At 38.7% G+C, this 212,987-nt stretch overlaps 2 protein-coding genes and 1 long non-coding RNA gene across 5 annotated transcripts; 2 read left to right on the top strand and 1 right to left on the bottom strand.

Annotated features, from left to right (window-relative positions):
• Positions 1–40,097: 40,097 nt before the first annotated feature.
• On the top strand, positions 40,098–48,927 carry C1QL3 (complement C1q like 3). Its single transcript, XM_014057131.2, has 2 exons — positions 40,098–40,997; positions 47,909–48,927. The coding sequence occupies exons 1-2, from the start codon at positions 40,410–40,412 to the stop codon at positions 48,086–48,088; spliced, it is 768 nt and encodes a 255-aa protein (XP_013912606.2). The 5' UTR covers positions 40,098–40,409; the 3' UTR covers positions 48,089–48,927.
• Positions 48,928–51,949: 3,022 nt separating this feature from the next.
• Positions 51,950–93,277, bottom strand: PTER (phosphotriesterase related). Of its 2 annotated transcripts, none has more exons than XM_014057129.2 (5): positions 93,127–93,277; positions 69,393–69,854; positions 62,975–63,240; positions 57,431–57,571; positions 51,950–52,639 (listed from the first exon to the last, which is right to left on the bottom strand). In XM_014057129.2, the coding sequence occupies exons 2-5, from the start codon at positions 69,822–69,824 to the stop codon at positions 52,429–52,431; spliced, it is 1,050 nt and encodes a 349-aa protein (XP_013912604.2). In that variant the 5' UTR covers positions 69,825–69,854; positions 93,127–93,277; the 3' UTR covers positions 51,950–52,428. The 2 variants fall into 2 exon arrangements, with proteins under 2 accessions (XP_013912604.2, XP_087568776.1); XM_087712650.1 differs by lacking the exon at positions 93,127–93,277 and adding an exon at positions 75,759–75,849.
• A 136-nt stretch (positions 93,278–93,413) lies between these two features.
• On the top strand, positions 93,414–211,654 carry LOC106541628 (uncharacterized). Of its 2 annotated transcripts, XR_001312985.2 has the most exons (8): positions 93,414–93,518; positions 95,915–96,008; positions 155,040–155,283; positions 187,897–188,088; positions 188,575–190,249; positions 191,449–191,601; positions 208,020–208,102; positions 211,439–211,654. It is a non-coding gene; the product is annotated as an uncharacterized LOC106541628 (long non-coding RNA). The 2 variants fall into 2 exon arrangements; XR_015696327.1 differs by lacking the exon at positions 95,915–96,008.
• Positions 211,655–212,987: the final 1,333 nt, after the last annotated feature.

Genomic DNA, 212,987 nt, shown 5'->3' with positions numbered 1-212,987 from the left:
GTATTTATGCCTTTGATTGTATTTCCACCATTCAATTTAGATTTCAAAATTTTCCTAACTCTATTGGTGTACTCTCGCCTGACAATAGTTTTTACTTCTCCATGCTTGATGTTATCCAACTGCAGAATGCCTAAGTATTTGTAGGCTTCATTTTCTTTGCATTTAATTAATTGGCCATTGGGCATTTCAATTCCCTCACATGCAGTGATTTTGCCCCTTTTTATGGATACAGTGGCGTATTTTTCCATACCAAACTGCATTGAAATATCAGTGCTGAATACTCGGACTGTGTTTGTCAATGATTGGATTTCTATTTCTGACTTTCCAAAGAGTTTCAAATCATCCATATATAGTAAATGCGAAATTTTTTCAGCTTCTTTGGCTGTTTGGTAGCCAAATTTCATTTTTTTTTTAAGATTATTGATAGTGGGATCATTGCGATGATGAAGAGAAGAGGTGAAAGTGAATCACCCTGGAAAATTCCTCGCTTGATATTAACCATTCCGTAGATCTCATTCCCTACTGCTAACTCAGTTCTCCATTGTTTCATCGCCTTTTCAGTAAAGGATGTAATATTTTTGCTGCCAGTTGTTTCTAAGCATTTTATGATCCAACTATGTGGCAGTGAGTCAAATGCCTTTTTGTAATCAATCCAGACCATATTCAAGTTATTATGATTATGATCATGATTATGATTATGATTATGATTATTATGATGATGATGATGATGATGATTATTATTATTATACAATTGTATCACAGCGGCCAGTTGTTTCGCCGGATTTGGCATTGGTTACTAGTCGGGCCCCACCCAGGGGCCTAGGACGTCGTAACGTATTTTCTTAATATGCGTGCAGATCCAAGCAGTGCGGCTTTTTGCATTTGACTGATGGTGATTTTGTCAATTTTTAACTGTTTTAAATGTAATTCCAGTGCTTTTGGAATAGCACCCAGTGTGCCAATTACCACTGGAATTACCACTGCTGGTTTGTGCCATAGTCGTTGAATTTCGATTTTTAAGTCCTGGTATCTTGCGATTTTTTCATGTTCCTTCTCGGCGACCCTGCTATCACCTGGTATTGCAATGTCTATGATTGTGACCTTATTTTTCTCAACCAGTGTGATGTCTGGTGTATTATGCGCCGGTTGAGAAAAATTATTATTATTATTATTATTATTATTATTATTATTATTATTATTATTATTATTATTGATTTGGTCTTCATTATTACTTACAGTCTGGGCCTGGTAAAAACTTAACAGTTCAAGTTCTAACCAAAGACCTAAGAGCTGTTAAGGTAGCATCTGAGTACGTAAGCAGTTCCAAGTAGGGTGGGTTTTTTGCAAAGTCAGAATATTCAAGTCTGATTTCAACCTTTCTATGTATCTAGGAAACCTTTTGAGTATTGCTCCAAGGGCTCCTATTACCATTGGTACAACCATTGATTTTTTCCTTCACAATTGCTCAACCTTAATTTGCAGATTGCAATATTTCATTATTTTTTCTAGTTGTTTCTCTTCAATTTGTGCATCACCTGGTATTGCAATATCAATGAACCAGACTTTTTTCTTTTTCACAATAGTGATTTCAGGCATGTTGAGTATGGTGCATTGTCATTAGTTTTCTTGTCCTTCGATCCAAGTTATCAAGTTCTAGCTGAGTCCAATCAATTATTCCAGCTGAGTATTGTATTGCAGGCACTGCTCAGGTGTTAATTGCTTTTATGATATTTCCTCCACTCAGCTTTGAAGTCAAAATTTTCCAGACTTGTTTTATATACTTTGTTGAAGTAGTTTCCTTGAGTTGGTTGTGCAACAGTCAGAAGTTTCCAAAACTCCTAAGTACTTGTACCCTTCGTCTGGTGTTACTACTTTTATCAGCTCTTCATTATTAAGTTTGAATCCATCATCTTCAACCATTTTTTCTGCCTTAACAGCAATTGTTGCACATTTGTCAATGCCAAATTGCATTTAATGTCTCTGCTAAACTCCTCTGTGGTTTCACCACTGAGCAATTCAGCTTTTCTTTTTCCAAACAGTTTTAAATCATCCATGTAGAGCAAATGGGAAATTTTCAACCAATTTTTAACCAATTCATAGCCACAGTTTATTTTCTTCAAAATGCTTGTTGGTGATACCACCGAAAGTACAGATTGCCTTAGAAGATTCCTCATTTTATTTCAACTTCACCAAGTTATTTTCCACAGGTCATCAATTTAGCTTGCCATAGCTTCATTTAAGCCTTCAGAAAATTATGAATGTTGCTGTCAATTCCAAAAATGTCTAAGAATTTCTCAATCCAGTTGTGTGTGGCAGAATCAAATGCTTTCTTATAATTAATCCAGATCATGAACAAATTCGTTCATCTTTTATTTGCATTTTTGAAAACCAGTTTATCAATCATGTTGTTATTGTTGTTGATACTATTGTTATTACTATTATTGATTTAATCTTCAATTTGACTCACTATGTATCTGATAAAAACTTAGCAGTTCAAGTCCTAACGAAGAATCTAAAAGCTGTTAAGTCTGAGTATGTAGGCAGTTCCAGGTAAGGTGGTTTCAGAAATAGTCAGAGCTGAATATTTTCAGAATATTCAGGGCTTATAAGTTCAACATTTCCATGTATCTAGGTAACCCTTTGAATATTGCTCCAAGAGCTCCTGTTACTATTGATACAACTACTGGTTTCTTTCTCCATAGTCGCTCAACTTCAATTTGCAAATCACAATATTTTATTATTTTTTTCTAGCTTTTTGTCTTCAATTTGTGCATTACCTGGTATTGTAATATTATTTTTTTTCTTTTCTACAATAGAGATGTCGTGTATGTTGTGCTGTTTGATTTCAAAAGTCACACAAGATCTTGACTTGTTCATCATCATCTTTAGCATCATGTTATTGTTGTTGTTGTTATTGTTGTTTTTATTTTATTTATTTATTAATAAAATTTATAGGCCACCCAATCCCAAAGGACTCCAGGCGGCTTACAAAAAGAAGAGGAAAAAGCAATAATAAAAAATAAAAAAGACAGATTTAAAAAACAACACATGCACTTGTTCTGATCGGGGCTGGACCTCAACAGTGAGGTCAACAGCCCCAGGCCTGCCGGAATAGCCAGGTTTTAACAGCTTTTCTGAAGGCCATGAGAGTGGGTAAGGTCCGGATCTCTGGGGGTAGCTTGTTCCAAAGGGTTGGAGCAGCAAAGAGAAGGCTATCCTCTGGGGAGCCGCCAGCCAACATTGTCTGGCTGATGGCATCTAAAGGAGGCCCACCCTGTGGGATCTCACCAGCAGCTGGGAGGTATGTGGCAGTAGGCGATCACGCAGGTACGCTGGCCCTAAGCCATGTAGGGCTTTAAAGGTAATAACCAACACCTTGAATTGCGCCCTGAGACCAATTGCAGCTCGCGGAAGATAGGTGTAATGTGGGTGTACCTTGGTACACCCAATATCGCTTGCACAGCTGCATTCTGGACTTGTTGCAGTCTCCGAACACTTTTCAAGGGTAGCCCCACGTAGAGCGCGTTGCAGTAATCCAGCCTTGAGGTGGCAAGGGCATGAGTAACCGTTTGAAGTGCCTCCCAATCCAAATAGGGCCGCAATTGATGCACCAGGCAAACCTGGGCAAAGGCCCCCCTGGTCACAGCCGACAGATGGTGTTTCAGTGTCAGCTGTGGATCCAGGAGGACCCCCAAATTGCGGGCCCTCTCTGAGGGGTGGAAGTTTTCACCCCCCAGGGTTAAGGATGGGCTGTGCTTTGGGGCCAGCATCCACAGCCACTCAGTCTTGTTGGGATTTAGTACAAGTTTGTTCATTCCCATCCAGATCCTGACAGCTTCCAGGCATCGGCACATCATGTCTGCCGCTACACTGAGCTGGCATGGGGCAGAGAGATACAATTGCATATCATCTGCATATTGATGGTACTTAACCCCGTGTTGTTGAATGATCTCGCCCAGCAGCTTCATGTAGATGTTAAATAGGAGGGGGGGCAAGATCGAACCCTGTGGCATACCACATTTAAGGGGCCTAGGGGTCAACCTTTGCCTCCCGACCAACACTGACTGTGACCTGTCAGAGAGGTAAGAGGAGAACCACCATAAAACAGTGCCTCTCATTCCCACCTCTTCCAGTCGTCGCAGAAGGATTCGATGGTCGATGGTATCGAAGGCCGCTGAGAGGTCAAGAAGCACCAGGATAGAGGAATGTCCTCTATCCCTAACCCGCCAGAGATCATCGGTCAGTGCGACCAAAGCGGTTTCTGTGCTGTACCCAGGCCTGAAACCAGACTGAAAGGAGTCTAGATAATCCGCTTCATTCAAGGTCCGTCGGAGTTGAAGCGCCACCACCTTCTCAACAACCTTCCCCAGAAAAGGAAGGTTGGAGACAGAATGATAGTTCTTAAGAATAGCTGGGTCCAGAGAAGGCTTCTTGAGGAGGGGTCTCACCACTGCTTCCTTTAATGGATGCGGGAAAGACCCTTCCTGCAAAGATGCATTCGTAATCATCTGGAGCCAGCCTCGTGTTACCTCTCTGCTGGTCGAGACCAGCCAGGAGGGCACGGGTCCAGTAAACACGTGGAGGCACTCATCGCTCCCATGGCTTTGTCCACTTCCTCAGGGGTGACAAACTCGAGCTCATCCCAGAAAATCTGACCAAGACTCTCCCTCAGCATCTCCGCTGGTACTGCCCAAGTGGAGTCCAGGTCTGCCTGAATCTGAGTGATTTTATCCGACAGAAACTGAACAAACTCCTCAGCTCTTCCCTGCAGGGGTTCCCCCGCCTCCTCACCTTTCAGGAGGGAGCAGGTCACCCTAAACAGAGCGGCTGGGTGAGATTCCGCGGATGCAATAAGAGCGGAAAAATGTATACATTTTGCCACCCGTATTGCCACTAAATAAGTCCTGATAAAGGCTCTTAATAGTGCTCGGTCAGATTCGGAGTTACTAGCCCTCCAACGTCGCTCTAGGCATCTCTTTTGGTGCTTCATCTCCTGGAGCTCCTCAGTAAACCAAGGTGTCCTTCTGGATCCACTGCCGCGGAGAGGCCTCAAAGGCGCAATCCGATCCAGTGCCTCAGCCGCCGCAACATTCCAGGCAGCGACCAAGGACTCTGTCAGATTGTGGACAAGGGAGTCAGGTATCTCTCCAAGCTCCTTGTGAAATCCCTCCGGGTCCATCAGGCGCCTGGGGCGGAACCACTTAATCATCTCCACCTCCCTGCGATGGGGGAGTGGCATCCTAAAGTCAAGCCTCAGCAAGGAGTGATCTGACCATGACAAGGGCGAGGTCTCCATTTCCTTAATTCAAGATCACATCTCCACTGCCCCGAGAGAAATACAAGGTCAAGTGTGTGTCCCGCTCTATGAGTTGGACCCTGAACTATTTGGGTCAAGTCCATGGTTGTCATGGAAGCCATGAACTCCTGTGCCCCATCAGAGTGTTCACCCAGAGATGGCAGATTAAAGTCCCCCAGTACCATTAGTCTGGGGAACTCCACCGCCAACCCGGCTACTATCTCTAGGAGCGCAGGAAGGGCTGTTGTGACGCATCTGGGAGGTAGGTACATCAAGAACAAGCCAAATTGAACCCCTAGGTCCAACTTCAAGAGGAGAGACTCACATCCCACAATCTCTGGGGCAGGGATCCTCCGAGGAACTAACAACCTTCGGATAATAACTGCCACTCCCCCACCCCTTCCTGGTGTCGTGGTTGGTGGAGCACCTGGAACCCATCTGGGCACATTTCTGAGAGGGGGATTCCTCCCTCGTGGCCCAGCCAGGTTTCAGTTATACATGCCAGGTCTGCCTCCTCGTCTAATATTAAGTCCCAGATGAGGGGAGCTTTATTTACCACAGACCTGGCATTTAGCAACAGCAACTTGAGACCACGGCCCTGATCTCCTCTGCCACCAGGTCCTTGAGTTGATCCTGAGGGGCCGGAACAAGGAATCACTGTGATGTAGCGAGTCCTTCTTCCCCGGTAATGGCTAGCCCTAAAGCTCCCATCATATCTGCCCCTCCCGGTCGTAACCGAAATGCTCCGACCCTCCCCCATCCCCGTAGACCCTCCCCCTCTCCCATGGCCACCATTCTTCCCGGCAGGCCGCGCGCACCATTCATTCCAGGATTTCTTGAACTTGAATTTCCTCAAGTTCAACTTCACTAAACACTTTATACTGTATAATAAATCGCCTTTGATCTGCTAGTCACTGTTCACTAACATTTGAATCTGGATATTGTTGTTTCCATAATTCATACATTCGCTTTAAATACCTCTTTTTTCTGGCGCTGAGTTGTAGTAACAGGCCATTATGGCATGGTTTTCATCTGCACTATATTTTTGTCGTTTTGTTGGCTGGTCCACTTGTAGCCCACTTGTCGACGGATGTCCAGGGACCCCAACATCCGCTGCGGCCCTTGTTAACCCGCGCGACGACCAATGCGGTATAAAATTTTTATTCGTTTCTTTCACCATATTGTATGGGTTGGCGGGGTTTTTTTATGGGGCCAGGTTGCCAACCTGACCCTAACCCTCCTCCTTTCTCATCTGGGCTTGGGACCAGCAACGGCAGAGTTGTTGTTGTTGTTGTTGTTGTTGTTGTTGTTATTATTATTATTATTATACAATTATATCACAGCAGCCAGTTGTTTCGCCGGATTTGGCATTGGTTACTATTCGGGTCCCACCCAGGGGCCTAGGATGTCGTAATGTATTTTCGTAATATGCATGCAGATCCAAGCAATGTGGCTTTTTGCAATAGCAATAGCAATAGCAGTAGACTTATATACCGCTTCATAGGCCTTTCAGGCCTCTCTAAGCGGTTTACAGAGAGTCAGCATATTGCCCCCAACAATCTGGGTCCTCATTTTACCCACCTCGGAAGGATGGAAGGCTGAGTCAACCCTGAGCCGGTGAGATTTGAACCGCTGACCTGCTGATCTAGCAGTAGCCTGCAGTGCTGCATTTAACCACTGCGCCACCTTGGCTTTTGCATTTGACTGATGGTGATTTTGTCAATTTTTAACTGTTTTACATGTAATTCCAGTGCTTTTGGAATAGCACCCAGTGTGCCAATTACCCAGGGAATTACCACTGCTGGTTTGTGCCATAGTCGTTGAATTTCAATTTTTAAGTCCTGGTATTTTGCGATTTTTTCATGTTCCTTCTTGGCGACCCTGCTATCACATGGTATTGCGATGTCTATGATTGTAACCCTGTTTTTCTCAACCAGTGTGATGTCTGGTGTATTATGTGCCAGTATTTTGTCTGTTTGTATACGGAAATCCCACAATCCATCTGATTTTCGGTGACTTTTTCAGGCTGATGTTCCCACCAGTTTGTTGCTGTTTTAATATTATAATTTTTGCACAAATTCCAGTGGATCATTTGTGCTACTGATTTGTGCCGCAATTTATAATCAGTCTGCGCGATTTTTTTACAGCAGCTGAGTATGTGATCAACAGTTTCATCAGCTTCTTTGCAAAGTCTGCATTTGGCATCATCAGAGGATTTTTCGATTTTGGCCTTGATGGCATTTGTGCGGATAGCCTGTTCTTGTGCAGCCAGGATTAATGACTCTGTTTCTTTCTTTAATGTACCTGTTGTCAACCATAACCAAGTTTGTTCACTGTCCACTTTATCTTTTATTTTTTCCAGAAATTGGCCATGCAGTGCTTTGTTCTGCCAACTCTCCATTCTTGATTTTATCACATCTTTTCTGTATTCTTGTTTTGTCTGTTGGGCCTTCAGTAGATTTTTTTTCTTTACTTCGATTAATAGATATTCTTGACTTTCTTTTAAATAATCAGCCAGTGCATGTTTTTCTTCTTCAACTGTTTGCTTCACTTGTAATAATCCTCTGCCACCTGATTTTCGGGGCAGGTACAGTCTATCAGTATCACCACGTGGATGTAAACTGTAGTGCATTGTCATTAGTTTCCTGGTTTTTCTGTCCAAAATGTCCAAATCAGCTTGTGTCCAGTTAACTATACCAGCTGTGCATCTTATAACTGGTATTGCCCAGGTATTTATGGCCTTGATTGTATTTCCACCATTCAATTTAGATTTTAAAATTTTCCTAACTCTGTTGGTGTACTCTCGCCTGACAATAGTTTTTACTTCTCCATACTTGATGTTATCCAACTTCAGAATGCCTAAGTAGTTGTAGGCTTCATTTTCTTTGCATTTAATTAATTGGCCATTGGGCATTTCAATTCCCTCACATGCAGTGATTTTGCCCCTTTTTATGGATACAGTGGCGTATTTTTCCATGCCAAACTGCATTGAAATATCGGTGCTGAATACTCGGACTGTGTTTGTCAATGATTGGATTTCTATTTCTGACTTTCCATAGAGTTTCAAATCATCCATATATAGTAAATACAAAATTTTTTCAGCTTCTTTCGCTGTTTGGTAGCCAAATTTCATTTTTTTTTTTAAGATTATTGATAGTGGGATCATTGCGATGATGAAGAGAAGAGGTGAAAGTGAATCACCCTGGAAAATTCCTCGCTTGATATTAACCATTCCGTAGATCTCATTCCCTACTGCCAACTCAGTTCTCCATTGTTTCATCGCCTTTTCAGTAAAGGATGTAATATTTTTGCTAATGCCAGTTGTTTCTAAGCATTTTATGATCCAACTATGTGGCAGTGAGTCAAATGCCTTTTTGTAATCAATCCAGACCATATTCAAGTTCGTTTTTCTGTTCTTACAATTTTCTAATATCGTTTTATCAATTAGGAGCTGATCTTTTGTGCCCCTGCTCCTTCTTTTGTTGCCTTTTTGCTCTACTGGCAAGATGTTGTTTGTTTCCAAATAATCCATCATGTTATCTGCAATAATGCCTGTAAGTAATTTGAAGGTTGTTGGCAAGCATGTTATTGGTCTGTAGTTTTCAGGTGTTGTTCCTTTAGTTGCATCTTTCTGAATCAAGTATGTTTTTCCAGTTGTCAACCATTCATCAATTTTGCCCTTTTGTAAAATTTCATTCAGTTGCCTGGCCAATATTGCATGTAAACTGGTCAGATATTTGAGCCAGAAACCATGTAATTGGTCCTTTCCAGGTGATGTCCAATTCTTTACCTTTTTTACTCGATTTTTGACCATCTCGGTTGTTATTTCTAATACTTGCATTTGTTTGTTGCCAATGCTTTTCTCAAAGTCATGTATCCACTTTGCTTCCTTATTGTAGTCCTTTGCATTTTCCCACAATTCTTTCCAGAATTCAACTGTGGCCTGCTTTTCTGGTTTTTCACTTTTGGTGTCACCATTCACATTAAGACTTTGTTAAAAATGCCATTGGTCTGATCGAAATTGCTGATTTTATTTATATTGGATGATTCGTGCCTCATATCTTTCAATTTTTCTAGCTGTTGCTGTTATCTGCTGTTTTACAATCTCTACAGCTTCATTGATGTTTTTTGTATCCAATCTATATCTTCTGATTAGCCGATCTATGGATTTGTTGTTTTTAAGCTGTTGCTCATACATGTTCTTTAAGTTACTAGCATCTGCCCTTAATTTTTTGACTTTTTGTTCTAATCGGATTTTCCACTTTGGCTTTGATGCTTTTTCTGTTGTGTGACTAGGTACTTTAATTTTAATGCCTAGTTCATTAGTGACTATTACAGCTGCGCTGTACATTAACTAGTTCGTTTCCAAGATGGATCCCGATTCAATTGTTGAAAACACTGCATTAACCATTTTCATGATAGGCGCCAAAATTTTCTTAGGCACCAAATTGGTTTTGCAATTTGCCTGAATTTCCTCAAGTTCAACTTCACTAAACACTTTATTCCGTATAATAAATCGCCTTTGATCTTCTAGTCGTTGTTCACTAACATTTGAATCTGGATAATGTTCTTTCCATAATTCATACATTCACTTTAAATAACCTTTTTTTTCTGGCTCTGAGTTGTAGTAACAGGCCATTATGGCACGGTTTTCATCTGCACTATATTTTTGTCATTTTGTTGGCTGGTCCACTTGTAGCCCACTTGTTGACAGATGTCCAGGGACCCCAACATCCGCTGTGGCCCTTGTTAACCCATGCGGCGACCGATGCGGTATAAAAATTTTATTCGTTTCTTTCACCATATTGTATGGGTTGGCGGGGGTTTTTTGTGGGCCAGTTGCCAACCTGACCCCAACCCTCCTCCTTTCTCATCCGGGCTTGGGACTGGCAACGGCAGAGTTGTTGTTGTTGTTATTATTATTATTATACAATTGTATCACAGCGGCCAGTTGTTTCGCCGGATTTGGCATTGGTTACTAGTCGGGCCCCACCCAGGGGCCTAGGACGTCGTAACGTATTTTCTTAATATGCGTGCAGATCCAAGCAGTGCGGCTTTTTGCATTTGACTGATGGTGATTTTGTCAATTTTTAACTGTTTTAAATGTAATTCCAGTGCTTTTGGAATAGCACCCAGTGTGCCAATTACCACTGGAATTACCACTGCTGGTTTGTGCCATAGTCATTGAATTTCGATTTTTAAGTCCTGGTATCTTGCGATTTTTTCATGTTCCTTCTCGGCGACCCTGCTATCACCTGGTATTGCGATGTCTATGATTGTGACCTTATTTTTCTCAACCAGTGTGATGTCTGGTGTATTATGCGCCAGTAATAATAATAATTATTATTATTATTATACAATTGTATCACAGCGGCCAGTTGTTTCGCCGGATTATTATTATTATTATTATTATTATTATTATTATTATTATTATTATCATTATCATTATTCCTAAATAGCGTTCCTTCAGAGAGGGAATCTAAAAGCACTTGCTTTATGCCTATTATTAGAGATTTAGATAATATACAATAGCAGTGACGTGTGGTGAGGTTGATACCTGGTGAGGCTCAGCAGGGCAGCGGTCGGCCTTGGCGGGGAGGGGGAATTTGCATCGCAGGAGCAACCAAGCGCCCGGGTCTGCAGCAAAGGCGCTTGGTGGCTCCCGCGATGCAAAGTGCCTCTCGCAATGCAAACTGCAGCAAAGAGGCAGCCTCCTCCTTCTCGCCCACTCCTCTCTCCTCTGAAGCACGCCCCACCCAATGTAAGCGTGCTCAAGAAGACACAATTGGCTGCTTCCAAATCAGGAGGCGCCAGAATTAGTGCCTCTTTTCCATCTGAACTTCTTTGCCTTTTAACTCTTTATTAACTTTTAGAAGGCGAAAAATTCCTTATGGAAAAGAGGCCCCGAGTTCTCTCGCCTCCTGCTTTGGTTAACACTAAGCAGACACCAAGCCGCTGTGAGCTGGAATCTGGTAGCAACTATCTTGGCTTTAATTATTTAAAAAAATATATTTAAATTTCTTTCTTTTTCCTGAGGAGACTGGTGAGGCTCCGCCTCCCTTGCCTCTAGTGACTGTACGTCCCTATACAATAGATATAATAACATACATACTGTGTTTACCTGAAAATAAGATCCAGTCTTATTTGGGGGGGGCTAATGCAAAATAAGCATTAAGACTTAATTTTGGGGAATTACGGTTTCAGGGTGATCAGCCGAACTCTCCGGCGCACACCCAAGAGCCAACAAGTGTGCAGGGACCAATGGTATCCAGTAGCAGTTGCAGCCCATCGATTCCTTGATTGGTACACTCCATGGCTGCACAGAGCGGATGGCATGAAGCAGAAGTCAGGTAATCCTGATGTGCGGAGCAGAAGGCAGGTGATCCAAATGCACCACATGGGCTGCAGGCAACCAGAGAGATGTGAAGATGAGCCTCCTGTAGCCTCCCACCATTCTGGTTCACCTCTGATCAGCTTTCCTGTGGCCCACGCGGCATGTCCGTATCTTCCCCCCGTACTTTTGCCCTGTCTGCTGCCAGTGTCATCACATGAAGACAATCCCCCATGGCTTTCTGTCGAACAGCCCATTGCTATTCAACTTTTCTATGCCCATGTGGCATGCCTGGATCGCCTGCCTCCCCCTCTCCCTGGTACCTTTGCCTCTGCTGCTGGTGTACTGGGTAAAGATGAGACTCCCACAACTGTCTGCTGCTCCAGCCCATCATCCCTGACCTTTTCCGTGGTCCACATGGCATGTGATGCTCTGTTTCTGCTTGCACACGTACTTAACTTACCTGTGCTGTGCGGACTACGGTTGCTACCAAACACCGTCAACCTGTGCATGTTTGTCACCTCCTATGTTGGCCATGCCCATCCCCTTCACTAAGGCTTACTTTTGGGGCAGAGCTTATATTAGGCACACACATAAAAAACAGGGGCTTATTTTGGGATAGGTCTATTTTGGGGGGAAATTGTAAGGAATGTAAATAATGAACACAGGTAAAACAGCATTTGTTCAGGGAAAATCAGGGACTTTTATATGACTGATGAAGGTGGGAGAGGGGTTTTAAACTCAGCAAAAAAAACAACACCTTTGAATCCCAGAATGTTAGCTGTGCATTTTTGGCTGGTGCTCATTCTTATCCTAATCGGTGTCTCTCCCTTCCATTAACACTAATAGGATAATAGCCTTCATATATCTTCATTAAGACTTGTCCTCTTGCAGCTGAAGCATTCTCAGGGTGAGACCATCACCTCAGCAATTTTGAAGCCAAACCTACTTACTGGTCAGTGGACTATATGGAAACTTTGACTTTAAAAATGTAGAAGTTTGGGAGTTCACACATGTGGGCATAGTTCTAATATCAAAGAGCCACTGCATACTCAATGCTGGAATGTTAAACCTTCTTAGGCTGCCCCATGGAAGGAAGAAACTACATTTATGGCTTTTTCTACACTCCCCCTTCCCTTTTTCTGAAAAAATTAGGTGCCTTCTTATTATGACCAATGTGGGATTAGCCACTTACTGAATATCTGTATTAATGCTAGAACATCTTATGTGTGGATGTTCAAACCTGATTCCAAGTGATTCCAAGATCATATTCTCACCCTGCAAATGCACATGTGCACGTGTGTGCGTGCACACACACACACCACCTTTCATTCACAGAGCAGTATTCTCAACTTTGACAACTTTAGACATCAACTCCCAGAATTTCCCAGTCAGCATAGGGAAAGTCACACATGTTAAAGTTGCCAACACTACCCCAGAGACTTTTTCCTTTCTCCAGAAAAAGAGAAAGTTTGAATGAGACTTCTTACATGACAATGATATTGTTTGTTCTCACAATGCATAAGAGCTGTTCTATGTTTCCAATGCAAGACAGGGCCAGATTTAAAAGGTTTTAGATCAGTCTTTATAATGGCAAGTGGATGCCAGGAAGAAGAGCCACAGATTAGGCAGTTGCCTGGTAAGAGGCACATGAACTGGCAGAAGTAACAGGGCATAATAAACATCTCAGAAGAGATCTTCCTTTACAGTTTTTTGACCTGTAAAGATGAGGGGAGAGAAATGTACTTTCAGACTTAAAGGATTCTGTTAATGTAACCTTACAGTAGAGTTAGTGTAAATATTATTAGTTTTAAGAATTGCCTCTAATCCCCAAGGGATCTATCAAACACCTAGTGGCACCATTATTGCAACAACAGTAGCAGGAAAAAGTAAAGGTAAAGGCAAAGGTTCCCCTCATACATATGTGCTAGTCGTTCCTGACTCTAGAGGGTGGTGCTCATCTCCATTACAAATCCCAAGGTCATGGGCCATGTCTCCGTGGTCATGTGACCGGAATGACTAAATGCCGAAGGCGCACGGAACACTGTTACCTTTCCACCAAAGGTGGGTCCTATTTTTCTACTTGCATTTTTACATGCTTTCGAACTGCTAGGTTGGCAGAAGCTGGGACTAGTAACAGGAGCTCACCCCGTTACATTGTGCTAGGGATTTGAACCGCTGAACTGTGGACCTTTCTGATCGAAAAGCTCAGTGTCTTAGCCACTGAGTCACCACTTCCCAGGAAAAAGTACAAGTTGCAGAATGCCATGATTCAATTAACACTACAACTGGAATAGAATTTACCAGGCCCCCATTCCTTGTACAGACTCATCTACCATTTGTCTGATGAAAAAGTCTAGTGCCATGTAAAATATTCAATCCAAATAAACGTTGAAAATTATATATCAATTATTTTAAAATAATATTCAAATCATGAAACAGCTTTTTCCCAAAGTGAGTTTGAGCGCAGATTATCACTCCCAGTTAGACAGAATGAGGAATGTTGGGTTTTTTTTTTGTTTATATAAAGTTTTTTATCATTTCATTTTCATAACATATAGCAACATGTATACTATTACATAACTAACATTATATTTAATTATTAAATGTTTACATCAATTCATCTTACCATCAACTCCCAAAAACAATTATTGGCTCTTCTGCTCTCCATACACCATATTTGTACCTTATCCATCACTTTTTTGTCCTTCTCTCTTCCTCCTCCCTAACTCCTTTTTTCTCTCTGTCATGCTTCTCTTCTCTGCATCCCCTTCCTCTCTCCTTCTCCTCTCTCCCCTTTCCACTCCTTCTTTCTCTCCTCCTCTTCCCCCCACCTACTCTCCTATCCCTCTCTTCTTCCCTTACTTCTCTCCTCTACTTCACACTCTTCATCTCATTTGCTTGGTGTATTTCAGCCTCTGAGCGAACTCCATTTTATGTTGATAGTATTTATAATTCCTTAGGAATGTTGGTTTTTACGGGCTGAAAGAACAACTTTTAAAAAACTCTACAGTAGAAATTATCTCTAATATAATTTTCAATTTTAATCAATTATATGTCACACTGAGAATCACTGCTCTGTTTTCATCTCAATTAAATAAATTGATCCAATCCCATCTCTTTCCAGGATCCAACATCAATCTTTGAGTCAAACTTATGTAGAAACTCATTTAAAGGTTTGATGCACATTGGAAGGGGTGGGGTTTAGGCGTTAGGCAGCTAAAGCAAAAAAAAAAGGAGTATAATTTATATTTTAATGCATAAAATTTTGAAAATGGAGATAAAGAAACATTGGCTTCCAACTCTCTCTGTTGCAGTAAAATAAGGAAACCAGAATGTTTCCTTTTGGGCCTAATGGAAAAATTTGGAACTTTGTTACTACATATTTTGACAGCAGCAAGTTTATTGTATGCACAGAAATGGAAGGACACTTCAATCCCTACCAGGGACGAATGGCTGAAGAAGTTCATGGAGTTGGCTGAAATAGAAAATAGAAAAATAGATTATTTTGATTGAAGAAAAGAATATAAGTACTTTTATTTCCACATGGAGACCACTTCTGAACTTTGTGCTTAAAGTGGAAAAGAATGAAACTTTAATTGGGGGTTTTACCGATTAGATTGATAGATTTCCATAGAAATGGCTTGCTCATATTATTATGAAAAGACAAAAAGTTGTGATTTGATGTTAATGCCTTATTTTACTGCAAAAGAGAGAGTTGGAAGTCAATGTTTCTTTTTCTTTTCTTTTTCTTATTCTTCCACACTTCTCTTCCCCCTCTTCCTCCCCACCGTTTTTCTATTTACTATTGTATTTTGTATCTTATTTTATAACTCAATTAAAAATGTTAAAGATAAAAAAAGAACTATCCCAGAAGACATTCTAATTAGATTGGACCAACTTTGATTTATATTTTGAGTTTATTTTTGAACTATTTCATGTTTATCTTGTTTTAATTTTATGTTGACTTTAGTATTACCAGAGATATTTTAATTTTTTTTCATTAACTCTCAACACTGTGATGGGATGTCCCTTTAGTAAATAAATAAGCAAATCAATCAATTTTCTTGTATCCCAAATCTTTCTGGTTAAGATTATGTATGAGTGTATGTGAGTCTGTGCTTTTTCTTCTGAGACTTCCTATCTCATTGAATACCCATCTCAGGATGAATGCAATGCACACAATAAACCTAATGTTTCAGTATAAATGCTATTAAATGTCATAATTTATGATTTCCTGGCTCTCTTGACAAATGCGGCATCAAGGGCTAAAAGCAACAGTCCATTTCGTTTCCCAATTCCCATTCAGCTATTTTTATATTCAAGTCTTAACCTGAAGAAGCATCCATCTCCGGTGAAAATCAAAACCATAGATTTCTACAAGAGGCACATATTCATCCCCAATTGCTATTGGGTATTTCAATCGAGACACCCAAATAAATACTGCACTCCTCTTCCGGATTTAATTAAAAGTATCCACTTGACTGTGTTTCCTCTCGCTTCCTTCTTCAAGAAGACTAAAAATGACTGTCTCAAGAGGATTTTATGACGTATTTGCCAATATACAATAATATGTGTTTATTGCACATAACAACGAGAGCCTGTGAAAGAATCTAGTGGGTAGAAGAAAAATAGACAAGTACAGACAGTTTGGCAAAATCTATAGAGGTTGACATTCCAAATGAAGTACTGGAAGGTCAAGCTGAACTAGCACCAAGAAACAAAGACTTTTCATCAGCTTAATCAAAGAAGTATGTTGACCAGGATCCGAATTTTTCTTCAACTGATGGGCCGTATTTGGTCTTTGAAAAGTTGACAGACTTAAACTCATCTTTTCATACAGGAACTCAAGCTGAAATTGTGTCCTTTCTCTCATTTTTCCTCATAATTATCACCCTGTGAGATAAACTAAGATAAGGCAAGGCAATTTCCTTACACCATGTTGGTTTTCTATAGCACAGACTTGGTGGAGAAAAAAAAACCCAGGCAGGTTGATTTAAATTAGATTAATGTATTCAATATGGTTATTAACCAGTGGTGAAATCTAAATTTTATTCTACCGGTTCTGTAGGCATGGCTTGATGGGGGTGTCATGTGACTGGGTGGGCATGGCTATGTCGTCATGTGACTATGGGGGTCAAAAGTCAGAAACTCACTTTAACAATGTCATGCTACAGCAGGGGGTTGGACTAGATGACCTCCAGGTCCCTTCCAGCCCTGGATTGCTGTACTCTTCAAGGTATTCTCTGAAGCTGTCTCTAGTGCCAGGTTTGTGGTCCTTCCTACCTCTCCTTTTTCCCTCTCTCCCTCTTTCCCTCCCGTGCTTTCTTTACTTTTCTTTCTTTTTTCTTTCTTTCCCCTTCCTTCCCTTTTTTCTCCCACCCCTTCCTTTTCTTCTTTCTTTCTTTCTTTCTTTCTTTCTTTCCTTCCTTCCTTCCTTCCTTCCTTCCTTCCTTCCTTCCTTCCTTCCTTCTTTCTTTCTTTCTTTCTTCAGCAGGAAATCCTCCCCCCATTTTTGGCCTATAAGGCTTTAGGGAAGCCTCCTGGGAGAAAAATGGAAACCAAATGCTAAAAAAAAAAGTTTTTAAAAAAGTTCCTACTATTGCACAGCATAGCTGATCATCGGAACTTTTTTTTACTTTATTAAGCATTTTTTTTACTATCCTATTTTTGGGAGTATAAAATGCACTATTTTCCCTCAAAAAAAGAGGCTGAAAATCTTGGTGTGTCTTATACACTAAATACAGCATTTTTTGCCTCCCAAAACTCCACCCCCTTCACCAAAATGGCTGTGCATAGCTTTTAGAAGGCTTTCAGAGAGCTCCTGGGGGCCAGGAAGGGCAAAAATGAGCAAAAAACAGCCCGCTTTTGCCCCCCAACCCCCAGCAGTACTCTTTAAGCTTCCAAAAGGCTATACATCCCCTTTTTTGACAAAAAAAATGGGCCCATTTTTGCGAAAAACAGGGCATTTTTGGGAGGTTTTTCAGAGTACAAAAACTTTTTAAAAAAATCCTCTTCAAAATCTTGCTGCGTCTTATAATCTGGTGCGTCTTATATTCCAAAAATATGGTACTGGTTCGGGCGAACCAGCCTGAACTGGTAGCATTTCACCTCTGTTGTTACCCCTGCACCTAATAATTTGTCTCTTCCAACCTATCGAGAATTATGATTTGGCAGGCATTTTTTTGAGGGATTTCAGAAACCACAAGATTTCAAGGCTACAATTGTACATTTGGGTGTGAAAGAAGATAATTTATTAGCAATGGCTACATTAGAAATTTCCAAGATCAATAATATTCATGGAATTAATGTTGCTGCAATGCATCCATAGAGAAGATTGGTCTCTTTACACAACATCCAATACAAATCTATTAATATAAATTTAGATTGATATTATTATCATTATTTCAAAGGGGAAATAGTGTTAATACACTTTGCAATGTACTGTTTTATTTTTTAAATATTAGATTCACACTTCACTGTAAATCAGTGCAATTTGCTTAATCAGTTTGCTTCAGTGAACTTCACACAGCACACAAAGTAAATTTTGGTTTGGGCTTAGTATGAACACACCCATTTATTAATGTATTGGAATCCATATAGGAACACAGGGACAAAGTTAATATTAAAATGATGCTATTATAGCAATAGCAATAGCAGTAGACTTATATACCGCTTCATAGGGCTTTCAGCCCTCTCTAAGCGGTTTACAGAGAGTCAGCATATTGCCCCCAACAATCTGGGTCCTCATTTTACCCACCTCGGAAGGATGGAAGGCTGAGTCAACCCTGAGCCGGTGAGATTTGAACCACTGAACTGCTGATCTAGCAGTAGCCTGCAGTGCTGCATTTAACCACTGCACCACCTTGGCTCCAATTATAGGGGTCAGTGTGTCAGTGAGACAAATTGGCTCTAAAACTACTTCCCCCGCTTTGTATACAGAACATAACTGGACTATTCGTTAAATCAGCTCTGCTATCTGATTTGAAATGATAGGAAATCAGCCAATTTAGGAAACAAAAATTGAAGATAGGCACACCACCCAGCATGGCCAATCCCTCAATTTTTTTTCAAAAGAAGGGCCAACTCTGAAAGAAAGCAATTCTGATTTATGAAAGAGACATTTGAATTGAAAATTTGGAATTCAGTCACAGGATTCAGAAGAAAAAGCAAGTTAATTTATCTTATATCCTACAAAAGGTAGACCAAGATTTGCAATTTCAGTAGAATATATATTTACGAATGCATGTATTTTATAGTGTTTTTATCACTTCAATTCTAAATAGCTCAGAAGCAGCAACATACAAATTGTAAGGAAGATTACCCTGAGATACATGCAGGCAGTTTTGTACAGGCCAGGAGTATCAAACTCGATTTCATTGAGGGCTGTATCAGGGTTGTGTTTGACCTTGGGGGAGAGGGGTGGGTATGGCTGGGGTAAGTATGGCCAGGGTAGGTATGGCCAGCTTGACGTCACTTGTGTCAGGAGCACATGTGATAATCAAGTACTAAGGCAGGACTTTCCTCAGATCCTCCCTCACTTTCATTACAATATCCTTCCTTCCTTCCTTTTCTTTTTTCCTTCCCTCTTCATTCTCTTTTTTTCTTCCTTCCCCTCTTTCCTTATTTTTCTTTCCTTGTTCTCTTCCCATCTTCCCATCTTTTTCTTTCTTCTTTCCATTTCTCTTTTCAAAATCCCTTCTTGCATGCTCAAATGCAAAAGGGGAAACATTTCCCCTTTTATTTTGTTTTTAGTTTGTTTTGCTAGCCCTCTGCCAGTGGAAACAGAGCCCACGGGGGCCGTAACGGCCTGTTGCAGCCCTCAGCCAGTGAAAATGCAGCGCAGGACGCTATCATGGCTGAAAATGCAGCCCAGGAAAGCTGCACACAGCCATTCCGGGCACCATTTTCACTGACAGAGGCACCACAGGCCAGTCATATGTTACTTTCAGGCTGGCCTTATGGCTTAATTTAAACACACCATGGGCTGGACCTGGCCTGACACCGCTGCTTTGCGTTATACCACACATTAAAAACAGGCGGAATTTTGATCACATAATGCATTTTTTTACCCACTCACTGCAGAAACTCTGAAACTTTCATAAAAAGTTATTAAAAATAGAATCCTTGGGCCTTTCTGTCACTTGCAATTCTGTAACTCTCCTCATGTTAGGACTGGAACATCCATTGAATCACATCCAATTTTATGATCTTTTTGTAATGTTCCTTAAGCAAATCATACAGTTGTTAAGCAAATCCAGCTTCCCCATATGCGTTGCTTGCCAGGAGCCCCCTGGGAATGTTGTAAATGACAATCACATGACTTCCAGGATGCGGCAACCATCATAAATATATGCCAGTTGCCGACCACGGAGACACTGTAATACTTTTTTTAAAATTTAATTTATTTTTATTTATCAAATTTATTGGTTTCCCATATTATCACAGATTAACTCTTAGTTGCAAGTACAAGGATCTTTTAAGGGCCAAATTCATAAGTCACTGTTCAGCATCATTACATTGAACAGTAGTTAAACTCTTGGTCACAAATGTCAGTGATCCAACTAGTCAACCCCAAATAAAGAAACACTCTCTGGGAACTTTATTCCCAAAACTTAAACTTTATTGGATACACCATACTGATACTGTAGAAACAAAACCAGCTCTGGTTTTCCTGCACAAATGCTTGCCTAGTTAAAAAATGATTACCCATTTTCCTTTGGGTAATCACATTGTCCAATTATGAGACTTGTTATGGGAACAGTCCATCTCTTTCCTTAATAGTTTCCATATTCTCACGATCTCTGCATACATACCTGGCATTCCATTTCTCCTTCATTCCTCCCAATTCTTTGGCAAGTTGAAAAGCATTAGGGTTTGAAACCTGCAAAGCCATTCAATCTTGACAACGTCAAGAACTACCTGTACTGGAAGGACTTTAAAGATTTATTCTTTTCTTGGTAATTGTATCAATATGTTTAGATGGCTAGCCTTCTATCAAGGTGTCCTTAGCCAAGCTGTCTGCAAGGAATAGTGACAAAAGAGAAAATGGCAGGCAGAATAATGTGTGAACTAAAACACTGAAAGTTAGATGAGACAGAATCCTCGTCTACTATATAGCTATAGTGTATATGTATATAACATAGAAATAGATATAGATTTAAGTATATGAAGAAAGTCAAGAGTTATTTCATGAAGTCACACATAAGCATCATCTACATAACATGTGGGCAACATTCAGTAACTGAAATGTTGCAATAATAATACATTTAAAAAAGCAACATCCAAAGCTCCAACAAGGAGGTATGTAAATTATCTTGTATAGAGGTCCTTGCCAGTTTTTAATCAAAGCATACAAAAGCAATTATTAAAATTAATGCAATTAACCATGTGCTTTACTTCTTAAAAATCTATTTTTGGATAAAATCACCATCTGTCCCATTCAGAACGATCGGCTTTGGAATTTTTACTCTCCATTCTGCCTCCTACGAGTCCCACGTATAAGTCTGCAAACATATCCATTTAAAAGAAAACTCCAGAATATTGGCACAGGAACAAATCTGACTTTACTGCAATTGGCATAGATGGAAGACAATTGCCTTCTCCTATATCTATACCTGTATAATAAGTTAAATTGATTGTTACCTTACCTCTGTGTGTTTACATATTTTAGAGGATATTTACTGGAATTTTTAAGAGCACATCTAACACAAATAGTAACAACGTGCAATTTGATAATGCTTGATTTATATTGCCACATTTGTAAGAATAAAGTGAATGAAGTTACCGATAGGGCATACCTTCTATAGCAAGTTCAGCAATACTATTCTGGCTGGTATTAGTTTTGGTACTATTCTGCAACTACAATGGATCACACTACTCTTTATCAATTATACACTCTTTATGGCTTAAGAAGATAAACTCAATTCCAAGGGTCTGGATTGAAAGAGGATTATTTATGTATTTATTAATTTATAAAATTTACCATAGGATAACTCTGTAATATTTACAGGTACATAAAATCTAAACCAAAAAAAGTTAAAAACAAACATTAAAACCAAAAACATATGAGGAAGGGTGGGAGTGGGGTGGGGAGGGGAGGGGAAGGTGGGATCTGTTATTACTCAATTGATCACCTCCACTGCGCTGATCCCCCACTGGAGTCCCAAGCCACATTGTCACATGGGGGGGGGGGGGGCAAAATGTTCCAGAGGGCAGGAGAAACAGCAGGGAAGGTCCTCTTCCAAGACCTCCCCAGCCAGAATACCTGGGCTGATGGGACCCACAGCATGCTTCCTCTGCCAGCATGACTGGTAAGGGTCAATCCCAGTGAGATGAGATGGTTCCTCAAGTAACTTATAGCATGAAGGGCTTTAAAGGTGATCAGCAACATCTTGAATTGAACCCAGAAGCAAATTGATAACCATTGCAGCTTGAAAACCAGTGCTGTCACAGGGGTTATTCTTGAGGTCCGGAGAACTACCCACAACACTGCACTCTGCACCAGCTGTAGGAAAGATTATGTAAAGCCCATTCTATTATTCCTAGTAATATAAATTACTAATATACTAATTATTAATAGAAAGTAGGTCTTGTCAAAGAAATCTGAAAGGCAAAAAGGACAAGTATAAAAAGTGGAAAGAGGGGCACATAACTAAGGGAGAATATAAGCAAATAGCAAACCACCCAAGAGTGCAATGATGAAGTGAGGAAAGCTAAGGCTCACAATGAACAAAGGCTTGCGACAAAAGTAAAAAATAACAAACAAACAAAAGTATCTTCCAATATGTTAAAACCAAGAAAAAAGCCAAGGAAACAATTGGTCAATTGCTGGGAGAAGTGGCAAGAAGGTGACAAGCAAAAGGGAGAAAGCAGAACCACAACTCATTTTTTACATCTGTCTTTACACAAAGGGAAAAACAGCACCACAAAAAAACAGATTAGGAACACAAGTTAAAATAGGGAAGAAAATGATACGTGAGCACCTGTCTATCCTAGACGAGTTCAAATCACCAGGACCGGATGGATTGCACCCCAGGGTTCTGAAGGAACTGACAGATGAGATATCAGAACTACTGAACTATATCTTTCAGAGATCCAGGAGCACCGGGGAACTACCAGAGGACTGGAAAAGAGCTGATGTGGTTCCCATCTTCAAAAAAAGGGGGGGAATTAGACCCAGGAAACTATAGACCTATCAGCCTGACCTCAATACCAGGGAAGATTCTGGAAAAGATAATCAAGCAACAAATCAGTGAACACCTAGAAGTAAATAAAGTAATAATCAAAAGCCAACATGGGTTTTTCAAAAACAGATCATTTCAGACTAATCTTAGTGCATTCTTTGATAAAGTGACAAAATTAGTGGACCAGAGGAATGCTGTTAATATACTATAATTTATTTGGACTTCAGTAAAGCATTCTATAAAGTAGACCAAAACCTACTACTAGATAAAATAGAAAAATGTGGGTCAGACAGCATCACTACCAGATGGATTCATAACTGGCTAACCAATCGCACTCAACGTGTAGTCCTCAATGGAACTGCATCTACATGGAGGGAAATATGCAGCGGAGTATCCCAAGGCTCTGTTTTAGGCCCAGTACTCTTCAACATCTTCATCAATGATTTGGACGAGGGGATAGATGGGGAACTCATCAAATTTGCAGGTGACACCAAGTTAGCAGGGGTATCCAGAAGGTATGCTTAAGATACAGAAGGATCTTCACAGACTTGAATATTGGGTGCTATCTAACAAAATGAAATTCAATAGTGAAAAAAGTAAGGTTCTATATTTAAGCAAGAAAACCAAAATGCACAGGTACAGTATATGTACCTTGCTCAATAGTAGTAACTGTGAGAGGGATCTTGGAGTCCTAATGGACAATCATTTAAATATGAGCCAGCTGTGTGCTGCAGCTACCAAAAAAGCCAACACAGTTCTAGGCTGCATAAACAGAAGGATAGAATCAAGATCAGGTGAATTGTTAATACCACTTTATAAAGTCTTGGCAAGGCCACACTTGGAATACAGCATCCAGTTTTGGTTGCCACAAGGTAAAAAAAGATGTCAAGACTCTAGAAAGAGTGCAGAGAAAAGCAACAAAGATGATTAGGGAACTGGAGGCTAAAACATATAAAGAACAGTTGCTGGAAATGGAAATGTCTAGTCTGATGAAAAGAAGGACTAGGGGTGACATGATAGCAGTGTTCCATTATCTCAGGGGCTGCCACAAATAAGAGGGAGTCAAGCTATTATCCAAAGTATGAAGGCAGGAAAAGAAGCAATGGGCGGAAACTAATTAAGGATAGAAGCAACTTAGAACTAAGAAGAAATTTCAGTTAGAACAATTAATCAATGGAACAACTTGCCTCTAGAAGTTATAAATGCTCTAACATTGTAAGTTTTAAAGAAGAAATTGGATAACTATTTGTCTGAAGTAGTGTAGGGTTTCCTGCCTAAGCAGCTGGTTGGACTAGAAGACCTCCAAGGTCCCTTCCAACTCTGTTATTCTATTCTATTCTAATCTGAATATGCAACATAGACTTGCAGTGACTATGATGCTCATGTGCTTTCAAGGATCTACACAACTAATTCTTTCTAAAATCTGAAGATGTTACCACCATGACTGAAATTAGTAGGAAGTAAAAGAATGACCAGTGGAAGTTTCCATTACATGAATAAGAAAGCTTTATTGGCAATCTTCAAGTAAAGTGGTGCAGACCAATGCTAATTAAACCTATTGGAATCTGAGGGTCAAAATAAATATGATACAGGAATGTATCACTAATATCAAACATTGGCAGATGATATGTGCCAATGTTTGCTAATTTCTTTAAAAATCTTAATACCATAGTCTATGATCTTCTAAACAACAAACAGACAGTTTTGATCTCTAACGATGAAGTTCTAATTTAAGATACCCAATTCCATCTTCTGTAGAAATTTAATAGACCTGAAAAAAGGCGGAAAAGAGGGTAGATTAGTGCGCTTACTCAGAACAATACAGGGATTTTTCTGACCTAGTAACACTTTCCCAAGGGGCCTCCTGTCTAAGCGAGGTCAATATCTGCATTGAAAAATGTGTTCCATTTATTTCAATGGAAGAGATTGTGTTAGTCTTTTTTTTTTTAAAGAACTCTGGGGGAGGTGTAGAAATGTTGTTCCAATCTTTCTCTCCTAATGGCATGGGCCAAGCAAGACTTTATATTTCTTGGGGTCACTATAATTACAACTTCTCACTAATCCAGATGACTAGATAGGACTGAATGCATTAACCATAGATGAATCACTTAATGGAGTATTCTGGCAAGTCACACAAAAGTCACACAGTAAATAATAATACTTTACTTGACCTTGCATTTCCTTTTAGAACTTGTTAATTATCACCTTCTCAGGTTAGATATATCTGTACTCATCTATTGAAACGACGTGTTACAATTAACACTGCTTTTTTTTTTCCTTTTTAGAAAAATTGAAATGGATGAAGTGGCTACTTTGCAATTTAAAGACCATAGCTGCCCTTCAAAATCTTGTGTACAGGTGTTAGAATTCCTCCAAAGAATCTGTAATCTTTCATATGACATAATAGCATCATTATTACATACATACAGAATAAATTGGTGGAATATATTTACAATAAGTAAGTAAATAAATGAATACAATTGTTTTTACACAAAAAATGGTTTCATCCTGATCCCATCTATTGTTGGAAATGCAGCCTTGAATTTGCCCCTGAAAAGCCTGTGGCTGTTCTGCTGAAAATAGTTGAATTCCTTTTTCAGCCTCAAATTCCTCTTTTATAACATTATTTTAGTCTTTTAAATGAAGCATTAATGTCCTAGTGTTTTTTTTAACTGTTTCTAAATATTACAATTGTATTTGTTAGTTTGCTTGCTTAGTTGATTATATAAAACTAGATAACACCAAAAAATCATCCTTATTTCAAGTCAATCCTATACATATATCAAATATGGATGCTCTCTGATCTTGTTTGTTTGCTTACCGACATTTCATGACTGAGTAGGTAGGATTATCAATGCTCCGATGATGCTACCTTATCATGAAATGTGTACAGGCCCATGATGGCCAACCTACGGCATGTGCCATATGTGGCATGCAGAGACATATCTGTCGGCACATAAGCTGTCAGCTCCAGCATGTATGTGTGCACTGGCCAGCTGATTTCCAGCTCTCCAGAGGGCCAGGGTAGGCCACCTTCACCCTCCCTAGGCTTCAGGAAAGCTTCCAGATCCTGGGGAGGGTGAAAAATGGGCCCAACTGAAAATGTGGAAATCATCAATTTCTGGCTTCTGGAGGGCCTCCAGGGAGCTGGGGAGGCCATTTTCACCCTCCTCAGGCTCCAGGACGCTTGCACAGTCTAGGGAGGGCAAAAAAACAGGCCCAATGGCCTGTTCCAAACTTCCAGTAGGCCTATTGGGCCTGTTTTTCGGGGGGCCCTCCCTGGGGGAGGGGCCCCCGAAGCTCCAGAGGCTTTCCTGGAGACTGGGGAGTGTGGAAACGGACTCCTCCATCCCTCAGAGGAAATACCAAGCTCATCTTGAAAGCGAGCAGTGCAGCGCACATGGGGGAAGTGTGTGGGGGGTTGTGCGCACGTGCACATGTGGGGGTGTGCTTTGCATTATGGGTGCCAGCACACACACACGATATCGCACACACATGCTCGCATATTTGGCACCCAACAACAAAAAGGTTAGCCACCACTGTTATAGGCAAACCACACTAGAGAGCATTTCACAGTTCAGCCCTGAGCTTACATGTATTCTTGTCTGCACTCTAACCACTGCACCACCTTGGCTCTTACACCTCGGTGTAACAAATAAACAGGGTACACAAGGACATATTTAACAAAGGTTTCTACTAATTGTGCAGGATGCTTTGGGAACACAGGATTTGTTCTGTGAAGTAGTTCTCAATAAGGCTTTGCAAAACTTCAAAATATTCTGGACACGTATTAAAATCACTCAACATCTTCCAGATGCTGACTGCATGGCCATTGGCTGTTCTTTATCTGGAAAGAGGATTCCCTGGTTTGAAATACTCTCTCTGCTTTATTATCACTTTAAGTTTTACAAATGAATAATTAAAATGATTGCAATTTGCAAAGTAAATTATGCCATTAACGACTCAAGAATTAATAAGCAGAGAACAAAGAGAATAATATATTGCAAGGATGACAAGGGAAAAAAATAAATCTCCTGGCAATTCACCACTCTTAGGATTTTAATTTTGAGTTCTCCACTCCCAGCTATCCATTCTTATTGCACATCCATCAAACTCCTGATGAATATAAAGGACCACGGTATATCATGCCATAACATTGCAAGTTTAGAGAAATGAGAATCTAGCAGGTTTTAAGGAGACAGAAGAGAAATGTAGAAGATACTGGAGATGTGTTTGTTTCTCCAGTTTTCTATCATCTCTGGCATTCAGATCTCAATTTCAAAGTTTCTCAAAATCCTTTTTCATGACCAACAGCTCCTTATGACTGACTTTAACAACTGACAAAGCTTTTAATAAAATTTCTACATGATTTATACCACATCTTATTCATACATTTCAGGATGCCTGTTTAATTTCAGCTCTTCATAAAAAGCATTTGTCTCCAGCCAAAGTTGCCCCCACCCTTCCACACACACTTCATGTTTATTATTTGCTTCTTAGTTTAAATAAGAAGTGGAAAGAAGAATAGGCCTTTTCACCATGATCAAGCAGTTTATGCCATTTGAATAAATATTCCTAGGCTAACATCTTCAGACACTGCATAATGACTGGAGTCTCTATTTTGTGTTCTTTCCAGCAGCAAGGTATAGAATCTGAGATTTAGCCTAGCAAGGGTGAAGTATGATTGCGTATGTTTAAAATGTGTGATATTTTTAAGAACTACTGGCCAACATTATAGGTTGGGTGACAGAAATTATTATGAATTTTTGCTTAGAAAAAAATAGATGATGTTCTACTTTATTAGCCTTTCTTCTTTTGCTTTATTGACTCTTTATGATGTGTTATGGATGCACTTCTGATGTAAAATGCTTAATAAATAGATATGGGCATGGAAAAGTTCATTTCCACGATCCAATGTAAAATCACTCCACTGGGAACACAATTATTTTTTTACTAGTACAGGAAAGTATCTTCCATGGCAGCATCATCATTGTAGCATGAATTAGGAAAATGCTAGATGTTATGTCTTCTGAAAGCATCCAGAACAGAAACAGTGGTTGCTATTTTCATTCCAGAATTCCTTAGAACAATACCATGTTCCTAGACAAAGATGGGAAAACAAAATGGCAACTGCCAACAGATAATTACTCAGTTGCCATGGCTGCATAAATGAAAAGAATGGGAAGTCAAGAGAAGGGGGGGGGAGGGAAGGAGGGAGGGGCAAGAGAGAGCGTGCAAAACAAACAATAAAGATAAACAGAAGAATAAGAGAACAATGTTCTGAACAACTTTTAATAAGAAAATTATGAGAAAATAACACACACATACACTCCAATTATTCGTGTTGCCAAATAGTAATCTTTTACAGGTGGTCCTCAGCTTATGTCCATAAGTAATCTCAAAATTTCTGTTGCTCAGTGAAACATTTGATAAATGATCCAAAGATGCTTTTTCAAGAGGCAACTGGACTTTCTGTTTTTTCTTTGAAGATGTTTCACTTTTATAATACAATACAATAGCAGAGTTGGAAGGGACCTTGGAGGTCTTCTAGTCCAACTCCCTGCCTAGGCAGGAAACCCTATACCGTTTCAGACAAATGGCTATCCAACATACTTTCATCCAAGAAGCTTCTTCACCTCCAACAGGATGGTGAGGAAGGATGGAAGAATGGAAAGATTTATATTTCTTGCAGACAGCTGGTCATTTGCAATCTTTTAGAGAATCAATGAAGCCACTTGGAGGTTTGCCTGTATCCTCAGGATCACCTGCATAGTTCAAATGGGTGTGAAGCCTTCTTGGAACTGCTGAAAGGACTGGGTTGTAGACTGCAATATATACATACATACATACATACATACATACATACATACATACATACACACACACACACACACACACACACACACACACACACACACACACACACACACACACACATTATAGCAGTTAGACTTATATACCGCTTCATAGGGCTTTCAGCCCTCTCTAAGTGGTTTATAGAGTCAGCATATCGCCCCCACAGTCTGGGTCCTCATTTTACCCACCTCGGAAGGATGGAAGGCTGAGTCAACCTTGAGCCGGTGAGATTTGAACCGCCGAACTGCAGATAACAGTCAGCTGAAGTGGCCTGCAGTACTGCACTCTAACCACTACGCCACCTCGGCTCGCCTCCCCTCCCTTTCAATGGCACTATAACTCGGAATGGTCACTAAATGAATTGTTGTAAGTGGAGGACTACCTGTACTTTTCTGTATTTTATTTTAATATAATGTATTACTGTAGTTGTATTCTGTAAACAGTGCTGGCTATTATATGTTGATAGTATAATCTTATATTATTAAACCTGATATATTAAATATCTACTCTTTAACTGCTTAATTGCATAAGCCTGATCTAATATGTGTGGCTATCTTATCTAGATGGCAATTCAACCATCAAAACCGTCTATTATCAAAGATTTAGATAATAAGATGGTTTAACTTTTTGAAAACCTTATTCTACAACTGACTAGAATTCAGATTTGAAGCTGAACAGAAGTGGGGGGTGATGAATTTGTCTAAAAAAATAAATCCTGGCCATCTTGTTAATCATTAAAGAGCATGCCTATGATGATTTTTAATCATCCAAGTCATGGTTGTCTCAAAAGTGCTTTTTCCAAAATGTTTCATTTTTCATCTAAGAAGCTTCTCCAGTTCTGAAGAAGCTTCTTGGAAGAGAAATGAAACATTTTCAAAAGAAAAAAACAAGGAAGTCCAGCTGCCTTTTAGAAAAGCATCTTTGACACATTAAATGGCATATAGCACACTTAAAATTATTTTCTTTAATTATGTAATGACTTATCCCTAAAACCTATTTATTACATTATTGTGGCAAATATAAATGCATCTGAAAAATCAGTTAAATTGCCAAAATGTCATATAAAAGTTTGCTCTATTTGGTCAGTATTGAGTGTGGGCCTAGAAAAATTTGGAAGTTATTGCCCAAACATAATTTTCAAGATGATAATGCATAAAAATTAATAAATACATAACTGGAAATTAATCTTATTAACTATGCAGCATTTTATTGAATTTCAATGAAGGTTAAATCATTTCCCTCCCTGATCCTTCCCATTAGTTTTGGAGCATAACCCCCAGTAGTCAAAGGATCAATCTAGCTTTTGGTCTGGAAAATTGCGCATAGCTTATTTAATCAGATGTGGAAAGCATCATTTGCAGAACAAAGAAGAAAAAGGCAAGGAAGCAGAAGAACAACCCCACTAAAAACAGTAAAACTTTGTGAAATGTTTGCATTTCAATTTTTATATGGAGAAAGGAAACATGAAATATATATGATGCTGGATCAATTGCGTAATTGACTACCAGCATATACGGTCTAGTTACAGTATTTCTCCCCTAACAAGGATCAACACTAACAAAAACCATGACAGAAAAAATATAAACCCCACCTCACCCTTTCTCTAAGCTCAAAATACCACTTCTCTGGCAGCAAGAACCAATAAAGGTCAAATACGGTGGTGATGCACTGAAACAAGTCTTCCTATTTTCACCTCTTTTATTCTATGGCTGTGCAGCTTAATGAAGCAATCCACCTACAGATCCTTTCACATTTATTTGCTACTTTGAAATGAGCATGTGAAGCCACAACAGCTTCCCCTACTTTTTGTCAAAGCAAACTGGCCAAAAACAGCAAAGTTTCATATTATTAATAAAAACTGTATTCGTGGAGTGACTTCAATAAAGCATTTTCAAGTTTACCTATTCATTGAGTCTGGTTGACATGTTTGCATGAAGACCATTAAAAAGGAACAACTCGTTTTTAGGAAATGCAGCACTTTGTCAAAGTGTACCACAGACAATCTACTACAGCTTTAGAGAGTAAATAAGCCTGGGAATGAATATCACCATGCAAAATTAGAGGGGTGTTTTCTGCACTTTCAGGAAGTTCCATTGGAATGCCAAAGCATCTAGTTTTCAACACTAGGATATTTTCACAAGAAAATACATATTCTTTAATCCTCAAAAAAACAGAAATCTAGGATCCTTAGGCACTGAGTAGTGGGCACAATGATGACAATTGACCGACACCTTTTTGGTTAAAAAAAGGTATGTAATAATGTGGATATGAAAGTTAAATAATGTGGATATAAAAGTTAAAGAAATAATTGCAATGCAATAATGTAGGAAATTCAATAAAATTCATCCATATTATAACTTCAGTAAAAACGATATAATTTTTTTACAGACAGTCCCATCAATGCGAAAATAGGTAAATCATATAATATATAATGCTTGGAAAGATTGTGATACAGAAGGAATATTTTGTCATATAAGGTGTCAAGTAAAAAAGCCCTCAAAAGTACTGGGAAAAATACAAAGCATTATTTTAAAAAAAAATTAAAAATTTAATTAAATCTTCACTTTTTGCTATTAGTATTTGCTCCAGAACAATAAATAAATAAACATCACAATTTATTAAGACATATGGCCACGAGGACAAGTTTAACTCAACATTGGAAAAGAGATCTTTACTGAGATTATGAGACTTTAAAATCAAACAGGACAACAAAACTAACAGTGCAGATATTTGACGACATTTAGGTAGGAATATCTCCCTTATATATCTGAACTCACAATACAAGGCAAACTCAGACACACTGAGCCATCATCAGTTGGTTATAACAGGACGGAATTTATGTAGTTTCCCAATGTTACTTTTACTGATTTTGCTTTCTTTTTAGATTTTGCTCTGTTTTGTTCTCTCCTGCAAATCTTCTTCCCTTTTTTCCCTTTACATGATTACATGCATTCACCCTTGGGATAATGACAAACAGTGAGATACCCATATTACTATTTTGTTCAGAGTTTTTAATAGAGATTTATACTTATTTCTTGAGAGGAAATAATAAACCTAGTTTTTGAAACGATGAATTTTAGATTTTATTATAATTGTAAGGTCTTCATTTATTGATTTATATTTTATTCTTTATCCCTTTGGCTCATTTCTATCTTCTTTTTATTTTAGGTAGCTATTTATTCTGTTCCTCTTAATAATTATTAATTATAATTTTTGTTGTAATAAATATAAAATATAACAACAAGTCATACTTCATTGCAAGGCATGCAAGGTATTATATTTGAAAGAATCTGATTTTTTTAAATGGAACAATTAAAAAAAGGATGATGAGCAACTTTTATTCTAGTCTGGGATCTTATTTCTTCTTTCTAACTTCCTGTAGATGAGAAAATGTTCACATTTAAAATCTGTTTGTGGTAATAGATCTTCCCTATTTAGGAAGAGTGGTTTGGATCAAGATTCTCCAGAACCACCAGAAATGATTAAATGACCAGCATGGGCTTTAAAAGCTCCTTTCGATTTCCTTCTATCTGTTTGGCTAGGACACTTTTTTTTAAATGACTCCCCCCCCATCCCAATGAATGGCATTCATATATGGATACTGATGATACAAAGATCCTAAAAGCTCTTTACTGCTATTATGTGAAAAGGTCTTCCTGCTGAATAAATGGAAAGCTTTTTTGATAAAGAAGAGGAAGAAATAAAGCTGATAGATTCATAAGCTTAGATGAGATGAGAGAGTTATATAACAACAAAAAAGTAAACTTTAATAGAATGAAGACACTAGGTGACCTTGATTCTAAATTGATCTAAGAAGGTTAAGAAAGTCTGGCCAGTTACTTTTTGAATTGGGGATTTACCAGGAGATTTCTGGGTTGCAAATTAAAGTTCAAAATAATCCGGAAAGAAATAATGGCCAATCATTTCCAGTCAACAATTCCAGAATCTTTGATACTTGAGTCGGATCTGTTGTAGACCCAAAAGAAGAGCCAGGTAAAAAGTCGGGAAAGGACTAGAATATTATTGTAAATATGCCAGAAAGTATCAGCATGTGGTGACATTTTTTAAAAAGAGGAAAGCCTTTAAAATTAAGGATTTTAAAAGAGAAAACTGGATTAGGACAATAATAGTGCCAATTTACAAAATACAAAGGTGAAAAATGAGGAATTTTGTATCACACTACCATGATTTAATTGGATCAATATGTAAATCATGTTGTTTACATTTTTATATATAATTTTATTAAGGATTATAATTACAATAGTAAAATCTAATGCAAACAAAGAATACAAAGAGTGAAAAAGAAAAAGAAAAACATAGAAATAGAAAGAAAAAGAAAGAAAAGATAAAGAACATATAAGGATATGATAAGAACATAAGGATAGTGTAGAGAGCAAAAGAATTATATAAATAATTCTATTGAACTTCATTCCAAATACAAACAATTTTTGTAACCATTTACTTTCTCTTAGTTTACAACCAATGATATCTTCATCCTATACCCCATCCATTATCTATAAACACATCTATAATTATCTTCTTTTGAGTCTCAGTTATAGAAAAAAGTCATTACAAAAGAAAATTTGAAAAACTTAAGTGTCCGTTAAAAGATGCTGACCATCTTTTGAACAAAATGACTATTATGATTATCTCTCAGTACTCAAGGGATTATTGTCTTCTGGCCTGCTCACTAGGAACAACTGTTCAGAAGGCAAATGGGCAATTTCCTGTCCCCTCCTTGTCCATAAAGGTTCCAAGACTAGGTCTACTCACCAGCTCTTTGTTCCTTACCGTAGTCCTTGGCTCACTTTTAACAGAGCTGTCTTCAATTCACCATTTTTTTCCCATAAATCATATGATTTGCAATGTAAGGTCATGATACACATTTATTCATTTGCTCGTCTTGCTCCCACATGTACAAAAATTATTGCAGTAGAAATATTAGGGGAAGATTCTGAAGAGAAAGCAGAAGAGGAGGAAAGGGTGGGGAATAACACTATTTAGCATTTAAAATATAAAATATTCCATAAAACATAAATGGAGATTTTGTACTGCTCCTGATGTTTTTGAAATGCCTAGCATCCTTTGGAAGCAAGATCAGAGAAGACGGATTCTGAAAATAAGAGCATAGGAATATATGTAGAATCATAGATTTAACACCAGCTCCAAAGTTCATTTGCCTTGGTCCTTGACAGCATGTTAAACCAATAAATTATCATAAGATTTGACTGATTTCTTTGAACACTGATAATTAGCATGTTCAAATTTGAAAGACAAAAGGCTTTTAAAAGGGAAATCGCCCATAGATATCCAGAACTGATGTGCAAGTTGAAACATTTCCTAATAAATGAAGTATTTTATCAAAAGCTAAAAAAAAGATTATGGATATCAAAGAAGGTAAAAGGATTTGTAGACATAAGATCAGAAGATAATTACAAAAGAGCTGCAAAATGTCTAATATGTGTGAGAGCATCAAAATTAGATCTGAAGTACTTCTCCCATACATTGGAGAATAAATTTATGGATTCCTGTGTTATCACAAAAACTACAGTTACTTTCTATGTATCAGAAAAACCTACCTCACAGGATTGTTGTAAAGATTAAATAAGAAGAATGAAAACAGCATGCACTAATTCGGGGTCCACTTAGAAAAGTATTTAAAAATGTGCATCTCCTTTCCTTATACCAAGTTGTCAAAGTAGAAAAAACAGCTCTAACTGTGGGTTAGGATTAGGGTGGGAGAAATAGCTATTTTGTTGTTTTAACGACATTTAAAATCAAGATTATTACATTAACAGTAGACTACAATCCACTATTCAGATGTCGCAAGAGTTGTCCTAAATTGCATACTCATAGAAAGATATAGATGTATATATACATTATTAGAGACTGAGGAATGAATTGACTGGATAAAGTGAAATGAAATACAGAAACTTCAGAGACAAAATTGAACAAAGCTTGACAAAATCAATTGTTTAGGTTTTATTTAATCATGTTATATATGCAAATCAGTTAATCAGTGCAAGTACAGTATATTTGCCTTTATCATCCAATCCTCATTTTGTGAATAGTTGTCAATTTGTTCCCAATTATCAGCATTTCAATCATTTTGTGCATTACATTTTATTATCATGTATTGTTTACAATCTTCCTTACAGATTGTTAAAAGGCATTTAAATTTTTTTATAATATGGTCCCTATGATACAAATCTATTAACACTATTTTTTTACTATACAGTATAATTAAATTTAAAATTGCTACTTTTTATTTAAATTTCACCAAAGGCAAACAAAGCTCTACATCTTGTACCAGAATCGCTGCAAATAATTGTTTAATTAATTGGCATACCTTATTTTCAAAATCTAGTCACTGAATGTTTCCAACTCTGAGCAAATTGCAGGTAGAAAATGAACAAAATATATTAGTTAATAGTATAATCTTCCATGAACTTAGAGAAGCTTTTGTGTAGAAATACTTGTTGCAAAGATTAGTAGGCTATTTACCAAAAATTAAGCCAAAAGCTAATCAGAGATCTAATTACCCAATTTCCTTTTCCTTATTTATTTCCTTATCTTACTTTCAAGAATGCAAAATGAAACAGAAGCTGTGCACAATTCATTTGTGGAGGAAAGAAATGAACACTCACTAAAGAGTTAAATGGAAGAAAAAGGGCCCCTTCCAGATCATGGCAAAAAGAAAACAAGAGTCCAGATACACACAAAACAGACACAAAATGGCCTCATCAACATGGGCACCATCTTGACTTTTCTTAGATTCCCATGGCCAAAGGCAAGAAGGAAGCAGGAAATTAGGACCAGAGGGTGGAGCAAACAAGGGGACAAAGCAAATAATCTGAAAAGAAGGAAAGTGAAGCAAGAAAACAGAAGATCTGTCTGTCTGTCTGTCTGTCTGTCTGTCTGTCTGTCTCTCGCGCGCTCTCTCTCTGTTTCTGATTCTTTCTCTTGTTTGCTCTACCAGGTAAACCAGAAAAGAAAAGCATGACAAGATGATCTTATTCTACTTTACTGTAAGATTACATTAAGATAATCTTGTAATTCTGAAAGTACAAATCCTCTGCTGTCTTTCTAAGTCTCAGAAGTTTAGGGCGCAACTTTTTTGGGTCTTTTTATGCCTATTATGCAGCTGCATGTTCCCACCCATTTTATCTGATCATTCCCTAGGCTGCATCTCTTTCTACTGGCTCTCAAATCAATACCAAACACCATTACAAATTGTCTGTGCACAGTGTGGACTTGAGATTCTCTCTGGTGTGTGTATGTGTACACCTCTCCTCCGTGTGTGTGTGTGTGTGTGTTTGTGTGTGTGTGTGTATGTATGTATGTATGTATGTATGTAGTGTTTGTGTTTGTGTGTGTGTGTGTGTGTGTATGTATGCATGTATGTATATGTATGTATGTATGTATGTATGTATGTATGTAGTGGATGTCTGGACAGTTGCAGCCAAACATTAGTAGTTCTACTGAATAGGAAAACAAGATCCTCACTATGGACCTTGTTTGTTTGTTAATTAAATTTGTATGGCCATCCAACTCATATATAGATGACTTGGGGCAGCTTACAACAATAAAATAAGAACCATAATACTCCACCCCTTTCCATTGTTGGAAAACATCAGCTACATGGAACAAGATATATGACATCACATCCCTGATTAGGATATAATACATTCTATATTTTAAGATGTATAGATTTCAAGTCACAGAATTGTCCTTCTGGCATGGTGGCTGGGGAATTCAGGAGCTTAAATTTCACACATTTGGCAAAGTTGCCAAGTTTGAGAAAAGGGATCTAATACATATACCTGACCTATAGTCAGGCTTTCTAACCTTTCAGGGTAGTATATTAGTCCCACTTAAGAGATTGTGATTTGTATTCCTTCTCAACCAACAGAATGTTAAAAAGAAATTATATAATGAGGTCAGATTTTCATATCTTTGTCCATCCATAAATTAATTCACAAAAAACTGAGGAGAATGAGATAAATTTGGTCTGCAATGCCTGGGGAAACTCAGAAAAGAAAGATCAGTGGTCTTATCTGGTCTGGATAGCAAAATATTTCCCCAAAATGTTCCTTGAAGCATCTGTGGGTGAGAGCAATGGAGCTGTTGCACGGAAGGATATCACTTGCCAGGGCATACAAGTGCAAAGCCAAAGCACCGCAACTTGCAGGATGTGCACGAATAAATCCACACTTTTCTTCATTATACAGAAAGAAATACAAACAACTTCTACAGCAACTGCTGATAAACAGATTGAAAGGCTTCAAAATATCACACGCTGCATGCATTTCCTACCTTGGTAATAATGGAATTTGAAAAACTTGGGGCATCTGTCTCAAACCTGCAGGTGTAGCTTGACTGAGAGCTGAATTGCTAATGGAACTGCTGGAAATGTGTTGTATGACCTTAAAGAGAGAAAATTTATTGACAGGAGGAAAATCTGTTGTCTGATATTTTCACCTATTTTATCATCATCATTATCATCATCAACCAGATCATCACTATTTTTAAAGAATTAGCTGTATTCACACAGCTAAACAATCATAATGAATTAAAGCTTAGTACAAATCACTGATATTTCGCTTCTCATGTCTACAGCAGAGATTCTTCTACAGCAGAGGTTCATTATAATGAACTTCTGTAGTTCATTGTGGCTCCCTAATTAAAGATGGACTTGGAAATTATTGTTCTAGCAAAGAAGTGAACAAATCTTGAATTTTGCACTTCGCTTTATGTATATCTTCTCACTGGCAGGTGAAGCAAAGAAGAGACCAGAATTTGCAACAGCCCAAGCACTTAAGGCAGGAGTAATAGGGGATAATATTGGCAGAGTTTCTCTATGTTTAACCTGAACAAGTAGGTTATAAACCAGTGTACAGGCACAGACATCTATCAAACTGTCTGAGCCTCATTAAAGTTTCCTAAGGCAACATGGGCATGATGTATATAGGGCCATTCCAACTTTTACAGATTGGTATTACTGTAAAGAAGACAAATAAGAGCTGCAGCAAAATGTGGCAGCACAGTATAACCAGGGTTAGTCAGCCAGTCGTCCTGTTTTCCTATGTGTTCCATTCTTTTCATCCCACATCCAATCACATATTGTACCTGTCCTTATTAATATCGCTTCTTTCTGGGAAGCATATCCTATTAAGCTTTCCTTTTTCTATCACTATTTCTTTGCATTTGGGAAACCTTCCCCCACTTCCACCACCTATTAGAAAGTGCAGCTTTTTAGCTAAACAGAAATCCACACATTCATTTTAGCACACAGAAGGTAAGGGGCTTATAACCAACTTTGTTATGAAAACACCATGTTGATGTGAAGACTATGGAAAACTGAATAAATGTTTGATTTTTAGAGACGTATTATGTTATTTCTTTCTTTACAAAGATGAAATTTTCAAAATGTTTTCCTCTTGGGAGAAACTGATATTGCATAAATAACATCTCTCTCCCCTCTCCAATTCTTTCAAAATGTGCCAGTGTGTGTATGTGTGGGAGGGGGGAATGGTGGTGTTGAAGGTATTGAAGGCCAAGGGATCTGTCAACTGGGTTGTGTGTTTGTGAGATACGGACATTATAAAAGGTTGAACTCTGACAAAAATCAGGAAAAGAGAATGGTAAGAATATTTACAAGTGAAAAAAACCCTTTTCCTTTTTTTGTTATCAGCATGCTGTTGAGGAGATAAGGAGTTGGGTCAACCCATCTCTATAACCTACAATGGTCACTCACTTCTTCGCCTTTTGATTCTCTTAAGGAAAAATGCAAGAAGCTGCTGACATTTCTGCGTAAAAGAAAGGATCAATAGATATTTCCTGCTGTCTGCCTCTTTGACCTTATTGTTTTCTGGAACAGAAAGGGAAAACGGGGAGTTGAAGTGTAAGGAGGTGTGTAAAAAAGAGATTTGTTCAAGGCAACAACTTGGACAAGATCACAGCTTCTTGGTCATCATGCATCAGTTGTTTCCCCACTCTCAGACCACTTTTGCTTATTACAGATGCTTACCCTGCTTCTAATATCTCACACTCTTTCAAACCATCATCTCCATATTGACAAGCAAATGTCATCCCTCATTGAAATGACATCCAATTGAGCCCTACTGTAGAAATATAATTTAGAATCAATGGTTTGTGGGGTTTAAGGTGGTGGCCTCCTTCTGCTTTGCATCTGGAAGAAGGTCAATTTGCTGCTGCTATCTGCTCCAGAGATGGGCAGAAGTGATATGATACATGTTGACCATGCCAGGAAAGCACATTCAACTCTGCCACCAAATGTACAGGAAGGTCTACAAAGATGTTTAAATAAAGAGAAATCCAGGAAGCAACATGTATCACAGCTTCAAAATTTTATTGAATATGGGGAGGGGGTGAGCCTCCCTTCTCTGGCTGTGAATTCCAGAAAAAGAGCAAGAAAGCAAGAAATGAGATTTTTTTGTGTGTGTGCTTTAAATCATGGGTTACTCCAAGAAGCAGCAGCAGCAATGTATGTGTTTGTGAGTGTGTGTGTGTGCATGCATGTGCGCACTGGGTTGTCAGGTGAATTGTAATACACTACCCTTGTATTCAAAGTGATATTTCACATGACAGACAGAGGCCACTGGGGGAACCATTAAATAAGGAGCAGCATTGACCTTTATATTCAGGATCAAAGACTGAAAGAAGGTCCTAAGTAGATCTCTCTACCTTCCATGAGCTACTCCAGCAAGAAAACGGCCACAACATTTAAGAATGGGCAAGAAGAGAGCTCCCAATTTCATTGCTCAGTGAGAAGGGATAAAAAGGGAGGGGGAAGCAGGGAAAGAGGAGAGGGGAGGAAAACATTTCCCCACACTTGTCAGAGAGATGCCAAACTCTCTGTGAGTGGGCTGAGTGCAGCAGATGCTGGGATGAGATGCCAAAGCAGCTCCTCTTTCCCTTGCGCCTTTGGGTGCTTATAAATTACCCCGCGCCTTCAGCAGCCTCCTCTTGTCGCGATAGCCGGCTTCCTGCGCTCATCGCTCTGCTCCGTTCCAGCGCAGACTGGGGCTTCGCGACTGGGGACCCTCCAGCGGCATCGGTGAGGGAGTGAGCCAGAGCTGAAGAGGCACCTCCGTCTCCTTCCTTCTTCCCAGCGCAAGTGGCGAGCAGGAATATCCCAGGCTCCCACGCGCTCTCCCCCGCTGCCCTCGGAGATTTGGCGTCGCTGCAGAAGAGTAAGAATGAATGAATGAAAGAAGGAAAGAAAAAAAAAGAAAAAAAGAAGGGAGGGAAGAAAAAAGGGGGAGGGGGAGCGACCCGCGAGAAGACCGCAAAAGAGGCGACCGGGAGGAGCAGAAGGGAAGTTGATTCGAGCTGGCATAGACGGGAAAAAAAAAAGTCGATCGCCAGCCGCAGCATAAAAGTGTGAGCGACTCCACTCAGCCTAACAGCGGCGGCAGCCACAGGTGCCCCAGACGGGAAGCCAAGCCGTCCACGACAGCGGCGCGGAGCAAGGCTCCCGGAGCTTCGGGATCTGGCGAAGGATATCTGCCCGCGTGACCCTCCCGGTCAACGGGAGGAAGAGGGCGACAAGGCCCCACGGACGCGGGGAGGCTACCCCGCGGTGATTTCGGTTGGAAGAGGTTCCCGACCCACCATCAAGATTTTGTCCAAAAGCAGGCAAGAGGATCGCCCTGCGCTGAGCCGCCTGGTGGGCAGCAGGCGCCGGCTCATCGCGGCCGGTGCACTAGGGGTGGTCATGGTGCTGCTGCTGGTCATCCTCATCCCGGTGTTGGTGAGTTCGGCGGGAACATCGGCGCACTACGAAATGCTGGGCACCTGCCGCATGGTCTGCGACCCCTACGGCGGAACCAAGGCGCCCAGCACGGCGGCCACACCCGACCGCGGCCTCATGCAGTCGCTACCCACCTTCATCCAAGGCCCCAAGGGTGAGGCCGGCCGGCCGGGTAAAGCCGGGCCTCGGGGGCCCCCGGGGGAACCAGGTCCGCCGGGGCCGGTGGGTCCGCCGGGAGAGAAAGGCGAACCCGGGCGCCAGGGTCTACCTGGCCCGCCGGGAGCTCCGGGCTTGAACGCGGCCGGGGCGATCAGTGCCGCCACTTACAGCACTGTGCCCAAGATCGCCTTCTACGCGGGCCTGAAGCGCCAGCACGAGGGTTACGAGGTCCTGAAGTTCGACGACGTCGTCACTAACCTGGGGAACCATTACGATCCGACGACCGGCAAGTTCACCTGCTCCATCCCGGGCATCTATTTCTTCACCTACCACGTGCTCATGCGGGGCGGCGATGGCACCAGCATGTGGGCTGACCTCTGCAAGAATAACCAGGTGGGACCGGGGAGAGCTCCAGGGCGCAGGAATGAGCCCCGGCGGAGCGGGGAGGGGGCGATTCTAAATTTTCTCGGCCAAAGCTCATCCTGGAGAGGCAAAAATTCAACTATCAGCGCGGGGTAGATAGCTGCGTTAGTTGGACTTCTGCATGTTGCATTTCCGCCTCGCCAGCAGCCGCCTCTGGCAGAGTTTGGTTAGAGAAAGCGGACAAAAAAAATTAAGGGGGAAAAAAAAACCTCTCTCATTGGACACAGAGTTCGACCGGAAAGTGTTAGGAGAGCCTCCAGGAAAATAAAAGTAGCTTAGGAAGTTGAAGATCCAGTGGGAGTAAAAATAGGTTCGTCTCTGCAGGCGTAGGAAGGCTACAAGCCTTTGGGGATTTAAGGTCACTAGAAGAGGTGAGTCTGCACCCTTAAAGAGAAAACCCATGGGGAGGTGGTCGCATGGCTAACAGAGCTCGGGGACCCGAGGAAGATGAAGGTAATCCGGGAGAGGAGCGCCACCCAGGCTCTGTCTGTGGGCACCCCAAAGGGCAATATCTTGGTAGGAATTTAGGCTGGCAAGGAGAGATTGGGAAGATAGTGAGCTAGACCCAAACCGAGTTTACTTCCCGAGTAAGACTATGAGGCCAGGTCTAGGCAGAAACTTAGTGCTTCGGTGAAAATGTTAATAAATATGAATTCGGTTGTGGCCCCAGGACGGGGGGGGGGGGGAGAAACACCCTCTCCTACCTCGATTGTAATCTGCTGCTGCTTTTGATATCTGGGTTCAGAACAGCAGCATCTTGTCAACAAGGCAGCGAATGTTTGAGGTTTCTTGTTTTTGACTCCTTGGAGGCAGATATATATTCTTTCTTTTGGGAAATTACAAACAAATAAAACGCGCGCGCGCGCGCGCACACACACACACACGTTTTTAACATGAGAAACGATTAGTTTGACAAATCCTTATTTGGATAGCCGTCTGTCAACGATTTGTGAGAACACTGCACAGCTATCGGTAATGGTCGTGTACAAGGGAATAGGTATACATGGGAATAGGTGTACACGGGAATAGATCTGGTACTTTAATCGGGGGTAACTGCATATGTGTGAATAGCGAAGTAAAGTTTGCTGTCTACTTGCGACGTCTTGAGCTTTCCCCAATCTAATACCTTCCGGCTGTCTTCGAGATCTCCAAGAGCGAAAGTGGAAGGCAACTGTGCCACACAGCACGCCCCATTCCCAAAACAGTGTGCCCGTTGCTTATGCCAGGCAATACGGAGGAGTAGCCGGAGGGCATCGATTGAAGGGCTCCGCCTTGTTCTTTCGTGAATCGCCTGGCATTATGTCCACAGCAAGTGGGCCAAGAAATGGTTCTTCACGCTTTCAGTACCTGCCTTTTTCTGATGGAAGACGCTCTTGGATATCTGGAGTGGAGTGGGGAAATGTACTAACAGTCTTGACTCAATGACGTAAACTGGGCGCATTTTTTTTCCAAGACGAGAAGGCATGAAGGGAGAAACTCAGGAGACTTATTGCGGGGTGGAGGGCATAGGAAATATAGTCTAACAAGAGTTTAAGTAGATGGGGATAAGGCGTACGTGGGGTTGGGCCCTGCTGGGAAGCATTTGCTGTCGTTTGAGAAAAAGGAGCAATCTGCATTGCCCTTATGGACGCGGGAAGGAGTGAGCCAGTGGAGCGGGAATCGTATTTCCAATACCCCCAGGCATGTGGCTGAGCGGCCCAGTGGGCAATCCTCATAGAAAGCAGACGAGGGAAAACCTTAATGGTCTAGGTGCGGGGCTGTAACTTCAGAAGCGTCTCCACATCCAGGAAAAAGCAGCTTATAGGAATCCTGCACGACAACGGAGAAATTGTTACAGTACTAAAGACGGTTGTGGAGGTAGAAGGAAACCAGGAGCGCCTGTTTCAACTGGGCCAGTTAGGAAGCGCCCTCTTCTTCTTCCTTAAGAGGTTTGCATCCGAAATAAAAGCCGGTTTCGCTATCCGAGAAGCTTCCCCAAGTCTGCACGAGGCGCGGGCGAAGCTTGGATAGAAGCCCCGGCTCGTTAGGGGAGGCTTAAGAGGAGGAAAGAGAAGGCCGGGCCGCGCTTGGCGGGTTGAGCGGCTTCTTTCAACCGCGCCTTTCAACCTGAGAGAGGTTTTCCCCGAGGGCCTCCTGGTACGGCGGCCCAGACTGGAAACAAAGAGCCCTCTATTAATTCCAAATACTCCCGGGGGCTTTTATCTTGGGGTGGTGGTGGTAGTTTTTGAGATAAATGACGAACCGGGCAGCAGCCCTGAAAATCTCTCTCCTTCAAAGTCCAGTTTATCCATCTTCCGTGCGCCCAGGATCTACTTCACTCACACCTGGGCGTTTTCGAAGGGATCTCCGGAACCTTCGGGCGCTTTCTTAGGATACCAGCCACCAAGAAAATGGGTGAAGAAGGGAAGCGGCCAGTGTGTATGGAGAGAATTTTCTGCCGGCGTTACAGCTTCAGCGCACTTTTGGCAGAGTTTTAGGCAAAAGGAGAGTAAGCCCGAAAGAAATGGAAAAGATAAAAATAAAATATAAAATTCTGGAGAAACTTGGGAAGGTGGGAGAATTATTCCCAGTTTTATAAGCACAAAATTAAGCCAACACTTTAGCATCTCATAATGCAACATCTATACATACTTATTGAGCCATAGCTCCCTTTGGAATTGCAAATAAGTCCATTGAAAATGGGTGTCTGTGAGTTCATTTCTAGCTTACCAACAGTACAAGACTTGGAATAGACAAAGTGAAATCAATGCTAAAATATAATTAAACTAAGGCCCAATTATTTTAAATGGATAATCTCCACTTGATTTATTGAATCTTTTGGTCTTAGAATAAAGTTTTGTCAGAAATCAGGTTTTGTTACCATGTTCTTGAGACTTTCTAGAGAAGGTAGAATTGTTCTGCTTTCCCCAAGTTTTTGGCAAAAAGTCAAAGCAGAACTCTTCTCCTGATACTAAAGATCATGAAAGTGTATAAAATGGTTTATAAATTTTAATAATTTTGCAGTAGTGTTACCTATATCTTACTTACATGGACAATAATGAATGCATATAACTTTATAGATGTGATCTATATGCTAATTGTTTGTATTCATTAATGTCTTTGTAAGCGTGATGATAATTGTATGACTAAGAAATAAATAGTAACGACTAGATGGATTTGTTCCCACAAAAATTCAGTGGTTTCTGGATAAAAATGAATTGCAAAATGAATGTCCAAATAATTTTGTGAAAATCAAAGTAAAATTATAATTTGATGACATAATGCCAATTTGTAAGACTTATCTTAATTGATTGATTGTTGATTTCACAATCCTTATCAGGAAATACTAAAGAGTTTTTACACTTAGAGTACAGGTAAGCATTGTGTGTGCAAACTATGTGTGATCTGTTGTACTGAAAACATAAATGGCTGTTTTCTCTTTTATTGCCACTTCTAGATTAAGAGATACCAGAAATAATTCATATTTGCTTTTTGTTTATGCATTTGTGTTAAAATTATAGCTAAAACTGAGCATGGTTTCCCTGCATTTAACCAATATCTTGCAAAAACTCAAATATGGACATTGGAAGGTATCCTGTTCCTGAAAAGAAGAAGAATGAAATTGGAAATTCCTGGAGGCTTTTTGTTTTGTTTTGTTTTTTGTTTTGCAGAATACCAATGTGCTGTACCCAGAGGAGCACTTTTTAATCACCTCAATTTTGGATTGACTGAATATTACAGATGGGGTCATCAGAGGATGATAAATTAATCATGCATGGCTTTTAACCTTGTGTTTATATCTTCTGACTAGTAGATGAAAAATAAAACTAAGGAAGCATATACTATAATCAAATAAACAAAAGTCTCACTCGTAAATACTATATATTGGTTTACATTAATTAAAACAGTTAATGTACAATTCTCACATTTACATCAGATTACAAGGAAAAAGTTATTTCTATTTAAAATCTGACTGAAATAAAAAGAGAACAAAATCTAGTGTATGGCATGTTGTATGAAAACAAATGTTCATATTAGCTTGAAGATAGACTAAGTCTATAGCTCCAGACATTTATAAATTAATTCAGTCACCAAACAAACAGGCAAATATTGATCTTGCTAGTACTGAATTCAGTTCATATTTATGCAGGCATAAGCAATCCTTAAGCCATTTTTTAATATTGATGACTAGCTGTAATCCATTGATATTCTATGGGCAATGATTTGATCTTATAGCATTGATAGCTAATGAACTGTGAGAATTGAATTTTCTATGCAAATTATTGGTAGAGTGGACAAATTATCTTTTAAAAAGAGGGCAACGTGTTATAGATTGCATAGCAATGAGAAAAAATATCAGTCCTGAAATACATGCGACTTGTAAGGGAGAAAATATTTAAGAGAAACATATTGAATATTTGAAGGATTCCCACATAGCTTATTGCTTTTCTTAATAGTTAGCATAAATATAGAACTGCTGAGACTACAACATAATTAGTTTGTTTGCAGTTTGACTGTCCCTGTATACCTTTATAGCCCAATGAGGTGAGCAGTCATGAAACTTATGTAATGTACACCACGTTGTTTTAATTTGGAGATGCCTTTAAGGTGTACAGTAATACTGTTTGGAATATTCCACTGAGGCTGTCCTTATAGAGATTATCCTATCTACCCACAACAACAAAACAAAAGAGAAAAAGCTATAAAGGTAGTACAATGAGTATGGGATTCAAGTTAATGCAGATGCAAGGCCCAGTAGCTAAAAAGAAAGCTATTGCATTGTTCAGTTTTTTCACTTCCCTTACTATGGTTTCTATTCTATGATAGTGCACAGTAAGCAATACTATGCATTTATGTGACATCTGTCCATTGCCTCAAAATGTATAAAGCTAAAGCATTTAATGCCAAAGGTAGGGTTTATGTCATATGATAAAAGCACCAATATTATCAGCTGTAATATCAAGCATCATGTAATTCCAACAAATATTTAGATAAAGCATCAGGAATTTGAATATATAAATACTTAAACCTAGTGAAATGCAGGAAATAACTATTTCACCTCATGTTGCAATAATCATTCACATACACCAAAAGGTATAACTCTCCTCTTTGTTATTTAGAATTATTGCCTCAGATAGAGCATAGATCCAAAGAATGTGCATTTCAGACCTCCGAATTCTAAGGTCCTCACCCATTCACAGTTTCTTCATTTTTAGGAAATATCCCTTGTGATATTTATTGATTAAAGCATGGTCAAGACAGATCACCTCAATAAATAGTAAATTATTTCTGAAGTAATGAATCAAAAATTGAACTGTGGGATATTATTCTATATCATGCCATCTTAAATTGGAACATGTTCAAGGTAATTGCAAATCCTATAAGCCTTCTTGAAGCTTGGTATACAATGCAGGAGAAGAGGTTTTTTCCTGCTTCTGTTTTCTAAGCTTTCTAATCCGCTGTGTGATCTTGCATGGTAGGAAGTTTTTTATTGTTAACATTTCTGTACTAACATGGGGCTACATATAAATATTTAATATCATCATATCAAAAGTATATCATTTATACTTTTGAAAGACATGTATAGGCATTTTTTTACATATTGTACTTCTTCCAATTTCAAAAATATCCAGAAGATATCAAGTCCTCAACTATTTTTTTAGTTCAGACATCCAAAACCATTAAATCATAGATCTATTAAAGACTAGGATAAAACTATAAATATATTGCAAAAAATGGTCATCAAAGGTTATATTTATGCATCTATATATAAATGATCTGATACAATTCTTGTTTAGTTATATGCTGAACTGATATCAAATGTGCTAGCAGCTTCAAGTAGCCTATTTGTTAAATATAGTTATCTAACATGACATATTTTAAAACAAATATTGAGTTTGAAGGCTTAAATAATTGTATATGACTAGAATCTCAAGACTATGCAATATTTATTTCAATATTGATTTTATGAAAATCTTTTAATACTAATATTAAAAAGAATAATGATAGTTACCTGGTGATTTCACACTCACATTGCTTTTTCAGATGATCCATATTTCAATTTGATCTTTTTTATTGAAGAGCATTAAATTTTTTTGACTCAGATCTAAGAGCATCAATGGATTACATACTGACTGCCTTTACACTTCCAAAATCTTGCATTCTTTGTTTTATTCACAAGTCCTGATTTGGATATAGAACTGATAGGAATCATACACTATCATATTGATACACATTTAGCTTCACCTGGTGAAAAAATCAGTGGGATTATATTACTGTAATCTAGTGAAATAATGTAATGATGACAACAGCTTTTGCATTATAATTTTCCATATTATTATTTCAAAAGCCATATATTACATATTATTTTGAACTTCCATGAAAAATCCAATGAAACTTGTAAAAATGTTGAATTTGCAAACCCAAATATATTTAAAGAATGTCAGATTGGGAAAGGAGTTGGCAGATCACAAAAAATCTCAAAATGGTTAGAGATTTGGAGTAATTATTTTGAATTCAGCTCATTATTACAGCTCATCTTTCTCAGCAGATCATATGAAACTAAATGGAGTAACGTCCGTGCAGGCTAGCACAAACTTTGAAGATAGTGTATGAATCTGAAACAAAAACAAGTGACATGCTAAATTAGTTTAAAAGGATTTCAGATGTGTTATTTTTGCTTAGGGATGTCAGTGATAGTCAGGCAACAGAATATTTGTTCCTAGTTGTACTAGGCTTTACTACAGCTATAACTGGCTTTTTTGTGAAATGTTGATTGCAGTGGTAAAGGGAAAAAATACCAAAAATATAAGTTGGAACTTGCAAGTGAACATGCAGTTTCATTCCTGAGTGTTGACAAGTACTAAAATTATGAACAGTCTTTTTTTCTGTATTTTATTTAGGTGCGAGCTAGTGCCATCGCACAAGATGCAGATCAAAACTATGATTATGCCAGCAACAGCGTGGTCCTACATTTGGAACCAGGAGATGAAGTCTATATAAAATTAGATGGTGGAAAAGCACATGGAGGAAACAACAACAAATACAGCACATTTTCTGGATTTATAATTTATGCTGACTGATATTAAACACAAACTAAATGACCTTCTAATGATCAATTCTCTTGGCAAAAATAAAAGGATGAAAAAAGCCCAAGGGATATTGGTCATAGACTCTTCAGGAGTGAAGCCAAATGCTACCTAACCCATATCTGTACAACCCAGAGAAAGATGTTTAAAAAATTAGAACCAGTGTAAGAGGTGTGTGATCTACTATCACCAAAGCAAAATAGTCCTTGTTGTTAATGTTCATGTGAATGAATTCTATATAAATCACAATTTTTTATAGAGAGAAAGAAAAAAGAGCACCAAATTACTTCTTCAGCATATGTAGTATCCTTGGTGTGCTATGATTTCATGCTGCTTTTCTTCATCCATCAGCTTTGGTGCTTATGACTTGTCTGCTAACTATGAGCCAATTCTGAGTATATAGTGAAGAATGTTTTTCAATAAAAGGGAGATGTAAGAGAAATTCTACTGTTCCTGCCAAGGGATATATTTGCCTAATATTTCTATTCCTTGGCTATTTAGAAATAGGAAACAGGGCTCCTTCAAAGCTTAGCTCTAATGTTGTTGTACTTAGATGAAAATACAACTACAGCACAATTGTCTCATTTTCTGTTATTGCTTCAATATTATGCAATTGTTAATATTATGTAATTCCTTACAGGCATACTCCCCTCTAGAACCAGGAGGATTGTCCCATTTAGTTTGATAGAGTAAGAACATATTCAAGAATATGAATATGAAGTAAATGGCCAGATTTCTGTATGCAAAGCAAGAGTCAGAAACAATAATAAAACAATTGCATTCCATGAAAACAAAATATGAAATTAAAAAAACAGCAACCCTATATTCTGGGACTAGGAGTGTTGGCGGTATTATTTCTAATATTTATTAAGAATATAATTTTATTACTGTTTAAGAAATTAAAAGGGATAGAATTCATGATGTAGATACTCAGGAGCAGCAGTTTGCTACAAGTTAAATGTTGAATGTTGGGCATCATAAGTTACAACAGAGTAGAAAAATATTTCAGTTTTCTTGCTGCATACTAAAAGAATTTAGTAGCTTTTTTTCAACACCTTTCAAATCTCATACTACGTGCCATTTACAATTACAGTCCTATGCAAACTTCACCCCAGTGGTGGAGCAGTGATATAATATAGGTAGTTATGGATATAACTGAATAGACAGGCTTTTTAAATCTAATTTGCACCTGCTAATTTTGCCCATCTTAGCACTTCAGGAAGCATCCCACATAGAGTTAGCTGTATAAGCTGATGGTGGGGTGGGGTACAGCTTGCAGCACAATCCTATGCAGATCTGCTCAGAAGTAAACTGCTTTAATGGTAGTATATATGTGGTGTTTTGTTCTATTGTATCAAAAGAAATGCCACATAAACTCCATGATGCTATCAAGTATCTTTGGGGCTTTGATCTGAAGATTTGTCAAAAATTATAATAGTTTATAATATAATAATCTTGCTCACAATCTGTTAATACTATATAATAGTTACACACTACATTTCATAAAGAAAGGTTATCTAAAAATGAATAATCTCCAGCAAATAATACAATAGGTTTTTAATTATTCTTTTAACTTAAATATCAAGTTTTTATATATTAAAAACTTATTGTCTATAATTAGGCTCTGAACTCAGTAATGACACATCTAGACTTAATTTGTTTACCAACTTAACACAAATTAACCTGTGATTCAAATAGGACTTACTTCTGAGTATTTATGTAGAGGAGTGCATATTTTAAGATGCCAAACTTGTAAATGTGATCTTTCATTATCAGTCCAATGCAAAGAGGTCTTAGGAGAATATGAAATAGGATTGTATATGTGTATGTATAAGGAGGTTTTCAAATATGGTTCATTTAAGCCTATTTTTGTGGAATGAAGAGACTCAATGAACTATTTCAGTTATATTCCATAAACAATTTCCATATACTTATTTATGTATAATATTCTTTAAAATAACTGAAAAAGTTAAACTATACTCTGAAATTGAGTCCTCCATCCATGCAATTTTCTTAAGCAAGAACATGGCAGTCATGCCTTCTCAGATACCTGAAAAGAAATGACAAGACGAACTAGGAATGACAAAATAGCAGTGTTTCAATATTTGAGGGGCTGCCACAAGGATGAGAGGGTCAATTTAGTCTCCAAATCACCTGATGGTAGGACAAAAAGTAATGGATAGAAACTAATCAAGCAGAAAAGCAACCTAAATCTAAGGAGAAATTTCCTGACAATTAGAACAATCACTGGAATGAGTTGCCTCCAGAAATCATGGCTGCTCTAACACTGAAGATTTTTAAGAAGAGATTGGACAAACATTTATCTCAAATGGTGTAGGGGTTCCTGCCCGAGAAGGTTGTTAGACTAGAAGACCTCAAAGGTCCCTTCCAGCCCTGGAATTCCTCAGTAATCTCCCATTGAAATGCTAAATAATTCTTCTTAGTTTTAAAACCCAGACAAACACCTGCTCAGGTGCTACTGTGACTAAATAAATAGGCACTATAAATCTACTTATGAAGATACTTTAAATCAATCTTGATTCCTGGTAACTACACAGACAAGTCATTGTTTTTTTCTTGGCAGCATGTTTTAGAAGTAGCTTTTCCTTCTCACTAGTTCAGAGGGCCTGACCCAAGGTCACCCAATTGGCTCTGTATCTTAAAACAAGACAAGAATTCATGGTCTCCTGGTTTCTAGTCTGGCACCTTTATTTGCTATACCAAGCACCTTGGTTCTCAAGCACCTTAAAAGTAGATTCCTGATGTGTTTGTTATATCTATTCTTCAATGCACTTTCAAAAAAGTAATTTTTGCCAAAATAAATTAAAAATCTGTCCTATTAATATATTTAAGATCACCATATCGAGAACATCTCCAGTGAAATGGAATTTATTTATGTACAATCCAATATATTCCATATATTTTCAGAAGTTAGATTGAATTGACTCTTTTCTTTCATAACCATATATTTAAACTGCAATCATATTTGTTGGTACAACCCTAACGTCTCTTATATATTAGCTTTAATATTAGATTTTAATTCTCAAAACAATCTCCATTCCTTTCTCTCCTTCTCTCCCTGATCTCTGGTGATTATCTGGCAAATTCCTGCATACTTGGCAAAAATCACCTTAAAAGGGCCAAATGAATTCTATCATCATCCACTCTGGATTGCATTAAAAGAATTTCATTAAATATCAATATATATTTTCTTGATAATGCCAGTTTGTAAATTGATCGAGACATTTACTTTTCAGTTTGCCAAAGCATACCTAGAACTGTTTTTTTTTTTAAAAAACATGCAACAAATTCTGATATTCAGCTCTGAATCTTATAACTCATAATTCCACTTGTTGGACAAGATATGCAATTTAGACTTACAGCAAAACAGATTGATTTTTTCCCCAAATTGTTAAAATGCATATTTCAAGAAACAGAAGAGTCATGTTTCAGAGAAGTAGGTGGATCTATGCAAAGGGGCTGCTTTTCAGGAAAGCAATAGTTTCAACTATACCAGAAGTGGGTTCCTACCAGTTCGGCCGAGTAGGTAGTAACTTGACCTGCCACGCCCCCAAACCGATTCTATTGGCGGCGCTATAGGTGCCGCCATCTTGTTTCGGCTTCTATACATGTGCAGAAGCAGTTTTTTACTACTGTGCATGCGTACGTAGCATGCATAAAGTCCGGGCGCAAAGCGCATCCCTGAGCAAACCAGCAGTAGAAAAGCCGGAACCCACCCCGAACTGCACCTTGAAATGCAATGCTGTGTGTTGCATTTTGGAAATGAAAAGGCCCAATTCACATGTGAAGTTTTTTGCTCAAATGAACCTATAAGTAGACATGTATAGCACGAGGTGAGGCAAGGATGGATTTATTGCTGGATATACTTAAAGCACAATGCATTTCATGTTAGGATGTCCATTTTTAAAAAACAAAACTTTGTAATAATTCTATCAAGGACTTACACACAAAACAATGGCATCTGCATTCAGATATGACCCACATCATGATTGAGGTTTCTCATTCTGATTAATTCAAATGGATGTTTTCCATCCAATTAATTCCATACAAGCCATTTAAAAATAATTTTGATTCATTCACATGATATGCTCTATCTTCGTATTATGGATGTTTCATTATACATAATTTTTTTTCCAGAAATACATCTATTTTGCAGTTGTTTTAAGTTGCATACAATCAAAAAGTTGGGGTTAAGGCATTACAAATCTTATTTTCTTATTTTGTATTCTAAAGGTACAATTCTATTTTCCTCAATTGAAGAAGAATTCTATTTTTTTTTTACTTTCCCTGAAATAAACAGGACCACAGGTTTCTTATTTAAACGTCAGCCATTGTTTGGGATTTTCTCGCAATAACTTATCAACTTTATTTTGAGATATTCCTCTCATGAGCATTTTTGGGACAATATTTTCAAGAATATGAGAATATCCATGGCCACCATATTTCTTTAGTCTATGTTTTGTGTGAATATCATGAGCAATCACAATTTTGTCATCATAACCTTCTTCAATCAACGTTCGAACTCTGCAAAAAAAAAAAAGGAAATATTTCTGAATAAATGCTTCAAATTAATTTATGATATTAAAGAAACAATTTCTGGAAATAGATTTTAAAAGTATTTTTTTTACTGAAATCACCTATTCTCCTATGCTGAAAAGCAATTAGACCAGCTTTACAGAAATAGAAAATTTGTGAATTCTGGGACAGTCATGAATTACTATTGTTCTTATAATAAACACTATAACCCTTTTCACTTCAGTGATACCATAGGAAAAAAAATTGGATAACTCTGTGGTTCAATGAATGCTATACATGAGTTGAGTTGAGAATGTTGAGTTATTTCTCTACTATTAAGCTGAAATAAATACATTCTTGGCTTATGAGTCTTCCATCTTAGAGAAGTAAGCAGATTTACCGCTTCAGGCAGAAAGGTAAGCAAATCATGCATTCCTGGTAGCAAGGTAAACTGAATAAAACACCAGCATCTGTTTATTTATGGTTAAGTCTGATTTCCAAGAATTCTGGGTTGTCATGTGCAAATGGCTATATAGTGGAAAAATCTCCAAAGCTTTCATTTTCTAAATATTAAGTTGGTGAATGGATATTTATAAGTATTCTACTTGCACAAGAATTTACAAAGTACAGGTAGTCCTTGACTTACAACTATTCATTTAGTGATCGTTTCAAGTTATGGCACTAAAAAAAATGACTTATGATGACTTTTCACATGATATTGCAGCATCCCCATGGACACATGATCAAAATTTGCATGTATTTATGATGGTTTCAGCATCTTAGGGTTATGTAATTCATCGTTTGCGACTTTCTGACAAGCAAAATGAATGGAAAAGCCAGATATCGTTCACAACTGTGTTACTAACTGAACAGCTGCAGTGATTCACTTAACACCTATAGCAAAAAAGTAGAAAAATTGACAAAAGTTTAATTAACAACGTCTCATTTAGAAACCAATATTTGGGGCTGAATTGTGATTGTAAGTTGAAGACTACCTGTATTTTTTCAAATGAGACCACTTCTTTGAAGAAAATTAAATTTATTTGGACTGAATAGCTAGACTAAAGTAAGTGGCATACTAATGAAGCCCAACAGTTGAATGGGAAGAGATATTTGGCCTAATGGGTTAGACAAATCATAAAATAAATTTAACAAAACAATCAAATCTACCACACATAAATCTACTATTTCAATTCAGTAATATTAAGAGCTTGGCCTTCAGACATATAACTTTTATTATACATTAACATACCTTTTTGAACTTTCTGGTGCATGAGGATGGTAGATGACCAATTTATCTAAAAGAAGTCTATCTCAGATATACCACATAGCCATACAACAATGAACACCACAGATTCATGAACAGCCATTATAAGAAATATTGTTTCCTACACTTCTGAATAAGAGGTCAAGGTCAGTTGAGGAGTCTGATTAACAAAAAAGTTCAATAATGATTTGTGTTTTTCTTTTTTAAACCACTACACTTGGGAATATTTTTCCCCTACAAACACAATATGAAAGTAATTTAAACAAATACATACTGGAATGTTTACATGGTTCAGTAATTGGAACATGACCAATTTTCTGCACTGAAATCATTGAACTTCAGATAATTGGATGGATTTGTAATAGCCAGTTCTAGCTCATTAGAAGAAACCTCATGATCACAGTGAGATAAATGAAGTCAGACTATTTGACTTCAAGCAATAGGAGTTGTCCATCTTGCTTACTGATGGATATAACTGAACTCCATGCAATCATTAAAACCAGAAGTGAGCTATGAAACATTACAAATACTAATATAGCATTACAGAAGGTAATAGTTTAACCTATGTCAAACTTCCTTGGATAACTCGAGTAAAAGCAATCTGGTTATAATGACTATGATGAATGAGAAATACATTTCTCTCTATATAAATTTCTCACCATAGCAGAATTATTATTTCACTCCTCAATAACTTTTGTAAAACTACAGAGGAACAAATCTATACTATGTCAAGACACATCTTGAAATGATTTCCATGCAAATTAAATGACCATTCCCCACCTTTATTCTCAAATTAGCAAAGCTGATTGCAAATTGCATGAAAAAAGTCATCCTCCAATTTTATAGACACATAGGTCAATTTATACGACTATGAGAAAGCCAACTGAAACAATATTTGTTGCAGTATCTGCTTCAACAAGTAACTGAAGTCCCAGAAAGCCATCAAAAATAGTTGTAGCATAAATAAGTGAATAAAAGCCATTTCATCTCTTTATATTGCCTTTTGTCACCTTCAGTGAAGACCATTCTAAAGACTATCTGGGAATGAAGTAACTATAGGAGAATGAGCCATATTAGAATGGCATCATACATTTATTCAGGTTTTTTTTTGGTTAGTTTTACATCCCACTTTCTTTCAGGAGCATAAAATATAGTGTTCCTGCCTCCAGGATTCTGTATGTTTGTTTTGTTTTTTGGTTGAACACCAAAACAGCTAGGCTGTTAATCATTGGCTCAAAAGTAATTTTGAACCTTGGCTGCTCAAGGTGAAATTGCAACATTGACTCTCATGACTTTTCTATCAACTAAACTGAAAGTAAGTAAGCAGATGATGTAAGAATGATTTCATGTTCATCAATCATAGGGTAGGTTGACAAGAAACAAACAGAGACTATGCTCTCTGTATCTATTTTAATCCCCTTTAAAAATAAAAATATTATTAACCTGATATAGATTTTATGTGACTCAGCTACCTGGTTAAAAAATTGTCCAGAACTAAGAAATCAACTTGTTCAACAACTTACATTTTGGCATTTGTTAAAGTACATAAACATATGGTATATACTACACATCCCTGTTAAAAGTTGAGTTTTTTGAAATGTAAAAAAAAAATCATATTAAAATAAATTACTTCAGAATTTTTCATCTTTAATATAACATGTGAGTTATACAATTCAATTGAAAAACAAATTGAAATATTTTTTTTGGGGGGGGGGATATAACAATAAAAACATACAATAACAATTGCATAAGTGTGCATATCCTTAAACTAATATTTTGGCAAAGTACCTTTTGATTTTAAACCAGCATTCAGTCTTTTAGAGTAGGAGCCTATCAGCATAGCACATCTTCCCTTGGGAATCTTTGCCCATACTTCCTTGCAAAAAGAAGCCCAAATCTGTTGTGAGGGCATCTCCTGTGCATAGTTTTCTTTAGGCTACCCCACAGATTTTCAATTAGATTCAGGTCTGGGCTCCGGTTGGACAATTCCAAAACTTACATCTTCTTCTGATGAATCCATTATTTTGTTGATTTGGAATTATGCTTTGAGTCACTGTCATGTTGAAAGATGAAATTCCTGTCTCCGGTATTATAGCAGAGACCTGAAGTTTTTGTGCCAAAGTTGACTGATATTTAGAATTGTTCATAATTTCCTCTAAGTTCTTACGAGATGATGGGCACACTTATTCAACCATGTTCCTGTATGTTTTCATTATTATTCCATCCCCCCACCCTTAAAAGATTTCAGTTTGTTTCAACTGAATTATATAGCTTATGTGTTATATTAAAGATGAAAACAATTCTGAAGTGTTTTATCTTGGTCTGGTTTTTTACAACTCAAAAACCTGGCATTTTAACAGAAATTGTAGACTTTTTATGTACACTGTAAATTTACTAAGACTTTCTTCTCTTTTATACCCTGTGTTTTCTTTCTTTTTTATGATTATTTACCTTTATTTTTTGCACATTGTAAAACATGGACTATTTTACCTGAACAGAACAGTGCATAAAATTGTTCTCCATATTTTGGGTAGGGAGATGCAGTTTCCTACTATAGCATCTAATGAAAATATAAAACTCTTGTACAATCTGCACTCTTTTGAGTACAACACTACATATTCCATTTATTTAAGTACTCGCCATGATTTATGACTTAACTATAATATTAACTAAAGTTCCTATTATGAGTAGATGATGAGGATGGTTTATGAATTATAGCTAAGCAGGAAACTGCCTAGTATTTCTAAAAGCAAGAAGTAGAATTAGATGTTTTAATGTGATTGATGCCAATTTTCTAAACAAATGATATAAAGGACAGCATGTGTGAGAAGGAAGAACTTATGCTATATTTCCTATAATGTCTGTTTTCCTTCCAGATTGCGAGAAGATGATCTTCTACCTTTAGAAAGAATAATGTCTTTCTGTCCCTTTATTAACAATGTCTACCAAAGGAGAAAAGAAACTTCATATGGAGAAAGCTATTTAACTTCTCTCTGAACCATGACTAGAAAAAAACTGGTCTGATGAGATTACTTTTTATTTAAATCAGTTTTGCATGTGGTCATTCATAAGTCTGTCCTGTGTTTACATTAATTTTCAATAGGTTGTGCATATATGTGATCTTAAAATCTTAAGAGTAATGCATGTCTTCTACTGAAAACATATTTATAACAAACTACACATTTTATATGTTTTAAAGTGGACAACTGTATCACAAATTTAGTAAAATATGAAATGGCAAAGGTATGTAATGTTCCCAAGATATATGCTTGTTTAGGAGTCCCATTAGGCTCCAAAGAATTTCCTTGGATATCCTAGTTGAGAAAGAGATAATGAACCATGGCCTTCGGGAACTAACTATAAAGGATATGTCAAGTAACTATGATACAATTTATGAACAGACAGCACACATGTCATGATGATGTAAATGACAGGTGGGCTAATCTTATGGCCTTTTAAACCTGGATACCAATGACATTTCTATCATCAACAAATGTTTCAGTCTAAATGTGTTATGACATTGGAATACCTACCGTAAAATTCTTTCGTTGTCACTTGGCATGTCAATATCAGGATTCATATGATAGGAAATAAATTCGGTTCCAAAAAGGTCATATTCTAAGTAGCATCCAAGTTTGGCAAACTCTAATAGTTTCTTCTCATCAAATATAGTCCTGCACAAAAACCAATGTACACCATAAATTTGTTTCACAATCAACTGAAATGTTTTATGTCATTTAATAAGTTCACAAATATAGCACATATTGCTTTATAATTAACAAGTCCCTCTCAAATAAATCCAAAATAAATTAAAAGACCTGTAGAGATTCTGACCTAGTCGCATTTATAAATATTGCTATTTTATACACATCCTGTTTATCAGACGAGTAACGTGTATTTATCTTTTCAATTCTTTGGTAATATATGCCGTAAAGAAAAAACTAAGTATTCCAAACAATAAATATGTCTTCAAATACTGCTGTCTTATATCATTACTTTATATTTATTCAGAATATTTTTACTTTTGCCATCATTAGGACTTGAAATTTCTGAATCAAAACAAGTTGCCTTGGGTGGAATGGTTTGAGGTATATATTTTAAATAAAACTAAAACCATCAGGTCATTTTTAACACTAATCAATTCATAAACATCTGGAATATTTAAAAATCTGGTTATATTCAATGCCCCCCCAAACCTACAACATTGTATTGTTTTATATTATAAAAGAGAGCAGGCAAACGTAATAATAAAGATGTACAATAACAATTACAGGTAGTCCTCGAATTTTGACCCCAAAATTTCTGTTGATAAGTAAGATAGTTGTCAAGTGAGTTTCCCCCCATTTTGTGACTATTCTTGTCACAGTTGTTAAGTGAATCACTGCAGTTGTTAATAATATATTTGATAATTGAATCTGGCTTCCACATTGACTTTGCCAGTCTGAAGATTTAAAAAGGTGATCACATGACCATGGGACACTGCAATTGTTATAAATATGAACCAGTTTACAAGCACTGAGCTGCTTACAAATAGTTTATTTACTAATAGCTCCTCTAGGCCAGAGTGTCAAACTTGCGTTGTCACGACATCATCATGTTATCATGTGATGTATTGTAAACGCCCCCCCCCTTCACTTCCCCTTCTGGCATGGCCATGGCCAGAGCGTGATGCATCCAGCCTATAGGCTGCAAGTTTGACAGCCCTGCTCTAGGCTAATATTTCTTAAAGTTCTTTCCTCCCAGCACTTATTCCCAGTTTCAAAAATTACAGAGGTCCCAAAAAAGAGCTTGTTTTTATGGGTTATATTTATTTACTGTATTTTTAAAAAAACCACATTCACTGCTACTACCACTTTTCACAATTGTCTGATGAGATTTTAATATTCTATTATTTTTCAGTGACTGGCAAATAAATTTGATTTCACAGATTCTTGAGAGGGTCTTGGTGGATCCCCAGGGATCCTTGAACCATATTTTGAGAAACACTTGTCTGGGCTTTAATATGTACTTTCGGTTTGAAATAGGACTAACCTAGAGCAATGAAAGGGCAACACTCCATATTTTTATCACTGATTTGATTAATTTTCTAAATTCAGCCAAAGGCAAGGAGAGAAAGTATTCCATAGATCAAACATGACATGTGATCAAGCATTTCTTGCTGCATGATAATATGGAGACAATCAACTAATATGAGAAAGTTCCTGTGTCTATGATTTGTGTTAGAATGGTAATAAATTATAGATTCAGGAAAGAATCATATCGAACAAAATGAAAAGCATACACAAATATGTGCAACTTCAAATACTGGTGCTTAATGTCTTACAAGTTACTAGTGATCCTTCAATCACATCACAATGTGTTATTCTAAAAATAACTGTTTACAAAAATGCAATGTTTTGACTGAACAAGAATATCAAGGAAGAGGAACAGGTAGGATGAAAGAAACCCTTGTTAAAAAAATAACTGCCACCAGCAGGAATCACACTTCTTTTTTCTTTCTTTCTTTCGGCGATCCCTTGATTCAGGGTACAGTTGGGATTGAATGGAGTTGAGGATTTACTGGCCGGATGCTCTTCTTGATGCTATATGGTATTTGCAGCAGGCTTTTATCTTTGCACCCTGAGAGAAACATCTGCCGCTGTCTAGGATTGAACTTTTAATCTTCCCAGTGGGAAGTGAGCGTCTTCACCACCAGGCCACCATGCTCTCCTCACTCCTGCCAACACTAACTAATACATTTTTTTTCAGTAATTTTCAGAGTTTACATAAATCGGAAATGGTAACTAACAAGTTTTTCAAATTGCCATGCTTTTTTGGGTTTTCATAAAGACACCTCTAGATACTGAAGTGGGGAAAATTTTATAAAGATAAATGTCTATTTTGAAGAACCACAGTGTACTCTATTTTGTCTTTATTTGATATCACAAATCAAAGAATGATGCCAGCAATCTTTTAGTTAACATATAAAAGAAAAGGGAATTCATTTAAATGAGGCCTGTTAATAACCACCAGCCTGATTACCTGAGGCAATCAAGGTTCACCTCTAGGCAATCAGACAGAGAAGTATTTGCAATCTGGAAAAAGTCTATTTTTCTTCTAATGCCTCACAGATGAGCAGAATGGAAAAATAGGTTGGTAGCATATTTACTTTCCTTCAAGGATCTATAATAAAAAGTTTCAGCATTGTGACCTCTACTTATGCTTATTTTCCAATCAGCAATGCCTCTAGAAGAGTATTTATTTTTAACAGTGTGATCTAAGGATTCCTGGGGATGCATCAAGACACTCTCAGAGATCCACAAAATCTACAAATTAAAAATCTTTTGGGGTCCTCCATAATTTTTAAAAGTGGGTCCTGAAATCACAAAGTTTAAGAAACACTACTCCAGAACATGCCATTCTGTTCCCCTTTCCAGCCATGGCTTCATTTCTCTTGAAATTCATGGGACTCTTCTAACTGGGCTGCTTTAGACTCTTTTCTCCAGAATGTTCATCAAATCTGAAAAACTTACCAAGTTTGCCAATCCTTCATTTTTATTTGAAGGGAAGTGCTATTATGGAAGTGCTACAGAAAGAATAGTGCATCCCATATTTTCATGATAGTTATATGTTCAAAATAGCTTCAATCTGTTGGTAATGCTAATCAATAATTGTCAAGTTGCCAACATCCGGCCACACAAGGTCACAGAGACTCGGATATATAGATCATTTTTCTCAGTTGAAGAAAGGGAACATTCATTGCTATACTCTTGATTAAGTGCAATATTGTTTTTGTTTTCAGAAGCCATACCTTGCTGTTCTAATACAAAATGAGTCATCTAGTAAAGCCCACTGTCTTTTCCAACATTACATTTATTTGCCTGGTATTATTGTTACAAACGTTAAAAACTCTGGAAAATGATAAAGATTCATCATTGTCCTCAAACAGCTAGCTCTTGAGCTATTGAAGGTTACTTATTCTACAGATATATTTCTAATATCAGTTTACATATTATAAAAAAGCTCAAAACTTTGACAATTGATTCAGGGAAGGCCAACAGGAAGACTGGTCAACACACAAACAGAGGGACTTGTGAACACTGGTGACAATTAACCAAATTAACGTGGCATTTTTTTCTAAATATTACTCAGAGATATCGTGGATACAATTTAGAACTTTTCTCCTTGCAAAATGTACACTCTATGACAGTGTTGGCGAACCTTTTCAGCACTGACTGCTGAAATGGGAGTATGTGTGTGGGGAGTAACATTAAAAACTGGAAGAGCAACTTCCTGATGCACACACGTGGGAGCACTAGAAACTAGAAGCTCAGTTTCCCGCCATACACGTGTGCACCAGGGAGCTGTTCTTCCGGTTTCCAGCACTCCCACATGCACAAAGACGAGCTGGATGACACACATATGCACGCCAGAACCTGGAAGAACAACAGGTGATGGCTGGTGTGCCTGGAGAGATGGCTCTGCATGCCACTTCTGGCCATAGGTGCCATAGGTTCACCATCACTGCTCTATAACTTCACTGTTCTATCTTAACTATTTTCATATTCTGAGAAGGGCCATATACTGCAATACATGGTCCTTCTCAGTCCATCAGTCCTACAGCAAGTCAGGAACATCAACATCAATTGACTTATCCAGGGCCAAGTCTACTTGAGGTACGTCAACCTAACTTGCCTTGTTGTTTGTCTTGACTGGCGACCACAAAACTGTATTTCTTTATCCCGGTGGAAACATTAATAGGGCATCCAGCTTCATATCCAATTTACTGTAACCTTGCTACAAAATTCCATGTTAATTTAAAACATCTAGATAGATTAATACTTAGACAGCAATAAGGAGGCAATGATAAGCAGTTTTATGTGAAAACTATTGTATACCACAAACCAGGACAGCAGTCCCCAACCTTTGCGGCTTGGCAGCCTGGCTGAGGGTGAGAAGGGAACCAGGCCATGTGAGTGATGTGTGGGAGCACACATTCAGCTCAATTGACGTAAGCAATGGGCCAAGACACACACACATGCACAAGTAGTTTGACTGCAAGTTACATGTACATGCTTCTCAGCTGGCCGCTTGCATCAAACTATGCTGGCCTGCTGCTCACATTAATCAAGCTGCATCATGCTTGTTTACACCAGCCCGTGGCCCAGTTGCAAATAGGACAAAGCCCGGTAGTGAGCTACAGCCCTGGGGTTGGGGACTTCTGAACTAAGAGACACTGGAAGGTTGTTATGCATAGGAACTATTTCTTTTCCAAAATATAAATATATCATGTCATAGCTAATTTCGTTGTATTTAAGTACAATGACAATGAAGATTATACTTATACTTTATTCAAGACATCAATGGACCTAGTGTGAAATATTTCATTTTTTAAAAATGGAATCATAAATAGTAAACAAGAGACAAAAGTATCTGTGAAATATGGGAATTAGAATTACAGTTTCTTGGGCATACTATGTAGATATCCAGATGAAGGAAGGAGATGTACATAAGCTGGAAAGGTTTAACAAAAAGGATAGAAAAAGCTGGCAATTTTTCCTGTGAAATATTGGAAGAATAGCACAGGTACCCAGAAGAGGTATGTATGGCTTCATAAAATATAAACAATGCTGTAAGAGCTATACATCAATAAAATATTTTGAATTATGAATCAGAACAGTTCTCTGACATAAATAGAACTGGATAATATTAAGTAGATTTTGAGTCTATTTCATTTGAAAAATACAATCTATTTAAGGTAACCAACCAGGGACTAAGAAGACACTTACATATAAATGAATGTTATAATCTACAAAGCAGCTAGGCTTTAAAAAAACAACTAGATTTTAGCAGAACTGAGTGCTCCTTTAAACTATTTAGTTTTGAGTATTTTTAAAGAATTTGTCACTAACTTTTTGATAATTCATCTAAGCATTATAACTACAACTGCCAGTAAGTAAAAATTAAGCTATTCTGTCTAATGATATATCAAAACATGGTATATAGATTTAATTAATTCCTTAAAATTCCACTCTTCAGATGCAAAAATAAATATACAACACGTAAATAAGAGTTCAGTTGCCTGAAAGCCAATTTACCTGTCCAAATGAGACATCACAGTTTTTGAGATGTCAGCCCCAGCTTCCTGCAAAATTCTAATGATCTGGAAAGGTGAATCCTCATTTCGACCTGGATGGATGATGACTGGACAGCCAAGTTGGGCCTGGGCATGTGCTGTTGCTTTCAGAACTCTGTTTTCACTGTCTGTCAGAGGCCAAGAGCAGCCAATTTCTCCTATTACACCACACTTGATATTGCTTCCATCAGCTCCATTGAGAACTTCATTAACAATAACTTCTGTCAACTAAAGAAAACCAATGTTATTTTGGTAAGTGTTCTCTCTGGTGGGTATAATTTGTGGCAAGAAGAGACAAAAAAAGGACATTTCAACATTTTCCACCAGTCAAATAAATATTCTGTTTTCCAAGCAAAAAAGCTGCAGTACAGAACCCACTGCAATTCGAAATAAAGATGTCATTTCTGTTATATCATCAACGGAAGGGTGTCATAGCAATAGCAATAGCAGTAGACTTATATTCCACTTCATAGGGCTTTCAGCCCTCTCTAAGCGGTTTACAGAGAGTCAGCATATTGCCCCCAACAATCTGGGTCCTCATTTTACCCACCTCGGAAGGATGGAAGGCTGAGTCAACCCTGAGCCGGTGAGATTTGAACCGCTGAACTGCTGATCTAGCAGTAGCCTGCAGTGCTGCATTTAACCACTGCGCCACCTTGGCTCTATGAAAATTGCAAGAAACAATTTCTGTTATTTATTAAAATAGGATGAAGTATATAATTGTAAGTAATCCAAAAGCAAAAATGCATTGGGATCTAACCTTAAAACAAACATTACAAAGTTTCTTGTAATTGGCAGAATCACTTTTACATGAAGTCAGGTCCCAAAGATATTTGGTTATTGCCTACATCCAATCGATGCCACTAGAGGGGGCTGGGCAGAAATCCTGTGCTCTGTGGAATGGGGAGTTAATTTTTGGCAAAAAATCAGGATTCAAACGAAGAACGACTGATTGGGATGAAAGATGCCCTGGATAACAAGGCGTTTAATTTCAATATGCAACTGGTGGATGTGACCGGCACTAGGAAGACCACCTTGAGCATTAGATACTGCATGCTGACAGTTCTCAACGGCTCAAGAAGCTCTTCTGTGAGGACCTTAAGTACCTGAGGTAGATCCTGCGTGGGGAACCTGTGAACCACCTAAGATTAGCCGCCCCTCTCAGGAAGTGTTTGATGACCTGATGTTGAGTTAGGGAATGGTTCCCTTCATCCCCGAGCATGATGGAGAGGGCCACTATCTGCTTGCAGATGGTGTTGTGAGAAAGGCCTTTCTCAAACCCATCCTGCAGGAACTCTAGGATTTGTGGAATAGAGGCTAAAGCAGGAACCACTTTTGCTCCCCTAAACCATGTGGTATTATAGATTTGTGTGGTGGGCTGCCTACACAAAGCTTCAATAGTCCCGATTACTCTATCTAAAAAGTTGGCTGCTTTTAGATGTTCCCACTCAAGTGCCAGGTGGTCAACTGGAGCCACTGGGCTTCAGGTACAACAGGACTCCCTGGCATAGGGCAACCTTCTCAGGAATTCTCCAGTGAGCGGAGATCGAAAGGTCCATCAGATCTGCAAACCAAGGTCTGTGGGGCCAAAAGGGTGCCACTGTGATAATATCTGTCCTTTCCATGACCGCTTTCCTTAGGGCCCCGGGAATGAGGACAAAGAGGGGGGAAGCGTAAAGGAGACCTTCCAGCCATCAGCAGCATAATCCATCTACATCCTCTGCTCCTGGAGCTGGGAATAGGAAGATGAATCTGGGGAGCTGGGCATTCAATGGTGATGCAAAGAGATCCATAAGTGGCTATCCAAACCTCTGACAAATCAGGTGGAAGAGTTCGGGTTGGAATTGCCACTCGCCGTGGTCAATGGTGGCCCTGCTGAGCCAAACAACTTGCTCGTTGTCCAGTCCTGACTGGACTGGCTCTGCAGTCAGGGACAAGAGATGTTGTTCCTCCCAGGGTCCCAGTTTAAGTGTCTCGCGCCAGAGACCCACAGAGTGAGTTTCCCCGTTTGTTTATGTGGGATCTGATGGCCACATTGTCTGTCAATACTAGCAGGTGGCAGTTGGAGAATTGCTCCACAAAGTGTCAGAGGGCTAAGTGGACTGCTCTGAGTTCTAGCCAATTGATATTGTGTTTTAAGTCTGACGGAGCCCACTGACCTTGCTCTACTTGCAAATATAGCAGAGTCCTCCAGCCGAAGAGGCTCGCATCCATAGTCAAGTTGAGCCTCACCAGATCCTTCAAGACTGAGCCCTTCCATAGAGCCGGTGTCCAACCCAGAGCTAGGAGAACTGGGGTGGAACTTTGATCTTGAATGAAGCAAGATGCTGTGCTGTTCTATTGATGAGGAAGCAGCAGCCACTGTAGTGTCCTGGTGTGGAGGTGAGCCCATGGCACTATAGCAGTGCAGGAAATTATTTTCTCCAGCAGCTTGGACAGAAGCAGAACAGGAACAGACCGCTCCCCATGGACCTGCCTAAGCAACCCTACAATGCCTTCTCTATGCTCAGGGGACAGGTAAACTTTACCCTCCATTGCATTGATAATAGCTCTCAGGTGTTAAAGCCTATTTGAAGGAACTAAATGGCTTCTATCAAAATTCATGGCGAATCTGTGAGCCTGTAAGGTTCTAACTGTTAGGAACAGATGAGTCCTTCCTTGCTCGGATGAGGCTGCATGGACCAAAATATCATCCAGGTAACACTGTATCCTAATAGGGACGGACCTTAGGTATGCAGCCAGGGTGACTAGAATCTTGGTAAAGGTCTGAGGAGCTGAAGCGAGACCGAAGGGAAGAACCCTATACTGGTAGTGAGTATCCTATAAGAAAACCTCAGGAATTTTCTATGATCATGATAGATCATAATGTGGAGGTATGCTTCCGTGAGATCAACTGAAGCCATAAAGTCCCCTCGTCTAATTCCCTCAAGAATGGTTTTCAAGGAAACCATCTTGAATCTCCTATATACAATGTGGGAGTTCAAAGGTTTAAGGTTCAAAATTGCCCTCTACCCAAACTCTTAGAAACCACAAACAGGAGTAGAACCCCAATCCCTCCTGGTCCTTAGGGACCAGCTCAATAGCTGAATATCAAGAAGGTGTTGAATTGCCACCTTTATGAGATTCCGCTTGACCTGGTTCCTCAGGGAAGAGAAGACCCAGAACCTATTTTGGGGTGGGAGATAAATTCTGGATGAGGACTAAATCTAATCATGCTGATTGGTGGTAATGGGATCCCATACATCCGCAAAGAGAGGCGGCTGCCTATTGGAGGATTTGCTCACGAATCACTTGCCTCTGTAGAACGGGCAACTACCTCCCCTTTGAAAGGGCCTCTTAGTTTGGGGCTAGTATCTCGAGGATACACCCTGTCCATCTGTCTATCCTATTGTCTATCACTAGGGGGAGGAAAGTACCTGAATTGATGGAATTCCTGGTCCTGGGCCCAGAAAGAAGGCTTACGGTAATACGGAGCCAGATTCTGTTCCGAACACTTGGTCACCATGGGCAATACCTTCTTTTTATTCTTGTCTTCAACAAGACTAGGTCCAGGGGGTTCTCCAAACAACTGGCCCTCCCAAGAAGGGAGAAGCTGCCAGCCGCCACTTGGACTTGGCACCTGCCTGCCAGTTATGAAGCCATAGGAATCTTCTAGAGGTCACCGAAATTGCCAAGGCCCTGGACCCGTATTTCACCACGCTGAGTGTGGCATCAGCTTACTCAAGTTCTACTGCAATCTAAGGTCATGTGAGGGAATATGTTCCTGCATCTGACATAGCCACAGAAGAGTGATCTGGTTAAAGGATGAGGTTGAGGCAACCACCTGCATGGCACAGGATGCAGCTTCAATGTCTTACATAAGGTTAAGTTCAGCCTTTTTATCTTCAGCTTTGAAGATAAAGTTATCGGTTATGTCCCCTGATACCAGGGATGAGGACGAGCCCAGTGCTGCCACAGGGGAATCTATAGATGGCATTTGGAGCACATTAATCCAAATTAATGCCAACCTAGGTCATCCGCCAGTGCCTTTGGCTTCCCTCTTCTGATGGCGAAGATGAACTGCCACAGAGTGTTAGAGGAGAGGCAAAGGGGGGAGGCGTAGAAGAGGAATGGAGATTTTTTAAAAGGAACAACTCGCAGGAGACAAAAAAGGTGTCTCACTTGGCCAGACTGAGTTGAAAGTGGAGCCAGGCGCAGGAAGCAGAGAGGCGTGGCTTCAAATTTAACTTAATCTGTGGACAGATTGGATGTGAGAATAACTCATTCCATTCCTGGACCCTTCCACAAGTGACTAAGGAGACAGAATTTAATATAAATTATATGGCAGCAACCGCTGATATTCATGTCTCTCTCTCTGACCTATGTTCACTTAATAACCATTTCACTTAACAATAGCGCAACTCAGCTGCTAAATGAAGAATGGTTGCAATACTGTAAGTATTGACAGAATCAACATAATTATATGAGTAAAAAAAAAGCCTTTTCCTGTCATTGAACAACAAATAACTGTTACTCATATTAAACAGACACATAATAAATATTTCAGGAATGTACAGATTTAGTTTTGAATGAAGAGTCATTTGCAACATAAAATATGCTAATTTGAATAGCAATTCTATATATTAAAGGGCATGAAAGCTACATAAATTAAAAATTGTTAGTGTGTTACTGAGAGAAAAAAATCACAATTAAATCAGTTTATGCTTGACATTTAGTTTTTGCCTAAATTATTGGAAGGAACAACAGCTCAGCTCCTGAGATACATGTGAAAGAAAGGCTAGTTTTTGCACAAACAGAAATTAGTGCAAACAAGGGTCTTCTGTTACTTGTTAAAATGTGTTCAACCCGTTGTGCTTACAGATTTAAACAGAATTGTTTTGCATTCCTGCTCTCATGCAACCATCTAGAAATATTTATCTATTGATGGAGTAAATACTTCTTTGTATATGAGTGTACAGGGCGGGGCATAACCTTTTCCTAGGGGGTCACAGCAAGATCGACAGCAGTTTACAACTTCCGCGACACCTCATTTTAAAGCCCATAAAAAACTGAATTGAATGAGCTATTAAATGTTAAATTTGCTTTAAGAATGGCTGGAAAATTAGATTCGGAAGAACAAAGGATCATTGACAGAATAAAATGCATTGCCTTTCGAGAGGCTCGCGATGCTGGAGCGACGTTTATCAATCGAAAATGGATTGCAAACAAATTGAAACGTCATCCGGATTGGGTTACTGATAATTGGAACAAAACAGCCCAAGAATGTTTCACAAAATTTGGAGAAGGGCGTCCTCTGCAACTGTCCCAAGAAAGCAAAGCCATCATTGCAACTGGCAGTCGCAAACAACGAAAAGGAAACCGAAAAGTGGCCCAAGAAATCCTTCAAATTCGTGGAAAACGAGTTGATCAAAGGACAATCGGCCAATATCGAGAACGAGAAGGTTTGAAGCCATTCCACGTCATTTGCAAACCATTGAAAACTCAAACACACGTTCAAGATCGGCTTTGGTTGTGCAATTGGTTGTCTGAATGGACCGAGGAAGATTTTCTTCATTTGGCGCCATCTGACGAATTCTTCGTTTATGCCATTCGAAAACCAAATTTCCAGAACGATCGAATTTGGGCTAAAGACGTCGACGACATCGCCAAACATGAACGATATCGACAAATCGTTCGCAATCCGACTTGCATCGGGATTTTCGTCATTTTCACAGCCAAGAAACTGCATTGGGTTTTGAAGGATAAAGGGGAATCCTGGGATGGCAGTTATTTCCGTGAGAAAATTTTATTGGAGAATGTCATTCCATTTCTCAGTGATCCAGACAATGTCTTGGTGGTTGGTGAGGCTGTCTTTCTTCATGACAAAGCTCCTTGCATGCGTGCAAATGCGACTCAGCAATTGTTAAAGGAAAACAATGTCGAATTTTGGGGCAATGACGTCTGGCCGGGAAATTCGCTAGATCTCAATCCGGCAGAGAACATTGGGGCCATAATTAAGGATGAAGTGGAAGCTCTGATGATTCAGGAGCAAGGTCAAAATCGATATTCGGTTAAAACTTTGAGAATGAATTTGGAAACTGTGTTGAAAAATCTGGAAAATCGAATGGAACTGTTTGAAGATTTGTTGTGTTCTTATCCACCTTGTTTGAATGCTGTTCGAAGGGCTAATGGTGGTCATACTGACTATTAAATTGTGTCAATAAACTCAGTTTTTGATGGGCTTTCGAATGGTGTATGAATTATTTGTGTTGTTATTACAAGTGTTGCTGTGACCCCCTAGGAAAAGGTTATGCCCCGCCCTGTAGTATCTATAATCTATTAGGTTTATTCAGGAATGTTGAAAATGGTTCTTCAGTTTATGACATCATTTTGATACCTACCTGTTCCACAGACATAGCTTTAGTCTCAGAGGAATGAGTGTCATCTACGTAAAAACCTGCCCCAGCAATAACATGGACACCAGTTTCTTCTGAAAGCTGTTTTAGTATCTTCACATCTCGCATGATCCCACTGGTTGTATTTTCCACTATGCTTCCACCACCTGCAGCCTTGTAATGAAGGAGTTCTTCTCTCACAGCATCTGTCTCTTCGTACAGTAGAAGATTTTCTTTGTGGCTGTAAGGATTCTGTTTAAGCCAAAACAAATTCTTCATCTCAATGGGTTTTTCAGCAAGAGCTTCTTGAGCTGGAGGTGGTGGGTAGTAACAGCAGCTGAAGCCCATTGTCAAGTGTTCATGGGTCAATGTGTAGCCCAGTTGGCTAGGCTCTATCAGGCCCAATACAGTCTGAATTTTACCTTTCAGCAAAGACATTTCTTGCTTTATTGACTTAAAATATGTTTTCTAGGGGAAAAGAATAAAAAACAATTACATGCTATCTTTGTTATGCATATTAACAAAGACACTGTAGGCACATGCAAGAACTTATTTTAAATATTTTTCTTCTATTTTGCTATTAAGGGGAACCCCCCCCCCCCCGGACTTTTATGAAAGTAATGATGAATTTTATTTATTTCACTGTGGATTCTAGGGACTTTAAAACTATTTTGTCATATGCTGTTCCAAATATGGTTTTAAAATATTTGATAAGATTTCTGGAATCTTCTGAAGACTGAAAGATAAATTACAGTCAGGAAATATAGCTGCTGCTAATAAATAGATATATGTATGTTGAATTTTCCTTCATACATATTGCCTATACATTTTGAAATACTCACTGGTTGTTTCAAAAGCATCTCTGAAGCATAAAAACAGCAAAGCTTTACAGTTCATAAAAAGAAATAAATAGTGAAAGTGATTCTGGTTTTTCCCTAATCATAGAGTCTTGAACTCAAAATTCTCAGCTTATACTGATCAAGCACACCACAGATATTTAAAAGGCATCAGCAGTTAACTTATAGCTGCAATTGTACAATTGTCTACCTGGGAAAAGAATCACAACTGAGAGAGAGAAAGGAGTATAAACCATCAAAATAATGTATTGCTAAGGGAATAGAAGGAATATATAAACACAGATTAAATACTTTTTTTCTAACTAGAAGCAAAGTATGTCATATATTAAACTAACTGACCAACCATTTTTGTTGCAGCAAGTGAATGATGCAATAACAAAAAATAAAGGGACATAGGAGGATCTGCATAGTTCAGGAACACAAAATCCTGCAATAATCAAGGGGAACTGAACAGGCAGAGAAAATATTCAGCAAAAAAAACCCAAAATCTACACTTTTCTTCTATGCAGGAGATATTTTCAAAATGGATACAGCAATAACCCAGATGTGGATGAAGACTGAATCTTATAAACAACATAAATTATAGCAAAAAGTGGCTTCATTTCTGAAAAGTCTAGAACTTCTTTTATTTCATTTCATTTAGCAGTTAGACTTATATACCGCTTCATAGGGCTTTCAGCCCTCTCTAAGCGGTTTACAGATCAGCATATTGCCCCCAACAACAATCTGGGTCCTCATTTTACCCACCTCAGAAGGATGGAAGGCTGAGTCAACCCTGAGCCGGTGAGATTTGAACAGCCGAACTGCAGAACTGCAGTCAGCTGAAGTAGCCTGCAGTGCTGCATTTAACCACTGCGCCACCTCGGCTCTTTAGCAGAATTTCCATTCTGCTAAATGAAAAAGTCTCGAAGGGATCTTATAGTACTATTAAACAAATTTAATTTTAATTTTAAACAAATTAAATTTGTTTTATTAATACCAATTAAATATTGAACATTTACAGTAGAAATGCTATTAGTTAAGACATAACTGAAAACAATAACAATAAACCAGCACAAGGAATGAGGGAGTCATCTAAACCTTGACTGGCTATTCCCCAGGATTGGTGCAGCCACCGAAAAGACCTGCTTCCTCCCTTCTATCCCAAAATCATGGGTGAGGGGTGGGCAGGAGAGCAAGGATACAGTTCAGGCCATCCAGGTTTAAGTACGCTGATTGGGTAGAATCTTTGTAATTTTTACAAAGTTATGGAGATCTTTATAGGTAATTATCAACATATTAAATTGGAACCAAAACAAACAGGCAGCCAATATTATGCTCATAGCTCTGCAGCACTGGCAAATGGCTTCATTTATCAGCTTCTATACCTTCACATTCTGCTGAACATCCTCAAAAAATAGAGGTTGTTGTTGCATTCTAGAGCTAAGAAAAACATCAGTTGTTGTTGCCAGGGTCCGGTTATATATATACAGTACAAGCAGAAGCCATGAACCAAGAAACAGATTATGGGTCAGCATGACTCTGTTTAAAGCTATCTGGGATTCAGATCCAATAGTTTTTGGACAAAAAATAATTTGGTACAATCCATAATAGCCTGAAGTTACTGGATAAGGATGCTGAAAACATTAATTCCTCCCACCCTTTTGTTGTAAGCAATCCAGAAGGAAACCATAATTGATAGTATCAAAAGTTGCTGACATTTCCAACAAACTAGGACAGATCCTAACAAACGTTATGCATAAGGCTGAACAATTCACTTCAATACCATATATGACTCTGAAACCAGACGATAAACAGTAAAAAAAAAATCAGTTTTATCCAGTGTTCTCTATTATTTTCTAAAACCTTTCTTAAACATGGAAGTTTGGGCATATAGGCAGACTTACAACAGTTCATTTAGTGACTATTTGCAGTTACAATGGCATTGATAAAAGTGACTTATGACCATTTTTCACACTTACAACCTTTGCAGCATCCCCAGTGACTTGATCAAAATTTGGACGTTTGGTAATTAATTCATACTTATTATGGTTGCAGTGCCGCAGGGTCATGTGATCACCTTTTGCAACCTCCCTGCAAAGTTAATAGAGAAGCCAGATTCGCTTAACAACCTTGTTGCTAACTTACGAACTGCAGTAATTAACAATTGTGGCATGTAAGGCTGTAAAATGGGACAAAACTCATTTAACAAAGTCTCGCTTGAGGTCTATTATGGTCATAAATCGAGGACTACCTGTAATGCAATATGTCTAAATTTTTATTTTCTATTAGGCCAAATAAAGAGATACTAACCGCAGAGTACTGAGTCTGTGTTGCCAATTATAGCAATTTGTGTGCTTAGATTTGCCAGTTTATCCACTTAAGTACTGAGGAGTCTGGTGGCAGGAAGTTACTAAATTAAATATCATTGCTTAAAAATATTGAACATCCATCAGATTGCTTATTTCCCTGCATATTTTAGTCACTCATACATGGTGACTAAATTGTGTGTTTTTTTTAAATGGCTTTCCTTCTTTGGAATAGAATTAAGAGTGTCTGAGAGCAGACAATTTACACATTTGTAAAATGAATAACATTGAAGAACCAAACAATATTTAATAATATAGCAATTCAACAAGAACACTGAGAAAAACAATAGAAAATAACATTGATCAAAAGCACAAAATAGCTGAAGTAACTTTTATAGTGTACTTGAGAACTTAGTCTTACAGAGGAATTAAATCCAATAGGTCTTACTCATGACCATTTTTAAAGACATTTAAGACATTTTATTAAGATTTATAGGCCGCCCTTTTCCCTGAGGGGACTCAGGGCGGCTTACAATCACAGGGAAGGGGGTGCAATATCAGAAGACAAACAATGTGCGAACAAAAGAAAATAATAAAACACAACTTGCATTCAACAGTCAACACTCGGGCGGGTAAATTAAGAACCTATCCCCAGGCCTGCTGGGAGAGCCAGCTCTTAAGGGCCGTGCGGAAGGTCTGGATGGTGGTGAGGGTACGAATCTCGACGGGGAGATCGTTCCACAGGGTCGGAGCTGCAACAGAAAAGGCTCTCCTCCGTGTAGTCGCCAGTCGACATTGACTGGCAGATGGGATTCGGAGGAGGCCCTAGTCTGTGAGATCTAATCGGTCGGAGGGAGGTAATCGGCAGAAGGCGGTCTCTCAAGTACCCAGATCCACTACCATGGAGTGCTTTAAAGGTGGTCATCAGTACCCTGAAGCGCACCCGGAGATCGACAGGTAGCCAGTGCAGCTCGCGGAGGATGGGTGTAACGTGGGCGAACCGCGGTGCGCCCACTATCACTCGCGCGGCTGCATTCTGGACTAACTGCTGTCGCCGGATGCACTTCAAGGGCAACCCCATGTAGAGCCCATTGCAGTATTCCAGCCTAGAGATCACAAGGGCTCGAGTGACTGTTGCGAGAGCCTCCCGGTTTAGGTAGGGCCACAACTGACGGACCAGGCGAACCTGGGCAAATGCCCGCCTGGTCACAGCTGACAACTGGTGGTCAAAAGTCAGCTGTGGATCCAGGAGGACTCCTAGGTTGCGGACCCTATCTGAGGGGTATAAAATTTGACCCCCCAGCCTAAGTGTTGGAACATTGGCCAAATTGTTGGGAGGAAAACACAACAGCCACTCGGTCTTGTCCGGGTTGAGTACCAGTTTGTTAGCGCTCATCCAGTTCTTAACGGCCTCAAGACCCTGGTTCATCACGTCCACCGCTTCATTGAGTTGGCACGGGGCGGACAGATACAGTTGCGTATCGTCTGCATATTGGTGGTATTTTATCCCGTGCCTCCGAATGATCTCGCCCAGATAGCATAATCTTGTACTACTTATAAAAATGGGATAATCATATAAGAAAATATATCACATTGCCTAAGGGATTGAAAATCCGTTATTTCCAAAGATACCAATATAAAAGAAAAACATTTTGCTCATGATGAAAGTAACCAGATATAAATAGGTAAGCAAATTCTGAGTCTTTAAAAAAAGTTTTACCCTCCATTTTGCTGACTAGAACCTTGAAATAAACAAAAAACAAAATACAGATCTTTCAATGCCAATAATTTTTAATTATGTGAATCTTTGCATAGTTTGATGATTTCCTGTTTGTACATAAAATTAGTCTTGCTTAACTATTAAAATTATTAACTAAATCTAAAAGGCTTGTTATTTTTTAAAATGTACAATTTAATTTAATATGTCTTATACAAAAGTTTTAAGCTTGTTAGGAAAAGTTCAAAATATGTAAAAACAAAGGTTATCATTCCAGTACGAACAAGAGCAAGAAATCAGCTTTTGCAACCCCAGTCTTCCAACAGTTAATAACTAATTCAAACCTTTATTTATTTATATTCCATATTATCACTAAGCACAACTGATTATTTCGATTCACTCTTGCCTGCTGGACAATGAAAAAGCTTGAGGAGATAGTTATAAATTCTAGTCAGCCAAAATGATCAGTTATGAAACAAACTACTATTTAATGATGTCCAGAGGATAGGACTAACTGGAGCATACATTATTGATCAAACAGAAGCCCTTTCTGACTGCCTTTTAGTTCATAATAGCATAAACATTTCTTTGTTACTTGCAAAAAAATAATCTCAGAGCCGATTTTCAGCATTGTCCTTTTGTGTAAATGCAACAGATAAGAGAGTAGAATTTCCAAAAGTGCATTACTTCTACAGGAAATTAACAAATCATCTATTGTATGCAAAACATAATGTTACAAAGAGAAAATACACAACAAGGCATGTAGATCCATGTCACAAGGCAAATAGTTACTGACTGGACAGCTTTGCAAAAATATCATTATGCCATAGGGATATATTATTTTCAATTTGTAATGACTTACCTACTTTAACTACTACCCCTACTTTTTACAAAGTTAGAAAAAAACTTGATTTGGAAAAAAAATGAGTGTGATAAGTGCATCTATTCTAAAAACAAATATCAGTAAAGAATAGTACTAAAATAAGATTATAGAATATGGGCCAAAATGCTACCTTGCTGATTGAACATAAGAAGAAGAGAAGACCCTACTCTTTTCACTAGAACTATTTCTAGTTAACAAAATAATGCCTAACCTCTCCAAGGGGATTTTTAAAGTGTGAATCATTAAAAGCAAAATGCTTCTTTTGGGTAACCTCTGTTCATTTTGATTAAAGTCAAGTTGCCCAACTCAGACATTAATCAAGTACTTTTGGTAAGATCCAGACTCCAGCTGCCTAAAAGTCTGAGAAAGGTTCAGTGATTTGATGCATATTTATAATCAAGACAAAATGGGAGGCTAATAAGTCTTCCCTTAAAATATATTTTGCCAGTGTTCATTAAATGGCATTTTAACATCAATCTAAATTATATTTTAAATATCAATCTAAATTCTATATCAACACAAATCCGTCCATTGACACTTAATCTAATTCTAAATATAAAAACATCTTATGAATTTATACTGATGAAAAGTATCTCTTTTTATTCCTAAGTAAGCAGATATTAATACCTGATTGAGATTCAGTATCAGCAAGGAGGATGAGATGCTTTTAACCCTTTCACTTGCACTGCAGTTATACTCCAGAATCCCACGCAATTCACATCTACAATTTTTATTGACAAATAAAATATAAATTGGCATTCTAAAATCATTTGACATCAACATCTTAAAGACTGATTTGCCACACATTTATTAATTTTATTGCTTTCTTGTTCACTAAAGAGTTGTGCTTATGGAAGTTAAAGAGACACAGTGGCTCAGTGGCTAAGATACTGAGCTTGTTGAAAGGTCGGCAGTTCGAATCCCTAGCATCGCGTAATGGAGTGAGTTCCCATTACTTGTCCCAGTTTCTGTCAATCTAGCAGTTCGAAAGCACGTAAAAAATGAAAGTAAAAAAACAGGGATCACTTTGGTGGGAAGGTAACAATGTTCCAGGCGCCTTTGGCATTTGGTCATGCTGGTCACATGACCACAGAGACCTCTTTGGACAGTGCTGGCTCTTCAGCTTTGAAACGGAGATGAGCACCACCCTCTAGAGTCGGGAAAGACTAGCACATATAATACAATACAATATAATACAACTTCACATGTACTATCTGTGCTGAACCTTCTAGTCAATGCATTACAAATAAAACAAATTGAACAAACATAACTCTCTTGCTAATAGTGAACAATGTAAGACATAGCACAAAACAAAAGTAATTTAAAAAGCTAGAATTATCTAAAAATTATTTTAAATTTATAGATTATTATTTATCAGGCTGAAGTTTTCCTTAAAAACATGGAACTGCTGCACTGTAAATAAATCTCCTGTACATCTGTATAAATTTATTGTGAAAAACACTAGAGTAGATTCACATATTTGAACTATTTCTTTGCAATTACTAAATCAACATCTATCCCAGGTGATTTCAATCTGAAATGATGCATGCTATTTTAGTTGCAAATAGCAGGTCTTATTATATCAGAATAAATTCAATAAATCCAATTTCTTTATGGCTTCTATCAACTTCTCAAACTTTTGACACTTCTTTTAGTAGAAAAATCTTGACAGAATAAATCAGTTTCTCTTCCTGTTCTTGGTTATAGAGATTCATAGTGTAATATAATTTCAGAGGAATTACATAACCATACTTCTTTTCTTATCACACTACATATGTTAGCCAGCTAAGCAATGCAAGAATGTATATGCCATGTCCAAATATATTTTTAGGAACATCCATTTTCAACAGAGCTTGAATGCCACAAAACTTAAGCTAACAGTTTTATTTTAACACTAGACAACCCAGGATTCACTGTGACATCCTTTCAGAGTTATTTGCTTACCTAAACATAGAAAAAGAATGATCATAGATGGTAATGGAAGTGAGAGCAACTTCCAAGTTCCTGCATGGGGCATCAGAAATCATTTCTTTTCTTAGGCTGACCTGCAGAACTTCCTGCCATCTTGCTATGGGAAGGAGTAACAAAGGAGAACACAGACCACAAGGAAAACTGCACCTCATTCCAGTGTGCCAGTATCCTCCCTCCATGATTGGCGAGACCTCCTTCAATGACTGGCGGATGGTGCCCAGCCTGCCTTATCTTACTAGCAGGCATCCAAGCAGTGGTGGGTTCTGGATCCCGTTGCAACTGGTACGGGCATGCGTCCTTAACTCCTGTGAGGCTCCGCAATGCTCCAGCTGCTCGGGGGAGCATCGCGCAGGTGCCGTATACTCAGTGCGCGTGCGTGGAGCTCAAATATAGGTAAGGAGGGCGAACTGATTGCCATTCACAGATTTTACTATCAGTTAATTGAGCACAAGGTCAGAAGGAAGTGGAAAAGAGGATAAGGAAATGCTTTTTGCATTTTTTTCTGGTACCATGCAACCTGTAAGTTTCTGAGAAGTAAAGCTGGAAGGTGAAGCAGTATGGAAGTGGTTATAAATTTGCCAAATTTCATTTCTACAGAAGTCATGATTTCCAAATTTTGTACAATCTATACCAGTGATGGCTAACCTTTTTGTGGCTGAGTGCCGAAAGTGCGTGTACGTGCACACACAGCCATAATGCAATGCACGTATGGCTCCTGTGCCCCTGCAGGCATGCACAACACCCCCCACCACCCTCACCCCAGCACAAAGGCTACAAACAATCAGACACAAGACTTTTATATATAGATAAACTCTTGTATATTAGGCCTCACAATCGCTAGGTTTTTAAGTTATCATATATATTTTTGTTGCAGAGAACTTACAGTAACTACTTTACTGGAAAATATAAATATATGATAACCATTGTGTGCACCTCTTACATTTTATTTTCCACTGTTTAATATTACGTCTGATCCCAGCAAACAGATCTAAATATATATTACTCCTTTTCCAGAAACATACTCCATGCACTAATGAAGTAGACTGGTCCAAAAGTTATGCCACATTAATTTTGTACATCCTCAAGATGAGATAAAACTAAATTGCAGTATTTCAAAATACTTTTAGCAATCAGCACTAAATTGTCTTATGTTAATTTTATTTTTTATTTCTACATACCAATACAAAAGGAGTTGAGGGAAAGGCAAAGAAAGATCAAACTGCTACTGAATCAAACAATCATTTTAATTTAGAATTTATCACTTAAGCCAAATAACTCTGAATGTGACCTGTAGAAAGTCAATGGTGCATACAGTATAGTTTTCAGAATCACTAATTAATATAATCTCAATCTATAAAACATTAGAATAATAAAGTTTAAGTAATGTGATTTTTATTTTCAAACAGGCATCTTTATATCCATATACAGAATATTTCCATGAGAATTGTTTCTCAAGATACTATAACAATATATCTTTGTTCTGAATATGTATATATCATCAGAATAATTCACAGATTGGAGTAGCTAGAATTACCGATAGTTCTCAATATACGATTGGTCTCTTAAAAGACATTCAAACTTATAATAGAACCCCCTAAAACTATTTTATAATCCTGTTTTGAAGTTTCATCTACAGTACTCCTGATGGCCATTCACTCTTACAACTGACTGCAGGGATGTTGCAACACCCCTACCTCTCTCGCCTCATCCTGCCCTACTCCGACCCTTCTGGCCTTGGGCTTATTCCAGAGGTGGATTACTGCCAGTTTGGCCCGGTTCGGCTGAACCGGTACTGGAATTCAGGCCTGAGTCACAGAATCAGCAGCGACTCAGGCCTGACATGCTCTTGAACTAGTTCCCTCACTGCCACTAATGTCACCGCCATGTTGGATTTTAGTGACTGAGCATGTGCTGTACACTGTAAATTGTTTTGCACATGTGTGCAGAATAATTTCCACTTAACAGCGCACGCGCATTGCGCACAGGTTGAGAACCGGTAGTAAAACTGGTAGCAACCCACCCCTGGCTTATTCGGTATACACACTTCACACTTACATTTTTAAGACCTCCAGACTCAAAGTCAGACAACATATCCATGGTTTATATAGCTGCCTCCTGAAAGTTGCTGACAGTTTGGTTCACCCACATAATGGCTTCTGCAAGGCCACCATGCAGCCCACAGATGAAGTGTTCCATTTTGCTACCAGTTTGCAAAGTATTGTGCAGACCTTGTTAAGGCAGCAAAACAGTAGAGTTTATTCCTGGGCCATGCAGTGGACCACTTGCAAGCAGTTTCAGATGTGCTAACGATGATGGTCATTTCCAGAAGACAGTGATGCATTGTTGTTCTCTTTCCCCAGTATGAGATCTGGAGAACTTGAAAAGGTAAATGAGGAGAAAGATATGGGACCTGGTGGGGTGGAAAGGACTATGCTCTACAGGGACCTAGTGAAAGAGCAAAATGGCCTGGGAGGACCCAATAGAGAAGAAAAGGTTTTCAGGACCAATGTGGGAGGTGAAAGGCCTACAGGGAACCAATGGGGATGCAAAGCACGGTGAACCTCAGGGGGTTGTGGAGGTAGGCCAGGACAGTTAGACCTAGGCCTGCATCAGACCCGTAAAGGGCTTTTCCCATGCCTGAGGCACTCAATACTTAACAAATTGAGAGACCGCCTTCTGCCAATTACCTCCCTTCGACCGATTAGATCGCACAGACTGGGCCTCCTCCGGATCCCATCTGCCAGTCAATGTCGACTGGCGACTACACGGAGGAGAGCCTTTTCTGTTGCAGCTCCGACCCTGTGGAACGATCTCCCCGTCGAGATTCGTACCCTCACCACCATCCAGACCTTCCGCACGGCCCTTAAGAGCTGGCTCTCCCAGCAGGCCTGGGGATAGGTTCTTAATTTACCCGCCCGAGTGTTGACTGTTGAATGCAAGTTGTGTTTTATTATTTTATTTTGCTCACTCACTGTTTGTCTTTTGGTATTGCACCCCTTTCCCTGTGATTGTAAGCCGCCCTGAGTCCCCTCAGGGAGAAGGGCGGCCTATAAATCTTAATAAAATGTCCAAAAAAAAATATGTCCAAATTGCAAGTTTGTTTAATGCCACATCAGAGACAGCATAGAATAGGAGTTGTTAAGGAAGGCTATCTTATTTAATGGCAATCACCATTAGAAACTGTGATGGATGGAGTTTATTATAGGTGTATCTCAAGGACTACCGATACCCCTGATTGTGAATCTATGGCATGCATGCCACATGTGGCAGGCAGAGCCATTTGTCACGGCACGCGAGGTGTTGCCCTGCAAGCTGGCCAGTGCGCATGCGCAAGCTGGCCAGCTGATTTCAACCTTTTGAGGCCATTTTTTGCGAAAAGCCAGCCCTACGGCAAACAGGAACTTTACGAACGGACTTCTGGCGTAGGGCTGGTTTTAGCTCTCCGGAGCCTTCAGGAGACTTCCCTGAATGCTCCGGAGGGATAAAACCAGTCTTATGAGCAACACAGAAATGATTTCTGGTTTGCTCAAAGGGTCGTTTTTTGCCCTCCAGAGCCTTCAGGGAAGCCTCCTGAAGGCTCCAGAGAGCTAAAACCAGCCCTATGAGCAAACCGGAAGTCCGTTCCCGAACTTCCAGGTGGCCTATAGGGCCAGTTTTTCATGCTCCGGAGGCTTTAGGGAAGCTCCTGAAGCCTCTGGAGGGCATCCGGAGGGGCTGTTTTTGTCCTCCCCAGGTTCCTATAAAGTGTCTGGAGCCTGGGGAGGGCGAAAAAAGCATGCCAAAAATTGGGAGGGGGGAGCGCTGGTCGTGCATGCATGCTGGGGTCGTGCGCAAAGCATTATGGGTGTGGCACTCCTGCGCACAACCCCCCTGCGCTCCCCCTGCTTTTGGCATGCAAGCCAAAAAAGGTTCGCCATCAGTGACCTATACTATAATGCTGTTTGGAAGAAACTCTATTATTTATAAGATTGTAATACCAACTAGGTATCTGTTACATTATGATAAACAATGTACAATTTAGGTACTTGTTACATTATAAAAACTGCCTATATAATTTCTATTGCAATACTGATTTGGTAAATATTTCTTAATGCTATTAGCTTGTATATTAAAGTATATTAAAATATATTATATTATTAATAAAATACAAATAATAACAATTCTAAATCCCAATTACTTTGAGCCACTACATTAAGTTGCTGATATAAACTTTGTTTAATTCTTTGTATTTCAGGGAATAAAAAGACTGCACCCACTGATTCTTTAGAAAGATATTTTTGCCTTCAGTACCTCAATGAACTTTTCAGATAATTTATTCAACAAAATAATATAAAATATTAGTATATCTCTAGTATGTAGAACTTTTACACTTATGGGTCTGGTGATTTATTCCCTGAGCCTGCACAAACAAATGTTGCCTTTCAGGCCATTTTATTTTTATTTGGTTTGCAAGTCGGATGCAATAATGACCTCAAATGACAAGAGGAGCACAATGCAATATTTTGATGCAAATTTTACTGAGTCCAATGAAATGTACTAGAAGAGCCAAGGTGGCGCAGTGGTTAAATGCAGCACAATGCAGCACTGCAGGCTGACTGCTAGATCAGCAGTTCAGCGGTTCAAATCTCACCGGCTCAGGGTTGACTCAGCCTTCCATCCTTCCGAGGTGGGTAAAATGAGGACCCGGATTGTTGTTGGGGGCAATATGCTGACTCTGTAAACCGCTTAGAGAGGCCTGAAAGGCCTATGAAGCGGTATATAAGTCTACTGTTATTGCTATTGCTATTAAAAATTTATTCAAATATTTTTAGAATATTTGCAAATTGTTAAAAAGGTAATATTAGACTGCAACATTTGCGAGAATAATACTTCAACTCTCTTTTTTTAAAGGCAAAAAGAATCGGACCAGCTATAAAGCCAGGTAGAATATATTAAGTTATTGATTTGAAATTGATTGCATATATTCTGTTTGAACTCTATTACAATGTATAACCTTGGCCTTTTCAAAATTGCAAAGATAAAAAATAATCTTGGACTATTCCATTTTTTAAATGCAAAACCCAGTCCATATTAAAAAGTTGCTTTCTATCCCCAAAAAACATATAAAAGTGAATATGAAAATCTGACAGTATACCCACCAATTGTATTGATAATATCAAGATATTATTCTAATAAAGAATTTGATTTTTAAAATATATGGCCACTATATTGATTTTCTTTTTGGTGAAACATTAAACTCTTTTAAAAATATGCACATATTTTTTTAGACTAAATATTTACCACTTTAGAACTATTTATTTAAATTTCTCTTTAAATAATTAAAGTAGCATTAAAGCAATTTAGTTTGGAATAGTTTGGTCCAAACAGATTGTAGTTTTCCAGACGAAACAGCAATTAGAGAAGCAATAATGTATTCTTGGTCTAAGTTGATATTCAATATTTGGAATTTTTTACAACTATTCAGCATAGCTGAAAACAATGTGGCTTAAGTCATTTAACTTTCTTGAAGGAATGGACTGGTTTTACAGATGAAAACTCTTTCTGTGAAATTCTAATAGAAAATGGGTGTCCAATCATTTGCCTGGGCCAGCATTGAGCGAAGAGGAATTTTTTGAGCCCCATATACAGTTAATGTATATAAATAAACAACTTCCTTTATTTTTATTTATTTTTATTACAACATTGTGGGACAGTCCAGAGTCAAATGGATTGGACGTGCCTGATCTGAAGTTCCTGCAATGTCACATTATTTTCTTCTAGTTTGAAATTTAATTATAGCAAACCAGACTTTAATACAGAGTGTTTTTACAATACATTTACTATAGTTCTTAAAGTATAGTTTGCTACAATTAAATTTAATAGTTGCACATTATTTTACGCCATAAAATAATTAGGTGGTAACTGCTTATTTCAATTCCTTCAATCAGCGTCATCTTAGCCCTTCACTACCCATTGCAGGATGAAAGCCTTTTCTGAATGTTTCCAACAAATACAGCCCTGAGCTTTCTTTTGTCAATTAGGCCCACAGTACTTGCTAATGTTGTTGTTCTATCTTGTTTCAGGTCTCTTTCGTGGACACTTTTTATTAGTGGGATCTATTTTATGATTGCCTTAATTCACCTGTCCTCAGTTCTTTTTGCTATGTGACCAGCCCATTTCCATTTCCATTATTTTACTCTCTTGATGATATTGTATACTTTCGTTCATTCTCTAATCAATGTGCAGGTCTTTCTACCTTGTCTTGTAATACCGAGCACATATTTTTCCATGGCTCTTTGTGCCACTTGTAGCTCTTCTATCGATTGTAAGGTCAGTGTCCATGTTTCACTATTAGAGCAGGCAGCACCTACTGATCGAAAACTTTTCCCTTCAGGCATAGCAGGACGTTTTCTTGAAAATTTTGCTAAGCTTGCCAAATGCCTGTCAACCACATTTAACACATTGTTCAATTTCCTTTATTGGATCAACTTTCATTGATTTGTCCAACAGATTTGTCCAACATATATGTAGTAGTCTACTATGTCTAGTTATTCTCCTGATATTTAAAAAATATTTTTAAAATGAATTTATTAAACATAACTTGGCTATTTTTCAGTTTTATTATGAAGCCAATGGTTCTGCTGCTTTGTGCATTTGGTATTTGGCTTCATGCATATGATACTCTTATAAGCACCATAAGGGAAGTAAAGTCATACTGTGGCAACAATTAAAAGTGGAAGGAGGGTGGCATTAATTCCAATAGACTGCTATGGTTTATTTTACATTAACCTACTGAAAACCATATTGATACTTTGTCTGTGCCAGCCCAAAATCACATAAATCATTCTAGTCATGGCAAAAATCAGACAATCCTGGCTAAACAGTGTGTTAGTACAACACATTTACCATAGTCCTTTTACAGTTAAGAATGTATATAAAATCTTTTGACTGAATGATGCTAATTGATGATGCTGGCTGTCTTGGCTAGTAATTGTTTCCAAAGTGCCATAATCAAAAAATTAGATGCCTCTCCATTATGCAGTTATTTAATGACAAAACAACCTCAGTCATAATTTTCATTCTTTAATAAAATTTATTTCATTTTATTTTTATTAATTTTATTTCAAAAAGAGGGAACAGAGCATCTTTCAAAAGAACAAAATCAAACTCCACTGCAAAATTTTAGTTAAGTCTGTCATAAATTGCTTTACAAAAGTGCAGTAAGCCATCTATAATCTAAAGTTAGAGAATATTTTACCATTTAGCCAAAAATAATTTGTTGATGGACTATACTACTTAGCAATATAATTACAATATTGTCATCAACTCCAAGAAAGCAATCAGTACCTTTGAAAATTGCTTCAATTTGTTAATGGGCTGAATGAAACTGAAGTTAAATATGATGAAAGAAGCATGGTGCTGATAAACATAAAATTAAACTGACGAAATGAGTTGAATCTGCTTTTAACTTCTTGAAAGGACACATTTATATTTTTTGAAATTACAGTTGTCAGTGCATTTACAAATGGAGGCTATGTTCAGGAAAATCCTAGGAATAAATAACACAGGATTTAATTTACATGCAGGATTTTTTTGGGAAGGGGGGAAGATTCCTAGATGCATCATGCTTTACTGAATTGTAATATCATCTACAGCTTCAGCTGCAATTCTTCTGAGGTGGGTCAGATTGAGCAATTATCCATTTTTCAATTACATCCCATCCTGACTACTGAAATGCATTCTATGTGAGACTATTCAATGGTGGTCCAGAAGTTGCAATTAGTGCAAAATGTGTCAGGTTGCTAATTAGTTCAAGGCACAAGGATCATAATGTCTATATTGAACATTTTTTTACGAATTACAGTAGGACACAATGTAAGGTAATAGCATTAACATCAGTTCCTAGATAGTTTAAACTAAGAGATTATCTCTTTATAAATCTGTTCCTATACTAAGATTTGATGCAGAGGCTGTTTTGAAGGTTTCAATACTGTATGAGACCCACTTTCCTTGCATGTAGGACAAGTGCTATGTTGCTCTCAAATTATGTGCAACACTTCTTCAGTAGTGCGTTCAATCCCCTGCTCTCTGCTAGGTCAGAAAATATGGACAGATAAACCTCTTTTGCCATTTACATTTTAAATTATTTTACTAATTTCTTAATTTAACCTGATTTTTAAATGTTTATATTCCATTTTTATTTTTTGAATTTTAAACAATAACTGTGCAACAGCAAAAGGGAAGAGATAAAGAAATAAGTAATTAATTAAATAAGTAAACTACCCACATTTTAAGGCAAATGTATTTATATCTTCAAAAAGGAAAACAAATACTTCCTTTATTAAACTTTAAATTTAAAGAAGGAGCTACTCTTTTGTTTCTATTATTCAGTAAATCACGATGAATCCAGGAGTTTCCCCATCCTAAAAATCCTGCATGTAAATTAAATCCTGTGTTATTTATTCCTAGGATTTAAAAAATTTCCTGTTCACATTTTTATCCAAACAATTAACCTTCCTCTGTATTTCTAATACAGTTATACAAATCAATGGAAGGTGAAAACTATTTCATCTGCTACATTCAACAGTAATAATGTAAAATTGTTGATTCTTTTCAAGTATCATACTTTAATTACAAAATGTCAAAGCATTCAACATTTATTTATGAACATATTTTGGTCATTTCTAGAGTGCCTCACCAACATTAGAAGCTCTGGTATTCCTGCTTTTGTAAATGAATTTTTTTTGTCTGCCCTTATGCAAAATATGATATTATCATCAACTATTTCCAATTCTACAACATATTTTTCTATATTATTTTGCCAAGATAAAATATGGGGAATAAAGTTACATCAGAACAGTTCTTAATCTGATGTCATGGGTTTAAATGCCTGGTTCTCTATACACATTTAAATTAGAATGGTATATATCTAGTCTAGTCATGACACTTATTTTCCAATGTTATCCACAAGGACAGTGTTCAATCAAGAAGTCAGGGCTGTAACTTTTCAATTTATCTGCATCACCAACTCTCATCGTGCCTGAAACTGAATGCTGGCTAAAATAGATGCACTGATCTCAAAACATAACCTGCTTTTGACATATGGCTATATACTTACCAAATCATTAATAATGGTAAACAACTTTATTCATCATGCTACTATTCATCTTTCTGTGACTCAGAATTTGTTCATAATTCACCAAAAGACTTACATTCTACAACAAAGTTGTCAAACCCCCAAATGTCACTTTTTCTAGGACTGGGAGATAGTCATCTATTTTAAATCAATTAAGATGCTATGCTTGGCAGCTGTTGCTTTTTTAAGCCAATCCCAACTATTTTGTTAGGCTGTAAGACGTGAATCCAGACCATTGAGTACAGCCAATATTGTCCTGTTCCTCAAAAATGTATACTACTAATGCAATACCTTACAATGGTGTTAGCAGATGTGTCACATGCAGGTCATGCCCATCCCAGTTCTGCAAAGGGAAAAAAACATCATGATATGTCATGTGATGGCAACATGCCGCAGCAAGTTTGACACTGGTGACTTATAGTGATGATTGTCAATGGCTGTCCACAATCGACAAATTGATTCACACTGAGAATCACATGTTCTATTTTCTGGGGTTCCTCCCTTTTTTGAAAAAAATATATTTTTCCACTTTAGTAACAAAAGAAAAAAAATCAACATAGCATTGTGATGTTTAATCAATCCATCTCAAATTATTGTTTAAATCTACAACTAGAATGTCAGAGCTTAAAGTCCAAATTTCACTGCACGAATCTAAATGAAGCATCTCCAACCGATGGTGATCTAGTCTCTGCTTGAATATATCCTCTGAAGGGGAGAATATAGCCTCACTGGGAATCAGTTCCACTGTCAAATTACTTCTAGTGTTAACAAAAAATGTTTGTACATTTAATAAGAATCTGCCTTCCTATAATAGTGAATTTCCCTATTCTATGTCTTGCCCTCTTCAACAAAACAGAATAGTTTTATGACATCCTTTCAAATACTTAAAAGAGTGCTATCATTCTTAAGCGAAGGACACTGCATTTGTCTATTACATTTCAATCTGTTATTCTTTACTTTGTGATATCATTTTCAATTGTATTTCTTTTTTTGTTAAAAAAGCTACCTCATCAAATTTTGGGTCATTTCTGCCATGTTAAGTGTTCTTAGAATTCCTCCATCTAAGTCATTAATAAAAATTACTGAACTGCAGAGACTCAGGACTGAATTTTGTGGTACTCAGGGAACACTTGCTTTAGTATGATGAATAATTTACTTAATTTATTTGAGTTAGCATTGATTCCTTATGACTGCTTGAACAAATCCCTCTAGTTTTCTTGATAAGCTTTCCTTCCTGGGGCTGAGAAAGAATATTTGGTCTATGACTGACTTTTGTGCCCAAAGTAGGACTAGGACTCACAGACTCCTGGTTTATAGCCTCAACCATTATACCATAGGCTCTTAACTATGGTGATTACTCTTATGATTTTTAATATCTATTTAATACAAAATTTCTAATAATGATATTCCTGATTTTGAAAATGAGATAAGGTTAGTCTAGATCAGGGGTGTCAAACACAATTTAATTGAGGGCAGTATCAGGGTTGTATTGGGGGGGGGACCAGGTGGGCATGCCAAGGGTGCGCGTGACCAGTTTGAGATCACTCATGTCGGGGGGGGGGGCTTGCGAGCACTCACAGCCCTCCAGAGCTCCGTTTTTACTGGCAGAGACACCGTGGGTTGGTCCTTTGCTGTTTCCAGGACCGTGTGGGCCAGATCTAAGTACCCTGTGGACTGGCTCAGCTGCCTTGAGTTTGAGATCTCTGCTCAAGACGATAAGTATTCTTGACAATTCCATATTGTGCTCTGGTAGCTGCCATACTGATTGATAAGCACATTGAAACAATTTCTTTGTGATCCACTCTAGAATCCTGCCAAGTATCAATGTCACACTGACTGATCTACAGTTGCCTGGATTCTGCTTTTCCTCTTTTAAAAGATAGGGATCTTTGTGCTCCATCAGTCATCTGGTACTTCATAGTAATCCATGATTTCTTAATACATAAATGTTCAGCTGTCAGCTAGCTTCTTGAGTACAATATAAAGCAGTTTATCTGATCTGGAGACTTAATTTCATTTAAAGTAAACATGTCTTGACAATATTTTAAGCTTCAATACTGTGACTTTGTAGTGCTTAGAATTTCCCATTGGAACAGCTGTTTTTTTTAAGAGAAGTTGAACAAAAATGCAAGTAGTCCTGCCCTCACTGACTGTATGTTGCCTTCTTAAGCAATGCTAGGCATACTGTATCAGAATATGCACATATTAAAAACATTAATAATATCAAAATCACACTAAACTTTAAGCTTTTTTTTTTGTAGTTTTCACCTAAATGCCTGTATTATAAGGTATTCATAGCATTTTCCCCAAGTCATATTGTTTAGGGGAGTAAGAAGATTCTACCTGGAGAAGGCAACAAAGACCCAAATCATACAGGATCTCACAGGTTACAACCAGCACCCTGAAATTGGCTCAGAAGCCTACTTTTACACTGTTATTCTGGTAAATCAGCTAGAGTTGGTCAGTGTGCAAGCAGCTGCATTTTGGGTTTGCTACAGTTTCTAGGTTGCCACAAAGAGCAGCCCCACACTGAGTGTATTGCAGTAGTATAACTTAACCTGAGTACCAGTTTCAACAATTTTTATTTCAGGAATTGACTTAACGGATGGCCAAAGGTTCTTCTGGATAAACAGCTTTCACTTGTTCCAGAAAGAAATCAAAGTCCAAGAAAACAGCCAAACTGCACACAAGCTTTTGTAGAGACAGTGCAGCCCTTCCCAGAGCACTAGCTGAACGACTCAAGGGTTTCTCTACCACAGTAGATCCAACTTAAGGGATCTAGTCCGAGTCTGTACTTCCCAAGGATTCAACATCTTTTTCCTCAAAACCAATTAAAAGCTAGTTGGGAAATACTGTAGTGTTTCTCAGTCTCAACAACATTTAAGATGTGTGGACTTCAGTTCCCAGAATTCTCCACCCACTATGACTGAAGAATTTTTAGGTGTTGAAGTCCTTACATCTTAAAGTTGCTTAGATTGAAAAAAATAGTGAAACTATATTAAGCAGTGCTTCCTTTGCTAACTGTTCATATTTTGAGATCCTCACTACCAGAAACTTTTTTCTATTACTTTTAACATAACTAAAGGAGATTTATTGTAGATTTTGGCATAATTTATTCACCATTCTGAGATTTATCTTGTCAATATTAATTTCTACAAATCTAGACTATCTGTGTATATGTCTTCTGGTTGGGCTGGTATCATTTCCTAGGTATATTCTTCACAAAGCTCAGTAGCTTTTTCCATTTTTTTCTTTTTTTTCATGGAAACTGTTTGCAATGGTACTTTATTTATAGTATTTCCTTTCTTAGGAACTCCCATCTATCTGAAGGTCCTTTTTCCCATTACGAATCTCTTACTATAGCATTCCATAGAATTATTTATGAAATTATATATATATATATATATATATATATATATATATGTATGTATGTATGTATGTATGTATGTATGTATGTATGTATGTATGTATATATATATATATATATATATATATATATATATATATATATATATATATATATATATATGTGTGTGTTTTTATTTGTGCTGATAAATAAATAAAGGAAGACTAGTATAGATCTATTTCAAGCTATTTAGCTCTCATCAGCTAGCCATATCCTTACTGGGATTCGAACCTGTGCTCTATTGCCTTCCCAGGCAGGGAGTTAACCATTTGAGCTACAGAGAACGACTCCTTTTATCAGCCAGCCAGGGTGGGAGGTATATACTTAAAGTCACAACCCCTGGCATGCCCAAGTGTGGGAGGAAGGTCACACTTCCACTCTCTGTCATTAGGCTCGTCACAAGAGTCCATCCAGACAGAAACCCAATATTTTTACTGTTGCCTTTGTTATATTTGTGTTTTTATTTGTGCTGATAAATAAATAAAGGAAGACTAGTATAGATCTATTTCAAGCTATTTAGCTCTCATCAGCTAGCCATATCCTTACTGGGATTCGAACCTGTGCTCTATTGCCTTCCCAGGCAGGGAGTTAACCATTTGAGCTACAGAGAACGACTCCTTTTATCAGCCAGCCAGGGTGGGAGGTATATACTTAAAGTCACAACCCCTGGCATGCCCAAGTGTGGGAGGAAGGTCACACTTCCACTCTCTGTCATTAGGCTCGTCACAAGAGTCCATCCAGACAGAATATATATATATGTACCATATCTTTTCTAAACATTCTGTCAGAAGCATGAGAAGTAAAACTTTAAACCTTTTGATTGTATGAGTTTTTAAAATAGAAAACCTCAAATGAATGGTTTTATACAGGAAGTAAGACAAGATGGATGCACCATGCACCTATCTTCTTCTGCCAGCTGCCAAATACATTGATACACCAGCCTATTTAAACAGCTTCCTTCCCTCCCTTGCTTGCCTTCTAGCGGGTGCCACTAATAATATAAACTATTTTTAAAAATAAATAAAATAAAATACCATAAGGCGCTCAGCAGGGAAGCTACTGCACTGTTACCATCTTGGCTCAGCCCTGACTGCCAATATACCTATCTAAACATTTCCTATGATAAAAGCTGTCTGCCTGAATTCCTCTTTGCTTACACAATCATTCACTTTCATTTATTAGAGCTGTGAAGACCTCACTAATAACACTAGATTTTGATTGAAAAATACCTATATAGCAAAGAATATATATATTTTGGCCATACCAATTCCTTCAGCTTATATCTGGTAGCCCTACTAGATACCCCCCTCCTTCTCTCTCTCTCTCTTTCTCATCAAATTCTCTCTCTTACAAACAAAGACAGCCATATTATATAGTAGTAGGAGAAAGAAAAGGCAATGAATGAGTCAGAAAAGCAATGCAAAAGAATAAAAATAATATGTAAAAGCAGAAGATCAATACAGATAATTTGCCAAATGGCAATTTACCGAGGTGTTTATATCGTATATTACCCTATTGAATTATGTGTAAACCATTTCTCATTCCCTCTAGATTTTTAACAGTTCTGTAAAATGTAATATATTCTTCATTTCTCATTGATATATTAAACAGCCTGACATTTTACCCAGTGAGTTCACTACATTTGAACTGCCAAATTCTGGATAACCATTAGATGGCAGCAAAGGGTTAGAGCAGTTATTCTCAAAGGGTGAGCTATCTAATAATCTCATACTATTTTTTTAGTATCTCCCTACAATAACAATTAGCCACTTACCATCTCATTCTCACAGGCCAACAGTGAGTTTCATTAGCAGTGAGTTGATGAAAATCCATCTGTTGCCTTAGCATTCTCTCCTGAAGCTGTCAAAAAGGGCAAGATGGCAGATGCGGTATATACCATCTTGCTATTTTAACCCTATCCTTTGGCCATTTATAAAAAAAAATATTTAGTACAACTTGCTCAAGCAGTAAGAAATAACTGATAGACACAGGTGACTTGCAAGAATGAGTCAATGATTGAAACATTCAAATAATAAACGAAATACCAACACAAGTATTAATTCATAAAACTGACATGGGTGATTACCAATTGTGAATACATGTAAGATGTAATAACCAAAACGGTGATCTTGCAGAATTAATTTTTTAAAAGTTTAAATAAGAAAGACAAGGATAAATATCCAAAAATAGGTTTTGTTGGACTAGAGATCCATTTGTCGCTAGCCACATAACTACTGGAAACTGAAGTAGATTCTTGTCCATAGCAATATTTATATGAAAGGAGAATAAAAAAGTCAAGACAGCAGATACTGCATTAGCCATCTTGCTTTTTTCGATCCCAACCTTGCAGACCGTACTGCCTGACTAGGTTCATATTAAGCATTGTTATTAAGTGTAGAAGATATAGATTCATTCAAGTAGAAAATAAATATTATTTTGGATTAAAATTTCCAGTATAACATTTAATTAAGGCCTTCAAATTGGTGAGAATAATATATTCACAAAATCACGTTGTGAACATGTGAGTGAATAGTGATCACTGATGATGTTACCTAGTTTGGGCAATGAAATATCTGCAAGAAAACATCTCAGAGAACATCATGGACCCCACAAAGGCATCTATAATTATTACCTTATAGTTAGCCAAAAATCCTTTGCTCTTAAAATAAACATATAGGGAAGGATGTATATTTGAGTGCTCTCCCTTTTTTGAACATAGTGGACAATGATCGCAAGACATTTATGAAGTGTCCTGTATCTCTTTGCTGCCACTAAGTCTTGCAACTCACTTTTGTCTGCCAACTTTTTTCTGTAAAAGTTGTTCTGTATGTCACCACTTGTCAATCAAAAGAGAGATAGTTTGATGTAGTGGCTAAGGCTAGCACTTGGTAGACTACAGGGTATTTCAATATTGCCTTGGGCACAAAGCCAATTGGGTGACCTTCAGCCCAAGGCAGTAAGTAATGACAAGTCACTTCTAAAATTTTTCCAGGAACATTGCTGGGTTTAGTTTTGATTATCTAATTTATAAATTATAACTTAGTTAATATATGGTGACAATTTGCAAATTCAGGATTCCGTAATTTCATTAATTCAGACTACGCATTCTCTAGTCAAAAGGAACAAAAACAGAAAGTCTGTAGCAAAATCCAGTAATTACTTTGTGCGGCATCGCAATAGCAATAGCAGTTACACTTATATACCGCTTCATAGGGCTTTCAGCCCTCTCTAAGCAGTTTAGAGAGTCAGCATATCACCCCCACAGTCTGGGTCCTCATTTCACCCATCTCGGAAGGATGGAAGGCTGAGTCAAACTTGAGCCGGTGAGACTAGAACCGCTGAACTGCAGATAACAGTCAGCTGAAGTGGCCTGCAGTACTGCACCCTAACCACTGCGCTACCTCGGCTCTCGCCACCAAGCCCTCGCCTGTACCGACCCGACCATTTCATGACTCCAATAGCAAAAGGCCTGGCTCCGGGGATTTCGGGTGTCATTGCCTTACCAAGCGGCGGCGAAGAAGAAAAAGAAGGGGCCGGTCTGCGGCTCGGCGACCTAAAATATGGGCTCTTCTTCTTCGGGACGTTTCCGAGGCCTCGCTGCTAGTTCGGGAGAAGGCCGCCTCTTCTGTTAGTCAGCCGCCCGCTTAGTTTCGCTCTTACCGAGGGCGTCAGAGCAGAGGATTGACAGCTGGTCCGCCTCCCGCCGGAGATTTAGTATCGCGCCCGCGAAAGGAGGCCTCCGAGCGCCAATGCAACTCCGCCTCCCGCCTTAGCCTGGCCCAGGTAGAGCAGCGTCGAGCTTTCCTTGCATTTCGCTGGATGAAAAATGGGGCAGAATACAGTATAAACGGCCTGACAGAAAAGCAAGGCTGGTGTGTGTCCGACTGCTCTCTGGGTATGTTCAGTAAATGAAAGAGACTTTAACCTATTTTCAGGCTCAACATCATTTTTGTCTAAACCCATGTTCCCAGCCTTAGAAACATTAACGTGTGTGGACTTCAACTGCCAGAATTTCCTCACCAACATATTAAGTGGGGAATTCTGGGACTTGCAATTTACAGGTTAACATTCCTGAGGTTGAAACACTTGTTTATGAAAGCCTATTCTCTGGAGAAATGTCACTGTAGAAGTTTCGATGACCTGTAATATTTGCAGGCTAATTGCTCTGGTTGATCAACAATTTAATAGGGCTGGATTTTGTTACTATTTGGATGAGAACCTGGTGGGAAATTCCAGGACTTTTAGATTTGGGAAGTACAAACAGAATTGCTTTTCCATCCCTGCCATAGACACTGCTGGGACTGTCTAAGAAGTCACACCAAGGGAATCTAACTATGATTTCCACATGCTTACTGAGAACTTAATGTTGATTGATTTTAATGTGGCTTGTTCGTGTACCTATGGTTATGCTTAGGACCTTTAGCACTCGTATTTTTGCCACCTGCATTTTAAAACCAGGTCCATATTCTTTAGGAAGAAAGGGGAAGGAGGAGCATATGGCCAAGCGTTTTGAGAGCAGGGTTCCATCCAAAGTACACTTCAATGTTTGAAATCATCAAGTGCATTTTTGTTCAAGGGATTAAAATTAGTATAGTATGACATAACACCCCCCCCCCAATTATTCAAATATTTTTCATTTTCCCTTATGCACCTGGTTACTGGACTGCTAATTTCACTGGAGAGAAAAAATGTTCAAAACATTAATGCAGATGCAGTGAAAAGAAGGGAAACTCACAAGACTGCTCTTGGGCCCTTATCGTTTCAAAGGTTCTCCAGTAAATCCCATTAAGTTCCCTGAGTTTTATTTCTGTGTAAAAGATTACTGATCTAATATATAGTTTCAGCTATGTTGGTGATACAGGCATACACTCAACTAAATTACTTTGAAGTTTCTTTTGGAGATGCATTTCAAGTGCAATCACTTCACCTCACCCTGGAAAGTTGACATCCTTTCAGAAAAAGTTTTTATTGTTCCTTGTATTATCTGTTGATTTTAGTTACATGCCATTCCACTTCCAGAGACATAAACAGGTTGCAACAGAAACATCTGTCCACAAATACTGTCATTTTTCATCTGTGATCTTCTAGGAGAGAAATATTGAAGCAATCTTTTTTGATTGGTAGGATTAGAAGCAATCTGGAAGCATCCTTACTGACTTGATTCATTCATTTTTGTAAGCCATAATATGATTTATTTTATTTTGGATTGGCACATTGTATAAATTTGACACTTTCCCTCAGTTTCATCTGACCATAGCACAAACAAAGTCCAACAATTTACTATTTATGATATGTTCTCATGATATCAGTTTCATCCCAGCCTAATCCAGGTTGTGTACATTGTGGTTTTAAAGCAGCAGTTTTCTGCTTAACTATGTAGCAAGTCACAGCAACTTTTATTATGTGTACAATCTGACATATTTCACTGGTCTTTTGACTGGTGGTACAATCAGTTGACTTCTAGAAGTGGGATGACCCGCATCAATTGCCCATTTTAGTTCAGCACAGGCATGCCTTGTCCTTTCTAATCTCTGGATACGGTCTCCCTAGGGCAATGGGGCAGTCAAAGGTTTTTAAAAATCATCTCTCCTTCTTTACTTCCAAACTTTCTGAGCCAGTCTTGAAGATGCTGATCAATAATGCTAGTAGGGAACTGAGCACTGAAGCTAGAGAGGATTAGCTTTCCTTCTGCCACTTTAGGACGCACACATCCAGACACAACCAAACAGCTGTTGTCATAATGTTTTCAAATACAGGCTTAGTACTGAATCCATGTTCAAAAGAAACTTACCTAATAACTGACAGGCCTGAGATGTTAATTTCCTCCCACTTATCATGTAACCCTATACCTTTTAGCTGTTATTTGTTCTTCTTTTAAACATAAACTTAATGGAGTTGCAGAAGAGCGCTAAATATATTAAAAACACTTAACTTCACAGCTGACATTCATTCACGAATATTTCATAGTGCACAACACTACCTACATCCCATCTCATCAGTTGTAAAGAGGCTTACGGGAATGTAAATGGTGCAACCTTATAACCATATGACCTATTAATATAATAGCAGCTATCATTACAATGTGCACTCGTACCTCCAAGCTGATAGGAGACTAACATGTTCAAAGGGATGGGTCTTTCCTCTGCAGCATTCAAAGAGCCCTCATCTCTTTCAAGTGGATTGTTACCTTTTGGGAGAAAATGGCAGGAAGCCCAACTCTTTATCCATGACATCTCTATTTAAATGGATGTTTATGTACAATTTTGATTCCTCCTATTCTGCTTCTTTCAGTTTGGGGATCAAAGGTTAAGGGCTTTGCAATGCCTGGATTAAATTTTGACAGGTGATGGAAACTGAAGGTTTAGCCATCTATTCTCATTCCATGGTAAGATAAATATTTGGTAGATGTTTTCCTGGTGGTGAGATATGTTGACAGATCAGCCAAAGCAAAGGAATCCACCTATTCCTTTTCCTAAAGACCTATGCTTTTCTGCATAGAAATATCAAACACCATTTGTCTTTAACTGTCCCATTCACTTGCCATTTTGTTTCATGTACTTTAATTCTAAAACTATATTAAAGATTGCTCTTACTAATCTTTCATGTAGAATTTAAATACTGAGAAATATAAATCATTAACTTGTTAAAAATAATGCCTATATTAGTTTAGTATTTATAACAGATTTTGCATGGTTTACTTTATTTACTAAGAAGTAAAAGAAAAGTTAAGTACAAATATCAATTATGTTTTATCTCAAAGACTTCCAAATGAATATAAATATTCCCTTTATTAATATTTCCCCTCAATTGCAGTGTAAGGCCTTTGTGGGGATTTTTTTTGGTTTTGATTCTTCCAGCTTTTGACAGCTACTACCTGAGTTTGTATAATATACAAAAACTATCCAATTGTAATTTAGATCCTGCATGGTTATAGTTCAGCGTATCATGCAAACTCAGAAAATTGGAATAATGAAGTAACTCATGTATAAGTCTGCCATGTGAATGGAGATATTTGTTTGTTTCTGAAATCTTGAGTTGAAGTCCACACTTGCCAAGCTACCAAGTTTGAAAAAATCTGTGGTATAGCCCAATTTTGTTACTGTTAGTATTGGTATTCATTTGATTTACATATGCTGCCTTTCTAGTCAGGGAGTGCTCGGTGAGGTCTGAATCTTTTTTGCTAAATATGTAGTTATACTTGGCAGATTGTATGTCATCAGATTGAAACTACACTACATAAATAGGGAGTGAATTGTTTCCATAATCCTTGCAGTTGCAGTCATATTTACTTTAAGCCAATATCCAGTCTTATAAAGTGTTTTCTACATAAATGTTTAGCTTTTAGCAACTTTGAATAACTATATAAAAATATCAATTTGTGTTGCTATGTTTGTTTGTGTGATTTCTATTTCCCCATGTAAATGCATAACAGATAAAGGGCAAATTCGTGCCTCTAAACTTTCAGAGACAAGTTCCCTCAAGCCAGACTGACCCAGTTTGTCTTAAGGAAATTTGTCTCTGAACAGAAATGTCTATCATAGCATTGGAGAATAGGAACATGTGATAGATCTATACATTGTATATTCACTACTAGATGTACCCATTAGCTTGTAATGCAAATATTCATTATGTGACCTGGTTGTACCATTAGGATTTATGAAACAGAACTTATAGTTTTAGAATCATGAAAATATCTGCAGGTTTGAGAAAAGGAAGTTGTCATGGTTTTCATTATGATTTCTTATTTAAATAACTCAAAGTCAGTTTAGGAAAAACTCAATCTAAGTATAAGTCTTTCCATGAGAAAGTGTTGTGGATTAGAGAAAAACATGAAAATACATGCTTTATTTCCTACCCTTCTATTGCCCAGATATATGATTAAGAGTTATAGGCATATACCAGTGCAATTATTATTATGCAGTTATAAATATGGGTTACTCTATTCTTGTATTTCCCACATCCTGATACCAGACTGTGTCTACTGAACAATACTGAAGCTGCTTTGATTTCTTTCTTCATAAATTTGTTCCCCAGTGTTCCACTTATATATCCATAGGAGTGAGGGAGTAAATGTTACATTTGGAAGAGGAATATGAATAGGCAATTTTAATACTGTAAAATTAAAATTAACTACTGAGTTAATGCAAATTAACTCATATAGGATGCAAATGGGATTCTCTAGAACAAAGAAGGCTGATGAGTTTCCCACCCCCCAAAATACAAAGAATTTGATGGATTCTTACTTTGAGCAACATTTTCACTTGTGTTCAAATCTTTATCTCAGTTGACTTGTGAAGTCAATTACAACCTTTACGAACTAATAAAATATGAAACATAAATTAAGCTTAAAAAACACTTGCTGACCTTTCAACACAATCCATGTTTATATGCAAAATTTCAAATGTATTATAAATGATTAATTAAATAAACTAGAATGCACAACTTCTTTGGCTGTTATTCTAAGACTGTGCTAAATTGTAGTTAATTATTCCAAAGAAAGTGAATGAATAACTTAAAATAAAAATTATCCTTATAAAATATAATCTAAGGATTATATTAAGATTTAAAAGTTTTCTTTGAAACAAGCAAGAAAGAATGATTGACCTTTAGTTGTTCATTGAACAGTCTAAGGTTTGTTGGATTTAACATGTACGGTAGGGAAAAATATATTCCCAGCAGTTGGATTAAAGTGAATACTGTCAAAAATAGAGACAATATAAAAATCTCCAGATAGATTTCTTGTTAACAGCTAAACCTAGTATCTTTTCATTCTTCACAAACAAGCATTTTTAAAAAAAAATTGTTAGATTTCAAAAAACAGACGGCTAACATATGAAATACATATACATATAGTTACAACTCAGCACAGATTGTCTATCTGTTCTTGCTCAAATGAAGCAAATGTATTTCTATGTATACATCTGTGATATTCCAGGATGAAAGCTTCTCTCCTAGAACAACTAGTAACTCCATTATTATCTTTTTCCAGGGGAGGGAAATGCACTGTAGGAAGGAACATTTAAAAATACTTTTACATGTGTTATGCATCCAGTTCTATTTAGGATTATCAAGTGCCTAACATCACATGTAATTAATTTCAATGACTTCAAAAGAAAAGAGATTTTGACATTAAATAAAAAGAATTCTAGTGCCATTATGTGACTAATACATTGCAAATTATTTTTAAATCATATAATTAAAGGAACTCCACAGCACTAAATTCAGTAAAGCACTGAATGTATGTTTTAGGAAATATTCAGAATTATAGTCTGATGGATCATGAAATGGACTGAGGGTGGAGTCTAATATTTGCATAAAACCTATCTGAAGGAAATTAGAATATTCATCTTGAGGGAAAAATGTATTGAAATAACATGAGAAATTACAAAAAAATTGGCAGAGCTCCTCTGAGCATCTGTTGAATTGGGTGGCTTTCTTCATGTGTTTAACTTATTAGCATTGCAAGCTGATAGTACCCATGAGAGTATGTAAATTTGGGCTGCACTTCTATTTACTTTGGAGTAAGTCCACTTGTATTTCTTGTGATGAATTTATATCTATTTTATTTTAAAATATTTCTTTATAAATTCTTTTTGTTTACTACTGAGTAAGTATTCACAGGATTGGGCTGTATGTAAATTAGATATGTTTACATTGCAATTTGTTGCTAATAAATATCTGATTTAAGATAATGTTTTACATAAAGGGTTTTATTCCTCTGTTTTATATTCATGGATAAGTTTCCATTTTTTCTAACAACTATGTTTGGTAGTAGAAGTTCTAGCCTGATTATTTCATGTGTTCTTAGATGTGCATTTAGACAAGGAAAGGCAAGGTCTATTTTCTTTTAATTGAAAACAATCACCCATGCAGCTATTCCATTGCTGTGATTTATTACCTATCGTGTCCCTTGGAAAACAAGAAAATACGATTTTTATTTCTGTTCTAATTGTAATGTTCTTTGTTTCTATTGCACCTTGATTGTGAGACTACAGGCATCCTAGTTAGTAAAAGGAAGCCAACAGTAGATTATCTTTCAAAATAGGTCCTAGTTTCCTTAGTATGGAATGAGCATGCTTGGAAGGCAAATGGATTTTGGCTACTTACCAATATTATACCAAAACACTGTTATTATAATTACAGGAAAATATTGCATATGATATAAGACTGGTAACTAAACGTTAGCTGTCTTTGTAGAAACTATTTCATAAAAACCTCAATTGATCACAACTAGAATGTGTGCTTGAGGTCAGTACAGATGGTCTATCAGAGGAAGCCAAGACAATGAAGTTCATGAGATCAATTAAAAAAGGTCAAGAACTTCAAAGAACAAAAAGCAAGGTATGGAGCGGGGTATAAATATGATGGAGGAAAGTATGGTTTGCCAAGATAGAAATACATTAGAAGAGAATATTTGTAGCTCAGGGAGTGAACTATGGGGTCTTTGGTGCTCTCCCCCTCTTTGGTTGTGCAGTGATGATGTTACCTAGTTTGGTAATGAAGTGTCTGTAAAAATACAATCAAGTTCAGAGAGACCCAAGGAACCTACATAGAAATATAATGTATGGAGAAATGTAGAGAATGCTGTTCTAGATTGCCAGTAATTATATTTTCTTTCCTCTTTTCTTATTAAATGTCTACATTCTTTTGTTTATTTGTATGGACTTTCTAAACACCTTTTATTTGTTTTGCATATTTTAAGAATAAAAAACTGTACTATACTGCCCTGTATATTAGATAACTTCAGGCAAATTGTAACAGGTGGTTAGGTTTGCTCAAGAAATCTTGCTGTTTGATCGAAATAAATAAGCATGGTCTTAGCACCATTATGCACTCTTTATAACAGTGATGGCTAACCTTTTTGTTGTTGGGTGTCAAAAATATAAGTGTGCGCATGCAATAGTACACACATGTACCAGCACCCATAATGCAAAACACCCCCTTACATGTGAATATGCACACAATCCACCGTCACCCACGCTCCCCCCATGCACGCCACACTGCTCGCCTCCAAGTCTTTTTCACCCTCCCCAGGCTCCAGGTAATCTTTCTGAGCCTGGGGAGGGTGAAAAATTAGCCCCTTCCTAACTTCCGGTGGGCCCATTGGGTCTTTTCCAAAGTTCGGAAAGGGCCCGTTTTTTGCCTTCCCCAGGCTCTGGAGGCTTTCTTGAAGCCTGAGATGAGTGAAAACGGTCTTCACCGCCCCCCTGGAGGTCCTCCAGAAGCCAGAAATGGATAACTTCCAAACTTACAGTAGGCCTGTTGGGCCCATTTTTCGCCTTCTCCAGCCCTCCAGAAGGCCAGCTTGCAAACACACACATATGTGCTGGTGCTGAGAGCTCACATGCTGGCAGATATGACTCCATGTGGCACCTATGGCAGGCATGCCAGAGGTTCACCATCATGGCTTTGTAAGCTAGATACTACATTCAGGATAGCAAATATATGCTGTATATTTGTATATGCTGTATAACAAGTATATGTTGTTAAGGTTATAGACAGAAAGCAGTCATTAAAGAATATTCTAGGCCCTATCTATCACAAATTTCACACCGGACATTGATGAATGGGAGGATGAATTTTGGCAACAAGTAAATGATATGAATAGGAGTGAAATGTGTACTTTTAAGGGTAAATATGTACTTGTCAACTGAACAAGGGCTGAAGATTCCTACATAGGTTGAGATTCGGATAAAGACTTGTCTAACGTCTCTTCCTCATTCTGAAATGCACTTTTTAAAGCTTTTGACAAAGCTCTTTATTCTTGTATCTCATTCCAAAATATATTCTATCCTTCTCTTATAGAAAATTGTCACTAAGATATCTAATTGTTCATATGGTAGATGTAATTGTGGGAATTATAGAAATCATAGATATATTCAGTGAAGATATGCTTCTAGTTCTATATCTTTATTACAAGTAGTAGTCCTGGAAATAATGCTAGTAATGTTGTAATATTTGGTTATTTTGGAGAAGTTCTCTAATCCTAGTTATTGAAGTTTAGAATAAAAACTAGCAGCTTTTGCTATCTCAATTTTAGTAGTTGCCCAGATTTGGCAATATAGAATCATAGACTCATAAGGCTGGAAGGGATCTTGGAGCCATTCCAGTCCAATCCCCTGGACTGGATAGGAGTCCTTATATCATTTCGAACAAATGGCTGTCCAAACTTTTCTTCAAAATCTCCAGTGACAGAGCACCCACAACTCTGTAAGGCAAGCTATTCCATTGGTTTATTGCTCGCCTGTCAGAAAATTTCTCCTTAGTGTCAGGTAGAATCTTTCTTTAATGAGTTCCACCCATTGCTTCCATCCCCAAATGCTTTGGAGAATAAGACAGCTATCATGTCACACCTGATCCTCCTCTCTATTAGGCAAGACATATCTAGTTCCCTTAACAGTTCATTTAGTTTAGTCTTCAGACCCCTTATAATCTTTTTTATATTTCTTTACACTATTTCTAGTGTCTCAGAATTTATTTTGTATCACGGGCACCAGAACTGGACACAGTATTCCAAGTATGCCTCACTAGTGCAGTAGAGAACAGAACTATCAGTTCCCCTGATCTTGTGCTATCCATCTGCTGATGCAGGATTACATTGGGGTTTTTGGCAGCAGCAGCACATTGCTGACTCATATTTAAATGGTGGTCTACTAGGACAGCGTGACTCAGCCTTCCATCCTTCCAAGGTCAGTAAAATGAGGACCCAGATTGTTCGAGGCTATATTGACCCTGTAAAACTATTTAGAGATGGCTGTAAAGCACTGTGAAGTTGTATATAAGTCTAAATGCTTATACTACTGCAAACAGCAATGCCCACCATTCGTGTGAGTGGGTCTATGCACATGGGCGCATGACCCACCACTCATACAACCTGGTCATGGTCTGGTTTGGGGACTCTATACTAGGACACCTAGATTCCTCTCACAGTTGCTATAAATATTTTATTCCAGTGCATTTATTGTTGTTTTTGCATAAGTGCAAGACCTTATTTTTCTTGCCACTTATATGTGTATTATAGGATAGAACGGATTTCTCTTGTCTGTCAAGATTCTTCTGTATCTTGAGTCCATTATTCACAATGTTAACAATTTTATCCAGCTTGGTGTCATCTTCAGTTTTTATAAGCTCCCCTCTTATCCACCATCTAAATATTTTATGAAGATATTGAAGAATACTGGACCTTCAGGTAGATATAGTTCCATTGAGAATTATAGGCTGATCACAGTTAATTAGCCAATTGTGAATCCATTTGGTAGTGGTACTGTCTATTGTTCTATCTTACCAAGAAGTTGGCTATGGTCTATTGTGCCAAATGTCTTACTGAAATCCAAATATACTACATCCATAGTATTTCCTTGATCCACTAATTTACTCACGTAATCAAAGAAATCAATAAGGTTTGTTTGGCATGATCTGTTTTTAACAATCCCATGCTGATTTTTATTAATCATGTTGTCCATTTCTAGGTGCTAACAAATCTGCTGCTTGATTATCTGTTATAAAATTTCCCTAGGAATTGATGTCAAGCTGATTTGTCTGTAGTTTCCTGGTTCCACTTTTTCCCCTTTTTTTGAAAATTAGAACCACTTGTTTTCAGTCCTCTGGCACTTTTCCCGTGCTCCAGGAGCTTTGAAAGATATTGTTCAGTAGGTTTGAGATCACATCTGCCAGCTCCTTCAGAACATTGGGGTGTAAACCATCTGGTCCTCATGATTTTAATTCATCTAAAGTGGAAAGGTGTTTTCTTACAAATTTTTTGCCTAGTTTGACATGCTTTCTTATTCTGTCTCCCACGGTACTGTTTTTAATAGGTGGAATTGTTACAGTGTAACTATGATAAATATATAGTCAGCTAATTTTGGGACAGGAATTTTAGAAGGGTAATTGCTGCATGATAGTGCATCTGTTTTATATATAGAACTGCTTAGTTCAACCCCTAGCAAATCCATTGAGAAACCAAATCCACTAAAATAAATCAAATCCATTGAAAAAGAATTAGATAAAAAGTGATACTTCGTGATCCTAGAAGTCTATTGCCAATCTGACATTGCACTAAGCAACTTTATATATTTTCTTAGGCAGTTTGACTATGTGCTAATATGGAGAAGCAGATGAAGATAGCAATGCCAATGATAAGCTTTACCTGAAATGTTTTAAATTAGATTCTTTACTTTCATATCCTAGTTCCACAATTCAATTTAAACCCCATAATGGAAGCAAGAGTTCACTTTTTATAAAAATGTTATTTGTTTACAAGTGTTCTATCATTATATAATTGTGACGCATGTTATGTTTAAAGAATTAATTTAATTTTTAATTAACTGATTATTGAGATTAGTGATATGTGTTACACTAATAGAGAGCCATTTTTTAAAAATTCACACCAAATGCCTGAGTGCTATTTATTTCCTAAGTATTTCTTTCAGTTGTATTGTTAAATTTCTGAAACCAAATTAATGTCCAATGTCTTAATTGTACAGCAGCAGATAAAAATATACATACTGAATTTAAAATGTATATATTAGAAAGAAAATTTTATTGGGTATACCAAGTTGAATAACAGAGAGAAAGAATGAACCAAAAACACACACAACAATAACTAGAATCCTGTTTTGTAAAGCTGACATACATTTGTTCCAGATTAAAGTTTTCAAAATCAGTACTATGAAAATCATCAGGGGCAACTTTCCAAAATAAATAGAAATTTATTGCAGGACTTGTATTTTTATCCAGTCTTGTAGAAAGGCTGTATTATGTCAATGTAAATTGTACCAAGTGCTTTAAAACGCTGCCTGTCTCTTCTAATTTTATTGATGGAAGACGTAAAGCCCCATGTAACAATGATTGTTGTATCTTATTAAGGATGTGAATGATACAGAAGTACAATTATTGCACACTTAGCATGAAAAGTATGTGCATATGTGTGTGCATATGTACATACACAAAAATACACACATATATACATCTCAGCTATTATTTGCAAAAGCCACACAACTTCCTTTGTTTTCCAATTCCTCAAAGACTTTGCATGCTTACCACTAAATTTAAATGGGCTTCCTTTCAGAATGCCTTTATCCATCTACAAACACTAGCAGAATAAATTAGTTTTGCTTAGTGTGCTAGTCTGACATCTTTTCAGCAATTCTGAAAATAGAGCTGCTTCCCCAATTTTATTACTTTCTTACAGCTCTTTACAACTCAGAACCATTTTTTAAAATCAGACTGGGTTATTTTTCCTGTTTGCCTCTTTATGGTGTGAATTTAGTTTTCATGAAAAGTGTCAGATTAACTGCCCCGGAGATTTAACTCTATTTATCTGAAGAGCAGCTACAGTATGACCAGTGGCAGGGCTGAGTTTAGCACTTTGCTGTAGCAATTGCATGTAGCACTGATGGGAGCAAATGAAGTGCCATTGTGTGTCACATCAAAGGCTCACCTTGCACAATCATTCTATATCCAATAATGCCCAGGAATGGATGCATCAGAAGAGAGTACAACAAACCTCTAAAATGTAATATTAGCATAATGAGCTGTTCACTCCTGCTCTCTAGCAAATAGAAGTCTTGCCATCTTTCTGGACATTGGCTTCTGAAGGGCTTGTCCTCTAATTCACAGCAAGTCTTCTAAAAAGCAATCGTAATCTTTGTCAGTATTAAATAGTATAAAAGTACTGTGACTTTTTTACATTAATGATGGAGGAGAAAAAAGAAAGAATATAGCAGATGTAAATAAATGGAGATGTGTCAGGCTCTGAGTAAATAAATAATTAAACAATAGCTATTCTAAGGGAATAGATATCAGCAGAGTTGGAGCCAAAGGGGTATTAGTGGAGGGCAAGGGAAGGTGTTAGAATGCTCAGAAAAAGCCCAAGGTTTGCAAATTTGCTTATCACTTATAAAAATAACTAGCCTAATGAAATCTAAATATGCTCTCTAGTGAATATATGGTTCTTCTGGTTTAGCACCTTGGGCTAAAGCATAGCTGAATGCCTAACTATGATTTTGTTAGTGAAGACAATACATTTGTTCCTAGTGCTATGTATTGTATTGTGGTAATGCCACTATAAAGTCCAGCCTTTTTGCATCCCAAATAATAGTCCTCCATGAGCGAAGACAACCCAAGAAATGAATGAACGAATTAATTATTTGGGCCCAAGAATCCTCCCCCAAGGCCATTGAATCTGTTATATATTCTCATTTAGTCAAAGTGTTTTTATTTTTTTAAAAAAAATAATAATAAAAGTGTTCATGGTAGAGATACAAAGTCTTCTTCAGGAGGATTTTTCACCAATGCCTGTTTCCAGAAAATAACTCCTTCTGAACTAAAAAGTATAGGTTGAACCCGAATAATTAAATTAAATGACTAATGAAATTAGTCACTTATATCCAACATATGTCAGATTTCCAAAGACCAAGTAGGCAAACAGTAGGAAACAAACAAATGGGATGATACATCCATTTTAGTTTAATAATTTAGGTTCTCTTGCCCAAACTTCAAGGCAAACAGTGATGTTTTACCAATTAAACCAAGATGCCTGCCTTTTTTTATCCCAGGAAAATCTGCAGGTTTTGAAGAGGTTTTATATTTCAGAGTTATCTCACTTTAATTTCATGAGCAAAAATGTGAGACTTGACCCAGGAGATTTCATCTGCTTTTCTATCAAGCCTGATTAGGAATCTGCTGGCAATCCATGTATTTCAGGGAAAATATGTCTTATATTCAAATGAGCTAATTATTATTGTTCCTGTGAATACCAAAGCAATTAATAGCATTTAATTGCTTAAATAAAATGTCATCATCTATATTTGATTTCAGAAAAAGTATTTGGATGACAACCTTGCATTAGGGAGAGTAGTCACGCCTTTGGGAATATAAATCATATTTTAGGGAACAGGGTATGCTAAAAGCCTGTAAGAGAAGTTGGCTCTAAGGCTTACAATATCAATAGGAGTTTCTACTTTTTCTAAAGATTATTTTAGTATTAGGATCATAAAGCATACATTACCAGCATGATCTCATTTGGTATCTATTCAAGTATGTTTTTAGAAGAATTAGATGGTTCATGTTTAAAGAACAGGTTTCAGTGTGGGCATTGCATCCTTTACACGGACACATTTTGATTTACAGATGTGTACTCATGCAGGGATATCCACAAGTTATGGTCAAGATATACAAGGTTGCAACAGTGCAAATGAAGCTCTGCCTATTTTTGTATGTGTCAATATTACAATAAAAACAGAACTTTAATAGCTCCATTACAGTCACCATCTTGAATTTTTGCCATACCCTGCAGATACCATGCACTCATAATTAATAGAACTTAGACGTAGTATATGCCTAAGTTTATCAAAGAAGGTATGCATGTGATGTTGCAGTTTAATATCACTTCTTTACATTTAAAAGGGATGAAATCAATCAATCAATTAGAACAGAGCTGGAATGGGCCCTGAAGGTCTTCAAGTCTCAAGCCGGAGACCCTACACCATTTCAGACTGGTGGTTGTCTAGTTTTTCTTAAAAATCTCCAGCGATGAAGCACCTACAACTTCTGAAGGCAAGTTGTTCCATTGGTTAATTGTCCTCACTGTTGTGAAGTTACGTCTTAATTCTAGGTTGCTACTCTGCTTGATTAGTTTCCTCCCATTGTTTCTTGTCTTGCCTTCTGGTGCTTTGGAAAATAAGTTGACATCCTCTTCTTTGTGGCAGTCCCTCAAATACTGGAATACTGCTATCATGTCTCCCCTAGTCCTTTTCTATAGACTGGCCATACCCAATTCCTGCAACCGTTTTTTTTCATATGTTTTTTTCTCTAGTCCTTAATCATCTTCATTGCTCTTCTTTGCACTTTTTCCAAAGCCTCAACATCTTTTTTGTAATGTGGCCAAAACTGGATGCAGTATTCCAGGTGTGCTCTTACTAAAGGCTTTACAAAGTGGTACTGATGCTGCATCTGATTTTGATTGTTTGCCTTTGTTTATACAACTAAGGATTGGATTAGTTTTTTTGGCTACTGCTGCATATTGCTGGTTTATGTTTAAGTGATCATTCATTAGGACTTCAAGGTTCCTCTCATAGTTACTATTTTTGAGCCAGGTTTCACCTAATCTGTACTTGTACCTTTGGTTTTTCTTACCTTACTTTTCTTCACATTATATTTCATGATGTTGTATAGCGCCCATTATTCAATTCTGTCAACATGTTTTTGGATCTTGTGCTTGTCTTCTAGGTGTTTGTATTCCTACCATCTTAGTGTCATCTGGCAATTTTGATGAGTTCCGCTTCTATTCTCTTATCTAAGTCATTTATGAAGATATTGAACAGTACTGGACCTAAATGGAACCTCGTGGTATCCCACTGCTTTCTTCCTTCCTGTACATGTAGTACCATTAAGGACCATTAATTGAGTACAGTCAGCCAGTTACAAATGCATCTGGCAGTGATGCTGTCAAGCTCACATTTTTCTAGGTTACCAAGAAGTAGGTTGTGGTCTACTTTGTCAAATGCCTTGCTGAAATCTAAATATACTATGCCCACAGCATTTCACTGGTCTACTTATTTAGTCACTTTGTTAAAGAATGAAATAATATTGGCTAGGCATGAACTGTTTTTAAGAAATTAAGTTAAACATTAAGTTAAAATAACTTGCATAAGAGTAGGCTATATTGTGTACTTTGCCCAATGTTCTCTTTCACACCATAAATTCTACATTACCCCTTTGTTGCAACTTGCAAAGATTATAAAATTGGGCAACAGCAATGGCTGTTTTTTGCATGTATTCTTTACTTATGATCTGAAGAAAGTTTAACCAAGTTTTAAAAACTAGGAACAACTAAGCTAATCCTTTCCCCATTCCATACAATGAAGTAGAAAATTCCAGCGTATCTCACAATATGATTAGTCTCATCCATTCTGAATTGTTAATATTACCCTTTGACCTTCTTTCTCATCAACAAACAGCCCAAAACACTTAAAAGTTTCTAACCCAGAACAAGGTACCCTGTCTTGTGGGTATTTAATTTTTAAATGATATCTTTTCACTTTCTAAACATTCTTAACAACTTTCTTGATGCATATAAGAGTTAATTTGTGGCAAGGGAGATTTTTATTTCGAGAGTTGTCAGCATGATAAATTTCACTGGATCCCAAGTAGTGACTTCATGGGATCTATTAAATTCAGTATATTTTCTCTTCAGAAAATTTAATACAATCAGAGTGCTTAAACGTTTGGTACAATTTAGCCTTTTAAGCCTTGCTAATCTTGTAGAAACAAATACAGAGATGAATATCAGTAACAAGGCAGCCATTTAAATCTTGGAGGAGGGGAGGAACCTCACTCCAGAAAACAGGCACTGCTGTAGAAAAGGCACTTTTCTATGGTCTCAAATAGGTATCGTTGTTTAATTGAAGGAAGTCAGAGCATGTTGATTCTGCTAGATTGAACTCATCAGGCAGATGCTAAAATGCTTGTATGATACTATTTCTAAAGAACGCTGTCTCCCTAGGACATGTAATTTTCTATGTATTATTTTATGTTCTCAAGAAGATATATCCTTCTTAAAAAACTTTAAATCAACTGGTTCACATTTAATAGGAAAGCTTCAACAGCTCTTGCACAGTGGGGAATAGCTTCTTCTGTTTATTTGGTTGTAACCTGTTAAATTTACATGTATTATGCAGATAATTTTTTCAAAGACACTGCAACATGGGCTCGTGTGTATTTCGTCTTCCCTATTATTAAATTTGTTTTCTTGAGAGGAATACCAATACAAATATGCATGCAATTTTAAACAAACATATTCAATGACTTTTACCTCTAAAGACAAAATGCACTCAATTTCAAAAGTCTCTCTTTGAGAGAGATGAACAGTCCAGAAATGTGAAATGTAAATAAATAGATAAATAAATAAAATAATATTGAACAAATCTCAGTCATTGAATGGAATCATCTTCGCCCATCTCTTTCCCTCTACTTTTCCAGTAATTCATTTTGCAGAATAAGAGTGTTGCTTTCAAAGCAGCCAAGCAAAAGTCTTTAAGCCAGACACCAGATTTGGTGTCTCTAATATTTAGTAATGGTAAAAATGTCTTTAGAGATTGCCTTAACTACTTTGGGTTATGATTACACACAATAATCTTCTTCCTACTTTTTGTTGTTGGTGTTATGCTTTACTGGTGGTTTGAATGTACCAACCAGTTCCTGTAAAAACATAATGTGTGAGTTATAGGGCTGCACATCATCTCCACATCTCCATTAACCTTTTTTTTTTTACAAAATATATCCTGAAGATCAGTATTCATCTCATTTCCAGCTTACCTCACAGAGATTTTATATTTGTCTTTAGTTGTTATGATTTTAATTTATATTTTCCTCTTCTCCAAACAGAAGTAATGCTTCATGAACGTTCATTGTCAGTGCTAGTACTGATATAGATCTGAGATCTGCCAAATTCCCATTGGCTACTCTTGGCTGGTCTAGGTATGTTGACCTTTTTGGGTTGGACTGCCAAAGACATTTTAGACTGAAACTTTCCAGAACCTAAAATTGGCATAGGAAAAGGAAACAGGAATGAAATACTAAACAAAGTGAGCGGTCAACGTGGAAAAACAATAGAAATAGGTAGCTGTGCACAAAATGTGCATCTGTTGATATGTGCAATGTAAATTGCAACATTACTATACTTTAAATAGAATATAATCCATATTATACTGAGGAAAAAATGTGAAAAGGTCTAACTGTTAAAGGGATTTCAACTGTTCATCTTTCTTATAATTCATTGTTAAGAGAATAACTCTTTAGTAAAAAGATGCCTTCCAATAAAGGATTGAGCTTATATAAGGATGGAAGTTAAAAGCAGCTGCATCTTTGTATAAATTGGACTTGGGCTTGGTAGGTGAGATTGCCCCAAAATGTTTAAGTTTGATGAAAGACCTGAGGGTAGGCAGGGTAGAAAAAAACCTTAAAGATGATCTAGGCTGAAGCATCAAACAATTAAGTATAGCAGCCTTATCTCAATGGATAGCACTGGAAAGAAACAAATAGTAAATAACACATTTATCTTTTGAATTCTAGTTTACTAGTATCTCACTCTTTTTCTACATGGCTAAGGGTATATAAGGTCTCATTGAACTTGTAATGAGATCTGATAGTTCTCGTCATATCTTATACTTGTTTCAATTGACTTAAAAATTCTATTACTGAATATAATAGCACACCCCTGACTAAAGATTCAATTGGCAGATAACTAACAAAGTACAGAATGGTGAAGGGATGAAACAATAGCACAATTAAGCCTCTTTATTTGCTGCAGAGCGATTTACTTAGATTTTATGGTTACAGGCAAAGTGATGCTGATCTTTAATTAAACTAACAGTTCAATTTGTTAGCCACAATTCAATTGTAATTGCTTCAAAACTTGCAAAGTTTTGTTGTTATACCCAATCTCAATATCCAATTCTAGTCTTCCTATGGAGTTAATTTTCTGGTCTGTGCTGCAGGGGTGGGTTCTGGCAGACACTGCTGCCACTTCGCTCGTGTGCGCACTGCACATGCGTGCTTGATGCATGTATGTACAGTGCAGGGGTGGGTTTCTCGCCCCGTTCCAACCGGTTTGGTTGGAACGGGGCCAGCGGCGTCCTCGTGCACGCGTGCGGTGCACGCATGCGTACTAGCGTCTGCACGACGCTCCAGCTGCTCCTGGACGATCGCGCAGGCGCTGTATGCATCCTGCGCATGCGTGGAAGCGCAGAACTCGTCAAAACCGGGTAAGGACCGCAGGCGGGCGGGCGCGCCCTTCGCCGTTCCCGGAAGTTACTTACTTCCGAGTTCGGCAACCAACCGGTTCGCAGGGACCGCCGCGAACCGGTTGAAACCCACTCCTGGTACAGTGCAATTAAACTTGTTCTGCACATGCACAGAACTGAAAAACAAGATGGCAGAGCCTCTGGTGCTGCCTGGGGAACCGATCTGGAGGTGTGGTAGGCCTGGGTTGCTGCCTGTTCCAGCGATCCAGGCTGCCAAACCACTATTGGTTTGGCCAAATTGGTCCAAACCGGTAGGAACTCACCATTGCTGTGCTGCCTAGTGAAGGTGATAGGAATTGCCATACATGTATACATAGATTGCACAGCAGGATCCAATGTGAGTTGGTCCCAGGTCCAGAGGTTTGTTCTTCCAAACTTCCGGATTGTGCTAGAGCCCATATTAAGGAAACTTCATTGAGAAATTTATTGGATGCTGATTTTTGGTCATAAATAATGGTGATGTATCCCCAGTTAGGATTTCTACGTTCCATCCTGAAGATTAGACACTGAATTTAGAATCAGCTAGATGTGGCATCTTGGTCCAGGGTACCTAAAGCTGAAATCATTTTAGGTACTAATTATCTTCAATTGCTTCAATTGTCTATAGCGCTTTTTGTAATATAAAGATAATAGATCGGGCCACCCAATTTTCTTTCAAATAGTGTTTCCTATTAATTGCTACTTGATCTGTTTATTGAAATATGGCTAGAACTTTCCCTAATGCGTGGGAACAATACCAAGAAACAGTGGAAAACCAGGAAGAGTTAGCATCAGGGTATATACTAATAGAAACCTGTTAGAGTCCAACTTGTTAGTTTTCAGACCTGCTTTTTGCTATTATACAAAGGGGGTGGTTGTTTTTTTTTTGCTTAATGTCACTAAACAATAAGTATTAGAAAGAGAGAGCAGATGTATTTTCTTTCCTCTAGAGAGAGCAGATGTATTTTCTTTCCTCCATAGGATCTTTGAAATCAGCACTTTGCTAGAAGGACTATTGAAGTCAAGTGTATTTGACTTCCATCTGCTGTTTGAAAAATGAACTTAGTCTATTTTATTTTATTTTCCTAATTTCAAGAACCAAAATCAGTTTTTGACACAGTTCAACAGCAGAAAAATAGAATCTAGAAAGCAGCCTGAGTGGATCACCAGACCACAATATTTCCCATGGTTATAATTCCAAAATCTGCAGTAATGCAACACAAAATCCATTGTACCATAAAATGTAAAATGGTACCATTAATCTATTTTCCATTAATAATAAGCATTGAATTATTTTTTTAATGGTCACACAATTAAAAGGTCATTAGATCCTCCAAACTTTAGGTATTCTTGTACTAGTTCTCCAGGAGAGATAACTGGACTTTTACACAATTCATCTTATTTCTTTGGTTATTTGGGCATTCAGACTATTTCACAAAATCATAATGAAACTGAAAATGTTTGTGATTCCTAATTATCAATAATAATTTAGTGGTATTTCTAAAATTGTCACTGTTGTGAGCAAATGTCTGCCTTTCCTTGATAATATACTAAATATCATGTTAGTCCTTCGGGATTGGGCGGCATATAAATATATTTAATAAATAAATAAATAATAAATAATATATTGAAATTATTCTCTACTATCTTGTGATATTTTCAAAGCATTGACCAAAAATGTATTGACCAAGCATTTTGCATCACCTATTATTTATTTATTTATTTATTTATTTATTTATTTATTTATTTATTTATTTATTTATTTATTTATTTATTTATTTATTTATTTGTTTGTCTTGTATGCCGCCCACTCCCGGAGGACTCCGGGCGGCTCATAAAAGACAAGGGAAAGGGGGGAATGAGACAAAGACAACATATTAAAAACAAAACCAACATTCATAATTTCCGTAGGTAGATGCTTCTCAGCTCCCCCCAGCCTGCTGGAACAGCCAGGACTTGGTGGCTTTGCGGAAGGCCGGGAGGGTAGTAAGGGTCCGGATCTCAACAGGGAGCTCGTTCCAGAGGGCCGGAGCTGCAACAGAGAAGGCCCTCCCCCGGGGAGTCGCCAGCCGACATTGGCTGGCAGATGTAATCCGGAGGAGACCCAACCTGTGCGATCTAATTGGTCTGAGAGAGGTAATCGGCAGGAGGCGGTCTCTCAGGTACCCAGGTCCTATGCCATGTAGGGCTTTATAGGTAGCGACCAGCACCTTGAAGCGGATTCGGAGACTAATAGGTAGCCAGTGCAGCTCACGGAGGATAGGTGCAACATGGGTGTACCTTGGTGCACCCACAATCGCTCGCGCGGCTGCATTCTGGACTAATTGGAGTCTTCGAACACTCTTCAAGGGCAGCCCCATGTAGAGCGCATTACAATAATCCAGTCTTGAGGTCACAAGGGCATGAGTGACTGTCTGAAGGGCCTCCCGATCCAGGTAGGGTCGCAATTGGTGCACCAGGCGGACCTGGGCAAAGGTCCCCCTGGTCACAGCCGACAGATGGTGTTCTAGAATCAGCTGTGGGTCCAGGAGGACTCCCAAATTGCGAACCCTCTCTGAGGGGCGTATAATTTTGCCCCCCAGCCTAAGAGATGGAACAGTTGGACAATCTTTGGGAGGGAACATCAGAAGCCACTCGGTCTTGTCTGGATTGAGTGCCAACTTGTTTGCTCCCATCCAGACTCTAACAGCCTCCAGGCACTGGCACATCACTTCTACTGCTTCGCTGAGTTGGCACGGGGCAGACAGATACAGCTGCGTATCGTCTGCATATTGGTGATACTTAATCCTGTGCCGGTGTATGATCTCACCCAGCGGCTTCATGTAGATGTTAAATAGGAGGGGGGACAGGACCGAACCCTGCGGCACCCCATACTTGAGGGGCCTTGGGGTCGATCTCTGCCCTCCGACCAACACCGACTGCGACCTGTCTGAGAGGTAGGAGGAGAACCACCGCAAAACGGTGCCTCCCACCCCTACCTCTCGCAACCGTCGCAGAAGGATACCATGGTCGATGGTATCGAAGGCCGCTGAGAGGTCAAGAAGCACAAGGCTAGAGGGGTGACCCCTATCCTTGGCCCGCCAGAGATCATCGATCAGCGTGACCAAAGCAGTTTCCGTGCTGTAACCAGGCCTGAAACCCGACTGAAAAGAGTCTAGATAATCGGCTTCATCCAAGGACAGTCGGAGTTGCGAGGCCACCACTTTCTCAACAACCTTCCCTACAAAGGGAAGGTTGGAGACTGGACGATAGTTACTCAAAATGGCTGGGTCCAGAGACGATTTCTTCAGGAGGGGTCTCACCACTGCATCCTTTAGGAGGGGTGGGAAGATTCCCTCCTGGAGAAAGGTGTTCACAATCGTCTGGATCCAGCCGCGTGTCACCTCCCTGCTGGTCGAGACCAGCCAGGAGGGACACGGGTCCAGTATACAAGTGGAGGCACTCACCACTCCCATGGCCTTGTCCACTTCATCAGGAGAAGCCCGTTGAAACTCAATCCATAAAGCATGCTCAAGACCCTCCCCCGGTACCTCGGCTGGTATCGTGCAATTGGAGTCCAGCTCTGTCCGAATCCGAGCAACTTTATCCGTCAAATACTGAACAAATTCCTCAGCTCTACCCTGTAGAGGGTCACCCGCATCCCTCCCTTTCAAGAGGGAGCGGGTTATTCTAAACAAGGTGGCTGGGCGCGATTCGGCAGATGCAATAAGGGTGGCAAAATGCGAACATTTCGCCGCTCGTATTGCCACGAGATAGGCTCTAATAAAGGCTCTCATCAGTGCTCAGTCTGACTCAGATTTACTGGCCCTCCAGCGGCGCTCTAGGCGTCTCTTTTGGCGCTTCATCTCCCGGAGTTCCTCGGTGAACCAAGGAGCCCTCCTGGATCCGCCGCCTCAGAGAGGTCGCAAAGGGGCAATCCGGTTTAGAGCCCCCGCTGCCGCTGTATTCCAAGCAGTGACTAAGGACTCCACTGGATTGTGGACGAGAGTGTCAGGTATTTCTCCAAGCGCCGTCTGAAACCCATTGGGTCCATCAGGCGCCTGGGGCGGAACCACCTAATCGGTTCCTCCTCCCTACAGTGGGGGATTGGCTTCCGAAAGTCAAGCCTCAGCAGGAAGTGATCAGACCATGACAAGGGCAAGGTTTATTAGTTGACTAGATGCCTCCATGAAGTTTGCAAATAGGGAAAAAGAATGATAGCCTTCATTTACTACTGCACCCTAGCAATTGGCATTTTTTGTTTGTTGTCCTAAAATCCCAAAAGAACAGAATACAGAAAACAATGCCATGATTAAAATGATAGTGGCAGTAGGAAACCATTGATAACCAATGTTATATTCAGGTTAAGATTATATTAGAACTGAGAATTTCCAGATTTGAATTACACACACACACTCACACCGCAGAAGGTTGCCATTGTGGACAGCAAACCGAACAGGAAATGGCATATAATCACCTAGAGTTATGGACAAAAAACTAAGCTGTAAATTTAATGAATGAGTAAATAGCAATAGCACGTATATATAGCTTCAGGGTGCTTTACAGCCCCCCCTAAACGTCAGTATATTGCCCCAAATGATCTGGGTCCTAATTTTGTCAACCTCGGAGGAATGGAATACTGAGTCAACTTTCAGTAAGTCAGAATTGAACTGCTGGCTGTCAGCAGAATTAGCCTACCATTAACCTGCAATACTGCATTCTAACCACTGTGCCACCACAGCTCTAAATGAGTAAATATATGTTACAGCAATGAAAATCCTGAAGAATAAAATCATTTTTGTTCATGTTGCAAAGTTAGCACGAGGGTATGTGAATGTTGGTTTTGTTTTTAATATGTTGTCTTTGTCTCGTTCCCCCCTTTCCCTTGTCTTTTGTGAGCTGCCCGGAGTCCTCCGGGAGTGGGCGACATACAAGACAAACAAACAAACAAACAAATAAATAAATAATAAATATCTTGTGAGCCTTACAAGGTCGACCAGACCAAGAAACAGATGCAACGTGTGCCTAAAACTATTTTGATTACGTTTGGATATAGTGAGAGAATCTTACAAAGCTAAATGTACTTCTCCTCTTTCCTTTTTTTATATTCATGTGAACTAGGAAATGGGAAGAGAAAGTATCTATTTGAGATATTTTTAGGAGCCTACCCAGTCATCTGGGCTTAATGGTTATCTAATTATTGCTTTGGCAATGGATCTTCCCTCTCTCCTATAAAGGCATCCTCTTTACTCTGTTGACTTCTAGAACAGAGAATTCTAGAATCAGGAAATTACCTGTATATCACAATAATGTATTTGCCTTTAGATCATTAATCAAATTAATCAAAAAATACCCAACTTTCTCAAACTCAGTTAATTGAGGGCAAGGATTAATTTAAAGTCAAGCTTCTTTAACAAGAAAGGCTTTCTTTTCCTGGGACTAGACCAAGTATACTTAGTAAGTTTTACAAAAAGCTCTCACTTTTTCTTTTTCTTGTGGGTTTGGGTTTTGATAGAGCTGTCAGGCCATTTTTTAAAGTTTCCCCACAGTTCTTCTTTTCAATAAGGTTTTGTTAACCATAAGTATAGCAAGCAAATTAATTAATACTCAGTTATAGCTACCATCTGGGGACTCTTCAGTTAGATCCATAATTAGGCTAAATTAATGCATGATGTGTTTAAGAACTTATGCAACTCCAAATTAATTAATTATGATTAGAGGCCTTCCGTGACATGTTGCCTGTCTGTTAATTATTATTTCCTCTGGCCTAAAAGAAATGAGAGTATACAAACTGAAAAAGAGAATTAAGGAGGATCCAAAAATCCTGAAAACAAACGTGTGACAATATGTAAGACAATCTGACATTTTCAGCTGGTAATTGTGAAATTGCTGCATGTTTGGGTTCAGTGAATTTCATGGTAAGCTCATTAGGGCTGTGTAAAGGACACAGAGCTGATTCTGTGAACTTCCCAGGAGACACAATCTAACTGCTAGCCCTTGTCTTGACTGTCACACAGGTCTATCTGTCATCCATTGACCTTACTGAGGCAGGGTAGCCTTTTCATGAGAATAAAGAAATAATTTTTCTCTCTTGATTGTCTTTAGCAATAGTATTTTCTCCCCCCAATTGCAGTGAATATTTTCTACATGCTGGGCAATCACTGTTGAAAGAAAAGAAAAGGCACAAATGGAGCTATTTTATACTGCAGGTTTTATTTAACATGGGCCATTCGCTGTGGAAATACCCTACATAATAGGTTTCCAAAATGTGCTCTACATTTATTAAAGGAAGAATGGCAGTTGTCTGGGGAAATGTTCATTTGCTTTGGCCTTTGTCCCCCTGTTTACATATCTGATTAGGCCAGAAGCAAGTTCCAAAACACAGCTTCCCAAACACAGCCATAATTCTGGATCTTCTATCTCCCAATCATGCAGTATGGAAAGCTTATCAAATCTCCCTTGTTCTGTTTTTAGGAATAAGAATGATATATACTGTATTAATATTTTATTTTTTATTATTAATGATCATGCCTATAGGGATCTGATAGAAGCAGAGACTAGAATTACAATATCATAGGAGCTGCAATTGGTAGGTGCCTTGGAGGGCAACCTTACTGCAAGACATTCATTTCTTGGAGCTTTCTACAAAGGAAAATCCAGCATCACTGGGTATGCTATTCTAGAATTGTCTGCAGCCTATTTCCTTAGACTAGTCCACCAATACTGAGGCCACCAATCCTCACGCTAAGGTAACCAGAAGACTTTTCCTGCAAAGAAGACTTGTTTGCATGAAAGCAGGAGCATCTCTATAAATCAGTATTTTTCAAGCTCAGTAACTTTCAGTAAATTTTAACTTGAATCCTGCAATTTAAAATCCATACATCTTAAAGTTGTTAAGATCAGGACTTTTCCCCCTGCAGCTTCTGCTTCTTGCTCCGCTTCTTCGCTGGTAGTAAGTGGCGGTGTGGCCGAGGAGCCGGCAGCTGGCTGGTGGGAAGCCAGTGGGCTGCTTTTAGAGCCTGAAGCCCCACGGAGCCTGCATGAGAGGCAGGCGGGCCTGGGTGGAAGTTTAAGTTTAAGTTTTAAGTTTTATTTTATTTATATGCCGCCCTATTCCCTAAAAGGGACTCAGGGCGGCGAACAACTTAAACGGGAAGGGGAAACATACAAGTACAAAATAAACATTAAAAATGACCAACAACCACACCTGTTGAGAGGGGAGGAGAGATCATCAACCCCAGGCCTACTGACACAGCCAGGTTTTAACGGCTTTTCAGAAAGCAGGGAGAGAGGTGAGGGTCCGAATCTCCGCGGGGAGTTAGTTCCAAAGGGCCGGAGCTGCAACAGAGAAGGCCCTCCCCCGGGTCGTAGCCAGATGGCATTGGCTGGTGGATGGAACCCGGAGGAGGCCGGCCCTGTGCGATCTAATGGGTCTTTGGGAGGTAATTGGCAGCAGGCGGTCTCTCAAATACCAAGTTTAAGTTTTATTAAAGCATTCTCCTGCAGCGAGGGCTCTGCCTTTGCAGAAAGGGAGCAGGTGCATGTGCAGCAGCCCCGGGATGTCCGCTTGCCCTCCTACAGCATCACCGCTGCCGCCTCTCTCAGCTCCAGCACAGCATCTGCATTTCTACCAAGGGCTGCCCACTGGATAGGCTAGGCTGGACGCTGATCTCAGAAGGCAAGCGGGCATGGGGATCCGTTGGTAAGGCCAGGTGGAAGGCAAGGAAGCATGGCAAGGCCACAGGGAAGGGAGTAGGCTGCTTGCTCCCTTCCCCACAGCCCTGCCATGCTTCCCTGCCTCCAGGAAGCATTCCACTTGCCTGCTTTCACAAGCTGGGCATGGGGACGTTGGGAAGGCCACATGGAAGGCAGGGAAGCATGACAGGTCCGTGGGGAAGAGGGAAGGGGCAGCTAGCTAAGCCACAACTCGCAGTCTTACTTAGCAGACAGATCAGGGGCACAGCGCTTCAGATAGGCAAGCTGCAGAGTAGAGACTGGGTAGGGTGGAGCAAGCGAGCGGTAACCAAGTAACCGGTTTGTAGGCAAAATGGCCTCTCCTGGCTGTCCGGAAATATGAAAAATCAGCTGGCTGGCACGCAAATGCTGATGGCTGGCGTGCCACCCAAAATGGCTCCACGTGCCACCTGTGGCACGTGTGCCATAGGTTCGCCATCACAGGTATATTACGATTTGAATTGTATTAAGAATTATCTTAGTACTTAGTACTTAGTTCAAGATTCTAAAGAAGCTCTCTGCATAGATGTCCAATCTAAGTGACAGCAAAATTAAAAAAAAACATAAATTATATGACAGATGCTGCTTCCTTTTTACTTGCACTATGACATCACACTAAGGGGATAGAGTTTGTATTCACATGTCAAATTTTATGTTTCATTGCATCTTCTCCCATTTTTCCTGAACATTTTTAAAGCAAACTTTTGACTGTTGAATAGTGTGTTCTATTCCCAAAAATCAAAATAATAAACCCAGAGCATGAACCAACGTTGAGAGTGCCTGAGATAAAATTTTAGATATTTTGGCCAGTAAGATACCAATTAGTTGTTACATAGAAAAGAAGAAACAGCACTGCTTTGCCTTCTGTTTCAGGAAATGCATTTGGAAACTCTAGTTAGACATGCAACAATATATTATACACATACTGTCTGTCTTTTCTAGGCTCCCAACTGAGGGGAAATCTGTTCTATTTTCTGACTTTTAATGCTACAAGAATTATATCAATGACCTGCTGCCTGCAACTAGATCGTTTATTTCTAACTGGAATCTGAGTTTTCTGATTCTATATTTGGTCAGTATAAAGCAGTGACACTATTACCACTTACTGGTTGAGAAATTAAAGTGAAATCCAGATATCTTAAAATCGGCAAAATTGAGAAACACTGCTGTAAGCAACTTCCATTTCTAATATGTCTGTGATTCTGATGTGCTAAACTAGAAATTGTAAGCTTTGCTGTGCTGATGACATTCAAAATGAAGTGCAAGGTTTACCAATAAAAGTCAAGGAGTATAGTTTAAAAAAATTAAAATTAAGGAAGACCATACCAGTGACAGAAGGTAAAACAATCAGTCTTAGAATTGATAATATAGATACAGAAAAAGTATTATCTTTTGTCTTTTAAGATCAACTGTCAACAGTAATGAAAGAAGCAGTCAAGAGATACCCTTCTTTACAGACGAGTACTTGCTAAGCAGCCATGAAGGCCACAGGAAAGATATTCAGATGTTGTGATGTGTTTATATCAGAGGTGGGTTCCTACCAGTTTGGTAGAACCAGTTCATCAAATCTACCGAACCAGTTAGAAGGGGTTCCACCAGAAAGCAGGCCACACCTACAGGAGAGGTTCCAAAAATTTTGGAAACCCACCACACACACACACACACACACACACACACACACACACACACAGACAAACAGACAGACAGACAGACTCACACAGAGAGAGAAAGAGAAAGAGAAAGAAAGGAAGAAAGAAAGAAATAAAAAAAGAAAAAAAGAAAGAAAAAGTGAGAAAGAGATGAAAGAAAAAAAGGAAAAAGGGACATAGAGACAAAAGGAAGGAGAGAGAGACAGAGAGAGAGAGAGAGAGGAAGAAAACACATGACCGGCAAGCCACTCCCACCAGGTCACATGGCAGGTAAGCCACTCCCACAAAGGAGGCCACACCCACAGAGTAGGTTCAAAAAATTTTTGAAATCCACCACTGGTTTATATCTACTGTACAAAGAGTGAGACACTGTGAAAATGCAAGTTGGATTTTGAAAAAGCAGGAAAAGAAAATTATTGCCATTTCTCCATGGATACAGCAGGATGGCTCAGGAGTGGGTATTCTCATAGCCTGATTGGTCAAGAGTTAATAATTCAGAAGCCATGCCTATGATTCTCCTCTTCCTTGACCAAGTTTATCTCAGTCTGATCTAAGAGAAGAAGTAATTTCCTTGGCTCCACTTCTGAATTATTATTAGTCTATGGACAAAGCTTAAATTTAACAAAATTGGACATTTGAGATTCTAAAATAGTTGGGAGTAATAGAGAGGCAGCCTACAGTTGCCGCCTGATCTGTGGGGCTGTCTTACCCCTCAAGGGGAATCCCCTGACTGGGCTAGTCTCAGGGAGCAGAGGAATCGCAGAGATTGTGTGGCTCCCTTAAATTCAGCAGCTGGACTTTAGGAGACCTCGGCGAGCAGTGAAGCAAGGCATCATGGCCATTTTGATACCTCCAACAGTAAGGTCTCATTGCGGTGGCCATTTTAAGTGCCACCACATGGAGAAGCAAGTGGCAAAGGGGAAAAAAAGGCCTGGAAGGCTCCCAGTGCTGGAAATGTCTTTAGAGCTATTCTAAGGGCTGTGAGTACAAAGTCTGGCATAGCTATGGCCAACAATTGCTCCATTAGGCAGCTAGGCACTTCCAGGGCCCAAAGCCAGGATAGACACCCCCCCCCCTGAAAGCCAAGGCCAAATGCAAGGGAGGCAGGGCACCTGCGGTCCAACGCCAATCCAGAGCAGTGGAGAGGAATGAACAACGCAGGCAGAAAGCCTTAGAAAAGAGGGTAGCCAGAGCAGAGAAACAAATAGCTTCTGCAGCCCATAGTGTCAGCCCACCTACTCATAGATCCAAATCTATTGACAGGGAAAGGGCCATCCATTCTATTTCTCCTTCTCCCCAACATTCAAGGAGGGGAAGAGAAGTTTCGTTGTCCTGTCCTTTGTCTGGTAGAGATGTGGGAGCACTTCAGGGGGGTTCCTTTGATTGCCTCATGCTTCTTTGGCTCCACAAGGATCACCTAATTCTAGGGATGTCCCCCCCTCCCAAGGATGAATCCCTCCCTGAAGATTTCATGCAGAATATTCCTGAGTGCATGCAACAACTGATTGCTCAGGCCATTTCACATGGCATTGCTTCTGGCCTACGCCATGAAGACAAGGCCCAAGCCAAACAACCTGTAGGCAAGGAACCTAGCTCCACTCACAGCAGGGAAACCAGGATTCCTATGGAGGTCAGGCCTGCCTCACCCTCAGTGGCCAGTGAGACATCCCTATTGGGGGAGGAGCCCCAGAGGGATCTAGACCTAACTGAAGATGAGGAATCACCTAAACCAGACCCTCCTGCCTTTTCTGGTTGTTTTCCTCTTTCGCTGTTTAAGTCACTCCTTCGCAAGGCCAAAGCTATAGCTGATTTGGAGTTACCTGTCCAGGTTCCTCCTACCTAAACTCCTGCAGCTCAGCCCCAGCCAGCCAAGAAAGGTATCCTATTCTCTCAGCCGAACCGGACAAGGAGGAGATACCTGCCCCACAGCTATAGAAGTAGTGAAAAGTCAGTGGGCCTGTCCAAGGGCATTGTCCAACCCAGAGGGTACTGATCGCTGATTCTATAACATGGATCAAGCATTCATTTACATTCTTCAGGTTCCGACTGTTGATGCACCAGTGGCGTCCCTGGCTACACCTTCTGTCCTAGTGGCAGAGGATATTGCGGACAACCTCAAACCTGAGGTCAGGAAGGCGGAGCTCACCCTCTGCAAAAACTTTTAAGTGGACCGTTCTTCAATAGAACATCCTTGTTGTGGCTATAACAGGTTCAAGACTGAATCTCCCCCCAGGACTCATGCCTCCAGCAGGACTTTAATAAACTGCTGGCTGCCATCCAGTTCTCAGTGGACACCATCCTCACAGCAGTGAAGTTCGCTTCCCAGGCCTTGTCATCGTCAGTTGCCACCAGATGTCTGGTCTGGTTGCTCAACTGGCAGGCAGATGTGATTCCTCGGGATCATTACATTGGTGGTTGCCTCACCATCTTTGCGGAAGCCTGGGAGGCAGTCACCACAGACGCATGAGTACTTAGCACAGTATGTGAGGGGCTCAGCCTCGAGTTCTTTTCCTTCCCCGCACAATTGCTCCAGGGTCTTCTCCATGTCCAAGGTCAGGGAAATGCATAAACCTATGAGAAAGGCCATCACTCATTCAGGCAATAGAACTGATCCCAGAAGCAGAGAAGGGGTTGGGGTTTTACTCCAACCTCTTTGTGGTCCCTAAAGCATCAGGGGGTTGGAGGGCTATACTAGACCTGAAATTCCTCAACTGCCACCTGGTGTATCGCAGATTTAAGATGTCATCATTGAAATTTATTTTAGCAGGCATCAAAGAGTGTGACTACCTGGCCTCCAGTGACTTAACTGAGGCATACCTGCATATTTTGATATTTTCAAATCATAGGAAATTCCTTAGATTTTTGTATGCAGGTATACATTACCAATACAATGCACTCCCATTAGATGCCCCGGACCTTCACTAAAGTGTTGGCAGTGGTGGCGAACAGCCCCAGTAAGAATCCAGTGCTATCTTGGCGACGTCCTCATCCAAGCATCAATGGCGGCCTGGGCTCGACACAACCTACAGCTGACAATACAGACATTGCAAACTCTGGTTCTCGGTGAATGTTCAAAAAAGCCACCAACCCGTCTTGAGACTTTAGCACCTGGGGGCGGTCATCGACACGGTCCATCACTGGACTCCTGGGATAGCCTTGTCCAACTAATACATCAGGTACATCAGGCTCGGTCGGTGTCTGTATTCACATTATCCAGCCTTATAGGAAAAAATGATTTTCTGCATAGGGATCGTGCCCTGCGTCCACTTACACTCCAGACTGCAATGGCCCTGATTCCATTCCGCTGGCATTCCGCCGGCATTGGTGCGCATTTCTCTACAGGTTCTTCTGTCCCTACAATGGTGGATGTCTCCAGTCCTAAGTTTGGTATCCAAGATTTGCGAGATACCCCATCTAACACTAACCACAGATGCCAGCCTTTATGGTTGGGTACCGGTGCTAGAGAAACAGCTAGAGCAGGGATGGTGGATGGAGGCCGACCTCCTTCACAACATAAATTGGTTAGAGTGTAAAGCGGCTCACCTAGCACTACTCCACTTCAAGACCCAGCTCAAGGGCCAACATGTGCTCCTGCTCATGGACAATGTGGCAGCAAAAGCCCATGTAAACCGGTAAGGGGGCACTCACTGAAAGTTCCTATGGGTCAAGGCCCTGAGACTAGGTACATGGGCGGAGACACATCTGGAATCGATTGTGGCAGAGCACCTTTCGGGAACAGAGAACCTGCAGGCCCACTGTGGACCATGGGGAGTGGCAGTTGCAACCCGAGCTGTTCCAGCAGATTTGCCATCGCTTCAGGACGCCAGTGGTCAACCTTTTTGCCACATTCGTGAATGCCCATCTCTCAATTCCCATCACATGGAGCAGAGGATGTAGATGTGTTTTGTTGCCGCTGGCCGGCAGGCCTTCTCTATGCCTTCCCTTCCCTCCCTCTCCTCCCAGGGGTGATCAGGAAACTAGAGACAGAGGGGGCAGAGATAGTGCTAGTAGCTCCACACTGGCCCAGGAGGGCATGGTTTGAGGACCTTGTCTGCCTGTCAGTGTTCCCCCTCCCCCATGTAGGATTCCTCAGGATCAGATCGTCTTGTGCCAGGGGGTCTTGCTCCACCCGGAGCACCAGTTCCAGCTGAAAGGCGGATCCTGGGGATGGCGAACATCTCAGATGGATAATTGGGACCCTCAACAATGCATATCTACAATGCAACCTGGTCGGCGTTTGCTAGGTGGTGTGGGGTAAAGGTCATAGACCCCCTACAGGCATTCCCCCCACAGGTCCTGGAGTTCCTCCAAGACGGCTTGGAACGAGGCTTAGTACATAACACCCTAAGGCGTCAGGTGGCCTCCATTTCCATGGTTCTGGGGGATGGTCATTACCCTCCCTTAGCCCACCAGCCAATCATCCGGTGTTTTCTTTTTTTCAAAGAATTTTTATTTTATTATTCTCTAACATACTATTTTAGGTATACATTGACATAATTGGTATTCTTCTTTACATTTATCATTCTTATACATTTATTATTTCATTTAATAAGTTATAATGTACAATTTGGGTTGCTTTATTTACCATCCCTTCCTCTTTTTGTAATACTTTCTTGTTTTCCCTTTCTTTTCTTCCTCCATTCTCTTTTTCCCTTCTTCTTCTCCTTCTCCTCCCTCCTTCCCTTTCTCCTACTCCTGTTCTTCCCCTTCCTACCCTCTCTCCTTTTCTTTCTACCCCTTCCATCGTCCTCTCTTTACCTCTTTCTTCTCCCCCCGTCTTCCTTTCTTTCTCTCCTCCTCTCTCCCTTTCTTTTTCTATTATTGTTGGTGTATATTTCAAAACTTAGTTTATATTTCCTTGGGATGGTATTTCCGTCAGCCCAGATATAATTTAGTATCATTTCTTATTCCCTTACCTTAACTAGTCTACCCTAGATATGTCCCCCCCCTTTGTATGTCATTCTTGAATATATACTTATATGTTTAATATTTTCTTTTCTGTTTTCCTCTTATCTCCCCCCCCCGCCTTTCCATTTAATAGTGCGTCATCTGGGTACTTTATCTTCTCCTTACTTTCTATTCTAGTTTGCTTTCTCTAGCCAGTCATAGAACCTTCCCCATGTCTTGAAGTACTCGATTCCTTTTTATCCTTTATTTTCATTGTAATCTATTCATCTCTGCACAATCTAATATCTTTTTTATTATCTCTTCATCTGTTGGTAGCTTATTTAATTTCCAATTTTGGGCAAATACAATTCTCGCTGCTATAATTACATGTATAATCAAATAAGTATCCTCTTTCTTGAATTTCTCTGGGATAATACTTAGTAAAAATATCTCTGGTCTAAATTCTATTTCTTGTTGTAACATTTTCTTTAACCATACTCTTATTTTAGTCCAATATTTCCTTGCTTCTGCATATGTCCATCACATGTGGTAGTATGAACCTATTGCTTGTTGGCATTTCCAGCATTTCGCTGCTTGTCTTTAAACATCTTGGCTAGTTTTCCCGGTGATATGTGCCATCTGTAAAACATTTTATATAAGTTTTCTTTGTAAGCTGTTGAGAAGTTTATAATTCCTTTCCCATAGTTGTTGCCACTTTTCTAGTTCAATCCTATGGCCAAAATTCTTTGCTCAAGTTAACATTGTATCTTTTACCACTTCTTCTTCTAGCATAGTTCTTAATAGGTAGCTATATAATTCCTTGATTATTCTTTCTCCCGTTCCCATAAGTATCTTATTCAACTCCGAACTTCCTAAGTTAAAACCATACTTCCTTTTATCTTTTTCATATCTTGATTGTATTTGCAATTGTGAAAACCAATATATCAATTCTTTGTTTTTATAATTCTTCTTTTTTTTAGTTCCCCCCTTTCTGTTAAGATATCTTTGTATCTAATATTTTTCATATTACTAATATTTGGATGTGTCAATGCTTCCATTGTTGAAAGTCACATTGGTATTTCTGAATAATGTTCACTCTCTCCCATATTATTAATAATCCATTCCTTACATAATGAAATTATGAAATTGAAAATAGCTATGTGCCCTACTTTTATCATGCCACAAAAAAGCATGCCAACCCAGTTGCAAATCATGCCCCTCCAGTGTCAATAATCTTGTATTTCTCAGTAAAATCCATTCTTTCATCCAAGCTAGACCCACTGCTAATGCTTAAGGTGGCCTTCCTAGTGGCGGTCACCTCCGCCAGGCGCATTTCAGAACTTGGAGCTCTGTCATCTTGTGCTAACCTATGATCTTTCACGAAAACAGAGTGGTGCTTCAATTAGACCCAATCTTTCTCCTAAAAGTCAACTCTCTCTTTCACAGATCACAGGAGGTGGTCCTCCCGGATTTCTGTCCTGGGCTATCAGGGGAGAGTTGGCCCAGGACAGAATCTATGTCAATGGCATAGATTGGATGTTCATAGGGCCCTACGAATCTACCTAAAGAAGACAGCCCCGTTCTGTAGTTCGGAGGCTCTCTTCGTTTCCTTTCAGCCTTCCTCCATGGGTGCTAGAGAGTGTCTCCTGCCACGATCAGGAGGTGGTTGAGAGGGACTATTGTAAAGACCTACGAGGTGCAACATCTACCAGACCCAGAAGGAATTTGCATATTCCATGAGAAGTGCTGCTACCTCGCAGCCTGGAACACTAGTGCACCAATAGAGGACATCTGCAAAGCGGTGGCCTGATCCTCGCCATCTCCTTCTATTCGACACTGTTGGCTGGACGCTTTTGTGTCCTCTGATGCATCTTTCGGCTGCAGAGTACTTCAACAAGTCGTACACTCACCTAGACGGACAGAACAGTCTTAGTGGCCCACTCTGAGGACATTAACTCTGGTACGTCCCACTCCTGAGCCGTCCTGCTGCATTTATGGAAAACATATGTTGTCTTACTTGAATGTTGATTCTCATGGAACAGCAGGACAGCTCAGGTTCCTCCCAGTTGCAGCTGGCTGCTAGCTAGTGGGAGACGGGAGAGGGCTCTATTGTTTGTTTTCCCTTATTTATTTCAGATCCTGGAAGCTATGATCTCATTAAACTGGACCAAGGAAGAGGAGAGTCATAGGCATGGCTTCTGAATTATTGACTCAGTCCCTCGACCAATCAGGCTATGAGAATACCCACTCCTGAGCCGTCCTGCTGTTCCATGAGAATCAACGTTCAGGTAAAACAATATATGTTTTGAACATTCGTGTTGGAGAAGATTCCTGGGAATACTGTGCACATCCAAAACAAACAAACAAACAAACAAATAAATAGTTCATTAAAGAAATTATCACAGAGTTCATGCAAAGTACAAATGATCAGGGATTAAATTACGCTATTTCATATAGAATAGGTAAAGACCTAGATTTCTAGAAAAGGTCTGATAAAGGTAGAGGAAAGAGAAGATAAACTGCAGCAAGATAGACTCAATTAAAGTAGCAATAAGCATATTGTTTGAAGACCTGAAAGACCATATCAGGGACAGATCATGCAGAAAAAGCTATGTATGTGGTTGCTAAGATTCAAGACTGATGGCACATTATTAATCAGATGGGATTTCATTGCGTGTTATCAAGAGATGAATTATTGGATAGAAGAAACCTGGGAGAAGAATCATCAAAAGCTTGCTGGTTCTAGCTCAGACCATCCCTTCAAGAGAGATACATAAAATTAAGCCCCCCCCCTCCATGAGAAGCAATTCAGGAATAAAAATAATGTACTGTAGGTGTCTATTCCTCTTGCTTCTGAATGGTTACCTTCTTTGCAATAGACCATCTGCCACCAAATTGTGAATGGACACAGAATAGGAATAAGATGTTGTTAAAAATCCTGTCTCTTACTGTTTCCATTATGGACTAGAATTCCAATTTATTTTCATCATTGATATATCATCATCATCTTGTGTATGTGTGTGTGTGTGTGTGTGTGTGTGTGTGTGTGTACCATACCAATATGATTCTTTCTTCACAGAGCTGCCCTTGTGTTTCAGCTTGGAATTCAACTGGTTCAAGTTCTGTGTCTCCATTTAGAGGCAATTGTTATTGGTTTCTTTTTTCATCCAGTGCTCCAGTTCAAAAAAGCAGAGCTTTGTCATTATTATTGCTGCGGGGACAGAAAATAACTGAAGGGCTTATTTCTGTCAAATTATTTGCCTCTTCTTTTGTCCCTTCCTGTGACCTTAAAAGTCATTTGCATAAGTGAAACCAGTTGAAACAAAGTCTAACGGTGAGAGGAATCAAACTTTTATCTTCTGAAAAATAATATCTAGCTAAAATTTTATTTGATCGTGCTTCCAGCAGTTCTCTGATGTTAAGCATCAAATTGTATTGAGGCTGTATTCAAGTAGATACATTTATTTCTAAAAGTAGGATTTTTAAAAACTATTCTGAGAATAAAAGAAAAAAAAGCTTAATATGGACCACATTTTATTTGAGTTAAACAAACAGGTTTTGATTTCAGTTATTGATAGACTACAGAATGGAAAAATAATACAAACTCACATATTTTACATTTTAAACTTCTAGTAAAAATCTACATTTGCATTCATGCTCCATTTTTCTAACTACATTATGTAATCCCTTTTGACTCTTGGTCAGTAAAACATTTTATTCAGTGTTTTACGTAAAATCATTCTTATATGGTGTCTTATGTTCCATTACAATTTAAAGACTGCTAAGTCAGAAACAATCTGTCTTGAGTAGTTCCAAAGTATGAATCTACAATTTCATATCCCTCCTAAATAGACTTTGCAAAATCCTTTACAAGGCTTCCACGATTCACTGTAGGAGTTTGGTGTTGTCACAGAATATTAAAAAAATGCCAGTCAATATTTGGCGAAGTATATATTAATTTTAATTAACAGATCTTGGCATGTTTCCAGGCAAATCATGAAAAGTAAATTTTGTCTACTTACAGCTAACGTCGCAGTGATATTGGAAGTAGGAAATGGGTCTCCGTACTCCCAAACTGAGTTCTCCACGTTATAAGGCTCCGAAAGGAGCTAATATCACCCTGGAGGGGTGGTGAAATAAAGAGGGGCACCCCACGGTCACGAAGAGTCACAATCTCTCCTGCTTGACCCAGAATTTTTTCCCTCTCCTTCATGACAAGGAGAAGATGACTACCATGAAGCCAAAAATGACTACCGTGAAGCTGGGACAGCCAAAGCAACAAAGAAAGCACAGGAACTGTGTAAATGAACAGTGAATGGAACTGGGTGAGAAGATTCCTTTTTTTACTCAAACTTAACCTTGAAAAGAGGGAAAAATCCAAAAGAGACTCTTAACTATTTATTAAAGCGGCGAATAATTACATAGAGAAAAACTACATACCCAAAAGAAAAGAACTGATAGAGGAAAAGTTTAAAATGTCAAAGTACAGAAAATTGGATGGCTAGATTGGATAAGCGTTATTTTGGAAAGGTATTTCATATTGTTGGATCTATCTACTTTAATAATTGACTTTGCTTTTATAAATTGAATTTAAATTTAAATAGCTGTTAGAATTGAGAACAATGTTGAAAACTAAGCTGAGAGCGCCAGCTACTGACAAAGGAAAATATACCATACTCTACAACTCTGGGAAAAATTTTGATTAGAAAGGTAAACATTTATTTGGAGAACTGTGGTGATATTTATTGTTCTATAATTATCTACCTTACGACTATGAGAGGTTCAGTAGTGAGAACAAGGAAGATACCTGTAAAGCAATTTTTGAATGCTATTATACTTGTAGAGGGACATAAGATATTTGGAGAGTTTCTTGGACTACTTGAATGTCTGATTGAATAACCCTGAGATATAAAAGAACTGTGACTATAGTATTCTTTGAGGAGTAACATTAGTCCTGAACATATGGTTGTTGAAATTTTGAGTAAAAATGTACCTTATTAAAATAAGACAAGGTGCTCCATATGGGGGAAATGACTGGAAGTGCAAAAGAAATATTGATGATGTTCAAAAGCATTAAGGACTCTATGAACTTTAGGGAGATAAACAATTTAATGCAACACATAGATGATAAAATAGAAAATATTCTACAAGGGATAATGAATAAAGACCAAGATGCCAGGAGAGGAGACAATGGAAAGAATGGTGGAAAAGACAGAACATATAAATCAACAAGCAAAACAAGAAGATAATAAATATCATACTGATTAATGAAACAAATAAGGGGGAAAGTATCTTAAGAGATTTAAAAATGGAATAGGAAGATAGCATTGAAAAAGAGATAGGGTTTGGGCAAATACCCTGAAGGCTTGGCAGTATAAGAGTATAGAGATGGGAAGAATACTTAGACTTTCTTGAATTTTCCCCCCTTCTTTAATATAATGGGAACCTGATTAAAAGTTAGAATAGAAGTAGAAATAAAGATAAACATATTATAAAAGTAATAAATAGATGGAAGATTAGAGTTTGAAAGATGATTTTAATATGCATGTTTAAATAATATGGTGATTGTTGTCATGATGGAGTAAGGGAATTGGATTTTAATACAATATGTATACTATACTAGGATTAGTAAGGATGGCCGGATTAAATAGAATAAATTGAAGAATTAAATGGAAAGATTAGAGGTTGAAAGTTAATAATATTATGCATGCTTAGACAATGTTGCTTAATATATTAACATTGTTTAATAATGTTGTCTTAATACAAATAGGAGTATTAATATTAGGACTAAGTTTAATTAATGTAACAAAAATATTGATATTAGTATTGTTATTTGTATCAAAATACCCCAATGCCACACGGTTCATGAATTTATATATACATGTATGTATATGTAATGTATATATGTATGTATGTGTATGTATGTATGTATGTATGTATGTATGTATGTACAGGTGAAACTCGAAAAATTAGAATATCATGCAAAAGTTCAATTATTTCAGTAATGCAACTTAAAAGGTGAAACTAATATATGAGATAGACTCATTAGATGCAAAGCAAGATAGTTCAAGCTGTGATTTGTCATAATTATGATGATTATGGCTTACAGCTCATGAAATTCCCAAATCCACAATCTCAGAAAATTAGAATATTACATGCAATCAATAAAACAAGGATTGTACATAGAACAATATCAGACCTCTGAAAAGTATAAGCATGCATATGTACTCAGTACTTGGTTTGGGCCCCTTTTGTAGCAATTACTGCCTCAATGCAGCATGGCATGGAAGCTATCAGCCTGTGGCACTGCTGAGGTGTTATGGAAGACCAGGATGCTTCAATAGCAGCCTTCACCTCTTCTTCATTGTTCAGTCTCATCATCTTTCTCTTGGCAATGCCCCATAGATTCTCTATGGGGTTCATGTCAGGCGAGTTTGCTGTCCAATGAAGCACAGTAATCCCATGGTCATTGAACCAGGTTTTGGTGCTTTTGGCAGTGTGGGCAGGTGCCAAGTCCTGCTGGAAAATGAAGTCAGCATCCCCATAAAGCTTGTCTGCGGAAGGAAGCATGAAGTGCTCCAAAATCTCCTGGTAGACGGCTGCATTGACCCTGGGCTTAATGAAGCACAGTGGACCAACACCAGCAGATGACATGGCTCCCCAAATCAACACAGACTGTGGAAATGTCACACTGGACTTCAAGCATCTTGCAGTGTGTGCCTCTCCATTCTTCCTCCATACTCTGGGTCCTTGGTTTCCAAATGAGATGCAAAAGTTGCTTTCATCAGAAAAGAGGACTTTGGACCACCGAGCAACAGACCAGGTCTGTTTTTCTTTAGCCTAGGTAAGACGCTTCTGACGTTGTTTGTTGTTCAGGAGCGGCTTGACAAGAGGAATACAACATTTGAAGCTCATGTTTAGGATCTGTCTGCGTGTGGTGGCTCTTGTCTGTTGATGACACTTTCATGATTTGGCCACACGGGAAAGAAAAACTGGACAATTTCCTCACACATCTCAACAGCCTACACCCCAAAATACAATTCACTATGGAAATAGAAGCAAACAACCAACTTCCATTTCTGGACGTCCTAATCTACAAAAAACCAAATGGCTCCCTAGGATACACCATCTACCGGAAAAAAAAACACACCAACAGCTACTTAAACGCACAATCCCATCACCACCCTGCACAGATCACCTCTATAGCCACGGGTCTCATCTCCAGAACCAAATGCCTAGCCGACAAAGACCATCTGAAAACTGAATTACACACTCTCACAAACATAATAATCTCCAACCAATTCCTAAGAAAAACAATTACCAACCTAATCCAAAGGGAGACTCCCCCCAAGAACCGAGACACAGAACAGGACAATGGCATCGCTTTCCTCCCTTACATCAAAGGCACCACAGATAAAATCAGCAAAATTCTCCACAAACACAACATCAAGACAGCCTTCAACACTGACCAAAAAATAGCCAATATCTTAAGAAACCCCAAAGACAAAATCCAGCTGGAAAACCAGGCAGTCTACAAAATACCATACAAAATCTGCCCTGCAACATACATAGGACAAACGAACAGGAGAATAAATGCACGCACCGCAGAGCACAAGAACGCAGTAAGAAAAAAAGAAAATACTTCCTCCCTTTTCCAGCACCTTAAAGCTACAGGACATGAAATTAATTTTGAAGGAACCAGGTTAATCTCCAAAACAGAACACTTCAACAAGAGAATAATTATGGAAGCTATTGAAATAGAGAAATACCCCCACAGCATGAATAAACGTGACGATACCTCCCACCTACCAGACATCTGGAAACCAGCCTAGTCAACAAACGAGCCCCACCCACCACCCAGACCATTACAACACAAAACAACAACGGACACACAGCCAGCACCAATCAGCACTAATTTACCAATCATGATACAACCATACAACCAATCAATCCATGTACTGAAACAAAGCCAGCACTCCACACACACCCCACCAAGATTTATAGAAAGACGGCAGCTCCAACCACGCTTTAAGCCGAAAACACCAGCCTGAGACCTCGCTGAAACGTTGGCGAGTGAGACCTCGCTGAAATGTTGCCAAGACAATCTCAATCTTACATGGGAAAAGACCCAAATACAACAAGACCAGCATACCTACACCCGTAAAAATCTACGAATACGCACGCGCACACACACACACACACACACACACACATTTACTGCCTTTGTAATCAAATCTATTACCTTGACTAATAAAGGAGAATATTTGTAGCTCAGGGTTGATATGATGGTTTTGGGTGTTCTCTGAGCAACTGATGATGTTATCTAGTTTGGCCAATGAAACGTTTGCAAGAAAACAAGCAAGCTCCGAGAGCACCAAGGACCCTTTATTACCTTGACTCTTTTGACCCTCTTTCCTGTGGTTATGAAGGGCAGGGAGGGGATGCTTATCTGTACTGGATGTATACAGATAAAGGGATAGGGTGATCCGTGACACAACGGATCAGAGGAAAAGGGTATTAAAAATAGTTCAAATTTATCTTAAGTATCAAATATAGGAGATACACTTCTGCTACATCCCTACTGTCCCATCTCACTGAACAGGATTATAGCAGTATAGCAGCAACTGTTGTTTTTAAGAATATTGGCTGTTATTTTTTGGCCAAAGATCTGCCTTTAGATGATAATCAAGATTTCTCTTCAGAAGAATGTCCTAAATTCCTCATTGTAAAGAAATTTAGCAATTATTTTGTTATGAGAGAAAAGGGGGGGGGGGAACTACGAGAAACAATTCCATTTGGACAGGCCTTCCAGATGCTACCATTCTACCTTACTATGAAAAAGCAGCATTCCGGAATCCTGCTTGAGGTTGGGCTAAAACCAAGATGACTTCCCGCTCTATTGTGATTGATTGATTGAATAACCATAACAGTCATAAATAACCATAAAAATATATTCTAATGAAAGTTCACTATCTTACCAAAGCCTAATTCTAACCCAAGTTTCTCCTTAGCCACTTTAAAGTGTGTGGTCTTCAAGTCCCAAAAGTCCATAGATGTTAAAATAGCTGATACTGAGAAACATGGACCTAAGCATAATTTCATCAGAACACTATTACAAGCATCAATCTTAAGCAGTATCTCAGATCTTACTCCCATGAGCAAACCTTTACCTTTTAAAACTTTTATTAGCCATAAAAGCATATCATGAAGCCTACCATTGCCCTAATATTGAGCACAGATCTAACACTGATCATAGACCCCAACTCTAAATCCAATTTTATTTTAACATTGTTAGGAAACACCCAGCCAGGCAAGGGAGAGGCCTCAAGAACAGAGTCAGCCTCAAATCCTTGTTCAGTCACAAGAGATCCAAAATGACTCCAGTTTAAGCTCCACAGTCCTTTATTTATCTGTTCCAAGGCTGAAGTTGATAGTCTGGGAGATTCCTATATAATAGGAAAAATATAATATTGTAGCAAGTTTGAATTCGACCCATTTTGTCTGATGGTTTGTGCCTGACAAATACTAATACAAATGTTTACTCTAACTCTAGTAATCATCATTAGATGTAATATAGGTAGTCCTTGACTTAATAGCCATAATTGAACCCAAAATTAATGTTTGCTAAATGAAACATTTATTAAGTGAGTTTTGCCCCATTTTATGAATTAAGTGAATCATTTTTAACTTAGTAATGCAGTTGTTAAGTGAATCTGACTTCCCAATTGACTTTGCTTGTCAGAAGGGGGCAAAAGCTGATCACATGACCCCAGGATACTGCAATTGTCATAAATAAGAACCAATTAACGAGCATCTGAATTTTGATCATGGGGATGTTGCATTGGTCATAAGTGTGAAAATCAGTCCTAAGTCCCTTTTTTGATTGCTGTTGTAACTCTGAATGGTCACTGAATGAACTGTTGTAAGTCAAGGACTACTTGTATAAATGTAATCCTACCTACCATTAACCATAAACAGTATTGTTTACTGTGACACTAAATTGAAGTGATTATACTGAGTCTGTTGACTATACTAACCTGAACCTCATTTCATCCTAGCCTCAATGCAAATGTTTTGTGTTTTGCTACAAGATGGAGGAAGTCGGGGGGGGGGATAAGATGGAATTGTGTCCCCTATAAGTCAAAAACCAATGCTGGATGATGTTGATATTGTGGGCAGGCAGATTTTAAAGGTTATATGGAACACATAACTGCTCCCCAATATCTCCTTTGTAGATGGTCACCTCACTCAGCTTAATGGTGGCTTAGCTGTAAGAAAATTTGATTTGATTCCTTTATACCCCTTTTACTGGTCCAAACAGCCATATTTGATTAAAATAGTAATGCTCTAAATATCTTTGATATATGTTAGGTTGATTTGGAGGGGGAGAAGAGGGAAAAGGTGTTAGATGTTTCTCTGTGTTGTGATTTCATACTCCAAATTAGAATCATGTGGTAGGCAGAGGGGATGCCATTGACGAGCAGGAGGAAGAATTGCTGCCAAGGCAACCGTCGGATAAAAGTAGCCTGAGTCCAGGACAGAATTGTAACATGAGCAGAGATTTCCCGTGAGCCCCTCCTCAGTTCACACATTCTACTGTTACAGCTTCACAATGAAGTAATAATATAGGTTTACGTGATTCTGGTTTCCTAGACTGGCTATTTGAAAGTGCTGATAAGCCACACAATTATATTTGGTAGAAGGATAAGAAACTGAATGATGACATGATGGATCTTCATGCACCAAGTATATTTTGATTGAGAAAAGCAGATCACCTATTCCAGGGAGCCCAAACAAAGGCTGAACTTATTTGTTTATTATAATTCTTTACTGAATGAAATAATATTGATTGCATTTTTATTTATTTATTTTTTATTGCTGGTAAGCTCCATTGCTATTCTAAAAGGGAGGATATAAATAATTGTAATAAATAAGTGTGACTAAGCTAAGATCCCAACCTTTGTCTCTACTTATTTCCACTTTTATTGTTTAATTAATTGTCGCATTAAACTGCAACCCAATGAATCCACATATTTTGTACTGACCGTTATCTTCACCAGTAGCACTTTGTTCATTTCTGCTTCATTTACTGTAGAGGTTTTTATGGGTTATTATAAAATGGATAATATCTATACATAATGTTAGGCTGAATGTGGAACATTTGACAATAAACAAGCTGTCTAGCAGGACATCTATACTAGCTGTTGTTGTTTTTTTTAGTTTCCTCCTAACCTTACACCGAGAAGCTTCCCTGGGAGATGAATGTGCCAGGTTAAGTTATCTGGGGCTCATAAAATCTTTTTTAGAAGATTGAAATAAAGTCAGTGCTTGCAGAAGACAAATCAATTGTGACATTTCTGAATAGAGTGCGATGCATTTAATTAGCAGAAGACATACTGGCAAATACTGAATTACCCAATAAATCAGTGGATGCTGGAACCCATATAGAGCTGGGAATCAGCTGTCTTGTGAGATGTACGGTAAGGGCTAATAGGGAGATCTGGTCATTTCTACTACATTTGCTACTAAATTTCATTTATTTAGACATTTACACATCAAGTTTTTATAATTATTTCAAAACACAAAATTCTGAAGCTTCTTCCCATCCAACAATGTTTGTTGTGGGATAGAAAAGGAGTGATGGGCATGATAGCATAAAGAACCATCTCTTGCTTTAAGTTTTCCAGTTGTGCAATTTAGTTTGTCCTTGTTTCAGATGGACTCTGGGGTGCTTGGCTGGAGTGCTAACAATAAGGACAATTTATAGGCTTGGGAAGCCTAATAGTTGTACTCCCAAGCATAAGATTGAAAGCATTGGGTTAGGATAGCAGCTGCTATTATCCTTGACCCTGGCAGTGTTTTGGTATGGTGTGCTACATCCAACAAAAGTTTGTTATGGTCCATGAATATCTAAGAAGAAGACCAAGTTAAGGGCCACTTCATGCTTTAAAAAAGCCTCTGTTTTTGGCACCCAGAATGTAACTGAAGGATCCTTGCAGTGAGATATAAAGCTGGATTGGGTGATGCTAAAAGTGATTCATAATCTCAAATTCCATCTCTATTTGCTTCTAATTTCATCCTATTTTTTTTCTTTTTCTTCTCCTGTTCATTGAGTTCCATTGTCAGCTTAATGGGAGTATATGGGGAACTCCAACTGCTTTAATTTAACTAGGTAATTTTTATTGCCATGAATAAAACATGGGTACCTATGGCATCTTGCTGCTTTCTCCCTTTTGTAGGTGTGTGCAGCATTTTAATATATGTACAAAAGGGGAAGAGCTTGTGTAATCATACTGCATGGCACTTCCTTTATCATGTGCCTTTTTCTACCACTACAGCTGCTGCTCTACAATCTATCTAATGATTTCAGATTCTGAACCATACTAGATATGCTTTCCTCCATCTCTCGGGACTGACCAAAGGAGCATTTGTTCCCTTTATTTATATTGCATTGCTCACCCCTATCCCAAAAGGACTAACAGATTAGGATGGCCTATAAATCACATCAATAAAGTGCACCATTTATAGTTCCATGCAGGTATCCTCCTCCTCCTCATTTGCAGTGATAATATTAAGCAGTTTATCTTCCAGGAACACACAAAGCTTTTCTTGCTATTCATTTAAATCTCTAGCCTTCTATTTTTATTCTTGTTATCACTGTATTACTGATAATAATTATTAAAATGATGCAAAATCATCATAAAATGGAAGAAAGCAAAGTTTGCAAATCTTCACATTCTGCTCAATTAACATCCTACATAGATGACATTTACTGCAAAATGGCAGGACAATTTTCTCATGGCATTGATCTCACTTGTGGAATTGTGCATCTGTATAACATGGTCATCCATCAGCAGTTAACATTGTTCAAACATGGCACTAATATTGGTTTCCTCAGTCACTGCTGATTCTCAGTATTACTGTTTTACTGTGCATCAGAAAAGGGAAGAGTTAGCAAATATTGTAATATGAATAAAACATATTCATTGTAAACTCATTTTGTAAATGATTCCAAATATAAAGCAAAGCCTAAATTTGGTCAGAGATGATTTATCCTTTTTTCTTTCTTTCTTTCCCTCCCTCCCTCCTTTTTTTCTTTACTTCTTTTCCTCCCTCCCTCCCTCTTTCCTTTCCTCCCTCCCTCCCTCCTTTCTTTTTTATTTATTTCCTTCCCTCTTTCCCTCCCTGCCCCCTCCTTCCTTCTTTCTTTCCCTCCCTTCCTCCCTCTTTTCTTCTTTCTTTCCTTACCTCCTTTCTTTTTTCTTTACTTCTTTCCCTTCCTCCCTCTTTCCTTTCCTCTCTCCCTCTTTCCTTCCCTCCCTTTTTCTTTCTTTCCCTCTCTCCTTCTCTCCTCCCTTCCTTCCTTCCTTTCCCCCCACAATATTCCGGATTGTTTTAGTCTTGGATAGGGTTTATATTTTAAGCTGCTTTACGGTTTGAAATATTATTTTTTATTCCCCTCTCTTCCCAAAAAGTTTCAAAAAATGTATGCAGACCTTAGTTTGCCCTATAAAGGTATTAATCAAGAGTTTTTTTTAAAAAAAATAATCAGATGAAGAGGCCATGGCTTTTCTGAGCGGACAGCCAACTTGTTTGATTTGTTGCTGTAGAAAAAAAATGCCTGAGAGTGGGAGGGTGACATGGAACATCCTTGTGTTCTCTTTAGGCAACAAAACATTATGGCAAATCTTCCATTCATTTCCAAAATACTGCATTCCGTTCTTTGCTTTATATTTTAAACTATAAATATCTCAAAATTCCACAAATCCTTTGCTGCAATGGGTTTAATCTTTAACAACTTTTCAGCTTTACCAGGAAGTGCCTAAAGAAAAGACTAATTCTTCATGTCACTTCCATCACAGCTCTGTAAGAATGAAAATTTCATGTCTCTAGAGCTGTTCATGAGCCTTCTTATGGATCTCCATCTGTATTTTAAATCTGATAATTTATTTCAGCCAACAGAACTTCAAAATATATTTTTTCTTTATAATTTCAAGTTCAGCTTGACATTTCAGATAGAGAGGGTGTACATGCATATGAACATGAGTGTGTGTATATATATGTGTGTATGCGAGAATATTATAGAGAGAGAGAGGGAGGAGAGGGAGAGGGGGGAAAGAGAAGGGAGAGAGGGAGGGAACATGCTAACAGCCTTATGGCATTTTAATTATTTTATTGAGCTGGCATTGGTTCAGGCTGCTTGCTGAATTTTTATAAATCCACTTTGGACTTAGATTTTACATTGTAAATGGGACCCTGGAGGCTGACTAATTAGAATCATGACTTAAAGCTATAAGAGTGTATTTATTGATTCAGCTCAGGAAAAGACCATGACAATCAAAAGCAAATATCTATCTCTCTTTTCATCCAAGGTTCAAAAGGTTAAGTACTGTTTGTTTCAGAGCCATGGCATTGGAAATGTAAGAGAGAAGCAATTAACATTTTAAAGTCATTTAGTATTATTATGTACTCTATTATTTGTAAGATTTTTCTCCTTGTTAGTTAATTAGGCTGCACATAGTATAGCATTACTATATGTGTGTGTGTGCATGTACACACAAACACACACACACAATTCAGTATATCTCTGAAAGAATAGACCTTTATGATTGACAGACATATATATTTTAAGATAGGCTTATTTAGAAAGACGATAAGCTTTCTATGAGCCAAAAGCAGCTCTATTGCTTTTATTTTTTTTAAAAAAGGGAAAAAAATATAGACTCAACTAGACAGAAGGTACACATTGTCTTTCCATATAAACTAGCCATACAATAACTCATTAAGACCACATTTAGAATACTGCATTCAGTTTTGATCACCATGATGTAAAAAAGAAGTTGAGACTCTAGAAAGAGTGCAGAAAAGAGAAGCAAAGATAATTAGGAAACAAGGCTAAAACATATAAAGAACTGCTGGTTGCCGGAATTGGGTATGTCTAGTTTGATGAAAAAGACTAGGAATGACATGATAGCAGTGTTTCAATATCTCAGGGAATGCCATAAAGAAGTCAAGCTATTCTCCAAAGTACCTGAGGGCAGGGCAAAAAGAAATGGATAGAAATTAACCAAGGAGAGAAGCAAACTAGAATTAAGAAGAAATTTCCTGACAGTTAAAGCAATTAATCAATGGAAAAACTTGCCTCCCAAAGTTGTAAATGTTCCAATACTGGAAGTTTTTAAGAAGAGATTGGATAATCATTTGTCTGAAGTGGTATAGGGTTTCCTGCCTAAGCAGGGGGTTGGACTAGAAGACCTCCAAGGCAGGTGTGATATCCTACCAGTTGAGACCAGTTCAGGAGAACTGGTAGTGGGCATTTGGCCTGAGTCGCTGAACCAGACTGCTGACTGGCCACACCCCAGAACCGGTTCCCCGGTTGCCCCATCCCACCCCACCCAGTCTCTGCTTTTTACTATCCCACCCTGCCTCCCCTATTCCCTTCTCCATGGCCTATAGCCCTGCCATAACTGCCTGTCCTCCATGTGGCCTTCCCAGTGTTCTCATGGCCAGCTTGTGAAGGCAGGAAAGCAGAAGGCCACGTGGAAAGCAAGCAAGCATGTCGGGGCTGGCTGGCTGCGGGGAAGGGAGCTAGCCTACTCCTCTGCAGCCCTATCATGTTTGCCTGCCTTCCATGCATCCTCCCCAGCAGTCCCACTTGCCTTCTGAGGTCAACATCCAGCCTGGCCTAACCAGTGGGCGGCCCTTGGTGGAGACACAGCTGCTGCTCTGGAGCTGAGAGGGGCAGTGATGGTGGTACTCCAGAGGGGTAGGCACTAGGTGGATGTCCTGAGGCTATTGGACATGTGTGCCGTGTGCCCTCCCGGAGCACCATCGCCATTCCTTTCAGCCCAAAGCAGCAGCTGCATCTCCACCAAGGGCTGCCTGCCATCAGCCTTATTAATGTGCTGAGTCCGTTGGGATGATGGACATGCTGAATACGCCAGTGGAGGATCTAGAAGGTAAGCCGATACTGGCTGAGGGGGGAGGAGGGAGGAACTGCATTGGGGGCACATGGCAAGACTCACTCACCTTTTTGGCCTGGCATGCTCGGCTTCCATGGGGCCTTTGGCCAAAGGCTAACTTCTGCCTGCTTGCCTTCCCCTCTGCCTTGGGTCTCGCTCCCCGTCCCTGCATCCAGCTCCGACAAGGGACATGCTGCTTCTGGGCTGGGCTGCCCTCCCTCCCAGAGAACTTTCTTCCTTCTCCCGCTGCCAAAAGAAAGAAGAAACATCCCATTGTCCTGCTGGTCCTGCGTGGGGCAGTTCTGGGATGGCGGAGAGCCCAGGCAAGTTCTACTACTGCTGCTGTCAGGCGTGTCTGTGTAGGTGAACTCCCTGCCGCAGCACAGTTCTGGGATGGCAGAGATCCCAGGCAAGCTCTGCATCCACCACCGCCCCTATTACTGGACATGTCTGTGCAGGAGAACTCACCATGGCACAGTTCCAGGATGGCGGAGAGCCCAGGTAAGCTCTGTCCCCCCCCCCCACTGCTGCCGGGATGTCTGCGCAGGAGAACTCCCCAGGAAGGCCTCCGTCTATATGCCCAGACAAGGTGTGTGTGTGAGAGAGAGTCAAAAAAAGAGAGGGAGAGGGAGGGAGGGAAAAAGGGAGAAAAAAATAAAGAGAGACAAGAAAGAAAGAAACAAAGAAAGAAACAAAGATAGAAAAAGAAAGGAAGGGGGAGAGAGAAAAATATAAAGAGAGGCAGACAAGAAAGAAAGAGAAAAAAAGAAAGAAAAAGAAAGAAATAAAGGAAGGAAGGGAGATACAAAAAAGAAGGAAAGAAAGAGAGAAAAATTTTATGACCACAATTGAGCCCAAAATTTTGGTTGCTAAGCAAGACCATTGTTAAGTGAGTTTCACCACATTTACAAGTTGGCCATGTCCATCCAGTCACATGACCACAAAGCCATAGCCACCAAACTGCGCACACAGAACCCGTAGGGAAATTTTTGGGATTTCACCACTGCTTCAAGGTCCCTTCCAACTCTGTTATTCTATTCTGTTCTAGTCTAGTCTAATTACATGGATACTCAAATTGGTAAATATGAAAGCCATTTGAAAGCATTGGATTTGCTTAAAATAGTATAAAATAACACTGATTCATTGCAGAATTTATTACAGCCATTGCCTAGACTAAGTCATTGTCACAATCCCTTTTTAAATCAATTGACAACTTCTCAAGTGGACAAATTATAGTGGTAATTGGAAACTTTGCTCCATAGTCTGCTGCAAAATTAACTTAACTAGAAATGAGAAGTTCAGCAAATTTCTGATCCACCTTTCTGACAAATTCATTCTGCTTTTCAGAATATGAAAGAAAAAACAGGGATTTCAGTATATTAAATTGTTGATCTGAACTCAAAAAAAATTTTTTTGATCTGGCTGTTGTTGATTTGATCTCAAAATATGCTACCAATTTCTTAACAAAGGGTCCTCGCCCTCTCCATGCTCTTAAGACCTGTATAAAATGCATAAATGCACCAATATCCAGTTTCACACTTAAAGATATGTTACATGAAACAATACCTAAAAATTGTACTTTGAAAGACTGTTTTGGTTTAAAAGGTTCAGTACAGGAAGTCTTTATGATCCTTCATATTCTGTACAAGCTTTGTGGTTGCTAAATGATGGTGCTAGTGCTAAATCATGACCAAATGATCTTCATCTCAATATGCCAAAGCTTGTATATTATTTTGATGATCATTAAATCTGATTTTCGCCCACTTTTTTACTTCTTTCACATATTATAACATTATTCTTTGTTCAGCTTCTTTATTGTTAACAGCTTTTGTATTTTTAAAAAATTGCATTCACAATTGTGGATAAAAAAGTAAGAATATGTAGTTATGATTTCCGATTTATATAAAGTTATTAACATTTATTTCAAATGTGGTTATCAGTTTCAAATATGTTAACTTCAACTTGAAACCATAATGAAAGCAGTTGATCACATTTCCATGCAGTTACATCCAAAAAACTAAAAAGAATAAAAAAACTCTTCATTTATCCATTTTTATTTCTAAATCTCTATTTCATGGAGTTCTGTATATTCTTTATTAGACATATGGTAATGGAATAGATTTCCTCCAGAAATATTGAAATAATCTACTTCTGGTTACTACCATCATCAAGAGCAACTGCAACCAATCATTTAAATAGTGGCATATGATGAATTGAAAATTGTTCACTAGATCTCTGGGAAACACCTGGTTTTCTGCCCAGGATGCTGCTGACATCATAAGAAGCAAATGCAGTGAGATTTGTTTTGAGAAACATTACTCATCAAACTTGTACAGCTTTAAATATTCAACTGGGTACTGAGTATTTTCTCAACTATTAGAGAAGTTCAATCAGATTAATGAAAATTATTATTGGTGCAACTGCAAATCAAATTCACACTGGAAAATTATTATCAGCATACTTTACAGTTATTGCTGATGCTTCATTGATGTAGATCTTTGCATTTTTGTTCATAATCTTTCTGACTTTCTTATTTTGGAATGAAATATATTCAATAAGATGAGTTGCTGGAAATTGTGAATGAAGAAAATTGCTACTACCAGCTCTTATCTTTACAATTCAGTAAGTAGAATATTTTGCAACTGTAAATTATTTTAAGCTAAAATGTATAGCTAAAATGTATAGCTAAAATGTTCATCTCTTTTCTGCTAATGCTGTCAGTGAAATCAATATTTTTTCTGTCTTTTAATATATTCTTCATTTTAAAATATGTCATTGAGAATTATCCACCCCCCCCATTTTTCCATTTAGCAATGGACTTTCTCAGGATTTTTCATTTGCACCCACCAAATACAATAGTCTATCCATTTTCTGTACTTAAGAATTGCTTAGCTTTTTTTTTTAACTTAAGCTATAACAGTTTCAATATACTGTTTGTTTTTAACAACTCACCATTCATATTTTCACTTGAAATATTGGCTCTCTTTCCTTTCCACCAACAAGACTCACAGTTTAGAATTTCAGATAAACTGTTTGTTGTACTCGGTGAATACTCTGTATTTATCATTGTCATTATGAACAAGTACCCTGCTCGGCAGTGATCAATTGGTCAGTTTTGATTTACTTCACTTTAAGAAACAACAAAAATGTTTTGGTCTTTTCATTTTGAAACCACAAAGTCTAACAAAACAAATTGCAAATAAAGTTTGTTTATTTCCCTGTCCTTCCAAGATACAACTAACTTTTCTAAACCATATTCCGTGCTTGTTATCTCATAAACATTCTCCTTCTCCTTCATCTTTTCATTTTCCCCCATGTTTGTTTTGCTGCCTAAGTCCAATCCTCTTCATTCATAATAGCCACTGCTGTCTTTTTCTCTTCTCTTTCCCTTTCTCCTTCTGTAAATATGTACATGCATCATATTCACACTCTAACTTATTCAGATTCCTCCCTCTTGTCAGTAGCTTCTATCTTCCTTTCTACTCTCCACCATCTTCTTCCTTACTCTGAGCCACTGCTTCTGAAGCCTTGTGGTGGTGTGGCTGATCAGCTGCCAGGATGGGAGAAAATTGAGAAGCCCCTTTTAAAAGCTAATTCCACCCCAAGCCCATTCCAGGAACTTCCCTGCCTAATTCCAACTGACAGAGAGGAATTAGTTGATAGACTGAAGATGTCAGACACCCTGAGGGACAGCATCTATGGACACAGCCAAATGTCTCTGTTAAAAGTGCTTTCCTTCAGTCCATAAGTCAGAATAAAATTGTGCTGGCATAAACTGTAGTGATCTCATTCTTGACTGCTGATACTTTCTGTATCATTTTAATGTGGAACAAGTTAAGAAAAGTGATGGATTCTCCTGGCTTCATTTTTCCTTACGCTGTGTCATTAGCTGCTGGGGAAAACAAAACAACCACTCTTCTTAATGTGAGTAGAGCAGGAATAGGCAAGGGTAGATGCATATTTAGACTGGCTGGTTAAGCCAACAGGAAGTACTCCATATTTCTAACTTACCTGTTTGGCTGTTTCATGCTGTCTGGAGAACTCTGGGACTTGAGGTCTATAGATCTTAAAGTTGTTGAGGTTGAAAAGCACTGGCCTAAGGAATATGCAAACTAAGTAAAGAGACCTTGGCAAATGTATGTGAAACTAAGCAAAAACAACCCTCAGGGGTTAAAATAGCAAAAGCAATCAGGATAGTGAGGAGATTAACAAGTTCCCTGAAAAGCTGAGACAGAAAAGAGAAATATTTATTTATGTTAAGATTTATATGGTTGTCCAGCTCACAAAATTTAGTTTTGGACAGTGCATAATATATAAAAATATATTACCATGCCATAACAATAAAACTCAATAACAAGAAAAAATTACATAGGGCATGATAACATATACCCTGCTCCCCAGGACATACTCACTTAACATTCTGGCATCCAAGTCTAAGTCTTTTTGAAGTCTAACAGGGACAGAATAAGTCAAATCTCAGAGGAGTTCATTCCATTGTATCAGAAAAGTCATGCCTCCTAGGCCCCATCAGATGGCATTGTTTCAGGGAAGGGACCACCACTTTACACACTATTGGAGCATGTGGCACAGGTAGAAACAACAGACAATGTATTCACTTCAGTTTCATTTGCCATTTTGTACTGTCTTCCAGAGTTCCTTATCCCTGACACATTTCCAGTTGCCAATTCCAGTTCAGAGGACTTGCTTGCAGGCAGCATTGAACGAATACATTACCACATTGCCAACAGTGATGCAGGTCCATTTCTGGCCTGGTGTCATCAAAAGGTAGTTGAGCAACAACGCTTCAAACACCCAGGATGGCTAATGAGCATTGCTGCTAGAGCCTCCACCTTGCCACTGCCTCTGTCACTGTTTCAGCAACTGCATTTCCTGGTTGTGCAAACTCTACTAGCCCTCAGTCAAAGACTGACTGCCAATCAGCTCTGCTTTCAAGGAATTATTACTTCTTAACAGAGAGTTCAAAATTTTTTGAACTGGCTTCTAATTCTGAACAGATCCAAAAAACCTTCCAACTAGTCACTATATCACTACCAACTCCACAAACTTCTGATGACCTACTAGTCCATAATTCTTGCAGCCCTGTGCTAAGAAAAATATCTTGTTTCTGAATTGGAGTTGGCAACTCGAAATGTTTTGGGGACAATATGTTCGTGTGCTAGAAGTAGAAGATACTAACCTGGAGGATAGATTAATCATATTGAGCACACAATTCATGCTACAAAATGATCTTGACAGCTTTCAGAGTTGAGTTACAGGATGATACTCAGCTATGATAAAAATGAAATTCTGTATCAGTTTAACAAAAAACATAGGCCTAGGCAACGGAGACATGGCTTGGTAACTGTGCCTACACGAAGAATATGGAAGTACTATTGACGACCAGCTTAATTGTGATGTAGCAGGTAAACAGGTAGTGCAATCTTGCACTACAATGTTAAAAACATTACTCCAGATCATAGAAAATAATAGTTTTATTATTCTCTAGACTGGCTTGATTGCCCTAGTACTCCTTGTACTAGGAGTACAATGTCCAGCTCTGGGCATCTCACTTGAAAATGGATATGGCAAAACTGTAGAAGGTTCAAAGGATAGTTATAAGTATTTATCAGCAATCATAAAGGACATATAGAAACAGTCTACAAATATCTAACACCATATTCAAGAAGGTATATAGACTAATTTTGTGCTGAAATTGAATGAAGGACAAAGGCCAATCAGTTGAATATTGGATAAATTTCTTTATAGGTAGGTTTGTTGTGCAATGGTGTGTGTCTCTGTATAGAACCATAATAGATTCTTCCTTCCTAGATTTCAAAAGGGGCTGATGGCACCTGTTGAGGATAATTTAGTGCTGAGCAGAAGATAGTACTAGGTTTTTCTACACATTTGGTGCATTTATAAAATCTGTTATTATTTTCCATTAAAAAAGACTAGAGACTACAATATGACAATTTCTCAGATATTCAATTTGCAGCCATGCTCAATAAAAATTAAATCTGAGTCCAGAAAGAAACTCTGGAAAGTTAAAAATTTCAGAATAACATTAAGGAACACTTCATACATTGATCCATGCCAAAACATTCACTTCTAAGAGCTAGAAATATTCACACTCTCCCACGCTTAAAAAAAGAAATAGAAATTTTGAATTGCCAAGCTACTAACATAGATGTTCAAAAATTGAACAAGTATTTCTGCAACCTTTTACATTCCAGATCATGACTTCAAATACATACAAATGCATTATTTAGCTGATCACAACAGGCCCAGTGGTGAAATCTGGAAAAGACTTTGAAGCTGAAGTTCAGGTTCTAGCGATTGAACGTTGGTACTTACCTGAATGTTGATTCTAATGATGGGAGTGGGAGGTGTTACAATCGGGCTATTGTCAGTGCTGATTGGTCCATAGACTAAGAGAAAGTGTTGCAGTCACGCCTCTACTCCATTTGCCCAGTTCCTCAAGGTCGCATGGAGTAAAATCTGTAATAGAAGTTCACAACAACGGTACCCCCTCCCCGAACAATCTGCTATGACTAACTAGGATGGGATGTAGCACCTCCTGCTCCCATCATTAGAATCAACGTTCAGGTAAGTACCAACGTTTGTTCTCCGGGATGAGGAGCAGGAGGTAGTACAGTCGGGAAGTACCCAAGCTATCGTCCATAGGGAGGGAAAGAAGGTTATGAATCTGTAGCAGCTGTAAGAGCCACTACCTGCTGCAACACTCTGCGTCCAAAAGATGCCTCAGCTGACGCATATGCATTTAGCCTATAGTACAAATAAAAGAGGTAGGGGAATCCCAAGATATCTACAAGATATCTTCAAATGGCACTCTAGTTGCCCATGCCACCATGGTAGCAGCACTTCGAATTGAATGTGCGGTAATACCTTGAGGCAGAGTCTTATCTTTTGTCTCATAGGCCAAGGAGATGGTTCTCCTTAACCATCGGCCTTCGGTTGTCAGAGTGACTCTAGTACTCAGAGTGGCCCATTGGAATGACACCAGCAACACTTCCGACTTGTGGAATGAAGCCATTTGTCTGAAGTAAATCCTCAGCACCTCCAGACATTCAACCTGTGCCAGAGATGCACACTCCCTTGCATGGGATGGAGCCAGACAGAAATTGGGTAATTCTACCTCCTGCGCCCTGTGAAAGGGAGTGTTTATTTTTGGTAGAAAGGAAAGATATAACCTTAGGATTACCCTGTTCTAATGGAAAATGCACAAGTCGTCTCTAAATGACAGAGCTCCGAATTCCGAAATGTATCTCACCAATGTAATGGCTATTAAGAATGTGACTTTCAGAGTCAAGAGCTGGAGAGAGACTGTGAGACTGGGCTCAAATGGGAGTCTTGTCAGAGTCTGAAGAACCAATAGTAAATTCCATGTAGGGATCAGTGTATGATTGGAGGGAGCAGATTTGCTGCACCTTTAAGAAACTGTTTGATAAGCAATAAGGGAACTTGATCTTCCCCAGATAGGACAGTAGAGAGTGCTGAAATTTGGCAGTGCAGAGTATAGTGGGTAAGGCCCCTGTCCAGTCCATCCTGCAAAAATTCCAGTACCTGTGGTATCGAGGCATCAGATGGAGATATGGACGCTGACTCACACCACCTGATGAATGCCGACCAAGTGACATTGTATATCCTTGTGGTCAATGGTCGCCTGGATGCCTCCAAGGTTGAGATAACTAGCGGAAACATTTGCTTCCTTCAGTAGGCCCTGTTCCAGGCGGTCAGTTGGAGCCACGGGGGCTCTGGGTGTAACGACCTACTGGCATAGACAGATCTTCTCCCTGGGGATTTTTCATGGTGGGAACGCATACCATGGTCAAGTCCGCATACCACGGTCTCCTGGGCCAGTCTGATGCTATCAGGATTACTTCCTCCCCCTCTGACACTATCTTTCTGGTGGTCCCTGGAAGAAGGGGAAGGGGGGAAGGCATACAAGAGGCCTGTCGGTCATCTGCATCTCAGAGCATCTATGTCCTTGCCTCCTTGCATCTGGTATCTTCTCACAAACCGGGAAAGTTGCGCATTCCCCAGGGTTGTAAAAAGGTCTATCATCGGTGTCTCGAAGTGATGGCAGATGCAGTGAAAAAGGTCTGGATGGAGCTGCCACTCCCTGTGGTCCACTGTAGCCCGACTGAACTAATCTGCCTGGTAATTGGCAGTCCTGGAGATATGGTCCACTACAATCGAGGCTACATGTGTCTCCAACCACAAGATAAGTCTGTGTGCTTCTGTCCACAAAGCCTTCAAGTGCCTGTTCACATGTGGCTTTGTGGTGATGTTGTCGGTGAGAAGTAACACATGCTTGCATTGCAAGTCCGGTTTAAAGTGGCGCAATGCCAGCCAAGCCACCTTCAGCTCAAGGTAGTTTATATTGGGGCACAGATCTGTGGCAGTTCAACGATTCTGTGCTAGTTTTGAGCCCATCAACACCCCCCAACCATAAAGACTGGCATCTGTAGTCACAGTTACTCTTGTCGACTCTCTGAATTCCAATCCCCTGTTGACTGCTGTGGATAGCCACTACCGGAGCAACAGACGGACCCGTGGAGACATTGGAATAGCCAAAGGTGAGATGCTCATCATTTGTCTTTGGTATGGAATTAGGGCCCAGGACTGCCAAGGTCCTGTGAAGGCACGCCTAGGGAATTAGGACTCACTGTAAGGTCCTGTGAAGTCACGCCCAGGGAACTATTCCAATGCACAATATCATTGTGCCTAATAGATGTGAAAGGTCTACTATGGGTACTACCCACCTGGAACGCACCTTATGGACTAATTTTTGCAGATTGGACCAACGGTCCTAAGACAGAAATACCAACTCAGCCCCCGAGTCTGTTATTGCTCCTAGGTACAATATTTTCATGGTGGGAGTGAGGTGGCTTTTAGAAAAGTTGACAGGGAACCCCACCTGTTGAAAGGTGCTAATGGTGAGGTCGAGGTAATGAATTGTCTGATCATAAGTATGGGCCTGCACTAATATGTCATCTAGGTAGCATTGGAGTCTGACCAGGATGGGACGAAGGTCTGCCGATGCTGCCAGAACCTTAATGAATGACCTCGGGGCTGAAGCAACGCCTGGTATTGATAATGAGCCCCTTCCCGAGAGAACCTGAGATACGTGTGGTGGAATGGTAATACTGGGATGTGCATATACGCTTCAGTGAGGTCTATGGAGGCTAGGAAGTCTCCCTGCCTGATCCCTTCTAATATGGACCTCAAAGAGGTCCATTTTAAATCATCTATAGACGATGTACCAGTTCAGACATTTCAGATCAAGAATCGCTCTCCATCTCCCCGCACAAACTCTTAGGGACTATAAATAGGTTGAAATAAAATTCCAACCCCTGCTCTTCAAATGGAACCAGCTCTATTTCTTGAATTTCCAGTAAGTGTCGAATTGTGAACCTTACAAGATTATGCTTTACAGGGTTCCCAGAAGATGGGAAGGCCCTGAAGAGATTCGGAGGGGAGGAGAGAAACTCTAATCTGATCCCCTGTTGTACCATTGCAAGGATCCAAGAATCCATCGTTATGTGTTCCCATTGTGACGCAAAGTGATACAGGCGACTGCCTATGGGAAATTATTCCTGTTTTGGAATCGATCCGCCCGGGTTATAGTACCTGTTCTGATGGAAATCAGGTTGACTGGGATAGAAGGAGGGTTGTCTGCAGTAAGGAGCAGGTTGGTTCTCCTGTCGCTTGATCGTAGTGGGAAGCACCTTTTTTTGGCCTTGTTTTCAATTAATATAGGTTCCAAGGACTCGCCAAAAAGAGACCCTCCAGCATAATGTGTAGTTGCTAGATGGAACTTTGACTTGTTGTCTGCTTGCCAATTCCTAAGTCAGAGGAGATGCCTGGAGACCACCAAAGCAGACAGAGCTCGAGAAGAAATTTTGACAGAGTCAAGTGTGACGTCTGCAGAGAATTGGGTTGCAGCAATAATTTTGCTAATGTCTTTCATCATTTGAGCATCCTCAGGGGGAATACGCTCCTGTAATTGCTGCAACCATAACAAGGTAGTCCTATTGAAAAAGGAGGCAACTACTGCCGACTTTATGGCCCATGTGGAAGCCTGAAATCCCTTACATAGGATTAACTCACCTTTTTATCTTCTGGCTTGATCTTATCTGCTATATCTCCTGAGACTACTGCCGAAGAGGAAGACAAGGCCATGACTGGGGCATTGACAGTGGGAACCTGGAGAGCCTGGAAGAACCCTTGGTTCAAATTGTAAAAATGTCTGTCGTTGTCCCCTGAGTTGGGAATGGGCGGGACCATTGGTTTTTAACCACTTCTAAAAATAAGGGGGGTGCAGGCACCTCCTCCTTATCCATGCCAGTCTTTGAAAACATAGCCTGTGTCAGATCTTTGGGACCACTGGTGGTAGAAACTGTGGAGCTTCCTCCCAATTTAGTTGTGGCCTTGGCTTTACTCAATATGGGTTTGAAGAGGGGGGGGGGAGACCAGCGAAGGCCAAAGAGTCCGGCTTCCCTGAGTCCTCGTCATCTGATAATGCTAATTCACGATGTGGTTTCCTATTATTGAGCCCTCACTGGCCAATGAAGGTGAACCAGGCCTGCCAAACTCCGAGGTCTGAGTCTGTGTAGGAGGGGCTATAGTCGACTGATTCTGGGATCTCTTGGATCCCTGATCCTGGGTTCCCTGCTATTTTAAGCCTGAAGCAATTCCTTGAGTGATTGCTGAGGCAATAATTCTTTGTATACTAGGTGAAAGCTGCTCAAGTGCATCCAAGGCATTGTAGGGGTCATCTACCACCGTGGGCTCTGCAGATTGGGGAGCTAGAGCAGTTCTGGGAATGAGGAAATTGTAGGATGTGCCCTCTAAGGGGTCACCCATAGCCCCCATAACCCCTCTAATAGCAGTAGGTGATGCTGATGGGGATGGAGAGCTATCCATTCTTACCCTTCTAATGCCCCTGGGGATAAGGCTGGGGAGGAATCTGGGCTAGAAATCCTGGGTAGAGAACTAGACCTCCGAACTCCCTCTGCTTCCCTCAAGCGTTCTGCCCTAGCACTTGTTTATCGAGGCCTTGCCAGCTGTTCTGACCCCCCTCTTTGCTCATTCAGAAACGACAGTCACACACACAGCTTGCAAAGGAATGTCTTTATCAGTCCCGACTTTTGCTGGCTGCGAGCCCAAAATAAACATAGATAAATTCTCTGGCAAAAAGTTAAACAGCAAATGCAAAAAGAAACTCTCACAGTAAACCAAGTTTACATAAAGCAAATCACTTATCCAAGTGCTTCTTTGAATCATGAACACGAACTAGACCAGGAACGGAACAGAACTAACAAATGAATGAACGACATTGACTTCTGCCACTAAGGCGTGGCACCATCAGTCTTTTATCCACAGGAGGAAATCCTTAACGAGCCCCAGCTGCTTGTTATCTTCTCCTGTGAGCATCCTGAAACCACTCACAGTAGATTTCTGTGTCAGTCTAATAGCAGCTCCAAAGGCTCCTACCGAGCCACAACACCGCCTGTACTGTTCTTCAGGTAGAGTAGTCCTAGTTGGATGCTGGTCAGTGGGGTTTTTGGAAGTCTTGGCCCTGATAGAAGGCCTAAAAGACCCTGGCTCTGTTCCCTCCATTTCAATCGTGGTGTCAGTAGCACTGGTCCTGGCGGCACCATTTTGTGACCACGCTGTATCACTGTCCACTTAATTTGCATCCAAGAAAGGAGTTAAAGTCCTGTTTTCCTTTAGAAATTAGAAGACACACTGCTAAGGAAACAGCGCAGGGACACCGCTGTGAGTCTTGTGCATGCTGCGGGCCAATTTTTGTCAGGAGCCTCATGGCGTGAAAACAAAATGGCTGCCTGCCTTTGTCCTATGCAGCCTTGAAAATGGCGTCCCTATCTTTCTTAACGCAAATCTTCCTCATAGATTGGCCAGCGATCTCCTAAATCAAGCGGCAACATCTGTATTTTGATTATTTTTTCCAGTAACTTCCCAGGTTTTGATGTTAGGCTGATTGAACTGTAGTTTCCTGGATTTGTCCCCCCCACCACTTTAAAAAAAAAAGATAGAAGCTACATCAGTTCTTTTCCAATCCTCTGGTAGCCTAGTGTTCCAGGGTCTTTGAAAAATATGGTACAATGGATAACATCTATTTGGCTTCATAAAAACTGATTTCCACCATTTCTGTACTTTCTTTCCACAGATAAAACCCCATTTTGCTAGGCAGCAGGGCAGTAATCTGTATCTATGATTCCATAGCTTGTTTTCTTATTTTTATTTTAAAAACAAAGTGTACTTTTAATAGCAAATGTTGCTTATCATTGAACAGGTTTAGGGCAAGGATAGAGGACATTTTTTAGACATGAAATATTGTGAATTAAGAAAATGTAAAATAGGAAAATTTGTTCCCCCCTTCCCCAAAGTTTGGTGCATTGCTTGTTGTCTTATGTATTTGTTAAAAATGAACTTTACAGAAGCACAGAAAAAAGAGAAATGTTGGAGGGGTGGGGAGGAAAGTGTTTTTTTCAATCAGTAAAAGAATTCACATAGCTATTGTAGAGAGCAGGACAAAAATGAGTGAAATACAACAAGTGAATCGATCTTTCAGAATATGAAGTTAGTTAGGTTTACTATCGTTAATTTATGAAGACTTTGCATAAACTTCTAAATTATGCATTAAGTGATATACAAGTGGCAAACAGAACAAGCAATAACATTCTTATATTGAATTTATTAAAGACACCTATTAAAGTCCTTAAGAGTTTTGTAAGAAGGAACAAAAAAAAATTAAAAAGGCAAGCTTTAGGATGTTATTTAAAGAATAATAAAAGAAGAATTAAAAAATTAAAGATTAAATTGTTAAAAATAAAAGGAATTTTCTAATAAAGAAGAAATGCTAAATGGGTAGCATACAAATCAAATAAATGAATGAATGGACAAATGAATATAAAAGGTAGGAATATAAAATGGATTTATTTAATCAAAGTTCAAATAGACATATTTCTGGTAACTCTTAATGGACTTTTGCTGAACAGGATTAAATGACAGGGTTTTAAAGATCTGTTTATAAGAGAAGTGCTATGGATGAAAAGATTGTTGTAATAAATTGTTAAAATTGTGTATACATATTGCAAATAAAGGGAAATTTCTATATTTGTGTATAATACACACACACACACACACACACACACACACAGAGTATATATGCACTGTATTCTCATTTTTTGCTATATTCTCATTTTTCTTCTCTCACTCTCTCGCTCTGTGTGTGTGTGTTTGTGTGCGTGCATGTGCGTGCATGTGTATGTGTGCGTGCGTGTGTTTACATATATATTATTTTTATAGTTATATTATTTTTATCTTTAACTGTAATATTTAATAAAGTTATTATTAAAATCCTTTATTACAGACCATTATTGGAGACCATTAAGAAAATGTTCTTGCTTTTGACTTGCTGCCTTACTTTCAACTTCTGGTTTGGCTGCTATAGAAACAGACTTCTGGGCAAATGAGCCTTTTTATTTGATCCAACACAGCTCTTCTTATGCTCATATGTTTTTCATCAGATAGAATCCAGAATTTTATCACCACAATCTACCATCTGACTCTGCATAATGTGTAGATAGACTTCCAAGCATTCTTTCTTTTCAGAGGTAAGCATATTCCTTCTTTGCAAAAGAAATGTGTAAAAATTGACAAACAGATGAACTGTGAATGTTACCGGATGACAAACTGAAGTTAAGCCTGTAGTGGGAATATGGGAAGATATTACTAACTCAAATGACACAAATATTTCATGGATAATATTATGCCAAAATGAGTGGGTGCCAGCAGAAATTCAAATGCCTACAGAGAGTATTACTGTTAATATTGTTTTGTGTTAATTATAAAAAAATGCTTGTAGTCCACATTGAACCATTATCCATTAATTGATTTTCTTCTACTTCAAATGCAGTTGGTAAAGCAATATGGAAGTCCTTCCATATGTGATGAATATATAGATTATGAATCATAGGCATTATTTAACAGTTTTATCTTTATGTAAGAAACATTTATACCTTTTATAACTTTCAATTGCATTAGTGCCTTAGAAAAAAATATTCTGGTAGGATTTTCTAAATGCAGTACGACAAAAAAAATATCATTATTTTCATGTTAAAGTAAAAAAAAATATCATTTTTTTCCACAAATATTTACTACCTGTACAGCAGAAAAGCAATGGTCTGATAGCTTCCAGTTGCTTTTAATTTTAGACAATGCAGCTGTTTTATACATGTATAAAACAATTTTATAAATATATTAAACAATACATTCCTTTTTTAATTGTTTTACTATATATGCACAGTATTTTTGTTATGCTTAAATTGTATAGTTTTATTTCATTAAATTTAATCTGTTCATTTCTTGTTATGTATATCTACTGAATAGGAGGCTGGGATATTAAAAATGGTGAGATGGTAGGTGACACATTTCTGGTATTCCCAATAAATATGCAAATTCTTTTAGGGCATCCTAGGGCTGTGGGAAGTTTAAAAATAACTTGATGAAAGTATCTGGACCACATGAAAGATCAATCTCATTCTGCTATTTTCCAAAGCCTTTTTTTATACTTCTGCATGAGCCTTCAAAAGTGTTGTGGTTTCTTTAAAATGTCAAATGTCAAAGTGGTTGCTCATGATATCATTGAAATGTGAGACCAGTTGGCAAATCTAAACACAGTTACTGTAAATTAATAGTGTTAATATGTTCATAGTTTAGAAAGAGGGGTTATTCTTATCATCTTGTTCTGATAATGCATTGATAGTGTGAGCTTATATATTGAACTTAAAACTTTGTGGATTCATCTTTGATCAACCTATTTTTTGATACTTTACTGTGTTTTAACATTACCTACTCATCTGTAATCCCAGTAGTAATATTGTGAGAGTTGGACTATAAGGAAAGCTTGAACACCAAATAATTGATGCTTTCAAATTGTGGTGTTGGAGAAGATTTTGAGAGTTCCTTGGATTGCAAAGAGATGGTATCAATCAATCCTAAAGAAAATCAGCTATGTCTGTTCTTCAGAAGGACAGATTCTGAAGCTTATCTGTTTGAATACTTTTTATCACCAAATGAGAAGAAAGGATTCATTGGAAAAGACCCTACTGTTGGGAAAGAGTGAAGCCAAAAGAAGAAGACGGGGCAGAAGATGAGCTGATTAGATAGTGTCATTGATGCAATAAACATGAATGTGGGCAAATAGTGGAGGACAGGGGCGCCTGGCTTGCTTATGGTCCATGAAGTCATGGGAATTGAAAATGACTTTATGATTGATCAACAAATCAATCTGTAAAATAAAGGTTGTGAATATATCTGTTTTATGGAAGATTTGGAAAGGCTAACAAAGTATCCCTTCTCTTATGATTGAAGCATGTTGTGGCTCAGCATGCACAAAAAATGATGTTGCTTAAGTACATAGATGACATAGATGCTGTTGAGGCCCAGCAGGAGCCGTTGGAGCTGCCACCAGAGTCCGACAGCGAGGGGCCCTATGAGTTGGCCCTGGAGGATGTGGAGGACCCTGGACAGGATTCCGACTCCAAGCAGGGTGCAGAGAGACTGGTTGGCCACCAGGTGGCACCTAAGCCTTGGATCAGTGGGGAGGAGACAAGAGAGAGTGATCCAGAAATCAACAGTGAGTTGTTCTGGATGCATGCCGTCGAAGGGCTACTCGGCGTCAAGAACAACTACGTAATTACAGGAGGTAATTACGTTCAGCTGATGGTCATTAAGCTCCTCTCCAGACTATAAAAGAGACTGCCTGTGCCACGCCGTTCTTGTAGAAGTTAACGCTTGGACTAAAGAGAAACGAACTTGGAGGGCTGGATTGCTGCCAGAGTTTGTTTGCATTGCTGCCAAGGTTTGTCGGACTTGCTGCCAAGGTCCTTATCTGTTTGTTTATTTGGCTTTCAGCCACCGAGAGTCTGGTCTTGTTATTAAATGACATTCCATTTTACGCTTGTCTCAGCTTTCGTTACTGAACGGAGGAGGGGGTCAGAACAGATGACTATACAAATAGTCCTCAATTTATGATTATAGTTGAATCCAACATTTCCATTGTTAAGCAAGGCTGCTGTTGAATGAGTTTTGCCCCATTTTACTATCTTTCTTGCCACAGTTGTTGTGATTCATTGCAGTTATTAAGATAGTCACATTGTTAGGTGAACCTATTGACTTGTCAGAAAGTCACAAAAGGTGATCATATGACCCATGACACTGTAACCATTATAAATACATGTTAGTTGTCAAGTGTTGGAATTTTGATAGTATTAACAATGGAGATGCTGAAACAGCCATAAGTATGAAAAACAGTCATAAGTTACCTTTTTCAGTTCCATTGTAACTTTACACTGTCACTAAGGGGTCAGCAACCTTAAACACTGAAAGAGCCAGTTGGACCCGTTGGACCGGGAGCCACGAAACCCTTTTGACATCTAAAATGCCTACCGGCGGTCAAAAAGCTCAATAAATCATGTGCTGGTAGGTGTCGCACATTGGCGGTTGTGACGCATATTTTGAGCGACGGAGCTGCAGCAGAGGGATGAAAGAGCAAAATGCGGTTTCAGAGTTGAGGGTTCCCGACCCCTGGACTATATGAATACTTATAAGTCAAGTACTATCTGTACTATGTCCCAAAGGTGCTTTTTCAAGAGGCAACTGGGCTTTCTGATTTTTCTTTTTCAGAGATGAAGAAGCATCTTGGATGAGAATCAAAACATCTTAAAAGAAAAAACCAGAAAAAGCATCTTTGGGACATAGTGAACTGGGTGACTTAGAATCTCCATAGATACCTGTATTATGCAATGGATAAACAATGGCTTTTTAGCCAAATGTCTTATCAATATAGGCAGCAACATAACTAGTCGATTTAGCTGTAAACATTTGTTTTATCTCTAGAGTCAGATATTTTTCTACAATTAAGAATTTGTTAGCCATTTATGTAATTCTGAGGTTTGTGATTTGAATCCTGCTCTGTGCCTGTAAATAATTAAGCAACTGGCTGTCCCATAGCTGTTCGTACTGAGGATTTTTGGCAGTAAATAGTAAATAAACTGCTGCCAGCTTCGGAATGTCATGGCAAAAATGACAATAGAATATGATATAATAATTTCAGAAATCATAGTGAGGCGCTCCCTGTACACATTTAGGAATGCCCTCCAAATATTTCCTTATAATTATTATGTATATGTTAGCTGTTGTGGCCCGGCAGGAGCCGTTGGGGTCTTATGAGTTGGCCCTGGAGGAGGTGGAGGACCCTGGACAGGGTTCTGACTCCAAGCAGTACGAGGAGAGACTGGTTGGCCACCAGGTGGCGTCTGAGCCTTGGATCAGTGGGGAGGAGACAAGAGTGAGTGATCCAGAAAACACCTGTGAGTTGTTTCGGGATGCACACCATCTAAGGGCTAGTCAGTGTCAAGAACAACCGCGTAATTACAAGAGGTGATTACGCTCAGCTGATGCTCATTAAGATCCTCTCCTGATTATAAAAGAGACTGCTTGTGCCACGCCCTTCTGCAGAAGTCAACGTTAAGGATTAACAAGAAACAAACTTGGCAGGCTGGATTGCTGCCAGAGTTTGTTTGCATTGCTGCCAAGTTTTGTAGGACTTGCTGCCAGAGTGCTTATCTCTTTCTTTATGTGGCTTGCAGCCAACAAGAGTCTGGACTGATTAAAAGAAACATTCTCATTTACGTTGGTTTCAGCTTTCGTTCCTGGACAGAGAAGGGTGTGTGTGAACAGTTAGCCTTATGCTGTTTCCATCTCATAGGCACTTTGGCATATTTCACTTTGTTTGTCCATCAAATCTAATCTATAAAGAGAATGAATGAATGAATGAATGAATGAATGCAATGAATGAATGAATAAATGAATGAATGAATGAATTAATTAATTAATTAATTAATTAATTAATTAATTAATGAACTGCATTCAGCCTTGCCACTAGACATTTTTTAACAATGTGTTTCTTGCAGAATTATAAATTATCTTGAAGAATAATTGTTTTGAATATCCAAGCAATACTTTTTCTGGTTTTTATTTAAAGACAAAATGGCACCCACATTTTGGACTGAAATATTTCATTGATTTTTTTAAAGAAGAAGATACAGTTGCAAGAAAAAGTATGTGAACCTCCTTTACGTGGAGTTTTGCATGAATTGGTCATAAAATGTGCTCTGAACTTCATCTAAGTCACAACAATAGAAAAACACAGTCTGCTGAAAATAATACTACACAAACATTAGATGTTGCCATGGGTTAATTACACATAACATGTAAACATTCACAGTGCAGGGAGGAAAAAGTATGTGAACCTTTGGACTTAATAACTGGTTGACCCTCCTTTGGCAGCAATAACCTCAACCAACTTCCTGTAGTTGCAGATCAGACCTGTAAAACGATCTGGACTAATTTTGGACCACTCCTCTTCACAAAACTGTTTCAGTGTAGCAGTATTCTTGGGATGTCTGGTGTGTATCGCTCTCTTAAGGTCATGCCACAGCATTTCAATCGGGTTGAGTTCAGGAGTCTGACTGGGCCACTTCAGAGGGCGTATTCTGTGCTGTTGAAGCCATTTTGTGTTGAGTTACTTGTATGCTTTGGGTCATTGTCCTGTTGCATCACCCATCCTCTGCGGAGCTTCAGTTGGCGGACAGATGGTCGTACGTTTTCCTGCAAAATGTCTTCATAAACTCTGGAATTTATTTTCCCATCAATGACAACAATCCATCCAGGTCCTGAGGCAGCAAAGCAGCCCCAAACCATGATGCTCCGTCCGCAATGTTTTACAGTGGGAATGAGGTTTTGATGTTGGTGTGCTGTGCCTTTTTTTCTCCACACATAGTGTTGTGTGTTTTTCCCAAAGAACCCAATTTTGGTTTCATCTGTCCACAGTATATTTTGCCAGTAGTGCTGTGGAACATCCAAGTGCTCTTTTGCAAACTTCAAACATGCTGCAATATTTTTTTGGGACAACAATGGTTTCCTCTGTGGTGTCCTCCCATGTACTCCATTCTTGTTTAATGTTAATGTAGATGTGTCAACAAAAATGTTAGCATGTGCCAGAGATTTCTGTAGGTCTTTAGCTGACACTCTAGGATTCTTATTTACCGCATGAAGCATTCTGCGCTGTGCTCTTGCAGTCATTTTTACAGGACGACCACACCTAGGTAGAGTAGCAACAGTGCTAAACTTTCTCCATTTGTAGACAATCTGTCTTACTGTGAACACATGAACATCAAGGCTTTTGGAGATACCTTTGTAACCTTTCCAGCTTCATGCAAGTTAACAATTCTTGATCGTAGGTCTTCTGACAGCTCTTTTCTGTGAGGCATGGTTCACATGAAACAGTGTTTCTTGAAACCAGTAAACCCAAAACAAGTGTGTGTGTTTTTAAAGGGCAGAACAGCTGTCAGCAACACATGCAATATCATCACACTGATTGGAGTCAAGATTGGCTCACTCCTGGCTCCAATTAGCTCTTGGAGAAGTCATTAGGCTAGGGGCTCACATACTTTTTCCTTCCTGCACTGTGAATGTTTACATGTTATGTGCAATTAAATCATGGCAACATCTAATATTTGTGTAGTATTATTTTCAGCAAACTGTGTTTTTCTATTGTTGTGACTTAGATGAAGTTCAGAGCACATTTTATGACCAATTCATGCAAAACTCCATGTAATCCCCAAGGGGGTCACATACTTTTTCTTGCAACTGTATATAGAAAAATAAATATTGGATGTTGAAATAGTTTCTCTAATGGAATGTGATCATGTTGCTTTGTGAACTGTATCCTGTATCACCATCTCTTCGGTTCTATACTGTACACCAGGCTATTACTGATCATTAACAGTGCCTGAGCACTTCATAAGTGCTAATGGATTCTCTCCATCAAGCATACTTCTATGGTATTAACTGGAGGAAAGTAAGATACTCAGATATATTTTTATATTGATTCTCAGCATTTTATTTAATCTGTTAATATAATAAAGAGAATATTCTTCAAAATATGTATCAACAGCTGCAATGATTTTCTTCCTTCCTGTATATGTTCTTCAGAAGTTAATTAAAAGATGATTTAAAAATTACACTAAGAATTACATGAATTTCTTTTTGCTATTTTTAACGAATGCATGAGAAATGTCTAGCTTTCATTCACCTTGCTGTATTTTTTATAACAGAAAAGGATTCCTGTTATATCCTCTCTCCACCAGACACTCATACTCACTTACCCCCTTCTCCCTCAAACCAGCAGCTTCACAGCTAGGCTAGCAAGATCAACTATTGCAAATGCCATTGAGGGTGTTGTGTGCTATATTGATATTTTCCCCCCACTGGGAACATTTCGAATCCATGCGTCTTGAAAAGCTGTTCAGATTGATCTTCAGAGAGCCTTTTAACACCCGAAGTAGCAGGAATGATGATTTCATAAGCAATGCTGCTACTTTATCATGAGCTAGAGCAATGATTCACCTAACTCGGTACCATCTCCCCAACTAGCTTTGGCCTCCTGGAACTGCTTCCTCAGAATTACTTTGTAGGGTCTTGTCATTTAAAGGTGGAACATTAACCCTTTGACTTCATTCATGCGTAATTCTAGGAACAGCCTTAATAGTAGAACAGAGGAAAGGGTATCTAATGCTTCTTCCGTAAAAGACTAGGAATAGGTGTAGGCAGAAAATTAAAGAGAAGCTGAGCATCCTAGCCAAAGTGAGTGATAGATAGTGCAGAAGATACAAACAGCTACTGTCAGCTACTTCAGCACTTGGGGCAGCCCTTGAAGAGCATTTGGAGACTTCAGCTCATCCAGAATGCAGCTGCGCGAGCGATTGTGGGTGCACCTCGGTACACCCATGTTACACCTATCCTCCGCGAGCTGCACTGGTTACCGATTGGTCTCCGGATACGCTTCAAGGTGCTAGTCGTCACTTATAAAGCCCTTCATGGTATTGGACCTGGATACTTGAGAGACTGCCTGCTGCCAATTACCTCCCAAAGACCCATTAGATCACACAGAGCAGGCCTCCTCCGGGTTCCGTCTACCAGCCAATGTCATCTGGCTACTATCCGGGGGAGGGCCTTCTCTGTGGCGGCTCCAGCCCTTTGGAACGAACTCCCCGCAGAGATTCGAACCCTCACCTCTCTCCAGGCCTTCCGAAAAGCTGTTAAAACCTGGCTGTGTCGGCAGGCCTGGGGTCGATGAGTTCCCTTCCCCTCTCGAACCGTGTGGCTGTTGGTTGTTTTAAATGCCCTGTATTTTTGTAGTTTTTGTGTTTTTCCCTCCCCCTCCTTGGGTTTGTGAGCCGCCCTGAGTCCCGCAGGGAATAGGGCGGCATATAAATAAAATGAAACTCAAACTCAAAGACTTACCTAAACTGAAAGTGATTGTTTTCCTAAGCAAGGTTTATTGTGATGAATGGGATGAATAGAATAGAAAAACAGAGTTGGAAGGACCTTGGAGGTCTTCTAGTCCAACCTTATGCTTAGGCAGTAAACCGTATAACATTTCAGACAAATAGTTGTCCAATCTCTTCTTAAAAATTCCAGTGTTGGAGCATTCACTCCAACCTAAGAGGCAAGTTGTTCCATTGATTAATTGTTCTAACTGTCAGGAAATTTCTCCTCAGTTCTAAGTTGCTTCTCTCCTTAATTAGTTTCCATCCACTGCTTCTTCTTCTACCCTCAGGTACTTTGGATAATAGTTTGACTCCAACATCTTTGTGGCAGCCCCTGAGATATTGGAACACTGGTATCATGTCTCTCCTAGTCCTTCTTTTCATTAAACTAGACATACCCAGTTCCTGCAACTGTTCTTCATATGTTTTAGTCTCCAGTCCCCTAATCATCTTTGTTGCTCTTCTCTGCACTCTTTCTAGAGTCTCCACATCTTTTTTACATCATGGCAACCAGAACTGCATGCAGTATTCCAAGTGTGGCCTTACCAAGGCTTTATAAAGTGGTATTAACCATGTGATCTTGATTCCCCCTGTTTCCCCCTCTGCGGAGGGGGGGGATGAAAATAGCCTCCAAAGGCTCCAGAGGCCATCTAGAGGATGGAAACGGATCCGTTTCCAGCCTTCCCAAACTTCCAGTGGGCCCTTTTTTGCCCTCTCAAAGCCATGTGTGCCCTGCACCCACCTGCATCCAAAACGGACTCCTGGGAAGAGAGGAGTGGATGGGGCTAGCCTAAGGTGACCAGATTTTCAGATTGGAAAAGAGGGACACCCTTTACCGGGGGGGGGGGGGGGGCTGGGCTTGATTAAAAAAATTTTTTTTGTCAAAAGGTCACCCCAGGACACTGAAACCAGCATAAATACGAATCTGTTGCCAAACCAAATTTTGATCACGTGACCATGAGGTCGCTAAGTGTGAAAAATGGTCGCAACGGTCGCTAAGTGTGAAAAATGGTCATCAGTCACTTTTTTCAATGCCATTGTAACTTTGGTCACTAAATGTTTTCCCCCTCCTCGAGACTCCTCACTTCTTCCTTCATTCCTCTTGCTGATCTACCTTCACCTTATCTGTCTTCTGCTCTTTCCCTCTCTTCCTTCCTTCCTCCCTCCTTCCATCCTCTTCTTTCCTCACTCACTCCCTTCCTCCTTTTTTCTCTTCCTTCCTCCTTCCATTCTTTATACGATATAAAATTCAATGAGGGTGAAACACACCAAATCTGGCAAAGCTGCCTTGCACCAACCTGGCCTGCCCATAGAATAGCAGCCACTTTGAGACACATAAACCTGGTCTGAACATATTGCATCACAAAGATTTGCAAAGATCACATTTGCAAAAAGGAACATTTCTTGTAGTAAATACATTTTATAAACAATTTAAAAGTAAAAATCCCCCCAAAATAATAAAAAAGGTATTCTATAAATAAAAGAAATCCTTAAAAACCATTGTTAAGTATTACACCAGCAATAATTTATACTGTCACCATTTCAAACTATCATCAGAAATACGAATCTGTTGCCAAACATCAACATTTGGATCGCGTAACCATGAGGATGCCACAACGGTCGCTAAGTGTGAAAATGGTCGCTAAGTGTGAAAAATGGTCATCAGTCACTTTTTTCAATGCCATTGTAACTTTGGTCACTAAATGTTTTCCCCCTCCTCGAGACTCCTCACTTCTTCCTTCATTCCTCTTGCTTATCTACCTTCACCTTATCTGTCTTCTGCTCTTTCCCTCTCTTCCTTCCTTTCTCCTTCCATCCTCTCTTCTTTCCTCACTCACTCCCTTCCTCTTTTTTTCTCTTCCTTCCTCCTTCCATTCTTTCAGCTTCATTTCTTTTGCCTATCTACCTTCTCTGTCTTTCTGCTCTTTCCATTTCTTCGCTTCTGTTCCTTCCTTCTTCCCTCCTTTCCTATTTCTTCCTTCTTCCTTCCTTCTGCCTATCTACCTTCACCTTCTCTGTCTTTCTACTCTTTCCCTGTCTTCCCCTTTCCTCCCTCCCTCCCTTCTTTGCTTTCTAGTTCCATCTTTTCTTCTTTCCTCTCTCCCTCTTTTTCTTTTTTCCTTCCTTCCTCCTTCCTCTTGCCTATCAACTTTTTTATTTTTTTTTTGTTACATAGACGACACATACCCACAACAATAAAAACAAAACAAAAAGAAAAAAACCCATCATCACATATAGCATGTCATTTGGTTACAAGTGTTTTAACATTTATCATTCTTATACATTTATTATTTCATTTAATAGGTTATAATATACAGTTTGGGTTGCTTTGTTTACCATCCCTTCCTCCTGTTATAACACCACCTTATTTTCCCTTTCTTTTCTCCCTTCCTCCCTTCTCTACTTTCTTCCTTCCTGCTCTCCTTTCCCTTCCTTCTTCCCTTACCTTTCTCCTACTCCTGCTCTTCCTCTTCCCCTTTCTACCCTCTCTCCCCCCTTCTCTCCTTTCCATCCTCCTCTCCTTACCTCTTTCTTCTTTCCATCATCCTTTCATTCTCTCCTCCTTTCTCCCTTTCTCCCAACTCCCTTTCTGGGAGTTGAAGTCCACACACTTTCAAGTCTCCAAGGTGGAGAAAGACTGATCTATCTAATTAATATAATTATTTCTCCCTCTCTTTTTCACTCTCTTTCCAGCGCACACATGCAAATGCATAGGGCAGCCCACCTCACACACAGGTAACTCCGGACGGCTTGCGGGAAGAGGACAGCCTACCACTCACCCACGCGGGGGGGGGGCAGGATTTCGCCAAGAAAAGTTAACTTTCCTGCGAAAGGGGCCGGCAGCCTCTCAGCTCTTCCCGGCTGGGAAGACCTCCCCCCACTTCCACTCCTGCGACCCTCCTCCCGCCTCCTCGGAGCTTCAAGCAAGCTAACTGGGAAGGCTGGGAAAGAAGAAGAAACGGAGGCGCGAGGTCAGCGGTCCTTGGGGGCGCGGCGGAAGCGCTCCTTTCCCAGCTCTGCTGCCGTTGCGGGCGGAAGGGGAGGAGGAGGAGGAAGAAGGTAAAGCGGCGGGGCGGTCCCTGCAGCCGCCGACACGGGAAAGGTGCGCTTTGACAGGGCTCCCACAGCCCTGCCAAAGCGCCCATTTCCCGGCTCGGCCGCCGTTGCTGCTGCTCATGGCAGAAGGGGAAGAGGAGGAGGAGGAAGAGAAAGCGGTGGGGCGGTCCCTGCAGCCGCCGACGCGGGAAAGGTGCGCTTTGACAGGGCTCCCACAGAGGACTCCTGCCTCTTCGTGCATGGGATCGCTGCCTCCGAGAGCGTGGGAGCGGCCGCAAGGAGTCCGTTCGTGCAGCGCCCCAACCTCTTCTCCTGCCTCTTCGTGCATGGGATCGCTGCCTCCGAGAGCGTGGGAGCGGCCGCGAGGAGTCCGTTCGTGCAGCGCCCCAACCTCTCCTCTCACGAACGGACTCCACGGAAGGAAGAGACATCGGGACAGCAGCGGGGAGGCCCAGAAGCGAGGGGATGTTCTCTGCTGGCGTCCGCCGCTCCCCCGACCTCTCTTCCTTCCGCGGCGAATCCCATGGATTCACGAACGGACTCCACGGAAGGAAGAGACATCGGGACAGCAGCGGGGAGGCCCAGAAGCCAGAGGACGTTCTCTGCTGGCGTCCGCCGCTCCCCCGACCTCTCTTCCTTCCGCGGCGAATCCCCGTGGAGATTCGTACCCTCACCACCGTCCAGGCCTTCCGCACAGCCCTCAAGAACTGGCTAGCCCGTCAGGCCTGGGGACAAGGATAGTTGCTCCTCCCGAATGATGAATGTATGTTGCTTATTACTTTTATTATATGTATCTATGTCACTGTTTGTACTTCCCCCCCCCCTGATTTTATGTGAGCCGCCCTGAGTCCCCTCAGGGAAAAGTGTTAACAAATGTTAACAAATGTTAATAAAATCAAATCAAAATCAAATTCACGAACGGACTCCACGGAAGGAAGAGAGATCGGGACAGCAGCGGGGAGGCCCAGAAGCGAGGGGACATTCTCTGCTGGCGTCCGCCGCTCCCCCGATATCTCTTCCTTCCGCGGCGAATCCCATGGATTCACGAACGGACTCCACGGAAGGAAGAGAGGTCTGGTCTGGGCAGCACGCACAGAGCGGGAAAGGCAGCACCAAAGCCTGGCCGCGAGCGAGGGAGCGCGCGGTGAGCAGCGACGCCGGGCTGCTTCCTCCTCTGCCGCGTGCAAAGCTGGGCTGCTTGCCTTCCCCCCCCTCCTCCTCCTCCGCGAGCAACGCAACACGGGGCTGCTTGCCTTCCACCCCTCCTCCTCCTCCGCCGCGTGCAACGCCGGGCTGCTTGCCTTCCCCCCTCCTCCTCCGCGAGCAACGCAACGCCGGGCTGCTTGCCTTCCACCCCTCCTCCTCCTCCTCCGCGAGCAACGCCGGGCTGCTTCCCCCTCCTCCCCCTCCTCAGCCGCGAGCGAGGGAGCACGCGGCGACCAGCAACGTCTCCTCCCCCCAGCGCCTCCCGATTCCCACGGTACCAAATTAATTAGACAATACAAAACATACTCACCACCAGTGAGTAAGCGCAGCAGCTGCAACCCCAACAAGAAAGAAAGACGAAATAAAATGGAGAACTCGCACATGCGTCCTCAGCTAAGGAGTCCAGCCAATCAGTGAGCTGGTTGGCCAGCTCACTGATTGGCTGGAGTCCAGCCAATCAAATTAGTGAGCGGCAGGCTGGGCTGGCTTAAATTTGTAGGTAGCATAGAACGAAACGATGAGCCAGCCCAGCAGCTGATGGGTGGGAGCTGCCAGCGCCAAAAAAAGCGTGCCTTTTTAAAAAGCGGGCGGGACGCGGGAATATGCATCAAAAGGCGGGGGTGTCCCGCCAAAAGCGGGACGTCTGGTCACCTTAGGCTAGCCAGGAGTGGGATTTGAGGGGGGGGGTTCTCCAAAGTGCACAGAATCTTAGCTAGAGGTTCTCCCAAACCCCTGAGATTCCCTAGCAGCCCACCCCTGGACAGTTCCCTTCCTTTTTTATCCCTCCCCAGCTATTGTGACGTGGGTGGTCAACAGGACAAGATAATTAAAAATGTCAGGATGATGGCTTTAACTAAGAGTTTGAAAAGCCCACCATTTTCTAGAGTATTGAAAATATGATTCATGTAAAACAGGGATGTCAGGGGTGGAAATTCAGCCCTGTGCTTGATGAAGGATGGACCATGGTTTTACCTTGAAGTATACTTTATAATTAAGAAAAATAAACCTGAGATATATGGAATGGAATGGAATGGAATTTTATTATTTATATGCCGCCCTTCTCCGGGAGGACTCAAGGTGGCGAACAATTCAAAAGGGGGAAAAGGGGGAACATAAAAACGAAATACAGATAATAAAATAAGCAACAGTCGCACAACCATACATGTCGAGAGGGGAGGGAACTCATCACCCCCAGGCCTGCTGGCAAAGCCAGGTTTTGACAGCTTTTCGGAAGGCCTGGAGAGAGGTGAGGGTCTGAATCCCTGTGGGGAGTTCATTCCAGAGGGCCGGAGCTGCCACAGAGAAGGCCCTCCCCCGGGTAGTAGCCAGATGGCATTGGCTAGTAGATGGAACCCGGAGGAGGCCAACCCTGTGAGATCTAATGGGTCTGTGGGAGGTAATTGGCAGCAGGCGGTCTCTCAAGTATTCTAAGAAAACACATTTTATTGTAAAATAAATAACAAACTTACTAGCTAATAACTACATTTTGGCAAAGTTCCTAGCCTACCTCCTCAGCAGGCAAACAAAAAAAGTGAAAGAGAAAGAAGGCAAAATGGACATGCATAGTAGAGTTTTACAGACAAGAGTCAGTCTACCGTATGTCTCAGAGTATAAGTATAAGACAAGGGAATCATAAGCAAAACAGGTATCAATAGCAAAGTTGTTTTAATTAGCAGAATGAGAAGGAATCAGAGAATGTGGAATGGCAGTAAAAGCAATAATAAGAAGAAAGAATAGAACATTAATAAAAAGCAAATTTGAGAAGAAAAATCAAGGTACAAAATACAGCTAACAATGTTGATATGCTTTAAAAAAAACTATAAATTTGCACAAGTAGTGAGTAGGTCAATGATACCTTTGTAGGCATTTATATTGTGCTAAGTCTTGATATTATTTTGGAGGCTTGGCTACCTCAGTTGCTGTGATTTGATGATGGTACCTAGGCTGATGCTCAATCCAGATTTTGGCTACCATTTGGATTAACATTGGATCCAAATATTAATTCCTCCTTTATTTTTACCATTCTTGGCTATGGATGGGTATCCTAGTGTCAATTTTTTCCTTATAGGGATAGTTTCATCCTCCATTGTTTGCACAAGTGGATATCTCCACACACCCTTCCCAGGCTCCCTCCTTTGATGGCAATGCAAATTCCATTCTGTCTTTATTTTCTCTCATTGTACCATTAATGCTTTGATGCTGGAATGATTAAAGCAGAGGGAACAGATTGCTTCTCCACTTCTGTGTTTCACTGTAAATCTATGGAAAGTTTCAAGCAAAGAACTGATGATTTAGCTTCAAAGGACTACTCCTGGAAACTATAGGTTCATTTCAATATGCCAACGTTGCACTTTAAAGATTTAAGGGGGAAAGGAGGGAGAAAAGAGTGACTTTAGCACTACTGTATGGGTTGAAAAGTTAAGGAAGCATGTTTTACCTAGCTTGGATACAAACCAAAAGCATTTAAAGGTTGAAGGAGGAGTTTTGGGAGGGAAATTAAACAGTTGATTCATTGTTGGATCAACCACTAGATTAAAAAGTGGCAGCTAAACCAGCATGAAACATAACAGCCTGGTGTCAGCTTTAACAGGTGCACTAGACAGGAAATATGATCAGATGAGCTAATTGTGGTTTATTGTAGGCTACATTAACATAATCTTGTAAGTATGAAAATACTATTCTTCTTTACATCTTGAGAAATTAAGGGGAGACTTTTTTTTTTGCCTTGCCCTCTGTTTAGCTCTGGAATATACTGTCTCTTATCTCTTATTTAACAACCATTCTAGGCAACCCTTTCTGGCTCAGATTTCCCAGGTCACTCCCACATACCATTACATCTGTTGCTTAGTGCAGAATTTTTATTTATATTTTAATCCTGCCTTTATTATTTTTGTGAATAACTCAAAGTTGCAACAAACCTGATACTTCTTCTGTTTTTTTCCACAACAATAGCCCTGTGAAGTGGGTTAGGGTGAGAGAATGGGACTAGTCCAAAGTCACCGTTCTGACTTTCATGCCTAAGACAGAACTCACAATCTGCTGATTTCTAGCTTCATGTCTTAACAACCACACCAAACCAGCTATGTCATAATCACCAGTACCTTAACATGATACCATTACCAAAGTGATATACCACTGCTATATATAGCAGTGACCAGGCTAAATGAGCATGTTTGATATTATAACCTACCAGAGCTGAAGTTGTCATTAAACCAGAAGGACATTTTGCAAGCCTTCTGGTTAAAAGAGTTTGACAAGGTTTAGGATAGAGGATAACAGGGGTGAAGTGGAGCTTCAAAACATGGAGGGAGGTTTATTTGTGATGGGAGGAGTGGGATATATCATTTCTGCCTGAATTCAAATACATTAGGAGTGATCCTTGCTGGAGTTGACACAAGCAACAAGTCAGGTCTCTTCTCAGTATGAACTATAAAGCAGTTTTAGTCTCTGGCTTAAACCATTACCCCACTTGTTTCTAACCATGGCATGAACATCCCCATTATGCTATCATGTCATCAAGGGTTATTAACTTCTCAGTCCATAAATGCAAAAGTCTTGAATCATTCTTAACTGGAGCAGGTTTGCTAAAGGTGTGTTTTGTCCCTGACAAGGACAGCATCAGCGTGCATAAAACCCATCCTGCTTTATTACCTCTTTTCTTGGAGAGAAGTCAGAAGACTGGAAATAGAAGGAATAGAAGTATATTTGGCATCCGCAAGAAAACAATCCATTCATGCTAAGATGGCCTTTAGCTGTTTCTAAGGTAGACGGAGAGCTCAGTTGTAGGGACAGGTCCTTTGTGTTGTATGTGAATGCAGGATTGTTTAAACAGAGTAATTTGAGAGAAGAGTAAAAAATACAATGAATCATATTGGAGAAAGAAATATTAAGAGGCCTGAAAACACAAACAAACACACAGGTATCTATAGAATATGGTTATAAAAAAATGAAGATGGTGGTCAAAACAGTATGGCCAAGAAGGAAGCGGGGCTGACGTTGCTACAACACGACATGCAATCTTAGGGCTCCAGGATTGCTGTTGATATCTCTGTTGCTGGACAGTCCTTTTGGAACTAAACCATCCCAAAGAGATGGTGATAGGGAAGGGCACATCCTGCTGATCTCAGGGGCATCGCAAAGCCCCTGATTGATACAGGAGAAGCTGTTCCTTCTGGCTACAAGAGAAGCAAAGTAGCCATTGAGGCTGCACAAGGTTGGGACAAACCCCTGAAATGGAAGTACAGCAGGAGAGAGAATGTGTCAAAATTGGTGAGATAAATTTTACTACTGGAGAAAAGAACACCCAAAAAGATTTAGAGCAAAATTAAAATTGAACATAGAAGAGAGCAAGTGGCAGATTAAACTGTATTAAAATTAGAATGTTATCTTTTTTTCCTTAACTTTGTTTTCTTTTTTTTTTAATGAATTCTTACAAATGCCTCTCACTTTTTAAATTGGACTGTTCTCTTTCTTCCTTCTTCTTCTATTTTTCCTTACTTTTTGTATTTGTGGAGCAAGAATCTCTTTTTGATAACGTTTGGGTGGATTTTACCTTTAAAAATTTTTTATCTGAAGCTTGGAACAGAGAAAGGGCTAAAAGCAGGAGAAAAAGAAGTAACACTGCCACCTAGAGTTTGGAGGCTTGGAAACACTAATTCCTATGAACATTTGATTTATATTTTATATCTCAAACTCCTTGACTTGGTTTACTGAAAGGAACAGTGTGAAGAGCATGATTTGTTTATACGAGTGCTCTTTTAGAGTATTATTAGTAGCTGGACTGGAGTAAAGAGAAATCCTGGACTTGAAAGAGTATAGTGAATTTGTTTTAAATTTAACAATAAGTCTTGGATAGTTTAGTGGCAGTGCTTACAAAATGGCGCAACATGAAGAAGAAAAGGAATTAACATTGCAAATAATTATGTTAGAAATTCAAAAAGTTCTAAGAAGCACAGAGAGAATAAGAGATTTGAGATTATAGAACGAAAAATGGAGGGAAGAGTTGAGAATATTTACAAAACTGATGAAATTTGAGGATAGAGTTCAAAATAACTGCAGAGAAATATGAACAAAGTGATAAGAAAATTATTGATATTGACAGCAAACTGAGAGTGGAGGGAAATTATATGGGTGAATTACTGAAAGGAGAGATCGACAAACTCGAACTCTATCCCAGACTTCAAAATATAGATGAAGAAAGGAGAGAAAATTTGACAGAAACAATGAGAGGAATTTTGGCAGAAGCACCAGTGATAACCAAAGGCAATATGATGGAAGGAACAGATGGAAGGTTTCAACTCTCTTTAAGATATGGGATGAACAACAAGTTGCTAAGAGAAGTCCACATAAGACTTATCAAGAAAACACTTAGAATACAGATTCTACAAATGGCAAGAGATATTGGACAGCACTACTACTGGAAGGATACAGGATAATGAAATGAAATGTTAAACTAAAATCAAGTTAAATTTAGTTAAACTTTGAGTATTATGTATAAGATAAAGCAATAATAATTAGTCAAATAAATAATTAACAATGATAACAATACATTTATATATGCTAGATTGATAATATGAAATTTTATATAAAGTGGGACTATGGAGATGAGGCAGAAACACATTGTTAGTGGGACCATAGAAATGAGGTTGAAAAGCTTTTTATAAAAGCTAAACAATTTTATATAGAATAAAATATAAAGATGTAATATCATTGGATGATTTTAGGACGATGTAATGGAATGCCATAATATAAATTTACTTAAAATTTAGTTATGCTTCACATAAAAAGAATGTAATAATAGATATACTCAATGAATGTTTAATAATTATAATAATTGTATACATATATATTAGATTGATGATATTAATAATGGGGGGAAACATGTAATTGGAAATTATTAGAGAGTGTTACTGTTCTGTCCCAAGCCTCTAATATATACTGACACAGACTTGGCTGTCTGCCAAAACTAAGGAGGGAGATAAGCAACCCCTTGGCTAGGAGCCCAGAAAATTATCTCTATGAAAATAAGGCTTGAACTCACAAAATTGTCCCAATCTTTCACTACGCCTGGATTAGTAAACTGTTGTTTCTTGCAAAATTGCCCTCCGTTCACCCCACCACCCCACCCCTCCAGGAGGGGCCAATCAGTAGCCAACTATTCCTATTTCCTTCTGTGAGCCTTTTTCCAAAGCTGCTCCCTCCTCCTCTCAGCCCTACACATACGTATGTCAGGGACAGCCTCTCTCTGTTCTTCCTCACTGCTCCCTGACTCAGACGCCACCTGGTAGCCAACAGGCCTCTCTAGTCCCTGCTCTGACTCCAAACACCCTCCAGAGTCTTCCTCAGCCTCCAGGGCAGTCCCATAGTGTTCATCGCTGTCAGATTCCAGCAACAGCGCAGCCTGCTGCTGTTGGGCCACAACAGTTATCAATACTAAAACAATAGAATGACTTAAAATAGGATATAAAAATACTTTATTATTGGATATATTGAAGATGATATAATGAACTATTGTAATATAAATGAATTTATATTTAGAATACCTTGTTTAAAATGAAGAAACAATAGTGATAATCAAACAAATGTGCTATAATAATAATGTATAGAAATATATTTGATTGATGACATGCTACTTTAGATAAAGTTTAAGCTGATGACTATGGAAAGAATGCACAAAAACCTTGTAACCAATTGACACACTGTACATAATTGAAGATGTTTTTATGTTATATGTCTTGTTTGTTTATGTTTGTTTAAAAATAAGAAAAAATATTATTAAAAAAACAGTACGGCCAAAACTTGTTTTTTATATGTGATGCCAATAAAATGGCACCAATCTGGATACCATTTTGGCTTATTTTACCATACCATGCACACACTCTTCCATTTAAAGTCCTGGTCTTAATGATAAATATCTAAATAGCCTTGCTCTATGCAGGCATGTTGTGCTTTAGCCCAGCCATCCAGGGATGACTGAGTTGTAGTTTAACACATGTGAAGATATTCAGCTGAGGAAGAATGGTTAAAACAAAAGCTGAGACTGTACTTAGACAGATTGTTCACTCATTAAGAGAGAATGTGAAATTTTGAATGGCACATACAAATAACAAAAAAAAAATGAGACTGTTACCAACCAAAGGTAGAAATATGTTTAATTGTTGGCAGATTGTTCAACTTCTTAAATTGTTGTAGGTCTTTTGTTAAAAAATGTAAATATCTTTTCACAGATAAAGCTAATTATGACTGTAACAGATGTTCTTAAAGGAAGGTCTCTCTACTTAACCCATGGGTAGCACAATACCCTCCATTTAAGTAAAAAAGTGGCTAGGTTATCTAGCTTCCTTTTCGTGGATGGCACCACACATTGCTCTTTTTCTTTTTTCTTTTGCATGAGGGGACTTAAGGGACAAAATGGGCCACTTAAATTTTGCAGGTGGTCATGAAATCTATTTCAGCCCTTAAATCTCTTCTGAAATCATCTCCAAGATCATTACTCCCCCTTCCCCTCACATCTTTTGATTGTGGCATCCCACAACTAGACCTTTAACATAGAATTTGCATAATTAAACAATCATTTAGGCAACAATGCTAGTTATCGGAAGAGAAAGCCTTAAAAAGTCTTTTTTGGCCTATTCAAAATTTATATAAACTGATATCCTGCTCATTTATTTTATCTGAGGATCTGAAATTGCTTGGGATAGCTGAGTTATCCCAAGGTAGGGCATCAGGACATCCACAAGAGAAGATGAAAACTATCCAGCCATGTGACATTTTCTAACCATTTTGTACATGGCTCTCACATTCAGATGCCCCACTGTATCTATAGAACCTAAATATATAGGAAGTTTTCCTACTATCCCCCTTCCCTCATCAGGCAAGCCTTCATATATTGGTCAAACCTTTGCCTTTATCTATTGTTCTGTAGTTTTCACTTGGATGCTTTCGTAGATTAAAGATACCAAGTAAACATCCATGATATTACACTATAAAAAGAACAAAATATGCCCCAAATGTAGCATTTGAAAATGAAGATGGCATGATACAGTCAGAAGACTTTTCTGCAACTCTAGCATGGCCAGAGAAAAGTTATGGTGGGCTTTTATTGCTTCAGGCCATCCAGGCCTCCCAAAGATGGATCAGTAACCATTTATCTCTGTTTGTTGCTGCTGGTCCAAACAGTAATGCTGGAGTAGGCAGTTCTGCAAATACCAAGGTCCCAAGTTATAAAAGGTGTTAGATTATATCCAGCGCCTTAAACTAGAGCTGAAAACAAATTGGCAAACAATTCATGATCCACCAAATTGGTGTTACATGTTCCTAACAATAGAAGCCATGTGCTGCATTTTGGACTATTGTAATTTCTGAAACGTTTTAAGGAGAGTGTGTATAGTGTGTAACAGTAGTCTAACTAAACACCAATAAAACACCAATATATGGCTTATAGTAGGTAGGTTCTCCTGCTCAGATAGGATCACAGATGAAAAATTCAAATAACCATTTGTTGGGGGGAAAAAACGAAGTTCCTGGTCCCAATTACCATCAGTAGGTGAGACTTACCCACACTATACTACTTAATTGCTATTAAATGTTGCAATACAGTAACACATTTCTTGCCATTTAAAAAAATCTTGCCTTATTTCTGACAACCACAGACAATAATTATTAACATGATTTTATAACTGGGCAAGAACCAGCATTAGCAGGCTTAAAAGACAGGCAAGCAGGCAGGCAGACAAATTTATTTTCTAAGCTTTCCTATTCAAGCTATTCAGGTTTTCAGGTGAGTGAGATTTCAAGTGAGTAAGTTGTTTCTCTAGACATTTAATTTTCTGAAGTTGATTTTAGTGGGGCATAGACCTGCAGTGGTTTTAAATGGGTCTCCTGGATATAGCCATGACTCAAATTTATAGCTTTTAAAATCTTTAAAAGGCTAGTATGATTGAAAGGTCCCTAATCAAATAAATAAATAAAAAACAATTCTGTGCATGTGGGAGAAAGAAAAGTATCTCAGGAAACCCCAGACCAACCCTTTTCTCTTAGATGTTCATACTGTAGGATGTGCAATGTATGCCAGAACTTTCAAACATGATTTATTTACCCATTATTTATTGAAATCATTTTCATCCTACTTTATAATATAGAATTCTGAAGGTCTAAATATTTTACACCAGGCACCATACATTCTAAAACTATATCAATAATAAAAACCATATATTAATTTATTTAATTTAAATCATTTTTTCTGCAACTCTCATTCCATTATCTGAAATCATGAGCAATAAATATAGAATTATAAAATGTATAATAAACAATATTGATGATAAACTTACATCAAGTTAATGCAATTTTATAATGTGTACATTAAATTGCAACTATCTATGCACAATTTACTTGGCAGTTAAGTTTCATAAAACTGAATGAGGCATACTTCAAACGAAACATTTTTTCTTTAAAAAGTCATTAAAACAGAATCTGTTTAATTCACAAGAAAGCAAAAATATCCCATTGCTTTGAAGCTATACATGTGAATAAAAAGCATTACTATTGGTATTTAATATTTAAACTGTCCCCCAGTTGTTTAAAAATTTTATGTAGCAAATAAAGTGCATGATTTTACTGCTTTTTCTATTCTGTTCCTGTTTTTTTGTTAAAAAAAAAATCTTTTTCCCTCTTGAGTACTCACCAAAATAGAAAAGCGACATATAATTCAAATAAACAAATAAATCCTAGAATAAATATACTGTATTTTTGAAACCACATACTTAATGTACACTTGGAAGGATAACATGAATTATTTTTCATTAGCTAATTATGCATCGTGACTACAAATTGGTTTTTGTTACTTTGAAAATAAACATCGTGGTTTGCCTTGGCAATTTGTCCATGCTTGGCTTCCAATTATAATGTTGCAAAAATGAAAGGTGGGGGAACATTTGTACTCTGGCCTGAAAAATAGGATGGATGCTTACATATTTTTCTTTCTTGGGGATGATTCAGTTTCTAACAAATGTTGCAGCTTTGCATTGACATTTATCATTTAATAGCAATGCCAAATTATATATAGGATTTCCCCACACCCTGGAAACGCATGGGCAGTTTTACAGAGATCTTAATATAAAACAAACCCACCTGGGCTTTTTATTCAGCGCAAGCATAGCCTACTAATGATTTTCAGACCACACATCTACATGCAACTGAGGCAGATTTATGTGATCTGTTCTAAAACTGGCCCTTCCAGTCTTATCTATATACTTCTAGATTAATGTTTATCAAACTTGTTTTGCAATGTGCGGACTTCAACTCCCAGAATTCCCGAACTGGTGGAATGTTGATGTACCAGAGGAAAGCAGACCCATGTCAGCAAACCTGTTGCTCTAATTGGTTCTACTGGTTCACTGTAGGACCTTCTCTTCTTTCTGGCCTCAGATCTGTCTCCACTTCCCCCCTCACCACCACTTGGGTCCTATTTTTTTTTAAAAAAGAATGTTTTGTGAGCAAAAACAAAAGTAGAAATTCTTGAAAATCTTCCCCAGAGTCGAATCAATTAAAACTCTAATTAAAACTCTGTTTTTCTAAGTTGAATGGTCATTTCCCTTAATCTTTTCCATTATCATTTTACAGTCTAAAATGAGAGATTAAATAAATATGGTGTTCGGTTACAAATAAACTTAGGAATCCTATTGAGTAACCTTCTCCAACCTATCTCACACATACCACTATTTGGAATACACTTACATGGAATAGGCTATTATTAAAAACATCATACCTAGGGTGACCAGACATCCCGCATTTGGCGGGACAGGCACGCCTTTTCATAAATTTCCCGCGTCCCGGGCCGTTCTCAAAAAAACCCGCTTTATTTTAGCGCTCGCAGCTCGCTCGCTCCCCCGCCCATCAGCTGCTAGCTCGCTCGCTCGTTCCCTTCTACACTAAAAATCTAAGCCAGCCCAGCCTGCCGCTCACTGATTGGCCTGGACTCCAGCCAATCAGTGAGCTGGCTGGGATGGAAAATTTTAAGCATGCATAGCACGCCACGCGAGTCTCCATTTCATTTCGTCTTCGCCGTTTGCTTGCTGCTTAACTGGTGAGTAACAGTGCCGCTTCGGGTGGGCTGCAGCGGCCTTTAGCAAGGGAAGGCCTTCCCTTGCGAAGGCCTTCCCTAGGGAGGCCGCGGTCTGGCTTTCCTCCCCGCCTCGCCTCCTCCACTAGCCTTTGTCCTTCCACAGTAGGGCGGCTGGGGGGAGGAGACGGCCCTCCTCCCCTTCTCCCCCTTTGCGGAGTTTCCCTGTGTCTCCCAGGTCACACCTGTCCCCTCTCAAAAGGATTCGGCTCCCTGTGTGCAAGAAAGGTGCCCGCTCGCCAGCCCGCCACCCTTGGGCTCCGGGGGCAGCACCTTCCCAATGCCGCCGCTGCTGCGCTGGTTCCTTCGCGCCCTGCGGAGTTTCCCTGTGTCTCCCAGGTCACGCCCATCCTGTGTACGAGAAACTGTGGGGGAAAGAAAAGTCCTCTCTTTCCCCCTCATCAGAGCTCAGGCGAGTGAAAGAAAGAATTTTACCCCACTGATTAAAGTAATTTCTTCACCCGCAGAGCCCAACAATGCTGTCAAGATTAAGATCTCTTGAATTAGATTCCGGCTGATGCGGCGGGCGGCGCGGATTGCAGCAGGGATGCCCACTGATCACAGCCCGATTGCGCCAGGGGGTTCCGCTGGTTGGAAGAAAGTCCTTTGCGCCAAGCGCTTTTCCCTCCCAATCGCACCCCTCTCGCGTTCTTCGGCCCGCTGGAGCAATGGGGGCCCGGGGTAGGCGGAGCCCGGCGAACCTCCTGGGCCGAGAAATTGGAAGGAGCGAAGTTGTGAATGCTCCGAGGAGTGAGTAAAGCGCCGCACTTGGAGGAAGTAGCGGCACATGATTGGAGCGGGAAGAGGAGCTGAGTTGGGGCATCCTCGGCATCCCCCGGGTGATCTCCGGGCCCCCGGCTTCCCCATCTCCTCTCCTATGGGGAGACGTGCATCATAATGTTGTAAGCCACCCGGAGTTACCTGTGTGTGATGTGGGCTGGCCTATGCATTTGCATGTGTGCGCTGGAGAGAGAGTGAAAAAGAGAGGGAGAAATAATTATATTAATTAGATAGATCAGTGTTTCTCCACCTTGGAGACTTGAAAGTGTGTGGACTTCAACTCCCAGAATTCTGGGAGTTGAAGTCCACATACTTTGAAGTCTTCAAGGTGGAGAAACACTGAGATAGATGATAATGAGATGAGGGAGGGAGAGGGGGAGAGAGAGAGAGAGAGAGAGAGAGAGAGAGAGAGAGAGAGAGATAACTAGATAGGCAGATAGGCAGGCAGATAGACGGATGGATAGAGAGAAAGAGAGAGAGATAGGTAGGCAGGCAGAAAGATGGATGGAGAAAGAGAGGGGGAAAGAGGGAGAGGGATACCATAACTAGATAGACAGATAGGCAGGCAGATAGACAGATGGATGGATAGAGAGAGAGAGGATGTGTATAATTAAGGTGACCAGACGTCCCTAGTGAGGCCGCAGGCTGGCAGTAACCGCCGCGGACAGCTCCCTCCCCCCCCCCAGTCAAAGGTGTCCCTCTTTACCAATCTGAAAACCTTAACCAAGGCCCAATCTTCATCCAAGACAGATGATTCACTAGAATTGGAAAAATGATCCAATTTATAGAACAAACAGACAGAGAAAAAAATTAAATAACCAAAGGAAACAGGAGACTTCAAAAATTCAAAATGAAGGCTGAACATGGTCAGCAAGTAAAAACAATCTGAGATTAGTGGATATAAGAATCCCAAAAAAGGGAATGGATTTGGATAGAAATGAAGTATTCTGAAAAAAGGGCCTGACTGAAGGTTGGGAATCCTGAAAAGAATCTTCCCAGTCTGTTACAAGCTGAACTTGTGATTGACAGAAGTAATGAAAAAAGCAGCTGTATATTAGCATGTTTATACTTCCTCCCCATCCACTTAGCAATCTGTATTGCAAGCAAATAATTTAGAAGAAATGTAAACTTACCCAATTTTGCACAAGAATCCAATTCATTATATTCACAGCTCTTTGCTTTTTTTTTTTTTTTGAAAACCTATGAAAAATGAATCTCTGCTCAAACTAGTTTACCTCACTCCTAAGTGGTTAATTATAACACAAGCTCTCTGATTTTTGTTGACTGAGATGAAGGGAGGGAATACCCTTAGAGACATATTTAATCATTTGGATCTAGTAGGACTGTATTTATTTCTCCCTTTTTAGTCCATTAGAGAGCAAATTAGATTTGATTCGCTTGCTCTGATTGGCTTAATTGCACCAGTTACAGCTAAAGTACAAATAAAATTGTAATAAATTGAGCAGATGTTTAACCTACTCTACCAAGATCTTTAATAGTCAGTTCCAATTGCAATTTACATTCAGCAATTTAACAAGACCCCCGGGAAGCATATTTGATTTTGCAGCAAGCTGTTTATTTCAATGTATTTTTAAAAAAAAACACACACCAAGAGCATTGCTTCAAATTATGGGGCAGATATTTAATTTTAATATTTTCTTTCCAAATTGTTCTACTTCTTAAACTTCATTATCTTTAATTAAGATATGTATATATTGCACTTTTTCCTGCAGCAGAATCTCACTATCCAAAGAGACTACAAATTTGGCAAGCAAACATGGCATAGTGGTTTGTGTTTCAAAGCTGATAACTGATCATAACAACAGCCCACCTCCCCAAAAAAAGCATTTTGGTCTGAGGATGAAAAAAACATAGAAGTAGGTTGGTTTATGTATGAAGAATTCAAGCTTATCTCTCTTTCTAATCAGTTTCTTGTTAGAGAGATATGAAAGCACTCGCTCACTGACACCAGTGTCTCTATGGACTATAAGAGGACTTTGTATATTTTCCTTTCCCTAACTCTGTTTCATAGCAGAATTGCTCTGGGATTGCCGAGCAGGAGGAAAGCATTCTTGGCTTCTTTGTCCCTAGTAAGAGGAGCAAAGTATCTGGATATGTGTCTTCATACCTCAACTCCCAGGATCAATAGCCATAGCAACTTGTCTCTGGTATTTGCATATATTATAGTTACTATAATATAGTATTAGATTATATCAGTGGCCGCTCTGGGCGTACGCTTTATGGTTGTGGACCAGCTGCCGGCAGAGAGTATAACCATAGAACTTACGCCCAGATCAGCCACTGCTGGAAGACTCGGTTTGGAAGCCGCTGAAAAAATGGAAAAATCATATTAATGTCCGATATACAGAATGGATTCCAGGCAGATAAGCTGTATTCGAGAATTGGTCTGACAAAGTATGCCCTAGTCAGCAATACAATGTTATTGGAGAAGAAGCTTTGCAAAATTAGGTTAACAACTCTTAATGTAATATTAATTAATTAATCTCTCTTTCTCACAAACACACATACCCGCGTGCACATGCACACACACACACAAACTGTAGCAACAGGCATTCAGGACTGGAAATGTTCTTGTAGATACCCTCAATTCCTTCAATGCAAAATGTAAGACAAACATTATGCTAGCAGGCCTCGACTTACAGCCATTTGTTTAGTGACTGTTCAAAGTTTGCAGTAGCACTCAAAAAAGTGACTTATGACCGGTTTCCATACCTAACAACTGTTGCAGCTTCCCCCATGGTCATGTGATCAAAATCTGAGCGCTTGGCAGCTGGCTTGTTTTTATAACAGTTACACTATCCTGGAGTCATGTAATCACCAACTTTCACAGCCAGCTTCCCACAAGCGAAGTCAGATTCACTTAATGACCATATGATTCACTTAACAACTGCAGTGATTCACTTACGTATTTTAGCAAAAAAGGTCACTTAACATCTGCCTTGCTTAACAATGGAAATTTTGGACTCTGTTGTGGTTGTAATTCAAGGACTACTTGTATGCAGATTTTCTACAGCAGTTCAGAAGGAGAGTCTTCAAATGGACCTGAGGACTATGATGTCAGAACTGAAAAAGTAGAATAATACCTAATGAAATTATTTAATTTTAAATTGCTTTCTTTACTTCTGCTCTTCAAGAACTATCTTCTACAATGCATTTCCCATCCTTTCCCCTCTACTGATTGTAATGCCTATTAGTTGATAGGACCACCTGGCTCTTCTCTGATTGTTGGGTCAATATCTTTTTTCTTGCTAGCAGGTGGGGGTGGTTTCAGAAAAGTAGTCTAAAAATACAGCATTAAGTAGGAACCTCCCCTTCCCCACATTATGCATGCACAGATATACTGGCCCCCTCCCCCATTGCGTATACACAGAGCTCCAAATGTCTTCTACCCCCGTATATGGCTACAGGATTGCAGTAATTACTCATACTTCAGCACTGCAGCAACTTAGGTAGATGAGCAAACAAAATGAGCTGTGATGATGTACTTGAGGAATAAAACAAATATGTAACACAAATACTCTTAAAAGTGAACAGAAAAATGAATCCCAGGGCAAACTCTCTCTCTCAAAACTAGAAATAATTTAATTTGGAAAGAGCTTATTTCCTAAATTCAAAAGCCAAGAGGGTTAAATGACCCCAAAGCTTCATTTTCCCACTGCGAATGTTCAATGCAACACAGCTGCACACCATATGTGTGTGTGTGTGTGTGTGTGTGTGTGTGTGTGTGTATGTGTGCATATATATATATGTATATATATATATATATATCAAAATTAGAAATAATTTAATTTGGAAAGAGCTTATTTCCTTATTTAGGCTTATTTCCTAAATTCAAAAGCCAAGAGGGTTAAATGACCCCAAAGCTTCATTTTCCCACTGTGAATGTTCAATGCAACACAGCTGCACACCATGTATGTGTGCATGCATGCATGCATGCATACATACATACATACATACATACATACATACATACATACATACATACATATATATATATATATATATATATATATATATATATATATATATATGCGAATGAATGGCTGTGGTTTTTCTGTTCTTCCGTTGTGATTCTTCTTTTTCACATGAGGTAGCAGCTCAAGAGTATATAAAATATACAATTCATTAGAAAGCAAATAATAGTTACATTTTAAAAAGGAAAAGAAATAGGTTGCACTAGAAATGTCCATGGAGACTCTCAGTCATCCAGGTCATGGTTGCCTCAAAGATGCTTTTTTTCAAAAGACAGCTGAACTTCTTTTTTTTTAATTTGAAGACATTTTGATTTTCATCCATGAAACTTAAGAACTGAAGAAGCTTCTTGGATAAGAAGCAAAATGTCTTCAAGAAAAAATAAAGAAAGCCAAGCTGCCTTTTGAAAAAAGCACCTTTAGGTTACAATAGAAACCCCACTCCCCAATACATTACTAAAACACCTGTGTCTGTTTGGCCTTCAATTGGCCAAAACTTGAAAAGGCCACTGCTGCACCACAACACTTTTACAATAAACTGTGCTCATGTGAGCTTCCGACAGGTCAATGGGGATGCTGATAGGAAGTCCAAACTTGATCATGTTTGCTCATGCCAGCTTCCCATGAGCAGTCAGTGGTGAATCCAGCAGGAAGTTGGAAGCTGAAAAGGCCAGCAGGCAGGTAAGTGGCTGCTACCAATAGAAAAAATATTTGTAGATCAGGATTGAATGTGGGATCCTTGAGGATCTCTGAGCTTGGTTTTCTTGCAGATGTTTCATTATTAGACTGGGAAACATCATCAGTGCTGGCATTGATAATATTACCTAATTTGGCAATCAAATGTCTTGACAAGAACAATCAAATTCCACTCTAAGTGGCTCCTGATGAGCAGGGCAGGAAGCAAAGGGATGCATAAGAGATGCAGCAAGTTTCGGGGTCACAGAGAAAGCATGAGGATGCATGTAAGCACAGGACAGGTCAGGTAGGGTGCATAAGAGTGGCAGGGCAGGGCAGCAAAGGTAACGGATGTAGCACAGATTGGGAAGGTATAGGTCAGGGAGGATGCACAGGGCACATGAATGGTGCAGTATGGTCCAGAAGGTCTTAAGGAAGGTGTGCAAACTGGGGACTTACACAAGTAACTTGAGACCGACCCTGACAGCTTACCCACTGACTCTTCCTGCAAGCTTTCTACAAACAAAGTCAGTGGGACAGCCAGTTGGAAATCAGAAATCACTTTCACTTCCACTTCTTTCTTGCCTGCCCTTGGCCATTCTGTTGATCTACTTGGGAAACAAAATGCCTCCAAAATGATAACATAATGGAAATGATGATCCAAAGACACATGGGTTGTCTAGTCTTATTCTAAAATGTGTGGACTGCAGATTCCTATATAAATATCAAGGAAATGTGAGTGGGCTTTTTTTGTAGCGTTTAGATAATTTAGATAACAATTGAATATACTTGAGAAGGTTGTATTCAAAAGGCCCACATGATAGGAAGAGCTACATTGTAAAAAACTGGGGTAGAAATGATGATAATGATGATATTGATCCAGATTTCTACTGGTTTACACATCCATATTAGAAAAAGTAACCACTCTTGATCCAGATTAGTAAAACTCTGGAATCTGCCTTGGATCTTTTAGCCATCTCAGTAGGTCTACTTCTGATCAAAGCAAAGGATCTCTGCCACCATTTTTCTTTTTAGACTTTTTTTCAACTTCATATCTTTCCTTGTTACAAACCCAATTTAAAAAACCCAGGATATTTCCGGCTGACATCATGGCAAGATCAGACACAAGGAGTGAGTCTGCATGCTCTCATGCCAAGTTATCCCCATTGTAGGGCTCTGAAAGGATTACAGCTATCCTGTAGGGGTAGTGAAGAAAAGAGGGATGTCCTGCAGGTCCCAGAGAGCAGCAACTGTCCTGCTTGACCCAAGGCCCTTCCCTCGCATCCACAACAAGGAGAAAAGGCAGCCATCATGGCTGCCATGAAGCTGGGACAGCCAAGGCAACAAAGAAATGTGCAGGAGTGATGTAGATGAACAGGGACTGGAACTGAATGAGAAGATTCTTTTTTTATTTATACCCTAAATTTAAAAGAAGAAGAAAATCCAGGAAGAGACTTTGCAAACTATTTCTTAAAGTGGCTAACAACCATAGAGAGAAAAAACCTAGACCCAAAAGAAAAGAACTAAGGGGACAAAAGTTAAAGTCCTTTTAAAACATAGAAAATTGGATTTTTAAACTGGGTAGGCATTGTTTTGAAAATGAATTATAAAATGCTGGAACTTTCTACTTGAATAGCTGACTTTGTTTCTATAAATTAAACTAAAATCGGATTAATCAATTTATCAGACTTGAAATAATTCTGAAACCTAATCTGAGGACATTTCCATTCTAATGGAAAATATACCATACACCTACAAGCCTGGAAAAATTACTGATAAGAGAAATAAACAACATTCATTTGGAGGACTGTGGTGATACATAATTATCTACTTTATGATTACTGGAGACTCTATTGTGAGAATAAGGAAGACTCTTCAGTAAAGTAAAGTGACTTTTGATTTGTGGAAGCTGCCTGGACTACTTAAACGAAACTGATTAATAATCCTGAGATGTAAAGAACTATGATTATTGGACTTTCTGACGTGCAATATTGGACTTGAATATATTGTTTTTGGACTATTGAATAAGAGTGGCTTACTAAAATAAGACAAGACGCTCCATCAGTGGGAAATGAGTGAGATTTCAAAAGAAATGGTGTTGATGTTTCAAAGCATTAGGGATATTATGACAAAGAATCACAGAGAGGTAAAGAACCAATTGTAAGGCATAAATGGGGAAATAGAAAATATCCTACAACTGATAATGAATGAAGATCAAAGAGTCCAGGAAAGAGAGGAGACAGCAGAAAGAATAGAAGAAAAGATACAACAGACAAACCAGCAAACAAAGCAAGAAGATGAGTCAGAGAAGATGATAAAGATAATAATAATTGATGAAATAAACCAAGAGAAAAGTACTTTAAGAGATTTAAAAATGGAATCGGATAACTTGGAAGATACTTATGAAAGGGAGATAAGGGTTTTGGTGGACCCTCTGGAGGTCTGGCAGCTTAAGAGGATAGACCTGGGAGAAATACTCAGACTGATGGTGAAGACACAGACGCTAATAGAGACAAAGATCCAAGAGAGGAGTATGGGAGGCAAGCTAAAAAACAAATAAGAATTGAAGTATTAAAACAAGTAAGAGATGATGGATAGAAAGGATTTTTTTTTCTTTTTCTTTTCTAATATAATGATGGCCTGATTAAAAAGTAGAATAGAGGTAGAAATAAGAATGCAAACCTTTATATAAAGCAATAGTTAGATGGAAAGATTGGAGGTAGAAAGATGGTATTATTAGGTATGTTTAAATAATAGGATAATTGGTACTTGAATGCAGGGATGAAATCTACTTACCTTTCCTACTGGTTCACAAATGTGAGCATGTGTGCAGAGCATCAAACATGGATGTGTGACGTCTGGGTGGGTGGGCAGAGCCTGCTACTGAGCGTGCCTGCAAAGGTAAGTAGAACAGTGGGGGGGGGGAATCTGTTGTACCATTCAATTTAGATTAGCTAATATAAATTGCGCGCCACATCTGATTGCCAAAAACACCAGTTTGCCCAAACCAGTAGCATTTTTTACTACCAGTTTGGGCAAACAGGTCGGAACCAATAGCATTTACCCCCTGCTTGAATAGCATATTGCGACTTTGAACAACCAAATAATGTAGGAGTATGTCTTAATATAAACATGTGTACTAACACTAGCACTAAAACACTAGTATACTAACACTAAAACAAAAAAATGCAAGTAGAAAAAACCTTTGGTGAGAAAGTAACAGCGTTCCGTGTCCCTTTGGCATTTAGTTATGCCGGCCACATGATCACAGAGACATCTTCGGACAGTGCCAGTTCTTTGGCTTTGTAACACAGATGAGCACCACTCCCTAGAGTCGGGAACAACTAGTACATATGTGGGTGGGGAACCTTTACCATTGACCTTTACTAACACTAGGATTAGTAATTGTGGTCTGATTAGAAGCTAGATTAGAGGTAGAAATAAGAAATAAGGGGAATATTAGCAGATATAATTTTATATAATATAATATAGATAATAATTACATGAAAAGATTAGAGGTTGAAAGATGGAATAACTATTTACGCTTGATAATATCATTGGCGTTAAAATAGAACATTGAAATATTGAGTAACTATTCTAAAACAAACATGTATATCAATACTAGGATTATATAAGTTTGATTAATGTAACAACTATTATTATTATATATACTTTATTCATTAAACATGAATCTCAGCCAACTGAACATTCAAAAATGCATTACAAATACCAGTGACTGGTGCTAATGGTTGATACAGTTTGCTGCCAGCGTCCTAGGTATCAACCAAGTATCTTCTTAAAATATAAGATGTTCCGAGTAACACAGTTTTTTGCAGTTCTGCTGGTGTTATTGCAGGAAGCTGCAATTTGTTGATGTATCTTATAAAATTCTTGGACATGGTGCCCCGATGACAATGGGTATTACTGTTACATGCTTCATCCTTAGCCGTGTAGTTTCGATAGCCAGGTTGCGATATTTCATTATTTCATTATTTGTTCTAGTTCTTTTTCTTCTACTCTGGAATCTCCAGGAACAGCGATATCAATAAACTGTACAGTTCGGCCCTCTGCAACCATGATATCTGGCGTGTTGTGCTCCAAATGACAATCTGTTTGTATCTGAAAGTCCCACAAGATTTTCACCTTCTCATTTTCAATAGCTTTTTACACTTTTCCACGACTTTCTGGATACAGGTAAATCATATTTTTTACATAACAACCAATGGATTAATTTAGCAACTCGGTCATGTCTAGTTTTGTAATCAGTTTGTGCAATTTTGCTGCATTCACATATTAAATGTGAAACAGTTTCGACTTTGTTATTGCAAAGTCGGAAGTTTGGGTTGTCAGTGGATTTTTGTATCTTTGCTTTCATGGCATTAGTTTGTAGTGCTTGTTCTTGAGCAGCCAGTATTAAAGCTTCCATTTCTTTTTGATAGTTCCCATCTTAAGCCATGTCCATGTCAAGTTGTCATCATATTTTCCCTCAATGTTTTTCAAGTGCTTTCCATACAAAACTTTGGTTTTCAATCTATTTAATCTGTCATCCAGCTGTTTTTCCTTATATTCTGCCTTTGTTTCTGTTATTTTTATGCTGTTAGGCTGTTTTCACAGCCTGCAGCAATTTTTCTGTACTTTGGTTCACATAATCATTCAAACTTCATTTTTCTTCTTCTACAGTTTGATGGATTTGCAATAGCCCCCCGCCCCCTATTGTTCTTGGGAGGTACAACCTGCCGATGTCACTTCGTGGATGTAAAGTGTGGTACATATTCAAAAATTTGCGTGTTTTCTGGTCCAAGTTTTCCAGTTCAGCCAGAGTCCAGTTGATGATTCCAGCTGAGTAGTGTATCATTGGAACTGCCCATGTATTAATGGCTTTAATTATGTTTCCAGCATTCAGCTTTGATTTTAATATTTTGTGGACCTTCTGATGTATTCCTTTTGCATTGACTCTTTGACTTTTCCATTCAAGATGTTATCTGCTTACAATATGCCTAGGCACTTGTAACCATCATCTTTTGCTAATGCTTTCACTATATTTCCATTTCCCAGTTCTGTTCCTTCTGTTTTTTTCATTTTTCCTCGCCGCATAATAATAACATAGCACATTTTTCAAGTCCAAAGTTCATTTTGATGTCACTGCTGAACAGTTGAATTACTATTATTATTATCACCATCATCATCATCATCATCATCATCATCATCATCATCATCATCATCATAAGCCGAGGTGGCGCAGTGGTTAAATGCAGCACTGCAGGCTACTTCAGCTGACTGCAGTTCTGCAGTTCGGCTGTTCAAATCTCACCGGCTCAGGGTTGACTCAGCCTTCCATCCATCCGAGGTGGGTAAAATGCGACCCGGATTGTTGTTGGGGGCAATATGCTGACTCTGTAAACTGCTTAGAGAGGGCTGAAAGCCCTATGAAGCGGAATATAAGTCTAACTGCTAATGCTATTGCTATTCTGCAATTTCAAGAGGGCTATTTGTATCCTAATGAATTATACTCAGAGGTCACACTGTTCATGTATTGATATTGATATATATTTAAAAATAAAATTCTAATAAAACATATTTTTTAAAAACCCAGAATCCCCTTTTAAAAGTAAGATTGGATCAATTAAAGAAAAGAAATAAACTGCAAAGTTGCATTTTAAGATGACAGTTTTCTCTCTATAGCTGATTGCAAAATTTCTGTGCCATCTGCAGGAAGACACGCCAGCAAATGTGTCATCAAATCTAATAATGAAAAGAAGAAACAGACAGAACGTGCTGTAGAAACAGACTGGTCTAATTACTCCTTTATATTCCATAGTTTCTGAAAATACTCATACAAAGAACAGTTAGGTGAAGCTGATCTTCAAAATAAGGATGCCTTAATTCATAAAAATAAAAAGTTGGGAAAGTTTTGAACCTGGAAATTAATCTCATCTTGCAAGTCTTTCAGAATATATAGGGAATTTCAATTGACCTCTAACATTTTAAAATGAAGCACTATGTAACTTAAGGCAAATTGACATCAAAATATTTAATGATTTCAAATTCCATGGGCAATATGAAGTGGGTTTTAATCCAGGGAAGATTGTTTGTGCTGCTATATAAAGAAAGCAAGGGACTTAGCTTTGGAATGCAATATTTAATTCTGGACCTCTTATTTTTCTTCTGCCCATCTCTTTCATAGGTTTGTTCTTGTGCAAATAAGATTTCACAAGAGGTTTCTTCTTTTGATTATTTGTCTTCTTCCTAGAGCAGTGCATCTCAACCTCAGCAACTTTAACAAGTATGGACTTCCTCAGACAACCATTGTGGAAAATGAACTCCGTGCATCATAAAGTTCTGTCTTAGAGAAAAGGTAAAATATAATGAAAATAAATAAAATAACATTCATAACATTCTGCTTCATTGGGAGGATTTAGATAAGCTAAACTCATTGGTGTGAAATGAGCCAACATTAACCAATTAGGAATTGGTGTTTCCTGTTTAATGAAGAAGTGGAATACTTTAAAAAAATCTGGGATCATCTGTTGAAAGTTGAGCTAAAGTCTGCAGTGGATTTCTCCTTTTTCTTTTTTTTGTTTCACTCTTATTCCTAGGAATCTCAGCTAATATTTAATAAAAAGATATATGAAATTAAAGAAAAACTGCAGCTGTCATGCTCCACCATTGTCTGGGTCTACATAGAGGCTCATGAAAACAATTTGGCTTCAAAATACAATTACTGTTATTAAAAGCATGATTTGTGTTGTCTAAAGCAAATAAATAGTACACCAGGAAGTATAAATAAGAATGCCTAAAGATGAATGGAACAGTTTCCATTTATTTTAACTGTGCTCTGCAACAGATATAAAAAATTCTTAAATATCCATTAGCTGTTAATTTATTTTATATAATGTCATCTGTTTGTAAACAGATTTAGTAACATGAACAATGTACATGGAGGATGATATCTAATCTGGTAATAATGCATGCATAAAAACTATCAAACAGAGAGAAACCAGTTTAACTTTTAAGTTTAAACAAGATTATTTTTCTCCCCTGCCCTACAATATTTGACAACAGGTTCTCAATCATCCACTCATGATCCAAATATGCCCATTGGCCTCAAAAAGGTGGTGCATCCACACTCTATCCTCTGTGATTTGGACTATTTTTCCTTTTTACTTCCTTTCTTTATTAAAAGAAAACTTTCAAGAGATCGTAGTCCAAGACCAAAAGGGCAAAAATATAGTAGTCTAAGTACTGCAGCCTTCAACAATCAAATGTTCTCTGTATGTGTTGGATTTTAATCTCAACATCTGGCAGATACTATTAGATTGGGGAAAGATATCTGTACCATTTCCTATCCTCTAAGCTTATTAGAAGAAGAGCCCAGAATTTGGTTATTGGTTAAACTGAGATCACATCCATGTCATATGCACTTCTGGCTTGCCAGTTTGATTTCTCCCAGACTTACCTTTTGTGTAAAATAAAATGTGAAAAATTGCACTTGGGTCAACATGGCATGTTTATTTACCTTGCCTTTTTACCTCTGTTCATTTGTTCCATTGCCAGTTTGGACACAGAGATACAAGACACAAGAATTTCACTGGAATTCCAACAGTCCAAAACTGTTCAATTATGTTGATTCACTAAAAGACGTATACTGCATTTGTCCTTGGTGCATTGTCCTTTGGTGAACATTCATCATTTCTTCAATAGCCACCTGTAAGTAAGTGATTTTCCTATGAGTCTATTATAATTTAATGCCATTTTATGCAGCATGTCTGGCTCTAGATGAATGAAAAGAATCTGTCTCAATTGCTCTATTTTCTTGGTAATCTTTGGAATGATTCTGCAGTTTAAGATTTCCAAATTGGCAAACATAATGACCAACAAACCAAGGCTGGAATTAATTAAATGCATTCTGCTCAGAGACACAAATAATGCTCATGTCTTAACTTGAATCCAGAACATGCCACTTGGATATAAGCATCCATGCTATTTCACATATAAAAATCGAATAATTAACTATGCATTCAGTATATTCCTGTTACTGTCATTCGAAGGTTCATAAGGATATGCTGCTGTAACACCTCTGCTTAGAACATCAAAATATCTCTAAAGTGAGGTAAAAATAGCAATAGCATTTAAACTTATATCCCGCTTCATAGTGCTTTATAGCTCTCTCTACATGGTTACAGAGCCAGCATATTGCCCCCAACAATCTGGATCCTTTTTTGACTGCAAACATCATACAGTACTGAGAAAAATTCTGGAGAATAAAGTGACAGGTTACGCTGGTGTTATAATTGTTACTTACTAATAGGTGGCACTATGCAACTAGTTTTATAGAAACTAAACAAGCATAGGTAGTCTCCATATGTCCACATCCTTTTAGCAGTATTTGGACTAGGTAATTGTATGAATTATTGCATTAAGCTTTAAAGCTTAATTGTCAAAGATGCTACCTTGAATCTCATTCCTTATACATTATCTAAGTACCAATGAACGGTAGTCAACTTACTTTTCTTGTGTGTTTTGGGCCTCATACTAGACCTTCACCTTATGGTGATTTATATAAATTTTACAGATGGATATTCTCTGAATTGGCATTATAACCCACAACTTTAAGCCCCAATTTTGAAATTATTCAGAAACATAATTGTGTTCTAATTCCTTGAAAATCTGACCGATGTTTTAAATTCACACTTCTGTTTTTCTGAGTAACCCTTTTGAAATATTTTAGTTTTCACTGCTTCATACATTTGTCGTGATAATGAAACAAAATATAACCAAATATAGTTTAGCAACTTTATTGGGTGAGGATGGAGAATATGGGACAAGAATAATTTCACCCCTGTTGCTTTTATGAAATTGGCATTAATTTTAAGTAATATGTTTATTTACATTTAATTTAATTTTTTGAGATCTCTATCTAGAGATTCTTTTTTTTTTTCATTTCAAGGCTTTTTGAAATCACAAATGTGTCCTAGCAGAAATGGACAGGTAGCTTAATTTTGGTAAAATAAAATGACAATGTGTATATGATATTTTGGCATTATAGAAAAGATACTTAGAATATATATAATAAAAATACTTTAAATGGCTTGCTGATCAAGCTTGTTCAAGTTTTAACTTTTGTAACAAGGGATTATTCCCTTTAATAAGTACTTTTATTCCAACCTCTATATCTGCATTTTCTAAAATTACAAAATAAAGTTGAGTTAACTGCTAAAAGGGGAAGTTTTTTGGTTTGTCGTGTTGTTAACAAGAACTGGAAACATTGTCTGGGTCTTAGTATTCTTCCTCACTAAAAAACTTTCAGGCTTCATAACAATTTTTGAATCAATATAAAACCTATACTCATTATTGCTTCATTAGCACACACAAAAATAATAGAATAAAGATAGAAAATGAAGCCATCATTTATAGATCTACAGTAGAACCCGTGGCCCTATTCTGTGAGCATGTTGGTTGATGATACACATCAGTATCTCATATAGTATTTAGGGTTTTTGTTAATTGCCATTGTCTTTCTAATTTGTTGCTTTCCAGAATCCCAAATATCCAGAGGTTCAGAGGTAACAAAACCTCCAATTTGGTATTCATTTTCAAATTGAAAAATTGGGGTATGATTGTTTTGTGGACACCATCATATTTACTTAGATCCTGAGAATAGGTCTGTTTCTCCAAGGATTTAATTGCTTCATAAACTCCAGGAAATAGTCTATAATGTATAAAACCATTTTAGTACATTTAATGAATGAATCATGAAATATACACTTTTGTATTCCAAATATGATGCCATCAGATTCTAAGAATACTTGTAAGGAATCATCTCTAATTAAAATCTAACACATATCTTTCATTAAATCATGATTGTGCTAGCTAATCCAATTAATTATCTCAGTCTTAATCATTTTTGTCCTATAGGAATTGAAGAAGTCTTTTTAAAAATTAATGAGTATCACTAGGGCCATTCATTCCACACAATAACCCCATGTATTCAAAAATCCTAAAGTTAAACCATTATTAGTTTTCATCAGGGTTTAGTTAATAGATTATAGAAACCTTATTACAATGTAATGTTCAAACATACAGCATGGTTATAAACAATGTAGATGGGATTCATATATAACATTAAGCAAAAACAGTATGTCCTCACTGCCAACTTTCAAAGATGAAGTATGAAAATGACAAATGTGCATTTGAAAAATATAAATATCACTCAAGCATATCTATGAAAATTATATAATTGGGTGCTTAATATGTACATTCAATGACAATATATGTATTGTTTCTAAATTAGAATTCTAAATTATAGTGCCATTTTAGTTTCCACGCCAATCAAATAGGATTCCAAGTATTGCTGAATGGAATTTTTGGTAATAGGGTTACAGAAAATTGTATCATATGTCTCTACATGTTATGAAGTCCAGGGGAGTATTCTTTAAAAAAAAGGAATAAAGTTGGAAGCAAAAATTCTGACATCCTTACCATTCTCCTCTTCTTTTTATGTTCATATGATCCATTCAGAATTACAGGATTTGGACTGCAAAACAATATATGCTCACTAAGTGGCAGCAAAGATTTGGGGGAATGTATTTCTAGGCTGTAATTTAATGGATGGTCAGATTTTTATAATCCAGAACTGAAAGTACATACATTTTTATAAGTAGCTGGATTGGAAGATTTTGAAGAACAAAAAGAAAGATGAATAAGTGATGCAGTCCTATTTCTAGATCATCCTTTACTTCTCTCCTAATTATATTTTTCTGGGGCATGTTTTTATTAAAATAATATCTACACTTCATGTTTTCCACAGTGTAACATTGGTTCATAACATGCTACAATATGGCTTCAAAAGTCTCTTCATGACTAAAACTAGTTAAATAAAACACGCTAAATCAATATCTTCTTGTTATTTTGCTACCGTGTTTTCCTTGGCCATTCTCTCAGGAGCACTACAATCCACATGGTAATTCTAAAACTATTTTGAAATGAGACTGCAAAAAAAAAAAAGAGGTAAAAATAAAATAAAATAAATCATCATGGTTATGATATACATTTAGTAATCTAAAAAGACTGACCGTACGTAACACTTTTCAATGGAAATAATCTTTCAGAGTGAACAATAAATCAGATATTGAAGGCTGACCTGCAGCGCTTACAAGCCACAAAAACAAGAGGTTCATAATTTCTCTTTTAGGTAAATAGGTAGCAGACCTTCTATCATTGCAATCGGAGAAGAATGATCCAGCAGTCAGCACATTATGTTGGGCCATTAACTTAGATTTAGAGCTGGGAGGCAACACATTGCAATATTTTGTCCTTTCAATCCCATAGATCTAATTCTGATAGAATATGAAGCAAGAATAGCCTCAAGACTATCTTTCCTACATTAAAGTCTAGTTCATGCACACAAACAAGCTTTACACATTCTACCAAGCCATAATATGATTTGCTTGGTTAAGTCTCAGTGTGTCATTTAAATCCAGGCAATATGGTCTATAAACCTTGACTTAAGGCTTAAGATCTTGGTCCCAACCAATTCTGTAGTCAACAAACATGATTAAACTAACATGATTAAACTTTCCTCTAAAGCATTAGAGGAAAACGAGAAACATCTTTCAGAACATCTTATGGACGCCTAAGTATCTTTAACTACAAGATGATCTTGTAGTTGATGTATATCCTTCCCACCAGGAGCTTTTGGATATACTGCATTTCAGAGAAATAATTATGTATACACACCTGTAACGCACATGCATACATACCAAAATGGATATATTCCAGTTCAGAAAAATAAAGGAGAGATAAAAATTAAATCCTGGATTTTCCTTTTTGCCTATCTACCCTGTAAAATAATATCTCCATAGAATTAAGTCTTGTCCATCTTTTTAAAAATATTCCTGAAACAATTTAGCTTTTCCAAAGGCATTTAGAAGATATTTTTCATGTCCTCTTCCCTTATCTGTATTATTATTGTTACCAATATGATGTATGCATTTTATTGTGCATTTGTTAAATTTGTTCTGACTATTTTTATTATTTTTAGTAACATCTTTACTGAGTTTTAAATTTTGATTGTAGATTATGGATGTTTTATTGTTATGATTGCTATAGACTGCTGTGAAACTGTAGTTGATTTGTAGTATAGAAATGAAATATGTACACGCCTGTAATGCAGACGCATACATACCAAAATTGAGCTGTATACAGTGATAACTTTGAATCTAAGGCAACTCTTGTGGAAGACACTTTATTAAATTTTCCTAACCAGAACTATAACTGTTCATAAGCTTAAAAAATAACAGTAAGAAGAAGGCATGCTACATATAAATGGGAGGAGATTCACAAAAACCAAGTTCATAATCTTGATTAGAAGCAGAAAGTCATATACCGTTGGGTATAACACTTATAACTAATTAATTACCTCATTTTTATATATTTCATCTTTCTTTAAGAAAATTGCCATAACGGGATCTCTTCCTTCCTCCCAGCCTATGCTTCCCATGATTTTACTAAGTTTGAGAAAGGGTAATAGGCTAAGGTCACCCAAAGAATTGAATTGAATTGAATTTATTATATTTCTATGCCGCCCTTTTCCCCGAAGGGGACTCAGGGCGGCTCACAACCCAAGTCAAGGGGGGGGGTACAAATAAGGAATAAAAAAGATGAACAGAACAATACCACAATTTAAAAGCACACAACAACCATACCATTCGAGGGGGGACAAAAGCTCATTAGCCCCAGGCCTGTCGGAACAGCCAGGTTTTAAGGGCTTTGCGGAAGGCCTGGAGGGTGGTGAGGGTTCGAATCTCCATGGGGAGCTCGTTCCAGAGGGCCAGAGCAGCCACAGAGAAGGCCCTCCTCCGGGTGGTCGCCAGTCGGCATTGGCCAGCGGATGGAATTCGGAGGAGGCCTAATTTGTGGGATCTAATCGGTCTATTGGAAGTAATTGGCAGCAGGCGGTCTCTCAAGTACCCAGGTCCAATACCATGAAGGGCTTTATAAGTGACGACTAGTGCCTTGAAGCGTATCTGAAGACCAATAGGCAGCCAGTGCAGCTCGCGGAGGATAGGTGTAGCGTGGGTGAACCGAGGTGCACCCACAATCGTTCGTGCGGCTGCATTCTGGACAAGCTGAAGTCTCTGAATGCTCTTCAAGGGCTGCAAGTTATAGTCAAATGTAGATTTGAGTCTGGATCTTCCTGCTTCTGGTCCAATGCTTGACTATGTCTACTCTGTTACTGATTGCTCACTGATTACCCATCTTGTACTGCAAACTGTGGCCAGTTGATGAACCATCAGTTCCAAGCAGCGGACCTTATTAACTGTGCTGGCCATGACCGTTGAAAGAAACACTGGAGTCTGTTTATGATTTATGCTAGTGTTATATGTTTTAAAAGTTGCAGCAAACCTTAAAGGAGTGTTAACGCTGGAGAGTCACGCAACATTTCTTGCTAATATTTCACTTTTGAGAGCAAACTGCAAATATTATTTCTGTGCAGTTTTGCTGAGTCATTGAAACTTTATTAAGTCTCCTATTTCCACTCATTTCCTGTCTTTTCATGAAACAGTTGGATGGGTTCTTTTCCTATCTACATTTAACAGAAGTACTAGCAAAAGAAAACATTTGATGTCATTGGTATGATCAGAGAACAATTGTTAGCATTTATTGCCTTTCACGAATCTCCTTCTGCCTTTATTTTTCTTTTTCTTTTAATGAATCCAGGCAAGTAATTTGCTATCTCCATGAAGGAGAACCACAGAAGAGAGTTACTATCCCCAGCAGCGACCTTATAAACTTGAAGAAAAGCCACTCAAGGACTTTTTGTTCCTTCTGCTTAATGGATTTGCAATTTAAAAGGAGATGCTGTTATTTGTTGTCACTTGATATATGTAAAAAAAAACAGTAACAACAAATGCAGAGGTGTTAGAAATATTGTCACAGTTTTTCAAAGAAGTCTCTGTCAGCATTTCCAGAAGAAGAGAGAAACAGCAGGAGCTCTTCAAATGAGGCTTTAATTACAAAAATGAAGGAACTCAGCATAGGAAAGGATATTGGTGCTTCCTACACCTGCCAAAGAGAAATTTCAGCCTCCTAAACTCTGAATCTAATAAGCAGCCTTGGTCCCTAAAGATGTTTACCTTCTGCTTCTCTCTTCATCAACCTTGACTGAGCTATAGAATAATAATTTCCAGCAATAAAAATGATGAAATCATACACTGTTTCTGTATGGCAAGGTTAGCTTGACCGCTTGCTTCCTACGCTTGCAACTCATCTTCCACCAATTGTGCAATGCCAGACGTAGTTTTTTCAGACACGGACCCTACAGTTCCATAATTTTATTTAAAAAAAACTCCTGACTATGCCCTACAACTTTTGTGAAAGAGCTTGATTCAATCACAAATAAACCATTCATGTCTGTTCACACATCATGCTAATACAGAGCTGTCATTAATACCCAATTGCAAATAATGGCTTCTAGATGTGATTGACAGCACACAAATAATGCTTTTAAATTGGTCTCATTTACACATCACACTAAGCCTAAAACAAGCTAACCAGATTCTGAGAGGGTGTGAGCAATTCAGCTATGTACAGTGGGTCATTCAAAATTGTTGACTAATAGATAATTAGTCTAATAGTAAAAGATAATTGGGCACATTGTTCTTACCAGTAAGTGTTCTTACACTTACCGGAACTGAAGCAGCTTCTGGGTGAGAAGTGAAATGCCTTCAAGAAAAACAAAGGAAGTCCAGTTGCCTTTTGAAAAAATACCATTGGTACAACCACGATCTGGATGACTGAGAATCTCCATAAAGGTAAAGGTTCCCCTCACACATACGTGCTAGGCGTTCTCAACTCTAGAGGACGGTGCTCATTTCCATCTCAAAGCCAAAGAGCCAGAAATGTCCAAAGATGTCTCTGTGGTCATATGACCAGCATGACTAAATGCTGAAGGCACACAGAACTTCCCACCAAAGGTGGTCCCTATTTTTCTACTTTCACTTTTACATGCTTTCGAACTGCTAGGTTGGCAGAAGCTGGGACAAGTAACGGGACCTCACTCCGTTACGCGGCACTAGGGATTTGAACCGCTGAACTGTCAACCTTTCTAATTGACAAGCTCAGCGTCTTAGCCACTGAGTCACCGCATCCCTGTGAATCTCCATAGACATGTGCAAAGAACAGAAGAGCAAAACAATTCTCCTTTTACAGATGGAGACAGGAATTATTTTTAAACATTTAACATTTGTATTTAGTTATAAGATAAAATAAGATACAAAATACAAAAGTAAATAGGAAAGCAGTGAGGAAGAGGGGGGAGAAGAGAAATGAGGAAGGATTGGGAAAAAGAAATAGAAATGTTGACATCTGACTCTCTCTGTTGCAGTAATATAAGACATTAACATCAAACCACGCCTTTTTTATTTTTTTCATAATAATAAAACTAGTATTTTCTATAAGGATCTATCAATCTAGTCGGTAAAACCCACAATCAAAGTTTCATTCTTTTCTACTTCAAGCACGAAGTTCAGAAGCGGCCTCCATATGGAAACAAAAGTGGCAGAAAAATCTCTGACTGAGGTACAGATCTTTTCCCTACTAGTGACATTTACCACCATCCCTAACCAAGAAATGTCCACAATAAAAGCAGAGCCACAGTAAGAGCAGAGCTTGAGGGAAAGTCCATGATTTTTGGTGTTAACTATTAATTTTTCATGCTCAACTTGCGCAGTAAGGCAAGCCATTTCAGTTAGATTCACATATCATGCAGAACTACCGGATATTCTGTTAACTGACAAGGGTCACCAATGGCACACAGACCAACACCAGTCTGCGGTGTGCCAGGAATCAGGCTGGGTGTGAGAGTGAAGCCCCATCCACACATGCATAACATCCAGGCAGCACGTAAAACCCTGCTTCCCCTCCATCCATGGAAAAACTGCCCTCCACAGAACTGGTCCCTGACACCCAAAATGTTGGGGCCTGCCATGTTACTGCACAATTTATGAGTTAGTATATTGTAGTCTTCTTCATAATCCATAATTGAACCAACCACCATTTTGTTCAATGTAAGAACTCAGGCTTTGTAGAGTCAGTCATTGGGAGGGTCCTTTGTGCCTTCTTTGTTTTTTGCCTATTGCATGTTTTCCCTTTTCTCTTGCTTTTTTGGCTTGTCATAAAAGTTTCACTTTTCTCTTAATAGCAGGCTGTTGCTTCCTTCCTCTATATGGCTCTCAGCAAGCATTTAATGAATTACTTCCTGAACATTCATTCTCTTCTCAAAAAGATTAAATTGACATAACCAGCCCACTAATTAAGTTGCAAGATGCAACTTAATTAGTAAATTCTCATATGTCATTTTCTGCTTTTTGGGCAGTTTTGGGGAAAAAATAAAAAGGAGAGGAGTTCTGAGCCCGGGAGAAGTGTTCAGAAGCTTTTTGTTAATTCAGGTGATTCAAAGTTGGTTAATAAATAAAATCAACTGCAGGCTTTCTTTCTTTACTGTGAAATTGGCTAGATGAAACTATTAAAAGTAATAGTTAAAGGGCTCGGCCAATGAAACCAGCTGTGACCAGGAGGGTTTACAGGGATGGCATGGCAAAGAAGTCAAAGTGGTCATCATGATGACGCAAATGAATCTCCACCTTTTTGCACACAGCACTTGTAAAAAGAGTGTGCAACCTGAACTGCACCATTGCTGGTGTCTTCTTAATTTTTTCAATCACTCTACTGCAGCCACTTTGGGTTATGTAGTGATTAGAGGTGCGGCATTTTCAAGAGAAATGATTTAAATTTTTATCCCTATTTGAAATCACATTTATCCCTAAGTGAATCTACAAGTAAATCAATAGGTAAAGGTAAAAGTTCTTCTCGCACATATGTGTTAGTCATTCTTGATTCTAGGGGCCGGTGCTCATCTCTGTTTCAAAGCCAAAGAATGTCCACTGTCCATAGATGTGGCCGGCATGACTAAATGCCAAAGACGCATAATGCATAATTACATTTTAAATGTAATGCAATATTACATTTAAAAATTGGAAGTTTCTATGACTTTAAAAATCCTAGATACATTTTTCCTGGAACACATGTAAAAAGACACAAGTTGTTTACTCCTCCGAAACAATGCTTAGTAAGCAAAAAAAGAGCTTTAAAATGTCAATCGAAAATTACCCCTGTGTAAACTGATCTAAATTTTCCTGGAATTAAGGCTGCTTCAAAATAAAGGGAGGAAGGGCAAAACCCCCAATTCATTTAGTTTTTGAACAAAACAAGCATATATGCTCAGAACAAATGTTTGATTCCCTGAAACATCGTGAATTTGAATTCACTTTTAGTTGACAAGCGATGCCTTCTTAGGTCTTAACAAGCATTCTGCTCTGCAGCATCTACAGCATTTATCTTCCCAAGAGGTCCATAAAGAGGGTGTGCATAAGTGCACCAGTGTGCCTACCGTCCCTGTCCTATTGCCCCCCGTTATTTGTATTCATTTCTTTCGTTCATGTCCATGTGTATATTATACCTGCTATCTTGTACATGTTTGACAAACTAATAAATACAAATACAAAATACAAATTCAATAAAATATTGCTGACTTTGTCAAAGATGCACAAGACCATTCTGGGATATGGGGGTTCAATCTTGACAATTCTGAAATTTTAAGTTTTTGAGTACCAATTCACCCACTTCTGGCCATTTTGATTAAAATATACATTACCATAGTGAAATGAGTCAAAAAGATGGGTAACTTAACTGGTGAAGTATCTGGAAATCAAGTTTTATTAGCAATGGTTGCAGGAGATACAAATATTGGCCTCTGAGAAAATAGGAAGAGTTTGTATCTGTCTTCAAAAATCTAAAGGGCTATCATGCAAATGATAAGGGCTATCACGCAGAAGATGGAACAGAATTCTGTTTGCTATTTCCAAGAGTAGCTCTTGAACCCAGGGATAGAAACTGCACTGCAGGGAAGCTAATTTTGGCTCACTATCAGGAGAAAGTTCCTAGTAGTCTAATCTTTTTAACAGCATAACAGATTGCCTCAGGAGGTGGGTTCTGCTTTGCTGAGAATATTTTAAAGGAGTAGCCTTGATGGCCATCTGTCAGAAAGGCAGATTTGCATCCTTTGTTGGAAATCCTGCACCAAGAAAGAGGTTGAGCTCCATTGCAAGCCTCAGTAGGAAGTCCAGGATGTTCTATAGCTCCTTGATTGTCTGTAGCTGCCCTCCCTCTGAACCCAACCCCAACACAAGTCAATGAATTCTAATTGTTCATTTGACTGAAAAAGAACTTTTTGTATCTGTAAAACAGTATCATTTGTTCTTAAAATAAAGCCTAATTTTCATTAAATATCAGTGAGGATGGAATTAAATCAATGTTTGTTTTTGGCCTGTTAGTTGAATTCTGTTTCTTGGCATACAACTCAAAGAACAAGCATATTTTTTTAAAAAAAGAATTAACCCCATTTTGCTTCTTGATGAAACGATCTCCTAGATAACTTTCAGTTTACCACCCACTCTTTCTAGAAACAAAATGGTGTCTCATGTTTGAATTATCATGCATAAGGTTGTGCTATAAATATGGCATGCATAGAAAATATCTCTCCTAACATTAGTCTTGAACTCCAAATTCAAGCATCATGCATTGAAAATTGTTCAAGTCAAAAATCAATTGCATAATTGCTATACTTTCTACCTTTTTTTCTTTTTAGAATTTGTATCACTTAGCTAAAGGAACAGCTTATTTCCATTGGGTGTGCCTGGTTCATATGGCAAAGTTCTCAATGTCTGATCCAGTAGGATTTTTTTTCTTCAACCAGTGTCAGTTCTTTTAGGTAGACCAGTCAGGAAACAATACTCCACAAGATACTAGTGTTCTATCTTATTGATACAGACAAGAGCAATGTTTCTCACCCTTGGCAACTTGAAGAGGTGCATACTTCATTTCCCAGAATGCCCAAACATACATGTTGGCTGGGGAATTCTGGGAGCTGAAGTCTGCACCTCTTAAAGTTGCCAAGGTTGAGAAACAATGGACCAGAATAATAGAATCTCAAAAAACTGACTGTGTTCCCCTTTCTGTCTGTTTCATATCCTGAGAATTAAGGTAGATTGTGTTTTAAGTTTTTTTCTTCATTTCCAAGGCTTAAAATATGCTTTTGTAACTGCTGCCAAATAGTTTCCCTATTATCTGTTTATAGCCATTTTTGCCAAAGAGTTTGATGCTATTTTTTGACTGAGAAAGTGTGATTGGCCTAAGGTTACCTAACTCAGGGGTCTCCAACCTTGGCAAGTTTAAGACTTGTGGACTTTAACTCCCAGAATTCCTCAGTCACCTTTATTGGCTGAGAAATTCTGGGAATTGAAGTTCACAAGTCTTAAACTTGCCAAGGTTGGAGACCCGTGACCTAACTGGCTTCCATGTTTAAGGGAGGAATAGAACCTAGATTTCCCCACTCCTAATCAATCATTTCAACCACACATCATATTGACACTTATCTATTGTTGGATTCAAATCATTCTGTGTCATGTAATCTTTTTTTAAACTATCATTTTGTTTTAGAATGTTTATCATAGTGGCACCACCTTGTGGATCAAAAGCCATTTATACAAAACAATTTATTTATGACTTGTATAATCTGAATTTCAAGCTAATTTTTGCTCACACGTATTTTGCATCTTAGAAATATATGTTTTCTGAAAAATATATACTTTGTATTAAGACCCTCCATTTTGTTGTTGTCCCATAAAATGAATAGAATAGAGGTAGCTGATTCTACCATTAGACATTTATACCAAGAAATTGACTTTGGATATCATAAATGGGCAGGAACTAATCTGATCTTTAATATGTTAGCAGACTGGGGTAGAGGTTTATGAGTACTTTCTCTGCTTCATTATAAACTGATTTAATTTTTATAAAATTAAATTAGATGGGACACCCTGGCACTGAAGTAGAAAAATGTCTGCATTTGTTTCTAATCATTGGACATATTCGTGAATCAAAAATCTATTCTGAAATTATGAAAATTTGCATGAAGATTTTTTAAAAACCTACCATTAGCAACCAACTCATCCTAAATATGATCAAGAAACTGTATGTAATTCCAATTATTTAATATAGATGACAGGAGCTTTTCACAAGCAAAGTGTAGTCTTATGAAACAACTGTATTAGCAGGTTAATTGTAATTTCTCAAATATTTAAACCATGGTTAAGCAAACCATGTCTATCTCATAGTATACAAACATAATGGCCGATTAATACAATACCTTGATCTAAACCAAACATCCAACACTTTATGATAAAACATGCTGGAACAGCATCCTCCAAAGATGAGGATTCTGCCCTCTCACTTTTGGTTCTGAAAATTTTGAAAATCTGGCTTTGGTCCCAGGTTGTGTTGGGTGATATTTACTCTTGGTTCAATTACCTTGCTTGTTTGTTATTTTTTCTGTCTATTAGATTAATTTAATCCGTCCATGTAATTCAATATTTTTTAGATGTTTTATATTTTCACTAGTTTTGAATGGCCAATAAATTTAAAGTAATAAATGAGTAAATTGGGTGTGTGATAGATATCATAATTTACATTGAAAACATTACTACCATATTGACCAAGGGCACAATCAGAAGAAACTAAATCCCTTTGGAATATAGTATTCAATAGTTTAGTTTAAAATAGCCTCATGTCCTATCCAGACTTAGTATCAAATCTGTAGCCAGATTGTGTTTGGCTTAATAAGTCTAAGGGCTGAAACTTGCGAGGTGGGAAATGACGCCAGCTGGAATCATTGTGTAAACACAGAGCAGATGTCAACCTTCAAAGCTAGGGAAAGAGTGGCTAAGAATTTGTTGATGTGAAAAAGGAAGAGACGGGACCTAGGATTTAAACCTTGACTTTGATATGCAAAGGAATAAATAGTTTGATTCCTATGCTCTATAGCAAACCTAGATATGTTATGGCCCCCAGGACTCTTTGGCTGTCAGGCCCAAGTGAGGTTAGTTGGAAATTAGAAATCAAATGTAAATAAGACCTAACATTGTATTCTTACCAGAAGCAGCTAATGAAAAGCATATATTGTAATTTACTGCTTTTTATAAAGCAATAAAATTAATATTGAGCAGAATTAAGTCTAGCCTATTGAATCAATTGCAGTTTCTCATCTGGTCCCTTGGAAAAATCAATTGCCCTCCCCTGTTCTACAGAATGATAATCTTTTGTGCATATATAAGGTAAAAGCAGAGTAACTTATATAGCCATACTGTGTCCTTGAAGCTTCCCACATTAGCTACTGATTCAGGGTTGAGTTTCTAGAGCAGGATTTATTCCTGGATCCTGTATGAAATCTGCCATACCTACCTTACCTAACATGTCCTTGTAGATGCTTCTAAAACAAACATTTAAGGGTCTAATTCCTGGCCTCATCAAGATGATTCAGAGTCCCGAATCATCTATAATACTAAGCTGAGATTTTCTTACCTATAGGCAGAGGTTGATTGCTCCCAGTTTGGGTGAACTGGTAGTAGCAGCGGCAGGAGGCTCTGCCTACTCGCCCAGACACTTCTGCACATGAACAAGCATGTCCAAACCACTGCACTCAATCCTGACAAGACCAAGTGGCTGGTGTTTTTTCCTCCCAACAATTGGTCATGTATTCCATCCCTTAGGCGGTGTGTGTGTGAAATTTTACACCCCTCAGACAGGGTTCGCAATTTGGGAGTCCTCCTGGATCCACAGCTGACCTTAGAACATCATTTGTTGGCTGTGACCAGGGGGGCATTTGCCCAGGTTCGCCTAGTACATCAATTGCGTCCCTACCTGAACCGGGAGGCTCTTGCAACAGTCACTCACGCCCTTGTGACCTCAAGACTGGACTACTGCAATGCGCTCTACATGGGGCAGCCCCTGAAGAGCATTCGGAAGCTTCAGCTTGTCCAGAATGCAGCCGCGCGAGCGATCGTGGGTGCGCCCCGGTACACCCACGTTACACCTATCCTCCGCGAGCTGCACTGGCTACCTATCGGCCTCCGGATACGCTTCAAGGTGCTAGTCGCAACTTATAAAGCCCTTCATGGTATTGGAACTGGATACTTGAGAGACCGCCTGCTGCCAATTACCTCCCAAAGACCTATTAGATCCCACAGACTAGGCCTCCTCCGAATTCCATCCGCCGGCCAGTGTCGATTGGTGACCACTCGGAGGAGGGCCTTCTCTGTGGCTGCTCCAGCCCTCTGGAACGAGCTCCCCGTGGAGATCCGGACCCTCCCCACCCTTCAGGCTTTCCGCAAAACCGTTAAAACCTGGCTGTTCCGGCAGGCCTGGGGCTGATGAGTTCCCATCCCCGCTCGAATTGTGTGGCTGTTGATTGTTTTAAAATTGTCTTTGTATTTTGTTGCTTGTCCTTTGTTTTTTCTTTTGTACTATCCCCCCCCCCTCCTTGGTTTGTTAGCCGCCCTGAGTCCCTTCGGGAATAGGGCGGCATACAAGTGAAATAAATCTTTGAAACCTTTGAAACCTTTAGTAAAAAAATTGGCAACCCACCACTGCCTATAGTTTGTTAAAGAAGCCAGAAAATGCTACATGACAAGCCACAGATTGGTTGCCATAAAGTACCCAATGATTTAGGGCATTGTGTGAAACTAGTCCCCAAAATATGCGTCCAGAATGAATCAGGAAAAGATTTCTACTACATAAAGCAAACACTTGTATCTTCTTATAGATCCATGCTTTGTGTCTGACGTACTTAAAATGAGCAACATCTTCCTAGTAATAGATATGTGTGGGCTAGGCCTTGAATTACCCCACCCCCAGAATGATCACAGCCAAAAGAAAAGTATTAGGATCCATTTTAGGTCAGGACTCTAATTTGACTTTATCACCAAGCAACACCTCAGAGATGAGTAAACTGTCAAGATTGTAGAGACAGAGAAAATTGAGGGGGAATGTGAAGGAAAGAAAGAAATACACTCGTAAATTCTTGATTCATAAGATAATTTAAGCAACTTATAACAATACAACTTCTTTTCTGAGCAAATTAACAACAAAGGGGGTGAACAGCACATTATCTTAAGTATTTCTATTCATATTTAAATTCCTGGTGATCTTTTTTTCTGCCTGTGAGAACTGCTTATTTTATTTCTGGAGGGACATACACATTTTCATATAACCTTCATTATGATTCTTCTAATTAACCAATGTGCTTTACAATCAAGTATCAGGCTGTCACCAAAATCAACACTTTTCAGTTATTAATAGATTATGGAAAAACATTAATTCCCCCCCCCCAAGTTTCATTTCATTTGATCTCATTACTTCATGAGCCAGATGGTTACAGGGCTAGATCTGTCAACAGTTATTGGAAGGAAGAATACATTAACACACACACACACACACAAACACACACCATCCAAATGAAGCATGAGCAGCATTTGAAAAAATATTTTTTTTAAAAAATGACTGAATTCAGCTCATGCTGCTTAGAAATCCCAATCAAGCACACCAAGCTAGGCTGCTGAAAAACGAGCAATTGTGAATGGTCTAATTTTAATATATTTTCTCACCATGGTCTCTTGGTATTCTTACTATCTACTCCATAATTACAACAGTGTATGGCTCCAGCTGGGTGATCCTATAATTTTTCCAGCTGAAGTGATCCTGTAATTTCTCTTTCAAAAATGTTCCTATATTGTATCCTCTTTCTTCATTTGGCAAACATGATGCCAACTTATCAAAAGTTCATGCTTGTCTCAAGACAGAGGTACTTGCCCTATACCACACTGAAATATTTGTTTCTCTTATTATGGTACCCAAACCTATTAGACTCTGGGCAGCAAAAATTCAAGCTGCCACTAAGTGGCATCAAAGAAAGGAAAAAACAAACAAACAAAACCCTTAATTTTTGCTGCCATCTAGATATTCTTCTTATTTTCCACACAACTGAAAATCTAACAGTATAATCAGTAACTTCCCTGGGTTTCATTTTAATGTTTTTTTTAGTCTATCTGAAAAAAAGGACATTGTTAAACCTCAAATGCATTGAAAGCCAGCATATGATCCTGCAAGGTTCTTACATTTTTATAGATGACATTAAAAACATTCTCCTTCTGTCCCAAATTTAATTCCTGCAGATTCTTCACTTAAAGGACCAGATTAGATGGAAGACCATGGGAAATTGGAACTACTTGAGTGGAGGGAACAATACTGGATAATGGTATAAAACAGCTTCCCTTCTTATATTGGCTTGATACCATTTTTTCCCTTTTGCATCTGTAGTTTCTGCCAAAAACCTGCTAGGAGATATGAGCTTTTTATGTTGTGTGACTCCCGCCTTCAGTTAATCGCAAACTGAATCACAGTTATACAGTTCAACTGAGTAATAAACTATAATATGATTGGGAGAAGAAACTGGAGAGGGCAGTATCATTACACATCCCTTTTTTAACCCAGTTTAACAAGTTGCTCTCAAGAAGTTATTTATTCCAGCTGTCAAAATCCTGTTGTTGAGATGATGGCGATCAAATCTCTTTTAGATCCTAATATTCACATCCTTGCCTGAAGGATTTGAAATACTAATATTGCCCATATCTCTTTTCTTGTCAGCAAAATGATTTTTTTGACATTGATTATTTGTTCCAAAGCCATAGTGCATTTTGTTTGTTACAGTATCAACACTTATTAGCATGAAACGAATACCAAGAATCAGGAAACAGTTGTGAATCATGTCACTATAGAACATGCAAATAGGAGCAAGACAAAACATATTTTAATAGCTAAAATTTTAAAAAGCATATATAATGGTTTTCAAATTCACAAGCATATTCTGTATGTAGAGGATGGAATACTGAATCAAAACATCTAAGCAAGCTGGAAACAAAGGCCATAGCCAAATGTCTCTATTAGAAGTCTGCAGTAACCTGGGATGAAAGAGATTTGTGGATTCATAGCATTATTGGGTCATTCACTCTGTAGATGTGTCTTTTCTTGGACTTGGCATGATCCAAGCAAAAGAGGCATTTGATGTAAGTTAATGCTGATAGGCACCCTATGCATACCCATGCACATCCTGGAGCGCATTCTCCCCCCTAATCTGGATCACTGCACAATCCTATTACTATCAGCATAACTTACTTCCCAGAGCTAAACTAAACATCATGTGGATTATTTTTGGTTTATGAAGTGTAAACTCAGTCATTACAGCTTATGGTTATTTCTCAACTTATTCAACATCGTGTGTTCAATAAACCATGATTTTAAAAGCTTCAAGTTTAGTTTTACAATTAGCAATTACACCTGTGCTTTAAAGCATCGAGAAGAGTTGTTACCAAGAGTTTATTAGGATTGCAGTGCATAGAAAGATGTTTAATTCCATAAACATGTCTGCTAAAGTCTAGATAGAAAGTTCCAAGCTGGTGCTGACGGAAGTTATCTTTCAAGCATTAATGAAATCTTGCAAGCAGGGAAGTATTTTAATCAAATTCAATTCCAACATCTATATTGGAGAAAATAGGTAAGAATGCTAATGTGTCCAGATGGATCTCACAAATGGTCTTTGTCTCCAGATTTAGGCAAATTACCAGGTATGTGTGTGGAAGGCACATAATGTCACAAACAATTTTGTTTTAAATTCATTTTATTTTTTGGGGTGGGGGATGGTATATATTGCAATGGCATGCTGTCAAACATACAACTATTAGGAGGGCATTAGTTCGGGGAAGTTTTGTTGTAAGGACTTCTCAAATAACCAAACATGCAATGACTTTGAACTCTCCAACCTGGCATGTAAAGCCTGAAGGCAATGCATGCTAATAAAACACATTCAGAATCATAATGTTTACTGCAGTTTTTTAAAGATATGTTTCATTTTTCCATGAAAGTGAATATATACATGGATAGCTGTCATGTCTTGCAATATTTGAAATGCACCTGAATGCAACAGTTATGAATCTTTCTATAAACGAATTAATCAGTGTTATATACACTGACTGTTTCCTGACTCACACTTTTTTCTTCTTGCTAATGCTGATTCAAAACTTGTATTCCTACAGCTTCTATTTTACAGATAATTACTACTCAAACATATAATAACTACTTTACCTATCTGCTATTCTTTGTCACTGCTATCCTTCTAATATCTTGGATGGTTTTTTATGTGCTTATTAAAGGAAAACAGGTTCATGTTTGGGAAATAGTAATTGCTTGCTTCCCAAAGAGAATCAATAATGACCTATTCCTTTCTATGATTATTTATAGCTGTGCTCAACAGTGGACATTGTTGAATGTTGCAGCCATTGTATATTTTCTCTTAAAGCCAGAATGTTAGTCTCTGGGCACAATTTCTCTTATGATTTTATAGTACCCATCCCTTTATTGAAACATTATAATGTCATCTCTAGATAGACCAAAATAAATAAACAAATACATAGCAGTACTTCCTTTCCCTTTAGGATATTTTTTGAAAGATCATAAATAAACTAAACAATTATAGAAGTAAATAATTGAAACTGGACCATCATTATATGTCTATATAAAGTTCAAAATCAAACTGGCAAATAGCATTAGCAGTTTTCCTCTTTCCGATCTCCTTCAAAAACACTGTACGATCCCACCAAAGTTGCCATTTGCCTCGAAAGAATAAAACCAAAATAACCATTCTTTCAGTTCCAGTATTTAAAAAAAAATCAGTCAAAAATAGCAGGGCTCTGGATTCTTTGAAAATTATTTGAGGTCTGGAACATATCTGCATACTTCTTTAAAGTAATAGTGTATTTTTTCCCCAAATAGGTTTGAGGTTTCTTTAATGCTCTGCATTAAATATATGACTACTTTAATGAATTGACTCATTAAAGCAATTGCATCCTTTTTTTGAAGCTCCCTCCCCCCCAACTGAAAATTTTAATGATGTGTTGTTGCTCGGAAAGACTTCTTCCAATTTGTTTTAGACTCCCTAGTCTTTGGATTTACAAAACTTTATGATTATTAGTTCATGTAGAATAAGAACCTTTGAGGAATATTAATGTGTCAGGTGGATTGTGTATAACCACTCAAAAATTATGATGTATATGTATACATGCATGTCTATAACTATAATTACTTGGGAAAGTTAAAGGAGTTTATAAAACTAGTCTACTTGTTTTAAAGAATCTTTTTCTCTGTTTATCTGACTACTGAGATTAATTGGACAGTTTTCATAAAAATGCCTTTTTCATTGGTTGTGCCCAAACTCCTCTCAGACATGCATGGATAGTGCCATCATCATTATCCTTCAAGCACAAGAAAAATGTTCAATATTCTTTACTGGAAATTTACTTTTGATTTCACCTAGCTCCCAAGTTTTGTATTTTAAAAAATGTTTTCCTTCTGTTTGTGCATTTTTTACTCCCATATTTTTATTTATGTTTTCATTTGTATAGTACTTTAAATAATACATAGATTATTTAAATGAATTCATTTTTCATCCTCCTTCAGGGCTATGATTAAAATATGTGTAAAAGCTTTGCATGTGAAATTGATATTTTACATAACATCACTCATTGCATTTTACTTTCAGGGAAGGGTGAAAAATTCACAAAGCAGAGACTGCCACTCTCTCTTAAACATAAAAAGAATTCCAGAAGATTTTTCTTGAACCTTAAATATGGCATGAAACCTTGCAATGTATAATCACCTAAGGATGATGGAGTAAATGTCACTTAAACCCCAGCTAGATTTTTAAAAAAATACCAAGGAAAAGAAAACAGGTTTAGCTGTTATACTATCTTGCAAGGAAAGGTAAGTATTTTAAGGCTATTTTATGCCATCAATTGCAAATAGGCCTAATTAAATTGGACAGGAATTACTTTGGCATAATGCACAGAATTGTGTTGCATATCCCACTGATTTCAATAAGGTCAATTTTAAAATACAAACACATTTCCATTAATGCCACTATGTTTACTTTCCTGAATTATGCTTTTTGTATTTTCTTTGTGTCCTGCATTAACACAAGGCTTGTTCAATGTTTGAGAGATGCACTAATTGAACTGACTGAAATCTCAGTAAAGAATGCATCAATATAGCAAGTGACAATTTGCTTAGATATTTATGCAAAATGAACAAGAAGTTTATTTAATATAGTCACTATTCTTTACCTATATCTTTTGATTGATTGCTTTGTTGTCAAGTTCATTAGGCAGTCTAATTTGAACCACAATTAGATTTTATCTTTTTAAAATATAAAGCAGATTCCCAGGTCATTAATTAAAGGCCCTGACTCAAGGAACTGCAAGATGGATGTTGCAATCCTCCACCAATGACCCAGATCAGCAAAACAGAACAGTTTAGCTTTGAGAAGCAAATAGTCTTCAGCTAATTGAATGCAAACTTTTGCCGTGCTTTTCTCTGAATGGAAAAAAAAGGTTTCTAAAATCTTTTGGTTTTGCTGCAAGTCAGACAGCAAAGTCACATGTAATAGTTTGAGCCCACTTTAATGAAAATGGAGAAAATGCATTTCATATATTAAAAAACCAAATGCATCTATTATTTCTGCAGGCAGCTGACTGAATGTTTGGATAATGCTCTACCTTCCAAATTTTTCATGAAGGAGAAACAGAGTTGTAAATATATGGATTACATCTTGTCATATTTTGTTTCCTCTATTTTTATTCTTCCATTTTATTGATCACTTGGCTGCCTGAAAGATATCTTGTCTGTTTTGAACCTTGTAAGATTGGGAGTAAGACTTCTGATTCCATAACATATTTACTGATTTTGAACTGTTGATGATGTTGCTAAAGTCCTTGGGTCAAGGAGCTAAAGTAGAAAAACAATATCTATCACCAAACTAAAACAAGATAGTAAGCATATTACAGTGGACTATTTTCACTACTCAATTAAATTTCTATATCTAATCATTTTTGAATTGGTGGTAAATTATACAACCATAATTGTGACATTTATGGCATGAATAGTCTTAAACTAGCTTCAGTGCTAGCTGCTATAATAATTGTACCTGTAGTAAAACAAAGAAACAGAATAAAAACCACACCTATAGAATATTACATCAAACTGTAATATTGAATATTACTTGAAATAACATCATAATTATATATCATTCACAA

This window comes from Thamnophis sirtalis, unplaced genomic scaffold (assembly GCF_051295495.1).
Source record: "Thamnophis sirtalis isolate CommonGarterSnake01/CBP01778 unplaced genomic scaffold, rThaSir2_p1.2 scaffold_4, whole genome shotgun sequence".
Classification (NCBI taxonomy): domain Eukaryota; kingdom Metazoa; phylum Chordata; class Lepidosauria; order Squamata; family Natricidae; genus Thamnophis; species Thamnophis sirtalis.
This window is presented reverse-complemented; position numbering and strand designations above follow the sequence as displayed.

Bases quoted from the DNA above. Each gene is read 5' to 3' on its own strand.
- C1QL3 (XM_014057131.2), top strand. From the start codon at position 40,410: ATGGTGCTGCTGCTGGTCATCCTCATCCCGGTGTTGGTGAGTTCGGCG. The intron at 40,998-47,908 runs GTGGGACCGGGG...TATTTTATTTAG, and splicing joins ACCTCTGCAAGAATAACCAG to GTGCGAGCTAGTGCCATCGC.
- PTER (XM_014057129.2), bottom strand. From the start codon at position 69,824: ATGTCTTTGCTGAAAGGTAAAATTCAGACTGTATTGGGCCTGATAGAG. The intron at 63,241-69,392 runs GTAGGTATCAAA...GGTTTTCTTTAG, and splicing joins AAGCTATGTCTGTGGAACAG to TTGACAGAAGTTATTGTTAA. The intron at 52,640-57,430 runs GTAGGTATTCCA...TTTTTTTTGCAG, and splicing joins GACAACGAAAGAATTTTACG to AGTTCGAACGTTGATTGAAG.